At 41.0% G+C, this 287441-nt stretch overlaps 1 protein-coding gene and 1 non-coding gene across 2 annotated transcripts; one reads left to right on the top strand and one right to left on the bottom strand.

Annotated features, from left to right (window-relative positions):
- Window positions 1-527: 527 nt before the first annotated feature.
- On the bottom strand, window positions 528-216793 carry LOC126207900 (protein FAM161A-like). The gene is made up of 7 exons (XM_049938884.1): window positions 215505-216793; window positions 163146-163301; window positions 142565-142792; window positions 83134-83425; window positions 82820-82974; window positions 17692-17947; window positions 528-956 (listed from the first exon to the last, which is right to left on the bottom strand). The coding sequence occupies exons 1-7, from the start codon at window positions 216638-216640 to the stop codon at window positions 528-530; spliced, it is 2652 nt and encodes an 883-aa protein (XP_049794841.1). The 5' UTR covers window positions 216641-216793.
- Window positions 84141-84215, top strand: Trnat-ugu (transfer RNA threonine (anticodon UGU)). Its single transcript has one exon. It is a non-coding gene; the product is annotated as a tRNA-Thr (tRNA).
- Window positions 216794-287441: the final 70648 nt, after the last annotated feature.

Below are 287441 nucleotides of genomic sequence, written 5' to 3' on the forward strand. Positions count from 1 at the left end.
GGCCTAATGTGCCACACGTAGATATACATGACATACATGTGGCTGTGTTATTAGATGAGATAGTAATGGTCATCTTTGGCAACTTCTGCCATGCCATGCAAAATTTCTTCACCCCTTATCCTGTGCACCAAAGCCAAGTAAAGACTACATGGATCAGTCACATACAGCAGTCCTCTAACATATGCCATATGAGCCAATATATGGCAGATGTTTCTGTGTTACTAAGTTTGACAAGCACTGGGAAACACACTGTAGTTAATGCTCAAAGCCATCAAGCATGAAATGCAACCAGTGGCATATTATTAGAGCTGGTACTAAAGTTATGTTATGTTGTCAAATTTTTGGTGGGCTGTTACCTGGTGCATGTAGTGATAATTGTATGTTGTTTACAGCAACATATTTTATGACAATTTGCATATCTTATTCACAGACATCTGGCATAATATACAGTTAAGAACTGACTATTGCCCTGTTTATAATATTTGGTAATGTAACATTTCTGTTAGTTAACGAGTATTGCTATTTTTTCAGTCTCTGTCACAAGTGCTAGTATGAGAGCTCTTATCATCACTGGCATCTTGAAAACTTTCAGTATAATCACAGTCATCATCTTCACGGCAGTCTTCTGTTTTTATGTTACCAGTTTGTTGCTTAGATTCCACCGGTTTGTCCGTTCCTTTTTCTGACTTATCTTCCACTATTTCTTCAATTTTAACACCTTGATGCTTTGTTATTCCTTGTGTATCATCTTCACATTCACTTTCACATGCAATTGTTTCTGCATTTTCATTGATAGATACTTTTAATCCAAGTTTTGAACACTTATCATCGGAAAAGACACTTGGGCTGAAATGTCCATAATCTTGATACTTTTTAGGGATATCATGAACAGCAATTTTCAGACCAGGTTTACACTGTTCGTTCTTCCGTTTTTTGAACTTTTCTTTCATTCCTGCCTATGAAGTGAAATACATTTAGATAAGATATTGTAATTATGGTAACCAAAACTGAAAAAGTGGTAGTAAAAATAATTGTCTGAACAAATAGAACATTTAAGATAAAAAGAAAGTTAGAGTAAAGATTATGAAAATACTCAATGTACAATCTGTATAACATGTAAAAAAAATCTTAACCCATATATACAGTCCAGTCACATTAATGTGACCACTGCCTATGTCCAACTTCAACGTGCAATAACCACTCATAGAACACAGGTGGCAGTGCTGGCAGTGGAGGTTACATCAAGCATGTTTAGGGGATGCAGAAAACAATACAGTCATTGTCATAATGTGGAAACGGAGGGATTTATTTGATATTGAGAGGGGCATGATCATTGGTTATCGAACCAAGGGTGGAAACATTTCTGAAATGGCTATGTTTGTAAACAGTTCCTGTCCCACCATAGTTAAAGTGTACCATGCATGGCAAAATGGTACTATCCAAAACTGGTGCTGAGGCAACTCTGGTGCATCACAGGGGTGAATAATGACTGTGAAAATGTATATGAGTGAACAGATATATAACTGTTGAGAAACTGATCACCCAGATGAACCAAGGGGCTATCAACAGTGTCTCCTCAATGGCCATTCAGTGAACATTGCTATGTAAGAGCTGCTGCAGCCGACCCCTGGGTCATGCACCAATGTTGACTGCTGTTCTTTGGCGGCGAAGGCCGTAATTTGTATGCCAGTACTGCAACTGGATGTCCACTGAGTCACGACAGTTGGCCTTTTCAGATGAATCATGCTTTATGCTACATCTGACAGGTGGTTGTTGGTGTGTACAGTATGAAATATCTGAAAGTAAACACTCTGCATATGTTATGATCTAGGGAATGTTTTCATGGTATTCTCTGGATGAGCTCATCATTCTGGAAGGTACTGTGGATCAATACAAATATGCATCTATCCTTGGGGACCACGTCCACATCTATATGTAGTTTGTTTTTCCTCCACATGATGGCATCTACCAGTAGGACACTGCAGCATGCTACTCTGCTTACAGTGTATGTGTGTGCTTTGAAGAGCACCTGGCCTGGCTACCAAATTCCCTTAATTTACATCCAAAAGAGAATCTGTGGGACTACCTCGATTGGGCTGTTTGTACCATGGATGTTCAACAGAGAAACATAACACAGCTCGCCACAGCACTGGAGTTGGCAGGCTCCACATCCCTGTCGGTACCTTACAGAACTTCACTGGCATTCTCCCTGCACATCTCACAATGGTCCACGGCTGCAAAAGGCCACTTGGGAGGCTTTTGACAGGTGATCACATTTATGTAACTAGACAGTGTACAAAGTATTTTGTAACACACACAGTATTCAGAAAACTGTTGTCTTAAAAACACACCATGTAAGTAGATTAAATGCTCATAAAACACGAGTAACAAATTAAATCAAAATGTCATATAAAACAAAGAAAACACTTCACATCAAGAGACACAGATGATGGCAGGATTCAATAACATTATAATTTTTTAAGTGTAAGTAAATTCATCAGAGGATCAAATTGTATGTATTTCAAAGAAAAAACAAGTTCCTCCAGCAGCAAGATAAGGTTGGTCTGTAATGCAGTAAAAACAAGACACAAAACAAAAATAAGTAAATAAAAATGAGGGAATCTACTTAAAGGCAAATAATGAACTGATCTAAGATAGTCAGAAAATTGGCAAACCTTTTAATAAGTTTCTTTCTGTCAGTTGCATAATATTTGAGTCTGAACACTTCCTTAGTAGATAGCCTACATTTTCTAAGACAGAATTCAAGAATAAGTTTGATAAAATAAAACCACACTTTGTATCTACAAAAGAAGTTTACAGCATCATTAAATCTCTAAAAGTAAATATTCGGGAGCTTATAATAAAACCACCCATGTGAAGTTTGCTGGTCTCCCATCGGGCATCTCCCCAGGTGATGGATAGGGGAATGCTCACCAGATATGGTGGGTACCAGGGAAATAAAATACCTGGGGTGGACCAAGACTAGCAACTGCTGCCTTGTAGTATGATATTGCCTTATCAAAGGCTAAAGGAAGAAAACCTTGGAAACACTTAGCACAGAAAACCATTTTCAGTAGCAAACAGTGTGGATTTCACAAAGGACTGTCTACTGAACAGACTTTATTTATTTTGATGGTTGTACTAGAATCAATAAATCAGAAATTATTACCAGTGGGAACATTTTATAATTTGGCTAAGATTTTTGATCTTGTAAAAGTTTTTCATCTTATGTTCTTGGCTGATGTCAATCACAGTAATATGCAATTAAAATCACAGAGATACTGCAAGGTAAGTTTGTAGGAATTACTTGTCCCAGTGAACTGTGTGTGATGTGCAAGTTGAGTGGCTGTGAAATTGGCATAGTGCTTATTGTATTTTTTTGTTCTTTAGAATGCCTGGGCTGGCACCAGCAGAGATCCTAAGAATTCTGTACTCCTTACCAGAGGTTGTAGAGGATTCAGATTTTGATGCTGACTCTGATTCTGATGAAGACATTTATTCATCATATACTTTAGAGATTACGAACTTACATTCTCCATCAGGGTTTTGACTACCTCTCATATTTTTTGAAATGATAAATGTCATGCCACTATCCTTCCCACCCCTCCCACAGTGATATTCAGCCATCCACTGAACCTACACAATATACTCAGCCATCCTTACACAATCCCTGCTCCCAACCTCTTACCTCATGGCTCCTATCGCTGTAACAGGCCTAGATGCAAGACCTGTCCCATACATTCTCCCACCCCCACCTACTCAAGTGCAGTCACAAAAATCACCTATCCCATCAAAGGCAGGGCTACATGTGAAACCATTCATGTGATCTACAAGCTAAGCTGCAACCATTGTGTGCATTCTATATGGGCATGACAACCAATAAGCTTTCTGCACACTTGAGTCGCCACCGACGAACTGTGGCCAAGAAACAAGTGGACCACCCTGTTGCTGAGCACTCGGCTGAATATGAAATACTTAATTTCAATGACTGCTTCACAGCCTGCACCATATGGATCCTTACCGCTAACATCAGCTTTCTGAATTGCGAAGGTGGGAACTCTACCTTAATTGTCCATAGCAATTTTTGCATTGTTTCACAGTAATATTCAGCATTCACCACCTCTGCTTTGGTCAGTAATTCGTTGAGGAGCACTCCCTGTCCTCCCAAGACCACTAAACCCAACATTTTCCTCACCAACACAGTCTGCTTGAATTCTGTCTCGCATGGAAAGCCATTATGATGCTAGTGCATTTACTGCTGCTTGGTTTCTGGGGTACTGTGTGCAATCCATGTCTCATTACGTGTGAATATTCAGTCCAGAAACTCAGCATCAGCAACAGCATCAGCACAGGCATCAGCATGGTACTGCTGCAGAAAAGTCAAAGCTACTCCCATGCGCTTTGCTTTGTGTTCTGGAATCAGTTGCTTTGGCAACCACCTGGTGCACAATTTTCAGAACACAGTTTCATGCAACAAGGAGTGGCTCATCTGTGTGAACAGACTGCTAAGTTCTGTGACTGGAAAGCAATGATTCTCCATAATGTGTTACCACACAAGCTCCATAACATTGCCTGTAATGATGGATGGCCTCCAGCTGTGCTCCTCACCATGAACTTTTTGGTGACCTGCTGTAAACCCTCTGTACCAGCAATGCACCATCAGCTCACTTGTGACATTAGGCCCATAGACCTAGCACAGCTGACAATGAGTTTCATTCGGCACTATGTTCTGTGTCTTAAAAAAACTTTATCATTGACCACACTTCACACACAGTGGGAACTGGAATATAAGCCTCCATTTTCAACTGCTGCTATAATGCTACTGTGGTTTGTTGGCTGTGGGACGAGTAGAAACTTAGTTTATGGATGTGTCTTGTACTGCCCAATCCAATAATAATAAAACGAGGACACGTAGTAAGTAGATGTATATCAGCAATGTCACACAGGATGAATTGGCAAAAGGATTAAAAATCTCCAACTCTGCTGGCACTGACAGTGTCCCTGCAACAGTCTTAAAGTTGGGTGCTTTAAACCCAACTGAACCTCTTACACGCCTATGTGACTGCTCACCTAAGCAGGTAGTTCCCTGATGTACTGAAAATTTCTAACATATTTGAAATTTATAAAAAAGGCATGAGAGATTATGTAAATAACTATGGGAACATTACATAAATACTGTCACAAAACAACTTAGCAACAAAACTATCACTAAAATTTGACAGTCCTCCAAACAAGGATATGCAACAACCCATTTATCTCTTAACAATAATGAACCAGACTGTAGAAGAACAGAGACCAAATTCTAAGGGTTGCAATTGCAAAGAAATTAAAAATGGAATAAGCACATAGAATATCTGAATGCAAAATGAAGCAAAACCTGCTACTTTTTTTCCTCGCTAAAATTCTGTCCTAGTGTTAAAACAATAAAGGCTATCTCCTTTGCCTGCAATATAATAGCAAGAAACCATCTAAAGAAATGTCTGAAGACATAAACTGAGAGGTAAGACGATTGGATTACTATTGAATTTTGACAAGACTAAGTACATACAAAGAAGGACTTGCCACAGCACTCTACTAGATAGAAAAAAGGTTACTCAAACACTGGAATACAAAAAGTACTAATACTTTTCACTATTTTGGACTACTACCTTAATCTGAAAACCCACACCCTAGAATTAATGAAGTCTCTCAATTCAGTAACATCTTGCAGTAAACATGATTATTGCTACAGGTTATTCAAAAGTTACAAAACTAGTTTATTCCGCATATTTCCATCCACTTGTGAATTTATTAATTTACTTGGTTTGGTGTGGGAATACTACTTACAGATAAAATATTTAATACTTTTAGAATAAAGAAGCATGTTACAAGAATTAAATCTGGTTTTGGACAGATATAAAATTATATTTACAATCCTAAGTTTCAGAACTAACAGTCCCTTCCTCAGGAAGTTCAGAGGTGACAGCGGTGGTGATGCTAACAATGTATAGGGTGCTCACCAGAGAGGTGATCAGTTCCCATGCTCAATTGGTGGGAGACAAATGCAGTTTTGTTGCATGAAACATATGTAACAGATGGTAAAACATAAAACTTAATCCTCAGAAACCCTGGGACACTCTCTCTCACACACTTTCACACAGAACACCAAAAGGAGCCACAAGGCAGTTTGTGATCAGAATACACAGAATATAACTAAAAAGAACCTCAGTGTAACAGGGAAACGTGCCTGACTGATCAATTGCAAAATAAAAGACAAAGTATCCATACTGGAAACACATGAAAATCTTCTACCTAAGATACAGTTTAGAATACCAGACATAACACATTCAGTTTACCGTCTCCTAAAATAGAGGTCAGCACAGCCAATAAGACAGATGCAATCGTTGGAGCTTGGTATAAAATGCATTCTGGTAAAATGTCCTGTACAGACACCTGTCCTTGACAAGCACTGCCTACTGGTGAATCATCTGGCTGGAGAAGAAATCTTGTAGATTGGGGGAGTTGAAAAGGTAGGACAGGTCACTCAGGCCACAGGATGAGGGGGATCCAACTGTTGTGAGAAGAAGGCAGTACAGACATTTCAGGTGACCAGAAGTACTGACCTGCAATTATATCTCACATCTTTTTTTATTTACTCAAGTGATTTTTCCTTTTGATTCAATTAACTGCCTTTTGCAGTAGCCACCAAAAAGATCGCGGGAGGTGCACATCGGCATGGCATGTCACAGACAGTAGTTAACGGAAGTAAAGTCCCGTCCACCAGAGGGCACGTGAGAATTAGGCCGCACCCTCTGCCGGCGGAACAACAACAACTCAGGTAGCATGGGCCGTGCCCAGTCAGTTTACATCGGGCATGCCTAGCAGACACTTCCCAGTCTACACTATGTGAAGTGCGACAGAAACGTGAATCGTGTTACTACACAATTAGCGACGAGTAGGGTCGTTCTTTCACGTGTTGCGTCATTGTTCCGGTTTCGCAGCTTATCCACAGCATGGATGATTTAGAGCGGGCTTTGGTTGAGCAGCAGACGGAGCTCATGGCCACCATGACACAAGTGCTTCCAGCGTTGCTCTCAACGCAATCTGCTCCAGCGCCGTTCCCTCCTCCCCTTCCCCCGCATGACGAGACGGCAGAGGATTGGGACGCATATGAACATCGCCTTTGGCAGCATTTACAGGTGTTTCATGTTGCCGATCAGAGGTATGTCATGCTCTGTTCTTGTTTTGGATATCCCCCTCGCTGTATCAAGTTTTGCGGCAGCTAGCACCATTGCAGGAACCCTCGTCCTTGTCTTTTGACGCATTGTGTTCATCGCTGTCTTCCTATTATCGCCGCCGCATGCATGTTGTGGCGGCTAGGGTCGAGTTGTATCAATGCAAGAAACAGCCCCATTAGTCTTACCGGGCATGGGCCGCTACCCTGCACGGTCTTGGTTGCAAGTGTCATTTAGTCACGGAGCTCGGCGCCTGATAGGGAGGTCCTGCAACGGGCCCTGCAGTTGGAAGACCCTTCTCATGAGGAAGTCCTGTCCATTGCTCAATCGTATGAAGTCTCTCACACCACAGGTCAACAGTTGGATGCGTGGTGCGACGTTGTGGCGGTTCGGGGTGGCGCGGCCATGTCCACTGCGTCCGGGGTGGACAACGTGTGAGCGGTACAATCTGGCTGTTACGGCCGCTCCAGCACGGCGCGTAAACAGAGTTCCGGCTGCCGGCCCCTGTTCCCGTCCTGTGCATCGTGCTTTATACATCATGATCGGTCAGAGTGGCCCCAGCGTTGGGCTGTTGGTCGCAAATGTAATAAAAAAAGGACACATTGCAAAAGTTTGCTGCTCCACCTCAAAAGAATCGAAGGAAGCCGGTACAGAGGACATGGACATTGACATTCAGGAAGTTTCATTGGGCCAGGCTCCCAACGCATCGGCACACAAACTCTTTATTGAGGTGTCAGTTCGGTCGCGCCAATTACAACTGCAAGTAGATACGGGCGCGGCAGTTTCCTTGTTGAATGCACAAACTTACTCCGACCTTGGGTCACCCCCATTGGCGCCAGTTTACCGGCGTCTATGTGGTTATGGTAAACAGTTCATTCCCCTCCTGGATCAATTCACTACCGACGTTACTTACAAATCAGTTCCTCAGCCTCTTATTTTTATTGTTGTCAGTGACGCAAGCTCCGCTAAACTTTTTGGATTGGATGCCTTTCAAGCTTTCGGTTTTTCTATCGCAGACACCATACAGTTGGTCTCCGAAGACATTCCCTATCAATCATTGGAATCTTTGACCTCTGACTTTAAGGATGTCTTTGAGGAGGGCCTGGGGAGTGTTTCAGACTTTGAAGCTCACTTGACGTTGAAGGCGTCGGCTCGCCCACGTTTTCTACGCGCGAGGCAGATCCCCTTGGCTCTCCATCCTCAGGTAAAAGCAGAGTTAACCGGCTGACAGCCCTCGGGGTTGTTCTTCCCATTTCTTCTAGTGAGTGGGCTTCGCCCCTCATTATTGTCGGGAAACCTTTGGGAAAATTATGTCTTTGTGGCGGGAGGCCAACATTTTTCGAAAATCGATCTTTCGGAGGCTTATCATCAGATACCACTTGATGAGGACTCCAAACGGCTGGCGGTCGTCAACACCCCATTTGGCCTTTACCAATACCAGCGGTTGGCCTTCGGAATATCCAGTGCCCCGGCAATATTTCAGCATTATCTTAAGCATGTCACATCGACAATCCCTCATTGTATTAATTACCTGGACGACATAATTGTCACAGGCCGCAGCATGAAGGAACACTTGCACAACCTTCGAACCCTCTTTCTCAAATTCAGGTCTGTGGGCCTGCGTTGCAACCTGCATAAGTCGAACTTCTTCCAACCGTCCATTGAGTATGTGGGCTACACCATCTCTCGGCACGGCGTCCAACCATTAGGAAGTTTGGTCCAAGGTATCGTCGACCTTCTGCGGCCCGCTTCGCTGAAGGAGTTACAAGCTTTTTTCGGCAAGATTACCTATTACCACCGGTTGATTCCCAGGGCTTCCATCATTGCCCACCCCCTGCACAAGGGTGTTCCTTTTGATTGGTCACCTGCATGCAAGCGAGTGTTCACCTTGTTGAAGGGCCTCCTCACGTCAGCGCCTAGTTTGGCTACTTTTGACCCCAATAAGCCGTTGGTCCTGCCTACAGATGCTTCACAGTATGGGGTGGGGGTGGTCCTGGCCCATCACAACGTGAATGGCTCTGAGCAGCCAGTGGCATTTGATTCTAAAACTCTTAGTCCCACGCAGGCCCATTACTCCCAGGTGAAAAAAGAGGCTTTGGCCATTGTCTACACTGTTACCAAGTTTCACCCTTACTTGTATGGCATGAAGTTTCAGTTAATCACTGACCATAAGCCATTAATATCGTTATTTGGCCCCGCCTCGCAGATTCCGGATAGGGCAGTCCACAGACTGCAGCACTGGGCATTCATTTTTGCCCTACTGGACAGCATGCCAATGCGGACGCTCTTTCCCATCTTCCAGTGGGCCCGGATCCTAAGTTTGATCGGGAGGAGATTATGTGTTTTCATTTGGATGTGGCATCCCGCCAAGCGGTTGATGGCTTCCTGATTACTAGTTCTAGAGTTGCCAGGGAAACAGCAGCTGACCCGGTTCTCCGGCAAGTAGTTCGCATCGCTCACCACGGGTGGTTGTCCCGATCTCCAGGCCGGGCCTTGGACCCTCTTCGTAATTATTTTGTTCTACGAGACCGCCTCTCAAACTTGGCAGGAGTTCTCTTTCTGGCTACCGAGGATACAGCTCCTCGTGTGGTTGTTCCTGCAAGTTTGTGAAGGGAGGTCCTCACGTTATTACATGAGGGGCACTGGGATGTTTCCCGTACTAAAACCTTGGCTCGCAGACATGTGTACTGGCCCAGTATTGAATGAGAAATTGAGCACTTGGTGGCCGCCTGTTCCCAGTGTTTGAGCCAACAGGTGTCTCCCAGGTCAGCGTTCTCTTCATGGCCGCCTGCAACCCAGGCATCAGAACACGTTCACATAGATTTTGCAGGTCCGTTTCTCAATGGCTTTTGGCTCAGTGTCGTTGATGCTTATTCCCAATTCCCATATGTGGTTCGCTGCTCCTCAGCCACTTCAGAAGTAGTAATCCAGGCACTAGCAAAAATCTTTTCTGTGGAAGGTCTGCCAGTCACCCTGGTATCGGACAATGGACCTCAGTTTATTTTGCAGACCTTCCAGGACTTTTGTAGGTGCTTCGGTATGCGGCACGTTTGCTCTCCCCCCTTTCATCCACAATCGAATGGGGAATCCGAGCGCATGGTGACGTTTTTCCTGACGGCATACCGGATCACATCGACGGGAGTACGCAGCCACGCAGAGCTCCTCCACGGGCGCCAACCTAGGACTCTGCTGCACCTCCTCAAGCCTGGTCCTCGCCAGTCTTCGCAAAACGGCATACCCGGCTTTCCACCGAGTATGTTGGTCTGGGCACGTGGGTCTGGTCGCAATCCACGTTGGATACCAGCGGTGCTCCTTCACTGCAATGGCTGCCGGCTCTATACCTTGCAGGCGGGGGACCGGGAGGTCACCAAAATCAGCTACGTCCACATTTGGACACCCACCCTCCGACCCCTCGGGCGCCAGTTTCCCCATTGCCGGCACCCTTGTTGTTTTCTCAGGGGACGCTACCGGCCCTCCCACCTGTGACTCCGCCATACTGTGATGGTTCCCAGCCTTGGCGGCCTCCAGTAGCTCCAGCACCGGCATCACCATTGTTAGAGATGCCCCGGTGTGAGCCGGCCCCCCTCGCAGGCCCAGTTTCTCAGGAGGCTGGTTCACCTGTGGTCGTCCCTTCCCCATCGTCCCCACCACTGGGTCTTGCCTCTCCCGAGGTGGACCGAAATCCGGAGTTCGACGGCTTGTCGCCCATTCTGTCCCAGACTCCGGTGGCAGGATGACGGGGGCCTCTTCGTGTGGGTCACTTCCAACCGTATTTGAAGGTTCTGGCTCGAGGGTTGGCAGATCCCCCCGACTCCAGCCTTCCAATGGATGTAGAGGTCATCGCTACTGCCCGACACTCCACCTTCCGATGCAGTGAATCACAGTGGCTTCACCCCCTGAAGGAGGAGGAGTGCAGTAGCCACCAGAAAGATCACGGGAGGCGCACATCGGCACAGCACATCACAGACAGTAGTTGCCGCAAGTAAAGTCCCGTCCACCAGAGGACACGCGAGAATTCGGCCGCACCCTCTGCCGGCGGAACAACAACTACTCAGGCAGCACGGGCCGTGCCCAGTCAGTTCACATCGAGCATGCCTAGCAGACAGTTCCCAGTCTACACTATGTGAAGTGCGACGGAAATGTGAATCGTGCTACTACACCTTTTCTGGCATTCTTTTATTGTGTTACCTGTGTCTAATCCACAGTTTTTGCCTGCCATCTTTTTCATCATTTGGTGATGTTTCTACGTGTTCTCTCTATCTCATAGGTTCAGGGATATTTTTTTACTTATGAGGCTTTCTCTATTATCCAGTTAGTTGTCATCTTTCTTTATTAAATGATCTTTTTTTCCTTCTGAGTGTGGCTGGCCACATGTTTTTTTCCTTTATTATGGTATTTTATATGGTAAACTCTTTTGGTGCCAGCCGTGGTGGCCAAGCGGTTAATGGCGCTACAGTCTGGAACCGCGCGGCCGCTACGGTCGCAGGTTCGAATCCTGCCTTGGGCATGGATGTGTGTGTTGTCCTTAGGTTAGTTAGGTTTAAGTAGTTCTAAGTTCTAGGGGACTGATGACCTTAGAAGTTAAGTCCCATAGTGCTCAGAGCCATTTGAACCATTTTTTGAAACTCTTTTGGTGATCTACTTCCAGTATTTTGCAATTGACTTGTATTGTTGAATGGCTTTCTTTATCAGTTTTACAATAATTTTCACTCATTAATTGCCCAGTATTTCTTGTGTCATTATTGTCTTTCTGCATTTGGTGAACTTCTCCTGTTTCCTCTTGGTGTTATTCGCTTTCCACTGATATTCACTTTACATTTCACAATATATCTGCTGCACACTCTTTCAGTGGGTAGTTTACTTAAGTGCAAGAGCACTTCACCCTCTTTTGTCAGTTGGAGATATGTTTTATATCTTCGATGATTTTTCTTCATCTTCAGCAATCAATTTTTGTATGTTTAGCAATTCTCTTTCCTTGCAAAATTTATTCTCCAATTGTGATTTTTTTGACATAAACTGTATGAGGTATGGAAATGTTACGTATTGGTGGCACATGAAAATTTGTGGCAGACCGGGATTTGAACCCAGATTTCCTGCTTATCACAAGCTGTCACTTTAACCATCATGCCTACATGTACATGCTCCTCAGGCTGATCCAAACTTCCATATGCCACACAGTCTATGCCCCTCTGCCTCACAATGTTACTTGGATTCCTGTAACAGCGTTAATGAGACAAGCATGTTCAATGCTAGTATTATCATTGTTTTGGCCATCTAGGCTTGTAATACTTAATTTCCAATTTCTGTTCCTTCAGACATGCATGCATGCATATTACAAAATTTATTGACCAACTTGTATCCAGATTTTCTGTTTACTGTAAGCAGTCACCTTAACCACCTTGGCTATCCATGCATGCTCCCCAGACTGACCCAATCCTCCATATGCCACATTGTCTACACCCCTAGATGGTTAAGACAACCACTTGGAGTAAGTGGAAAATCTGGTTTCCAGTCCTGGTCCAGCACATATTTTCATTTGGCACCAATAGGTAATATTTCCATACATAACATAGTTGATATCAAAAGAATACACAATTGGTGAATACATTTCCTAATTTTAATACAGCTGCAGATCAACATCAATGTCTGTTCCTTCAGATGTGCATGCATGTGTGAAGGAACAGGCACTGTAAATGAAGTATTACAAGCCTAGATGGGCAAAATGCAATAATAATACTAACATGGAACATTGAACAACTCTGCCGCATTAACCCTGTAGCATTCATCCAAGTAATTCTGTGAGCAACAGGTGCATAGACAATTGTGATGTGATGGACTATTATTTGAGCAGGAGGTTTGAGTTTGGTCATGAATGGCATATGAGATGTATGTGCAAGACAATGCAGACTCCAGGCGAGGCTGAGAAGTGGCAGCCCCAGTGTTACTTGGGGGTCCGGTATGTGTAATCACCAGCTGGTGTGACATATTCAACTGTCAAAGTTTGAAATTGGGTGCACATGACATCAGATCCACTGCTGACACACACAATAGCATCTCAAATATTGTTCATCTTTGTGCTCATATAGCATAAAAGCAGCCAATATAGTGAGGGGCGACATGTTGTATTAAAAAGGGGGGACACAACAATTCTGCTGATGTGCAGATATTAGTTGTAATTTGGATATGTAAAAATATACAACACATAGAAAGTTTTTGTAACCATCAATCAGTAGATGTTTAATAACTTATTTACTATTTAATGTACAATAGAGTGAGCACTCAAACTGTAGCTCTCAGCGACACACTACAATTGACATATTCACATGATTTGTAGCATGATTAATTAAGCTATGAGAGAAAATTCAGTTGGCTTTTAAAATTAATATAAATTATGACAAGTACACAACCAGCATGGCAGTATGCATTAGTGGAGGGTGTTACACAAAATATTCAACCTTAGCTCTTAAGATTTATGTTTTTGTTATTTGTTTGTGACTTTGCTTAGTTTCACCCATAACTTATGAATTACCACAGATATCCTAATTATGAATAGTGCATTGGAAAGAGGATCATAAATCCAATCAGAAACTGGTGTCACATCTATAACTATTGCACTTGGAATTAAATGTAAATTTAGACTAGAATTTTAGTGTATGTCTACTGGTGCATTCAGAATCACAGCATTATCTACATATAAAAAGATGTAAAGCAGGCTGATGGAAATGTGAAATTCATTAAGTGACATACATGTGGGATTTCCAATGGAGAGTGGACTGAGGCTACTTAGGGGTACTGTCCTCTTGCTTTGGGCTGTTGTTTGTTACAACTTGGTTGAGGCAGGACCTGTGCTGGTCAGAAAAGTGTTCAAAATGTTTGATATGAGTCTGAGTTATATTCCAGCAACATTCCATTAGAAAGAGAGACATTTTTTCAGTTCATCAATAGTGGGACATGTGATTTACATATGGGACTCTGATTCTGAAAACTGAGGTTGGTCTTTAACTTAGTTTGCCTTGAGTTGGACACAGAATATTTTGGTTAGACTCAGTTTAGATGTTAGTTGTTATATTTTCATTTAAAATTTATCTGAGGACAGAGTCTGAGTTTTTTATTAGCTGTTTTAATTTATTTAATTTTTATGCATTGAGTTAACTAACAACTAAATTGGGGTCTCTAATCACTTTGTAAACCACGTGCCAGAGCAGATGATTCCACCAGTCATTGAAGTAAACAATATTTTGAAGATGATAAATTTTATTATGTGAAAAGTTAGATATTGTGTTGTGGACTGTTAGATGAAGTATTTTGCACCTAAATACAACCTAGTTACATTTATCTTACTAGTTAATAGCATAATGGGCAAATTCATATATTTATTTTAAAATTAAAGTATACGTCAGAGGGCAAAGCAGCATAAGACCATACCCAGAAGTACACATCAAAAGCAACACTTCCATCAAGTACTATTACATCACACAGTGTGGCATACGGAGGTTAGGGTTGGTCCGGAGAGCAGGCACAAATATCTGAGATCATGAAGGTGACTTCTTGCAATAAACTGGAAACCTAGGTTTGAGTCATAGTCTGGCATAAATTTTCATGTGTCACCAGTTGGTAGATTTGCAAAACTAATACAGCTAATGTTGAAAGAATTCGCAACTGGCAAATAAATTTCATATTATTCATGTAACTGCAGATCATCATCAAAGTCTGTTCCTTCAGACTTGGAAGCATTACAAGGTTAGATGGGTGAAATGATGATGATAACACTAACACTGAATATGTTTGTCTCATTAATATTGTTATAGGAATCCAAGTAATGTTGCGAGCAATAGTGGACTAGACAGTGTGGTATATGGAGGTTTGGGTTGGCCTGGGAAGTGTGCATGGATAGCCGAGAAGGTTAAGACAACTGCTTGCGACAAGCAGGAAATCATTCTTTGAGTCCAAGTCCAGCACAAATTTTCATGTGTAGCCAATAGATAATATTTCCATACGTAACACATCTGATGTCAAAAGAATTTTGAAATATTGATACAGCTGCAGATCATCACCAATGTCTACTCCTTCAGATATTCATAGGAACAGATGTTGTAAACAAATCTCTTTCCCTCTCTCTGTCTGGTAATGGTTTTTCTCAATTTTCTTATTTGGGTACTCCTTTTTGATGGTTGGTGAACTTGTTCCATTTCTTTGCCATCTTTTTTGCTTTTCAGGATCTTCTCAGTCTGTTCAATGACTCTCTCTTGCCTGTTATTTTCTGTACACACTTCCCATGTTCAATTACTCAGTGTATAGAAACCTCTTACCTAGCTCTACTCATTTTCTCCTTCCAGTATGATTTCACCTCTTGCTGACAACAGATGGGTCTGTATGTCTCATCCTGTGTTCTGAGTGACATGCCCTTCTCTTTTAGCCTTCCCTAATTAATCCCTCTCTCATTCCCAAGGAGGGAGCTAAGATCTGATGTACTTAGACTTGTATGTTCTTTTATATGTTTATTGGCAGTGCTGACATTTCTCCTGAAGGTAAAGACTAACCAGCAATTTTTATTCATGTTTTAATAGCTTCATCAAGAGAATTTTCCTTTTGAATCAATTATTCACAATATACATATTCTCATTAATGTCATTTGGAGGTCTCATGTATTGGTACCCTATCATACTTGCTAGAATCTTCTGATCCACTGTTTTGGTCTTCTTGCTGAGGACTTCTTCCAGTAACTGGCTGTGCACCATCCAGCTTTTGTGAAAGCCTCAGTAAGGAAACAAAAATATATAGTAGGAAGATTCTGGCAAGAATTATGCAGTACCAGTACCCAAGAACTTTTAACATAAACTTCTGCAAAGACCTCAGCAGCTCAGCATGAGTACAAAAAGGAATCAGATACATAGGTACACATGTATTCAACAACCTGCTCAAGCATATTACATTTCTTATAGGTGTAATGTGGTGGAGTTTAAGACTGAATTAAAGAACTTTTGGTAACTCCTCCTATTACATTGAAGAGACTCTTCACAGGAATTCTTAAAATTATTATATTATGTTACAATGTAACTACTATTAGCACTATAACACAATAGTATTTCATAATGTTAATTGTTTCAAAGGACAATTCAAAACAAGTAAATTATGAGAAGAAGCTCTTTGTCTACCTTCACCTCACTACAGGTGGCTCTCACATATCCTGGGATCTAAGTAACCTACCCTTCCTTTTTAACCTTCCCCAACATAGCCCTCTCTTCCTCCCAATTCAGGAAACATTGGTTCTGAAAACTAAGTTGTGTCTCCCTGTTACTTTCATATTGTGTATCAGCAGTACTATACATTTCACTTCCTGGGCTAGCAATTCTGTCTCACATTTTATTATTTTTCATACATTTCCTTGTAACACATCTAAATAAAATGATCATCCTTGACTTGTTTCCACATTCCAAATACCATTTAACAATTTCCTTGGAATATGACTGTTCCAAAGAAATGAATTTCACACTAGAATTCTGACATTAGTGTCACTCAATCAAACATAAGAGAGAATGAAGAAAGTTACATCAAAGTAAAAATGAAATGGTTTGCTGTCAGTCTGGTTGGGCAAGGATGGAGCTGCATTTTCGAAGGGGAATAGTGTAGAAGATAAGCTACAAACTAGTACTCAATATTATAAGAGCACTGGTCATGTACTGCATAATGCATGTCATCTTAAATTCAGTCTGCATTACCTTACACAGACTTTTGCCTAACTGTATAGACTTCCATTTCATTTTTTAATATTGTTTTTTGTTTCACTTCAAAGCTTTCTTTTTATTTACCATTTTCATTTTCAAATTTATATTGATTTAAAATACTAAAAGTAAAAATGACCACTGAATTAACACAGCAGAGACCCAGCTTTTGTTCAGCATAAAATGTAACATATCATAGCTTTTAAAAGCTGTTTCTAAATATTGCAAAAATACAATCACAATAGTTAACAATGATTCTGGAAAAACTGTAGCCTGATGTGAAAGCATAGAGAAACTAAGAGATGAGAGGGGAAAGGAGAATACAATTTCCACACTTGTGAAAAATATCTCCCACTTCTTACCTCGAATGATAAATACAGTGTCAAGATACCACTCCTACAGTCTATTTCAAGAACTTATGCTTTGAAGGAGGAATTTACTGTCTTATTTTAATGTGTTTGTCAGGTTAACACAAGCAATACACGCAGTGAAGTAATCACTCCAAAATATATACAGTGGAGAGTGAAAATGCATATTGCCCACACCTGTAAAAGAAGATGCATCTTATTGTAACTTACAAAGGAATATTCAGGATGGATGGATGCATATATGTGTGTGTGTGTGTGTGTGTGTGTGTGTGTGTGTGTGTGTGCGTGTGTGTTTTTTTGACAGTCTTTTTGTTGTGCCCGTTTGCTACTCAGCATCTCCTCTACACGGTGAGTAGCAACTATCCTTTTCATTTTATTGTAACTTACTTGACACTGCCTGGCAAATAATGGTGGGATCTGCTGCACGCGATCAAGCATAATTTCCATATCTTGTAGGAACTCTTCTCTCCTGATTCTTTCCTCCTCTCGACGTGATTGTAAACGTAATTCCAAATCCTCAGCTATACTGTAATTAAGAGCTCTCCAGGCAGGCTGTCGGCGAATGAATCTAGCTCGTAATCGTGCTTCCTCTTTTCTTCTTATTTCTTCTTGTTTCTGTAGCAATTCATTTTCTAAACGTTGCCTGCAAAATGGATTAAACTTAAAACAAGATAAAATTTTTGTGGCATAAAAAATGATTGACTTATAAATTGTTAATGAGCTATTTTCTCAAAAAATATACTTATTCACTGCTATTTGTAACCCATAGCTTGTGATCAGTACTGTATAGAGAGGTGACTCTCATAAGGTGGTGTCAATCCGATCATTTACCAGTTTTTTAGCAATTATGCTGCAGCTGACCATTGTTGTGAATTTTTGACTAATCTATCAACAACAATGGTGTGTTGGAATGCATGCAACCAGCAAATCACATAGGCAGTACGTGTGTTATTCTTGTGCTGCACCCGTGTAGTCAACACAACAGTGCGAAAACTTCTCCTGGTGCCTGTTACTTCTGAATCGTAATAGTAATTTGGAATATTATTGCTTAAATATGAACGTCTTAAGTGACACAGTTCCATTTTTTTGTACATTGCTAATAATGCCTATTTACTCATTATGGTAAGATGTGATTTAGAATGAGTACTGTAGAAGAAGCTAAACCAAAAAAAAGAGACAATGAAAATAAAAACCCAACTGAAACATTGTATTCAGAGGGTACACCAATGTGTGACTCATTTTGTCAACAGTGAAAGCAGTCAATTTTTTAACGTCTGAAAGCAAATTAAATATTTCCAGGCAAAGAATACAAAAAGGGGCACCCTCACAGTGACATACAGTGTACAATTCCAAAAAAATATAAACAATTTATCTTACCTGAACTATACAACATTTCTACAACCATTCTACTTTATCACAACACTGAATGTGTTTATTTTTTATCAGTGATCTATAAACTCATAAAAATATTTATTAAAGATTTGGAGAAACCTAAGTACATGTGTGAAATAAAGTGAACTATTGTATACATTTTATTTCAAGAAATCCTCACTGAGATACAGTCTTCGTATGCTTCTTACAACATGCTTTATTTCATGTCATGTTATTCTGACAATGAAATATTAGTGTATTTGACTCTGGTACTGCTTATATGTTCTAACCATTAATATTGTTGGATTTCCAGGTGTTTATATATATAGAGGGAAACATTCCACGTAGGAAAAATATATCTAAAAACAAAGATGATGTGACTTACCAAATGAAAGTGCTGGCAGGTCGACAGACACACAAACAAACACAAACATACACACAAAATTCAAGCTTTTGCAACAAACTGTTGCCTCATCAGGAAAGAGGGAAGGAGAGGGAAAGACGAAAGGATGTGGGTTTTAAGGGAGAGGATAAGGAGTCATTCCAATCCCGGGAGCGGAAAGACTTACCTTAGGGGGGGAAAAAGGGCGGGTATACACTCGCACACACACACATATCCATCCACACATATACAGACACAAGCAGACATATTTAAAGACAGAGAGTTTGGGCAGAGATGTCAGTCGAGGCAGAAGTGCAGAGGCAAAGATGTTGAATGACAGGTGAGGTATGAGTGGCGGCAACTTGAAATTAGCGGAGATTGAGGCCTGGTGGATAATGGGAAGAGAGGATATATTGAAGAGCAAGTTCCCATTTCCGGAGAACACATTCCACATCAAACGGTCCCTTCCCTACAGCCTAGGTCTTCGTGGCAAACGAATCTGCTCCAGTCCGGAATCCCTGAAGCATTACACCAACAACCTGACAACTGCTTTAGCATCCCGCAACTACCCTCCCGACCTGGTACAGAAGCAAATAACCAGAGCCACTTCCTCATCCTCTCAAACCCAGAACCTCCCACAGAAGAACCACAAAAGTGCCCCACTTGTGACAGGATACTTTCCGGGACTGGATCAGATTCTGAATGTGGCTCTCCAGCAGGGATACGACTTCCTCAAATCCTGCCCTGAAATAAGATCCATCCTTCATGAAATCCTCCCCACTCCACCAAGAGTGTCTTTCCGCCGTCCACCTAACCTTCGTAACCTCTTATTTCATCCCTATGAAATCCCCAAACCACCTTCCCTACCCTCTGGCTCCTACCCTTGTAACCGCCCCCGGTGTAAAACCTGTCCCATGCACCCTCCCACCACCACCTACTCCAGTCCTGTAACCCGGAAGGTGTACACGATCAAAGGCAGAGCCATGTGTGAAAGCACCCACGTGATCTACCAACTGACCTGCCTACACTGTGACGCATTCTATGTGGGAATGACCAGCAACAAACTGTCCATTCGCATGAATGGACACAGGCAGACAGTGTTTGTTGGTAATGAGGATCACCCTGTGGCTAAACATGCCTTGGTGCACGGCCAGCACATCTTGGCACAGTGTTACACCGTCCGGGTTATCTGGATACTTCCCACTAACACCAACCTATCCGATCTCCGGAGATGGGAACTTGCTCTTCAATATATCCTCTCTTCCCATTATCCACCAGGCCTCAATCTCTGCTAATTTCAAGTTGCCGCCACTCATACCTCACCTGTCATTCAACATCTTTGCCTCTGCACTTCTGCCTCGACTGACATCTCTGCCCAAACTCTCTGTCTTTAAATATGTCTGCTTGTGTCTGTATATGTGTGGATGGATATGTGTGTGTGTGCGAGTGTATACCTGTCCTTTTTCCCCCCCTAAGGTAAGTCTTTCCGCTCCCGGGATTGGAATGACTCCTTATCCTCTCCCTTAAAACCCACATCCTTTCGTCTTTCCCTCTCCTTCCCTCTTTCCTGATGAGGCAACAGTTTGTTGGGAAAGCTTGAATTTTGTGTGTATGTTTGTGTTTGTTTGTGTGTCTGTCGACCTGCCAGCACTTTCATTTGGTAAGTCACATCATCTTTGTGTATGTATATATATATATATATATATATATATATATATATATATATATATATATATATATATACTCCTTACCCTCTCCCTTAAAACCCACATCCTTTCGTCTTTCCCTCTCCTTCCCTCTTTCCTGATGAGGCAACAGTTTGTTGCGAAAGCTTGAATTTTGTGTGTATGTTTGTGTTTGTTTGTGTGTCTGTCGTCCTGCCAGCAGTTTCATTTGGTAAGTCACATCATCTTTGTTTTTAGATATATTTTTCCTATGTGTTATATATATATATATATATATATATATATATATATATATAGAGGGGAAACATTCCACGTGTGAAAAATATATCTAAAAACAAAGATGGTGTGACTTACCGAACGAAAGCGCTGGCAGGTTGTGTTAGACCACCTGAGAGACTCCCAAAAATGGAAAATATAGGATGAAATAAGAACAGTATTTTGAAAGGAATAGATTGCTACTCACCATATAGAGGAGATAATGAGTCACATACAGGTGCAACAACAAGACTGCTATCCATTAGAGCTTTTGGCCAAAAGGCCTTCTTCCGAAGTAGACAACACAGACACACACATTCAGGCTAGCACAACTCACACACATATGACAACTGTCTCTGGCCTCTGAGTCCAGCCTTTTGGCTGAAAGATCAAGCGTCTAGCAGTCTTTTTGCTTTGCCTGTCTGTGACTCAACATCTAGAGACCTCCAAGAGTAGAAGCAGAATCAAGTGTAGTGGGCAAACAGAAAACTGTACCTCCATTACGTCTAAATGATTTTTCAGTATAAGGCATCAAGGGGAAGAAGCCCATAAGATAAATAGTGCCAGAGATTTAATCGCCTCTCAGCAAAATAGTGTGCAGTAGCTACCAGAAAGATCGCGGGAGGTGCACATCGGCACGGCGCGTCACGGATGGTAGTTGCCGCAAATAGAGTCCCGTCCACCTTAGGGCACGCGAGAATTCAGCCGTGACCTCTGCCAGCGGAACAACAACAACAACTCAGGCAGCATGGGCCGTGCCCAGTCAGTTCACATCGGACACGCCTATGAGACAGTTCTCGGTCTACTCTGAAGTGCGACGGAAAACGTGAACTGTGTTACTACACAATTGGCGACAAGGATGGGATTTTCTTTCGCATGTTGCGTCATTGTTCCGGTTTCGAGGCTTATCCGCAGAATGGAGGATTTAGTGCGGGTTTTGGTTGAGCAGCAGACGGAGCTCATGGCCACCATGAAAAAAGTGCTTCCAGCGTTGCTCTCCACGCCGTCTGCTCCAGCGCCGTTCCCTTCTCCCCTTCCCCCGAATGACGAGACAGCGGAAGATTGGGACACGTATGAACATCGCCTTCGGCAGCATTTCCAGGCATTTCATGTTGCTGATGTGGGGGTACATCGTGCTCTTTTCTTGTCTTGGATATCTCCCTCGCTGTATCAAGTTTTGCGGCAGCTAGCGCCGTTGCAGGAACCCTTGCCCTTGTCTTTTGATGCATTGTGTTCATTACTGTCTTCATATTATCGCCGCCGCACGCATGTTGTGGCGGCTAGGGTCGAGTTCTATCAATGCAAGAAACAGCCCCATCAGTCTTACCGGGTGTGGGCCGCTACCCTGCACGGTCTTAGTCACAAGTGTCATTTTGTCACAGAGCAGTCACGAGAGTCGTATGCCCACGTTATGGTGCGCGACGTCATTGTTCGTTCGGCCCCTGATAGGGAGGTCCGGCAACGGGCCCTGCAGTTAGAAGACCCTTACCTCGAGGAAGTCCTATCCATTGCTCAATCGTATGAAGTCTCTCACGCCGCCGGTCAACAGTTGGAAGCATGGTGCAACGTCGTGGCGGTTCAGGGCGGCGCGGCCGCATCCACTGCATCCGGGGTGGACGACGTGCGAGCGGTACAATCCGGCCGTTATGGCCGCTCCCGCATGGTGCGGAAACAGAGTTCCGGCCGCCGGCCCCTGTTACCGTCCGGTGCATCGTGCTATATACATCATGATCTGTCGGAGTGCCCCCAGCGTTGGGCCGTTTGTTGCAAATGTAATAAAAAAATACACATTGCTAAAGTTTGCCGCTCAGCCTCGAAGGAAGCAGTTACAGAGGACATGGACGTTGACATTCAGGAAATTTCATCGGGCCAGGCTCCTGACGCATCGGCCCACAAACTCTTTATCGAGGTGTCGGTCCGGTCGCGCCGATTACAACTGCAAGTAGATACGGGTGCGGCGGTTTCTTTGTTGAGTGCACAAATTTACTCCCACCTTGGATCGCCCCCGTTGGCGCCAGTTTACCGGCGTCTACAGTTCATTCCCCTACTAGGTCAATTCACTACCGACGTAACTTACAAATCAGTCACTCGGCCTATTACTTTTATTGTTGTCAGTGATGCGAGCTCCGCTAACCTTTATGGCTTGGATGCCTTTCAAGCGTTCGGGTTTTCTATCACTGACACCATACAGTTGGTCTCTGAAGATGTTCCCTATCAATCATTAGAATCTTTGATCTCTGACTTTCCGGATATCTTTGAGGAGGGCCTGGGGCGTGTTTCAGACTATGAAGCTCACTTAACGTTGAAGGCGTCGGCTCACCCGTGTTTTCTATGCACAAGGCAGATCCCCTTGGCTCTACGCCCTCAGTTAAAAGAAGAGCTAGACCGGCTGACAGCCCTAGGGGTCGTTCTTCCCATTTCTTCTAGTGACTGGGCTTCGCCCCTCGTTATTGTCAGGAAACCCTCGGGAAAATTACATCTTTGTGGCGATTTCAAGGCCACCATTAATTCCCAATTGGTGATGGACACCTATCCTTTGCCTCGTGCTGATGAATTGCTCTCCGTTGTAGCGGGATGCCAATATTTTTCAAAAACCGATCTTTTGGAGGTTTACCATCAGATACCTCTTGATAAGGACTCCAAACGGCTGGCGGTTGTCAACACCCCGTTTAGCCTTTACCAATACCAGCGGTTGGCCATCGGAATATCCAGTGCCCCGGCGATATTCCAGCGTTATCTTGAGCACGTCCCGTCGACAATCCCTCATTGTATTAATTACCTGGACGCCATAATTGTCACGGGCCGCAGCACGAAGGAACACTTGCACAACCTTCGCACCCTCTTTCTCAAATTCAGGCCCGTGGGCTTGCGTTGCAACCTGCGTAAGTCAAACTTCTTCCAACCGTCCATTGAGTATATGGGCTACACAATCTCTCGGCACGGCGTCCAGCCGCTAGGAAGTTTGGTCCAAGGTATCGTCGACCCTCCGCGGCCCGCTTCGCTGAAGGAGTGACAAGCTTTTTTAGGCAAGATTGCCTATTACCACTGGTTCACTCCCAGGACTTCCACCATCGCCCACCCCCTGTACTGCCTTCTGTGCAAGGGCGTTCTTTTTGATTGGTCGCCTGCATGCAAGCAAGCGTTCACCTCGTTGAAAGGCCTCCTCATGTCAGCGCCGTGTTTGGCTACTTTTGACCCCCATAAGCCGCTGGTCCTGGCTACAGATGCTTCGCAGTATGGGGTAGGGGCGGTCCTGGCCCGTCGCAACTCAGATGGTCCGAGCAGCCACTGGCGTTTGCGTCTAAAACTCTTAGTCCTGCACAGGCCCATTACACCCACGTGGAAAAAGAGACTTTGGCCATTGTCTACGCTGTTACCAAGTTTCACCCTTTCTTGTATGGCACGAAGTTTCAGTTAATCACTGACCATAAGTTATTAATATCGTTATTTGGCCCCATGTCTCAGATTCCAGATAGGGCGGCCCACAGACTACAGCGCTGGGCGTTGTTCCTCTGTAAGTACCATTATGACATTCATTTTCGCCCTACCGGACAGCATGCCAACGCAGACGCTCTTTCCCGTCTTCTGGTGGGCCCGGATCCTAAGTTCGATCGAGAGGAGATTATGTGTTTTCATTTGGATGTGGCGTCCCGGGAAGCGGTTGATGGCTTCCCGATCACTAGTTCTAGAGTCGCCAGGGAAACGGCAGCTGACCCGGTTCTCCGGCAAGTGGTTCACCTCATTCAGCAGGGGTGGCCATTCTGACCTCCAGGCCGGGCCTTGGACCCTCTTTGTAATTATTTTGTTCTACGAGACCTCCTCTCTGTCTTGGAAGGAGTTCTCCTTCTGGCTACCGATGATACAGCTCCTCGCGTGGTTGTTCCTGCAAGTTTGCGAAGGGAAGACCTCACGTTATTACATGAGGGGCACTGGGGTGTTTCCCGTACTAAAACATTGGCTCGCAGACATGTGTACTGGCCTGGTATTGACAGAGAAATTGAGCACTTGGTGGCCGGCTGTTCCCAGTGTGCGAGCCAACAGGCATCTCCCAGGTCAGCATTCTCTTTATGGCCCCCTGCAACTCAGGCATGGGAACGTGTTCACATTGATTTTGCGGGCCCGTTTCTCAATGGCTTTTGGCCCATTGTCATTGATGCTTATTCCCGATTTCCATATGTGGTTCGCTGCTCCTAAACCACTTCAGAGGTTGTAATCCAGGCACTAGCAAAAATCTTTTCTGTGGAAGGTCTGCCAGTAACCATGGTCTCGGACAATGGACCTCAGTTTATGTCGCAGACCTTCCAGGATTTTTGTAGGCGCTTCGGTATTCGGCATGTTTGCTCTCCCCCGTTTCATCCACAATCGAATGGGGCAGCCGAGCGCATGGTGCACACGTTTAAGACACAGATGAAAAAGTATGTGCACGAATTCCCTGCGGAGGAGGCGTTGACGTTTTTCCTGACGGCATACCGGACCACACCTATGGGAGAACGCAGCCCCGCAGAGCTCCTCCACGGGCGCCAACATCGGACTCTGCTGCACCTACTTCGGCCCGGTCCTTGCCAGTCTTCGCAAAACGGAGTACCCGGCTTTCTACCGGGTATGTCGGTCTGGGCACGTGGGTTTGGTCGCAATCCACGTTGGATACCGGCGGTGGTCCTGCGCCGAAATGGCCGCCAGCTCTATACCTTGCAGACGGGGGACCGGGAGGTACGTCGTCACCAAAATCAGCTTCGTCCACGTTTGGGCCCCCACCCTCCGACCCCTCGGGCACCGGCTTCCCCATTGCCGGCACCTGTGTTGGTTTCTCATGAGACACTACCACCCCTCCCCCCTGTGATTCCGCCGCACTGCAATGGCTCTCAGCCTTGGCAGCCTCCAGTCGCTCCAGCACTGGCATCGCCATCATTAGCGATGCCCCAGCGAGAGCCGGACCCCCTCGCAGGCCCGGTTTCTCAGCAGGCTGGTTCACCTATGGTCGTCCCTTCCCCATCGTCCCCACCACTGGGTCTTGCCCCTCCCGGGGTGGACCAGGATCCAGAGTTCGACAGCCTGTCTCCCGTTCCGTCCCAGGTTCCGGTGGTGGGACGACGGGGACCTCTTCGTGTGGGTCACTTCCAGCCGTATTCGAAGGTTCCGGCTCGAGGGTTGGCAGATCCCCTCGACTCCAACCTTCCGATGGACGTGGAGGTCGTCACTCCTGCATGACACTCCACCTTCCAACGCAGTGGATCACAGTGCTTTCACCCCCCGAAGGAGGAGGAGTGCAGTGGCCACCATAAAGCTCGCGGGAGGTGCATATCGACACGGTGCGTCATGGACGGTAGTTGCCGCAAATAGAGTCCTGTCCACCAGAGGGCACGCGAGAATTCGGCCGCGACCTCTGCCAGCGGAACAACAACAACAACAACAACAACAACAACAACAACAACAACTCGGGGAGCACGGGCCGTGCCCAGTCAGTTCACATCGGGCATACCTATGAGACAGCTCTCGGTCTACTCTGAAGTGCGACAGAAAACGTGAACCGTGTTACTACATAGTGCATCTGTAAAGAAAGACAGGTTTGATTTTATAATCTGTTATCTTAACATTGAAGGAGTAAGGGATAAAGAATTTATTGTCAGTGACTTTGGATTAGAAAATAAGTTTGATATCTTTTGTTTAAGTGAACACTGGGCTAGTGAGAGTGAACTTACATTTATTAAATTTGATAATTATAATCTAGCCAGTAGCTACTGCAGAAAATTGCATTTAAAGGTGGTGTGGCAATATATGTTAACAAGTCACTTAGCAGTGCAGTCAATAGATTAGATCTAGATTTTCTGTGTGATGAACAAAACTTTGAAGCTGCTGGTATAGTAATAGACAGTTTTAAGTTAGTTGTAATTTCCCTGTACAGGTCACCTAAGGGTATAACCAATGTATTTTTAGAAAAACTGGACCTGCTGTTACATGTACTTACAGATACTAGATGGACACATTATGATATTGTGATAGGTGGAGATGTGAATGCTGAATTCAACGTTACAACACAAAAATGTACTGTCACTGAACTTCAAAACCTACTAAGACAGTGCAACTTACATTCAGTCAATAACAAGCCTACAAGAGAACATGCATGTCTTGATAATATTTTTGTAAATTTTAAAACAACAGAAGATTCATGTTTTGTGACAGTATTTCCATATTCTGATCATGATTCAGTATCTTTAAATTATACAAGTAGGTTCCCACTTGATAAGAGTAATGTAAATAAGCCTGTCCCAGAAGTTGTGGTCACTAGACCAGTCACAGATGAGAAAATTGACAGGTTTCACACGTCCCTTTCTAACAGAGATTGGTTTGGCCTGAGTTATGATGAGACACATTATACTCTAAGCGATTATCTGCCAGCAAAGGTACTATTTGATAGGTTTCTTAAAGCATTTTCGGGACATTTTAATGACTGCATTCCAATAAAGAAATGCAAAGTAACTGACAGAGTCCTAAAAGCAAAAGTTCCAAACAGACAAAATACATGGTATACAAAACAGCTGTCTACTATGAAAAATCAAGTTATGTTGTTGCACAATATTTATAAAAATCTGAAAACCAACCAAGCTAAATTAGCCTATGTTAGATTTAGGAATGAGTACAAAAAAGCAATTGTGGAAGCCAAACAAACACACAATCTCAGAAGTATTGAGAAATCCACCAATAAGTGCAAAGCAGCATGGACACTAATAAATAGTGTCGCCAAAGATAAAAGAAGTGACAAAATTGGTATCTCTCCCCAGGAATTTAATGACTTTTTTTATTAAATCAGTTGAGGAAGTAGGAAGTGCTATACGAGGTGCATTCAAGTTCTAAGGCCTCCGATTTTTTTTCTCCGGACTGGAAAGAGATAGAAACATACGCATTGTTTTAAAATGAGGCCACGTTCATTGTCAATACGTCCCAGAGATGGCAGCACCATACGGCAGATGAAATTTTACCGCCAGCGACGAGAATGAGAACTGTTTTAAATACTTAAAATGGCGACGTTTTCCTTACTTGAACAGTGTGCAATCATTCGTTTTCTGAATTTGCGTGGTGTGAAACCAATTGAAATTCATCGACAGTTGAAGGAGACATGTGGTGATGGAGTTATGGATGTGTCGAAAGTGCGTTCATGGGTGCGACAGTTTAATGAAGGCAGAACATCGTGTGACAACAAACCGAAACAACATCAGGTTCGCACAAGCCGGTCTGACGACATGATCGAGAAAGTGGAGAGAATTGTTTTGGGGGATCGCTGAATGACTGTTGAACAGATCGCCTCCAGAGTTGGCATTTCTGTGGGTTCTGTGCACACAATCCTGCATGACAACCTGAAAATGCGAAAAGTGTCATCCAGGTGGGTGCCACGAATGCTGACAGATGACCACGTGGCTGCCCGTGTGGCATGTTGCCAAGCAATGTTGACGCGCAATGACAGCATGAATGGGACTTTCTTTTCGTCGGTTGTGACAATGGATGAGACGTGGATGCCATTTTTCAATCCAGAAACAAAGCGCCAGTCAGCTCAATGGAAGCACACAGATTCACCGCCACCAAAAAAATTTCGGGTAACCGCCAGTGCTGAAAAAATGATGGTGTCCATGTTCTGGGACAGCGAGGGCGTAATCCTTACCCATTGCGTTCCAAAGGGCACTACGGTAACAGGTGCATCCTACGAAAATGTTTTGAAGAACAAATTTCTTCCTGCACTGCAACAAAAACGTCCGGGAAGGGCTGCGCGTGTGCTGTTTCACTAAGACAACGCACCTGCACATCGAACTACCGTTACACAACAGTTTCTTCGTGATAACAACTTTGAAGTGATTCCTCATGCTCCCTACTCACCTGACCTGGCTCCTAGTGATTTTTGGCTTTTTCCAACAATGAAAGACACTCTCCATGGCCGCACATTCACCAGCCGTGCTGCTATTGCCTCAGCGATTTTCCAGTGGTCAAAACAGATTCCTAAGAAGCCTTTGCCACTGCCATGGAATCATGGCGTCAGCGTTGTGAAAAATGTGTACGTCTGCAGGGCAATTACGTCGAGAAGTAACGCCAGTTTCATCGATTTCGGGTGAGTAGTTAATTAGAAAAAAAATCGGAGCCCTTAGAACTTGAATGCACCTCGTAATTAAACCTGAAATCAGCTCATCACAGTTACTGTCAAAAAATATTGCTAGGTCATCAACAAACACAAGTACCATCAATTTTTCGGAGGTCTCCCCTGGTTTTGTGTTTAGAATAGTGAAGCAGTTAAAATCATCAGACTGTGTAGGCATATAGGACCTGTCTAGTAACATGCTGAAGAAAGTAATAGACTGTATAGTGTACCCCCTAACATATTGTATAAACAAGTGTATACTGGAGGGTTTTTTCCCTGATGAGCTTAAACTGTCCAGGGTAGTTCCAGTACATAAAAAAGGAGATAAAAATTCTGTCTCAAGTTACAGGTCAATATCCATAGTCCCAGTTTTTTCAAATCTTCTAGAATGCTTAATTTACCAACAATTATCTGTTTACTTTGATAACATAGGATTAATAAGTGGATCACAGTATGGCTTTAGGAAAAACCTGTCAACCATTGATGCCACAGACAATGTTGTTAAATACATCCATCAAGTATTTGAAGATAAATGCTTTGCTCAAGTGACTTTTTGTGACCTAAGCAAAGCCTTTGACTGTGTAGAAGTGTAGAACATACACTACTACTTGAAAAAAAGGACTTTTATGGTGTTAAAGGTAACAGCCTTAAGCTATTAAGATCATATTTACAAAACCGTAAGCAAGCCGTCTGTGTTGGGAAAGAAATGCCCAGTATAGAACAAGTTAAGGTAGGTGTTCCGCAGGGATCCGTGCTGGGCCCTTTCCTTTTCCTAATAATGATAAATGACCTGCCATCATTTATTAAATCCAGAACAGTACTCTATGCTGATTATACAATGTTTCTGAAGAGCAGTAATGATCTTAATAGCCTTAAAACATTTGTTACAGAGACAATTGAGCAAGCTTCACTCTGGTTTAAAGCAAATGGGTTCCTGCTTAATGAAAGCAAAACCCAGCAGATGGTATTTAGTTTAAAAGACAAGTTTCCATCAGATGATCCTAGTTGTGTTAAATTTTTGGGGGTATATTTGGATGATAAACTTCCTTGGAATCCACATATTAAGTATATTAGTGATAAATTGTCTAGGGTAATCTATTTGTTAAGGTGATTAATGCACTGTGTACCTAAAAATTATGTTAGCATATCTTACTACTCATTTTTCCAAAGCATCATATCCTATGGTATTATTTTATGGGGAAACTACACTTGTGTGCATGATATACTATTGCTGCAAAAGAAAGCTATTAGGATAATTACAGGCTCAGCATACAAGGCTCATTGTAAACCTTTGTTTACTCAACAAAACATCATGACAGTAATAAACCTATATATTTATTATGTTTTAATTTACACAAAAAAGAACTTACCTAAAGTAAAATGCAGGGCAAATATACATTGTTACAACACTAGGACAAACAGCTGTATCTATACACCCTACCACAGACTGTCAACATCAGTTAACAGTTATGAACTTATGGGCCACAAATTATTTAACAAACTTCCACAAGCTATACAACATTTACCAGAGCAACAATATGAACAAACACTTTATGACTGGTTAGTTGTAAACCCATTCTACAATATAAACGATTTCATGACCTGTGATATTAAACTGTAATGTTATTAACAATTCTATTCTTTAATAGCATGTACTATATTGTATTATGTGTATGACTTTGTCTATTGATGTAATGGCTTAAAGACAATAAAATTATTATTATTATTATTATTATTATTATTATCATCATCATCATCTATATGGTAAGTAGCAATCTACACTTTTTATAATATTGTTATTGAGAGACTCCCAACATTTTCATAAGCTGTGCCAATATATGTAGAATTCTACAGATATTGATGAACCTATTTATGCATATAAAATACACATAATTATCTTTCAGTTTAAGTGTACCATGTCAAACTAAATAAACATTACCAGAAAGAAATCCTGATTGAATAGCTAAATCCCAGAAGGCCCTCAATCAACTGCTAAAAAATTCACAGAGAGTAAACTAATTCATAGCAGTTCTATTAAGCAGAAGAATATGTATGATTTTGGCAAAAAGTTGGCTGCAGAATTAAGCATAAAAAAGAAAAAAGAGAAGGCAATTTTCTTTTTTTCTGAGAAGTTGGTGGGACAAAATGAATATATGACGAAATCAAGTGTGAGAGGAAATGGGGAAGAAGGGAAAAGGGAATGTGATGTGGTGAGTGCATCTCTTCTTTCACACTATAGCCCTTGACCCTCTTCAACAATTTGCCTACGTACATCCCTGTTCTTTGCTTTTCTCCTCTGTACTTGGACCTGAATCTCAATAAAATCATTCAACACACTGATTATCCATCCTGCTGTTGGTCAGTCCTTCCTTCTCATGGAATAGTCTTCCTTCCATTAGAATAGAATAGAATAGAATCTTTATTTGCCTTTCAATATGTTTTCCATACAATTGGCATCGTCAGTGTGTTCAATACATTTTTTTTTAATTACAATAATTATTATTGTACATAATTGTACCTGTGCAGGGCAAGCAGATACCATGCTAAAGTAATATTGATAGTACCACAATTATTCATTCACAATAGTGATAATAATAATAATAATAATAATAATAATAACAATTCCCGTGGAGGCCCGGGAAAAGAATAAGCCTCCGGTATGTTCTGCCAGTCGTAAAAGGCGACGAAAAGAACAAACCACTAATAGGGCTAACCCCCCTTTTAGTGTGATGAGTTGGTTCAGGACAGAACTAAAGAAGCCTTGGACAAGCGCCATCATGGTCGGGGACGGTGCTTGAACCCTATGCCCGCCCACAATGGTAACGACACTGCCAGCCAACTGGAAACTGATTTAAATCCAAATAGAGGTGTTTTGCAGGATATGCTTCCTGCAACCACCCTAGAAGGAAAACAAAGACAGAGGATGAGATGGTCAGATGAAGTTAATCGACACCTCATGTTCTGTTATTACCAAGCAACAAACCTAGGAACCAACACAACTGGATACAGATCCCAAGTATACACAACATTTATTACCAGATACCCAGAATTAAAATTTTTAACAGAACAACGACTAGCTGATCAGATCCATGTAATAATCAAAAACAACAGGATACCCAAGTCAGAATTAGAAAACATCAAACAACAAGTACAACAAATACTGGAACAAAATAATGTGCAATCAGAAGAAGAAGAAGAAAATACAGTAATGGACTCAAACATCCCAGAGCAAACAAACAAAGAACAACACGCACTAATTAAACAATCAGAGGAAAACGAAATCTTAAGACAGCCACCAGAACAAGCACAAATAGAACACGAAGTGACACAGATGTTAGATATAGAAGAAAAATTTCAGCTGACATATATAGAATACAAAGACACAAATACAGACATTAGACCATTCTTGCATAGACCGCTAAATAACCCACAAGTCGAAACAACAATAAAAACTATCAACACAATCATACACAACAAAATAAATGAAAACACAACTATGGAAGAGTTACAACTACTGGTTTATATAGGAGCACTCACTACACTAAATATACACACTAGGCAGAGATCAGAACCAACCAACACACAGAAGAAACCCACAAAACCAGCATGGCAACACAGGCTACAGATCAGAATAGAAAAACTGAGAAAAGACATTGGACAGCTAACACAATTTATAAGAAATGAAATGTCAGAAAAAAAAACGAAACAGGTTAGGTAAAATCTCACAACAAGAAGCGATAGAGTAATTAGATGAAAAGAAGCAGAAATTACAAGTATTGGCCAAACGACTTAGAAGATACAAAAAAAGTGAAAATAGAAGGAAACAAAACCAAACATTCAACACAAACCAAAAGAAATTTTACCAGACAATAGATAACACACACATTAAAATAGGCAATCCACCAAACATAACAGACATGGAACACTTCTGGAGCAACATATGGTCAAACCCAGTACAACATAACAGGCATGCACGGTGGATACAAGCAGAAACAGACACATACAAGATGATACCACAAATGCCTGAAGTGATAATTTAGCAACCTGAAGTCACCCAAGCAATTAATTCTACTCACAATTGGAAAGCCCCTGGAAAAGATAAAATAGCAAATTTCTGGCTAAAGAAGTTCACCTCAACACATTCACATCTAACTAAATTATTTAACAAACGTAATTGTTGGGTTCAAATTAATGATATTAATATAATAGAGGGAAACATTCCACATCTTTGTTTTTAGATACATAAATTATTTAACAGTTACATTGCAGACCCATACACATTCCCTGATACACTTACACAAGGAATAACTTATCTGAAACCTAAAGATCAAGCAGACACAGCGAACCCAGCTAAATATCGCCCCATAGCATGCCTACCAACAATATACAAAATATTAACTTCAGTCGTTACACAGAAATTAATGACACACACAACACAGAACAAAATTATAAATGAAGAACAAAAAGGCTGTTGCAAAGGAGCACGAGGATGTAAAGAGCAACTGGTAATAGATGCACAGGTGACATATCAAGCTAAAACTAAACAAAGGTTGCTACACTACGCATACATTGATTACCAAAAAGCTTTTGATAGTGTACCCCACTCATGGTTACTACAAATATTGGAAATATACAAAGTAGATCCTAAATAGATACAGTTCCTAAACATAGTAATGAAAAATTGGAAAACCACACTTAATATCCAAACAAATTCAAATAATATCACATCACAGCCAATACAGATTAAGCGTGGGATATACCAAGGAGACTCATTAAGTCCTTTCTGGTTCTGCCTAGCTCTGAACCCACTATCCAACATGCTAAATAATACAAATTATGGATACAATATTACTGGAACATACCCACACAAAATCACACATTTGCTATACAAGGATGATCTAAAACTACTGGCAGCAACAAATCAACAACTCAACCAATTACTAAAGATAACAGAAGTATTCAGCAATGATATAAATATGGCTTTTGGAACAGACAAATGTAAGAAAAATAGCATTGTCAAGGGAAAACACACTAAACAAGAAGATTACATATTGGATAACCACAGCGACTGCATAGAAGTGATGGAAAAAACAGATGCCTATAAATATCTAGGATACAGAAAAAAAAATAGGAATAGATAATACAAATATTAAAGAAGAACTAAAAGAAAAATATAGACAAAGACTAACAAAAAATACTGAAAACAGAATTGACAGCAAGAAACAAGACAAAAGCTATAAATACTTATGCTATACCAATATTGACCTACTCATTTGGAGTAGTGAAATGGAGTAACACAGACCTAGAAGCACTCAGTACACTTACACGATCACAATGCCACAAATATAGAATACATCACATACATTCAGCAACAGAAAGATTCACATTAAGCAGAAAGGAAGGAGGAAGGGGATTTATCGATATAAAGAAACCTACATTATGGACAGGTAGACAATTTAAGAAAATTCTTTATAGAACGAGCAGAAACTAGCAAAATACACAAAGCAATCACTCATATAAATACATCTGCTACACCACTGCAATTTCATAACCACTTCTACAACCCTTTAGATCACATAACATCAACAGATACGAAGAAAGTAAATTGGAAAAAGAAAACACTACATGGCAAGCACCCGTATCATCTAACACAGCCGCACATCGATCAAGATGCATCCAACACATGGCTAAGAAAAGGCAATATATACAGTGAGACGGAAGGATTCACGATTGCAATACAGGATCAAACAATAAACACCAGATATTACAGCAAGTATATTATTAAAGATCCCAATACCACAACAGATAAATGCAGACTTTGCAAACAACAAATAGAAACAGTAGATCACGTCACAAGCAGATGTACAATACTAGCAAATACAGAATACCCCAGAAGACATGACAATGTAGCAAAAATAGTACATCAACAGCTTGCCTTACAACATAAACTTATAAAACAACACGTTCCCACATACAAGTATGCACCACAAAATGTACTGGAGAATAATGAATACAAATTATACTGGAACAGAACCATTATAACAGATAAAACAACACCACATAACAAACCTGACATCATACTCACCAATAAAAAGAAGAAATTAACACAACTAATCGAAATATCTATACCCAATACAACGAATATACAAAAGAAAAGAGGAGAAAAAATTGAAAAATACATCCAACTGGCTGAGGAAGTCAAGGACATGTGGCATCAGGATAAAGTTGACATTATACCAATTATACTATCAACTACAGGAGTCATACCACACAATATCCACCAGTACATCAATGCAATACAGCTACATCCAAACTTATATATACAACTACAGAAATCTGTAATTATTGATACATGTTCAATTACCCGAAAGTTCCTAAATGCAATATAAAATATACCATACAGTTAAAAGGAAGTCACGCTTGATCAAGGTCCATGTCACTTTCCATTTTTGACCAGACATAACGTCTGAGAAAAGAAAGAAATAATAATAATAATAATACATCATAACAGTTAAATATACAATAGTATCAAGATATATTTATGGTACATCTTACGTATCCATGTAAAAAGTCTTTGCTGGTACATTACTGTCACAAACATATATGTATAATTCATATGGCAGTTTTTTGTTTCATGTAGCATATCTCTTTTGTGTCACTGTTTAGAAACTCATCAAGTGAGTAATATGGCGTGCATTTGAGCCACACTTCTATTGTCTGCTTAAAGTTATTCATCGGTAGTTCACTCACAGCTTTTGGGAGTTTGTTATAAAATTTTAAGCTAAGGTGTTTATGGCTCTTTTGTGTCAATGTCAGCCTTGTGTATGGTAGGTCTATGTTACTATTATTTCGAGTATTATGAACATGTACTTCAGATCTTAAGTTAAAGGTTGGTTGGTTGGTTTGTTTGTTTGAGGATTAAAGGGACCAAACTGCATAGGTCATCGGTCCCTTGTTTCATAAACACACAGAGCACAGTGAAACCATCCATTAGTCATTCGAAGCACAAGATAAAAATTCCAGGGGAAGAAAATCCCCAAGGTCAATAATAAAGAAACATGGAAAATGGAGCACAGCAATAAAAACAACAAAGAGAAGAAAGGCAGAAAGAATTAAAACTGTACAGCAGAGGATCGTAGCTGGCTGATCACGAAAATAATAGGATGAGCCAGCCACTCTGCAACACGTTAAAACCTCCAGCCTAAAAGAATACGATGGCGTCAAATTAAAACCCAAAACTAAGTAAAAGATACAGATCAAAAGAGGGTGATGTAATAAAATTAAATGGACCTATAAAAGCCGCTTGCGCGAATAAAACTTAAAACCCAATCTGCCATAGAGACATTGTCACCTAAAAGAGATGATAAATCACCCTGGAGATTAAAAGCACGCCTGAGAGCGGTTAAAAGAGGACATTCCAACAACAGATGGGCCACCATTATGGTTGCACCACAGCGACAATGAGGGGGGTCCTCTCGACGCAGCAGATGACCATGCGTCAGCCAAGAGTGACCAATGCGGAGCCTACAGAGAATAACAGAATCACTATGAGAGGCCCGCATGGAGGAACCCCACATGGTCGTGGTCTCCTTTACACGCCGCAGCTTGTTGGGTACAGACAGAGTGCACCATTCGTCTGCCCACATCCCAAAGACCCGACGGCGTAACACCGATCGGAGATCAGTTGCCGGGAGGCCGATCTCCAACGGCAGTTTGCGGGTGGCTTCTTTAGCTAACTTGTCGGCGTGTTCATTTCCCGCTATCCCAACGTGTCCCGGGGTCCATATGAACACCACTGAATGTCCACACTGGTCAAGAGCATGAACGGACTCCTGGATGGCAACAACAATGGGATGGCGTGGGTAGCACTGGTCAAGAGCCTGCAGACTACTGAGAGAGTCACTGCAAATGACAAAAGACTCTCCAGTGCTGTTACGAATACGCTCAAGGGCACAAAAAACGGCTGTTAGCTCTGCGGTGTAAACACGGCAGCCGTCCGGCAAGGAGCGCTGGTCTACATAGTTCGCATGAACATAAGCGTACCCCACATGGCCATCAACCATCGAGTCATCTGTATAGATAGCCTCCGAGTCGCGGGATGCGTCGAGGAGAGCAAGAAATTGGCGGCGCAAGACTGCAGGAGGAACTGAATTCTTTTGCCATTGTGAGAGGTCCAGCCGAAGCAATGGCCGACGAATACACCAAGGAGGTGTATGTGGGTGGACCTGAAAAGCAGATGGAAGAGGCAAAGACTTGAGTTCACTAAGGAGTGACCGAACACGGATCCCAATGGTATGGCCCGATCGAGGCCGCCAGTGTGGGGTATGGACTGCCGCATTAGTGAAAAGGAGACGGTAGTTAGGGTGACGAGGCGAACAACGAACGTGGGCAGCATAGTTGGCTAAGAGTTGTAGACGACGAATGTGGAGCGGAGGAACCCCAGCCTCAGTAAGTAGGCTATTAACAGGACTGGTGTGGAATGCTCCTGTCGCCTGTCGAACCCCACAGTGGTGAACGGGGTCCAGCAGTTGCAATGCTGAGGGCGACACTGAGCCATACGCCACACTCCCATAATCCAGTCAGGACAGCACAAGGGCTTTGTAGAGCTGCAGCAGCATGTTACGATCTGCACCCCAAGTTGTGTTGCTGAGGCAGCGGAGGGCATTCAGATGCTGCCAGCACTGACGCTTGAGCTGATGAATATGTGGAAGCCAAGTAAGCCGGGCATCAAACAGCAATCCCAGAAAATGGTAAGAGTCAACAACCCTGAGCATGGCATCCTGAAGATAAAGCTCAGGGTGGGGATTGACAGTTCGACGGCGACAAAAGTGCATAACACAAGACTTCGCAGGAGAAAATTGAAACCCATGGGCTAGGGCCCACGCCTGTGCCTTGTGTATGGCTTCCTGCAACCTACGTTCTGCAACACTAATGGTGGAGGAGCTGAAAAAGATGCAGAAATCGTCAGCATATAACGTGGGTGAGACAGACGACCCTACTGCTGCTGCAAGGCCATTAATGGCCACAAGGAAAAGGGGCACGCTCCATACAGAGCCCTGTGGAACGCCGTTCTCCTGGATATGAAGTGAACTATGGGATGTGCCAATTAAAACGCGGAATGTCCGAACAGATAAAAAATTCTGAATAAAAATGGGGAGAGAGCCCCGGAGACCCCACCCGTGCAACGTGGCGGGAATATGGTGCCGCCACATTGTGTCATATGCTCTGGAGAGGTCGAAAAAGACGGAGACGAGGTGTTGGTGCCTGGAAAAAGCAGTGCGGATTGCAGACTCAAGGAAGACCAAAGTATCGGCGGTGGAATGGCCCTGACGGAAGCCGCTCTGGCACTGAGCCAGAAGACCCCAAGACTCGAGCAGCCAACACAGCCGTCGACTCACCATACGTTCCAGTAGCTTGCACAGAGTATTTGTCAATCTGATGGGCCGATAGCTATCCACATTAAGCGGGTCCTTACCAGGGTTCAGCACCGGAATGATGGTACTTTCTCGCCACTGCGACGGAAAGACACCATCGCCCCATATGCGGTTGAAGATGGCAAGAACACATCGCTGACAGTCCGGGGACAGGTGTTTGAGCATCTGATTGAGGACGCCATCAGGCCCAGAGGCTGTATCAGGGCACTGTGCCAGGGCGCTTTGGAGTTCCCACAAACTAAATGGGGCGCTATACGTCTCAGGGTGGCGAGAAGCAAAAGAAAGCTGTTTGCCTTCCTACTGGCGTTTGAGCGCGCGAAACGCAGGCGGGTAATTCCCCGACGCAGAGGCCCGAACATAATGCTGTGCGAAATGCTCGGCGATTGCGTCGGCATCGGTGGATACCGTCCCGTTGATGGTAAGCCCTGGGACACCTGTAGAGTGCTGCAATCCAAAGATGCGCCGAATCTTCATCCACACCTGGGAGGATGAAGTATGGGAACCAATGGTGGAAACGTACCTCTCCCAGCACTCCTGTTTCCGCCTCTTGATGAGCCACCGTGCCTGAGCACCGAGGCGTTTGAAGAAAATGAGGTTCTCCAAAGACGGGTGCCGCTTATGTTGCTGAAGAGCCCGCCGACGTTCTTTAATGGCTTCAGCGACCTCTGGAGACCACCAAGGCACTGACTTTCGCCAGGGGCACCCTAACGAACGAGGAATGGTATGTTCCGCAGCGGAAACAATCGCTTCAGTCAGTGTCTCAACCGCCACATCGATGGTACCGTGGGGGAGAGATTCAACAGTGGCAGCAGAGGAGAACGTTTCCCAGTTTGCCTTACTAAATGCCCATCTAGGCAGGCATTCATGGGATCGACGCTGGGGTAGGGAAAGGAAGATGGGAAAATGGTCACTACCACACAAGTCATCATGGAGGGGCTGCACAACGACATATCTATGGCCGAGAACGTGCCATGCGCCACACTGAAATGCGTGGCAGCACCAGTGTTTAAGAGGCAGAGATCGAGTTGGGAGATGAGATTCTCGACATCTCTGCCTCGGCCAGTAATCTTCAATCCACCCCACAGGGGATTGTGGGCGTTAAAATCCCCAAGGAGAAGAAAAGGCGTGGGAAGTTGGGCGACAAGTGCAGCCAATTCGGTCAGGGAGACTGTACCACCTGGAGGGAGATAGACACTGCAAACGGTTATGTCCTGGGTAGTCCTTACGCAGACATTCACAGCTTCCAATGATGTTTGAAGGGGCACAGGAGCACTATATACAGAGGTAAGGACATACACGCAGGCTCCACCTGACACACTATTGTATGTGCTACGGTTGCAGTAATAACCCCTGTATCCACGGAGGACAGGGGTCCGCATTGCCGGGAACCAGGTTTCCTGGAGGGCAATGCATAAAGCAGGTGTCATGCTTAGAAGCTGACGTAGCTCAGGTAGATGGCTAAAATAACCGCCACAATTCCACTGGAGGATTGTACAAAGCGTGTCCTGTAGGGGCATTCAGGCACTGAAAAGGCAAATTGCTTCGCAGGGTCACATGCTGCCACCGACTGAGTGATGGACGTCGCTACGGCCATCGTTTCTGAGGAGACGGTGAGATCCAGGTCATCAGGGGACGCAAAGAGCTCGACCTCATCCTCAGAGGCTGAGTTGACAGGAAGCGTTGGTGCGGGAACCACTGGGTCCTTATCCTTCTTGGAGAGCTTCCTCTTCTCTCTCTTGTCTTTGGGAGGCGGGTTGGCATGCTGGGAGGGCTTTCCTGAGCATTATCAGGAACAGAGGAAGAGCGTGAAGCCCTTCGACCAGCAGCTGGTGGCTTCTTCAGCCACTGGCTAGTGTCTTCTGAGACACTGGGGAAGTCCTTGGAAGGGACTCCCCCAAGGGATCCCTTCCGAACAAGTGAGGCCGGAGGAGGCTGTTGCGTCTCCCGCTGAGCAGCTGGAGAGAGCTGTCGCTTCCCCGGCTGAGGGGCCGGAGAGGGCTGTCGCCACTCCGGCTGAGAGGTGGGGACTGACGTCCCCGGTTGCTTGGGGCACACTGCTCCCAAATTGGGTGTTTTGGGAGTAGTGCAAGAGAGAGTGGCCTGTCCCAGCGGTGGGTCAGACGTTACATGATTTCTCTGTGGGCCAACGGAGAAGGGAGTCTGTGCAGGAGCTGGTGGCGGCAGTGTGACGGTAGCATAGCTCCTCAACATAGGTGTGGGGTTGAGTCGTTCTAGCTTCTTCTTTGCCTCTTGGTAAGTTAAACGGTCCAAGGTCTTAATTTCTTGTATCTTCCACTCTCGTTGATAGACTGCACAGTCTGGTGAGCAGGGAGAATGATGCTCCCCACAGTTAACGCAGGTGGGAGGCGGAGCACATGGAGCATTAGGATGCGGAGGTCGTACACAATCACGACACGTGGGGCTGGCAGTGCACCTGGAGGACATGTGTCCGAATTTCCAGCACTGGAAGCATCGCATAGGGGGCGGGACATAGGGCTTGACATCGCACCGGTAGATCATGACCTTGACTTTCTCAGGCAAGCAGTCACCCTCAAAGGCCAGGATGAAAGCACCGGTAGCGACCCTATTATCCTTCGGCCCCCTAAAGACACGACAGACAAAGTGTACACCTCGTCATGCCAGGTTCTCACGTAGCTCGTCATCAGACTGTAGCAGAAGATCTTTATGAAAAATAATCCCCTGGACCAAATTTAAGGACTTATGGGGGGTGACAGTAACGGGGATGTCACCGAGCTTCTCACAGGCGAGTAATGCCTGGGACTGTGCAGATGAAGCTGCTTGTATCAGAATGGCCCCGCTCCTCGTTTTGGAAAGAGACGCCACTTCCCCAAACTTATCTTCGAGATTGTGCACAAAGAAAAGAGGCTTAGTCCCCAAAAACGAATCCCCATCAGTTCTGCTGCATACAAGGTATCGTGGCGAATACGGCTCCTGTCTGTCTGCAGCCCTACGTTCCTCCCATGGTGTGGCTAGGGAAGGGAACGATTTCGGGTTATATGTCACAGCGTTAAATTCCACCTTACCACGCTTAGAGACATTGGCGGTCGGGCGACCACCAGATTGAGATTTCACCCGCTTCATTGCGGGGCATCCGCCCCGATGCCATCCCAACCCCGACCAGGGGCTCTCCCCACGGGCCCCACCCAGTCACAGCAAAGGCCACCTGGCAGGACGGCCGTTGCTGGGAGTCCCGATGCCCCAGAGAGACGGGCATCTACTCCTTGGCTTACGTGGGGAGGTGTCAGCTCAGGCATCGGCAGTACGATCCCTGTGTTGACAGGGGGCTACAACCTAGAGGGTACATGACGACCCCACCACAACGGGCTGGCTACCGTGCTGGATTTTGGGTGCCATGGGTAGTCCATAGTGATCGTGGGTGCAGATGGTGACGCACTAAGGGCGTAACTTACACAATCCATCAGGTGTGTATGCCCAAAATGAGGGATGGAGGGTGCAGTTACGACGCCAAGACGATAAGGAGTGCCAAGGTCTTAGGGCACAGAGGACTGATGGTGCACCACGTAAGGTGTCCTTCCCCAAAAGGCTCATACTTCTGTTGAATTTGAAAAAATGGAGGTCAAACCCTAATGGGGACCATCACATTAAAGGCCGAAACAGTTGAGATTCCTTTTAGTCGCCTCTTAACGACAGGCAGGAATACCGCGGGCCTATTCGAACCCCCGAACCCGCAGGGGGACTTAAGTTAAAGTTCTTTACATTCTCTTTAGCATATATTAAACAATTATAAATGTATATACTAGGTAGTGTCATTATCTTTAGTTCTTGAAAATGGTTTTTGCAACTTTGTCTTGGTGCTAGTCCTAAAATGCACCTGACTGCTTTCTTCTGCCACTTGAAGGTGATACTTGAATCCACTGAGTTACCCCAAAGAAGTACCCCGTATTGCAGTTGTGAATGGAAAAAAGCAAAGCATGTGGAGATTAGCAGATTTTTACTGATAACGTGTCTCAGCTTGTGTAATGGAAAGAGAGTTCGAGCAAGTTTGCCACATAGATAATTGGTGTGTCCGTCCCATGTAAGTTTTTGATCTATATGTAAACCTAGTAACTTGACATTTTTTTGTATTCTGTTCAATTGGTTGCAGTGTGAAGTAAATTTCTTCAGTTTTCAATTTGTTTATTGATAAAAGATTGGCTCTGCACCAGTCACTGCTCATTTCAGTTATTACTTTGTTGTATTCCATGACATCTTGCAGATTTTCTCCATCTGTTATTGGTGTCATATCATCAGCATACAGTACATTGTTGCATGGCATATAATTTGAGAAGTCATTGATGTAAACAATGAACAGGAAAGGGCCAAGCACTGAGCCTTGTGGAATTCCTCTCTTTACTTTCATGGGTGTTGACTTTTGATAGTTTGTTTTTACTAATTGTACTCTATTGCTTAAGTACTCTCTTGGGCTACTATCAGCTGCAATTTATCCAGTGTCCTAGCTAGGAAAGTAACTAGGGTGGGGCAGTGTCCCAAAAGAGAGAGAGAAGAATTAAAATGGAAAGGTAAAATGGAAAAACATAAAATACTACATGATTTGAAGTGCAAAGAGACATGTAATTAAGAATAATTCAGATCAAATGAAGAATCTGTGTTACATACATTAGAGTTGTAATAGTCAATCAAGTTACGATAATGCAACATATTCACAGAAAAACGAGATCCAGTTAACTTTACTATCTAAGTCCTGTTTCTTAACAGTAAAGTTTTGAACCAATAAACCAAACTTCAAATTTGTAAAGAAAGATTACTGCATTCAATGTTATACGAGTCATCCTCATAATAAAAAAATGTAAAAGGAATTTAAGCAGCTGCTCACATTTTAAAATGAAAATTTAAAATGGATAAAACAACATTCAAAAGGAATTTAAACAGCTACACACACTTTAAAATGAAAATTTAAAATGGGCACTTAGAGCAGCTCAATTAGCAAGAACAGTAGACCTGTACAACGGACAAGAAATACTGCACACTATCAATTAACAAAGACTGTGTAAGAAAAATATTCAAAACACTGGATGCAGCTTATGTATGGAAACTGTATGAACAGAAAGGCTGAAAATATATAACAAAGTGAAAGTATCTACATACATTTCTGATTGAATAACCACAGACTCCCTCCATAATTGGTGCACACCTGATTCACCATGCAGTTCCCTACTGACTAGAGTTTGTAACTGCTGCACTGAATCCCAGAACATTGTCATAACATTATTGTTTCATTTTCATTTTGAGTGTAGTTTGGTTGTTCTCAACACCACTGACATCATCTAAACAGTGGTTGCTGATGCACTCCCTCTTCATAACCAAGAACCAGAAATCACTAAGCTTCACACATTTCTTTTACTATCAAAGCTATTAGTGTTGATAGTAAACATCAGTAGTCCCTCTGTATAATCTACTGTACTATTTGTTTGTGGTTGCCAGGATGCCAAACAGAATTTTATGGTTCTCCCGCACAAAGTAAGTTCTGTTTCAGTTAATTTATCCATTCTTTCTTTTGACTGTTACCTTCATGCATCGTGTCTTGTTAAAGTTTGGAAGGTTGTTTGTCTCTGGTGCAAGAGGAAGAAGCTAGCTCAATCCTCTTTGAATTGATCTTAATTTGAGGAGATTAAGATTATTATTGTCAGATAACACAGAAGTCAAAATAAAGGCAATACAGACATCATATCTGATGCAGCAGGGGACCACGCTGTTGGCACCTAACAATTAAATTATTTATTTTGCTAAAACAGACAATACATATGAAAACAAAAAGGAAAAGGGGGCAGAAGGGGACTACAACTTGCCAATCAAGTAACAGCACCTAGCTGTTTTACATTTTCAGTAGAACTGATTTATTACTTCCTGTGGTGCAAATGTTGGAAAAATGCAGGTAAGATACTACTAAAATTTAGGCACCATAGGGTACTTAGGAATTAGAAAGAATACTGAACAATTATACATATCACAAAACCGACCCTGACACAATCAGTATCTGATTTAATGGAGTATGTATGTATGCTAAGCAAATGGAAGAATTCCCAGAAAAAGCAAACAACTAATCAAAAGGAGAAGGGGTCAGGAGGAGTGACTTAAGAAGTCCCAGGGCCATCAGTACTGCAGAGTTGTAAGAGATGGTACACTTGCTTTTTTTGTAGTGCATCATGAGTGGACATATTTTCTGAGGTGAATGGAGGGATTACCCATTCCATATACATTCTTCAATCAATTTTTACAACAGCTGTTTGCCATTCATACTGCATTCTCCACATTTCTCAAAGCAATGAGGCTTCACATCCTTCATTATTTTCCATAGTACCATTGTTCATCTGCCTACAACTGCACAGAGAGAGAGAGAGAGAGAGAGAGAGAGAGAGAGAGAGAGAGTTAAAATTAGCAGGTGATGCTAGAGTATACTTCACAACAAGTTGTGAAATACTCAGTCTATCCCAGACCTGCTCAAAAGACTGGTGGAACAGTATCGAAGGAAGAACACGTATAAGTACTATTAAAAAATTAATGGGGTAACTCAGAGGCAGAGAGAATTAGTGGAAAATTTTGTGGATCTTATTAGGAAGGTTTGTGGGATTGAAGGGACCAGACTGCTACGGTCATCGGTCGATCTTATTAGGAAGATAAATATTAATATACATGAACAGAATACTTTGTCTCAAAGTAGTCTTAGAGTGTACTGATGCAATGATGTTAATGTATGAAAGCAACATGGCTAGCCAATTCTAGCAGGGTTAGTTTGTCAATTGTGGACCAGAACCTCCCAAAACCACATTGAGAGAGGCCAAGTATTGGCCTGGTCCCTAATTTTCAGACCAGATTCAGGTCCACTGGGTCTTTCCTACACAGTTCATTAGGCTGAAGCTCTGGTAACTATTAGCCATCTTCAGTACCTTCCTGGACTGAGAGTGGTATGAAAGTTGCCTCTCTCCATGAGTTGGGGAGTGGCCTGCCCGCCACATCAAATTAAAACATTTGAGGACAATTTCCATTGATGCTGCTTGCAAATGTTGAAGCATGCAGTACTGGATCTGCTCTTGACTGGGTGGAATATCATAAGCCTCAGACATTGCTGAATACAGCTCCCAGATGGAGAAAGAGCACCTGTAAGAATCAGGATTGTTGGATCTGAAGTTCAACTTGCCCCTCTCCATGGTCACATGGTGACGGTGGAATTCTAAATACTGGCTGGCTGTGACAGTAGTTATTGCAAAATGCTTTGCCATCATCTGGGCAGTGTCTCAAGTGTTGTATGGAGACACCCCTGTTTCAGCACTGCTGCTATTGGTAAACAAATACATTTACCAGAAACACTCCTGATGGCTTCCCATACATTTGTAGAACAGATGGAATTGTTGATAGAGTCCAGGAAAGTATGCCATGACCTTTTCTTGCTCTCCTTAATTATACGTTAAACCTTGACTTTTGCAACTCGAATGGCTGTCAGGTTCCCTGCTGTCGGGCAGCTGCAAGCCTGACCCAGATTCCTGAGCAGCTGTCATCATTCCACCAATATAAAGCTTGCTTCCTGAGACAGCCTGAGGACTTTGGGATGAATAAGTTAGTTGCATGGTGGATCACTCATGTGATGTGACCCGTTCATTTCTGGATGCTGCCTCAGTGTTCGAACACAACCAGCTGGCTGAACACTGGCCACTTAGCTCTGCTGGTCATCCATTTCAGTAACTTCCTTTCAATTAATGCTCCATCCAATAGGTGGATCCAAAGTGGGAACCGATAACTGGAAGGAAAGTCATCAGCTGCTTCCCAATGAGTGGTGTCTGTGAGGACTGGAGAGCAAAAATAGACATTGATGTCTGATGATGACCCAACAGCAGTCAAGAAATGAGTGGTATTATCTGTGTTGAGGCTGCACAACTCCTGAGATATCATGAGGCTCTGTGGAGGTAAAGACTTTGAACAGATGATGACCGTCTGACCCACATTAAGTTCAGCAGCTACTGCTTGCAGGTCAGTAACCAAGGAGAGAGCAGAGGAGTGGTGTACATTATTGACAAACACAGTGACCCATCTATTTGTTCTTTTCCCAGTCGGGTCATCCTTGTGGTACAGAGTATATTTTCTTAGCACAGGAGCATCAGTAGAGTTAAAATGTGTTTCCTTCAAACACAAGCACAGGGGGCCTGCCTTTACTAGGAGTTTTAGTTCTTTCACATGAGTCCTTAACCAATTCATGTTCCACTCTCATGTAGAAATCATTATTAGCACTTCACTGTCTCTCCACTGGAGTGCAGAGCCTGCAAAGGCTGGAGGTTCAGTCTGGGGATGAGGTGCTTGCTTCTGGTAGGCTTCACATTTCCCTGATTCTGAAACAGAAGCAGAACAACCAACAGGCCCAATGATGTTGACAAAACCTGAATGTTTACTACTTGTTTTCACCTGTGTGGACACCGTTTGCTTCTTTTGCCTCGGAGGGCTATGTAGGAATTACTACAGCAATGGTTGTGTCACTGCTGGGCTGTTTGCCAGAATCTGCCTTTGAAGGTAACAGGAGCTCCAAAATATTGGCAATTGTTGCTTTTTCTGATGTTCTTTGGCTACTACGGGCTCTGAAATAACAGCAGCTTTAAATGTGTGCTGACAAATGCAGGTAGTAGTACTGAAACTAGCAACCTCCATCTGTGGAGAGGCATCAGTTGTTAGAATGAGCTTTTTAAGAGCTGATGTGAAAGATGTACTGAATGTGGGAGGCTGCATGACCTTATAAATCTTTTTGGCCTGACCATATGGGATGCATTTTGTTGCTTTAAGCTCCTGTACCTTTCTGCAAGGTACATACTTGAGTCTCTACTGTTCATATGGTGATTCCCAGAGCAATTTACACATTTCAAAGGAGATGAACAAGCAACACTTTGAGGACAGCCTTACCTCATTTGCCACAAGTGGCTTTTACCTTACATCTCAAAGTGCTGACATTTAAAACAGCACATTGGGTTGGGGACAAAGGGAAGGAAACCTGCCTTGATACGCTCTGGGAGTTTCGCACTATAGAAGTTAATGATATAGGAATCAGATTTTCATGATGCATGATCCATGCATTTCAACGATACTTTCTGGAGCCCACTCATTTTTCAACTCTTCTGTAATGTCACTACCTAGCTTTAGTAGAACTTGGAATAATTTGTAAGGAGTCTTGGTGTGGCATCACGTGACGTTACTGCTGGTCTGCAAGCACAGTGTGGTGACATTTTGGCCAGAATAACATGTAGGCAAAAGAACTGCAAGACAGGCTAATTCTACTCAGGAATAAACTGCACCATGCAGCAGTAATAGCTATAGCAGGCAAGATGATGGCACCACAGCAGGCCAAGACTCTTGTTATGAGATATGTGACCGGTTATGGGGTGTTAGTGTAACAAATGTGCCCGAGAGCCTTATAAAAAACAGAAGATATTGAGGCAGAAGCATTTGGAGTCCAGTAGCACACCCACAATCTCAGGTCCATGTCTAACAATAAGAGGATTAGGCACTGCCAGTTGCAGACATGGGTGCGAGACCAGGTTTTTAGTGCCACAGTGCTACCGCCCAGGCATCCACACCTTCTGCCATCTGGCTCCTGCCAAAGGACAGCATGTAATGTCCCACTCACACCAGTCTTCCTTCACCTACACAGTGAACATCACCAGGCCTGAGTCTCCTAAGTGCAGGCACTACCCATTGCAGGAGAGTGTCACAGCACAACAAGGACAGCTGCTGATGTTGAGACTGTGGCCCAGTGTCAGACCATAGGCCATCACTCTACCAGCAGGGAACTAATGCTGTTCCTTTCCCAGGGTGGAAGATGATGCCTGCAAGCCTTCACTGGCCTGGGTCGCTGGAGCGGGATGTGTCTGCCTCAGATTGTCAATGACTTAATGTGTATTTGAAGTTAATAAAGTATTGTTTCTCAGATCATAACCATACTGATTACCCTATTGACTGCCGCCGGTACCCATCAGTGGTTTCAGAGGTCAGGAGAGCTGACGTTGCAACACTGAACAGCGCAGGGTACACCTTCCCCCCATCCCCCCACTGTGCTTCATTCGAACTGATCCCTATGATATCTTCAGTGTAGGGTGAGTGAGACTTGTTTTTTAGTGTGGTGACAATCATGGGGTCAAGAGTTAAATTTTGTGATAACTGTAGAGTTACTTTTGAGAGATTGTGAAGAACCATTGACTATCTCTCAATTTAAAGGTAATGATGGAGATGAATGGCTAGAGTCTGCACGACGCACCCAGTGCAATTTACTTGGGCATTCTGTCCCTTGTGCTAAGCCTTTGGCAGTTGGTTGTTTCACGTGTTGCCATGTTGGTCATATGGCTAGCAATGTAGAGGATCCAGGTGAATAATGATTAGATGGAAGAAATAAGTGTGGCTCTCTGCCCCACACTTAAGTGCGATTTGCAGAGTATCCATGCAGATATATATGAATGTGACTAACTTGGAAGTGTTATGTCTGTGTTATTGTTAAGCTGCTATGGCTGCATTAGTAAAAAATGAGTAAAGTTGATGCAATGGTGAAACCACAGATACAAGATATCACTGGTGAAAAGCTGTACAATAACTGGTTAATCAGGTGGTGCAGCTGAGACCAAAGAAAATGTTCATGAGTAATAAACTAGCAGTGAAGGATGAAGACTTGTGGTTGTTGAAATCACAGAATCTAGGGCTGGCCCTGGCTGTGGGGAACCTAGTTACTCCCTTTTCTGGTAGGTCATCTGAGGATGTGTTGTCATTCATAAAGGATCTTGTGTCATCGGCTAACATAGGTGGTTGGTCGGACAAACAGTTGTTGCAGACATCAAGATTGCATCTGACAGGGAAAGCAAAGTCATTTGTACATTACAGGGAAGGGGGTGGGGGGCGGCACTGGAGAAGCAGAAACATTTGAACAACTCAGAGTGCTACACAGATACAGGAAGCAAAACAGGGTGCTGTTTTTCCATGAAACATTGAGCTGCATTTCTAAGAGCCTACCGAAGCCATGGAGGATTTTGTACAGAGTATTAGAAGGCTTAGGGTACATACATACCAGATAATGCATACGGAGGAGGTAAATATAAGGTGTTACTACAGGAAGCTGAGCAAGGTGCGCTTGATGCTTTCCTGAAAGATTTAATACCAGAAATACCAAGGAGGGTGCACAATGGAGCATCTAGGGATTTCCATGTAGCAGTTACAGGGGACAGGCAAAATAATGTGAACACCTGTACCTACTTGGGAATAGTTTATTAATAAGGGGTTGGACCCCCATTTGCACGTAGTACAGCTGTGATTCTTCTTGGAATGCTGGCATATAAGGATTCTATAGTCTCCAGTGCAATGTAATGCCACTCTTCAATCAGAACATCTTCTAACTCATGAAGTGACAAGGAAGGTGGATATCTGCTCCAGAGTCTGCACTCCAATACTGCCCACAAGGATTTGATAATGTTCAAGTCCGGGTACTGTATTGGCCAGGGAAGGCTTGCAGTTCAGTTGCATGCCCCTTATACCACAAAAGTACTGTCCTGGCTGTGTTAATGGGCGCATTATCGTCCTGAAATATGGTATTATTGTTGGGTAACAGCATCTGAATCATGGGGTGCACCTGATTACCTAAAATGTTCACATAATCGTTGGCTGTAACACGGGCTTTGAGAGTAATTAGGGGACCAGCAGAATACCACCACACTTCTATCTCCTTGCTTAACAGTTGGAGTCAAGCAATCAGGAATGTAGGCTTCTTTTGGTGGTCTCCAGATGTAAACCCAGCCCGATGTTGGAAATAACAAAAATGTTGACTTGTCGGACCATATGATGTGTTTCCACTGATCAGCCATCCAGGATTTACGCTCCTGATATCATGTTTTACACTTATTTGCATTGGTTGTTGTCACTAACAGTTTCGGTATAGCAGCTCATCCATGAATATTCACTTTATGGAGTTCTCAGCAGAAGTGTCAATAGATATGGGGTCATGAAGATGGCTACTGAGCTCCGCAGTCACCTTAGCGGCCATAGTTTTGACACAATTTGTGTTAAAGTATGATGATCTCTGTCATTTAGTTTCGATTTGCACCCACTATTATGTTTACACAATGATGTCTTTCCATGTTTTCTGTAGGCTCTCATGACTGTTGAAACAGTTGCTCTTGAAACATTCAGTAATTGGCTGTCTTGGTTACTGATGCTCTAGCTAATTGGCCCCCCACAATCTGCTGTCTTCGGAACTCTGTTAGGTATTTCATTGCACGTCGACCTTGGCCCCTGAATGCAAATATGAAATGTGCACTACTCGTAAACAATCTGCACTGATGCCTAGTCCATAGTGAACTCCCACAGTCCAGTGTGACATGTGTCTTACCTGCATTATTGACAGTCAAACACAATCATCCCATTACTACCACTGTCCACATTATTTTTCCTATCCTCTTTAGGTTCATGTTGCAATTTGAGGTGACTGATGTTTCAATAAGAGTAAGAGAATGGAGAAATATATTTGCATAAAATAGAAGAAGTCTTAATTGTGGGCATATGGGGCATGTGCAGAGACAATGCCACCAGCCACAGAATAAGAGGGGTGGTATGAAGTACTATTGGTTTAATGAGAATAACAAGAGAGGTAGTAGGGATTAGCAGCAGTGGAAAAGGAGCACCTATTATGCTTAATAGGGAAGGCATTATCAGTAAAAGTAAATGCATTGAAAACGAATGCAAATGTTGACTTCCACCTCAAAGATAGCTACATTAGTTTATTTCAAACCTACCATCCACCAACAATACCTCCACTTCAACAGCAGCCACCCACTCCATACCAAGAAGACCCTTCCATACAACCTAGCCACCCATGGCCATCACTTCTGTAATGAGGAATGGTCCCTCTCGAAACACACTGAGGGTCTCACTAAGGCCTTCACAAATCCTAATTACTGGATACTGGATTATATGCATTAAAAAATCTTAAAATATGTATGAAAAATGGTTAAAAATGCATGAAAAAAGTCAAAATATGCAAGATCAAATAATGAAAAAACCTTGTAGTTACTGCGTGTGTTATATCTCAAACTCAAAGCTGTGCATATCAATTATGAGGAAGAGTGCTAGTCACACTGAAAATCAGTACACTTAGAATGCTGATATCATTTTCTAAATACTTTCTGGTAGAAGTTAGGAAGGGGGCCTTTCTGGGATTATTTTCTAAAAATTTACAAAATGGGACTGCATACCATGTCTCAAGAATTGTTCCTTCTTTGTTACTGTTATTGGTAACAAGCAGATGCAATGCGAGTGAGTTGCAGCGAAACAATCGATATGTACAGGACCAACTTTGAGATACATTGCACACAGGGAGGCACGCTCAAAAACTCCACTATATTTTATTTAAAAAATCAACATACAATCATGAATTTTTTTAAACAGCATTAGTTTTTAATTAACGCTATTGGACCAAAGCACCATTTACAATTTATTTTACATTTTACTACTACCATAAACATAAATGATCAAGTACTGTTCCAAATGTTCGGTAGTAAGATTGTGTCTTTGATCACTCAAAATATTTTTATAAGCAGAAAAGGACCATTCTACATCAACTGAAGTAACTGGGCAGTATTTGAAATTGGGTGCTATGTTGGCACTTATTGTTTCTATTAAAGGTTCACCCAGCCATTAATAAAAGTATCAATTTGGTACTAGGGTTCAAAGGTTGGGTTATTGTTTAAAATGTTTTTGAACTTTTCTTTAAGTTTTCTTGGGAATACCCCTGGCAATGAGGAATTAACTAGAATAATTTTATTTTAACTGACTAGATCCATTAAATGCCAAATCTTGAGTTTCAAGCTTTTTAATATTTGCAGGTACATGGGAAAATAGAGTGCTAATCACAGCAACATCTTTTTTGATACCGGAATCATTAAAAGCTTCCTTGCACTGGTAAACTGCCAAAGCCTCTGCACTATCAAAGCAATTTACTACCCCTCTAATGGCCTCAAAATGTTCATTGTATTATAATAGTAATACACATATCAAAAAAAGTTTTGCATCACCTCAGTTCTGAGAGTTCCAGAACCTGTACAGAAAATTGGAATAAAGATCAACATAAACACCATTTCTGCTCTTTTTATTGCTCATGAAAACCACTTCAGTTCCTACATTTCACACGTTGAAAATATTGACTAGAATTTCATTTTATTTTTATTTACTTACTAGCAGTTCCTGGCCACTTGTTTCTGTGGCTCTGTCTGGTTAAATGGAAAAGAAAGAAAAGAGAAGTCACAAGATTCAAATATGTATGGGAAATGGATATATGTGCTAATCTCCTTCTTTGCCCCATCTCTGTCCATCTCCTCCTCTCCCCCTCTTTTTCCATCACCTCCTACTTTCCCTCTCTCCAGGATCCTGGCTTCCTGTACTGCAACGAACGACCGTCGCAGGTATCAAGAGGAGAACCACACTGGAAATGACTGTGGAGAAGCCCTCGGACGTTGGTGCGCCAGGTACATATAGTCTGTGACCACGAGCTCGGCTCCAGTTCACCAATGGCAATGGGGGGTGAAGCTTTGACAATGCCAGCCCCTCATGCTGGCGAAATGTCAGTAAAATCATTAGATGAACATCAGCCGAAGAACCCGAGACAGAAGCCTATAGGCAGTTTGTCAACAAGTGGCCACGAAAGCCTTAACAATTTTGAACTACATTACAATCTTTTTTACATATTTTTTTCTTTGATCTCATTGTGTCTTCATGACAATTTCAGTTGGTTTTCGCCTTTCACTATAGGTCTTTCCCTTAGATTTCATCTTGTTTCCCCTTACTTCATCCATTTCATCCTTTTTGTGATTTTTCTCACATGTCTGGGTGTTTTTGCAAATTTTTGCAGATTTAATTCTACGTTATTTGTGTATTTTTATGCGCTTCTATCCACTATCATCAATCCCTGCTAATTCTATCTGCATCAATAAAGAAAAGTTTCCTTGTTCCTAGCCAGAATCCAGTCGCACATAATGTTCCTGCATTGTCACTTGGCTCATGGAATTCCCACAAAGGGCCTTACAATCAAATTACCCATCTCCAGCTGCCACCCTTTCTTCCACAATGAGCTCCAGTTCATAACCCTCATCAACGTAGATCTGCAAAACCATATCAATCAGGCCCAAATCTCCTTATGATATCTTCTCTCCCTCCACAAAATTCTCCTGTTATGCAATTCCAAATTCCTGATCCTATAACACACATTCAAACTCTTGCCCTCCAGGAACCAGAGCAAGAACCTAAACAGACCCAATACACAGTCATGAACTTTTCCTCCAAGAACCTTAGCAGAAGTGTCAGTCCTTTCCAAAGGCCTCACCATCTGCCCCACTCTCAAATTCAATCATGCAGGACTTGTTAAGGACCTTCTCTCTTTCTTCTCATCCCTATAGTGGAAACTCTTTTTCACCATGAACCTACCAATCAGACTCAATCAAAGACCTGCCTGACTCAGTTCACTCCTCCATCCAACCATGACCCACCCCCACTGCCCCTAAATCACCCCCTGTTAACTTTCCAGAATTTCTTAACCTCAAACCTCGCCTCACAATCATTCTCCAAATCCTTCAACATGCATACTAGCCTTACATTCACAGAAAGAATTGCAATCCACCAACCAAAAACTGAACCTGACCTTATAATCCACCTGCTGACAAAGGCTCCACAAATGTTGTTTTGAACCACAAGGATTACCTGGCAGAAGTACTCTGCCAGCTATCAGATTCAGCCACCTACAAACCATTCCACAGTGACCCCATTCCAGAAATCCAGCAGGATCTCAGTCATTCCTCAAATCCTTAGACCCGTCCAATAACCTCTCCCCAGAGTCCATCTCTCACCTCACCCCTACCACTCCCTGCACTCCTACATTCTACATGTTTCCTCGAGTCCATAAACCCAACCACACAAGACACCGCATTGTGGCTGGTTACTGTGCCCCCACTGAGAGAATCTTTGCTCTCACAGACCAACACTTCATCCTGTTGCACACAATCTACCATACTATATAAAAAATACCAATCATTTCCTCTACAGAATCTCTACATTTCCTGTTCTTTTCCACATAGTGTTCTGTTCATCATTACTGATGTCACTTCCCTTTACAACAACATGCCCATCGCCTTACTGCTATTGAACACTACCTTTCCCAATGCTTGACGGATTCCAAACCAACAACCTCTTTCCTAGTCACTGTGACCAATTCCTCACCCACAATTATCTCTCCTTTGAAGGCTTCACCTAGAAACAAATCCAGGGCATGGCTATTGGCACCCACATGACACCATCCTATGCCAACCTATTTATGGGCCATCTAGAGGAATCCTTCCTAAACACTCAGAATCCCAAACCCCTCACCTGATTCAGGTTCACTGATGAAATCTTAGTGATCTGGATCGAGGGTGAGGACACCCTATCCATATTCCTCAAGAAACCCAACACCTTCTCCTCCATTCATTTCACCTGGTCCTATTCAACCCAACAAGCTACCTTCCATGATGTTGACCTCTACCTCAAAGATGGCTACATCAGTACTCCCATCGATATCAAACTAAACAACCACCAGCAATACCTCCACATCAACAGCTGCCACTTATTCCATAACTGGAAGTCCCCTCGATACAGCCTATACACATGTGGCCATCGCATCTTTAGTGTCGAATGGTCCCTCTCAAAATATATCAATGATCTCATGGAGGCCTTCACAGACAGTAATTACACTCCAAACCTTGTAGAAAAACAGATCTCTCATGTCTTACCTCTCCAGTCGCCCATCACCTGCGAAATTCCACCACCCATCCACAGAGGAGCATTCCCCTCATGACTTGGTACCATCCAGGACTGGAGAAACTGATATACATTCTCCACCAGGGTTTTGACTATCTCTCATGCCATGAAATGAGAAATGTCCAACCCACTATCCTTCCCATCCCTTCCACAGTGGTATTCTGCCAACTACCAACCTACACAATATTCTCATCCATCCCTACATAACCCTTGCTCCAAACCCATTGCCTCATATCCCATATCCCTGTAATAGAACCTAGATGTAAATCCTGCCCCATACATCCTTCCACCACCATTTGCCCCAGTTGGGTCACAAGTATCACTTATCCCATCAAAGACAGGGCTACCTGTGATACCAGTCATGTGATCTACACGCTAAGCTCAACCACTATGGTGCTTTCTACAAGGGCATGACAACTAACAAGCAGTCTGTCTGCATGAATGACCACTGACAAACTGTGGCCAAGAAACAGCTGGACGCTAAGCATGCCACCCAACATGATGTTCTTTACTTCAAAAGCCTTCACACCCTGTGCATCTCAGTCCTTCTCACAAACACCAGCTTTTCTGAACTGCGCAGATGGAAATTCTCCCTGCAATACATCCTATGCCCCCATAACTCTCCTGGTCTCATCCATGATTAGTAATTACTCTTACCCATCTAGCCTCATCCCTATTCCCATTCCACACTACATGCTTTCTGTCAGGGTAGTTGTGGAAAGGGTTATATGTATATGATAGAATTCTGGTAAGAGACAGCAGGTTTATGAGGTTGCTGTTTGGTAGAATCATGGAAGGAAGGATGCTACTTTGGTGGTGCTCTACTGCTTCACATTGTTTGGGGTGGGGATGCTGCAGAACTATCATGTGGATGGAGGAGTTTTGTTTTCCAGGCAGTAGGAAATGATATTATCTAGCAACCAACGGAAATTATGTTTGTTCTTCAGTGCATCGGAGCTAAGAAATGACATAAGTGTGTCAGAGGAAGTGTTTACAAGGTTGCAGCAATTAGCAAGTAGTAAGGACGGGTATTTAGGGAGCCATATGCACAATTGAAGGAGATAATGCAGGAAGTAGTGGGAGTAGTGGCACAAAGGGTGAAAAGGGATTGGTAGATACTGGAGGAAGGGTAATTAAGACAATATTTGGGACAGCAGATACAAGTGCTGAATAGGACAGCAGAAGCCACAAGGGAATTGCCAGAGTGAAGTAGGGCAACTGTGGAGTGGCATTCCATGCAGATCATTACCTTAGAAAGCAGTGTGTTGAACAACGCACGCATGCTTCATCAGCTGATGGAAGAGGCAACAAAGTAAGCCAAGGCATCAGCTAATACTCTTAGCCAGGATTTAGAGGCAACGTACAGTTGCAATGTTTAAGTGTTACATGGTGCACATCTATCCTGTGAGGCTGGAAATAGTAGGAAAGTTTATGCAAATTAAAGAGGATGGGGTGTTACTAATAGCAGAAGATGAAAATTGGCATGAGGCAATGACTGAGGGAGAATTGCAGCAATACCAGAGCAGATAAGTTACTATATGTCCTACTTGTGAAATTCAAATGCGAGGAAGTACTTGTGCCATGCAGTTGTTCAGGGGCAAGGCTAAGGGTCATCCATGCCAAAGGAGGTGATGGAATGAAACCCGAACTTCCAATGAACGGAGCTACATTGGACACATTCAGTGTACAATAACATAATAGTGGTTGTGAATTGCTATGAGCAAGGGAAGCTCATGTAGGCCAGACACTTTGAATTAAGAGGCAGTGGATTGTTAGATTAGATTCAATTCAGTTTTCTTTCCATAGACATAAAAAATGAGATGATTCTCATGTGTGTGGAACATGTCAGGAAGTATGACATAAAAATATAAAACATTTGAATATAATACTTACTACCTGATCATTTGTCAGGAGATAGTCGAAAACAAGCTAATACAATGCAGTAAACTGTGACAGCTAATATTTACAGAATGAACACACTGTCAGAATGAAACACTATTATCCACTATTAATAAATTTATCATACGCAAAGTACCTAATCTTGACTCTCGTGATGAAGTGTGTCAAAACTGAAATCTAGCAGATATTTTTTACTTTAGCTGACTTAACAGTCTCTGTTAAGATATTCATCTATGGAGTAGAAGGAGTTGCCTATCAAAAAGTCTTTCAAACTCTGTTTAAACCGTGCTTTATCTGAGCCAAGTTTTTAATGGGTGCGGGCAATTTATCAAAAATGTGTGTTCCTGAATTTTGGACCCCTTTTTGGACCAAGGTAAGTGATTTTAAGCCTTTATGTAGATTCTTCTTATTCCTAGTATTGATACTGTGTACTGAGCTATTGGTTGAAAATAGAGATGTATTACTTGCAACAAATTTCATTAAGGAATAAATATACTGAGAAGCAGTGGTTAGAATACAAAGTTCCTTGAACAGGTTTCTACAAGATTTACTTGAATTTACACCACAAATGATTCTTATCACACACTTTTGCACCCTAAAAACTTTTGCTCGTTTTGATGAGTTGCCCCAGAATATGATCCCATAAGACATATTAGAATGAAAGTAAGCCAAGTATGCAAGTTTTTTTTATATTTATATCTCCTACATCTGACATAATTCTCATGGCAAATACAGACTTGTTTAGGCACTTAAGCAATTCTGTGGTATGCCCTTCCCAACTGAATTTATTATCGAGTTGTAATCCCAGAAATTTAACACTGTCAACCCCTTCGATCTGCATGTCTTCATACGTTATACTCATGCTGGAAGGAAATCTCTTATTGGTTCTGAACTGCATATAGTGAGTCTTCTCAAAGTTTAATGACAAAGAATTTGCTTTAAACCACTTATTAATGTCAGAGAAAATTTGATTAGCAGCTATTTCTAAATCTGTACTTCACTTGCTACTTATTGCAATGTTTGCATCATCTGCAAACAAAACAAACTTAGCATCTGGCAATGTAACAGATGAGAGGTCATTAATATAAACAAGAAAAAGCAATGGACCCAAAATGGAACCTTGAGATACACCACATGTAATTAATTCCCAGTCAGATGAAGACTGACTGCTTACTGATAATCATAACTGTGTGTGATATTATGGGACCAACTTTTCAATTACCAACAATGGCTATGACAGGAGTTACTTTGTTAAATATAACACAGTTGCTGCTGTTTTTGTTGGATGGAAGTGTCGCCAAGGCAAAACCTTACCTTCTTCAAAGATATCTGAGAATCAAGCCTAGTCCATTGACAAAATCAGATGATAGCTGCACAGGAGAGGTACATCACTGCAGAACAGTTAATGCAGCACTTGGAGCAGTATCAGGATTGTAAATAATGAGTAGCTGTAACCTTAAGTGTTGCAATTCCTAGCACAAGGTAACTGATTTTGTTCTGCATAGCTTTTGTTTATCGGCAATGATGAGCTGTACGTGAAATCCAATCTGTGGTTACTCCAAGTTTGAGTAGACAAGATCACAAGACCAGGAGATGGTGAGTGAATCTGAAGACTAAAGAGGTTAGGAGGTAGCCATAAAATTTACCACTGTAATGTACAGTATCTGTAGTTGACAGCTTTGCATAAAGCTGGACGTGGTCACGGTGGAGAGCTGTTCCTAAGCAATACTTGATGGTTGGGTCTTCTCCATGGAGTGGAGGGGTTGTAATGTTGTGTCACTATCTAGTTTTAGTAGAATGTGGAATAATTTGTAAGGAGACATGGTAAGCATTGTGTTAAGCTACTACTGGTCAATAAGTGAAGTGAGGCAACATGTTGGTCAGAATAATATCTACACAAAAGGCTAGCAGTACTCAGTGGTAAATTGCAACACCAAGTAATAATAGCTGCAGTGGGCAATACAATGTCACCACATCAGGGCAAGACTATTGTTGTGAGCTAAGTGACCATGTGTGGGGCTTTAGTGTAATAAATGCACCTCAGAGTCATATAAACAGTAGCAGAGTTTGAAGCAGAGGCATTCAGAGTCAAGCAGCAACACCACTACGCCAGGTTAATGCCAGACAATGAGAAGACTGGGCACTCTAGCTGTAGTCATGGGTTCCAGAGGGTCAGTCACTGCCAGCACTGAGCCCCCTCGTGGGAGGATGCCACCATCCTGCTGTCCACATCTGTCACCGCCTGACCCATATCAGAGGGCAGCAGCTAGTGGCTTGTGCACAGCTGTGTTCCTTCACCTGCATAGTGGACATTTCTGGGCCTGAACCATCTAATGGTACATGTCCACCAATGCAAGACACTGTCACAGCACAACATAGAGCATCACTGATGCCAAGGCCATGGCCCACTATCAGGTCATCAGCCCTAACACTGCCTGACATCAGCACCACAGAGCTCCAACACCGTTCCTTCTTACCATGGGTAAGATCTCTACATGAAACATCTTTGCTGTAATTCTAGGTGTTGTGTAACTTTGTTTCAGTGGCATATTCCGTGAGGGTTTAGCTTTGTGGAGGCTCCTCGTTTGTTGAGAACTGGATGTTTCAGCCAACAGTGTTCCATTACATAATCTCTTGACAGCAATGCCCTCTAAATCTTTCTTAACATAGAAGGGTGAAACTTTCTCAAATCTGCCCTCTGTCCTTTTAACTATTAAAAACCACATTCTGACCAGCAGCATGCATTCTGTTACAATAAGCTGAAGTACTCTGAATAATCTCTGATTCAGATGGCCTGGCTACATGAGCCTTCTTGTTAGATCCGGTGTTGATACCCCACCAGCAGCACACCCATTCCTCTGGGAGTTGATGAGTTTAAGTTCAAGGATTCCATCTCAGTCCCATGAGCATCTAGAGAAAATAAGAGTCCATTCAGACAGAGACTCTTGAACCTGGGTAAGCCTTACAGAGCTGAGGTGGGACAGTTCTCTCAGAGGTGACCTGATAATGACTGTTTTGCTTCAACAGCTGTGCATCTCACTGGCATGCAGCATGACTTGAGGCTAAGGGTTTTTTTATAAAGTTTTTGGCCATCCTCACGATTCAGGCAGTCAAGCCAAGATCCCTAGTCCCTGTAACACACAACATTCCATCGCTTCACCACATGGTGGTCATGAAACATACACAGAGCTTATGGTTACACAGGACTAGCACACTTACTGGACCACATATCAGGAAACATGGGTCTACCAAGCCTGTACACAGCAAGAAAATGCTGAGCTTCCTGAAGTGCTCACCATTTAGCAAGACTCAGAGAGCACATGTGGCTTACTTATTGAATGCCACAGATATGGTGAACAGTACACCCAGCCTAGCTAGTGTCACTGTTCCCCCTCCAGTCTTTCAAAATAAATGGTACTGTGATTGAGCACAACTTGAAATGCTCAAGCAGTTAACATATAGAACAGCAAAATATAAGAAGGGCAAGGCCTATGTTAACAAATGGAAACAGAGAATGACAGTAGTGCTCCTATTGCCCTGGCAGTGACCTCTGAGTACAAGAAAATTTGGCATAAAAATTCCTATTTCTTTTATATACATGACTTAGATGACAGTACTTTTAATTTACACTTTATGGGTTGTTCTAACAGTCTAGTAGTGAACTGAAAGGTTTTTGTGACCTTTCAAGGTAATATGTTCAAGAAATCTTAATTAAAACCAAAGATTAACTTCTCGTAGCTGGGTTCACAGTCAAGTAAAATTTTGTAAATGATGCTGTAGTCACCTTTTGACTGTAAAATTATTTATTTATAAATTGCAATTTTGACTGTGAGGCCATTACAATTTGTATAATGGTGCTTAGCAAATGTCAAACCTCAAAATCATCTGACGTGCCATGACACAAAAGCTGGTTTGATCGCATTGTGTTCTTCATTATGACTTTCTTGTGTGCACAGCACTCTTTTTAATTGCATTGTGAATATGTTGCTCATATTCTGCTTTGTTTTTGTTCAGATCTTTAATATGGGTGGAGTAAATGATTTCTTATTTGTTTTTGTTTCATATAAAACAGAAACTGGCTTCATTGAATATTGTTCTGTGAACTTGTGTACATTTCTTGCTACTTATGAATCCATGTGTGAACTGCTTGATTTAAATGTGTTGTAAATATATCTTTTACTTTATTTCAGTTCACATCTTTTGTACTTCCTCATATTAAATGGAGAAATCAATGTTAACAGTTTTTGACATAAGTGGTATTCAACTTTATTACATCTTGTGACGGAATGGGTATGTATTTCTGCTTTGAATGGTGTTGCTTCTTGCCACAGAGTATGCTTTGTAGTCTTAATTACTACAGCATCCTTGCTTATAAATGCTAGAAATGAAGCAGCAGTTACACAGAGGTGTTCCACATCATTACAGATACTACAAACCATACATTTTAGCAAAAATCAGTGTATTACACTCATCCTCTCAATCCACTGAAAATGTAAAAGCAAATAGTACACACTCTCATGTTTTCATCACTGGACCCACTATGGAATCCTGTATAGCTGAGTTTACTAAATCCTATAGAATTCAGTATGCTGGAAGTGCATTCACAGTATACAACACAATCTCATGTACAAATATGCACTACAAACCATACCTTGTAGCAGAATCAGTGTACTACAATCATCCGCTCAATCCACTTAAATTTAAAAGCAGATAGTACACACTCTCATGCTTTCATCACTGAATCTACTACAGAATTCTGTATAGCTGAATTTACTAAATCCAGTAGCATTCAGTACACTGGAAGCGCATTCACACTATAAAACAAAATCCCATGTACAAACATGCACTTGAATGTAGAACGTTTCTGTTGCAAAATAGTGCCTAGGACAATAGCTGTGTACTCTATACTCATCCCATAACAAGCTGAATCTAATTCTGTCAAAACCTGCTAACACTGGGTCTTCCATTAAATGCAAGAATTTGAGACAAATGGATGTGAACAAAAATAAAGTAGAATATGAGTAATATGCTTACAACACATTTAAACAGACCAGTCAACACATGAATTCATGAGCAGGAACAAATGTCTACAGAACACTATCTGATAAAACCAGCTTCCACTTTATATGAAACAAAGAGAAATATGGAATCAATTACTTCACCCAATATTATGGATGCAAGCAAAAATGAAGCAGAATAAGGTCAACACAGACACAATGCAATTCAAAGAAGTTGTAATCAGGAGTAATGCAATGAACCCATAAACATATTCACAATGCAATTCAAAGACTGCCATACCCACAAGAAGTTGTGAAGAGGAATACAATGTGATGAAACCAACTTCTATTTACTATGAAACAAAAATCAATATGGAAGACTTAAAATCGCCCTGGAAGAAATTGAGATGATGGACTGATAAACTTGCAGTGCTCCAAGTGGCCCGGTAGCAAACCAATGTTGTGTTACTGAAAGTCTCTATATGACTTTCACCCCCCAGACTTTACATCAAAACTTTAAAAATCTTGGATTCTGCTTGATCTTTCAACTGCCAAGTGATCTAGTGACTTCTATTGGTACTACCTCTAAAATGTGTCTTAGCATGTTAACACACTATGGATTATAATAATAAAAATAACTGTGAAAAATGGACTGCAATGTCTGTTGGTTGCAGGCCATATGTAACAACAGCAACTAATACATAAATAAAAGATCACAATCACTATTCACACCCATTCTCGAACTTGTGCATGTATCACAATCTAGTAATGTCTGTTGGTACTTTCTTCATCAATGGTTTATCTGCTGTAGTTTATTACAGTTAGTTTGATATGATTTATTTCATTCATTAGGGATTTAATACTTGATTAACTTACTTTCTTGTTTCATTTAAATGTACCACCTTGTTTTGAAGCTGATTAAAAACTGGTAATGTTTTTATCCATTATTCATACAGGGAACAGAAATCAAAAATCTCATTTGCAAGCCAGTTGATAAACTGTTACAATTTCTCATAAACATATAAAATATTGTATTCATTACACAATGAAGTAATATTTTTAAACAACACTTTCCCCTCAGAGTGTTAGCTTTGTTTAAATGCCAGCACAAATGTTTAGATTTCTATAAGTGCTGGTGCTACATGAGAACTCTCACTGGATATTTATTCATATACAACAAGAGTATAATGGTGGAATTTAATGCTATTTCCTCTTCTGTTTCATGAAATTGTCAGTTTTCAAGCAGAGTTCTAGTTTTTTGTTCATGGCTAGTTCATAGTTTCTCGCATATCCTTTTCACATGTATCATGTGATTCAAATGCCATGTGGGGGTTCAAGCTACAATCATTGGAGACAAACAGTGTCAATTATAGACTCCTGATGAAAGATAGCTAGCACACGTGTGCTAGTAACAAGTATCCCTTGGCAAATGCACCACTGAAATCAAATACTCTTTAGGCAGCGGTGAGGCCCGAGGATGGCAGTAACATGCTGCCGAAACTAGTCATGCAATAGAATAAAGACATTCTCAAGATACAGCTGTGGTGATACTTTTCCTCATATGTTTCATTTACATTTGAACACTGAAATGCATACTGAATAGGTTGCTACAGGTGGTGGTGGTGGTGGTTTGTGGGCAAGGGCACTAAACAACAAGGTCAGCAACACCCTTGTATGAATTACATGCAGATGAATGTGGCAAAAATCTATGAGGATTGGATAAAAAGTAGTGGCACACTGCCATAACATGAAGGATGTGCATCAAGTGGCATGCACATGTCTTTAGTTGATAGGAATAGGTCGGTTGAAGTAGTGCAGTAAGCGGTGATGGAGTCAGGTGCAGGGTATAGTGTCTTAATGTGTGTGAGGCAAGTTCAAGCACTCTAAAAGTATGCTTACAGAACATGAACAATGTTCATGGGTCAAGATTAAAGTGGTACATGATCAGATGATGCAGCATTGCCATATTGTATGGTGGTAAGATGGTGAAAGTGTTTTGAGATGGCAGGGATGTCATTCAAGATTGGCCCTGTTCAGAACAAACCCCATGGATATCATGACAACTGAGCCCCTTGCCTCCCTGTTGGATGTGTATCATCAAGGTTTGCTTGCAGGTTAGCTGCAGAGGTAGGTATGTGTCACAAAACAATGCTCCACATTTTGCACGATAATTCTTGATTTCTGCAAAATTGCAGCACAATGGATACTGCATGCAGTGACTGTCGTACAACAGTGGTATCATTATGTGCTCACTGAGGAATTGCTCAACCACTATCATGGAGCATATGCATCCTTGGAAGGATCATCACTATGGACAAAATGTGGACTCAGTCATAAGAACCATGATTAAAATGGCAATCCAATGAATGGAAATGCACTGGCTCCCATCACCCACAGAATGTGCACCTTGAAACAGCTACTACCACAGTGATGGTTATTGTAGCTTATGATTTCCATGGGTTAATCCTGCATCACTTTATACCACAGGAGCAGATGGTCACCACAGCCGATTACTGCAATTTATTGCAACATCACCTTTGACCCACATGAAGAAGAAAGTGACAGTACCTTCTGGCTCTGCATACCATCATCCTTCAAGACAATGCACGATGCCACATGTTGAATCTGTGCAGCAGCTCCTGGGTACATGGGAGTGGGAGATATCAGAACAAACACCTTATCCACCCAATAGGGGTTTGTGCAGTAGGACCTGTTCACCCAAAATGAAGGAACTTCTTCGTGACACATGCCACAATATATGAGATGACATCATCCATGCCATAAGACAGTCTCTGTGAGACATCGACAGAGATGGACATGCTGAAAGTGTATGATACCTTCCATCTGTGTGAGGGAAAGATGACTGTGATTTCGTATGGCTAGGGCCCCCCGTCGGGCAGGCCGTTCGCCGGGTGCCGGTTTTTCAATTTGACACCACTTTGGCAACCTGCAGTCGATGAGAATCATAGGATTATGATGAGGACAGCACAACACCCAGTCCCCGGGCGGAGAAAATTCCCCGACCCAGCTGGGAATCGAACCCGGGCCCAGATGATTGACAATTCACCACGCTGAACCATTCAGCTACCAGGGGCAGACATGACTGAGATGCGGTGCTCTTACGCTGACAGCATGTAATATGGTGAATGTCTGGTATGAATTATAACAGTATTATGACTACTTCTTACAACCCACATATTAAAAAATAACAATAAATCAGAAAACCAAGTTGTATTCACACAGAAGAATTGAAAAGACTGTGTCGATAAGGTAAGTATCAGAAAAACCCTCAATAACAGACAGATGAAAAACAGTAGGATAACTAGATAAAATGAAGGATAAAATACCAGTACAGACATGATTAGAAAGGGGACAGGTGACTTTGGCTGGATGACAACTTAGAAATCATGGATGACTAAGCCACTATGTGCCACATTAAAATCTCACCCCCAATATTTTGGGAATAATACTTAACATCACACAAAAACTTCAAATGTAAATCACACTCACCTCATTATCAATTAAAATAGAGGGCAGGTACTGTGGGGGACCAAGATCAGCCCTCAGATCATCATATAAAACACATTCAGTTAAAATATGTCACATTATCAGCTGTGTCCCACAACTGTGACACACTGGTGGCTCCTCATGAAGTAAGAAAAAAGCCAGGGGTCAATGCCCCACTATGAGTCTTGTAAGGGATACTTCTTCAGCTCATAATGGTCAGAAGGAGATAAGTCAAAGTTGCACTGGAGGTTTTATGGGATGGAAGTTATTATTCCCGATTTCCAGCCACTGAGCCTCCAACAAACATATGGCCTTCTTGGTCACAAGTGAGGTAGCAGCCTGCAGGGAACTGAACAGCAAGCAGGAGGTGGAAGGGAGCAAGCCTCCTTGGCAGCCGCATTAGTGAGTTTGTTTCCCTGGATCCGTATGTGTCCTGGAAACCAGCAGAAAATTATTTCCTTGTTCTGCGTTTGCAAGAGAAAGACAGCATCTTGCACTTTGTGCATCATCCAATCTGCTGGGTATGTCTGACCAATAGTGAGAAGGGCACTGTGGGAATCTGAGCAGATGAGGAATTTCTTGCTATGACACCCTCTCATATGCTTCAGTGCCCTCAGATTAGCAAACAATTCCACATAATAAACTGAAAAATGCTTTGGACCAGCCATTTCAGTGGCAGTTGCACATTGAGGATGAATGCTAGTGAGTTTGAGATGCACAAAGCCCTGTATGCTTGGCATACTGTAAGGAGATGTCGAATAGGCAGCGAATGCTCACCAGCCTCTGCTCACAAGCTAGCAACTGGACTCATGAGATAACCTCATGTTGACAGCCTAATATCCTCATGGTGAACCACATCCAGCATTTTGAGGTATGAAGGCCCAGCTGATCCATAAACCTGGCATCTGTGTCAATCCAGGAGCACACAAAGGCCTTATAAAGTTGGAACATAGGAATCTTGTCGGCTTCCCAAGACCTAAGACTGACACATTTTAGGATGTTTAAAGCCTTAAGACAAATCAGTTTTAATTCCTTATCATGGGGCAGCAACATCAGCTTCTCATCAAAAGTGAGGCCCAGATATTTCACCATTATCTTAAAATTGAGAACAGCATCCTTCAGTTACAAAATAGGTAAATTAAAAAGAGAGCAGAAGTGACTGAAATCAAAACAAATAGTTTTCTCCAAAGAGAATTTAAAACATGTGGTGTTAGGCCATTCTTCCAACCACATGATCATCAAACACAACTTCTGAGAAACCATTTCAAGATTGGGGGATGCACAGAAGATGGAGAAATCGATCACAAACAAGGAACACAGAAGAGCATGCTGTACTGTGTATGTAATACTGTTGATCGCAGTGACAAATACTGTGACACTTAGACAACTCCCTTGAGAGACACCATTCTCCTGCTTAAAATGGTCAGACAGAACATTCCTAACCTTGTGTCTAGAATGTCTGTCCAAGAGGAAGGATTGTATGACAGTTGGTAGATGTCCATGGAGACTCCACAGACAGAGCTGCAACAAAATATTATGCCTCCTGGTAGTATCGCAGGCCTTTTCCAGATTGAAAAAGACACTGATAAGGTGCTGCTCACAGAGGGAAACTTGTTGAATAGCTGCTTCAAGCAGGGTCAAATTATCAAGTGTGCAGAGATACCTCCTGAACCAGCACTGGGAGTGACTTAGCAAGCACCTGCTTTTGAGGACCCACACAAGGCATCAGTTGACCATACACTCCAATATATTTCCTATGCAGCTTATTGGACTAAAACTGTGATAACTACTGGGGTTAGTCTGGGCCTTCCTTTGTTTTAAAATCAGGATTAAAATTGATTACTTCCATCTGTTGGGAAAGTCTCATGCCATCTAAATTTCATCAGAAATCTGAAGGAGGCCCCCTTCAACTGTTGGGTCCAACTGTTTCAACATGATGTACATTATCAGGTTGTGACTGCACATAGTATCATGAGCTACTGACAATGCAGAATCCAATTCCCACAGAGGGTATTCCTCAATTTAGTGAAACAGAAATCAAAACCAACCCTTTCCTGTGTGTATCAATAATGACGGAAAGGTGGATCCTGGCTAGAATTAGCTGTAATGGTCTTTTACGACTGAGCCATTGTATGAGGAATGTCTCTCAGTGATGTTAGGAGAAACCCCTGGTCTCGTACAACTGCTATTGACTGTGGTGAGTTCCACCTTGAGATCCTTCTGATGCTTCCCATATTTTACTATTGATGGGGTTCAGGAACTCTAATCAGGACTGCTGCTTACTATCCCAAATTACATTTCTCACTTTGCTCGTGCCATCCGAAGGTTGCAAGATTCGCATCTATGGGGAACTTATAGAATCTTCGCATAGCCACTCTCCTCTCCCTGATTGCAGAACAATACTCATTTCACCAAGAAACAGACCACCTCCCAGATGTTCCCATTGATTTCAGGATGGGTGCCTCAGCAGCATGTTGGATCTTGGCTGTAATGTGATCCACCTAGTCCTGGATGTCACACTGCCCAAATCAGTTAACTGCCTGTAAAGCATCCAGTCAGCCTTTCTCAACAGCTGTCTCAGCAGCTCCCAGCGATCTGCTACATTGGGCAGATGGATCCAGATAGGGTAGTGGTTGCTACCATGAAGATCATTGTCCACTCCTCACTGAAAATGTCTGTAATGGCAGGTGAGCAGGAGACATCTATGGACACAGATGAACCTATAGGGGTGTCGAAATGCATAGTGTGACCCACATTTGTCAATCTGATATCTGTAGTTCTGATTCTCACATACACGATCCCTGGGGCAAATGGTGTTAGAATCCCATAGCACACTGTGTGCATTATAGTCCCCTAAAACAAAAAGAGATGGAGTAGTTCATAAAGTAAGGTCATCTTTTTGGTAGAGGTGATAGCGTCCAAGTACAGGCAAGTCAGTCTGTTTAAAATGAATCTCTTGGCGACAGAGGCAAAAAGCTCTGTCCTGTATGGGGTGTCTCAATTCCTCCAGGTGAGTCCTGTATCCATTATGCCACTGGAATATGGGAGCCATTTCAGCAGTGGGGTTTTGATTTACCGCTGCCCTTGCGCTGGAGTGATGAGGCACTTGTAGAGCGAGGGGGAGTGGAGGGGCTGCCTGTGTTTGGTGACAAGGCATCAAAATCAAAATCCATGATGCCCTCATCAGTCAGACGTTCCATAATGATTCCTATGGCATCATGGGCAGCTTTTGACCTGAATGTTGTGACTCTTTCCTTGCTCCATTTCCCTTCAATGGCTGTGAAGAAAGGCATCATGAGGTACTCTGCTTTTGGGATACCTTCTCAATGCTCACTGGAAAAATGTTGCTGGTCTCATCCATTGTAGTTGCCTGGATCACTATGTCCTTAATTACTTTGCTTTGTCATGTACAGGTGCACGTACAGGTGCTGGTCATGGATAATGGTGTGCTGATTGTCATCTCCATCAAAGCACACCATTTGGGAATAGATTTCTGCACCGTGGAAGCATATGAAGTGGCCAACAGAGGGGGTATTGTTGCCTTATATTCTTCTTTGGCATCTGCTTGGTTACTTTTATTTCCTGAATATTGCATTTCTCAGCAAAACAGGGCAGCTGCAGCTCCAGACTGGGTGGCTCCCAGAGCAATTAATGCATATTACTGGAGACGCACAGTCTGCCTCAGATTCATGGGATGCCCTTCCACATATCCCACAGGTCACTTCATCTCTGCAACTCAGCGTTGTATGGCCAAATCTCTGGCATTTGTAGCACCACATAGGGTTACATACATAAGGTCTAACTGTAAGCCAGAGGAACCCTGCCATAAAGTGTTCAGAAGGAAGAGGCCTGACAGTTCACAGAATTTCAAAACCCATGCGGCACCAAAGGAGCACAATACAAACTTCACAGAGTGATGGATCCTCCTGCTGGAAGAAGAAACCATGTGTCAAAGGGCTATGTCCTACAAGCAGTCTGGTAAGAAGCACACCTGGCATGAAGTCCCCCATGCTTATGCGGCCAATTTGAGAGACCAGGGTTTGTTGTCCGCCACCTCCAACCATTCAGTCTCACAGTGACATATGATTCTTCTGTCAGATAATGAGATGATGGCATGCAAGGGGACAGCGCATCAACATACACCACCATCCCAACAAGCTCGTTTGGCTATTTTGTTGGTTATATTGTTTCCCTGTATCCCAAAGTGTCTGGGTACCCAGCAAAAGACCACCTCCTTGCCTTGGAGTTGGAGCCACTGGACAGTGTCATGGCTGAGACGAATCATCTGGCCTACCAGGTACATTTGATGGACTACTTGCAGCGCACTGACCAAGTCAGAATAGATGAGAAACCTTCTACTATGATGCCTTTGTATAAATTCCAGGGCCATCATAATAGCATATATCCCTATATCATAATTTTAAATTGTTCGGAAGGTGCACTTCAAAAACCTCATCAGATAAAACAGTCAAACAACTGAGGGCATTTCCTTGAATATGGAAGAGGCTGTTTGGATGGCAGACTCGAGGGACACAAGATTATCAGTTGTAGAGCGACCCAGGCAGAAACCACCTTAGCATGGAGCTAGCAGGCCACGTGACTCCAGGATCCAACCAAACCACCGACACACCATATGTTCTAGCAGCTTACAAAGAATGTTGGTGAAGCTGATGGGGGCATAGCTATCCACATCAAGCGGGTTTTTGCCGGGTTTGAGCACTGGTATGGTGGTGCTCTCCCACCAGTGCGATGGAAAGATGCCATCGCACCAGATCTGGTTGAAGATCATGTGGATATGTCGCTTGTATTCAGATGAGAGATGTTTAATCATCTGACTGTGGAACCAATCTGGCCCAGGAGCCATGTAAGGGCAATGTGCAAGGGCACTGAGGAGCTCCCACTCTGTAAATGGGGCATTATAGGGTAACCATAGCGTGTAGTGAATGAGAGGCCTTTCCCTTCCATCCGCCGTATAGAGTGCAAATTCCTGGGGAATAATTCTCTGATGCAGAGACATCAGCATAGTTCTCAGAAAAGTGCTCGGCAGTCACATTTGCATCAGTAGATAACACACCATTTACATTAACACTGAGAACACCTGTTGGCATCTGGTACACAAAAACTCATTTGATCTTTGCCCCGACTTGAGAAGGTGACGTATGGCACCCAATGGTCGAGATGCAGCTCTCCCAACAGTCCTGTTTCCGTCTTTTGATAAGGTGGCAAATGCGGGCACAGAGTCATTTAAAGGCTATGAGGTGCTTCAGGGAAGGGTGCTGCTTATGCCGCTGTACAGCTCGCTGATGCTCTTTAATGGCCTCAGCGACTTCTGGTGTCCATCAAGGGACTGTCTTTTGCCAAGGGCACCCTAAAAAACGAGGGATCGCATTTTCCACCTCAGAAATGATTGTTGTAGTTATCTGCTCAATCATCAGATCGATGTTACCATTTGGGAGAGATTCAGTGGTGACAGCAGAGGTGAAGGCTTTCCAATCTGCCTTGTTTAAAGCCCATCTGGCCAAGTGTCCATGGGCCTGATGCTGGGACAGTGACAGGAAGATAGGGTTCAAAAATGGTTCAAATGGCTCTGAGCACTATGGGACTCAACTGCTGTGGTCATTAGTCCCCTAGAACTTAGAACTACTTAAACCTAACTAACCTAAGGACATCACACACACCCATGCCCGAGGCAGGATTCGAACCTGCGACCATAGCAGCAGCGCGTCTCCGGACTGGAGCGCCTAGAACCGCACGGCCACCGCGGCCGGCGGGAGATAGGGAAGTGGTCACTACCACTCAGATCATCATGTGCTCTCCAGTGGACAGATAGGAGAAGGTCAGGACTGCAAACCGAGAGATCAATGGCCGAATATGTGTCATGTACTACACTGAAATGTGTGGGGGCACCTGTATTTAAGAGGCAGAGGTCGAGTTGTGACAGTAAATTTTCGACATCTCTGCCTCGGCCAGTAAGCACGGTGTCATCCCACAAGGGGTTATGAGTATTAAAATCTCCAAAAAGTGGGAAAGGTTTAGGGAGTTGACCTATCAGTGCAGCCAATGAGTTCAGGGGCACTGCACCATCTGGAGGAAGATATACGTTGCAGACCTGGAGCAGTGTCTCTGGCTGAAGTCAGAGCTGATTCTAATTCCCCCATGGAGAATGGAAGATTGTAGACCATCTCATTACATGAGAAAAAAGCAGGGCCTCCTCGTCTCCACAGTCTTATGGAACATGGAAATTCAGGAGTTTGTCTGCGTGACACAGGGACAGTAATAAAGTGCTCACCAGAACAGAGTTTTCTTATTTTGAGAGTACTAAAGGTGAGATCTGTTTCACTTGCTAGAAACATTCAACAGTCTAGACCACATAAAATATTTCTTATTTAAGACAACTGGTCTCGACAGACTTTGCTGTCACCTTGAGGTCTTAAAAATCTTTTTGTTGTAAAATGTGTTTGAAATTCATTGAAACCTCATGCCAAGTTGTCAAGTGGATAAAAATCAACACATTATAAAAGATTTGTTATACTGTGCTGATTTTTATCCACTTGACAACTTGGCATGATATTTCAGCATATAACGAAACTGGAATAGCCGGGGAGCAAAGACAAAGGTCAATGGCTGAAGAAAAGTGTGTCATCTGTCCAGAGTTGAAAAAACAGATACTCCCTAAATGGATGAGCTGCTCCATAATTTAACTCCTGGAGCAAGTGGTAGCTGAGCCCCACAGCACATTATGTGCACTGAAGTCACCCATGAGCAGGAATAGGTTGGGGAGTGCATGGAAAAGCTCTAGCAGTGCATCTGTATCCAACAGATCAAGAGGTGTAAGATATGAAGAACACACTTTAATCAGAATGAATTTTTCACTATGCAGCAGAGTGTGCACTGATAAGAAATTTCCTGGCATTCCTGTGCTGGAACAGGATCAAACATAGAATCTTTGCCTTTCATGGGCAAGTGCTCTACCAACTGAGTTGCCCAAGCATTGCTTATGACCAGTCCTCATAGCTTTACTTCCGCCAGTACCTCATCTCCTACCTTCCGAAATTCACAGAAGTTCTCCTGTGAAACTTCTCCTCTCTTCCAAAAGTGCTGGTGCTGCAAATTTCACAGGAGAGGTTCTGTTAAGTTTGGAAGGTATGAGACAAGGTACTTCTTTTTGTTTTCCACTATGGGACTTAACTGCTGTGGTCACCAGTCCCCTAGAACTTATAACTACTTAAACCTAACTAACCTAAGGACATCACACACATCCATGCCCAAGGCAGGATTCGAACCTGCGACCGTAGCGGTCACACGGTTCCAGACGAGACAAGGTACTGTTAGAAGAAAAGCTGTGGGACAAGTTGTAAGTCATTCCTGGGTAGCTCAGTCAGTAAAGCACGTGCTTGCAAAAGGCGAATTTACCTCGGAGAACGTTAGATGGTGCCCAACTTCTGGTTCCTCCATGTGGATATCAGCACCTTCGACCTTCAGATACTCATTGAAAAGGGAGGGTGCTTGCTGATTCAATGGTTTTGCTGTCACTCTCTTCATTTTTGAACAATGTTTTGTGTGATCTTTTCTTTTACTCATGGGAGTAGTTTGTTGTATGGGTAGAGAGGATAGCTTAGTGGGTATGTTGTGGTATGTGGCCGAGGTTCCAAGTCCACTGTTGACAGCTTCTGAATGGTTTTAGGGTCAAGTGTAGCATGGTGACTGGCTTCTTAAGGGCCGATGAGAAAGAAGTAGAAAACACTGGAGGCTGCACACCTTTGAAAGCATTTTTAGCTTCATCATAGGGTATGCATCTCATAACTTCCAACTCCTGAATTTTTCTTTCCTCGTTATAAAACCCACACTTCATGCTCCACAAACTGGTAGGGAAACGGATGTCAACCCAGGCAGAGCTCTGCATGCCTGAGCAAGACTTCTACAACTGGGGATGGGGGGTGGGGGATGAGGGATGGGCGGGGGCATGTGCCCCAGAGGTCACCCACTAGAAACTGTTTTACCTTAACAGCCATTCATCCTATGAGGACATAGTGTACCTCTAGGTTGAGGCTCTTTTTTTCTTAAAAAAAATAGAGGTATGTACCTTCCAAGGGGTCCACGCAGCAAAGCCAAGGACTCCATTCTCTGAAACACACAACTTTCCACCACTGCACCTAATGATGGTCCCTGAAGTATACTCAGAGATTACGATAGAAGTCTGGAGGTGCCTACAAGTCCCTAGGTCCGGAAAATTGAGGTCACTATGCCTGTATTGAACCAGTTTTGGTGGAAATCACTGGAAAAAATGCAGTACTCACTTCCCTAACTACTCGGACACTCTTCATCTGACCCCTGCTGATGCCTGTGCAGTTTGGTTGACACTGCCAGTAGCTATGCTACCATCGGTATGGCTAACAGCACCATTGAGGCATGCAAACCCTCCTGCCCATGCAAGTCTTCCTGCTCAGTGCTGAAGGTGCCTATGATAAGGTGGTATCCCCCCAAGAGAATTTACTTATTGAGTCATACCTACGTAGCTTAGTTGGTAGAGTACTGTCCTCTGGGTTTGAGTCCCTGTCCAGCACACAGTTAATCTTCCAGGAAGCTTGAAATCATTCCTGCTTGAGAAATTTCTTCTACTCAGTTTCAAACAGATAATATCTGTTTGTAACTGGGTTACATTATTAAATTTTATTATGAACTAAGAGTAAAACCAAAATTTGTGTGTGTAAACGGTAACCATGTACCCAAATTTTCACACGGAACCTGCTAATAACTAAACTAAATTGACAGATTTTGCAGCATTGTTAACACACATTAATTTAGATGTAACTCGATTTAATGATCTCAGAAAGTCTCAATATTATCTTAGAGCACAAGAAGTTCTGCAATTTCAAAATAGTTATACAGTGGGAGACCATTTATAGGAACTAGGAGCAACTGTGGGTCATAAAAGAAGCTTAACTTTATCCAGAATACTGTGGCCCATTGACTGAAACAGTGCCATCGCATTAGGCAACAGAAATATCACTTTGATGCCACCTCTGAGAGTTGTTCTATGCTTGGATATGACAGAGCATTGTTCATCAACAATATGGCCTTCAGAGGCAAATGTTTCTTTATAGGTCTGTATAAAATCTTCAAAGAACTTTTTTTTAATAAGCAAACTGCTCACCACACATTCTTTTGTGACTTATAAGAAACTGGCAAAGAGGAATGATGCACATGTTCTGAAGTATGGTGATTTTTTTTTTTTTAATTTCCTTACTAAGAAACCCGGCAATGCTTCACAACAGCTAAATTTGCGCGGTAATTGCATGTAATCCTAAATTCCTTGCCCCACCCTCTCTCTGCTCATCCTCTCATTCCTCCTCCCTCTTCGTACATCTCCTCCTCCCCCCACCTCTCTGTGTATAACCTCCTCCCTCCTCTCTCTGTCCATCTCCTCCTCCCCCTATCTGTGTTCATTTCCACCTGAATGTTCAGTAGAGCATCATGTAAAAATTAAAGCAAATCCACCAAGATACTTTTGAGATTTTTTTGGTAACGATGTTTCCCCATGATATATATAATATATAGCCTCTCTCTGTCTGAACTTTCATTAGAATGTCATGTAAAAACTAGAAGTAAACTAATCAATAAACATTTCCAGATTTGTGCTAACATTGCTAACCCCCTTTAAATATTACAAAAATATACAGCCAATCTGCCTAAGTTCATCAGAATGTTTGTTAGAGTATCATCTAAAATTTTAAGTAAAGCAGTTGAGAACTTTTTGAGGTTTGTGATAACTATGTTTCTCCTTTAAATATTACATATATGTACATATTACATATATTACAGCAAAGTATTGCCTGTGTCATCCAAAAGTTCATTAGTGTTGTGTGAAAATCTGTAGTAAATTGGTCAAGAACTTTTAGAGATTTTCAGCAAAAATGTTTCCCCTTAATAAATTCCATATGAGGTCTGCTCAGAAAATTCCAGAACTTTGTCCACAAAATTTTTCTGCACTTACCTTTTACTTATTGTGCATGGTCTCCTTCTAAATACTCTCCTCCACAATTGATACACTACTCCCAATGCCATTTCCACTTCTGGAAGCAGTCATGGTATGCCTCATGCTGGATTGCATGAAGTGCTGTCTGCGAGTTTTTGTATATCTAGTCTATTGTTGTGAATCTTCATCCTTTCAATTGTATTTTCAACTTTGGGAAAAAAAAAGAATCTGCAGTGACCAGTTCTGATAAGTATGGAGGATGAAGCAGAACAGTGATTCCATTTTTTGTGCAATAGTCACCCACAAACAGGGATTAAAGTGTGGGTGTGTTATCGTGATGCAAGAGCCATGAATTGTCTCGCCACATGTCTGTCAGGATTTCATGACCTGATCCAACTGAAATGTTACATTCTTCTGCGATCTCTCAGACAGTTAGTATTCAATTCGCAGACATAATTTTGATGATGATCCTGACATGATCATCATCAGTAGACGTTACAGAGCGTCCTGAACAAGGGTCATCTTTATCTTTCATCTGGCCATTTTTAAACCATGTGAACCATTTGTAACACTGAGTATGACAAATACTCATCACTGGAGGCTTCCTGCATCATTTGGTGTGTCTCTGTAAATATTTTCTTGAGTTTCACACATAATTTAATGTAGATGTGTTGCTCCTCTAACTTTGCCATCTCAAAATTCGCAAACTGTGTGATACAATTTTCTACTCAATACAGTACTGAACAATAACTAACAGACATAAAACAATGAAACTTCTGGCAGTTACACATTAAAAACAGGCACACGCAGGGTTGCCAACTGTATTTCACTCCAATACATCACTGGTGCGAAATTACGAATTTTCTAGAATTTTTTGAACAGTCCTCGTACACTACTGGCCATTAAAATTGCTACACCACGAATATGACATGCTACACACATGAAATTTAACTGACAGGAAGAAGATGCTGTGATATGCAAATGATTAGCTTTTCAGAGCATTCACACAAGGCTGGCGCCGGTGGCGACACCTACAACGTACTGACATGAGGAAAGTTTGCAACCGATTTCTCATACACAAACAGCAGTTGTCTGGTGTTGCCTGGGGAAACATTGTTGTGATGCCTCATGTAAGGAGGAGGAATGTGTACCACCACATTTCTGACTTTGATAAAGGTCAGATTGTAGCCTATCACAATTGTGGTTTATCATATCGCGACACTGCTGCTGACTGTTAGCAGAATATGGAATCGATGGGTTCAGGAGGGTAATACGGAATGCCATGCTGGATCCCAACAGCCTCGTATCACTAGCAGTCGAGATGACAGGCATCTTATCCGTATGGCTGTAACGGATCGTGCAGCCACGTCTCGATCCCTGAGTCAATAGATGGGGACGTTTGCAAGACAACAACCATCTGCACGAACAGTTCGACGATGTTTGCAGCAGCATGGACTATCAGATCAGAGACTATGGCTGCGGTTAGCCTTGAAGCTGCATCACAGACAGGAGTGCCTGCGATGGTGTACTCAACGTCGAACCTGGGTGCACGAATGGCAAAACTTCATTTTTTCGGATGAATCCAGGTTCTGTTTACAGCATCATCATGGTTGCATCCATGTTTAGCAACATCGCAGTGAACGCACATTGAAAGCGTGTATTCATCATCGCCATACTGGTGTATCACCTGGTGTGATGGTACAGGGTGCCATTGGGTACACGTCTCGGTCACCTCTTGTTCACATTGACGGCACTTTGAACAGTGGACGTTACATTTCAGATGTGTTATGACCCGTGGCTCTACTCTTCATTCAATCCCTGCAAAACCCTACATTTCAGCAGGATAATGCATGGCCGCATGTTGCAGGTCCTGTATGGGCCTTTCTGGATACAGAAAATGTTCAACTGCTGCCCTGGCCAGCACATTCTCCACATCTCTCACCAACTGAAAATGTCTGGTCAATGGTGGCCGAGCAACTGGCTCGTCACAATACGCCAGTCACTACTCTTGATGAACTGTGGTATCGTGTTGAAGCTGCATGGGCAGCTGTACCTGGACATGCTGTCCAAGCTCTGTTTGACTCAATGCCCAGGCGTATCAAGGCCGTTATTACGGCCAGAGGTGGTTGTTCTGGGTACCGATTTCTCAGGATCTATGCACCCAAATTGTGTGAAAATGTAATCACATGTCAGTTCTAGTATAATATATATGTCCAATGAATACCCGTTTATCATCTGCATTTCTTCTTGGTGTAGCAATTTTAATGGCCAGTAGTGTATATTACGTAGACAAATGTCAAACTAATCTTTTTCTTGTTATGAAGAAATGTGATAGCAGAAATGTCAAACTGAATATAACAATTTTTTATTTTCTTTTTCATAGCAAAATACCATTACCACTACGTTATGAACACAGCAAACAAAAATGAAGCAAATGAGTTGACCCATTCTCAAGTGATGATTTTTCACAATTGAGTTTAATTTCTGACTTTTCCAATGTTGTTTGTGTGTTTTTTCCAAAAATTTTCTATCATATACCTTTTCCTGACAGTTATGAGCATAACGAAGACAAAAAGCAACTTCTGAATTTTCTGTTGGATATTCCAAAAATTTGCTTTCACACAAATTTCATACTGACAAAAATGAACAAAAATAAACCAAGTTGATCACGCCATTCTCAGGTGTTGATCTTTCATACATGCAGCAACTGATTTTCATTCATACAGATTATGATTCTGTGTTTCCCAGGTGTGTTACTGCACCCACTCCACACTGTTAATGAAGGTACAAGCACATGGAATCGGCTCCTAGATATGTGACTGGCTTGAAAACTTCTTAAGTAATAGAACCCAGTACATTATCTTTGGTGGCAAGTGTTTATCAGAAACAAGCGTATTGTCTGGAGTGCCCCAGGGAAGTCTGACAGGGCTCCTGTTACTTTCTACAAACATAAATGATGCGGCAATCATGGTGGGCAGCAATCTACAGTTGTTTGCTGATGAAGCTGTGATGTATGGGAAGGTGTCAAAGTTGAGTGACTGTAGGAGATACAAGATGTCTTAGACAAAATTTCTAGTTGGTGTGATGAATGGCAGCTAGTGCTAAATGTAGCAAAATCCAAGTTAATTTGAATGAGTAGGAAATAAAAAAATTATAATGTTTGAATACAGCACAGTTGTCTGCTGCTCAACACAGTTGTTTCATTTAAATATCTGGGTATAACATTAGAAAGGATATGAAATGGAATGAGTACGTGAGAATTGTGTTAGGAAAGGCGAATGGCCAACTTTAGTTTATTGGCAGAATTTTAGGAAAATGTGATTCACTGATTCATTTGTAAAGGAGATCACATATAGAATGCATAATCTTAAGTACTGCTCAAGTATTTGGGATCTGCAACAGGTCAGATTGTAGGAAGACACCAAAGCAACTCAGAAGTGGGCTGCTACATTTGCTATTGATCGGTTTGACCAACACAGAAGTATTAGAGGGATGCTTTGGGAACTCAAATGGGAATCCCTGGTGGGAACTTGACATTCTTTTCGAGGAACACTACTGAGAAAATTTAGAGAACTGGCATTTGAAGCTTAATGCAGAATGACTCTACTGCCACCAGCATATATTTCATGTAAGGACCATTAAGATAAGGTACGAGAAATAAGGGCTCATATGGAGGCATCACTTGCTCTATTTGTGAATGGAACAGGAAAGAAAATGACTATTAGTGGTACAGGTTACCCTCTGCCATGCACTGTATAGTGGCTTGCAGAGTATGTATGTAGATATAACTTTTTGCAGAGTCATCTGAAAGCTAATGTTGTACTGGGTAGCATACGATACACAAAGAGCAGATTCCTTGGCATTATAAATAAGACAGGATTTTGAATTCTTTCTGAATTTCTTAGTTACAATATCCCCTTAAAGGTTTCCATCAGTCGCTGACAGTTGACATATTCTATGTAGATCTCGAGTCTCACACACACACACACACACACACACACACACACACACACACACTCGCAAACGCATCTTGCACACACGTCTGCAGTCTCAGAGAGCTGAAACTACACTGCGAGCAGAAGCACCACTGCATGATGGAAGTGTCAACTGGGTGGAAGTAAGGAGGAGGCTGGGGCAGGGAGGGGGAGGGATAGTATGGTGGGAGTGGCAGACGGTGAAGTGTTGCTGTTTAGATGGAGGCCGGAGAGAAGGTGTGGTGGAGGGAGGGGGTAAGTAGTGGAAACGAGAGAAATAAAAATAAAAATAAATTAAAAGACGGTGTGGCAGTGAAATGATGGCTGTGTAGAGCTGGAATGGGAACAGGGAGGTGGCTGGATGGGCGAGGACAGTGACAAATGAAGGTTGAGGCCAGGTGGGTTACGGCAACGTAGGATGTATTGCAGGGAAAGTTACCACATGCACAATTCAGAAAAGGTAGCTCGTGTTGGTGGGAAGGATCCATATGGCACAGGCTGTGAAGCAGTCATTGAGATGAGGGGTATCATGTTTGACAGCGTGTTCAGCAAAAGGGTGGTCCACTTGTTTTTGGCCAGTTTGTTGGTGGCCGTTAAAGCGGACAGACAGCTTGTTGGTTGTCATGCCTACATAGAATGCAGCACAGTGGTTGCAGCTTAGCTTGTAAATCACATGACTGGTTTCACAGGTAGCCCTGCCTTTGATGGGATAGGTGATGTTAGTGACCAGACTGGAGTAGGTGGTGGTAGGAGGATGTATGGGACAGGTCTTGTATCTAGGTCTATTACAGGGGTCTGAGCCATGAGGTAAGGGATTTGGAGCAGGGGTTGTGTAAGGATGGACGAGTATATTATGTAAGTTTGGTGGATGGTGGAATACCACGGTAGGAGGGGTGGGAAGGAAAGTGGGTAGGACTTTTCTCATTTCAGGGCATGATGGTCACTGAACACGCTGCCAAACATGATACCCCTCATCTCAATGACTGCTCCACAGCCTGTGCCACATGGATCCTTCCCACCAACACCAGCTTTTCTGAGTTGCCCAGGTGGGAACTTTCCCTGCAGTACATCCTACGTTCCTGTAACCCTCCTGGCCTCAACCTTTGTTAGTCACTGTCCTCACCCATCCAACCCCCTCCCTGTTCCCATTCCAGCACTACACAGCTGTCATTTCACCATCACACCCAGTCTTTTAAATTCTTTTTGTTTTTATTCCTCTCCTTTCCGCTACTTATCCCCTCCACCCTCCGCACCTTCTCTCCTGCTCTCCATCCAAACTGCAACACTTCACTGTCCACCACTCCCACCATACTATTCCTCCCCCTCCCTGCCCCCGCCTCCTCCTTACCCCCACCCAGTCGCCACTCCCATCATGCATTGGTGCTGCTGCTCGCAGTATAGTTTCAGCTCTCTGAGACTGCAGACATGTGTGCAAGTTGCGTTTGCGTGAGTGTGTGTGTGCGTGTGTGTATGTGTGTCTACTGCTCACAAAGGCTTAATGGCTGAAAGTTATGAGTGTGTGGATCTTTTTATTGTGCCTATCGCGACTCACCATCTCTGCTATATGGTGAGTAGCAACTTTACTTCTCTTGTAATGTTACATTCCATCCTGGATTCTCCATTGTTTGATCTATGTTGATCTTTATACTGTTGTAACTAACCCTGGCTGGCTGTGAAGTTAGAATCATCATTAAAAAGTTTCTTGTTTAAACTCATCACTTTTCCTGAAATATAGTGCCTGGAATGCCACATTCTATCCTTTTTTGGTTGTCCTGTGATACTCTACATTGTTATTTGTCATCATTTTGAACTAAAAGTCTTCAATTTCTTTCTGGTTATTCTTTCAATCTGATGCCACTGATGTTCCAACACCTAATTCAGCAGTAATGTTTCTCAGTATGCATCCTTTTCCTGTCCTATGCAGTGCCTCTAACTTTTTTTTCCATGGACATTACAGTCATCTGCTCTATGATGTCATTCTTATCACTATCATAGTCAATTTTTGTCACTACAACTTCTGGAGTATCAACTACTGCCCAGTTACTGTATTAAATAATAATAATGATAACAATAATCATTCATTGAGATGAACTGGAGATATCCATTCATGGGAGCCAGATAAACATGGTATGACTGTATTTGTCACTTGTGAATCTCAGTCTTTATGAGGCCCATAAGAATTACACAGCATGGAACTTTCTAGTTTAAAACTGTTGTGTACTAACTGTCCTAAAAAAATATTGTTGTTGTCCACTAGAGGAACCTACATGATTTTTTCTGCTAAAAAGCACACAGTTCTTATCCTTGAAGGGAATGATTTATTATATCATCACAATGCCTATTTAACTACTTATTTCTATAAATACTTTAAGAGTAAAGGGGAGCACTCACCAAAAAGCAGAAACATTGAGTTCTCACCAGGCATACATAAAGAAGATAGAAAATTATAGCTACTTATTCAGTGTTACTAAGTCTTGTGCCACTGCAAAATTCTTCTTTAACTTGTAAAGACAAAAATCATGAACACTGTGGAGTCTTCTCCTTTTAAGTGTTTGTGTGGACAACTGTTGCTTTTTAAGCCGCATGCATAAGCACAGAAAAATTACATTTAATATGTCCCAGTTTGTGGTGTGTTGCTTATGAAAATGTACCAGGCTCATGTTCATATTTGATTCTTTATTTTTTCCATAACAAAAAGCTTTACTGTCCTGCCTTGCTCAAATGGCTCTTTTTCCTTCCACGTGCACATTCTGCACATGTTAAACATGGTATCAAAAACCAGAATAAAATTATAACTAAACAATGTATAGGATATTGAAATCATCCATTGTGATGGAAGGTGGGAACACAATCATGTGACAAATTGAAACTAAACATAAACTGGCCCATGGTCACATGCAGCCATGTTTAAGTAGGTCTCTAAAATATGTTCCACTTCATTCAAGTTTTTAGATATATGTTGTTTGAGACATGCAGTTAGCCAGTCAACTGTATGAAGCAATTCAACAAACCAGCATTATTAAAGTCACCTATGATAGTTTCAGGTTTATCTTCTTAGTCTCTCTCTGAAAAGTAATTACCTTGCAGACTGTATTCGTAGAATGGCTGCTAGATTGTTTCTGTTTACCATTACACTCAGTGCAGAATGTGGTCTAGGTTTCTCCTTTTCAGCTGAGAGTCGAATGCCATATGGTGATACACTGCTGTTATCTGATGGGGGTGAATGTAGTTTTGACTGAAATGCAAGAATATTTCACCATAAGCGAACAAAACATTTAATTATTTATGTACAATTACATTCATGAGGAACATTAAATTTCACAATTAAACTTTGCCCTTAAGAAAGAGATGAGTGCATTTCATCCTGCATTCCTGACATAATTAGACACTTTACCCGCTTCCCTTGGATGTTTGCAGTCTGCAGACGAAATTCATGAGGGCTTGTGGTAATATTCTCATCAAATCTGTGTTCTAATTCTCTCCTCATTTTATCATGCAGTTTTTTGTAATTTGGAATCTTTTGTTTATTTTTTATTCTTCTGTCAATATCCAAACTGTCTGAATAATCTTCCCTCTGAGCTCTAATATGCTTCAAATCTTTTTCTAACTGTTCTCTAGCAGCCATGGATGGAGGTAATGACGCAGACTGTAAGAGTTCCTCTGCTCGTATTTTTCTCTTCAGTGATCTGAAATAAAAATTATTGTATCACATGAAGACATCCTCTGGAGATCATTCATAAAAAAGTATCACCAAAATAATTTTATTAAATAAACATAGATCCAGTGACAATAATTGCAATTCAGCCAAGTCATAAAACAAACATGTTTTACTACATAAATGGCACTCTGAGAGGCATGATTAAAAATGTTTGACAATCATCAATGATGCTATTATCTTGTTATCTCCTGAGATAAATTAGTATCTCAGTGTTGCAGCCTCACTCCATAATGCCATACTTTTTAGGAATAACTGGGTTACATACTGTTCATTCAGTCTGATGTTAGTGTCGTAACACTAGAAAGTTGACAGTCTGTGTAAAGAGTAAGTGAGGTGTGTAATAGTGTCAACCTTGTTGAGCAGATTTAGTTGCTATATGAAAGTATACAGAATAGATGGTTACAAATGGAAATAATTTTTGCCATTATCAGCTCCATCATCACATAGAATATGTACATTTGTAGGGAACATATCAAGATATTAACAGAACTTCCACAGATACTTAGCACACACTATGCCCGAACTTGTACAGGACTTGGTAGATTAATCTGCCACGAGTAATGAGTATGATGGGCAAACATCTATTAGGCGCACTACAAATGTAGTGGTGTGGACATATTGGGAATGTGGATCTCACGGGGAGCGTGCAAGGGATAAGTCCCTGCAGACGCACTATCCTCTGTGCCTGCGGTGGCTCAGATGGATAGAGCGTCTGCCATGTAAGCAGAAGATCCCGGGTTCGAGTCCCGGTCGGGGCACACATTTTCAACATGTCCCCAATGAAGTACATCAACGCCTGTTTGCAGCTAGGGTGTCTATTTAATTATCATTTCATTTCTAGCAAAGCTGCATGGTCATCCACGGTAACTGTTCTTTCGGGAACAGATACTACCGTCATATATAGTTACAAGTGGAATGGGCACATGGCCATTGGCACTGGACATTGCCACACTGTCAGAGCACTGCATGGTCTTATAATCCTGATAACCTTCTTCCTCATGCTGATGGGAGAGTGGGATTCTGTCATCTTCTAGAGGAACAGCTCCTTGACACCTGTACTGTGGGAGAGAGACAAACTGGTGGCAGCTCCATTATGCTCTGGGGGCATTCATGGACCAAGTGGAGCTTGTGCAAGGCACTATGAAGGCCTAGGAGTATCGTACATTGGTTGAAGACCACATACACCTCTTCATGACCATCATGTTACCTGATGGCAGTGGTATTTTTCAGCACTATAACACACCATTCCACAAGGCCAGGAGTGTGATGAAGTGGTTGAAGGAACATAGTGGCAAGTTCCAATTGATGTGTTGGCCCACAACTCACCAGATCTGAAGCCAATCAACACATCCGGGATGTGACTGAAGGCGGCGTCAGAGCTCATTGTCCCTCTCCCCACAATTTACAGGTATTAGGTGACTTGTATGTGCAGATGTGATTCCAACTCCCTCCAGTGACCTACCAAGGCCTTATTGTTTCCATGCCATGGCACGTCACTACTGTTATCCATGCCACAGATGGACTTACCAGCGCATGTGGTCATAATGTTCTGGCTGATCAGTGTACATAACTGTGAAATGCTGAAGGTCCTTCTGAGATGCTGAGTTTTATACAATAAAAGTGGTGTTCTTGATAGAAACAATTAGTCTTGAATGCTGATACAATCTAATAAGGCAGTGACACAGTAATATTTAGTAGCATTCTGCTGCGTCAATATATTTCCTCATTGGTGCCTTCCATACTAAGATTGATAAGTCTGTAGATTCATTCAGGCTGGCAATAGAGCTCTAAGTTAGAAACATATGTCAGTCAATCAGAGTCACAGGTAGTGAGACCATGTGAACTTAGCATCCTATGGTGGAATGTATGCATGGCGTCCCCCATCGAAGGCAGCGAGAGATGGAAGAGCTAGCTCCCATGGTGGTGCACTGGCAGGGGATTTAAATATGTCATAACCTGTGTAGCTGTGAGCAGCATGTATGGTGTGGTCGAAGAAGATTCCTTCAATACCATATTCCTCCTCCCACATAATAGTGCACCGTCATCATATGGCATGGGTGCAAGCGATGAGAAGGTGGGAGGTTTGTCCCATTGTGCTCCTGGTGAGGTTGGCTGTGGTGCAATGGCAGATGGTGCCAACCAATCCACTTCCTGACATTCATCTTGCAGAACACCAGGAACATCTATCTAGCAACTGGAAGTAGGATGTCCACCCAAAAGTACAGGTGCGTATAGAATTGGCACTGCTGAGGACGCAGACGGCTCTATGGGTGATGCACAATTGCTGCCATAGTGACCGACGGGTGCAGTGGCTGTGGCAGCAGATGCACAGGTCAGACAGCAGCATAGATAGGCAGGTGTCTATCTCCATAGCAGAGTCGTCGGAGGATCAGCAGGGACAGCAGACTAGTTTGCAAAAAGAATGTCTGGAAAAAAAAACTAAGGCAGGATCACTATTATCACAGAAACAAAATTGGTTGTGGTGCCATTGATGGGTGCCCAGTGCACCCCAAGTGATATAATGAGCACAGCTAGACATCTGAGTGAAGCTGCCAGAACACAGTTGTGAGGTTTGTGCTATACACAGTATAAAACTGTGTCCTTCACGCAGAACTTTGTTGTGAAGTTAGCACTGGAAACAGAGTAGTGAGGGTGAAATGATGCAGCAGATTGTAGTGACAATGACTGTTAAGAGTTCTGTTGATGAAGCATCATGACAAGCATAGCTCAACGGGTGCTCAGAAACAACAAGGTTTTTTCCTTTGAGTGCAAAGAATTGCATTTGGACATCTGAGCCATGAAAATACAAATGAAATATTTGGCTTCATTGTTCGACTGTGGAGAGAATGGTGCCATTTCTGTATGCTGAATTCTATTTTGTTGGCAAAATTGTTGAAATTCCAACAAAGAAAATTGTGGACCATTGTCTGAAACAATTGTTTGTCATAAACCTTCTAAGCAAAAGACAGAAATGAGTTCTTTGATAGCGCTAGCACTAGTAGTCAAATGCACTGGAATGACAAAAGGATATTTGCCGTATACATCAACAACAACAAGCCATCTTGTGTTTCAGAAAGGACCAGCAAAATCAATATGAATAAGTTTCCAAGGACTGTCAGGTCACGGGAAATTGAAAATTACTTGGTGTAGAACTGCCTAGTTATTTTCACATGCGTGGCAGCAGGTGGTAATATCTTTTATCCAGTTATCAAGTAAGCCACAAACAATGCCGGTGCATTAGTTGCTAGTTCTAATGATTTCCAAATATCCTCTACATAATAGTTTCAACACGTGTTGTTGCAAAGATGTGAGAATCAGTAGTCACGTTTCTTCATTAGGAGAATGCAATAATGTTATACAATTCTGAAGAGAAATGTTGTAGTGTTGTGATGGTATTTGCAAAACTGATTTTGGATTATGAGGTCAACCCATCTAATTGCAGTAGCTGAGCAAACGCATTAGTAACTGATCATTTTCAGTTGACTGTGCAATGGGAATCACTGGGAAAAGCTTGCAATGCTTGTGAATCAGAATAATCAATTTGATAAAAAGAAACTTCTGATGTGTCAAAATACAGAGTTTTTCCCATATGTAAGTGAGACAGAGCGTTTGCATTTGCATGCTAAGCCACAGGGTGATAAATAATTTCATATTTATGATTGAAAAGAAACAATGATCAATATTGCAGCTTCTGCGCTGTACAATCAGGTACCTTTTTATATCAGATGAAAAAGACCAGTCACTGGCTTATGATCAGTCTGAAGGGAAAAATTTGCTACTTTGCAGATATTGATGAAATTTTATGACTCCATAAAATATGGCTACAGCTTCATTTTCCAGCTGACTTGGAATTTCTTCAATGTCTTAGACATTAATTATACATGGTGATTTGTGTTGGCAACCTTTGAGATAAAACTGCCCCTATTCCACGTGATGATGCATCAACTGCAAGCATTACTGGATTTTGTGGGTTGAAAAGCATAAGAGATGGGTGACTAAGTAATGCATGATGCAGTTTCTGAAAAGACTGTTTGCATTCTCCAGTCCATTTAAAAGCAACATTATAATGCTGTTTATGTGATGCACAGGAGTGATTTTTTGCACAGCATTTGGAATGAATTTGATGTAGTGTGTCAGTTTCCTAAGACCAGCTTGTAGTTCCTGTACATTTGTAGGAGAAGGAAATCTCTGTATGTCCTCTAAATGCTTAGTCAAGGCACGAGTGTCATGGGCATGAATGAAATGTCCCATATATTCTATTTCAACATTGAAAAATGAACATTTCTGTAAATTATGCTTGAATCCTGCATCAGTCAAAACTTGAAAAAGACTCCAAATTTTTGAAATGCTGTTATGGTCTGGATGCAATAACATCGTCTACATAATTTGAGCAGGATGGAACTTTCAGAATTGTTTGTTCCAGAAACCATTGAAATAATGCAGAATCAGAATGGCTCCCAAATGGAAGCTACTCGTATTGATACAAGCCAATGTGTCTGTTAACCAACATAATTCTGCTGAAGATATGCATCAGCTAAATAAATTTTTGAAAACAATCGCACATCCAATAAATGATCCACAAACCCATCAATACATGGAAGTAGGAAAGAATCAGTCACTCTCTAGCTATTAACTGTAGTTTTAAAGTCGGTACAAAGTCTGATATTTGCATTAATTTTTCTCATGATCACAAGGGGAGGTGCCCTTTGACTCACAGAAATGGCTTACAAAACTCCAATTTCTTCTAAAATTTTGAGATCATAAGCAACTTGATCATGAATGGCATGGGGTACTGGATGAACATGGTAAAACTTTTGCATTCTCTGTGAGTGTAATGTGCACATGAAAATTCTTCACATGTCCCAGTGTGGGTCGACAAATGTCCATATTTTTCACACAAACTCACAAAATACTGACATGGGAAGATTGTGTATCAATAGCAGGCACATTCTCCTGAATATCTAAACCAAATAAATCAAAAGCATCCATAAAAGAAAATCTGGGACTAGAACTTGACTGAAATACTGTGAAAGACACTGATGTAGCCATGTCTCTATATTTTGCTTGTAAAATGCATGTTCCAAGAACAGAGTTACTTTTGCCATTGTAAGCCATGAGATGCAGGTGTCATTTCTGTAGTTAAGGGTGTCCCAGTTGTCGATACGTATTTTGATTAATCAGTGTGACTGAAGCACCAGTATGTAATTGAAATGGTATGGATCGATTGCAAATTTTCAGAGATGAACAGTTTGCAGTTTGTCCTCTGAAAGTGACTATCTGTTCTGATTTGTATAAACTTTCCTTGTTGGATTAGTGATTGACAAGGCATTTAGCTTTACATCTACTTCAGGAGGGCTGACTAAATGTGGCAAGTTTTGCATTTTGCAATGTGATTTCTTCCCTTTTTGTCCATGGTTCTTGTGTTGCTTGCCAGGAGTAATTGGTGCAGCCTCAGAATGAGAGACGATATTTATTTCCATTTTCTCAGGTCACGATTTGGGTGGAACTGAATTTACTCTGCATTTATTTTGCATCCACTCTTGCTGTGTGTCTCCTGATTTATGACAGTGTTGCCATTCTGCATGGTGGAAAAAGCAGTTTTTGTAGTAATGTGTTACATGATATTTCACACAAGATTTCAGAAGGTTTGAACCAGCAGATGAAGTAGCTCAGTGCCTCAAGCCATGTTTATGGTGTTACCTGTAGCAGTTGTTGCCTTGTGCTATGAGAAATGGGCTACTGTGACCTATCTGTGGTCAGCATTGAAACAACAGGCACATAAAAGCTAAGTTCCATGAAAGCTTACACTTCCTGGACTTCAGTTACTTCAAGAACATCATTGAGACTAGGGGCAATGCTTTAGAATCTCAGTCCATATTATGTTATCACCAAAGTTTTGAATACTGCCATCGCAAAGTGTTTCATCTTGAAATGATGCTCCACAAGAGCAGTTAAATTTCTATTTCCTAGTCTTCCATTGAGTTCAGAGATTCATTCCTTGTAAGACTGATTATTATGATGACATGTATGAAAAAATTTTGAAATGAGTAGCAATACATGAATCTGAGTTATGTATAAGTCATCTAGTGTGTTAAAAATGTCTTCATATGGCAGGATTTTGGGCTCTAACTGAGGGAACAGCTTATTACACAGCCTAAATATATACACTCCTACCCATGAAAAAAAAGAGTGCCATGATTCATTTGATAGTTTGTATACTGTGAAATTCCACTCTGGCTGCAGGTAGTACCCTGTCCACTACTCTCATTTTTCATTAAAATAGCAGAAGGGAGGAGGCAGCACCTGGCCCCTAGCATTCTGTGCTTCTGTCATTGATGTTTGCTGGGTTTGTTGTGTATCCATCAATCTGTCAATAGCAGTCAGCAAAGAAGTGATTTGTTGGCTCTGAAACTGAATAAGTGCAATGAGTGATCGCTCAGCACGAGTTGCCATTTCCTACACAAATTAAAGACACTGTAAAATATATTCTACACAAAAATGACCAAAAGTTTTCTGAATTTCTGATAACTGCCACACTTAAGCACCAGACTCATCACCAGTGAATGTCTGATGTGTCAGTAGTTGAGATGGCCAATAAAGTCTATCAGACATCTACAAAAAGATAATACATTAGTAAGTTTATTTACAACATGTACACTTAATAACTGAGATATACATAACACTGAAATGCTATATGGTCCTTCTATGGTGTTGAGTTATACACAGGGTGAACATTAATAAAACTGACAAACTGCAGGGATGGATTCCAGACTGTAAATTGAGGAAGAAAGGTCCTATGAACATGTGTCCAGAATGTGTCATTGCCACGGTAGACAGTGCTGATGAATTATACTTCCTCTGACCATGTGCCTATGTTCCTTGTGTGTTGCAGGCTGCGTTATTGATGGAGCATACTGTAAGCAGCAGAATGATCCAGTATTCCAGTCAGGAACGTACCAAGATGGTGTTTGTGTATGGCCCAGCAGGTGGAAATGACCAAGAGGCAGCATGGCTATACTGAAACAAGTACCCTCACAGACACTGACCATATCGCATTTAAAGCCCTTTTCGGGCATTTGTGTGATCATGGGTACTTTTAGACAGACAAACATGCAGGGAGGTGGCAGAATGTGTGTAAAACAGATTTCGAGGACTGGGTTCTACAGGATGATGAGACAAATCCTAGTACAAGCTCTAGGAAAGTGACCTACCAAGCTGATGTAATCCATTTGTGTATTTTGCATGACAACTGCTACTATTCCTGTCACTTGCAATTCCATGCTGGCCACTTTGAACATCTGTTGCAACATAGATGCAGTGCAGGTCTGTGCGATATTCTGCGAAAATTTGTTGTCATTGCACGCATACCACCCATTTCCATACACATGTTTATAAGACCTTTTTTCCTTGATTTTCAGTCAGGGATCCATACCTGCAGTTTGTCAGTTTTATTATTGTTCACCCTGTATAAAGAAAGTAATGTTCCTGATAGAAACAATCGATGGCAGGCAATGGAAACCTCGTAACTCCATTTGTCTGTGAAAACCTTATACTTCCAACAATCTGTCAATAACTATGATTCTACTATACAGTTACACATGTAGCAACTTCATCTGTATTTCTTATACTATTTTTAAGAAACTGTTTTAAAATTTAACAAAATGGAGTTACGAGGTTTTCATTATTTATGATCGCAACTAGCGTTGCATGCTGATACACACTAATAAGTCAGTGACACACAGTAATGTTTAGTAGCATTGTGCTATGTTGATATATTTCCTCACTGCAGTCTTCTGTATTAAGGTTGATAAGTCTGTAAATTCATAGAGTCTGATGACTAAACTCTGAGTGCAGCTACTTAAAAAGACATGGCAGCTTCCCAATTGAAGACAGCACTGAAAGAAAGTGAGCCCAAACAGTGCAGCACTGGCAGGAGTTTTAAATACCTGCCACTCCCACATAGCTACAAATGGTGCACACCATGTCAGGTGTGGTCGACATAGATACTGTCAATATTGCACCTAGTTCATGTCAAATTAGTCACTGGGCATCAGACTTTAAAATAAAACAAAAAAGAAGAGCTAAAACATTATCTTTTGGATAGCTCTTTCCATTATTTACCAGATTTTTTTTTTACTCAGTAATACTTTGTGAACTCCATTTAATTTTAAGAGTTATGATATGAACTTACTATGCAGCACTGGTGTCTCACTTTTTAGCAGAATGCTTTATATTATTCAATTAGAGTGTTGCATATGAAGTGTTATTACTACAGTTATCTGAGTTATTATCTCAGCATTAGGACCTCACTTTTCATGAATCTGTTTACATGTGATTCAGACTGTAAGCCTTATGACCATTTACATCTACATCTACATGGATACTCTGCAAATCACATTCAAGTGCCTGGCAGAGGGTTCATCGAACCACCTTCACAATTCTCTACTATTCCAATCTCGTATAGCGCGTGAAAAGAAAGAACACCTAAATCTTTCTGTATGAGCTCTGATTTCCCTTATTTTATTGTGGTGATCATTCCTCTCTATGTAGGTCGGTGTCAACAAAATATTTTTGCATTCGGAGGAGAAAGTTGGTGATTGGAATTTCCTGAGAAGATTCCATCACAATGAAAAACGCCTTCCTTTTAATGGTTTCCAGCCCAAATCCTGTATCATTTATGTGACACTCTCCCCCACATTTTGCGATAATACAGAACGTGCAGCCCTTCTTTGAACTTTTTCGATGTACTCCGTCAGTCCTATCTGGTAAGGATCCCACATCACGCAGCAGTATTCTAAAAGAGGACAGACATGCGTAATTTACATATGGTTGTTACTCTAATAATCTAACATGTTCTACACCCTAACAGTAAACTCACATCAAGGATCCATGGACAACTCAAGAATAAATCTATACAAATAAAAATGTAATGTCAGTTTGTTCAGCATCGTAAATATATAAAAGTTCTTCACTGATTCCTTTGAAATTTTGACACAACATTGGATTCAAATAGTTTGTTTGTGTGTGTGTGTGTGTGTGTGTGTGTGTGTGTGTGTGTGTCCTATATGGTGCTCCAACAGGTATATAATAACATGCATGTATCTGAATGCAGTGTTCTTTCAAAATTTCAAAAGAATCAGTGAAGAACTATTAGAAATTTCAATTACACCTATATAAACAAAAATGTAAATGGTTTGTCCAGAATCTTAAATCTCTAGAAGTTCTTCACTGATTGCTTTGAAATTTTTGACACAATTTTGCATCTGAATATGCACATTGGTATATACCTACTTTTTAATATATATGGGGGTTTCCTATTGATGCTGACAAGTCCCCGGATAAAAATAACCAACGTTTACAGTCAAACAAACTTTATTCACAATGTTTCCCCAAAGCTCACTCCGTCCAAAGTTAGAGCACTTCTTGTTCCAGTCATTGGCAATTGATGATTGCCACAGAGAGCCCCCATGGCTCCACCCCAGGAGTGTGAAGCAATGGGGAGAGGAAAAGTGCCAATGGGCATTGTTGAATACAGGGGTGTTGTAGGCTGCTCAGCAGGTGTTGTTGATAGTGCAAGGTTGCATGATAACCCATGCTGTCACTGGTGCAAATGGAAGGCATGGGTAGACTGTTTCTTGCAGAGTAGTGGAGGTCCATGCAGGGTGGACTACAGAAGGTATAGTCCATCATCCAGTAAGGAAGACAGATCAGTCAACCTGCACATGTGAACTGGACTGCCACAGAAGGTGGCAGTGTTGGAGGATTGGCATGGAGAGGAGCGAATATTGAGCATCCCCTTGGTGCTAAGTGTCACTGTTATTCCAGCCACATCCACCTCATCTGGAACAGGAACTGTGCACAGGATAGTTACATGTGCAGTGGGTGTGGCCATGGGTGAAGTGGCCCTCATGTGGAGGACAAAGAGTGATCTATCTTGGAGCTCTAAGGAAAGCTCATCACACAGGCACCAAAATTGTTTATAGAAAAGCATGTCTCATCGTCGGTAGTTTTAAGAGGACACTGTAGAAGAAGGGATGGGGGGGGGGGGATATTGTAAGTCATGAGAAACACTAAAACAGTTTCATTCTGTAACATAATAAACTCACATCAATTCAGGGCCAAATTCAAGAAAACTGGGAGGACAGTTATGCAATCATGGAGGAGGCATACAGATAGCAGCGACATGCAACTGGACATGCTTGACAAGAGTCGGGAGGACAGGTAGGTTGACTGTTGCAGCACTGTCAATGAACTCAGCAGGGGGGATTAATGTCTCACCATACAGGACCTTGGCAAGTGACACCAGGGGGGGGGGGGGGGGGGGGTCTGCTTTATAATCTGTGTGGATTCCTAACATGACCCATAGAAAGGTGTTGAACCACTCACCACTGTGGCACATGACAGCCACATTCAGAGTTCTGAGCCAATGCTCGACAAGTCCATTGCTCTGAGGGTGGTACGCTGTAGAGCAAAATTTATCCACACCACAGAGCATTCAGAGTTTGTTAAACAACAGTGATCCAAACTCCCTACCCTCATTAGTTGTCATGAATGTAAGGCACTTGAATCTAACAATCTAGAAAGATACAAATGCTCATACTACAGAATTCGCCAGATGTCTTCAAGAGGGATTACCTCCACCCACTGTGGAACACGGTTGATGATGGGCAAGATATATCTGAAACCATCAGACACTGGTAACAGCCCAACAAGGTCTACATGCACATGTCAGAAACAGCTTCTTGGGACTCAAATTTGCCCAGAGGGCACTGCATATGTCTGCCAACTTTGCTGTACATACGGCACTCAGGTGCGAGCCACACATGGCAGTGCTACTTTGTTCCTGACAACACAAAGTGTTCCATGACAAGCCACATAGTAGCCTTAGTGCAAGGGTGTGAAAGATTATGCAAAGCACCAAAAATTTGGCATTGTAAAGCACCCAGGACAACAGGCTGAGTGACACCCGTAGATGTATCACCCCACAACAGCCTGACCAAGCCCAGTAGTTTGCAAGAAACTACCTGTAGGGAAGTGGAAGAGGGCTGGTATAGGTTCTGAAGTTTGATATCATTGTCCTGTACACAGGCCAATTTGTCAAAATTAATAGGAGATGAAATATCACTGGCATGTGACAGACAATCATCCACCACATTTTCCCAGCCATGGATATATCGGATGTCTGTCACATACTGACAGGTGATATCCATCTGCCGAAACCTGCATGTTGGAAAGTCAGTGGCAGGATAGTGAATAGAGTCCATGAGGGGAAGATGATCCATGAAAATTGTTATGTTCCATCCTTCTGTGTCTGCAAATTTGATGGCCTCATACACTATAAGAAGTCCCCTGTCAAAAGCCGACCACTTACATTGAGGCATACATAGTTTTTTGGAAAAAAATGGAGTGGCTGGGTTGTGCTGTTAAAGAACTGCACCTATTGCAAAATCACTTGCGTCCACTGTAATAGAGATGTGAGCATATGGTAAGGAGTGGGCGAGAGTGACAGCAAATTCCAAATCTGTTTTGAGATCCTCGAAAGCATTGATCATATTGTCAAGCCACTGTACCTGGCGATTACTAAAAGTTTGTTTGCCAGCTAATGCATCAGTAAGAGGGGCTCGAATAGCTGTTGCCATCTATAAAAATTGATGGTCCCCAAAAACTGGTGCGATTTTCAAAAGGTCACTGGTAGTGGTAGGTTACGAATGCAATTGACCCAATCTTGCGAAGGGCATATACCCTCACAGGAGAACAGAGGTGCACCAAAGTTGTGAATTATCATGATTAAACTTGACTTTGTTACATGCCAGCAAGTCCTGTACCATGGTCAGGTGTAGATCATGTTCTTCGTCAGAGGAGGAGAAAATGAGAATGTCATCTAGGTATGCATAGCAGTAAGAGGAGTTAACGAGAAGTGAATCTATGAAACATTGCCAAGTTTGAGCCGCATTTTCGAGGTGGTAAGGCATGTAACAAATTTTTTTTAAGACCAAAGGGGGTGATCAAGGTTGTTTTTTGTATGTTACTCTGTTCCATAGGTGTTTGTAAATATGACATGTGGCAGTCAGAAACACTGAAAATGTGTGTTCCACTAAGTAGTTGAGTGAAGTGCTCCATTAAGTAGTTGGTGAAGTCTTGAATGTGTCGGACAGGATAATTATCTATTGTGGTACGCACATTGAGATGATGATAGCCATCAGAAAGGCACACTGTGCCATTCTTTTTGGGGATTCACCATAAGGAGGAAGACCAATTACTGCCCAGCAGGTGAAAAATGTCTGCCCGAAGAAGTTCACCCACTGCACTCTTAGCAAGGTGTAATTTGTGTGGAGGGATATGGTATGCTTTATGATACACTGGGGAGTCATCTGTCATGACAACTTTGTGTGTCATTCTATTCATAAAAGTATTAATTTAGACTGACAAACATGACAAAGGGACATCTTGAGCAAGAGTCAGTAGCACACAAGAGTCAGCAACCTGAGATGCCAATGGTGTGGGTGAAAGTGAGCACGCTGGAGTTGTAGGAGGCACGTCACTGGTGTTGAGATACGACAGCCTAGACTGTTGGCTTATGAGACATGGTGCATCAGTGAGGATCTGCCTAGCCATCGAGATGGAGTGGTTCAGTTCTGCATTGCGAGCATGAAGGTCATCAACAGCAGAGCACTCTGACTGGAGCTGGGCAATGTAGGCGGTGGGGCAGCTCACCAGAGAAGAGCACGCGATGATAGCTGTGTCAATATCATTGGGGAGCTTGTAACGCCGGAAATGCATATCCTCCTATTTCCATCTATTGTACCATAATTTTTTCCTTATTTTGTTACCTGAAGATATAACATTTCTGTGTCTATATATATATATATATATATATATATATATATATATATATATATATATATATATATATATATATATATAAAACGATGTATAATTGGTTTGTTTTGTAAATATTATTTGTATTTTACGCTGGGTCTTGCCTAGGAAAAACTATGCTATTGAACGAATACATCGATAGGTCGTGTGAAGAACGAAAGTGTGTAGGACCTTTGGTAGTGTTAACTCTGCCATGTGGAGAGCGGGCAGCGAGAGAAGAGTCTGGTTGGAGTAGTGCGATTGAGCAGGTGTGTTGTGTGATGCTCCCGCAAGTTGCTGGGCTTTCGGGGTTTGGCAGCATGTAATTGCGATCGACTGGCTATGGTAGTTTCTAGCACAGTGTCGCGGACGGGAAGCATTAGCTGGCACACATCAAGAGCCCGTTTTGCCTGGTGACCGTGTCGAGAAGAAGGCGCGCCAGCATCCAGCTTCTGCAACAGCGACGGCCGACAATGAGTGACTGTCGCCACCTCCTCGATCGACGACTTCAAACCTTCAATCAACCAACAAGGAAGACTAAAAGCACGTAAAGTTTCAGAACTGTATGGCAGACCTCAGCTTTTAAAATTGTTGCATCACAAAATTACAGCAACTTAGCATGAACCTTTGTTGCTCATTGTCCCAATTGCATTGCCAAGCAGGGTCCCTTCCTTTTCCGAAATGAACCCGAGTGTCATTGAAATTCAAACGCCAGCATTAAAATAATATAATTCAATTTCACTGCTTTAATTTCAAAGTTCAGTTAAAGTATTTATAGCTGGCTACAATATTTAGATTATACAAGCACAAATTAAGAGTGCGAGTTTTGTTAGCATATTTTAGCTTACCTGTGACTGCAGCTCAGCTTGGTACGTACTAAATTTTACTATTGTTAATTGTTCAGAATCATTTAATTCAAGTTCGAAGTTAAATCTCTTATTTCTAAATCATGTAGAGTCAAGTTGCTTTTGAAATGATGGTTGAGGTAGTCCAAGACTAACCGTATTTTACTGAATTTCGATGTGCTTCGGAAAGAAAGCTCACTATTAACTTCAGTCACTAAATTAACTTTCGATTTTCCGGTTTTATTAATTCTTTTGCTAAATTAAGTCAGAGTGTAGCGAAATTTATTACTTCTGACAAACTTTCAGTTTTTACACTGCATGTGTCAACCTTCAGTTGCCACGCTTCTAGTGCTAATTATATGTGTAATAACCTTTCTTTTTCAGTTACTATAGTAATTGTCCTTAGGACTGGCGACTGTAATTTCCCCCAAATCTCAAATATCTAATTACCGCTAGTTAATTGTTAACGTAACGGCCGCACATTTACTTTCTTTATTAACTTTACCCCTTTTCAAAATTAATTTCCACCAGTTTCATTTGCATTTTTCCTTTCATTTAGATGTAACCCTTTCCTCCCTCTTTACTGACAGATTAACTTCGGTGACGATTGCTTTTCCCAAATTTCCATTAGGTACACGCGGTTTAATTTTTCACTGTCATTAAGGTCGATAAGTGAGGGGGAGGTTACAAGCTAAGGGTGAGGAGGAGCTGAGGAAGCAATTGAACATGCAATATGTGCACCCAAAGCAAGGTATTATAAAGCAGATGACAGGAGATTGGGCAACAGGCTATAGTGAATCAGGAAGTCAGTTTCAAGCACTGGGTCTTTGACGTCGGCCATGTGAAAGGACCACATGAACAGTTCATCAGGGATGAAGTGTTGATTTATTTTCCACTTGATGGAAAAGTTTGGTTGGTATCACATCCACTACAGTGAATGAGAGTGGGAGAACACTAACATCAGCTCCAGAATTGACAAGGAAATGATGATGTGAGTATAAATGCAAGGCGTACAGATAATCTTGTAGAGTAGAAGATCAAAAGAATGGAACGTCTGTACGTGCCCTTTGTCATCCTCATGAGCTGTGGTTCCTAATGCGAAACATTTGGGTATGTGCAGGGTGGTTGACAGCATCCCTGAAAGTTGGGTGGAACTAGCATAGAGGATATACTGGGTGGGTGGCTGTGCATGGGTCAGCTGGAACTGCTATGCCTTAAGTGGCAGCAGGAGGGAGGAGCTGAGGCAGGGCCCGTATTATCTTGGCTATTGTTGTGATGTTCAGTGCAGCTGGTGATTTATGTTGCTGGCAGCTAGGTGATTGTGGTTCATTGCGTTGCTCAATGAGCTACGCCCAGCCTCTACCAGCTGACAGAGGAAGTATGAGTGCTCATGTACAAACCTCAGTAACAGATGCTGTACTGCATGCATGAGGGAAGCAGGCAGCAGTGTCAAATAATGGTGTATGCCTGGTCAGTCAGCCATAATTTATCCTTGTGTGATGATGAGCTATGAAGAAGTAATTGTAATTGTAGTTGTAGTTCCTGTGGCAGTTGACTAACTACAATAAAGGTCTCACAATAAATGATGCCATGGATTGCATATGCTGGTGTATGAGAAAGACGCTTGATGAGGAGTGCACATGTAGAAATGTATTTTTTACACTCAGATGGATTTAGCAACAAGTCATTAATATGATTAGGGTGGCCATGCAAATGGTTCACCAAACAAACAAAACGAGCACTGTCATCTACAATACTGTGTATGTCCAATACGTTGTCCACCAAGGTAAACCACATCATAAGGTTGTCCATTTGTATCAGTGACAGATTTGGAAAATGACCTGGAGGCACAGTTTGTGGCAGGGTCAGTAGAGCACAGACCACACGAGGGTTTGGAGAAGTAGCATCCACTGGTGGCAGCTGTGTAGAGTGGTGACAGGCACAACGTTCTGATGAAAGTCCAGCACTTGTGTTGGGAGGATATGATGCCTAGCATTCACAGGTCATGTGGAGAAGGGGCCTGTAAGGCCACATGACAAGAACAGCATGCAGGCATGGAAGAATCATGAAGCAAGATGGGTGAAATGAAAACAGCAGTGCCGAGGTGAGCTGCTGGAGAGCTGTTGTCCATGGTCTGTGTAAGAGGGGACAGCACATGACCATGAGCAAAATCCAATGCAGAAGATCAATGACTGAAGCAGATGGATTCCTGAAGGAAACCGCGAAATCATGATTGAGTGTCAAGTGGCGGGACGGAATCACAGATGGTATGTCGCCTGAGGTCTGCACAGCGGTATCCGGATGTGGTTGACTCTAGTGTCTCATTAGTCAGTGTGGAAGTGAGCACATAAATAGCACAGCATGACTGGTGAGAATGTTGGCATCAAGGGTGTGCAATGTGTGTAAAGATGAACCACACTGGGGAGAGGGAGCTGTGTGTGTGTACTCCGAAACTGTACAGCCAAGTGGTCTGTAGTGGTGTAAGGTAGAAAATCCAGAGAGAGGAAACTTCCTCATGAACACAGAATCCAGCAGCAGGGATCAGTGCAGGTGTGTGCAGCACCCATTGCAGCATGAATAAGGAGGTTAGAGTCATCTGCTCCAGCACAATTATCATTGGAGAAATGAGTATTCTTGTTGTATTGGTAGCACCCACAGAAAAATGTTGCACTTCATGATTGAAAGTCACTACTGCAGTAGTGACATCCTGCACTTGTAGGAAAGTTGGAGGTTGAATCATTATATGACCTGTTGCGAGACCAGTAATGCAGAAACTGAAGCATATTCACGCAGATTGGTTTCACGAGTGTGGGTTTTCTAGCAAGGCTGATGAGTAACCAGATGGAAATAACCAACATTTACAGTCAAACACACTTTATTCATGCACAATCACATTAAATATATCACAGCATGCGAAAATGACGTAAGTCACAATGTTTTCCAAAATATCACTGCATCTGAAGAAAGAGCATTCCTCATTCCAGAGTCACTGGCAATCGATGATCACCGCATATATAATATATACACACACCAAAAAAAGTTTTACATCACCCAGGTTCACAGAACTTCTGAAGACAAACATTGACTGTGGATGCTGTATCACAGACACAGTCCCTTTGACTGTTCAGTGATGTCACTAAACCCACCCAAAGCTGTAAAAACCAATGCATGGGTAGCATCTATTAGATGTAGGGGTCCGGCAGCTGATCAATTCCAGTCATTCTACCAGGAAGGAGGTACACAGCTCGTGTTGTCTGTAGTTCAACCATACCTAGATGGTCAATACTGCAATTCCATCATGTCCGCGTTGTTACTTTGTGCCAGGAAGGGTTCTCAACAAGGGAAGTGTCCAGGCATCTTCGAGTAAACCAAAGCGATGTTGTTCGGACATGGGGGAGATACAGAGAGACAGGAACTGTCAATGACATGCCTCGCTCAGGCCACCCAAGCACTACTACTGCAGTGGATGACCGCTACCTATGGTTTATGGCTTAGAGGAACCCTGACAGCAAGGCCACCATGTTGAATAATGCTTTTCGTGCAGCCACAGGATGTCATGTTATGACTCAAACTGAGCAAAATAGGATGCATGATGCACAACTTCACTTACGACGTCCATGGAGAAGTCCATCTTTGAAACTATGACACCATGAAGTGCGGTACATATGGGCCCAACAGCATGCCCAATGGATCACTCAGGATTGGTATCACATTCTTTTCACCAATGAGTGTCGCATATGCCTTCAACCAGACAATCGTTGGAGATGTGTTTGGAGGCAACTTGGTCAGGCTGAATGCCTTAGACACACTGTTCAACGAGTGCAGCAAGGTGGAGGTTCCCTGCTGTTTTGGGGTGGCATTATGTGGGGCTGATGTACGCCATTGGAGGTCATGGAAGGTGCCATAATGGTTGTACAATATGTGAATGCCATCCTCCGACCGATAGTGCAACCATATCGGCGAGGCATTCGTCTTCATGGATGACAATTCGCGCCCCCATCGTACACATCTTGTAAATGACTTAATTCAGGATAAAGACATCACTTGATAGAGTGGCCAGCATGTTCTCCAGACATGAACCCTATCGAAAGTGCCTGGGATAGTGTGAAAAGGGCTGTTCATGGATGATGTGACCCACCAACCACTCTGAGGGATCTACACCGAATCACCATTGAGGAGTGACAATCTGAACTAACAGTGCCTTGATGAACTTGTGGACAGTATGCCACACCGAATACAGGCACGCATCAATGCAAGAGGACATGCTACTGGGTATTAGAGGTACCGGTGTGTACAGCAGTCTGGATCACCACCTCTGAAGGTCTCGCTGTATGGTGGTGCAACATGCAATGTGTGGTTTTCATGAGCAATAAAAAGTGTGGAAATGACATTTATGTTGATCTGTATTCCAATTTTCTGTACAGGTTCCGGAACCGAGGTGATGAAAAACTTTTTTTGATGTGTGTAAATAAATATGTAATACATAAAGGGGAAACATTACTACAGTGAGTACCAGTTGCTAAGTTGCTACTTAGCATAAAGGCACAATTAAAAGATACTTACATATAAGCTGTCAGCCACAGCCTTTGTCAGAAAAAGAAAAAGAAACGCACCATTCACTCACATAAGCAAGCACACCTCATGCACACGACTGCGGGCTACAGCAGCTCAGACCAGAATAGTGAAATAATGTTAGCAAACAGGAAAGTTTTATTTTTGGCTTACCAGTTTATGATTAGAATACTACAATAACAATAAACAATGCTCAAGGTCAGAGAGAGGGGGGAGGGGGGGATGAGCAGAGGAGTGGAAAGGATGAGATGGACAGAGAGAAGGGGCAGGAGAAGATGGAGAGAGAGGGGGATGGATAGAGACAGGGGGAGGAGGTGATGGACAGAGAGAGAGAAAGTAGGAGGTGAGGGACCGAGAGAGGGAGAGGAGGAGTTGGACAGAGATGGGGCAAAGAAGGAGATTAGCACATATATCCAATTCCCATACATATTTGAATTTTGTGACTTCTCTTTTCTTTTTTTTCCATTTAATCAGACAGAGCCACAGAAACAAGTGGCCAGGAACAGCTAGTAAGTAAATAAAAATGAAAAGAAATTCTAGTCAATATTTTCAGCATGTGAAATGTAGGAACTGTACCTTAAAATAATATATGATGAAATTATTACAAAATAATATTAACCAAAAATTGAGTGTTAACTTACCAAGCAAACTCAAATTCTTTACAGATAAATCTTTTAGAAAATTCAGTTACTTCAATTGTCAGAAGTTTTGTAGAACATGATATAACAATTTTATGAAGAGTGAGTTTATTTTATTGTCTACAGAGACACTCAGAATTCATTGAAATGGTGGTAAATGACCCATATGTGCAGCCATTGTATTGACCACTTACATAGGAGGGACAAAAATATGGAAAAGCCACAAACACAACACTTTACCACATCTAATACAATGTAGAAAAACTGTTGGAATTCAAAACAGCCTCCAGTCATCTCAGACTAGATAAATACAGGTCCTCTATGGTTTTCAAGGCAATCTTATACCATTTTTCCTGCTAAATAGTGGCACAGTAAGGTAATGATGGTTGAGGTAGATAGCAATCGTGCACCCTTCTCACCAAAGTAGACCACAAAGACTCACTAACATTGTGATCTGATGACTGTGATAGCCACGTGAAATGCAACAATTCATTCATGTGCTCGCCAAACCAGTCCTGGATGATGCAAGCTGCGTGAACAAGAAATCTGTCATCTTGGAACACAGCATTACCCTTGGGGAACAAACAGTGTACCATGGGATGCATCTGGACAGACAAAATGATGATGATGATGATGATGATGATGATGATGTTTGGTGTGTGGGGTGCTCAACTGCACAGTTATCAGCGCCCGTACAATTTCCCAACCTTTGCTCAGCAGAATCTCGCCACTTTCATGAATGATGATGAAATGATGAGGGGACACCCAATCATCTTGAGACAGGTGAAAATCCCTGACCCCACTGGGAATCAAACCTGGGATCCTGTGCTCGGGAAGCGAGAACGCGACCGCGAGACCGCAAGCTGCGGACAGGTCAGACAAAAGGGTCACATAATTGTTGAGAGTAACACAACCTCACAGAGTGATCATGGAGCTTATGGAATACCACAATGTGGCTGCCAAAATCACCACCAACTCCCCCCCCCCCCCCCCCCCCCCCCCACACACACACACCTCCGTTTCCTTTTTGTGATGTAAAGTTGGCCATAAGTCATAATCAGTATGATACAAAACTCATGGTTTTGTAATTCCAGCTTGCCCTGCAATTCTCATTTATGGAGCTCACATTGTTTTGGTGCTGACAAGGTTTGCAAGACCAAGACCAACATTCAATTCTGCAGTGACTTTTGCAGCTGATCATCCTCTTATTATTTGTCACAATCCTCTTCCATGACCGCCTGTCACGATCACTCAACAAACATTTTAATCTTCATTGTGTCTTAGGGAGTGATGTTTTCCCACTTTTCCTGTATGAGAAATAAATCTTCAACGAGGTGCCTCTTGTAACACTGAAAACTTAAGTTACGTTAGTTATGGAAGCATCACCATACAAGCACCAACAATTTGCCAACGTTTGAATTCACTTAGCTCTGATGTAATGCACTCACAACTACACACAACACTGTTCTGACCATGACTGAAGCTTGCAAGGTACTGAGGACATTATGCAGGTGCCATTCATGGTCCAGTAATAACTGCAGGCTTGGTTAGCATCTGTATTCATGTTCAAGATTGCATTTCTTGCAGTGTTTCCATATTTTTGTCCAACCCCTGTATATGAAGTACAGAATTAACACCAGATCTGAACACATGAATTTGCTTGATGAGGTATACAGAAGTAAGGACCAGAGTCAATATGGAAAACAGAAAACCCAATATTGTTACAATGCATTCATGAAAAGGAATTAAACAGAATAACATGTTTCTGTTCACATCTAACACAAAATTTATTAAATAGTTTCATTGTTCACATGGAAAGATACAGCGCTAAAAAACTGCATCATAAGCCATGTAGCTGATGAATAGAAACTAAAGCAACTGAATCAAAAGTGCTAAACTTCCACAGGACAAACAAGCAGAGAATGTTTAATCCACTGGATATTCTTGTAATGAATTTTTCCCGATTATTAAGGATCACAACAAAGTTTTGTATAGTTAGAAATTTGTCATGATTCACTTGCAGAGCCCCTTAAGCCAACATGGGTTGGTGGGCATAGGCATAGAAACTGACTTTGCATTATGAACTGTAATTTGTCAGTTGTTCTTCCACAAATTACGAATATGACGTTATTACAAAATAAAATTTATATTTATAAAAATTGCAGCATCCTGAATAAATCATTGGAGTACCTTACAATAGTCTAATCATGATTGTTATGAATATCAATTAAAGTACAAAAATAACTGTAATTAGTCACTTTACTTATGTTACCATTACACATTTCGGAGGACTGCATATCAATCATCTGGTAGATTTTCTGGATTATCTCTAGTATGATCTGAGAGCACAAAGTGAAAAACAAGTTATTTATGTATTTTATTTGTGAATTTTTAAAAATGAACTTACCAGTGTCACAGATTGGTAGTTTGATATTATGTCAGTAGATCCCTTTTTTAGCTGCTATGAAACTTTTTGCTAGTGGCAGGGCTATGAATTAATTGTCCATTGTGTTGGTTCTTCGTGAACTATTTTATACATTATGAATGAGAAAACACACAACACTAGTTTAATGTTCTACAATATTTATTATTTTACAAACCCATGTTCAGTTGCTACATCATCATCATCATCATCATCATCATCATCATGTACAAAGCTCAATGTGCGCTACTCTGAAATTTTTCTGGACCCAAAGATTTTGACCTCATGCAACATATAAATTGTTCAACTTATTTTTCTTCTCAGAATAGCTATTGTAATTTGTGATGTAGTTCATTATTTAAGGTGTCTTGTAGTCCATCTAAGCTACATAGTTTTACATTACATTTTTACTGAAATAATTTCTGTGCATTACACATAAACCAAATATTGACAACTAGCTCACCCTAGCAAATAATTCACATTCTATCCTAATCAGTCATTGATAGGTAATACATCAATGGAGAAATAACTAAATGCCAGTATTAATTATAAAAGATATTACATTTTGAATAGTAGTAACAAACACTTGTCTCACTGCAAAAAATCAGAATCATTATACACAATATAGTTAATCATAAAACATGTAAAAAGCAGATACTGTCTCTGTCAAATTAATTTTAGTTTTAAAATTTCTTTGAAAATAATGTTAGCCGTTATAAGATCACCACCACTTACTTTTTGGCCGCATATGTCTTCGGCACAAACATAAATATCACTGAAAGTGCAAACAGGTGAAAAAGCAGTGTATAGCTGTACACATGAAAAAGACAGGTTCAAATAAATGTTATCTTGCCCTTTGAAGCCCCTGACCTTGTGCTTTATTGGTGGTCATAGTAAAGGTTACTCTTACCGGAAATTGTTTCCTTATCATTTGGAAAGGCATGGTTGGATCAGAAGGTGTGAGGTTAATGCAACCTATGAGTCAATGAATGTAACAGTAATGATGTACTTGCCTAAGTGAGTTACCACTAATCTTGCACCATTAATTAATCCTTGATCAACATTAAGGCTTACAATTAACATAATAATAGCATTTTTCTACAAAAGCAATTGATGAGGTGGTAAACCAGATGGATTTAAATAGTTCAAGAATTTTATGGGATACAGATGAATGTTGCTTATTTTTTCAAGTTGGGTGTAATTAGAACTGAGGTAAGCCTTTGCCTCTGCGGGTAAAAAATTATAAATGACATATTCGTTAACTGTAGAACAACCAATATTTTTTGGACATAGAATTAGTACTGAATATAACTACAAAAAATTTTCTCAATTGTTTCTGTAGCAAATTAATACAGTGACACAAAACCATTGTAATTACAATAACAATATTTAGAAATTTTGATCACTTTATTGAAGTTATCTGTTTGATTTTCTAAATCACCGTTACCCAATTTAAGTAACCACTCTGTGAAAATAGTAATTTGTGGTCATATTTTGAGTCAACTTACAAATTTTAACATTTTAACAACAATGGTTGTTTCATTGGCATGTATAACAATGGATAATACTTGATGGAAATCTCCATCAAACAGAATTATTTTGCCTCCATAAGGGAGATTATTATTCATGATGTCCATTAAAAGTCGACTGTCAATGCTTAGCACATCTTTGGGAACCTCTGAAATCTTGTCCCAAATGATGAGATCAGAGTCATGGAGAAGTTGTGTATCCTTGGTGTGAAGGCAAATCGATGAGATTATTGTGTTCAAGATTGAAAATCAAATGTGATGTACATTCCCCCTGGTAGGAGATTGACAGCAACACATGTCCATGCAAATGTTAAAACAACTTTGTGCTGTCTGAAAATCTTCTGAAAGAGTGTCCTGGGATTTGTCCACAACTCAGGTATATTGGCAGGAGAACAGAATGTGCAGATGTTGGTTAAAAGTCATCTCAATTGCATTGGCATTTGATGTCTGGTAGCTTCCTGTAAGCATTCTTTCCATTCGCCATCACTAATAACTAAATGTAATTTTTCTGCAGCTTAGAGAAAAAGAGTTCCACAGTATTCCATCAGCTTGTGTAGCTCATCAAATGGTTGCAGTCCTTTGACATGCAAAAGTAGTAGCCTACTTGGAGGTTAATATCTTGTGATGTTGGCTAGACTGACAGTGCAGATGTGTCCAAAGCACCTGGTGTTTTCCTTGTGAATAATCTACTGTCCTTCTGACCACACAAAATATTCTGGAATTTCGTTGTAAATGTACTTGCAGATAGTAATATTATCATTGCACAATTTAAAAAATGCCATGAATTTGGAGTTCTTATGAAAGTTAACAGCAGCTATTTATCTCATCTGAAGTACACTAAGCTCTAGAAGTGCCCACTTCACCAATGATGAGTAGTTGTTGACCTTCAGAATCTGAATGCAATCATAAAACCATGCAGTCATGTCCTTTATAAATGTATTTGTACAGATATGAAGCAGATTTATCAATCTTCGAGATTGATAAGTGAGTGGTATCTTCTACTGAAAAATCTGCAGTATAGTACAATTCACAAATTATTAATAATAAATGGACATACTGTCACTGTAACTCCATTATTGCACAGTGTATAAGTAGGGTTTGTATGAACATGTAAATTAGTTTCCTTCTGAAAATCTTTTGGCTAACTTTTCATACATTTTTGTTCTTGTTTCTATAGACTATTTGGATTGCTAGTACCAGAAAGTGCATGTACCATAAATTCTTCAATAACTTCAAAAAGTTCTGGGCCTGGTCTTTATTTGGAATTTCTGCACACATTAAAAAGTCTACATCCTCAACTGAATGCAATTTATTTTCATTTGGTATAATGACCAGATAATGGCCATAAAGCAAACCTCTCTTTTGAAATTCAATAACACAGACATAACCAATGGCTACACCCAGTACAAGTTTTTTAAAAGCTCATGTAACAACACTTTTTTAAATACAAAACCCTAGAAACGTTAAGTCAGGACAATATTCAGTCTTTCATATGGGTGCAAGTAAATGTGACAAACAGATTAGGTTCTCCTAGGCAGGCAACAACAGCCATTGCCTCTTGACAATTTTGAAGCATGCTTCATAAACTGCCAGTATAAGTTGAAGGAAGAACAACAGGAATTCCCCAACTGCCTCTCTTCATTCAGTATCAAAGTAAGGAAAGTCCATCAAATCTTTATAACTATCAGCTCAAGTTCTTTTGGACGGGATCAAATGAATGCCAGTCATGGACCTTCTACTTTGACATAACAGTCAACAATATATTGTTGAAATAATCTGTGTAAAAAATGAAGCATACTGAAACCACTTCTAACAGCTAAACCATAATAGCAGCTTTAAAAATGGACACGAACAGTCTTGACCACAAAAACATTTATTTTATGGTAACCAGTTTTGGTCAGTTTTTTATCATCTTCAGACACTCATACCATGAGGATAGGCAGTGGTGGTGAATGAAGCATGTGTTACAACTCCACAAACGTTGATGGAAGATGATATTCATGCAGTTATAACAGCCGCAACATTCACTGCCACCCTCTACCATCAAAGTACGAGGGTCTGAAGATGGTCAGGAACTCAACAAAATCAGTTGTCACAAAACAAACATTTTTGCAGTCGAGAGTGTTTGCGTTCATTTTTAAATTAATTTTTGCCAACCAGACCACTGTTCTCCATGAGAAACGTTCTCAAAGATTACTGATAACTATAGCACTGTAACTGTACATGTGACTGTTCTCAAAGCAGTAGTATGAACTGGAACATGTAGCTAACCTACAATCCATACAGAATCATCATATGGAAAAAGCAATGGCTCAGAATGCGGTTTCAAAGTATTGTAATAGGTGCACCAGGTTTTTGAGATTAAATTAAATCACAAAATAAAATTTAGTGAGACAAGCATGTGAGCCAGGATATCACATTATCATGCACATATGTATAGGGAAGCTATAGAGATTCAGAAACACAACAACAATTTTAATAGAAAAGAGGGAGGCTTAAAGTTAGACAAGATATGGCCATCAACTCTGCAACAACGATATGACAATTGATTATCTTCAATCGAGAATAATGACATTAGTCGAGATAGACTTACAGTTAGCCCCACATGACATATGGTGGTGCCCTCTATGCTCTCTATATAAACGGGACCTACACAGACAGGCAGCCAGTCGTTGACTCACCTTGGAAGATGTTGCATGCAGTTGGCAATGAAACAGCAGCAAGAAGAAGTTTTAGGGATCGACCATGGCCTCTCAGCCCAGAAGTTTTAACTAATGAAGATGCCAAATGTGAAAGCCTACACATTATGATTAAATTAAAATTACCTGCTGGTGTACCGTTGTCAATGATAAAAACAGCAGCCACCTCAGTGACTGAAGGTACATTGGATCTGGAAACAAACTGCCAGTAGCAAAATGTATGTGAAAGTAAGGTATATTGTGAGCAGTATCTTTTATGTATTTAAACAACTGTGCATAAGCATCACTTGCAATGTAACCATTATTTCGATGCAACAGGTCCTATTTGCTTTATTCTCTAGATGATGCTGTAATGCAGTACCAGAATCTGTTATAAAGAGGGCAGCATGAGTTGGTGCAACTTCACAAGATACATCAGTCCATGTAATTTAAAACAATATGGACCACTGCTTAGAATATCAACCAAGTTAAGCTAAAATGAAGCAAATGTCAGAGAATTGTTAAATAATTCTTTCTATATCTGCCACTATCATTACTGTCATTATTATTGCTAACAGATACTATATGGGTGAAATCAGGTCTGATGTAAGAGAGGTTCCCATGGCCATAAACAGATTAGGTAACAAAAAATAAAATAAAATAATATTTTCTAGGTAGTTCTTAATAATAGTCACTATTATGCTCTGTGAGGTTTTAAAGCTCTTCATGAACTTCAATGTTCTCTAAGTTAACATTTACCTTGTGGCAACACATGGGAGATGAATTGTCACTAAACTTTCCTGCAAACAACTGAAGTGATGACAAGTGACAGCCACAGCTGACATCACACAGTCAGCTGGTTGTCTGACAGACATCAACCAGGTTAGTGCACTGGCTGCCAGGAGCTCTGTCAAATGCCTTCCTGTGAAATGCCTTCTCCTTGCTGCAGCATGGAGTTACATGACTGGAATATCATTGGTGCTTTTTGCTTTCCTTTTTTATTTGCTCACTGGGTTCCCAAGCAAAAACTTGATAGCATAGGCTTTTGTGTTAATGAGAACACTGCATTTTTCTGGTTATTATGTTGAATGTGTAGGCATGTTATTTATCAGAATAAAGTGTTACTCCAAGTCACAAATTTGTTCATATCAGATTCCCGCTGTGACCAGAACGCAATATCGAGCTCACAAGTCCAGCAATCAGCAGACTTGCAACAGTGGTGACCATGATGTGAACACTGCTAGAGAAAATAAACCAGCAACACAGAAGTATTGTGCTGAACCTCCGAGAATCAGAAATTATTGAAATGATGGATACACCAGCAATATCAAGACTTGCTGAGTGGCTAACCCCGTTTTAGCCACACAACCCAGTGCTATGGTTCGAGCAGGTGCAGGCAAGTTTCCTCTGAGCCAGAATGACTACCGATTCCACTAAATTTGCACTGGTTGTTAGTTGGATCACTGCTATGCAGCCTAGTTTCAAGACATTATAACTTCACCTCTGGATATGGACTTGTATGCGAAACTAAAGGTTAAGTTAATTCGAAGAGTGTCTGCTTTGCAAGAGGAACAAGTGTTGCAAATTCTGATGCAGAACGAGATTGGAGGCAGAAAACCATCCCAGTACCTCTGGCATTTACGAAGCAAGGTTGACGAATGCCTAGTGCTTAATGCATTATGTGCACATTGTGGAGCAGCCATCTGCCAGCACAGGTTAAGGCTATTACTGAGTCAATACTGGACACGTCACTCAACATCACAGAAGTCCTACTGGATTGGATACATATAAGATTGTACTGACCTCATGCCATGGAAGTATGTTGGCATAAAAGAGCAACTCAGTGGTAAATCAAATGGATTTTGACAGTCTCATGAACAAGGTTGACCCACTGAGTAAGCACATGAGTGAACTCCTCTCTGACTAGAAAGCAAGAGGATGGTTCTGCAGAAGATCGAGAAGCTGTCTCTCAGTGAACTCACCAGCAGCCAACGATTCAGCCCGGGCTTACCTGTGTTGATACCACAAGACATTTGGAGACCAGCCACACAAGTGTACCGCACTGTGTGCCTTCCTCAGTTGTAAATGACAGGTGGAAGTAATTGCTTCGGATAGTCATTTGTTGGCCTTTCGCCTCTTCATCACAAACCACAAGACAGGAGGCAAGTTTTTCGTGGATAGGGTTCCAGCCTAAGTATTTTGCTCCAGTCCCAGTTACACAAATACTAACCAGCCACCTCATTTTGTCTTTCGGTGGCTAATAATTCAAGCATCATAATGTATGGAACACAATACAGTGAGTTGGATCTCAGACTACAATGCACCTTGGTGTGGAATTTCACATCGACAGATGTAACTAAACCTATAATCTGACCTGGTTTTTTAGCACATTATCGTCTGCTGTAGGGCACTGCCATTGCTTGTCTAATAGGCAATGTAACCAGACTCCCTGCTCATTGATTCCATCATAGTGCGATAGTGCATGACCCCAAATTGATCCAATCAGTGTGTGACGGGTATGTCAAACTTCCAGAACAGCTTTCCCAATATCACAAGGCCACCTGGGGTTCCACGAAAGGTATGTCACATCACTGCACATGATATCAGACTATCACAGTTGCACAGACTTCATGTAGGCCCTGTCCATTCTGAAGGAAGGCATCATTTAAGCGTCTAGTGGACTTTGGTTGTTACCCCTACATTTAGAACCAAAGAAGAATGGTGCATGGTGGCCAAGTGGTGATTACTATGCCCTCAATGCTAGGAAAATACTGGACTGCTACCCTATTCCTCTAATGAGGGATATTAATTATGCATTATGTCAGAAAATAGTGTTTAGCTTACTAGACTGCAGAACTGTATACACACAGATTCCTGTGGCTGAGAGAGATTTTCAGAAAATGCTGTTGCTGTTGTTATAATACTGTTTGGCCTATTCAGAAGCCTGTTTATGATGTTTCGATTGAGAAATGCTGCTCAGACATGCCATAGATTTGTTGATTCATTTTACAAAGCCTGCAATATTGTTTTGCTTATCTTGATGAGATGCTAATTGTTTCCCCTGTCCATCATTATGTGAAGGAGACAACTGAAATGAAAGATCTAGTATGACACAAATCCAGTGGCTAGCATCTCAGTAAAAATGTTATCCACTGCAATGGCTTCTGGCCAGCATGTGAAATGGTCTATTACTGTCAGAAGCTAATGGTGTCCTTCTGAAGGAGGCAGACCTACAATATCAATATGAACATGTGCAAATTGTACTTTCATGTCTCGAAAACTGCCCACCTGCACTTGAACATAGCAAGATATGTTGCTGCAGTGGCACTGTGCACGTAAGTGGGTCAATACTCGACAGTCCTTTCGTATTCCAGCCCATACAAAATGGCAGACTATTGATTTAATTGTTGCCTTCAGACCATGTTTGTATAAGTCATGTAATCTCCCAAAGACTTGCTTGCATAGTGCCGAAGGAATGAACAGGTGAGTTTTCCATTTGAAATCTCACAGTACAACTTGGCACTCAAGGCTGGAACATCAACAGGCTTAAACTGAAGACCAGATATGGTATCTTTTAAGAAATTATAAAGTTCCCAATCATAATCTTGTGCTTGAACTAGCTGCATAAAGTCTATTGGCTTTATGATAGTGCTAACATGGAACAGGCGGTCGGCCACTACTTCCTGATATATTTCTTGCATCAGTGGTGAAATGAGATATGGGTTCCTGTTGATTGTACTGTCTTGGGGAACATTTGTTGTTATTTTGCTGAAAGGCATAGATTAGATGTTTATGGTCTGTATAAGTGATGAAAACTTTCACTCCCAAGTGTGTATGAAAATATTTAATGGACTCATAAACTGCCAACAGCTCATGATCATACACATTCCATTGCTGCTGAGCTGGAGAGAGTTTTTATAAAAAGGATGCGAGAGGGCGCCAGGCCTCACTTACATATTGCTACAATGCAACAGCAATTGCCAATTGGCCATCATCTACTATGAGTGTGAGATGTGCTTCTAAATGTAGATCTCCAAGAAGGGCAGTGTCTGCCACATTACATGTATTACTCATTGTCTCTGTCCACTGCATCAGTGTGATGCCTTTAACCTTGTTGTTGTTGTTGTTGTTGTTGTTGTCGTCGTCTTCAATCCTGAGACTGGTTTCACTGGTTTGATGCAGCTCTCCATGCTACTCTATCCTGTGCAAGCTTCTTCATCTCCCAGTACCTACTGCAACCTACATCCTTCTGAATCTGCTTAGTGTATTCATCTCTTGGTCTCCCTCTACGATTTTTACCCTCCACGCTGCCCTCCAATACTAAATTGGTGATCCCTTGATGCCTCAGAACATGTCCTACCAACCGATCCCTTCTTCTTGTCAACTTGTGCCACAAATTTCTCTTCTCTCCAATCCTATTCAATACCTCCTCATTAGTTATATGATCTACCAATCTAATCTTCAGCATTCTTCTGTAGCACACATTTCAAAAGCTTCAATTCTCTTCTTGTCCAAACTAGTTATCGTCCATGTTTCGCTTCCATACATGTCTACACTCCATACAAATACTTTCAGAAACGACTTCTTGACACTTAAATCTATACTCTATGTTAACAAATTTCTCTTCTTCAGAAACGCTTTCCTTGTCATTGCCAGTCTACATTTTATATTCTCTCTACTTCGACCATCGTTAGTTATTTTGCTCCCCAAATAGCAAAACTCATCTACTACTTTAAGTGTCTCATTTCCTAATCTAATTCCCTCAGCATCACCCAACTTAATTCGACTACATTCCATTATCCTCGTTTTGCTTTTGTTGATGTTCATCTTATATCCTCCTTTCAAGACACTGTCCATTCCGTACAGCTGCTTTTCCAGGTCCTTTGTTGTCTCTGACAGAATTACAATGTCATCGGCGAACCTCAAAGTTTTTATTTCTTTTCCATGGATTTTAATTCCTACTCTGAATTTTTCTTTTGTTTCCTTCACTGCTTGCTCAATACACAGATTGAATAACATCGGGGAGAGGCTACAACCCTCTCTCACTCCCTTCCCAACCACTGCATCCCTTTCATATCCCTCAACTCTTATAACTGCCATCTGGTTTCTGTACAAATTGTAAGTAGCCTTTGACTACCAGTATTTTACCCCTGCCACCCTCAGAATTTGAAAGAGAGTATTCCAGTCAACATTGTCAAAAGCTTTCTCTAAGTCTATAAATGCTACAAATGTAGGTTTGCCTTTCCTTAATCTAGCTCCTAAGATAAGTCGTAGGTCAGTAGTGCCTCACGTGTTCCAATATTCCTACGGAATCCAAACTGATCTTCCTCGAGGTCGGCTTCTACCAGTTTTTCCATTCGTCTGTAAAGAATTCACGTTAGTATTTTGCATCCGTGACTTATTAAACTGATTGTTCAGTAATTTTCACATCTGTCAACACCTGCTTTCTTTGGGATTGGAATTATTATGATCTTCTTGAAGTCTGAGGGTATTTCCCCTGTCTCATACATCTTGCTCACCAGATGGTAGAGTTTTGTCAGGACTGGCTCTCCCAAGGCCATCAGTAGTTCTAATGAAATTTTGTCTACTCCCAGGGCCTTGTTTCGACTCAGGTCTTTCAGTGCTCTGTCAAACTCTTCACGCAGTATCGTATCTCCCATTTCATCTTCATCTACATCCTCTTCCATTTCCATAATATTGTCCTCAAGAACATCGCCCTTGTATAGACCCTCTATGCTTTCCCTTCTTTGCTTAGAACTGGGTTTCCACCTGAGCTCTTGATATTCATACAAGTGGTTCTCTTTTCTCCAAAGGTCTCTTTAATTTTTCTGTAGGCATTATCTATCTTACCCCTAGTGAGATGAGCCTCTACATCCTTACATTTGTCCTCTAGCCATCCCTGTTTAGTCATTTTGCACTTCCTGTCGATATCCTTTTTGAGGCGTTTGTATTCCTTTTTGCCTGCTTCATTTACTGCATTTTTATATTTTCTCCTTTCATCAATTAAATTCAATATTTCTTCTGTTACCCAAGGATTTCTACTAGTCCTTGTCTTTTTACCTACTAGATCCTCTGCTGCCTTCACTACTTCATCTCTCAAAGCTACCCATTCTTCTTCTACTGTATTTCTTTCCCCCATTCTTGTCAATTGTTCCCTAATGATCTCCCTGAAACTCTGTGCAACCTCTGGTTTAGTCAGTTTATCCAGGTCCCATCTCCTTAAATTCCCACCTTTTTGCAGTTTCTTCAGTTTTAATCTACAGTTCATAACCAATACATTGTGGTCAGAGTCCACATCTGCCCCTGGAAATGTCTTACAAATTAAAACCTGGTTCCTAAATCCCTGTCTTACCATTATATAATCTATCTGAAACTTGTCAGTATCTCCAGGCTTCTTCCATGTATACAACCTTCTTTTATGATTCTTGAACCAAGTGTTAGCTATGATTAAGTTGTGCTCTGTGCAAAATTCTATCAGGCGGCTTCCTCTTTCATTTCTTAGCCCCAATCCATATTCACCTACTACGTTTCCTCCTCTCTCTTTTCCTACTACCGAATTTCAGTCACCCATGACTATTAAATTTTTGTCTCCCTTCACAATCTGAGTAATTTCTTTTATTTCATCATACATTTCTTCAATTTCTTCGTCATCTGCAGAGCTAGTTGGCATATAAACTTGTACTACTGTAGTAGGTGTGGGCTTCATGTCTATCTTTGCTACAATAATGCATTCACTATGCTGTTTATAGTAGCTTACCCGCACTCCTATCTTTTTATTCATTATTAAACTGACTCCTGCATTACTCCTATTTGATTTTGTATTTATAACCCTGTATTTGCCTGACCAAAAGTCCTGTTCCTCCTGCCACCGAACTTCACTAATTTCTACTATATCTAACTTTAACCTATCCATTTCCCTTTTTAAATTTTCTAACATACCTGCCCGATTAAGGGATCTGACATTCCACACTCCGATACATAGAACGTGTTTTCTTTCTCCTGATAACGACATCCTCCTGATTAGTCCCTGCCCAGAGATCCGAATGGGGGACTATTTTACCTCCAAAATATTTGACCCAAGAGGGCACCATCATCATTTAACCATACAGTAAAGCTGGATGCCCTCGGGAAAAATTACGGCTGTAGTTTCCCCTTGCTTTCAGCCGTTCACAGTACCAGCACAGCAAGGCCGTTTTGGTTAGTGTTACAAGGCCAGACCAGTCATCCAGACTGTTGCCCCTGCAACTACTGAAAAGGCTGCTGCCCCTCTTCAGGAACCACACGTTTGTCTGGCCTCTCGACAGATACCCCTCTGTTGTGGTTGCACCTACGGTACGGCTATCTGTATCACTGAGGCGCGCAAGTCTCCCCACCAATGGCAAGCTCCGTGGTTCTTGAGGGGGGGGGGGGGGGGGGCTTTAACCTTAGGACCAGCTAGAGCTGCGGTAAGGTGCTCTTGGAGTTCCGCTGCATGAGGTAGGTGACATTGATACAGGTTCAGAACTCCCAGGAATCTTGGCAGTTCCTTAGCATATTCTGGCTGTAGAATACCTAAAATAGCTTCAGCTGTCTTTGGTAATAGCAGTGATCCAGCTGATGATATAAGCTGGCCTAAAAGGTAATCTCTGCCTGGCCAAAAACACACTTTAAAGGTTTCAACACTACTCATCAACACCCTTAAATGCTTCAATTGGTTTGAGTTCCTCTGGGGTTGCTGAAAAAATTTGTACATCATCAAAATAGGCAAAGAAGTACTGCCAGCCTTATAAAATGTGCAGCATTTTTCAATCAAAACATCATAAACAGGCTTTTTAACATGCCAAACAGCATTATAATAGCCACTTTCTGAATATCTCTTTCCTCTACAGGAACTTGTGTGTACCTCTGTCCAATCTAGTACATTCAACACCTTTTTCCAACATAATGCATAATAATAATGCCTCAATAGAGGAACATGGTAGAAATCCAGTATTGTCCTAGCATTTAGGATGTGGTAATCATCACACTGCCATCACGCACCAGGAGTTCAATTACATCCCCACAGTGACATTTCAAACTAAAGTGTGTCACATAGTCCCAGGTCCAACACAGTGTGCTGCATTCCATACATTGTGGTGGTTGAACGATTAGCTGTGAAAAGACAAAACGAGGTGTCTGGTCAGTATTTGTGTAACAGCGTCTGCAGCAAAATACTTAGGTCAGAACTTGTTCCCATCAAAAACTTGTGTCCTTTCTTGCAGTCTGCGATGAAGAAGTGAAAGAACGACAACTGAGTATCTGAGGCAATTACTTCCGCCTATTATTTACCACTGAGGAAGGTGCACGGTGAGGTACACTTGGGTGCCTTGTCTCCAAATTTCTTGTGGTACCAACACAGGTCTGGCCAGGCTTAATTGTCGGCTGCTGGGAAGTTCACCGTGGAACTACTTCTCAATCTTCTGTGGAACTGTACTCTTCGTATTCTGGGTAGACAGCAGTTTGGCCATCTGCTTACTCAGCGGGTTGACCTTGTTCATGAGATTGTTAAATTCCACTTGTGTTATCACTGAGGTGCTCTTACACACCTGCATAGTTCCAGAGCAGGCACTTGGTACAATCATGTACTGAATCCGGGCGACCAGATCCACTAAGAAGTCAAGTGGCATGTCCATTTGTGATACAATAATGGCCTTCACCTGTGCGGGCAGAAGGCTGCTCCACAATTTGTGCAGTTATGCATTGGGCACCATGCGTATGTCAGTCTTGCTTCCTGAATAGTGGAGGTACTGGGATGATTGTCCATCATGCTCATCCACCTGCAAGAGAACTTGCCACATCTGTTCCTCCTGCAAAGTTGACAGTCTTCGAATTAATTTGGCCTTTAGTTTTGCATACCAGTCCATAGCCAGGAGTGAGGTTATAATGCCTTGAACCTAGGCTGTGTAGCAGTGGTCGAACTGACTAACCAACAGCATGAATAAAGTGTATCGGTAGTCACTCCAGAGCAGAGGAAACTTGCCTCCACCTGCGTGCACCATAATAGTGCCAGGTTGTGTGGCCAAAACAGAGGATGCTGCTCTGTAAGTCTTGATATTGCAGGTGTGTCCATCATTTCAGTAATTTCTGATTCTTGAAGGTTTGCTGCAATACTTTTGTGTTACTGGTTTATTTTCTCTAGCTGTGATCATGTCGGGATAACCTCTTTCGCAAATCTGTTGGTTGCTACACTTGCGAGCTCAATATTGCATTCTTGTCACAGCAGGAACCTGATATGAACGGTGTATGGCTTGGAGTAACACTTTATTCTGATAAATATATAGTATGCCAACACATTCAACATAATAACCAGAAAAATGTGATGTACTTGCTAACACGAAAATGTATGCGATCAATTTTTTTCTCAGTTATCAAGCAAACAAACAAGGAAAGCAAAAAGCACTGTTGATATTGAAGTCAGGGAATGCCACACTGCAACAAGAAGAAAAGCATTTCACAGAACTCGTGGTGGCCAGTGTATCAATCTTGTTGACATCTGCCAAATGATCAGCTGAACATCTGAGACCCTCCATGGCTATCACTTGTCGATGCTACATATCCCCCTTTGGCAAAATGGAGTGTGATCCTCTGAATTGCCACTCATGCATCATGCCAGGCTGTGCACCTGGCGTCCAGAACATGTTTAGCATTGAGTCAGAGTCAGCAAGGGTTCTGGTGGTTGATGCTTGGTGCCGGGCAAATATTTCATATGGTTGTGTGGAAGATACAGGTGTGAAGATTCTTGTATGATGAACACTGGCTTCACTCTGTCAATGAAGACAGTGTTCACATGGTCACTTATGAAGATTTCAAATGTTTTCTCGCGTTTGTGATGGGAACCAGTATAAAGTGGTGCTGGTAGCAATTTGATGCTAACTCTTCGCAGCATTACATGCGTACAGTATTGTAACTCTTGATGTATGAAGGGTTGAGGGGCACCACAGCACGATACTTGTTGCACCTGGATTGGCATCATCCCTCCTCTGAAGTGGGTGGCGAGTTATGGTGTATTAGCATCACCCATTGAAAACACGCATTCATTGCTGAACTTGTGGGGAAGCTGTAGGACATCCCCATATACTAGCTCTGGTGGAGAGGCATCCGGCTCCATTTTGCACATGTTGGTGGTGGTGGTTGTTAGTGTTTAACGTCCCGTCGACAACGAGGTCATTAGAGACGGAGCGCAAGCTCGGGTTAGGGAAGGATTGGGAAGGAAATCGGCCGTGCCCTTTCAAAGGAACCATCCCGGCATTTGCCTGAAACGATTTAGAGAAATCACGGAAAACCTAAATCAGGATGGCTTCAGACGGGATTGAACCGTCGTCCTCCCGAATGCGAGTCCAGTGTGCTAACCACTGCGCCACCTCGCTCGGTTTGCACATGTTGCACAGGCTGAGAAAAACCAGTGGTAAGGGGGATGTCTATTGTAATTCATGGCACATTTGTGCAACTTTATGGAACCGGTGCCAGCATTTAACTAGAGTGGTAACTTGTTGTCGTTTGGTGTACTGCGCCACAAAATTTACTCATTTGTGGAGGTAGATTAGATTCAAACTGCCATCCTTTGTCCACTGTTATATGGAGCAGACAGTCAAAATGAGAGATCCAGTATGACCCAAATCCAGCGGCTAGCACCTCAGCAGTAATGTTACTCATCAGAATGGCTTCTGGCCAGTGCATGAAACAGCCTATTACTGTCATTAGGTAATGTCCTTCTGAAGAAGGCAGTGGACCTATGATATCAGAATGAACTTGTATCAATCATGTTTTTGTGTCTAAAAAATTACCCACCTGTGCTTTAACACGGCAAGATATCTTGCTGTGTTGGCACTGTACACTAGCAAGAGCCAATGTTTGACAGTACCTATTGTATTCCAGGCCACACAAAAAGGTTGGCTATTAGTTTAATTGTTGCCTTCATGTCGGGACTGCATAAGATATGCATGCTTTCAGAGACTTGCTTGTGTAGTGTCAAAAGAACAAATGAATGAGTTTTCTATTTGAAATCTCACAGTACATCTTGGTGCTCGAAGCTCAAACACCAACAGGCTTCAGTTGAAGACCAGATGTAGTATCTTTTAAAAAATCCTGAAGTTCTTAATCGGAATCTTGCACTTGAAAATCAACTGTCTTTATGATACTGCTCAGCTAGGACAGGCAGTCTGCCACTACACTGTCAGTTCCCCAGATCCTTATATATATTCCTTATATCAACGGTAAAGTGAGATTTGAATTCCAGTTGAATGTATTGTCTTGGGGAATATTTGTTGCCATTTTGCCAAAAGGTATAGGTTAGGTGTTTATGGTCTGTATAAATGATGAAATCTCTTATTTCCAACTCTGTATAAAAATATTTAATGGATTCATAAACTACCAACAGCTCTGATCAACACACTCCATTCCTGCTAAGCTAGAGAGAGTTCCTGTGAAGAGAATACAAGAGGACGCCAAGCCTTGTTTACATATTGTTGCAATGCAACAGTTACTGCCATTTGGCTAGTATCTACTATGAGCACAAGAGGTGCTTCCAAAGCCAGAAATGTGGATCTGATCTATTTTCTCAGCTGAGTAAATTTTGCAGCACTGTGCACCACACAATAAGTTAGTACCCTGCCAGTAATGAATAGCTGAACGCTGGCAATGGTCACTTAAGGTCCCTCTAAATTGCTGTGAATCACAATAGACACCCACCTTATCATTGGTTTTGCTTGGCCTACACAACACATGCAAACCGGAGCTGGACACCTCATGAGCAGAGCTAGTAAATGGGTAAGACCTACAGGTCCCTGGTGAGTTTATCGATCCATGCACATTTTCAGTGGATGATGCTAATTCACCAGAATTTATCACCCATCTCAGAAGGGATGGCGCAGGTCTGAGTGGGGTAAGCATATACCATGGTGCTCTGCAACCCTTTGTACATCACGAATGCTGTATGCATCTAATATTGTGAAGAGATGGCATCTATAATGTAACATATTATTATTATTATTATTATTATTATTATTATTTTCTTTCTTTTCTTTTCTCCCTCATTCTTTTCTATATATATATATATATATATATATATATATATATATATATATATATATAAGTGATAGTGGGTGGACGTATAGCGAGTTCCGCCAAGTTAATGTTGTTAAAAAATTTGTAATCCAATTGTGCGTTAGTAAGTATTAAAGACACTTATCAAGATAGCAAAGTATATTCTGTTTATTAATCCGTGATGCACTGAAAATCCTGCATCAAGAGGATCAAAGCTAACAAGAAGAATTTGCACGTCATACCATTCTCCATGAACAATAGCGGTAACAACAACAAAAAAGGATGTATGTAAAATTACAAATTTTAAATGCTGAATATATGTATTGAGTATTGAAGGTCTGTTTATATTAGGGTCAGTTAAAGTTCATTCAGGATATATGACATTCCAATTTTCTTTCTTTCTTTCTTTCTTTCTTTCCTTTCTATTTTTTCCCAATCGTTCTTTCAAAATTTTCCTTTTAATTATTTAAGCAGCAAATTTTTTAACCAGTTTCCAATATATAAATTACATTTTATTTGAGCCCTGCCACTATTCAATGACGACCGTTCAAAGCACGAGGCTGAGCAAAATACGAACAGACCTTTCAATTGTTGAGATAAAATTTTTTTGAGATAAATGATCCATTTTATCATTACAAAGAACTAATGAAGCCTTTGTTGTATTTGTTACATGTCCATGAGACTGAAACTATTAACAACTTGAAGGAGCAAATTAAAATTAAATTCTGCCTCCAAACGAGACGCGTTGGGAATGTGGATTTCAGTGGTTAAGGTAGGAAGCTACTATGCTGCATGCTTATACAGCCATGCTTGGCACCAACTGTATTGCAGTAAATAATGCTTTTTCCTTCCAATTAAATATCCTTTACAGAAAGTGTATTTCTATAGAATGGATGAAGATTTGTGTAAAGTCAACATTTAATTGAAAAGTACCGATACAAACAAAATTTCATGATTAAAATGTTTTCTTTTCATAATTTTTGTTAAACACTGTCCACAATGGAGTCAAAAGAAATGGCCATTGTTGAAAATTCATTACAAAATGCAATATGCCAAGATGGCAGAAATTCTCCCTTGGCAACAGTTGAAAGTAACACACCAGCTCATGAACTGGCCGATGGCTACCAAAGCAATCAGGTTGACTTCCCATTATTAAAAAATGATGACACTGGTAATATAACTAATCATGATATCACTTTCATGACACTCGATGAGACAGTTTCTCAGTTCTCACAAGGAAATATTTTTCCAAATAGTGAAATTGAAGTGTGTGACAGCAAAACTTCCTGGGATTATCCGCTCACTACGTCGCGAACGCAAGAGCAGCAGACAGTTTGAAAAAGCAATGTAAATACTAGTGACAGCCACAATTTGACACAACTCATACAACTAATAACACAACAGCTTACAAGACATCAGGAAAATATAGGACACCAGTTACACAACAGTTCACAAAACATCAGGAAAATATAGGGCAACAGCTTACACTGCAAAATCAGGCATTTAATGGGTTTTTTTAAGAATAGTATTAGTCAACAGTTCAGTGAGGTGAGCAAAAATTATATGCACTGACTTATCTGCGAATTATCCGTGAAGTTGACAGAGCTCGATAAACAACTAAAACACGGAATAATTACCGACATGTCCTGCAATATAAATACATTAACAGAAAAAGTAACCTCTGTAGATTGTGAACAGGAACGACTGGCAGGTGAGTTGCTATACCTCAGTGAAGCATATTTGCAAATTCAGGAGACGCAATCCCAAGTGGATGTGTCAGTAAAAAATATGATGAACACATCATTAGTTATTAAATTATTCAGTTGTTAAGAAAAATACATAAGAAATCAATATTCCTGGCAGTAAATGATTATTTTACCTTTGCTCGTGGTGTAGATTAGTGGCACTGAGATTAGGAGATGTGTAACTCTACATTGCAAACACTGCAAGGTAATGGAAACTAAAGAATTAAGTACATTAAGTCATAAAAGTAAACAATACTTACCTGTAATGATGAACATTATGTAATTCAGTTTCTTCATGCAGTACAGAATGCTTGCTTAATGGAAGTAAACAATTCCGACCACTTTTGAGCATAGTAATAAATTTATATTATCAATAAATGTCATCATCTAAATGCTTTACATTGACATGTATGACTGACATCACTTGACAGATTATGCCTGCATGAAGAATCCAAACGATTGCAATATCTGTCGCACATTTTAGTTAAACAGACTCAATAGTTGGCACATTCTACAATAAAGTTTTTTCATGAAATCAATAACTTTAAACTATTTGTGTATTTTCTGTCATTAGTGGTGGACAAAATCTTGAAAATGTTGTCTCAATCATTAATTTTGATTTAGTGATAGAGGAGATGTGGTGTAATGCCAAGAAAAGCACCACTGAGAAATAATATATATGATTATCATCTTTCGGAACCAACTGAGATACTCTGTAGATGCAATAATTTAAAATCTTTGATCCCACAAAAATGTCACAGTCAGACATATTTATCTTTGCACCTGACAATGGTGTAACAGTTGAGCTCCAGTTTGTAAAATGGTAAATATTGTATGAATATTAGACCAGTGGAGGTTTTGTTTCTTTCCATCCAATGCACTGCTACATAGTGAGCAGATGCTTTTAACATGATGTCAGGTTCTTCATTAATGTCACTCAACTTTTATTGGCTAATGCTCTAATTTTATTTATAATTTCATCAGAATTAGATTCATAACCAGACATAGAGGCATCTGAGATCATGGACTTACTACAGAATAATGGGACTGATCCTTTACAGTTTACTTGAATGATATTTTCAGCTAGTGAAATGAAGTAATCATCAAATTTTATCATATCTTATTTTGGGTCTGTGATTTTTGAAGACCTCTAGTGTTAGATAATTTTTGTTTCTTTTTGGAACTGAGTTACAAGTTTCTTTCTTTATAACACTCCACATGGCTCTCTCTTTGATGAGTTTCTGTTCAAACTTCTATTCCACGAAATTTTAATCTGTCTGACTACTCTAATATAGGCTTTAAAATAATCTACAAATGTCTTATAACAAAACTGGAGAAATCTGCTTCTCTCACTAACAATTTTTATGCCTTTAGTTACCCAATGCTTGTTGCTCTGAGATTTGCTGTTTTTTTATTTGTTATAGTTCAGTAGGAAACATTCATATTGACATAGACAAGGAAGATGTCCTGAAATTTCATATAGTTGTTGTCAATGTTGCTTGGAATGGAAATGCTTTCCCAGTTTTCCATAGTTAGTAATTAACTAAAAGTTCTGATGGTGGCCTCAGTAAAAGTTCTCTTCTCAACAACTTTTCTGCAACTGCTACTATTTGTAGCCAACTCTGTATATAGTAGCTGTACCTCATAATCACTGTAACTCGTACTCATTTTGGGGATCACATTGAATGTGTTGCCCATATCTATCAAAGTGTCTCTACCGTTACTCTCTGTCAAAACATGAATGATGAAATCATCAGAAAGCACTAGCTCCATATTTAAGGCACTGATTCTGTTCCACAGCACCTCTACTTTGGTCGAAGGAGCTGGCAGATTTACTCTTGGTACTTTATACATGTTAATAATTATTATTTCACTCTTGGTATTTTAAATATGTTAATATTTATCACACTAACTTTTGGCAGCTTAATAATGGAAGGATAAAAATCTTTTCCACTATAGCATTTATTGACCTCACAGAAATTTATCTGCTCTGTCACAAAGATGGAAGGACCATCATGTTTTCAGAACTCCTTGCTAAAATGACTCACTAAAGCATATACTGCTATTGACTTTAATTTTACATCATTTTGTAGCCCATATTCAGTAATCCAAGCTATGTCAACATTTGGTTTATGCTGGAGTAGTGTTTACAACATGACAATTTTGTTCTGAAGGAATAAATTAGACAATATTTTGGGCATTCAGAACTTCAGTTTAAACGGTTTCTAGTTTTTTCCTCACAGTGTTCCTAACACAGCACTTACCCTACAAAACCTTTGGTATCTTTTCTGTATGCCGCTTCTGCTTGCTGGCAGCTATTGATTCATGTGACTTAGGGAACTTGAAAGAATTGTGCTTCCTTCACCTCTGTCCTTTTCTATTCAAATCACTTCACTTCATAATTTGCATCAGCTGAAGACTTTATTGTTTGCAACTCATATAAAACACTTGGTAATTTTCGCTTGTTTGCCAGTTTTCCTATTTGCCACTTTTTTCTTCAACATACAAGTACATATTTTGACTAGACTGCGAGCACTAAGAGGGCTGCCAGTACTGACAAAGGCCATTTGATTTCAGTTTATAAAGCTACTCCCATCAGCTACCATGACCAGCCTTTAGAGCAAACAATTAATATTAAATTGATTTGTTTCACCAGAACAACAGGGGGTTTAAAAACAAGGTAGATAAGCTTCTTGTTTGTCCAGAAGATATGAAAAATTCTGAACTGATAGATGTTCTGTGCCCCTCAGAACACCAAGTAACCACAGAAATAGAAAAGATAAATACAAGGAATTATAAACTAACATTATTTTCATGTAGAGTGAATATGGAAAACAGAGGTTGCACCATATGTAAAAGTTGCATACAAAATTCAAAACATAGATACAAGAAATTTAGTTTTGTGTAGAACAGAACCTAGAAACATGTGATTTTAAGTTGTTACAACAGAATACTTCTCTTGTAATTGTAACAATCTACAGACCCCCTCTCCCCCTCAAGCCCCAGGAAACTTTTACTTCATTATAAGAAATCTAGGGACATTATAGAGGTACCAGTCAGATAAGAAGCAACAGCAAGTAGTTTGTGGAGATTTCAGTGTAAATTATTGTAAAATATATAGACGGGAAAAATGAAATGGAATCATTATTTGGGTATTTCAGTTTAATTTTAGTGATTAATTTTCCAAGTCATGTGGAGCAGTATAGCAGAACACCAACTGATAACATTTGTATAAACTAATTAAGCTTATCCATTACAGATGTTCAAGAAATCATGACTGTTAATTCAATATAAATATTGTATTTACAAAAAGTCATTGGCTGCAGTTTTCTGTATTTATATTTTTACAAACAGTGCTCACATTGCAACAATTAATGAGTATCCAGTAGTTAATGGACTAACTGATCATGATGCTCAAGTGACGGAACTAAACAATACAGCGAAGCAAGCTCATACAAAGCTGTGAAGCTTATTAATGAGAATACAATTCTTTTAAGTTAAAAGTGGTATGGGATGTGTGTGTGTGTGTGTGTGTGTGTGTGTGTGTAGTCAAATTCCACTTATTCAATAGTAATTTTTTTTATATTTTAAAGGAAAGTCGTTAACATGTACAGAAGAACATGCGATCTGACATGAAATTAATAATGCAGATTATAAGATTCAAACTATGTGGGATATTGTCATATAGAAGACAGGACAGCCCGTCAGTGAACAAGATACCATAATAATTAAATTAAATGACAATGTTGTGACTGATAATTCACAAGTTACTGTATGAGTACTTTTAACACTCACTTCCTATCTGTAGCAGCAAAAGTAGGATTAAATGGTCCAGCTGAAGTAGCAAGAGAATATACTAAAAATAGCAAATATCATCCCACAAAACTCTTAAAACCCACATCCTTTCGTCTTTCCCTCTCCTTCCCTCTTTCCTGATGAAGCAACCGTGGGTTGCGAAAGCTTGAATTTTGTGTGTTTGTTATTGTTTCTATCAACGTACCAACGCTTTCATTTGGTAAGTTACATCATCTTTGTTTGTGGGTAATAAAAACAAGAAACAAAGATGCTGTGACTTACCAAACGGGAAAGTGCTGGTAGATAGGCACAATAAAAAACACACACACAAACACACACACAAATTTCAAGTTTTTGCAACCCAAGGTTACTTCATCAGGAAAGAGGGAAGGAGAGGGAAAGACGAAAGGATGTGGGTTTTAAGGGAGAGGGTAAGGAGTCATTCCAATCCCGGGAGCGGAAAGACTTACCTTGGGGGGAAAAAAGTGGCAGGTATACACTCGCACACACGCATATCCATCCGTACATATACAGACACAAGCAGACGTATGTAAATGCAAAGAGTTTGGGCAGAGATGTCAGTCGAGGCGGTAGTACAGAGGCAAAGATGTTGTTGAATGACAGGTGATGTACGAGGGGCGGCAACTTGAAATTAGCAGAGGTTGAGGCCTGGTGGGTAATGGGAAGAGAGAATATATTGAAGGGCAAGTTCCCATCTCCAGAGTTCTGATAGGTTGGTGTCAGTGGGAAGTATCCAGATAACCCGGACAGTGTAACACTGTGCCAAGATGTGCTGGCCGTGCACCAAGGCATGTTTAGCCACAGGGTGATCCTCATTACCAACAAACAGTCTGCCTGTGTCCGTTCATGCGAATGGACATTTTGTTGCTGGTCCTTCCCACATAGAAGGCTTCACAGTGTAGGAATGTCAGTTGGTAAATCCCGTGGGTGCTTTCACATGTGTCTCTGCCTTTGATCGTGTACACCTTCTGGGTTACAGGACTGGAGTAGGTGATGGTTACAAGGGTAGGAGCCAGAGGGCAGGGAAGGTGGTTTGGGGATTTCATAGGGATGAACCAAGAGGTTACGGAGGTTAGGTGGACGGCAGAAAGACACTCTTGGTGGAGTGGGGAGGATTTCATGAAGGATGACCTCCATCTGTCCAATGGCCAGTTTCACACATCCGTCCACATCAAACCCACCAACAAGCAACAGTACCTCCATTATCACAGCTGCCACTCATTCCATATCAAACGGTCACTTCCCTACAGCTTAGGTCTTCATGGCAAACAAATCTGCTCCAGTCCTGAATCCCTTAACCATTACACCAATAACCTGTAAACAGCTTTCGAATCCTGCAACTACCCTCCCGACCTGGTACAGAAGCAAATAATCAGAGCTACTTCCTCATCTCCTCAAACCCAGAACCTCCCACAGAAGAACCCCAAAAGTGCCCCACTTGTGACAGGATACTTTCCAGGACTGGATCAGACTCTGAATGTGGCTCTCCAGCAGGAATACGACTTCCTCAAATCCTGCCCTGAAATGAGATCCATACTTCATGAAATCCTCCCCACTCCACCAAGAGTGTCTTTCCGCCATCCACCTAACCTTCGTAACCTCTTGGTTCATCCCTATGAAATTCCCAAACCACCTTCCTGACCCTCTGGTTCCTACTCTTGTAACCGTCCCCAGTGTAAAACCTGTCCCATGCACCCCACCACCACCACCACCACCACCACCACCACCACCACCACCACCACCTACTCCAGTCCTGTAACCCAGAAGGTGTACACGATCAAAGGCAGAGACACATTTGAAAGCACCCATGTGATTTACCAACTGATATGCCTACACTGTGAAGCCTTCTATGTGGAAATGACCAGCAACAAACTGTCCATTTGCATGAACGGACACACGCAGACAGTGTTTGTTGGTAATGAGGATCACCCTGTGGCTAAACATGCCTTGGTGCACGGCCAGCACATCTTGGCACAGTGTTACACCGTCCGGGTTATCTGAATACTTCCCACTGACACCAACCTATCAGAACTCCGGAGATGGGAACTTGCCCTTCAATATATTCTCTCTTCCCGTTACCCACCAGGCCTCAACCTCCACTAATTTCAAGTTGCCGCCCCTCGTACATCACCTGTCATTCAACAACATCTTTGCCTCTGTACTTCCGCCTCGACTGACACCTCTGCCCAACCTCTTTGCATTTACATATGTCTGCCTGGGTCTGTATGTGTGCGGATGGATATGTGTGTGTGCAAGTGTATACCTGTCCTTTTTAACCTCTAAGGTAAGTTTTTCTGCTCCTGGGATTGGATTGACTCCTTACCCTCTCCCTTAAAACCCACATCCTTTCGTCTTTCCCTCTCCTTCCCTCTTTCCTGATGCAACATTGGGTTGCAAAAGCTTGAAATTTGATTGTGTGTTTGTGTGTTTTTTATTGTGTCTATCTACCAGCGCTTTCCCGTTTGGTAAGTCACAGCATCTTTGTTTTTTCAATATTTTTAATATAAGTAATTGGAATTTATTTGTTTATTTGTATACAGATTCTAAGTTCTTACCTGAACACTGTGCAGATTTTTAGGTATTACATGATTTTTATGACAAAAGCACTAAGAAAGGGTGAAGAGAAAACATGGGAGAATGAAAGACACAAATGAGAGAAATACTTGCTTTATTTTGCAATTTAATGATACAAAATGAGTCGCAATATTTTCAGTAAATATTCTTTCATCATTTGCTAAATGTCCTTGCTCATTATCTTCACAAAGATAAAATTTTAAACCATCGAAAGACCAGACTCTACTCGTTGCAGTATATAACTGACCACATATAAAAACTGCTTCTCTTGATAAAATCCCAACTTTTTTGAATATTTGTCCTTTGGACATACTAATGGTAATATCAAATCTAGGAATAATTGACAATAGGGTTCTTTGAAATTGAAAACGTGAAATAGCACCTGAATATGTCACATGTACACACACAATCAAAATTCACTTATTTTGTGTGATGCCAGTCAAAACTTTAAAATCAATAGCATTAGTCCTTGAATGAAATTTTCATTCTGTAGCAGACTGTGTGATAATATGAAACTTCCTGGCAGATTGTAACCATGTGCAGGACTGAGACTTGACTCAAGACCTTTGCCTGTCACAGGCAAGTGCTCTACTGACTGAGTGACCCAAGCACAATCCTCAGCTTTACTTCTGTGAGTATGAAGAAGCTTGCACAGAATAGAGTAGCATGGAGAGCTCCATTAAACCAGTCTCTGGACTGAAGACAACAACAACCACCTTCTGGACTTCACAGAATCTTTCCGGCAAACCTTGCAACATTAGCACTCCTGGAAGAAAGGATATTGTGGAGACATGGCTTGGCCACACCTGGGGGATGTCATCAGAAAGAAATTTTCACTCTGCAATGGAGAGTGCGCTGATATGAAACTTCCTGGCAGATTACAGGACTGAGACTCCAACTCGGGACCTTCACCTCCTGCAGGCAAGTGCTCTACCGACTAAGCGACCCAACCACGACTCATGACCTGTGCTCACAGCTTTAATTCTGCCAGTACCTCATCTCCTACCTTCCCAACTTCCCAGAAGCCCTACTGTGGAGCTTGCAAGACTAGCACCCCTGAAGGTACGGATCCTGCAGTGACATAACATTGCCACAACCTGTGTGACTTTCACCTGCTTTATTTCTTCGTTCATAGTCCTTGGTGTCTATGTACTGTGTTGTACTGGCTGAAAAATGGGGGGGGGGGGGGGGGGGTGGAAGTTCAACACTGACTACAGTATATGATGTAGCCGACAGATGTGCAGTGGTGTTCCACAGTTCTTTACTTTCACTGATCACAATCCCCAAATATTACACAGATATACGGCCAGTTAACTATTGGCAAATTTTGATAAGCCTCATTAATATGTTGCAAGCAAACATCAGCATACTGCTGCAATAGTTTACTGTAGAATATCTATGAGCAGTAAAAACCTAACCACACAGTTCACAGTTCTTTCAGAATAATACAGTACGTATTGAACAGACACTGTCATTGTTTTAACACACGGTCTATTTGTGTTAACTTATTTTACTGTTAAGTTGCTGCATTTATGTTGTTCTAAACAGCACAGATTCCTTGTCTGAAAATCGGACATGGACTGACTGTCTTGAGCCCAAAAATTGGGCCTTTATATATCCTAACAGTAATAGGCACTGAAACTACACATTGTTACAGAAATTACTTTTAAAACATACCTCATTCAATTAACTGAATACATGGAAAGTTTTTTTTTTTCTTTTTAACAGTTTCTTCTACTACAAGGGTTAAGCTGAATTATTTGTTTAAATGATGAAATTAACAGATATACTTATGCAAACTATACTTTTGACAAAACTGGTAATTACTTTGGAAATAATTAAGGGCTGGCTTTAGTAACATGTTTTCGAATAGAGCCAAATAAATACTTTAAGGGCCCTAGTGATTCTTTTTCCAAATGTTTATAATTATTACAGAATTTATATTTGTTTGTAAGCCAACAATAGAATTTAAGTCACAGAACAATTTCTGATTTCACCCCATAATGAAAGATATTAACTAGGAATAGTTAAAATAAATCAGGAAATTAATAACATACATAAAACTAAGCACAAAACTAGGTTTGGTGTTATATTCTTTAAAAATTTTTGAAAATGCAGATTATACTCATGTATGTTAATGATAATTATTCAAAAATTAATTTAAGGGAATGGACGGCAAAACAAGAGAGGACATAAAAAGATCCCAGCTTGCTTTGTCACACCTGGAGGATATTTTCAGAATGAAATTTTCACTTTTCAGTGAACTGTGCACTGGTATGAAACTTCCTTTCAGATTAAAGCTGTGTGCGGACTGAGGCACAAATTCGGGACCTTTGCCATTCTCAGACAAGAGCTCTATCAACTGAGCTATCCAACCATGACTCATGGCCTATTGTCATAGCTTCACTTCCACCAGTATCTCATCTCCTACCTTCCAAACTTCACAGAAGCTCTCCTACATGCTTGGGTAGCTCAGTTGGTAGAGTACCTGCCTGCAAAAGACAAAGATCCTGATTTTGAGTCTCGGTCCAGCACAATTTTAATATGCAACGACATTTCAATGGAATTGCTGTATAAACATTTGACACACAGTCTAGTTCCACTGACTAATTCTTCCCTCATTAGTTAATTTTAAATTGTAATTTTTGTGGTGATAAACCATTTACAGACAGAGAATTCAAAAACTCTAATGGGTAGAAATTATTAATTTCATATCATTATCACACATTATTTTATAACAGCTGTGAAAAATTTTTGTTTCACCTGGCATAGCATTCAACATAACATTATTTATTAGGGCACAATTTTCATTTTTTGGTGCTAGAATAACTGAATTTAACATGGATTGTGATAAAAATGTTTTCTGCAACACTGCCATGAATATCATTAATGATATTATTTTGATCACCAAGTAGTGGCTGTGGTATTTCAATAATATTGACACCAAACTCTGGAAGTTTCCTTTGTTGGCTGTTACCAATTTGTTTAAAAGATCCACAAACTCTACTTCACGTGGCAAAGCCCTCATATTTTGAGTTAAGTAACATGATTAAATTTATGGAATGCATTCCAGCTTGTAATGCAATCATAAAGTTAAGATGCAAATGATTCACATGGAACAAATGATAAAATTTATTGACAATTACCGTGCAAAACAACCGTTTTACCTCCAAGAGTTTCATGTTTATTACTGATCTCTAAACAATCTATCTGTAAGTTACAGTGGTTGAAGTTGACACAGGAAACTTCATCAATATGAATCAATGAACATGAAATAATGTACCATAAAATTGGGTGACTTTGAACATTTTAAATTTAATTTTGTAAATCAAACAGAAACTTCTCAAGATATTGACATCAAACTTTTTGTGAAGTTGCAAGAGGTGTTGCTGTATATGATAAAGCACATTATACATTTTTATCACCCATGCTTCATTTATTTATTTATTTTTAATTTTTCACTGTTCAGTTTCACCCCATGGGTTGGGGTTACTTTGAACATGGAAACATTTGCCTATTCTATGAGAGTCATGTCAACTGCTGTTAAATGACACCCCTACCATATGAAACAGCATGATATTTTGTATATAAATATAGTATTGAAAATAACTTATTTTGAAAAATTTGGGTATTTTTTATGTGTTTTCTTTAATGACCTGAAACTGTTCACATGATTACGGCTTAATTTTGCTAATAATGGAAATGGGTGCTGAGCTACTTATGAAATAAGAAAATTATTTAAAGACAGATCTTTCCAAAACAGTCTATATGACTTTAACAAAAGTAATGAAAAAAAAAGTTATCGCATTTTGAGGAAATAATCGCATTTTGAGGAAATACATCTGTAAACACTCTACAGGAAAGAAAGTTGCCAGGAAAGAGTTTCAGCTCTAGTAGATGTCATAGACATCAAATTCAAACTCAGAATGAAGCCTTCCCCTTCTATCTACCTTAGGTATAATCCTACAGATGTCATCTTTCTTAAAACCTGACACACTGGGAACATAAGGCCAGGCAAAAAAAAGTCATCTGACTCCACCTTGGAGTGCCATTTCCTCAGAAGTGTAATTTCATCATCAGTGATAACATGTCCAACATAATATTTTACACTTCTCTTTGAAGGAAACTTCACTAAAACATATTTTCCACAGAGCTGATGCGTCAAAGAATAGGGAAGGCACTGTTCAAAGTCACCCCTTGAAAGACAGGCCTTCACATTTTATATTTTTACGTCACCGAAGAATAAATATAACATTTTATGCTTTCTGTAAATGTTCATCCAAGTGTTAACCTTGCCCATAAAAACTCGTTTCAAATTCTAAACTCAAAAATGCCTCTAATAATAGGCAAATGTTTTTGCGTTGTGAAGGAACTTACATTTCCAGAAAATTATTTTATTTTCTGGCATTGGTATTCAACGTTATTTCGTATCGACTGTCATATCATCTGAAAGTATTGATTACGGGCGATATTTAACAACTCTGACCTTAGTTCCATATTTACATACTAAAGTGCAACATTTACTTTAAAAATATCTTAAATTGCTGTTCAAAGTCACCTTGCTATTCAAAATCACCCCACTCTATGGTATTAATCATAATTACTGTCTGATGTTGTATTGGGCACTGAATTCTCCAAAACTGGAATGGGAAATTTAATCACAATGAGCAATGTTGTGCCTCCAATCAGAAGAGGTGAGGTTATGCCACTAAAGGCTGTTACAATGCAATGAAGATTCAGCAAATTTAATTTTTGAATAATTGCAGTTTGTGTGAATGTTTTACCACGGCAAGCATGATAAGTTAACCAAAACACATTTCAGCCAGTGTCGTTGTACTGAACTTTGTGAATAACACTGTCAATTATAGTATGCTGTTCACAGTTAGTTCTTTTGTAAAGTTCATTACATTGGAGCTCTTAATGGATTAGAGCTAAAATATCTACTTGAGGACATTATGGCATTAATTTTGGAATAGTTAATCCAAGTAATCGACATGTCAAATAATGACCATTCAAAATATCATCAATTTCTGATACTGTTCTGTTGTAAGAAATTTCTTCATTGTATCCCATTAAGAAATCTTTGCACAGAATTGTTCTAAATTCAAGCCACAATGCTAAAGCATCTCCTGGTATGATCTACACAGAAATTACACCAAACAAATTATACTTATGCTTTGGTGAATTCAATTCCTTTGTTTCAACTAAACATTCATGCCATTCATTGTCATTTGAAGCAATACTGTGAATGTGACATGCTTCAGTAAATGTACTGTAGACGATTCCATTATAAGTGCTAACATTTTCAAATGATTTAGGACCACAAATGTGGAATAACAGCAGACAAAAATGAAAAAGTTCTACATCCCTTGGAGACACTACATACATGCATGTAATAATTTTATCATCGTCACATATACTCTTCTTCCATCTTTTGTACCATCTACGCAGACACAGTGCAAAGGAATATCAGTATAATGGTAAACATTCGCCAATGGATCAGTTTCATTTAATGCAAAAATGATAATTTGTTTACTTCACGATTTCAAATGCATCCTGTTCTTGTTCTACTCTGAAGCAATCATTTTGTGTACAAGGTAAATAAATGTTAAACCTTATGATAAGAGTATGACTGAAAATGCATTAGTATTTCACAAATTTGCCATACTGTCTCAGTCAATCTGGCATTAAGGCCATTCAAAAAATTGCTCACTTTATCAATCTGAACTTCTTCATTCCCATGTTCTTTCATTGCCTACTTCTATAGTTGCACTACTATATCCTTTATATATGTATTTATAAATATATCTAACACTTTTAATTGTTGTGCAAACTTCAACATCCACGTGGCAATCAAATTTAGCAAGTAAATATGGACTGTATTATTGAGTGGTTGTCCTCAAACATTAATGCTAACACCAGTATCACACTGTCTTTACAGTGGATATCCATTAACTGACTGTTGTATGATTGCAAAGAAATCTTTAGGGTTTTTATTTTTATTTATTTATGTATTTTTGCATTTGCCATCTCTCGTACACACAGAATTTTGATTAAAAGCACCACATAGGCCAAGCATCATATGTTTTCCAATATAAATAGCTTATGGTGTGTTCGAATATATGGAATTTCTGCACATACAGCTTTATCAATATCACAAATGTCTACTATTTTATCAATTTCACATAAAGTGATTAAAATATGGGCATTTAGCAATCCAAATAAATTCATCTGTGTAAGTGATTGCCTGAACTTTACCAAAAGAGGTTTCATTATATTGCACCAATTAATTATTTTAATTTAATCATGAAACGAGCACAATTCTTTCAGGATGGAAATTAGCAGATTCATGTGGATTAATGTTGTTAATTATTTCTGGACAATTAGGATTGCAAGTCATTGTAACAAATAACAAAGGTTTTCTGAAATCTTGCGCAATGGACATTGCATCCAAATAAATTCTGATACATATTTTGTGGACAATCATTATATGAAGAAGGCAAAATAACTCTTCTTCCAATATCCAATATTTGCAGTATGATTCAGGTTTAGTAATAAATTATTACATATGTTATTATAAAGTTCTGGCTTCAGAATAGACTGTTTTTTCCTCATGAAATGGAGTCTTGTACGTACAATGCCTGCATACATACATACATATCAACAGTTCACTGCAAAAATAGCTTTTGTGAATGTTGTGAAATGTTGAAATCATCTCTAATTGAAAGACGATAGCTTGCATATCGCAAAATGATAACTTTATTTCTAGGTTGTAATGCAGTTGATGTACTTGATGTATTATGGAACATTAGGAAATAACAATGGATAGGCTAATAGAACCAGTGAGCAATCTAAAACTGAGATGTTTTGGACTGTATCAGCGGTTTTAAGAAAACACACACCATATTTATTCTGAAGGGTAAAAATAGCAGCCACATCAGTCTGAACTGCATCACTGGGTGTCTAAATTTTTATGAATCCTATTAAGCTAAAGAAGTTTCTCTATTTTCATTTTCCACTCTTGTAGAATAATCTTTCATTGCAGTAAATAAATGCACAAAAGGATTAGCACATTCTATTTCAATAGCAATTTCATGCATTACATTGTTATCAGTATTCCACAATTTACTTGTTAGTTCATTCAGCCTATATGCCATAAAAATATAATTGAGCACACCACAGTGAACAACCATATGCAGAAGTCACTGGACCTGGTGTATGACAAAAAATGTTGTGTATCTTAAATTAACACTAAGTAAAACTGTGTCCAAAATTATTTTATGTTCATATAGTGGAAATTTTAAAGTGTGATAGAGAAGGTATCATCAGAGTTATGGATATGAAAGCATCCACTTCCTTTTAACACTCTTAACAGCCACGTACACAAGATTTTTTGTTTGTGCACATCTATGGCAAAGTATTTTTCGAATTATGTAAGTTTCATTGGCCTCCTTGTATAATTAATATTAAATATAATAATATTATGAGAAGGAAAGTTGCTACTCACCATATAGTGGAGATGCTGAGTCACAAATAGTCATGTGTGTTGAGTTGCATTTGTATGAGACAATATCCTTAACAGCCGATAGTTGTAATTGTGAGAGTCTTATTGTTGTACCTATCTGCAGTTCAGCATCTCCGCTATATGGTGAGTAGCAACTTTCCTTCTCATAATATTGTTACATTCCATCCTGGATTTTCCATTGTTTAATATTAAATACATATTTTTTATTTGTTTATCTTGCAGATCATTAGATGCACAAATTAAAAAGGTTGTCATGTGACATGAGTGAGGACAAAGCCTTAGTGCTTTGAAATTGACTTAAAACAGAGCTGACTGAGGAACTTTTTGACTGAAATGTTTGCTTTTGCAAAAATTTCAACAGTTTTTTTCCAAATGGCCTTTGTTTCCTTATTTTAGCTTTATTTAAGCTTTCAAAAAATGATTGTTCTGTTGAGAAGCAGCATTTTACTGCTGGTGGAATGAATTGGTGTCTGATTTAAGGTGTTGCTCAACATCATTCTTCTTTTTCCATCCAATTTGATGATTACAAAATCTTTAGAATATTAATTTCAACCTTCCATGGACATTCACAGGCATGAGACTCATACTTGACAATGCTACATATAGAACCAACAAGGCACTTATCATAGAACTAGAACCAAAAATAATCATTCAGTAATTAGGTGAAGAATTTTCGAATGGTCAAAATACATGACACATTAAACACTGGCAGACAGTGACAAGAATTAGAATTCTGACTGCAAGAGGGGAGAGGAACAGTCCAGGGAAACATGCCACACCTACCTCTTGCAAGGCAGCAGCGAAATGCAGAACTGACACATTGTCATAGGGATTGCCAATCTATTATGGTATTGTGAGGGTCACAGTTGTAATCCTTGATGGAGCAGGCTTAGTCATTTCACTCTTTTCAAAATAAGAAAAAAAAAACAATGAGCAATGGACACACAAAGCATTCAGGAATGGCTATTGCACAATTGCTACTTGAGGTTGGCAGAGTACTGTTCACAAGGTAGCTCTGACCCGACGTCTTGCGGTAATTCAACACAATCACACTTCAAAACACCCATCACGTAAAACTGCCAAGTTAATAGTGTCCACCATGCTGGCGTAAGGTGTCGCCAGCACATCATTCGGTAAAGATGTAGCACGAAGATTGACAGTGGGTGCAGGATCAAGCACACCTGTCATGAGAGAGGCGAGAGAGACACCACAAGCAACACGCTTCCAACACCCTCTCCACAGCATGTATTTAGGGTGCTGCCGCTGACCGGAGTGCCTCAGTCACTGACTCACTGATTCACACTCCAGTTGACATCTGTCAGTTCACATTGCAGGTTACGACAGTAAATAGCGACCAGATTAGTGTAATAGCAAGAGTATCGATATTGTCTGCAAGAGGACTATTACTGATGAGCTTGTACCACAACACATGAACTCTATTAAAGTTAAGTAGCAGCTATCTGTTCATGTAAATAAAGAACCATGTTGATCCACATGTGCATTTGTGTTGTAGAAAGAGGATACTGGTCACCCGTAACAACAGCCTCTTCCTTGCTTCCTTATGGTACAAGACTCTACATCCATTTATACCAACTATTGAACTTTAGCTAACAAACAAACAAAAGTGTTTCTTTCTACTAAAATTGTAAGTCTCATGGCTGAGTACGATGTTGCATTATGTCGTGTGTTGCATTATGTCATGTATATCTGCACCAGACCATTCAACCTCCCACAATTACCATGGCATCAGAGTGTCAAATACATAATAGCAAGAATTGCATTCATGCACTTTTTATTTTGCAAACACATTCTTACGCATATTATGTTTCCAAACTGGGCTCTGTCAGATGATATGTAATACCAGTATCTGAAAATTGGCCACAGTTTCAATATTTATATGCAGAAAACAAAGCTATTGCAAACTATCTCTGATAAAATAGTTCCTCTGGATACAATTCATTATGAAATAGCATCTACTATACTCACATTTATTGCAAAATGTGAATTATTCTGGTCCCTAGTAATGCATCAATAGCAAAGGGGATTTTTCCAGACAGGTTAAAATATGTAATTATAAGCCTCTTTATAAGAAATGTGACAAGGAAGACTTGAATAATTATCATCCAGTTTTCTTACTGACATCTTTTCCAAAATATTTGAAAAAGTAATGTACTCAAGAATAGTCTCCTATTTAAGTACAAACAATTTCCTTAGCTTATCACAGGTTGGATTCCTGAAGGTTTACTCAACTGAGACTGCTGTTTACACATTCACTCACCAATATCAAAAGCCTTAAATAATAAAATACGGCAGTTGGTATTTTTTTGTGATCTTTCCAACGCGTTTGATTGTCTGCATCATGTTACAATCTTGACTACCAAACTTTATACTAATGAATAACTATTACTCCATTGAAGGAAAGATGTGCAAACAAATCTGTGGCACAGCCATGAGCACCCACATCACACCCTCCTATGCCAACCTTTCAAAACCTCAAACCCCTGGCCTGGTTCAGGTTCACTGAAGACATCTCTATGATCTGAACTCAGGGCCAAGACACACTACACTCATTCCTTCATAACCTTAACACCTTCTCTCAAATCCCCTTCATCACCTATTCCCCCTAAACCCAGCATGCCACCTTCCTGGATGTTGATCTTCTCTTCTCTGATGGTTCCGTCCACATTAAACCAGCCAACCACCAAAAGTACCTGCATTTTGGCAGCTGCCATCCCTTCCACACCAAAAAATCCCTTCCATACAGCGGGGCCATCTGGGAACGGAGTATATGCAGTTACAAGAACTCATTTGTCAGTATACTGACAGTCTCACCAAGGCCTTCACAGACAGACACTATCCCCCAGGCCTAGTCCACAGAGATTTCCTGTGCCATTTCCCCACACACCTTCAATCCTCCCACCAGCCCACCAGCCAGCTACACATGAGTGCCCAATTCATCACCCAATACCATCTCACACTGGAATAGCATCATGCCCTGAAATGAGGGGCATCCATACTAGTCTATCCCTACTGTCCCTATAGCCTACACCCAACAGTTTCCGCCTGCTATCCTATCATATACTCCTTTTTCACTTCCCCCAACCTCAACATGTGCCATACTCTGCCAATGCACCAACCTGCCCTTTCCCCTTCCCTGCTCCTCTTTTTTTCTGCTTTGTTTTTCCCCCACACCCCACATCCCGATGCAGCACCTGGCAGTCTTGACAGGCTGCCATTGAGATTCCCCACCAGATAGTGCTCTTCCTTCCCCCTACCCATACCCTGCAATCCCTCCCCCTTCTCTGCCCAACTCCAGATTGCTATTCATGTGACAGTCGCATTCCAGTCAGAGCTGCCAGAGGTAGTGGTCATATGTGCATGAGGTGTGCTTGCTCATGTGATGGTATGTGTGTGTGTTCTCTTTGGTGAAGAAGTCTTTGGCTGAAAACTATAATGTGTAACAGCATTTTCATTGAGCCTGTCTACAACTCAATGGGTCATCTTTAGGTGAGCAGCAATCACTCCTTTTCCTAATATTGTTGTTGGAACAACTTATGTTTTACATATAACTGGCTTGAACTGTAATTAACAAACAGAATACAAAAAGCCATGCTGAGTAATTCAGACAATGTTGGCAAGGTAGGAAATTTTAGGGACTGTGGAGAAATCACAACACGAGTCCTACAGGTTTCAATTTTGGATCCACTCCTGTTTCTCATATATGTGAATGACCTTCCACTTAACATGCAACATGCAGAACTGGCAATTTTTGTAGATGACATTAGTGTTTTAATAAATCTCATTAGAGGGAAAGCAACATAAGAGATTGTTAATGATGTTTTACAAAGAAATTAAGTGCTTCTCTGAGTGTGAACCACCCCTAAATTCTGAGAAATACACTATATTCAACTCTGTTCCACAAATAGAGTCATACCAACAACTGATGCAGCACAGAATGTGTGGATGGATATGTGTGTGTGAGAGAGAGTGTATACCTGTCCTTTTTTCCCCCTAAGGTAAGTCTTTCCGCTCCCGGGATTGGAATGACTCCTTACCCTCTCCCTTAAAACCCACATCCTTTCGTCTTTCCCTCTCCTTCCTTCTTTCCTGATAAAGCAACCATTGGTTGCGAAAGCTTGAATTTTGTGTGTATGTTTGTGTGTCTATCGACCTGCCAGCACTTTCGTTTGGTAAAAGGGATGGAGGAGGAGGGATGGGAGAAGCTAGTATTTAAGAGTAGTGGCATGAGTAGGACTAAAAAATAATGTCTTCATTAATGTTAACATTAATCATGTGTACCTGCAAACTAATTCATTCCACATCATTTCAACAAAAGACTCATACAAATGATCTATGGAACATGTAACTAACTAACTATGGGTGGTACATGAACTGTATATAGTCCCCGTGATCCCTTGCTCTTTTCTATAATAAATTCAAGACAGAAAGGTGCTGGAATAAACAACTGAGAACTTTTTCAGATGGAATGTGAGAATGTGGATGTTGCTCAGCATACATGAAAACAGCTTGTCAGTTAATGCCATTGACTAGACTATACAAGAATACTTGTGTGCAATTTCCTGTTTGGAATAGTTTGACTCAACTCAGTGTAAACATTTTCACACTGCTTAGAATCACTACTCTTTTCATGATTCCAGCAAAACCTCAATTTAATACATACACAATGCTTCATGTAGGAGACAACAATAACTGCTATGACTGACATCCCCACCACTATCAGTGGACTAAGTACAGAGGCGAACACAATTCATAAGAAATGAGCAATGCAGTCACACAGACAGACAATCTACATTGCTAAGTACATAACATTATTAACACAAGCAAAACGATCAATATTAAAAATGTTTTTTTTGAACACTTGTTTATAGAACTTAGTTCTAGATTTTTACCAGCATTATCTAATGCATATGGGATACTTTCTCCAGAATAACCTATATAAATGTCAGTTTAAGCTTTATAATGAATTATAAATATTACTTGCTACAAATATGCTTTCAAATGAATGATCTGTGAATTTGTATTACCATGATGACTGCTTACACATTAGATAAGACTATGGCAAATGCCATGTTCATGCACACATTTGGAGTGTCATACTTAATAAACACCACAAGTGACAGCCTGATGCTAAACAATATTTTAAATTCTAGCTAAATTGAACAGGACACTTGTTGTCATGAAAGAAGCTATTTTCTTGGGTGAGGCTATATTATATTTAAACAGACATTCTGTTCCTTTGCTGTTTAGCTAATTTTACCCCTAGGACAACATGTAATGGCATTATACTGTACAATTGCTAATGTGAGGTTTTGTGTATAGAATGAAAAATGCGCAATCCCTATGTGGGTTTAGTCACTGTAACAGTATACACAGTATATTATATTATGGATGTGTTTTTATTTTAAATATAAAACAGCCTCATGCAGGAAAATTACTTTCTTTTTCAAAAAAATTAAATGTGACTGGGCACAAAAAATAGATTATTTTTACTTCTCGTATGTGGGAAAGGTGACACGGAAATCAAAAACATAAAGCAGAATAGAGATGAGAACTCCAATTCCTAAACAGTAAGTACAGCTTTGTTACATTTAGTATGTGCTTAACTGTGTAACATTTCTGGCAATGAAGATGATCATACAGTACAAAAGGAATGGCAATAACAGATTATCAGTACCTGATTAGCTTGCTGTGCCATCACCACCAGTTTACAAAGGAAAAAATTACACATATATCTAGTTTTAACAAAATAATGTAGAACTAACTAAAGAGGAGAAAATAGTTTTTCTGACACAGATTGTCTACAAATAAAGAAAGTATTCTTTACCTGTAAAATTCATCTTCTCTCATTTTTTGGTACACATGACTGCCAAATAAGTTCTTTGGTACTGGCTTTGCACGAAAAGGTTTGAATTTATTCTCCCCCGTTGCACTCAAGTCAGGCGTTGAACGAAAGAAACTTAGTTTTTTACGCTCTTCATCCCTTACAACAAAACTGAATGGCTTCATTTGTGACTGAAGCTCTGCAATAAACTGTTTTCGTAACTTTTTCCTCCTAAGGAATAAAAAAGAATGTAATTGTTTATCATCATCTTATACCAATTTATTGATGTGATATTTGGACTCTACTACAAAGAGTTTAGATCTCTCTCTCTCTCTCTCTCTCTCTCTCTCTCTCTCTCACACACACACACACGCACACACACACACACACACACACACACACACACAAACACGTGAGTACACATATGGAAACCAACACCTATAAAATATTAACTTTCTCTGCATATGAGAACATGAAGTATAATTACACTGACAGAAGCGGAGACAGTTACAACATGAAGCAGAAGTCTGATATTTATCAAACATTATAGAGGTGTTCATCACTTAATGGGTGATTAAACTTTCATTCCATTTCATTTCATTCCATTACACTACTGCTTCAGCATGAGGTGCGATCTCCAAGGGCATGAATACTCTCTTGTATTCAGAAGCAAACAGCACAAAAATATCATCTTGAGAAATTACTGAAGCACATGCTGTGTATGAATGTATATGCTTTCCCATCACATCTCAGGCATGCTTTATGGGTGACAAATTAGTGGGCCAGGCAAACCAGTGAAGGATCTGCACACTCCACAAGGTTTTTGTGCTATGTACTGCTGTTTTGTGTCTTGTATTATCCTGCTGAAATACGTCATTTGATACCCTGGTTATGAATGGTGTTCACAGTGTAGTTTACCATTCTTGTCAGTTATTAGCAAGAATTCAGCCTCCTTCCAACAGTTATCATATCAGTTCTGTTTCATATCCATCAGCTCCCCACACTATGATCCCAGGAATTGGAGAGGTATAGGTCTTGAGGATTGCTGCTTCCTATGACATTACTCCAGATTGTTTATTTGCACGATAGTGTCAATCTGACCATTACAAACAAGAAACTAGTTTCATGCTGAAAATCAGAATGTCACTCAGTGCCCCAGTTGACTCTGTCATCTGTGGTATGATGTCATCAATAAATGGCACTTGGCAACTTGAGATCTCAACTCAGTTTCCAGTAATATGTCCTCTACATCTGAGTGACACTCTGCTGTAACCTATACCCAGATTATTCACCAGAACTAGTGGAACAATCTGACAACCTCCTCATGGAGTAATTTTTCTAGTAGGACCTTTGCCTACTATTCTTGCCACACTGTTGTTTGGAGTCTATCTCACCACCACTTATTTTGCTGTTACAGTACCACAGTCAACTGTCTATACAGTCAGCCAGTATGATGCCCTCCTATCCCTTATGTCAATTACTCAACCTTTCTCAAACCTGAAAATAAGTTCACACAATGATGAAATTTTAATCAACATATTCCACAGGCATGGAAATACTAGAGTGCCAGTTTGGTACCATTAGGACAAACTGTTCATGGTTTAATGCTTTCCATTTCAGCCAGTGTATGATACCGTTGTAAAAACAGATTCAATGGCCATAACCACTGAAATGGCAGGTCAATATGGAAATTACAAACTTAAAGTATGTGCTAGATATAAAAATATATGACACAAAGTTCATAAGTATAATATTTATTCAAAATTTATGACGTACACATACAAGAAAAACAAAAATTAATTTTGTCATGCAAAATAAAATCTCAGGGTGCAATAGAGAAAGTCCTGGGTGAAATACAATTATTGGAAGGAATAAAGGAAGCTCGCATTCTATAGCTGAGTAGTTGATAAGCACACAAATAACCTTGAAAATGTTGCCGAGCTTTCACACAATGTCCTCCTACAGATCTAACACTACCAATAACACACACATGACCATGCCCCCCCACCCCCTCACACACACACACACACACACACACACACACACACACACACACACATTGTTCCAGCCGATCACTCTGCCCTGTCACTGCACTGCACTCTGATTTGGGAGAGTATTTGTATACAGTGACTGACAGTAGCAAGCAGACATAAAGAGGAAGGGAACGGTGGAGGAGTGGGAGGCTGATGGGCAAGAGGGAAAGGCAGCAATAGAACAGGACAGGAATGTTGTTTAGGTGATTCCATGCTGCTGCAGACACGTACAGGAATGTGTGGTACACACTGATATGGAGGAGTGAGTTGGGATGGGGAGAAGAAAAAAGTAAGAGTGAGACCACAAAAAGAAAAAAAAATCATGAATGTATATTAATAGAGTGAAGTGACGAAGTGGAAGGCTGGGGATAAGGAGGAGGTGAGCGTAGGACAAGGACTAATATACACTGAGGTTAGGATGAATGTGGGACTGAGCAATGTGTTTTAACGATGACTGGACAATTCTTGCTGTAATTCATTTAAGCTGGTACTGGGGAGAGGCAAAGGGGGGAGCCAGACAGTACAGGTGGTGAAGCAGCCAGTGAAGTCAAGTATGTTGTATTCAGCAACATATTCGGAAGCTGGGTGTTCAACTTTGTTCTTGGTCACAATTTTGTAGTAGCCATTCTTTCAGCTAGACAGCTCACTGGTGCCCATGCCAACACAAAAGACTGTACAGAGGTTGCAGCAAAATTGAAGTTTGACATGAAGCTTTCACAGATTGTCCAGTCTCTTATATGGTAGCTATGTCAGTAATAGAGCTAGAATAGGATATGCTTGGGTGGATGCAATGGAGTGGTCTTGCACTTGGGTCTTCCACAGGACTGCATCTACATCACAGTATCCAAACCACTGTGCAGTGTATGGCAGAGGTTACTTCCCACTGTACCAGTTATTAGGGCTTCTTACTATTCCATTCCTGTATGGAATGCAGGAAGAATGACTGTTTAAATGCCTCAGTGTGCATTGTAATTAATCCAATCTTGTCCTCTTGATTCCGAGAGCTTTATGCAGAGGGTTCTAACTCCTTGAGTAATCATTTACAGCTGGTTCTTGAAAGTTTGTAAGTAGCCTTTCTCATGATGGTTTGCATCCATCATTAAGTGTATCTCAGTTCAGTTTCTTCATCGTCTCTGTTACACTCTCCCACAGGTCAAACAAACCTGTGAGCATTCATGGTCCTATTTTAGTACAGGTTCCACATACTTGAATAACATTCTAGAATGAGTTGCACGAGTGATCTGTAAGCAATCTCCTTTGTAGACTGACTGCACCAAAGATTGCCACCTGCTTTACCTACAACTGAGTCTATGTGATCATTCCATTTGATATCCCTACACGGTGTTATGCCAAGGTGTTTGTATAATTTGACCAATTTCAACTGACTCACTGAAACAGTAGTCATTGGATACTGCATTTTCTTTTCATTTTGTGAACATATCTGAAGATTTAAAGTACATTGTGAATCTTGGCCCCACTTTGAAATCTTATCAGGATGTTACTGAAATTTTGTGCAGGTTCTTTCAGCCTGCTGATTTGTGAAACATCTAATACTGTCTACAAGGTCATTAATATACAACATGAATGCCAAGGGTCCTAACAAACTTAGTTAGAGCACACCTGAAATCACTTCCACAGTTGTTAATGACTCTTCATTCAAGATGACATGCTGCATCCTCCCTAAAAAGAAAATATACCCAATTCAGTCAAAAATTTCATTTGTTATCCCATACAATCATACTTCTGGTAATAAGTACAGAGTAAAATGCTTTTTGGAAATCGAGAAATACAGCACCTACTTGACTACCTTGATCCATGGCTTTCAGGGTGTCACATGACAAAAGTGAAAGTTGCATTTCACATTATAAGTGTTTTCAAAATTGATGCTGTTTGGCCTGAAGGAGGTAATTCTGTTCAAGCTATCTCATTATGTTCTAAGAGTCAACAACAAATCAAAGTCAAGGATATTGCACAATAGTTTTGTGGATCACTTTTGTTACTCTTCCTTTAGATGGGTGTTACCTGTGCTTTCTTCAAACTGTTGGGCAGGATTTTTTGTCTGAGTCTACAGCAGATTATGCTTAAGAGAAGAGCTAACTCAGCCATAAATTTGGTATAGAATCAGATAGCGATCCCATTGAGTCCTGGAGCTTTGTTCAATTTTAGCAATTTCAGCCATTTATCAATACCACTGACACTAATATCTGCATCACCTGTCTTTACAGTGGCGTGAGAATTAAATTGGGGCAATAACCCTCGATTTTCATCTGTAAAGGAATAATTGAAAGCCAAGTTCAGGGTTTTTGGTTTTCCTTTGATACCCACAATTTCAGATCTGTCACATCCGTGAGTGTCTGGCCACTATAGTTCAATTCTTTTATCTTGGTGGTTCGCGCATGCCCGCCCAGACGCGGAAGATTGCTGCATTGCCAGTTGAACGCGCCAAGAGAAGCAGCGCCATAGTATAGTTGGCAAACTTACGTTTAGGGGGGAGCGCGCAGTTTATGAAGTAAAGCCACCACGGCCGCATTAACCCTTTTGCTGCTACAGAGACGTGCTCCCTGCATTCCGCGATGTGTGTGATTTTGTCATCATTGCACTGCTCGCCTGTGCAGACACATGGTGTTTCGACTGCTTTGACAAACTTTATCATTCGATTTCACAAAAACTATTTGGCCCAAAAATTTGATTTTTACACATCTTCTTGACTGATACCTTCCCCACATAAATGACTTAATTTTGTTTCGATGTTCAATGCAGTTATTGTGCAGCATTAGATGTAGTAAAACATTGCACAAAATTTTCAAGTTAGCAGAGGTAAAAGTCCATAGTGTATACTTTCCGTATGGTCGATTTTAGTTGCCACTAGAAATTTCAAAAAATTACATTCAAACGAATAAAATTCATGAAGTAAGACACTTCGATATTGTTTTTAAATAAAGAAAATATCAATCACCTATCAAGGTTTGAACTCAGAACCTTTCGCTTAGTAGCTATACACTTTAACCATTACGCTAACGCAGCTCGTCGTTCATTGTCTCTCTCGGAGGACTTTAAAATATCACACAAAATACTGACAAACACTGTTGGTATGATTATGAATTACGTTTCGTCGAAGTACAATAGGAAATAAACAATTACCGCTGTTCTTTATTGCGAAAAAGCAGTTAGTGAGAATGATACAACCACATTTCCTTGTTATCGCCTGCTTATTGCTTGTATGGTTTAATTAATTAATAGAATATGAAGCAATTATTATAAAGAATGCTTTTTCCAAACTTTCTATAAAAGAAAGTCTGCTATCAAGACGGTGCTTTTGTTCAATTACTTTATTTATGACTGAACGTTTCTAAAACTGAAGACACTCGTCCCTGCTCTGCACTGCAGTCGAGTTCTGGCAACATCGTTCTCTGTTCATTGGCTGACTGTGTTTTGTGACTTCAGATGCGCAGGACAAACCTAAACTCAGCCGCCATCATAAATGACGCGCACTTTAACAACCTCACATGTAATCAGAATTTCTCTGGGTTTTGAGAGAAGTGGAGCCACCACCAGCTTTCACAGTGCAATGTTGACAACTTGGGCCAATGGCTTTGTAGAGTCAGAACCACACTCAAACTCCATAATCAGCTTTTACCAATTGTAATCAGGATTTATCTGATCAGGCCACTGTTTTCCTGTTAGCTAGGATCCAACTGATTTGATAAGCAGCCCAGGAGAGGCACTGTAGATGATGTCGTGCTGTTAACAAAGACACTCGTTTTGGTTGTCTGCTACCATAGCTCATTAATGGCAAATTTCAATGCACTGTCCTTATGGATGTCCTTGTCATACATCCCACATTGATTTTTGTGGTTATTTCATGCAGTACTGCTTGCCTATTAGCACCGAAAACTCTATGCAAATGCCACTGCTCTCGATGAAAGCCATTGGCCAGTGTGTATTCTGTGTTGAGAGGTAATGCCTGAAATTTGGTAATCTTGGCACACTCTTGACATTGTGGATCTTTGAATATTGAATTCCCTAATGATTTCCAAAGTGGAATGTCCCATGCATCTAGCTCTAATTACCATTCTGTGTTCAAAGTCTGTTAATTCCTGTTGTGCAATACTAGCCAAATCAAAAACCTTTTCACATAAATCACCTGAGTACAAATGACATGGACTGCCCTTTTATACCTTGCCACATGATACTACCACCATCTGTATATGTGCATATCACTATCCCATGACTTTTGTCATCTGAGTGTATCTATCAGGTGTGCACTCAAATATTCTTCTGAAACTGATCACTGTTCTTCTACGTTTTCTCTCCACAACTAAATGTTTTGAGTTCTTTATTGGGATTGACACTACTGCTTATTTATGTAGTTTGCTGAAAATATAAATCCTTCTACTTGTTTTAGTTGCCCTTTGTACGAGAGTTGTTTTTTAAGTAAGGGCCGTTCGCGCGTATAGTCCCGTAGTTCGCGCGGACGCCACAACAAGCCACCGCGCCACTTGCCGGCATCCTTCCCGTTCACACTGATGCAAGTTGCAGCTCTGTAGCTGACGTTTGTACGCATCGCTGTGCTACTTAATAATGTTTACGATTATTGAATCACCCGGCGCGTGTGAGATACGGTCAGTGATACATTTTTTGACCGCGAGAAGCCTATCAGCTGCAGAAATTCATTGTCAGTTAACAGAAGTTTATGGCTTGAATGCAATGAGTGAAGGTAAGGTGCGTCAATGGGTTAGAGAGTTTAAAAATGGCCGTCAAAACGTCCATGATGAAGGACGCTCAGGCTGGCCCTCTGTGATCACTGATGATTTGGTGGCTGCAGTCGAAACAAAGATTCGTGAGGACAGAAGATTCACAATTTCCACTCTTTCTTTGGAATTTTCACAAGTTTCAAGATCGGTTTTGTACAAAATTGTGTCTGAAAACCTAAACTTTAAGAAACTGTGTTCTCGGTGGGTACCCAGACTCCTCACAGAGGACCACAAAGGGAAGAGATTTGCCACTTCATTGGACTTTTTGATTCGTTACGAGGAAGAAGGGGATGACATGTTGAGTCAAATTGTCACTGGAGATGAAACATGGGTATCCCATATCACTCCTGAAAGCAAGCGACAATCGATGGAATGGCAACACACAACCTCACCCGTCAAGGTCAAAGCCAAACAGACGCTGTCAAAGTGCAAGATTATGGCAACTGTGTTCTGGGACCGGCGCGGTGTTTTGCTAGTGGACTTTATGCCACGAGGAACGACCATCAACTCAGATGCCTACTGTGTAACTCTAAAGAAGCTCCACAGAGCAATTCAAAACAAAAGGCGCGGCATGCTGACAAAAGGAGTTTTGCTCCTGCACGATAACGCTAGGCCTCACACCTCTCAAAAGACTCGGGATTTGATTGATTCTTTTGGCTGGGAAGTTTTGGACCATGCACCATACAGCCCTGACCTTGCTCCTAGCGATTTTCACCTTTTCCAGTACCTGAAACACCATCTTGGCGGGCAGCGCTTCAATGACGACGATGAAGTGAAAGAGGCCGTGAACTCCTGGCTGTCAGAGCAGGCGGCCGAACTCTTTGAAGAGGGAATTAAAAACTTAGTTGTACGGTATGACAAGTGCTTAAATAAACAAGGCAACTATGTAGAAAAATAGGTAAAAATGTGTAGAATGAGAAAATAAAAGTTTTTTTACAAAAGTATTTGTGTCTTTTTTTAAAAATAAAAACGGCCCTTACTTAAAAAACAACCCTCGTACTTTGGTTGCTGCAACAGCCTCCTGGTCACTGATACCAGTTTCTACATAGACATCTTTACAGAGTTCAGATCTATTTGTTGCTCTTAGATGGAATATATTTGTATCATGTGCAGGATTCTGAACACTATGTTCTGAACACTATGTTCTCAATCTGTTATATTTTCATTATTTATTTATTTAACTTGATCTGGCTAGGACCATCAGGCACTCCCTTACATTGAATCAGATTCTCCCATACAATACCTTTTTTACATCACAATTACCTAAGAAATAACAATTTTAATAATGAAAATAGAATTAAAATGATTTAAGTGTCTATACTGACAATGTGAGTAAATAATACTGACTATAAACTAATAAAGTTAATACTGGCAGTACTTGCACTATTGCTGCTGCTGCCACTAACAGACACAGGCTGCACTGTCTATGAAGAAGAGAAGTTGACATTTTCTTTCTTCATTCTGGCAATGAAAAAGCCCAGCCACTCTTCCATAAGACCACTCATTATCCACACCTTTTTATTGCTTCACCATGTGACAGGAAGCTTACTGCCATCTCTGCTTTAGAAACAATAGGGTTTTGTCACCTCTCCAATCACCAGTGGCTTCTCCACTTCACCTAACACGTTTCCACACAGCAGTTGTCTGTGTCTTTCCTTGGACAGTTCTTCGTAATGCACTTTTCACCTCTAATTGCTACAGATTTTGAAAGCAATATGCAGTAAAACACACCAGTTTCATCAGCATTGAACAGGTTTTTCAAATCATAATTCAGATTTAGACTGTGCAGTATTATCATCCATTCTGTTGTTACACTTTCCTGCACATCCTTAGCTTCCTCACACACTTCACCCCACATGATGCTGTGGCTAGCTTTGCATCTGTCCATCCATCCTGCGGCTGCCTTGAACTCCACATTCCCACGGTCTTTAGGGACATTTAGAACATCATTCCCCAACACGGGCCCAGACAAAGGTAAGTTTTTCACCCTTGAACTTACGAACCATTCTCACAATATCATGTTTATTTCTTCATTTCCCTTCTTCCTCAGCTTTCTTTCCATTTGTCCACTCCATTTCATCCATTCATGCAGTACCTTATCCTTATTTCTTAATGTTTCATAAATTTGTGTTTTATTGCATTTGAAATGCAACTTTATTTTGCACACAGAGAGTTCATCTTTCTCATTCAACTCAATTACCTTAATCTTCTTGTTAAGTGTTTGTAACACATACTTTTCGTTCAACATCATGTTGTCACTTAAAAGTGCTTCAAGTAAACTCAGATTGACAGAAAACAATGCAGGTAGTGTATTTATTTGGAATTATTGATCTTGCCAGGTAAAACCATTGTTCAATAGAACAACAATCACCTGTTTCATGTGATAGCACTGTCGGAGATGAAGAGCTTCAAGCTGAAAATAGAGTCATTGTATAGACATGAGAGATTACGGTATACTGTAATATAGTAAAACTGTATGAGCTTTTTTCACACTATATGATGAATTATTAATTACATCTTAAAATTTGTGTTCCATTTCTGCATTAGACACATTCCGCTTTGTACAAAAAAATTAGCATAGAGAAGTGTATTGACTGCACACGGACTGAAATATCTAGTTTGGACAGATTTCTGAATTATAAACATTCCATTTTGATCCAATTTTACTGTAATAATAATAATGACAATAATAACAATAATGATAGTGGCAGACATAAAAAGAATTTATAGGTGTACAAAACAGGTGTTTTTTGATACAACAAGCTTGGGGAAAAAAAATTTAAGGAGTCTGCACCAGGTACGGATACTGGAGAATGAGGAAGATCTGGATGGAAAGAAGAATATACAGGGGTAACAAGCGGGTACAGTAACTATAGCAGTCATTATTGTTCTCTTATAGATATGTCATTAATTGTCTTCTGAAGCTGTAGATGATTTCTCTAGTATAATGTGGGAGCTTATTCCAGAGTCGGATTCCTGCTACTGAGACGGACTTTGAGAAAGTGGCTGAACAATGGAATAGGACAGAAAGGATTTTGCTCTGATGGGAATGGATGTTTCTGCCATGTTGTCCAGACAAGAGCGTTAAGGTCAAGGAAATATATGGAGGACAGTGTAAGTTGGTAAGACAGTTGAAAACACAGAGGGTATGGAAATCTCTGCGCTTGTCTGCACGCAGCCAGGATAGCTGTGTATATGATGGTCAGACACAATAAAAGAGTTACACATCACAGATATGATGAACACATGCATTCATAATCAGTTCCCATTGCCATAAGTTTTCCTGAGAAAGGCCTTGCAGAATAACTTTGCTGTAATTAATAATTGGAAGTATAAGTGTGTGTATGAGTTTCTTTTTCAAGTCGAGAGAGAAAATATTGTTATTTAAGCTTTTTATATTTTGGTAGGGCATGGAGAGACATTGATGCCTCCTTTGACATTGCAGTTACATGCTCAGTCCAATATAGATTTTCTTCTATTATTACCCCTTGACAATTTGCTGAAGGAGAGAAAATGATATTTGTCCCATTTAGAATTAAAGATGGTAGGGATTCCCAATAATTTGGGTTAATGAGCCTAGAATGATCAGGTGGTACCAGTTTGATTTTGGATGGACTGAGCATTAATCCTATATACTCATTTCGATAGTGCATGCGGGTGGGTACTGACATTCTCAATAGCTGTGTTCAGGTTTATTGGTTTTGAACTTGGATACAACTGGAAGTTATCAGTGTATGTGTGTTTTTTTGCAGTAGGACAAAACTGATGATAAAACATTGACAGAAAAGGAAAAGAATATAGGATCTAATACTGAACCCTGGGGAACGCCTGCTACTACTTTCTCCATTGTGACTTTATGGTGCTGTACATGAGGTGTTACTGGCGAGATGGCAGGTATGAGTGAAATCACTGCACTGCACTGCACTGCACTTGGCTATAAATTTGGTCTGCTAAGTTTACTTCTCAAACTGTCAAAGTCTACAGTGTCAAAGGCTTTGCTGAGGTCTACGAAGCACATGATGGTCAACTTTTTGTTCATCAATGGCAAGCTACAGGTCACCTGTTATCATTATTAAGGCAGAAGTTGTGCTGCAATGGTTGGTTTGCATCTAGTAGGTTGCTTGTGGTTATGTAGTTTGCTATCTGTTTATGTACTTTATATACTATGGTCTTTGACAGTGCAGGAAGAATGCAAACAGGTCAGTAATCAGAGGATGCTGCAGCAAAGTCCATTTTAGGTAGTGGCTTAAATGGACCCTGTTTCCAGGCCGCAGGGAATACACTTGTGGTTGAGGAGTGATTGAAGATATCTGTTACGGTGGGCAAAAGTGTGTCAATAATAAGCTTCAACATTTGGATTGTGATGTCATTGCGTCCAATATATGCTTATCTGATACACATGATGTCCTTTTTTATGATACTGAAAGTAATACGTTTTAGATAGACTTTTTTGTGGCTACAATCTTTTACCCCCAAGAAATAATCAATGAGTCTCTGTCTCTAGATAGTTTTTACAGAAGGCGTTAAGTAATGTTTCCCATGAGATCTTGTCAAGCCCAGCCCTTACAAAAATGTAATTTTCCTAATTGATTGTTGGGTGATTAAAGTCTCATCAAATGTCCAATGTTCGGGCAATTCTCCATGCACTACACGTTTGCACACTACCACTAATCTCTTCGTGCATTGCTGTGGCCACTACTTCCACTGACTTCGAATCAGTTCATTTCCTCCCTCTATCAGGTTGCACTCCAAAAGAACCCGTCTTTTCCAAATTATTTTCTCCAGACCCATGGCAGTCATCGGACCAATGCCTTTTTTAAAACCTTTCTGTGTCCAGAACTTCTCCAGAGTGATGTGTGCACAGTCATCACTTTACAAGCAGAGCGCAGTCCTGCATTGAGACAGTCATGGCGAATGTTGCAGACAGGAAATGAGGAAAAGTTGTGTACCCGGCGTGTTTGCACCAACTTCAATGGGTCATGCGCATGACAGGTGTTTTCATTTACATATTCTGACACATACAGTGCCATCTATTGACCAATTTTCACCGTACTTCTTTCCTTCTGCCACACGTTTTCCCCCTTCTCTGATAATATTCCATTGCAATTTGACGTCATTCTGACCAATGGTGTTATTTCTATTGCATTTTGAAAGTTTAGCTGTAATTATAATCACCCTTTATATTTAACTCACACAAAAATGATTGATCTGATCGTACAAATAAAAATAAAACAAACAGATACTACATGTGGTCCTTTGATTTGTAATATTATTAACAAGAAAATGATGGGGGAAACAGATAAACAATATTGTGACTAATGTAAAGATTAGTCAGACCATGAGAATGACACCACTTATTTCTTTTGGTCATGTGATGTGTTTAGGTTATGACAATTAATGCCAAAAATTTTATTTTAACTACAGTAGTCACTGCAGGTAAGTACCAATTTCTGATTTACCAGAGCATGTGCAGTTGGCAGTCATACAAAGTTGATCAGTTTGTTCAGATATGGTAGCCTACATTTCTGACTGTTAAAAAATGTCCATGTACAGGATGTTAGTGTTCAAATGCTACATGTTATATTGTAGGGGTATTACACTACTAACATAACTGTTCATTACTTTTCTCAAGAATTACTGTGTTATTACTGATATTATGATACGTATATTGGAAAATCAGGAATAGCAACAATATGGAAAGGATATATTGCTACTCATCATATCAAGGAAGCACTGTGTTGCAGACAGGCACAACAAAACACAATACAAGAAATATTTAAGCTTTCGGACAAAGTCATTCCTCAGTAGCAAAATTCTCACACATTCACACAATAAAAATCTGGTTGAGAATGATGAATTACTTAGGAATAAAGGAGACGACTTACCAAAAGATAGAAACACTGCATGTCAGGAGGTACACAAACAAAAGGTACAGAGCTTGGCTAGCTTTCAGTATGTGCTTCCTCGAGCTTGTAGGAAAAACATTCCTGGGGGGGCAGGGGGTGGGGTGGGTTTGTTGGTTCTTGCTTTAGGATGCAAAACTGCTAAGGTCATAGACACCCGTATCCTAAGAAAAAATGAGTGCTAAATAAAAACATGAGGTGAAAAAGGCAAAAACCCACTCAAGCAATTTTAAAAGAGGAGCAGCTAAGGACAAGGTCATCCCTAAGGAAAATTTCTCAAAACATCTTTGAGATGGCAGAGGTCCCCACCAGGGTGTGGGGGATCAAATTTGCTGCACCATGCCACTGTTACAAATAAAAAGTAAGATGTGATCAACAGAAAGCAGGTCATCTGCTAAAACAATCTGACAAAGTAGATGGAAAACACAGATGTAAACAGTTAAAAAACGGGCACTGGGTCAGATAGTGGTGCACCATTGGGAGTTGAGAGCAGCAGGTACATAACAGGGCAGGATTACCACTTAATACATGGTGGTGACTAAAACAGCAGTGTCCTATACGCAGGCAGGCTAGAATGACCTCCCAATGACATGAGGACCAAGAGTAAGTCTACCATGCTACTGGGAAAGGTTTAATGTCCTGGAGCTGGTTCCCCTAAAGTAAAGGTCACTGTACACTTCAAAGTCATACTACATGCAGACAGACAGTGACACGAAGGTCATCAGAGGGAACATAATGCCTAGCAGGCTGAGGGAGGAGAGCTGCAGCCTTTTCAGCAACATCAACAACATCATTCCCTGGCATGACGACGAGATCAGAAACCCACAGGAACATCACCTTGGCTCCCCCCATAGTAAGTGAGTAGAGGCAGTCTTGGATCCACTGTACTAAAGACTGGACTGTGTACAGCAAGTAAAGGCTCTGAAGAGCACTGACAGTATCTGAGCAGATGACACAATTTGGAAGCCCGTGTCATCAGATGTACTAGGTGGCCTAGAGGGCATAGAGCTTTGAAGTAAAAAAAAAAAAAAAAAATATTCAAGAACTGCTCAAGAAGCCAATACTGAAAAGGATCATCGCCAAGTACAGAGGCACACCTGACACCGTGGTCTGTCTTGGAACCATCAGTGTAGATGAAGACACTGTCCTCTCAAGCTGCATGTGAAGTGCAAGAAACTTGCTATAATACACCAGGCCAGTAGTAGTAGTGTCCTTAGGAAGTGAATGGAGTCCAAAGTGAACTTGTACCTCAGCACGAATTCAGGGCAGTGAAGAGCTCAAACCCATGGGGAATATGACAGGGAGCACAAAGCGAAGCTGTTGAAGCAGCAAACGAAAGTGAACTCTGGGAGGCAACAGAGAAGATGGGCACAGCCCCAACAGAGAAGATGGGCACAGCTCATATTGATGGTTGAGGGAATCGTCAAAAAAAGGAGCATAATAAGGGTGACCGGTCAGAGAAGACAGATGACTTGCATTATGGCTGAGGAGAACATCAAGCTGGTAGGACAACAGTAAGTCAGCAGCCTCAGTATAAAGACTCTCAACAGGACTAGTACAGAAGCCATTAGTGGCTAAAAGTATCCCACAGTGGTGGATGATATTAAGATGATTTACAATAGATGGATGTGCAGTTTAATATACAGTACACCCATAACCCAGTTTTAAATGGACAAGGGACCAGTATAAATGGAGGAGAATGGTCCGATCTGCTCCACATAAGGTACTGCATAAAACACGTAGAACACTGAGGGAGCGAGTACAACAAGCTGCTAGGTCAGGGACATGGGAAGACCAACAGTTTCCTGTCAAACGTGAGTCCCAAGAATTTTGTTGTATCACTGAATGGAAGAAGGAATGGGCCAAAATATAGGTATGGGGGAAGAAACTATTGGAACCACAAGTTCATACCAACAGTCTTGTCAGTGGAAAAGTGGAAGCCATTGTTGATGTTTCACAAATAAAGATGATCAAGACTTTCACTGAAGGTGCCGCTCAAGTAGACAGGTTCATTGAGAGCTGCAATAGACTGCAAATTCATGAATGAGAAGAGAGCCTGCGATACCTGGCAGAAGACAATCCATAATAGGATCCATGGCGATAGCAAATGAGACAACACTGAGCACGTAACCCTGAGGCACTCCACTCTCTTGAGCAAAACTGAAAGAGCAGAGCCCACATGTACCTTAAAAATACGGTCTTTTAAAAATTCCTGGATAAAAAGGGGCAGGACACCCATAAGCCCCATTCCTACATAATACAGAGGATGCCCGTCCTACAGAAGGTGTCATACACCTTCCCCAAATAAAAAAACATGGCCACAATTTGACACTCCCGCAAAAAAAATTGTTCATAATATGAGTTGGCAAGGTGATGATTGATCAACTACAGAGTGGTGCCTATGGAGTCCACATAGGGTGTTAGTGAGGAGATTCTGAGACTCAAACCACCACATCAGATGACCATTAACCATTCATTCCATCACCTTGCAGATGCTACTGGTGAGGGAAATTTGGTGCTCGTTGGAAGAAGGATGTTTGTCCTTACCAAGCTTAGGTATGGGAACGACAATGGCCTCACACCAGCAACTGCAAAATGTGCCATCCGTCAAAATACAGTTGTATGCGTGGAGGAGAAAGCGAAGGCCCTGTTGCAACATCAGAATGTAAACACCATCCAGTCCTGGAGCAGATGACTGGGGCGAAGAGGGTGCATGTTTAACCTCCCTCATAGGAAAAGCAGTATTGTAACCTTCATGATTCTGGGAGGAGAAAGACATTGTCCCTTCCTCTGCCACCCATTTCAGAGGGAGGAAGGCAGGATGGTAGTGAGTGGAACTTGAAATGTCTTCCAAACATTGGCCGAAGGTTTTGGAGATATCAAGAGGATCTACAATGACATTATTCACTATATTCAGACCAGGGAATGAACTGCGGTTCCTGAAAGCCAATGGAGATTACCCCAAACAACAGAAAAGGGAGTAAATTTGTTACAACGGCTTTGAAAAGAAAGCATACTAGATGTTTTGCTATCCCTGAAAATGCGCCAACACTGCGCATGTAGCTGTGTATAACGAATACAGTTTGCCATCTTGGGATGGCATTTAAAACGCGCAGAGCTTGTCTCTGTGCACGGATTGGGTCATGGCATGTGTCAGTCCACCAGGGGATGGGGGCACATCACGACAAGGAAGGGGGGTGAGGTATGGTACATTCACAGCAGTAAGGGCAGCATTTGTAAGGTTTTCTGCCTTGTTATCAATGCAGGGGAAATGGTGTAAATCATAAGCAGCCAGTGAGGAGTAGAGCTGCCAGTCACCTTTGCAAAGCTGTCGGTTGGATGCACAGATGGGCTAGGCATTAGCAAACAAACGACACAGGGGAAATGGTCACTCAAGTGTGTGTTGGAGAGAACGGACCACTCAAGATGACGACAAGCTGAGTAGTACAGACCAAAAGGTCCAAGTGGGGAAAAGGATTGCATGGAATTGCGAAGAAATGTGGATGTATTTGTTTTCAAACATATTAGATTGAGCTGGCTGAAGATATCTACTAGGAGAGCCTCTTGGATAGGAGCGTAGAGGTATGGTGGGCACTGAAGTCATTAAGCAGCAAAAAGGGAGGAGGAAGATGAAGTTGAGTAGACATTCCAAAGAGAGAAGGTGAAAGACGGGCAGCTACAGCTCGAAGCTAGGTGTGTAAGGAAATGGTGTACTATAGCTGTTGTCTCGAATGAGCACCATGACTCCCCCATGAACTGGTGTACCTGCTTCAGTGGGAAGGTCAAAATGGACTGAAGTGAAGTGTGGGAGGTGAAAATGATCCTGAGGTCATAATTTTGTTTCCTGGAGTTTAAAAAAAAAAAAAAAAAACTGGACTGTAGGACCACAAGAGGAGCTGTAATTCAACCAAACGGTATCTGATGCTACAAATATTCCATTGGAAAATAACCATATCTGATGACAGACAGGAGATGGGTCAAATAAGAGAACAGTCACTGCAGTGGCTGCCGAGTGCCAGAATTTGAATGTGGACAATGACTAGGTACACAGGCTGGAGGATCCTGGTCCATTAGTTCGACAGAGGTGTCGGTATTCGTCTTCAGTTGGCCACTAGACTGGTTGTTGGTGATGCGTCCCTGTGAAAAGGAGGTTGGCTGGGTAAGGATATTGCATGGTGACACTGTTGATGAAGAATGCTGAGGCGGAGAAGGGGAAGCTTGTTTGCCTTGTTTGACTACTTAGAAACATGGCATTTGTCAGGCACAGACCCAGACGCTGGCTGGCTAGAAGTATGCAGAAAGTCATTGCGGAAATACTCCTTTTTGAACCTCCATGCTTGTGTTCGCAAGGCATCCAGTTTTACTGGTGTGGGCAAAGGTTTGTTGTATGGCATGCACCCATTGCAGGTGAAGATGAGTGTGTGACCTTAGAGCTGGACAATTTAACGACCATGCACTAAATGGAAGTCACCAGTCTGCATAGCCATGTCCTTCGTAGGCCAAGGTGTAGTTAGAACTGTACTATAATTGCCAGAGGGTTGTGTACAAGGTTTGTGGCTCACCAACATTTTATGAGCCATGAGTAGGAGCCTTTTCCTTCATCCATATCTCCTGAATGGCTCTCTCATTGAGGCAGATTGGACAGTGACAGGAGGAAGCAACTTGATCACCCTCGCAGATCATACAGTGAGGGGAAGGATGTGGACACACATCCCGATGAGCATGCTTGCCACAGGTTATGCATTGGGCTGCATTTTCACAAGATTCACAGGTGTGGTTGTAGTGTTGACATTTACAGCAATGTGTGGGATTTGGGATGTATGCTCTGACAGTGATAGCTCCATAGACAGCCTTAATTTTTTATGGAAGTACCACATGGTCAAATGTGATGAACAGAGCGCGGACTGGCACTAATTCCTTATCTCTAGTCAGTGAGATAGTCTGTTATTTCAGTCTCGGTCAGGTCATTAATCAGCCAGGTGTATTTGACACCATGGGAGGGAGTCAGAGTGTGGCAGGCCTCTACTTTAACAGGATAGAATGGAGAAGTGTTGTATTAAACAGTTTTTGTTCTTATAAAGCACTATCTGTCTCCAAAAGCTAGGTCCCATTATGAAACTGAGAATGTGACTTCACACAACCAGCAATGGCATCTGCACCCTTACGAATAAGAAATGGATTAATGGTCATGAAATTGTGACCATCTTCTGTGTGTGACACCATGGAGTATCAGGGTGCAGCTGGTAGAGGCAGTGATTCTTTCACCTTAACCCATTTACATGTTTGAGATGAGTATCTCATTGCGGAGAAATACCCCATGACTGCCAGTGTCTGTAACAGCATGCTCCTTCCTGCTGGGGGCCTCCATCAGGAGGGGCTCACCCACCTCAGGTGATTGTCCGTGCCTCAGATCACACCTCCTGGACTCCAGACAGGGGGACTAGTCAACATAGAGGAAGGTACCAGCTCAGACAATCACCCCTCCCTAGGCCTGGCCTTTACCAGGGGTACGTACGAGTCCTACTTGTCAACCAAGGGCTGGGAATTATGTGTTACCCAATCATCTTTTATGCATCAAATGCATGGGCAGACCTTCAGGAAAGTACAGAGAGGCACGTTTATTTCTAAACATTCACACAACACCAACTTAAATGCACGGGGCTTGGTTGGGTCAGTGGTGGAATACCAAGTAGAAGGGTGGATTAGAGAATGAAAAGGATATTGCATAGGTTACATGGGTGGTGGAGTACCACTGCTGGAGGGAGATATTCTGGCGCCCACCCAACCTATATAATATCCTTGTCTGTCCCTACTCCACCCATGATCCCAACTCTTTGTCTCAAGGACGATAACCATGCAATAGATCCAGATGCAAGACCTTCCATGCATCCTCCCACTGTCACCTACCCCAGTCCTGTCACTAGCAAACAATAAACTATCAAAGGCATGGCCACCTATTAACACAGTCATTTGGTTTAAAAACTGAGCTGCAATGACTGCACCGCATTCTATGACTATGTGTTCATGATTACTAACAATTCCCCTGCTGCATGAATGGCCACTGCCAAAGTATAGCCAAAAGCCAGCTAGATTACATAGTTGCTGAACATGTCAATCAATACGATATGCTTCATTTTAATGACTACTTCACAGCCTGTGCCATCTGGATTCCATTACTTGATGGAGAAATACATCCATGGTTACCATATTTCAAAGTTGTGCCATCTGGATTCTTCCCACCAAAACCAGTTTTTCTGAATTACAGGTGGGAACTGCCTTTGTTGCAGTGAACCCACTGGCCTCAACCTTCACTAGTCCCTGCCCTCCACCTGCCTGCACCCCTCCTTGCTCCCACTACAGTACACACAAGCCTTTTGTCCCACCAATGCACCCATAAGCCCTTCCCCTCCCCCTTCTGATGCTACACCTAGTAGCCCTACCCTGCCCTACTATGTCTCCCTTCCCACCATTTACCTCCTCCCTAACCACGTCACCCACCCCAGAAGATTGATGCTCATATACACAGTTACATTCAGGCTTAAGCCTGGAGACGATAGCCATGTGTGTGTGAGGAGTTATTGCTGTGTGAATGTGCGATTTATATTTCTGAGGAAGGGCTTTATCTGAAAGCTTAAATATTTCTTGTATTCTATTTTGTTGCGCCTCTCTGTGACTCAGTACCTCCTCTATATGGTGAGCAGTGCTCTATTGTTTCCGTATTATTGTTATTCCGGTCTCGCGGTTCTAGGCGCGCAGTCCGGAACCGTGGGACTGCTACGGTCACAGGTTCGAATCCTGCCTCGGGCATGGATGTGTGTGATGTCCTTAGGTTAGTTAGGTTTAAGTAGTTCTAAGTTCTAGGGGACTGATAACCACAGCAGTTGAGTCCCATAATGCTCAGAGCCATTTGAACCATTTATTGTTATTCCATACTGGACTTCCCTTTGGAAGATTAGGAATGGTTGTTTAATTGTGTTTTGTAACCTAATAATCGTTCAAACAATGCAAACGCAGGAATAGCTTGTCATGAAATTAGTCTGTAATCAGACTATTTCCGAGCAGTGCAAGGCAAAGAAAATGTTGCAATGATTTGCAATTTCAAAATGTTTCATCAATACTTTTACACTTCATCTAATGGCATGCTAATCACATACAGGGAGTACAACTGCCTTTGATTTGTGGTAACTATAGCTATTTTGTTTCATAAAAGTTTCAGTCAAATAACAGAATAATATCTGTGAATCCAATGCAGGCTAGGAAATCCATAAATAACAAAAAGGATAAGCAATGCATACACCACATTGTTTTAAATTGATAATGAACCAAAAATGAAACTAACAATACCTGTTCTTACCTCAAAGAAGAACATTGTTTTAAATTGATAATGAACCACAAATGAAACTAATAACACCTGTTCTTACCTCAAAGAAGTACACTATTCCAGACACATTGGTTAAGGACTGGAACACACAAGTCAAGAAGACAAACAATTTTCAAAATAGCTAACATAAGAATATGTGCTATAAATTACTAAATTTCAGCCTTTTTTAAAGCACATAGCTGTAATTCTTGAGCATACTGTGCAAATGATCTTTGAAAGATCATTAGTGTTGCCTGTCAACAAAAATAAATATAAACATAAATCAAATAAGCATGTGAGTAAGCATAAATTTGAAATAAAAACTAATGAAAAACAAATTAACAAAGATTAAAAAATTTTAAACCTCTGTGATTTATTCTTCAACTATAATGATAAACTAAATACACCAGTGAGTTCTCAGAAACTGTATCAGCAAAAGAAATCAACAGTAATTAAACTAAAAATACAACATCATTTAACAAAGATAATAACAGAGGTTGTCTCTCATCATACCAAGAATTTTTTTCTTAATACCTTCTCTCTTGCTGGGCCATTATTTTGTCATAAAGTGGCATATGAGTGTGCAGAGGCACAGGATTAGCTCGAAAAATACTCTTTTCTTCTTCTGATTTGTCATCATCTTCATAAAGCTCATTTCGCAACACATTTAAGCGTCTCTCTTCTTCATCTCTAACAAAAATTATGAAGTGCTATTATTTATCTCATAGCACACAGTTCACAAATAATTAAATTTTATGTATGGGAAACATGTCTAGATTTATGCTGAAACATAAATTATTACTAAACAAACATTATTTTAAAGGCATGACCACGATATGAATCATTTATAAAGAAGGCAATTAAATACAAAATTATCCTGCTCCAACTGTAAATTTTATTTTCATGAATTCATCCAGAAGATAAAAGCAATTCCATTATGTGTGTATTGCACACAAACATATTTTTGTAACGTCTGCTCCATGCTAAATACATTTTAAGTTGCACATACTATAGTGACTGAGCATAAGACTTAAATGATGTATGGGAAACAAAACTTATTTGTACTGAATGGTATAACTATGTCAAAAAGAAAAGTGTTCCTGTTAACTGTAAAAGTAAGGCAATGTATTAAAAAAGTACACTGACTGAAACAAATAAGCAAGCGGACAAGATATCACATATTACGTAAAGATGACTTTTTAAATTAGTATCATATCAAATATAGCATGAAACAGTTTCAAATACAGTATGATGTAATGGTGAAGGTGCTCTGTTTGTGTTTTTATCAAGTCATCAGTCAATCAACTCATTTAATGCTGTGAACCTTGAAATTTTTCAAGTGTATTGAATGTTCAGTGATGTGTTGAAAGTGCAGCTGCTAGTCATTTTCTACCATGCACAATATTTCATCTGGAACTATCAGATATCTTCAGTTGAACTGTCCGAGATTCTGAAAGCTCATGTGAATGTGTATGGTAGGTGCTCAAATGAAATACCAAATATGGCAGAAAACAACGGCCCGCTGCACTCCCAAAAAACATCTAATGTTGCCCTCCATCTATTCCCTTGCTGTGATAATCTTTCATCTCTATTCAGCTATTGTATACAACATTCTCCATATGCTGCTTTACACATTCTAGTCTTCGCCTGCCTCCCTGATTTTTTTCCCTCTACTTCTCCCTCCATTGCCAGGCTAATTATCCCTGGATGTTGCAGCCCATTCACTTGCCACTGTTCTGGCAGATATCTTCTGTAAACATCCAGTCTCACCCATTATTTTTAATGCTTCTTCATCACATATACTACTATCTCCGTTTACTTAATTTTCAACATTCTCCAATAACATCACATTTCAAATGTTCTCATTTCATATTATCCAGATTTGTGATGGTTCACATTTCACTTCCATCTAATGCTGTGCTCCAGACATACACTCTCAAGACTTATTCCTCAGTTCCATATCAATACATGATATCTATAGAAGTGCTCCACTGCAGAAAGCTGTGACAATTTATGTCCAATATCTTCCTTGCTTCAACCATCCATTGTAATCTTGCTTCCTTGACAGGAGAATTCTTTCACCTCCACTACCACATTCTTCCCAATTTCTATGTCAAGTGGGTTGTTGTTGTTCTTCTCCATCACCTCAGCCTTTGATCTGTTTATCATTGAGCTATATTCTGGTCCTTCAAAAGGTCTTCTTTATATTTGGACAAATGGGCTCTATAGTATGTGAACTTTAGTACTGATATCTGTTCCTCATGAATTTTTTCTTGTTCTGAAATTTTTCTGCACTTCCATTATTGCTTCTCTAACACAAACTGAACAACAATGATGGTAAGCTGCAACTTTGCCCTACTCAATTTCTTCAGCTTCTAAATTTGTTACACCCATTTGAGTTTTTTAGAACGTTCATCTATTTCTACATTTTCATTCCAATATCCTAAGGATATCTTATTCCACATTATGTTGTCAAAAGCTTTCTCTATGTTCACAGATGCTAGGAGGGTAGCTTGATTTTTCTTCACTCTACCTTCCATTATAAAACGCAGTGACACAATTGTCCTCTGCTACCAACTGGGTCATTCCACATTATGTGAGCCAGTTATAGGAATCATCATCACCTGAATGTCTCCAGTTTTAATGACATTTTGCACACATGTTAGCTGCAATAGGTAGAAGATGTGCTTTGTTGTTGCTGCACATTTTAGCAATTCTGATCAAGAGAAACTCAGTGCTCTTCTACAGCATGCAAATAGAAGTGTGTACAGAATCAGCTAAGTGAAAGATCTGTGCAATACATATGTTTATTTGTGTATAAAAATCAAGTTAGGAATTTTCCTTTTTGTGAAACCACATGCGCAAGATCACGTGCTGATTTAAAGAACTAGATTCCCATATTTTACTATTTGCATCACTTCTGCATAATCTTTCATTGGTGTACCAAAAACCATTTGTACAGTGATACATTGTGAAATTTTGAACATTCATGAGGGCCATGATAAACTCTTACTGTTATTATCAATTATAGTCTTAACCTTAATTGGCTCATAAAATTTTGGAGAACAGTAGGCCTATCCTCATTCAAAACAATGTTCTCTAATTTTATTGTACAGTTACATGGGAAATAGATTATTTTGAGAATTATCAGAGGCTTATAAAACTATATTTTCATCAGTACCAATGTTTTGGGTACATAATTTATTTCATGGCAAATCAGCATATGTGGTTCACAGCTAGTGCCAAAGAATATATCGCCCCTAAATTTCATTGTACATCAGTGCAAATAAACTTGTGTTCCTGAGAATTTTCAGAAGCTACCAATTGTGTTACTGAGAATTTTCAGAAGCTACCATGGTCCTTTGCATAATCTATAAGCAATTTATAGCAAACTGGTATTTGTAATTTAGTTACTGTACAGATTTTCCAACTAACATATTGTATTACATCTAGTTTTCCCTTAAAGAGGAGTAGCCCTACATATTATCTGCATTTATCATAAATTAATTCTGTTTTCAAGTTTGCTAACAGTCATGCTGTAACCATTGGTGGAGACTTTAACCATCCAACAATTAATTGGGAAAATTACAGTTTTGTTAGTGTGGGGCATCCTGTGAAACATTACTAAATGCCTTCCCTGAAAACTACCTGGAACAGGTAGTTAGGAACCCCACTCATGATGGAAATATATTGGATCTAATGGCAACAATTAGACCTGACCTCTTTGAGGATGTCCACAATGAAACTGGTATCAGTGACCATTATATGGTTATGGCAACAATGATTTCCAGAGTACAAAGAATAACTAAAACAAGCAGAAATATATTTATGTTCAGTAAAGTAGATAAAAAAAGTCAGTAGTGTCATATCTCAATGAGAAGATTGAAACTTTTAGCATAGGGCAGGAGCATGTAGAGAAACTCTGGCTCAAGTTTAAAAGAATAGTTGACCATGCACTGGATAGATATGTACCCAGTAGAACAATTTGTAGTGGGAGGGAACCTCCATGGTATACAATCACTGTAAAGAAACTTCTAAAGAAAGAGAGATTATCGCATAATAGGTGTGAAACAAAGTGTAGGGCTATAGATAGAGAGATGCTGAATGAAACCCATTTGGCTGTCACAAGAGCAATGCATGATGCCTTCAATGACTACCGTAGCGAAATATTGCCAAATGGCATTTCACACAACCCAAAGTAATCCTGGTCATATGTAAAGGCTGTTAGTAGCACCAAAGTTAGTGTCCAGTCCCTAGCTGATGAGACATAAACTGAAATTAAGGATAGCAAAGCAAAAGCTGAAATGCTTAACTCTGTTTTCAAATGTTCCTTTACAAAGAAAAAATGAGGAGAAATGCCCCAGTTCAATCCTTGCACCACTGAAAAGATAATGAAATAATTATTAATGTCAGTGGCATTGAGAAACTGCTGAAATCATTAAAACTGAGCAAAGCTCCACAGCTCAATGGAATCCCTGTCAGACTGTACAATGAATTTGCAGTTGAGTTAGCCTCTATTCTAACTACAATCTATCGCAGATCCCTCGAACAAAAAACTGTGCCAAGTTCTTGGAAAAAGGCACAGGTCACACCCACCTACAAGAAGGGTAGTAGAAATGATCCACAACACTACAGTCCAATATTCTTGACATCAGTTTGTTTGAGAATCTTAGAACATATTCTGAGCTCAAACATAATGAGGTACCTTGAACAGAATGACCATCTCAGTGCCAATGAAATTATTAATTTTCACCACTGGTTTTAGTGTTGGCATAATAGAAATCTCGTTTTGTGTATCTGCTTCAATTCTTATAGGGAATTAGCAACATTTTAGCTCAACAGATTAAAAGATAATCAACAGTTTCAATTTAAAGTTATTTGTTCCCTGTCTTGTAATACATCGCACCAGCCAAAATGCAGTCCTGCTGCGAATGCTGTTCTTGAACACAGGATGAGTTGTTTGACACTCTTAAGCAGCTGAAAATTGCTCTGAATACTGTAAAGTGGTTGGCAGCAGCTGCAAATCAGTGTGTTGGAAGGGCTCTCAAAAATCATGTACCTGTGATACCTGTACCAGAGGTACCTCAAGTACCTGCAGATCCTGTCTCCTCTGCAGAAAGTACAGGATCTATCATTACTCATTCACTTGACGGCGAGAGGCATGATATCCTGTACAGGTGGACGTGAACCAGGGAAGGCTCGGGCTGTTGTACCGAACTCGCACTTTTCTCACATGACTTATTGAAAGCTTTGGATCAAGGTAATGAAGTAGATGCAGTATTTCTTGATTTCCCAAAAGCATTTGACTCAGTTCTACACTTACACTTATTGTCAAAAGTATGATCATATGGAGTATCAATGAAATATGTGGCCGGATTGAGGACTTTTTGGTAGGGAGGACACACCGTGTTACCTTGGATGGAGAATCATCATCAGATGTAGAAGTAACTTCGGGTGTGTCCCAGGGAAGTGTGTTGGGACCCTTGCTGTTCATGTTGTATATTACTTACCTTGCAGACAATATTAATAGTAAAATAAGGCTTTTTGTAGATGATGGAGTTATCTATAATGAAGTACAATCTGAAAGAAGCTGCACAAATATTCCGTCAAATCTTGATAACATTTCAAAGTGGTGCAGAGATTGGCAACTTGCTCTAAATGTTCAGAAATGTGAAACTTTACACTTCACAAAACGAAAAAAATGTAGTATCCTATGAGTACAATATGAATAAGTCACTGCTGGAATCAGCCAACTCATACAACTACCTGGGTATAACACTTTGTAGGGATATGAAATGGAATGATCATATAGGTTCAATCATGGGTGAAGCAGGTGGTAGGCTTGTGTTTATTGGTAGAATACTGAGGAAGCGCAATCAGTCTACAAAGGAGACTGCTTGAAAATCACTCTTGTGACCTGTTCTAGAATATTGTGCAAGTGTGTGGGACCCATACAAAATAGAACTTACAGTTGATTTTGAACGTATACAGAGAAGGGCGGCACAAATGGCCACAGGTTTGTTTATCTGTGAGAGTGTGTCACAGAGATACTGGAGGAACTGAATTGGAAAGCTCTTGAAGATAGACATAAACTATTCTGAGAAAATCTATTAACAAAGTTTCAAGAACCAGTTTTAAACGATTACTCTATTAATCTACTACAACCCCCCTACATATTGCTCACATAGGGATCTTGAGGATTAGATTAGAATAATTACTGCATGCATGGGGGCATTCAAAAAATCATTGATCCCACCTTCCATTTGTGGATGTAACAGGCAGAAGCCCTAATAACTGGTACCCTCTGCCATGCACCTCACAGTGGTTTGCAGAGACTAGATTTAGATGCAGATGTTTCTACAGAACAAAACTACGATGTCCTTAATTTGAATTCAACAAACAAAAAATTCAAGGTTTTGGGAGGCTTCCAGTGGACTGCAAAAAGATGCCGTGCAAGCTTTATGACCATTTAGGCTAAATTGAAGATGACTTATAAATTGAAATCAGTAATTTTTTTGTTTAAAAATATTACTGTCAAACATTCAGTAACTGACATATTTACTATTTGATAGATTTTGGTTATTGTTTTAAGTGCTACAATTTCCCATATTTGCTAAAATTTGTAGTTTCAAAATGCTGTAGAAATAACACCACTAGTCAGAATGATGTTAAATTGCAATGGAATATTATCAGAGAAGGGGTAAAACATACGGCAGAAGAAGAAAAATAGTGATCAATAGATGGCGCTGTATGTGTCAGAATACATAAATGAAAACACCTGTCATGCGCACGACCCATTGAAGTCGGTATAAACACACTGGGTACACAACTTTTCCTCCTTTCCTGTCTGCGACATTCGCCATGACTGTCTCAATGCAGGATTGCGCTCTGCTTGTAAAGCTATATTACAAGAATGATGACTGCACACGTCGCTCTGCAGAAGTTCCAGACACCGAAGGGTTTGAAAACAGGCGTTGGTCTGATGACTGCTGTGGGTCTGGAGAAAATGATTTGGAAATTAGAAAAGATGGTTCTTTTGGAGTGCAACCTGATAGAGAGAAGAAACGAATTGATTCGACGTCAGTGGAAGCAGTGGCCACAGCAATGTAGGAAGAGATGAGTGGTGGTGTGCAAACGTGCAGTGCATGGAGAATTGCCCGAACATTGGACATACCCATGAGCACGGTGCATAAAATCCTACAAAACATCCTTCTTTGCTATCAATTCAAAATTATCGATGTGCACGAGTTGCTTCCTGTTGACCTGCTAGCAAGAGTGACCTTTGCTTTAAAATTTCTTTCTCACATGGAAGTGGACAATGATTGGCTGTAGAAGATTTTGTGGACAGACGAAGCCCACTTCCATCTGATCGGATATGTCAATACACAGAATTGTCAAATATGGCAACAGAAAATCCACACACAATCAACCAGTACCACTTCATCCTGGAAAGGTCACTGTGTGGTGCAGGTTTACGGCATATTTATCATAGGGCCATATTTTTTCTAAGAGACAGGTGCTTCCAGTTCTCTTACCTGTACCGTCACCAGTAAATGCTATGAGCATCTTTTGCACAACCACATCATTCCAGCAGAGTGGATGGGATCTTTTTTATTCAAGATGGCGCACCTCTGCAGACTGCAAATCCAGTTAAGCAGCTGCTGAAGCGCCATTTCAGAAATGCCAGAATTATCAGCTGCCATTTCCCTACAGCCTGGGTGTCCCAATCACCTGATCTTAATCTGTGCGACTTCTTGCTATGGGGTTAACTGAAAGATGTGTTCAGTGTTCCAATTGTAAACTTAACTGCATTGGAGGCATACATTGCAAAATAAATTCTGAACATGAACCCAGAAACCCTTCGATCAGTTGTGGAACATGCTGTTCCTCGATTTCAACATGTTGGAGAAAATGGTAGACAGCATATTGAACACATTTTGCGCTATTGACATGGAAATTAATAATCCAACTTTATTTGGATTGATGCTTTTTATGTGGTTTTTGGCCTCAGGACAGTTAAAAATCAACTTGATTTATGCTTTTTATGCAGTTTTTGGCCTCAGGATGATTAAAAACCAATTTTTCCCATCCGATGTGATATGACCTTGCCATGGTGGATGGACTAAGGTAACTAACAGTATCATCTCTGTACAAAAATCTACACTGAGTAGTACAGTTTGTTTAACATCAAACGTACACCTTAGGCATTGCCGTATGATTCATGTGTCATTTGCAGTCAACCACTATTAAATTATGATGCTTACAGTGCCATCTATTGCTAAATTTTGTAACTATTTACTTTTCTTCTGCCATACGTTTTCCCCATTCTCTGATAATATTCTGTTACAATTTGACGTTATTCTGACCAGTGGTGTTATTTCTACAGTGGTTTGAAAGTTAAACTTTAATTATAATCATCCTGTGTAATCAAAACCAAGACATTACTGCAAGAATACAAATCCAGGATGGAAGAACGCGAAGAGTAAAATATCCTACCATGCATTAAGAAGTGACTAATTTTCTGTTTTTAATTCTAGAAGGAGAAGAGGTTACCGCCTGCCTTTATACACTACTGGCCATTAAAATTGCTACACCATGAAGATGACGTGCTACAGACACAAAATTTAACCGACAGGAAGAAGATGCTGTGATATGAAAATGATTAGCTTTTCAGAGCATTCAAACAAGGTTGGCGCCGGTGGTGACACCTGCAACGTGCTGACATGAGGAAAGTTTCCAACCGATTTCTCATACACAAACAGCAGTTGACCGGTGTTGCCTGGTGAAACGTTGTTGTGATGCCTCATGTAAGGAGGAGTGTAGTGTCGGCAGACTTGCCAACACTACGCACACTAATTGAAAGAGGCGGCCAAGATGCACGCGCTAACTCACGAAGGATGGAGTGAGGTCTGAAACAGGATATGTAATGAATGTTATAAAGAAAAGTACGTAGCTCCTTGAATACTTAACTTTTAATCCCTCATTGTATACATCGTTCTTGATGAGCCATCTGGAGATTGTGGCGATACAAGTGAGACTCTTTAGATACATGCAATGTTACAAATGGCGCCTTACTAGGTCGTATCCATGTACTTAGCTGAAGGCTATTCTAACTGTCTCTCGGCAAATGAGAGAAAGGCTTCGTCGGTGTAGTCGCTAGCAACGTCGTCCGTACAACTGGGGCGAGTGCTAGTCCGTCTCTCGAGACCTGCCGTGTGGTGGCGCTCGATCTGCGATCCTGACAGTGGCGACACGCGGGTCCGACATGTACTAATGGACCGCGGCCGATTTAAGCTACCACCTAGCAAGTGTGGTGTCTGGCGGTGACACCACAAGGAGAAATGCATACCATCACGTTTCCGACTTTGATAAAGTTCGGATTGTAGCGTATCGCGATTGCGGTTTATCGTATCGCGACATTGCTGCTCGTGTTGGTCGAGATCCATTGACTTTTAGCAGAATATGGAATCGGTGGGTTCAGGAGGGTAATATGGAGCGCCGTGCTGGATCCCAACGGCCTCGTATCACTAGCAGTCGAGATGACAGGCATCTTATCCACATGGCTGTAACTGATCGTGCAGCCATGTCTCAATCCCTGAGTCAACATATGGGGATGTTTGCAAGACAACAACCATCTGTACGAACAGTTCGACAACATTTGCAGCAGCATGGACTAACAGCTCTGAGACCAAGGCTGTGGTTACCCTTGACACTGCATCACAGACAGGAGCGCCTGCAATGGTGTACTCAATGACAAACCTGGGTGCACGAATGGCAAAATGTCATTTTTTCGGATGAATACAGGTTCTGTTTACAGCATCATGATGGCCGTATCCGTGTTTGGCAACATCGCGGTGAACGACCATTGGAAGCGTGTATTAGTCATCACCATACTGGCGTATCACTAGGCGTGATGGTATGGTGTGCCATTGGTTACACGTCTCTGCCACCTCTTGTTTGCATTGACGGCACTTTGAACAGTGGACATTACATTTCAGATGTGTTATGACCCATGGCTCTACCCTTCATTCGATCCCTGTGAAACCCTACATTTCAGCAGGATAATGCACGACCACATGTTGCAGGTCCTGTACGGGCCTTTCTGGATACAGAAAATGTTCGACTGCTGCCCTGGCCAGCACATTTTCCAGATCTCTCACCAATTGAAAACGTCTGGTCAATGGTGGCTGAGCAACTGACTCGTCACAATACGCTAGTCACTACTCTTGATGAACTGTGGTATCGTGTTGAAGCTGCATGGGCAGCTGTACCTGTACACGCTATCCAAGCTCTGACTCAATGCCCAGGCGTATCAAGGCCATTATTAGGGCCAGAGGTGGTTTTTCTGGGTACTGATTTCTCAAGGTCTACGCAATCAAATTGTGTGAAAATGTAATCACATGTCAGTTCTAGTATAATATATTTGTCCAATGAATACCCGTTTATCATCTGCATTTCTTCTTGGTGTAGCAATTTTAATGGCCACTAGTGTATTATTTCTACAAATGTAATTCAAGTAATTGACACATTCACACTTAGGTTCCAGATACACACTGACAAATGTGTGCTCTGTTTTTGTCTTGATGGCAGCCACTAACAATTATCAACATGATGGCCAGGTTGCTACCACCAACAATTAAAATGCAGCACATATTACCCGTGTGTGTGTGTGTGTGTAAAAGGACTAAGTGGATTTGCTTAGTACTTTAAGAATAGCATTCATACAAATAATATAAATATTTTAAGTTAGCTGGCAGGTATCCCTGCTTAAAGGAAGTCCCTCTAACAAAGCAATCAAAGCGGAGGTGAGGCATCCATTTAGTGAAGGAATTAGCATATTTCAACAAAATATAATAGGTATTAGAGATAAAGTTAGTGAATTGCTTATCAATGACTGATTTTATTGCTATATTGGAGCACCACTTAAAAAAAAAAAAAAAAATAAAAATAAAAATAAAAATAAAAAATAAAAAATAATCGTCAGATTGTTTGTTTTAGGGCGCAAAACTGCTATGATCATTAGCGCCCGGTCCGTGACTTTGGAAACAGTAAAAAACCGAAAATGGAAACCAGCAGCAATGGGAACGAAAGTCATAAAATTGGAGAAACTAAAAGCGGAAGGAAGGCTTAAAAAATCCACTACAGAAAGGGGTTGGTTGTCCCCAAAAAAAGCTTCAAATGACTGACGTCATTTCACTGGCACTAATAAACTCGAGAACGCGATCGGCCGAGCGCGTGTCATCTGCTAAAATGGACGATATATCAGGCGACAGCTGTAGACGGGCGCGTAACGGAGTAAAATAGGGGCACTCAATTAAAAGGTGTCTGACCGTCCACAGCTGAGAGCAGTGGGGACAGAGTGGGGGAGGATCGCCGCTTAAAAGATGTCGATGGCTAAAAAGACAGTGCCCTATCCGGAGTCTAGTTAAAATTACCTCCTCCCGACGACGCATTCGGGAGGAAGAGGTCCAAGCACAAGGAAGAGCTTTCACGTCCCGCAATTTATTATGGGAAAGTGTCGACCAATGTGCATGCCATAAAAAACCAACACGACGACATAAAATGCTCCGTAGATCGGCGAAGGGAATCAATTAAATAGCTGGCCGAAGAAGAGAGACTGCAGCCTTGGCTGCTATATCGGCCGCCTCATTTCCACAGATACCAACGTGTCCCGGGAGCTAGAGGAACGCCACCGAGACGCCCCCCCCCATGTGAAGCAAGCGCAGACAGTCCTGAATCCGGTGGACCAGAGGGTGCACAGGGTAAAGAGCTTGGAGACTGAGGAGAGAGCTGAGAGAATCTGATCAGATGACGTACTGTATCCGCTGATGGCGGCGGATGTAGTGGACAGCCTGGAGAACAGCGTAAAGCTCCACAGTATATACCGAACACTGGTCGGGAAGCCGAAAGTGATTTGGGGTGTCGTCAACAATATAGGCACTCCCTACACCTAACGATGTTTTCGAGCCATCGGTGTAAATAAATGTGGCTTCCGTCATTTGTGCACATAGAGCAGCAAATGCCCGATGATAAACAAGTGAAGCGGTACCATCCTTGGGAAATCGACAAAGGTCATGGAGCAGGCAGATCCAGGGACGGAGCCAAGGCGGTGCTGTACCCCAAGTTGTCAAGAAGGTTTTAGGAAAGCGGAAGGAAAGAGAATGGAGCAGTTGACGGAAGCGGACTCCTGGTGGTAGTAGGGAGGAGGGGCGGCCTGCATACCCTACATCAAAGGAGGCGTCGAAAAAAATGTCATGGGCTGGATTAGCAGGCATGGAAGACAGATGGCTAGCATAATGACTCAGAAGGACTGCTCGCCGATTGGACAGCGGAGGTTCAGCAGTCTCAGCATAAAGGCTTTCCACAGGGTTGGTGTAAAAAGCTCCAGACACTAAACGTAATCCACGGTGGTGGATAGAGTCGAGACGCCGAAGAATAGACGGCCAAGCAGAGGAGTAGACTATGCTTCCATAGTCCAATTTCGAGTGCACTAAGGCGCTATAGAGGCGGAGAAGGACCACTCGGTCTGCTCCCCAGGAGGTACCATTCAGGACACGGAGGATGTTGAGGGATCGCAGACAGCGATCCGAAAGATAGGAAACGTGGGAGGACCAGCACAGTTTTCTGTCAAACATAAGACCCAAGAAATTAGCGACGTCTGAAAACGGAAGGTTGACAGGTCCTAGATGTAAGGAGGGTGGAAGAAACTCCTTATGTTGCCAAAAATTAACACAAACGGTCTTACTGGGAGAAAAACGGAAGCCGGTTTCGATGCTCCAAGAGTGGAGGCGATCGAGACATCCTTGAAGACGTCGTTCAAGAAGGCTGGTCCGTTGAGAGCTGTAGTAGATCGCAAAATCATCCACAAAGAGGGAGCCCGAGACAGCAGGAAGGAGATAATCCATAATTGGATTTATGGCAAAGGCAAACAGTACAACACTAAGCATGGAGCCGTAGGGTACCCCGTTTTCTTGGGAGAAAGTACGGGAGAGAGTAGTGTTAAGCCGCACCCTAAATGTGCGCTCTGCCATAAATTCTCGAAGAAAAAGGGGCAGCTGACCTCGAAAGCCCCAAGAGAACAGTGTGCGGAGGATGCCTGTCCTCCAACAGGTATCGTATGCTCTCTCCAGATCAAAAAATATTGCTACCGTTTGGCGTTTCCGGAGAAAATTGTTCATGATATAAGTGGAGAGAGCAACAAGATGGTCAACTGCAGAACGATGCTTTCGGAATCTGCATTGGGCAGGTGTTAAAAGACTGCGGGATTCCAGCCACCAAGCTAAACGGTAATTCACCATACGCTCCAAAAGCTTACAGACACTACTCGTGAGAGAAATGGGGCGATAGCTAGAGGGGAGATGTTTGTCCTTTCCAGGTTTCAGAACAGGAACGACGATAGCTTCCCGCCATCGTCTGGGAAAAGTACTGTCGGTCCAAATTCGATTATAAAGGCAAAGGAGGTAACGCAGACTATGGGTTGATAAATGCAGCAACATTTGGACGTGGATACCATCCGGTCCTGGGGCGGAGGAGCGAAAAGAAGAGAGTGCATGTTGAAGTTCCCGCATGGAGCAAACAGTATTGTAGCTTTCGCGATTTTGAAAGGAGAAACCAAGATGTCGCACTTCCGCTGCACGTTTCTTCGGGAGAAACGCTGGTGGGTAATTTGATGAGCTCGAAATCTCAGCAAAGTTCTGACCCAATGAGTCAGAAATTGCGACGGGGTCCACTAATGTATCATGCGCGACAGTGAGCCCAGAGACCGGGGAGACACTAGGCACGCCTGATAAGTCGAAGCCGACTCCAAACTTCCGAGGAGGGAGTGAAGGTGTTAAATGAGCTAGTAAATAATTTCCAGCTTGCCTTCTTGCTATCGCGGATGACACGACGGCATCGCGCACGGAACTGCTTATAGCGGATACAGTTGGCCAAAGTAGGATGGTGGCGGAAAACGCGAAGAGCACGTCGCCGCTCACGTATTGCGTCACGGCATGCCTCGTTCCACCAAGGAACTGGGGGTGCCGGGGCAATTCGGAGGTGCGTGGTATTGAACGTTCTGCAGCTGTAAGAATAACGTCGGTAATATGTGTGACCTCATCGTCGACGCTGGGAAAGTGACGGTCATCGAATGTCGCTAGAGACGAAAAAAGTGTCCAATCGGCTTGGGCAAACTTCCAGCGTTGCGGGCGCATATGGCAGTTGAGGCTGCAGTCTAAGGACACATGGAAAGTGGTCACTCGAGTGTGTATCATCAAGGGCGAACCATTCGAAGCGCCGAGCTAGTGGAACAGTACCAACCGCAAGGTCCAAATGAGATAAATTTGTCGTAGAGGCAGACAAAAATGTGGGGACCCCAGTGTTGAGGCAAACTAGATCCGCTTGGTGGAAGATGTCTAGCAATAGTGAGCCATGTGGACAAGGATGTGGAGATCCCCAAAGCGGGTGGTGGGCATTGAAGTCCCCAACCAGCAAATAGGGGGGTGGAAGCTGACCAAGAAGATGAAGATCAGCTCGTGCCATTGGTGTGGACGATGGAATGTATACAGTACAAAGAGAGAACGTGTATCCAGAAAGGGAAAGACGGACGGCGACAGCTTGGAAGGAAGTGTTTAAGTGGAATGGGTGATAATGGAGAGTATTATGGAGAAGAATCATGAGTCCTCCATGGGCTGGAGTGCCTTCAACAGAGGGGTGATCATATCGGACGGACTGAAAATGAGGGAGAACAAAGCGGTCATGAGGACGCAGCTTTGTTTCCTGAAGACAGAAGATGACCGGCGAGTAGGATCGTAAGAGGATTGACAATTCATCCCGATTGGCTCGAATACCGCGGATATTCCAGTGGATAATGGACATAGGGTGAACAGAAAATGGAGGAATGTGACCAAAGTTGCTGTCAACTCAACGACTGCTCAGAGCTAGCGACCGACAGCATGGAATGGCATTCAGCCGATGGCAGAAGATCCTGATCCATAGGTTGTTCAGGAGCAGCTCCTGCCACCAGCGATCGGCCGATTGATCGGCCGCCAGCAGTGCGCCTCGGCGACACAGAAGACGGCCAAGGGCGATTTCCGCCTGGTGGTGCTGTAGATGGGACACGCCTTGGCGGAGAAGGAGATGAACTAGGTTTCTTTGTAGCCTTCTTGGAAATATGATGTTTAGAAGAAGGAGGAACAGATGGTTGTGAAGTTGGGGTACGTAAAAAATCTTCACGAGTATGCTCTTTTTTCGAAGTCTTGGTGTCTGACTTTTGGGCTCGAGATTTAGCAGAACCCGATGAAGGGTGAGCCATAGAGTGGGCAGGCGAAAGTGGTGAGGTTGAACGGGCGATCTTTGCGCTGGCCGATCTGACGACCGTGGCACTAAAGGTGAGGTCACAAGTCTGCGTGGCCGCCTCCTTTGTTGGCCGAGGAGAAGCAAGGACAGTGCTGTATTTTCCTGTCTGAGGCACGGTGGGCTGTCGACTGGCGAATAATTTCCGAGCAGCAAAGGTCGACACCTTTTCCTTCACTCTGATTTCATGGATGAGCTTTTCGTCCTTAAAAACGGGGCAATCATGAGAGGAAGCAGTGTGGTCACCCATACAGTTGATGCAGCGAGGGGATGGAGGTGGACAAGCACCCTCATGGGCATCCTTGCCACACGTAACACATTTGGCCGGATTGGAACAGGACTGGCTGGTGTGATTGAACCGCTGACGCCGATAGCAATGCGTAGGGTTTGGGACGTAAAGGCGAACGGAAATTATCTCATATCCTGCTTTGATTTTTGATGGGAGTTGAACTTTGTCAAATGTCAAGAAGACAGTGCGGGTTGGAATGATGTTCGTGTCAACCCTTTTCATAACTCTATGAACAGCCGTTATGCCCTGGTCAGACAGGTAGTGCTGAATTTCTTCGTCAGACAATCCATCGAGGGAGCGTGTATAAACGACTCCACGCGAGGAATTTAAAGTGCGGTGCGCTTCAACCCGGACAGGGAAGGTGTGGAGCAGTGAAGTACTCAGCAATTTTTGTGCCTGGAGGGCACTGACTGTTTCTAACAACAAGGTGCCATTCCGTAATCTGGAACAAGACTTTACAGGACCTGCAATTGCGTCGACACCTTTCTGAATAATGAAAGGGTTGACCGTGGAGAAGTCGTGACCTTCGTCAGACCGAGAAACAACAAGGAACTGTGACAACGATGGAAGAACTGTCTGTGGCTGAGACTCTGTGAACTTACGCTTGTGAGCAGACATAGTGGAAGGTGAGGAAACCATGATTACCAGCGTCTCCGATGGCACGCTTCTCCCTTGTGGGGGCCCTCTCTGAGGGCACTCCCACCTTAGGTGATTGTTCACACCTCAGGTCACACCTCCCGACAAACGGACGGAGGGACCAATCGGCACTTTCGGAAGGTATCAGCTCGGGAAATCACCACTCCCTGGGCCCGGCCGTTACCAGGGGGTACGTATGTGTCCTACCTGTCTACCCGGGGCGGGGAATTACGCGTTACCCCGTCACCGGCTACGCACAAAAATGCGTGGGTCGGCCTTCAGACACGCACAGGGAGGAAGAAAGAGAAAGGGAAAAACAAAGAACGAGAAAGGAAAGAGGAGAGGTCTCAAACGCCGCAGTGGAGAATAGGGTAAAGAGAAGAGGTAAGGAAAAGGGAAGGACAAAGGAAGGATGAAGACATGCAAGCAGAGAAGGCGAAGAATGCGGTACATTTACGAGCGTCCGTCTCCGGACGTAGGCACAAACCATATTCCCAGAGGGGGAGAAAGGGAAGGAAAGAGCCAGAGGTAAGGGGAGGAGGGGCGAAGATGGGGGAGAGGGAAGGATGCGGAAAATGAAGGTATGCAGCCCGGAAAGGAAGGAGGGCCACATTAGCTCGGGGTCCCGTGCTCGCTACGCACGTATCCACAAAAGAGTTGTGGACCCCCTGGGGGGACTAACGATTCAGAGGCTTCCTTTACCATGTTACAGATTAGATGGCTGTTTTTCAAAGAGTTCTTTGCAGAGTGGGCGAGTGGCCATGTATGTAAAAAAACAGTATTCCATTTGAGTCTGTAGACACTTCAGAGCACTCACTGAACAGGTATTTGAATGTTGTGCAGGGGTAGTTGAACTTAGTGAAACTAAACTTCTAATTATTGTTGTTTATAGGTCCCCTAACTCTGACTTCACAGCATTTCTGCCCAAGCTAGCAAGTACCAAAAATTAATTATAAGTGGTGACTCCAATATTAATGTTGTGTGTGAATGTGCAAGAAAAAGGATGTCGGAAGATTTCCTAAATTCATATGATCTGGTGCAGACACTGTTTTCTCCAACCAGGATGCAGGCAAACAGTAGCACACTGACAACATTTTTATTTATTCTTCGTTACTAGACGGACATTCTGTTAATAAAAGGGTGAATGGTGTTTCAGATCATGATGCACAAATTTTAACACTAAAAAGCTTTAGCACTCAAATAAATGTTATATATAATTACAAACTATGTAGAAATCTATTCCAATGGCAACACAGATTTTTTTTAAAATCTTGCTAAGGAACAAGAGTGGGAGGATGTTTATTGTGCCGACAACCTAAGAGACAAATATAATTGTTTCCTTAACACTCTCTTTGAAAGTTGCTTTCCATTAGATCATTCTAAACAGGGTACTAGCAGTAAAAGGCAGCCTATGTGGCTGACTAGTGGGATAAGGATATCATGTAGAACAAAATGGGAATTATATCAAAATGTTTTAAGCAGTCACAATCAAGCTACAGTAACCCATTGCAAACAGTATCGTAAGGTGTTTAAAAATGTTATTAGGAAAGTGTGGTATGCAAATAAAATAGCTAATTCACAGATAAAATTAAAACCATATGGTCAGTCATGAAGGAAGTGTGTGGTCAGCAGCACACGGTCAATGGTATAAAGTCAGTTCATAGTAAAAACATTTCTCTTACTTATAAGTCACATATATGTACAGTATTTAACAATCACTTTCTGAGCATTGCTTGTGTATTAAATAAAAACTTAGTTTCTAGAGGGAATCATATAACTCTTTTGGAAAATGCCTTTCCAAGATTGATGTCTGAAATACTCCTTTGTGATACTGATAAGGTGGGGATTGAGTCAATAATTAAATCACTGAAGACTAAGGACTCTCATGGATATGATGGAGTGCCTAGCAGAATGTTAAAGTACTGTGCTGCACATGGTAGTGCTGTATTTAACCATATTTGTAATTTTTCCTTTATGAATGGTCAGTTTCCTGAATGATTAAAGTACTCAGTAGTAAAGCCGCTTTATAAAAAGAGACAAAGGGATAATGTAGACAATTTTAGATCTATTTCAATGCCATCAGTGTTCACTAAAGTTATTGAAAAGGCTGTGTATGTAAGGATTACTTCAAAAATGGCTCTGAGCACTATGGGACTTAACTTCTGAGGTCATCAGTCCCCTAGAACTTAGAACTACTTAAACCTAACTAAGATAAGGACATCACACACATCCATGCCCGAGGCAGGATTCGAACCTACGACCGTAGCGGTCGCGCGGTTCCAGACTGTAGCGCCTAGAACCGCTCGGCAACCCCGGCCGGCTGTGAGGATTACTGATCATTTTATATAACATAATTTGCTCTCAAATGTACAGCTCAGTTTTATAAGTGGTTTAACAACTGAAAATATATTTTTTTTCTTCTCTCTGTGAGGTACTGGATGAATTAAACAAAAGGTTTCATATGATAGGCATCTTCTTTGATTTAACTAAGGTGTTTGATTGTGTTGATCATAAAATATTGCTCCAGAAGTTGGACCATTATGGAACACAGGGAGTAGTTCACAATATGTTCACTTCTTAGTTTGACAAATAACAAAAGATCATTATCCACATTGTTGCTAATGGATGTGGGGTCTGAGTGGGGCACAGTCAAATGAGGGGTGCCCCAGGGATCAGTGCTTGGGCCACTCCTGTTGCTTATTTATATAAATGATTTGCCCTCTAGTATTACAGATGATTCTAAAACATTTCTCTTTGCTGATGACACTAGCTTGGTAGTAAGAGACGTTGTGTGCAACACTGCCACTGTTTCAAATAGTGCAAATAGTGCAGTTCATGATGTAAGTTCATAGCTTGTAGAAAATAAACTAATACTAATTCACAGTAAGACTCCATATTGTGAGAAGGAAAGTTACTACTCACCATATAGCAGAGATGCTCAGTCACAGACAGGCACAACAAAAAGACTCTCACACAGCTTTTGGCCATTAAGGCCTTCATCATCAATAGACAGACACACACACACACACACACACACACACACACACACACACATACACGACTGCAGTCTCAGGCAACTGAAACCACAGTAAGACTCAGTTTTTACTGTTTCTAACATACGATTCAACAAAACCTGATGTTTAAATTTCACAGAATGAGCATATGATTAGTGAAACTGAACAGCTCAAATTTATAGGTGTTCAGATAGATAGTAAACTACCGTGGAAGGCCGACATTCAGGATCTTGTTCAAAGACAATGATGCCATTTTTACTATTTGAACAGTATCTGAAGTAAGTGATAGTTCGACATGAAATGTTGTCTACTTTGCTTATAACGTACGGTATTATATTTCGGGGTAACTCTTCCATTCTCTAAGGATATTTTTGGCTGAGAAGCACATGGTTCAGACAATAAGTGATGTAAGTTCACAAACCTCTTGTCAACCCTTATTATTAGTCTGAGTATTCCGACATTGGTCTCTCAATATGCATATTCTTTACTGTCATTTCTCCTTAACGATATCAGCTTATTCCCAAGAATTAGCAGCTTTCATTCACTTAATACTAGAGAGAAATCCAATCTGCATTTGGATCACACTTCTTTGACTCTTGTGCAGAAAGATGTGCAGTATACAGCTGCATCCATTTTCAATAAGCTACCACAAGAATTCAAAAATCTTCGCAGTTATCCACATACTTTCAAATCAAAACTGAAGAGTTTCCTCATGGGTCACTCCTCCTATTCTGTCAGCAGATCCTTGAAAAATTTAGCTGATTCTTGTGTTATATTGTTGATTGCATTCACATAAACTTATGGATTGACTTTTTTCGGGTTCATAAACATTTTATTTTATCTGACATTAATTTTATGTTGTAATTTTACGCACTGAAACATTCCACAGCTTTCGAGATTTGCTCCTCAATTTGTCCTACAAAATTAGATGTGCAAAATAAATTAAAAAATGAATGGTAACCTCCCATCCCTTTAGAATTAAAAACAGAAAATTAGTTCTAGGACATGTGAGCAATTCGTTGCCAACTTAGCTGACAGTTTACTAGGCAACTTCAAGGTATTGTAACACACGGCTGTCCAGTTTCAATTATTTAGTGTAGGACACAACTTTGCACAATTGGTTGGTTGAACAATTCCCAGTGCCATCAAGTCTCTTTTAGTAACTGTTTTTTTAAAAAAAAAAAAAAAAAGGCTGAAGAGACTAAGCTCTGTCCACGATATTTACAGATTCATTGATCTGCTTCTATCTATGAAGCCTAGCTCCTCGATCTGATTTCTTGCAAAAGCATTGCTGCAGTGCATTTGTGTAAACAAATTGTCTCATTGTCTCATGGTCGAAAGAACAGACATCATATCCATATAAGTATATAGTTCTGGCAAGACCGGCCATGACCCTCTTCTTCTGTGCAGATGCACACATATTACCCGAACTTTTACACGACTTGGTAAGAATGTCTTCCACGAGTAATGAGTGTGTTGAGTAGGGACACTACGAATGTAGTGTGTGGACATATAAGGTGAGAATGTGGGTCTCGTGGGAAGCGTGCACGAGATAAGTCCCTGCTGTCACACTATCCTCTGTGCCCGCGGTGGCTCAGATGGATAGAGCGTCTGCAATGTAAGCAGGAGATCCCGGGTTCGAGTCCCAGTCGGGGCACACATTTTCACCTGTCCCCGTTGATATATATCAACGCCTGTCAGCAGCTGAAGGTATTAATATATAATTCTAATTTCGTTCTATATGGCTACAGGTCATCAATGGTGTCTGTTCTTTCGGACATGTCTGAAAGAACAGACACCATATCCATATAAGTATATTCTTTGAATTTGGATGGTACTAGTGCCGCAGGCTACTGTCGGGAAGCATGTTCATTTTTCAATGTAGTGCTAAACCTTCATAACTTTTTCTCCTGCTTCTACAAAGTGCTGGGATAAACTTTTTTCTTTCATGAAACCAGGAAGCCAAATGGTACAAAGTTTATCAAAAACACATTGGTCAGCAAGAGAGGAAGTGTGTGCAAGTCCATATAAAAATTTGGAGGGCGTTATCAGTGCCCTCACACATATTGCCAATAATACATTTGAAAAACCACATGTGTGGAACAAGGCTTCAGCTTTACTGAATGAACTCAGCAGACTACAAACAGTATTCATGATGACAGTTTGGAAGGACATACTCCAGAGGTTTAATAGTGTAAATCTGAAATTACAAAGTGTAAATATTGATACTAAAATAGTGCATGAATTATATGAATCACTTGTAGGATTTATTGCATCTACTTGTGGCACGTTCAACTATTATGAAAATAAATCCATGGAGATTGTGACTGATATAGACCATGATGCACCTATATAAGATCTACATCTACTACATCTACATCTACTTTTAAACTCCGCAAGCCACCCAACGGTGTGTGGCGGAGGGCACTTTACGTGCCACTGTCATTACCTCCCTTTTCTGTTCCAGTCGCGTATGCTTCGCGGGAAGAACGACTGTCTGAAAGCCTCCTTGCACGCTCGAATCTCTCTAATTTTACATTCGTGATCTCCTCGGGAGGTATAAGTAGGGGGAAGCAATATATTCGATACCTCATCCAGAAACGCACCCTCTCGAAACCTGGCGAGCAAGCTACACCGCGATGCAGAGCGCCTCTCTTGCAGAGTCTGCCACTTGAGATTGCCAAACATCTCCGTAACGCTATCACGGTTACCAAATAACCCTGTGACGAAACACACCGCTCTTCTTTGGATCTTCTCTATCTCCTCCGTCAACCCGATCTGGTACGGATCCCACACTGATGAGCAATACTCAAGTATAGGTCGAACGAGTGTTTTGTAAGCCACCTCCTTTGTTGATGGACTACATTTTCACGAAAACGCAAACTTCATGATAACAAAGAAACGGATTCTGAAGAAGTTTTTCTGACTAGAATGGAAAAATTTAGAGTCAAAACAGTTCTCCCAGTACTTGACAACTTGTACACCAAATTAGTGAGGGGGAAGGAAAGCTATAGGACACTGTTGGACTCCTTCACAGTTTTCAGTGACCTTAAGAACAGTTCACCTGACGATATTACTGAATGTGCGGCAAATCTTCAAGCCTCATGTGACGCACATTTAGAGCCTTCCTTCCCTGGTGAATATGTATGTTTTGCAGAACTTTTGAAATCTTTTGAAATTAGTGGTATGCCAGTTGAAATGAGTAAATTTTTACGAAAAGAGAGGTTACAGTCCATGTTTCCAAAAGCTGATATTGCTCTTAGAATATTTCTATGTATGGCACTTACAAATTGTTCAGTTCAGTTCTTAAAAGACTGAAATTGTATCTACGTTGTCTGAGGAGAGATTGAACACCTTGTCCATTCTTCACTTCGAAGCCAACCTCCTAACTGATAACCATCTGAACTATGAAGATATGCTCAACGAGTTTTTTGCCGTCAAAGCCAGATATAAACTTTGCTGACTGGTGAGTTTGTTTATTTATTCATATTCGTTTTAAAAAATTAAGATTATAATGTAATTTTTATTACCACTTAGAGGACATTCATCGGATTTACAAACTATCTATTACCTGTTTATTTTCCAATTTCCAATGGCAGAACACAGAACTAAACCTCGTTTACATGCACACGTGACTGAAAGCTCCTGACAATACTAAACAATATCTGGATGACCCAGGCCACTCGGCTCTAGACAGTCAAGTCATACTGATACTGTAGTATATTAAAACTGATGTGTATTCTTGGCATCTGCTGATATGTATAGTTATTGCGGAAATATATGTTATCAGAGTGTATGCTCATATGAAAAAGTGTTAATAAATAACATAGTCCAGTTTTGTCGATAAATATGTAAAAGCTTTGCTAATACCATTAGAAAGAGCTACGGTGAGACCAGTAGCTGCAGTACAAAACTGTTCAGCTCTTACATGGATTAAAGGTATTGCGTACACATTACTCAGCATCTAGCTACACAGACCCTAATGCTTTACATATTAACTATTAGATTATAAAACAAATTTGATTTTTCCACACTAGTCTGTAAAATTATGTAATAGCAAATCCAGTTCTGTGTTTAGTTATTAGTCTGTGCACCGAAATCTCTATTTCATATTCATTTCTTACAATTTCCTATACATTCACATATGAATACCGATCGTGGTTTTTTTTTTTTTTTTTTTTTTTAAATCTGCTACACAGTCAAGTTATTAGATTGTAAGATGGTAGTTTAATTTTAATTTTGAATGCATCTCAGTAAAAGTACATATTAATTTCTAATGTATGACACTTTTGCTTCAATTTTTAGATTGTAACACAACTTCTTTATTTTCATTTTCAACACTTTTGTGTAAAACAACATATTAAAAGTGAATGTATAACAAAAATCCATTGTTTCCTACATGCTCTGTTGAATTTTTAGGTCATAAAAGAAAAGTTATTTTACTTGTGTTCATTTTTGTTGTCTTTTGACAGAAGAATGTGTTTACACAATGCAGTTTTAAGTTTGTTTTATCCACTGCTGTACACCAAGTACAGTTTAGGAACCATATTACATTTTGATTGAGCATGACTAGACTGCTGATGCATCCTTCAGAACAGCAAACAGCAGAGTACGGAAATAGCTCACAACGCTCCCACCCAAAATGGCAATTGTGAAGCAATTGGGTAATAGTTATTATTTAAAACATGTTTTTGGGGTGGGCGGGGGAAGGCGCATATAATATGGTGTGCCTAGAGGTGCAAAATTTTTTAATCTGCCACTGTATTAAGCACTCTAGTTGACTAACTGCATCAGCTTCTGCATTCTGCATATACTACATATTTGTGCACTGATCTTTTGGATTATATCTGAGGAGCATTCCACTGACTCACTGTGTTTTTGTACCAGACCACTCAATTTTTCCTTCAGAATGCTGGTGCAAGTCATCAGTTAGCTCCTGAAATGTTTCTGCCTTACTAAGTGCTTGGTGATATATCACACATGCTTTAGTCTTGCCCATTAACCATAAGTTAGTCCTGCCTAAACAGGCTTCATATGTACAATTAGTCGCTTTAGCAGTAGCTATTATGAGGCATATTCCAAAACTAGGGGCCGCTGACAGATACTTAACTGATGGTAGGCCTGAATGAAGTTTCACAATTGCTGTCTGCCGACATTTTAGGAAACTACTGCCGTGCTGGTTTGATTCAGCAGTCATTTGCCAGTCAGTGTGAACAGATCGCAATGTCACGACAATTGTAGATCCCACCAGTGATGAATTGCATGGCATGATTACATTTTCACTGGCAAATCCATCATGAGTTATGCATAGTGTACAGACCTAAAATAAAGAGTGATAAGCAACTTCAAGCATAGTGTCGGGAATTTCAAAATGGCCGCATAAATGTTTACAATGAACAGTGGGCTGGCAAGCCAAGTATTTGAACTGACATCATTGATCAAGTGACCCAAAAGCTTCTGAAGTGATCAGAAATTGATGATTATTGGTCTGGCCAATGAACTCCAAAATGCTGCTTGAACCTCAATTTACACAGTTGTCACTGAAAAGCTGGGATACTACAAACTGTGGGCGAGGTGGGTTCCAAAAATGCTCACTGATCAGCACAAAGAGCAAAGAATGTGTAATGCATGACAGTTTTTGGAGTGCTATGTACAAGATGGAAATGATTTATTTTCCCACATTCTTATGGGAGACGAGATATGGATACTGTACAAAATCGAACAATGGTCAATGCAGTGGTGCCACTGAAGTTCACCCAAACTGAAACAGTTTACGCAATCCCCATTCTTGAATCAAAAAATAATGGCTACTATTTTTTGGGAGAAAAATGGGTATCATTTTGATTGATTTCATGGACCATGGGTCAACAATTACAGCTGAAGTATATAGTAAAACACTAACCAAACTGAGACGCGCAATATAAAATCAATGCCACGGGAGACTGTCATCTGGCATAATCATCCTCCATAACAATCCACCCCCTCATACTAATGCCAAAATCAGGGAGAAGATTCAGTATTTTAATTGGAAACTTTTTGACCACCCTCCGTACAGTCCTGACCTTGATTTAGGTGACTATTTCCTCTTTTTGCTTTTGAAAAAGTGGCTGAGCAGACAATGATTTCACAATGATGATAGACTCAAGACTGGCATTACTAACCAGTTCAATTCCCAGGTGGCGGAATTGTATGCAGAAGGGTTCAAGAAGCTGGTGCAGCGTTACAGGGAGTGTATGGATGTGAACAGCAGTTATGTTGAAAAGTAAAGTAGATATTCAGTAAAATATTACTGTCAATAGAAACCATTTCTAATGAGCTTATTTTTTATGGCCAAATTGATCTTAGCTTTGAAATACTCCTGGTGCAATGTTAACAAACACAGTTACACCCTCCATTGTTTTCCTGGAAAAAGGCATTGTCAAGTTGGCTGCTAGTGGATCTGCCGAAGAGCGGTGAGGGGGTACACTCAACACTGATTTTACTTCTGCTGATACCTACTATTGTAAGGCTTGCAAAACTTCTACTTGCCTATGTAATTCCTCATTGTATTCTTTATACTGAGCACTCACTGCCAATAACATAGTTACTTGTTCTGATAAAGCAGCATTAGACTTGCCCCTGGTAGCTGCAAATGTGACTGGCATTTTGTGTATTCCACAACTGTAGTTACAACAGAAACAGTGGAAAAAACTACACTTATAATACACACAAAAAATTACCTCAATTACTTTTTATACCAGATCATGGCCCAATGTCACTTAAAAACAGTCCTTTGCCAAATGTCAAATCATCTACCAATGTCACACTGAATTAATGTGTGCCAACTCATGTCCTAATAAATGACAAAATTCACATCTCATTGATGTTACATACTCTTAGATAATAACAAGTCTGCAGGCTCCTGCAGATTAACAAATATTACACAGAGTACAATTGATGTCCCTATGACCTAACACGGCAATACAAACCAGTATGGCTGATGTGCACATTCTGAAGTACCTTGGGGCCATTGGCTAGGTCACGGCAGCTCACACAACATGAGTGACCTTGTGCAAGCTAGCTGGTCCAACTCATGGTAGGCATTGGTTGTCTGGCGATGATGCCCAACAGATCTATGACTATTTTGACTAGGGCTCACTCACGGACCTCACAGGGAGTGCTCCAGTAACTTCCAGCAGGTCTGCATGGGACAGCAATAGCAGTGCAGAGGACAGAGGAAGACCGGGGATGTCAGTGTCTGTTCATGATGCCGGTTGGGGACAGCAGCAGTTGGCACACCTCCCACATATAGCAGCACCGCAATAGTACATCAAGCATCATCATTTTGGTCCTCAGTGAGCCGGTGACAGAAGGCTCCAGGTCTTCACATCAGTGGATGAGAAGTTGGCAGCTTACAGTGGCTAATTCCAGCAGACTAGGCTGCTGCAGTACTGAAGCTGGTAGTCAACTGGTGAACGGTAGTCAGCACATTACATGTCCTACATCGATTCTGGTTCGTTGCAGCTGAAAGACAGCAAGGCTCAGAAACCTGACTATTTATAGTTGTCTATTGGAGCCAATGACATTATGTCTTGGTTAGGATGACTGAATATGGTCTGGTTTTCTGGGTTAGTCAGCAGCCTTCATCACACCTCAGTGTATCAAGACCATGGCTTTCAGCTCTCCAGCTTGGCCCTTTTCTGCAATATCAGTGGGCTGAAAGGTCTTCTTTTATAAGATTAGTGTGTTGTTGCGGCAACTTTCAGTGCTGTCAGAATGATATGTTCCTTCCACAGTGAGGTGATTTAGCTGAATTGGCCAATTTAGACATCTCACTCTAGCAATATGTGGCAGTAGCCTCAGTTGTATGCCACAATATTGCAGTATTGGCTCCCCTCCCTATATGTCATTCCGGTTGTGACACAGCACACAAGCCTGTCTTGGTGTGGCTCAGTGCTGGTTGAGGAAAGCTCTAAAAAATTTTACATTTGCCCAATTTATGTATCTGCATTGCAATACACGTGCATAGTGGATGGTACTATTTGTTGTGCAGTTATCTGTAGAATTAATGTAATTACTCAACAATGAACTCTGTTGAGGATTATGTTCATTAAGTCAGGTTATTCAAACTGCTGCCAAATACAAGAGTCACACTTTTCAAATTGATCTTTAGGTGTATGATTTAACTGCAGTGGTGTATGATTTAAGTGCAATGTGGGCAGCCTTTCAGCCTTTAACTTGACACAGAATATGTAAAATATTATTTACAAAATGAAGAGCAAAAAGAATCATTACACAAGCAAAAATTGTACTAAAACTGGTGAGATAAAGAGTGAAACAAGTTTTGTTCAGTACAGTTATTTATGGTAATTACTTATTTCATGAAATATTGAAGCTAAGACTTGTAAGGTTGCTTTTGACTTGAATAAAGAATAAATACATACTGCAGGTACAAGGGACAAATTTAATTGTATTTTCTACCAGTACTACATTGTAAAGGTGTCATGGAAGTTTTATTTGTAAGTTCTCAGAAATTAACACACAACAGTGCATCACTACAGACGTGCTGTGTAGATCTTTACTTACTCATTTGCCACCCTGTATAAGCTCTAGCATGCCCTGTTACAGTGAGACATATTATTCCCAGAAAGTCTGACGATAGTGATGATATATGATGTCAGTCGAGGGACATGAAAGGGAAGCAGTGGTTGGGAAGGGAGTGAGACAGGGTTGTAGCCTCTCCCCGATGTTATTCAATCTGTATATTGAGCAAGCAGTAAAGGAAACAAAAGAAAAATTCGGCGTAGGTATTAAAATCCATGGAGAAGAAATAAAAACTTTGAGGTTCGCCGATGACATTGTAATTCTGTCAGAGACAGCAAAGGACTTGGAAGAGCAGTTGAACGGAATGGACATTGTCTTGAAAGGAGGATATAAGATGAACATCAACAAAAACAAAACTAGAGTAATGGAATGTAGTCGAATTAAGTCAGGTGATGCTGAGGGAATTAGATTAGGAAATGAGACACTTAAAGCAGTAAAGGAGTTTTGATATTTGGGGAGCAAAATAACTGATGATGGTCGAAGTAGAGAGGATATAAAATGTAGACTGGCGATGGCAAGGAAATCGTTTCTGAAGAAGAGAAATTTGTTAACATCGAGTATAGATTTAAGTGTCAGGAAGTCGTTTCTGAAAGTATTTGTATGGAGTGTAGCCACGTATGGAAGTGAAACATGGATGATAAATAGGTTGGACAAGAAGAGAATAGAAGCTTTCGAAATGTGGTGCTACAGAAGAATGCTGAAGATTAGATGGGTAGATCACATAACGAATGAGGAGGTACTGAATAGGATTGGGGAGAAGAGGAGTTTGTGGCACAACTTGACTAGAAGAAGGGATCGGTTGGTAGGACATGTTCTGAGGCATCAAGGGATCACAAATTTAGTATTGGAGGGCAGCATGGAGGGTAAAAATCGTAGAGGGAGACCAAGAGATGAATACACTAAGCAGATTCAGAAGGATGTAGGTTGCAGTAGGTACTGGGAGATGAAGAAGCTTGCACAGGATAGAGTAGCGTGGAGAGCTGCATCAAACCAGTCTCAGGACTGAAGACCACAACAACAACAACAACAACAACAACAACATGTTGTCAGTAAATATTAGAAAGAAATTAGTCATCAACTTTACATTTCCTCACATTATCTAAAGCAGTCTGAGAGTAATGCTCAGGTAGTTTACCAATTCCAAGCCTTGGAAACTACTGGTTCAGAGCTGAAGACTTCATCGAGACAAATTTGAAGTGCATTCTTGTCCAGAAAGGAATTTTATTGACTGTTGTTTGATAAAGAGTGAGAAGTGTAAACATTTGAGGGTGCAAGGTCAGAGGAATAAGTGCATGAGTGATGACTGAAGAGTGTGTTATCATGCAGTAGCAACACTTAATGCAGTTCTGTCAGTCATTTTTCTCACACTACAACTGAAACACATGTCAGTCGTTGGCAAAAAGGGCCAGTTGTAGTGTACACTCCTGTGGAGGAGTTCATAATGCACAACACCATTTTTGTGCCAGCAGATGCAAAATATTAAATCCACCTTGCCCTTTGCTTGAGTATATTGCCTTTGCTAGGACTTGGCCATTAATTTCTTCTTAAAAAGTTAACTTAAAAGGGTCATAATTTGCCACCAGTAACAACACTGCATAGGAGTGCTCACTGAGTGAACTGATGATGTTAAAGCAAAAATGCAATAATAGTCACTTTTTGGTTTTTTGTTGCTTTGAATTAAGAGTATGCACCTTCCACACCTGACTTCTGACCCTCGATTGTTGAATGCAAATGTCGCATGACAGTTAAATGAAGCAGTTCATCACATAAATCAATTATGAAGACATTCTGAATGAGGAAAATCATTCATGCCCGAACAATCATTCTTGAAACAAGGAAGTGCCTCTCTGATGTGATTTGCCCAAAGCACCCACCTCACACACGAGGTCAGTTCAAAAAACTCCGGAACTTTGTTCACAAAACTTCTCTACACTTACCTTTTACTTATCGTGCATGGTCTCCTTTGAAATACTCTTCTCTACAATTGATACACTGCTCGCAACACCATTTTCACTTCCGGAGGCAGTCTTGGTACACCTCCTGCTGGATTGCACGAAGTGCCATCTGCGAGTTTTCTTTTATCTTGTCTGTCATTGCAAATCTTTGTCCTTTCAATGGGGTTTTCAACCTTGGAAATAAAAAAAATAAAAAGAAAAGTCTGTAGGGGCCACATGAAACTCTTAATGAACAACTCGTTCTCATTTGTACAATCCAAAAGCTCTTAACAGATAACGAGGGGAAGCTCTTTCTGGTCTTGACTCATGAGCTGTGGGCTGAACTTAGCAGGAACATGATGCATTCCAAGATACTGTGTCAAGATTTCATGACATGACAACTGAAATGTTACATTCTTCTGCAGTCTCTCAGACAGTCCATCTTTGATTGGCATACACAATTTCATTGACTTTCATCACATGAACGTCGTTAGTAGATGTCGACGGGTGTCCTGAACGAGGGTTATCTTTAACTTCTGTCCGGTCATTTTTAAGCCATGTGAACCATTCATAACATGGTGTATGGCTTAATCACACATCACTGTAAGCTTCCTGCATCATTTGGTGTGTCTCTGTAAAGTTTTTCTTGAGTTTCAAGTGAAATTTAATGGAGGTCCATTGCTCGTCTAACTCTGCCATCTCAAAATTCGCAAACTGTACAACACAACATTCTGTGCAATACTGCACTGAACAATAAGTAACAGACATACATCAATGAAACTTCTGGCAATTACACATTACACACAGGCATGTGCAGGGCTGTCAACCACATTGCACTCCAACACACCATTGGCGCGAAATTACGAATGTTTTGGAATATTTTGAAGAGACCTTGTTCAAATTTTTCAAGATGCATCTGCTGTCTTCCCCTTTCTTTAAACCCAAAGCAGACGATATGTCACAAATGTTAGACCCTTTATTTTCGATTCTATTTTATAATACCTAAACAATGTTCATAAGTTTCAAGTACAGACAACATAATATGTAACTGCACGACGGCTTCAGATATCTAGATGACAATTGATAAATACACTCATATCAACCTATGCATGTCGTGTTACTGCTATGTATTCACTTGGTTTATCAAAGTTAGTTCACTTGGAAAACCAGACCATAATAATAAACAACTTCCTGCTCACCAGTGTCATTTATTTATTTCGTGTCAGTCTCACAGGATATGGAATGTGTCAGAGATCTATCGTAGCACATAAACATAAAACAAAATGATTTCATATTACAGTAAACAATAACTTAGGTTCTACTACAAAAATCATAAATATTGCAAAATATGTGTTTACAATAAAGAATAGTCAGGATTACAAATGTAGATTTGGGAACATATTTGCACTGAACAATAAAAGAAATGCTAAATACTGTAGTTCAGGAACCCTTCCATTGTATAAAATGATCCTTGTAATAGGAACGCCTTAAAGTTTTTTTTAAACAAGAGCTCATCTTCTACCAAACACTTAATTCTTGAAGGGGAGGCATTAAAAATCTTACAGCTAGTGAACCAGAAATGTGCCCAAGGTGCACCATGCTGCCTTCATCAAATGGCACCTGATGTCATGTGACCAGTGGCTGCCATAAGATGAGGAAACTCTCAAGCATAAAATGTTTTGATCTTGAAACAACAACATGCTCTTTCACGGAAATGCTTCTGGAAATTTTTGGAATTACTTGAGGATTAAAGAATGAAGCAAATTACCTTTGTGGTTCTATCAGACTGATAGCTCAGCAAACAGCTAAAATGTGATTTAAAAATAAAGTAAGGAATGGACATGAACTTGCAACTTTGTGTCTACATTGCACAATGTTTACTGCTAGACAGCGAGCTGATATATCACTGTAATGGCTTAAGTGGAAGACAACACTTCTTCCAGAAACTCCTGCATATGTGACTTTGTGGCTATCCTGCACAATGTTTATCACTCGACCGCGAGCAGATCTAGCACTGTAATGGCTCAGGTGGAAGACAACACTTTTGCCAGAAACTCCCTTCATTCTACAGTGTTGCCAGATTGTGCAGATGACCAGACAGAATTCTGAAGTGTGGCCAGTTTTATTAAAGCCTTAAGTGAATGACTCTGACTGCTTCTATGCGCAGAATGGCTAGGGGCCAGGTTTTATCTAAGACAGTACTAAGCAGTCTGAGCTGGTAAATCAATTACAAATAATAGCACATAAAACAAAATTATTTATTGATAGTATCAAGTATAGTGTAAAATCAACTTTATAATAGCCTCACACAAGAAACAAAATTAAGCTAACCAGGGCAAAGTTTTAAAAGCAAACTAAAATTACTACTGTTGGACTGCTGTTTTTATTCTGTTAAACTACAGATGTTTGATCTCTGTAACAATTTTATTTTCTATAGGCAAGGTGCAAATTGAGACGCGTATAGCGCGTGTGGCGTGACGCAGCGCAGCGCGCGTTTTTGTAACATCACAGGTTCAAATGGGACCGCGCAAATTGCGACGCGATGCGACTGGGACGCGACACGCGCCTGCGCCAGGTCGCGCGGCGTTGTGGTTGAGGCACAGTTTCTCGCGCCGCGCGTCACGCGTGCCTCGCTAGCACCGTGGGAAATTTGAGGCGGGGAGCGGAAAAGTAGCCCGGCCATACGCTCACATCGGAACGGCGCATATCAGCAGTGGTAGTATTGCCAATACGATAAATTTTGCCTTACTGTGTACTGAATTTTATTGCCTTTGGGTAGTGTTTCGTTTTCCGCCATTTAAACGCTCCAGCTTTCTTCGTTAGCACGTTATACTTTTCTGTTATTTATATCTGCATCTGCTCGAGACATCGGAACGAAAGTTTGGCGAATGATAGCACACAAGAAGGAGAATGTTTTGCCAACTCTTAAACACATGGAACTTTCTTATCTATGGCGATATATCAGTACTTATACTTCTCTTTGTATTTATTTCACTCCAGTGACTAATTTTTTAAGAGTTATCGACAGCTAGCGAAACAAGAGCTTCCTAGTAAGAAAATAAACATGAAATTTCTTCTTTTATGTTACTGCAAAACGACACTATGAGGTTTCTCGTAAGCTATTGAACTCTGTGATTGCCATTTACTTGTTTAATGAGGCACCCGTTTCGGAATTCTGTCTCAATAGCTTCTGTGAGATGAGTTTGGCAAATTACACTGTGACAAAGGAAGTACAATTAAACCAGTCACCAAGAGAAATGTGGCCGTTACTCACAAACGGTGATGCTTCTTCAAATGAGAAAAGGTTAACAACTCACACAAAAACAGATTGCCAATTCTGTTGGAATCCCCGTAACCCGACGTATTTTTAACACTGACCAACTGGAATGGAAACTTACCAAATGATTTTATTCCTTCTCTTGATCTGAGCAGTATTAAAATAATGACGAGCGTTCCTTGAGGCGGAATGATAGGCACATGCCAGATACTGGTTACTCACCTATGGCTTGCCAAACTGACAATGTCTGACCGCGAATAAAATACTTGTTATTGAGAAAAATAAACAATTGATCTGTCGCACAACACAATGGTCAGTGTTTTGTCAGCAGCGGAGGATAATGCGCGCGACAGGAAAGCACAAACTAGCCATGTGTGCCTTGTGAGTTGGAGTTCGAAAAACATTGTCATGAAATTAGGTCTGCCTTTGTCAGCAGTACATTTCAACAAATATCTAATCTAAATATATCGAACCATAACAGTCCTACTTTCGTAATAGTACTGACCATTTTCTTCATTTGTGTAGCCTGTTGTATAATTAGTTTATTAATGCTGATAATGTGCATGTAACAATTGAAATGTTTTTTCTCATCACGGGGAACCAATTAAAACATTGTTATTTGTGACTGCTTTTCCACTGTTTCTAGCTTGCAGTGGAAATGTGATGATCACATGCATGTAGTACAGTGTGTCATATTACATTATTACATCGATATCAGAGTAATCACAGTGAGACTTCTATACTTCAGATACTGGACGTTTTTTACCAGGAGCACAAAGGGATCACACCTGTGGAGATTATCCCTATCTAAATTTTTGTAACAGATCTTACAGATACGCCAGCATACTAGGCAGTGAGAAGATAGTCTTGTCTTACTTTCCTGCCTTGATTCTTAATCACATGATTTTATAATATTCCTTGCTTCCTTACTCACTACCCTCTGTCCCTTCTTGCGATCTGAAAACATCGCGGAGGCATATGATACAATTCCAGCGGCGAATGGCTCATCAGTCACTGAAGTATGCATTTTTCTCGACAGAAGGAAAACAAAACTATACAGATATAAATAACAGAAAAGTATAACGTACTAACGAAGAAAGCCGGAGCGTTTAAATGGCGAAAAACGAAACACTACCTAAAGGCAATAAAATTTAGTACACAGTGAGGCAAAATTTATCGTATGGGCAATACTACCGCGGCTCATATGCGCCGTTCCGATGTGAGCATATGGCCGGGCTACTTTTCCGCTCCTCGCCTCAAATTTCCCACGGTGCTAGCGAGGCACGCGCGTCGCGAGAAACTGTGCCTCAACCACAAAGCTACGCAACCTGGCGCAGGCGCGTGTCGCGTCCCAGTCGCATCGCGTCGCAATTTGCGCGGTCCCATTTGAACCTGCGACGATACAAAAACGCGCGCTGCACTGCGTCGCGCCACACGCGCTATACGTGTCTCAGTTTGCGCCTAGCCTTAGATATCTGGTTTTCCTTAGCTACGTTGCCCACATATCTAATGTTAATTATGGCATTTGTATTATGTAACTCAATTCTGGTAAAATCAAATGACAGTTATTTTGTATCAGCACAAACAATATGCTATTCAAGAACGTCTGTCAAATAAAACTTTTCTATCTCCATAATCTGCTGAACTAAGATATAAAATGCCTTTGGTTTAGTTCAAAAGCCCACTCATGATGGAAAATACATTGGCTCTGAAATCAGTAAATAGACCTAACCTCTCTAGAGGATGTTCATAATGAATCTGGTAGCATTGTGGGAACAATGATTACCAAAGTACAAAGGGCAACTAAAATAAGTATAAATATTTATATGTTTAGTGAACTAGATAAAGAGGCATTAGTGTCATATCTAAGTGAGGAACCTACAACATGTATCTCTGGACAGGAGTATGTAGGACAACTACAACTTTGGCTCATGTTTAAGAGAATAGTTGACCATGCACTTGGTAGCTATGTACATAATAGAACTGTTCATGATAGGAGTGACCCTATATTGTATACAGTTACCATAAAGAAACTTTTAAGGAAACAGTCACTACGGCATAATAGGTGTAAAACAATGAAAGGGCCTGTAGACAGAGAGATGTTGCATGAAGCATGTTTGGCTTTCAAGATGGCAATGCATGAAGCTTTCAATGACTGCCATAGCAGAATATTATCAAAAGATCTCCTACAAAACCCAAAGAAATTCCTGTCATACGTAAAGCATGTTAATGGCACCAATGTTAGCGTCCAGCCATGGATGAGACCAGAACTGACACCAATGGTAGCAGAGCAAAAGCAGGAATGTTGACCTCCATTTTCAAATACTCATTTATAAAGTAAAATCTAGGATTATTGTCTCAGTTTAATGCTTGCACCATTGTGATGATGAATGGTGTAGACAATAGTGTAAATGATGTTGAGAAACAGCTGAAATCATTAAAATTAAACAAAGCGCAAGGGACAGATGGAATTTCTACAGATGCCACACTGATTTTTTGGCTGAGTTAGCCCCTCTTTTAATCATCTATAATCTACCACTCCATCAATCAAAAACTCATGCACAGTGATAGGAAGACACACCAGAAGAGTAGTAGAAGTAAACCACAAATCAGTTGTTCAATATACCTGACATCCATTTACTGTAGCATCTTAGGCCATATTAGGAGCTCAAATGGAATAATGAGTGTTGAACGGAATAACCTTCTCTACACCAACCAGCACTGACTCCAAAAATATTGCACGTGTGAAACCTAAATTGCAGTTTTTTTACATGATGTACTGAAAGCCTGAGGTGTAATGTAGCACTTCAAGAAAGTCTTCATTATTGACAAATTATGTTCTTCAGCTGAAGATAGAAATTTATTTAGGTAGTTAATAAATACAAATAAGAATATTATGTGAGAATTTACTTGTATGTGAATGTATTTGGGTTGCTGGACGCTGAGTTCCTGTAAGACAGGGTGACTCTGCAGCTGGTTCCTACTTTACAACACTTGCTGGGTCAGCAGTTGTTCCACAGAAGTGGTACCCTTCACGGAGACATGCACTGCTCCAGAGCATTTTGAGGGTCATGGCAATAAATGGTAACTTCATGAGGACAGTTGAAGAAATCATTCAGTCTTTAAGCTCTGATATGTAAATACTGATGTATTAATGCAATGAATGTCAAGCTTTTAATTACAGTAAAGAACTGCTTGTGGTTGTAAATTTGAGACAATTTATGTCATTTTATGAAGAAATAATCTCTCTTGCTTCACAGAGTCGAGATATAGTTTAGACTTGAGAGTTTTCAGCATCAAGATTTCTGCCTTTGGAGACGAAGTTAACCAACAAAAGCAACCACAGCACATAAGAACAGCAAGCTGAAAGGTGATTTCAATTGATTGTGCTACTGTTCCTGTACCCTTCCAGCTTAAATTCCTAACCTAATAGCAAATTATCTGAGGCAGACATGAGAAAAAACTTCAACTGTGGTGACTGTGCTGAAGAATGAGAAAACTGCAAGCTAGAGAGTAATAAGAAAGGAAATAAAGAGTTCTGAAAATCATAATTACGTCACCGTATATAGAAACCAAAAAGTGACTGTAAGCCGTAAAATCACTCCCATAGTGGCAATTAAAAATGGAACATGACAAAATGTTGTCATAGACATCCAAAAACGTTTAAAGAAGGAAGAACTATGCAATAATTGGGAAGATATTAAGTATTTTGACAGAATGGCTGAGCATAAATGGGTTTTACTTGAGAACAGGATCAACAACTTCTACTTAGAGGCAGTGCACAAACCAAAAAGGTATTAGTAGAGAAAAATCAAACAATGTACAATCCAGGATGGAATAATGGCAGCATTATGAAAAGGGTAGATCGCTACTCACCTTACAGTGGAGATTTTGAGTTGCAGATATGCACAAAACACACACACACACACACACACACACACACTTATGCAAATGCAACTGACATACACACACACTCACAGAGATGCAACACACACACACACACACACACACACACACACACACACAACCACAGCCTCTGGCTGCCAAGGCTTATTCCATAAGTCTACCCTGACCCAGGATTCTGCACGAATTTTTTGAACTCTTCCCATTTCCTAAACCTCACCAGCCTTTTCTCCTTCACCCCTCTTGCTTCCACTTCAACCCTTCTGCCAGAAGAAGGAGCCACTGGCACCAAAAGCTTGCAAATTTAAATACATATCTGCTCCTGCTGCCACTTGGTGAGTATATCTTTTTTATCAATTGAATTACATTACAAATCCTTAATTTGTTTCACATCACTACTTACTTTTCGTATGGTAAGTCTCCCTTGACCCGGGGTTCTGGGTATCTTTTCCGAATTCTCCTCATTTCCTAAAGCTTACCAGTCCTTTTCCTTGACCCCTCTTCCTTCCCTTTCTACCCTTCTACCATAAAAAGGAACCACTTGCTACTAAAGCTTGCAAATTTAAATATGTTAACTTTAGATGTGTGTTCTCTTGCCACCACTTAGTGAGTAGATTTTTTATCAATCCAATTACATGATGTGTTCAAAAACTGATTATTTTTGTTGATAAATTAAGGATTCTGCTGAACATGAATTAAGTGAAACGCGCGAACAAGTCTCAGATACACGATCAAGAGTAAATATTTTAGAGAATGTCAAAGAAGCAGAGGAAATTGGTTTTACAGAATCGATTTTGGCAACTTTGTATGAACAAGTTAGTGAGTTAATAGAACAGAAGGTTTATAAGTTGGTTGATTTATCCGCCACTACATCTCAATTCACACAAGGTTCAGGAAAGAATTAAAGCTGAGTTCCATAAGCTGGGAAGAATTAGCAAAAACAGATGAGGAACTAGCTGAAAAGAACTTATGTGAAGGTAACGGCCTGTCAGTGGAAGTTATTGAAAAATTGGATCTTGCAAATAGTATTAATTTAAGAAAACATTTTCCAAAGTGTAATCATGAAGGGGTATGTAATCCCAAAGAAAGAGAACATGTAACTATAGCTTTTGCAAGCACAAACCTTAGAAAACATAAATACAGTCATTGAAAAGGAATAATTAGCATTGGTATGGGAGTTTGTACAAGTGTCACATGCTTACTTAGGGGTAAGAGATCATGGTTTACACTGATCACTTACCTGTCAAACAGATTTCAAAAAGTTGAAATTAATTTTGAAAAAAAGAATACAACCACCCATCAATCTACTGTCCACTCCTCTGACACAATGCCTATTAGATATGGTGTGCCACAAGGCTCAATCCTGGGACCCATACTGTTTCTGCTATACATTGATGATATAAGCACAAAGCTTGCTACAGGACATACCACACTATTTGCCGATGACACAAGTATTCTAATAACGGGTACTGATACAGAGGACCACAACCAAAAAATTAAACCGCTTATGTCGTCACTCAGCAAATGGTTCAACGAGAACAAACTGATTATAAACATACAGAAAACAACCTACATCAACTTCAGACTCTCATCCCAAAAACAAGAAATGCCTGATGTGATTCTAAATAACCAAGAGCTTATGTGTGTGGACTCCGTCAAGTTTCTTGGCATATGGCTTGCAGAAAATCTTAAGTGGGAGACACACACAAATTCTATCTCAAAAAAGCTCTCAACTGTGTGTTACATTTTAAGGGTACTCAAAAAATCAGTCACAAAATCTGTTCTTATACATGTATATTATGCTTACTTCCATTCTACATTACAGTATGGAATCATATTTTGGGGGAACTCACCTGGAGGTAGATATATTTTCAAAATGCAAAAAATGGCAATACGCATAATATGTAATCTAAGACATAATGAATCATGCAGACAACATTTCAAAACAAATGGCATTATGACACTGCCCTCTGCTTACATTTATAATATCGTCTCATTTGTCAAGTCATACCTGTTAAACAATGACTGCACACTAAAATTCAATGGAGATATTCATAACTATGCAACAAGGCAGCAATCTGACCTACATATGATTCAGTCCAGAGCTACCTGCTACCAAAAAAGTGTTTTAAATGTTGGGATAAAAATGTATAATAATTTACCCAATGAAATCAAAGCAACAAAGAACCCAAGAGCCTTCACACATAAGTTAAAAAAATATCTCTTGGACCATTGCTTTTATGCAGTTGATCATTTTTTTGAAAGGGGTTAAAAATGTAAAAAATATGATAAATGTTCAATTAGGTCTGAAAATTATATACTGTGCATGTCTATGAAATACACTGGACTACTTTACTATTACATTTGTATTGGCTGTTTGTATTTTACCATACAACATTTGCATTTACTGTTTTGTTAAAGATAGCTAACTTCCTCATTGCAAAATGATGTAAAATCAATTTATTAAATATTACCTGCAAATATGTTCCCTTGACCTATCCAATATTGTATGTAAAATCTTACATCTCTTTGATTTGTATTAACTGTTTTGTTGAAGATAGATAATTTGCTTGCTACAAAATAATGTAAACATCAATTTGTACAAATTACTGTAAATAGCTCTCTTGACCTATCCAATATCATATGTACAGCTGTACAATACTATGATTGCCTGGATCAATACAATACAATACAATCATTAACTGCTGCCTTTCATACTGGAGAGCAGACTGCTGTGTAGCAGACCGAAGGGCTGGATATTCTTTCTGCAGGAAATCCAAATTAATTATGTAAAGGAGTCACAGAATGTGATATATGATGCAGTATCCAGGTTATCTCTGGGTATGGACAACTTGAGCTCGACAGGCGGTCCAAGAGTTATATTCACCATCAACTTTGTGTCAATTAGTACTCTAACAATGAACTACATTAATTAGCATGGAAGTGATACACAGAGATAAAGATTTTGGTGATATATTTGTGGCAGGCAAACAAGGGATACCATCACAAAAAGAAAAGGATAAATGTGCAGTGCATCAAGGATCTTTGTTTAGTATAGTTAACAAAGATTCAGCATTTTGGTAACTATGTATTCCTCAGAATGCACTAGAGGACTTCACTTGATTTTTAAATACATGGTATGGGCATGTTGGAATTTGTAAATGTATTAAACACATGACTAAATTTTATTATTTTAAAAACTTAGGTCAAACGGTTCAGAAAATTTTGTGCACCTGTGGTTTGTGTCGAAAGGTGAAAGAAAATAATAGTCGAGTGCCATATAAGCAATATCCTGAAATACCTAACATATTGCATGAGGTCACAGCTGGTGACTTCTACTGTCCTTTACCAAAGGGTGCACGTGGGGTAGTTTACATTTTAAGTCTTATTGTAGTGCTAGCTGAAAAACAGTTTTTATCGTGTGAAATTATGAACATATCACTATTTTGACACCTGAGTGGGTAATGAAAGAAGCTGGGAAGCTACATCATGCGTATTGTTCAGATATGCCATACATAATTCTTAGGCTCAGTTACCATCAGAAGTCCAAGTTGTGTTCAATGTATTACCCCATTTATCAACAAGGTTAACACCTCTGGAAGGTTCAATATGAATTTCACTGATAAACAGTTACTGAAATATTTCACTTGGCAATACAGCCCAACAAGAGACAAAATGAATATTAACTATAATGTGGAAAGACATCTAAGAAAACATGGAGAACTCATGTTGCATAAAAATAGCGAAACTGCAATAGGACTGGAACTTAAGTTACATGACCTAGTGTTGATAAAAGTTTACCATCCAAGCTCAAATCTCAAAAGGGAAACAAGCAAATTTTTCCATCACTATGAAAGATCATATGAATTAGTTGACCTGTCACATTCTAAAGCAGTATTCCTTAAGGATCCATAGGTTAGGTTAGGTTAGGTTAGGTTAGAAAAAAAGACTTAACAATGTAGATTCATTAAAGAAATAAATCATTTAAAAGTGATAAGTTAGGTGTTAGATTCCTTGTACATTTCTGTTTCTGTGTAATAATTTCCTTTCCCCCTTTCTACTCATTTAACCGTATTTTACATCTATTTCGATAACTCGAGCACAGTCTCAGGCTAAGAACACATATTAGCAGAAAAAATTGTACAAATAAAGAAGAATATGCTTATAAACCAACGTAAGGGATCTGTAATTTGTAAGTGACAAATTACACTACACACTAGATACTCTATTATGAAATACAAAGAGATAAGCTTTAAGTTCATAAGTAGTGAAAATAAAGTATATAATAACCAGAATAACACTACACACTAGATACTCTATTATGAAATACAAAGAGATAAGCTTTAAGTTCGTAAGTAGTGAAAATAAAGTATATAATAACCAGATTAAGCATTACAGACAACCCGGCTACCAATAGGAAGGAAATCAGGGAGTAACACCAATGATCAACACATTAGCGGTAGGAGCAATGGCTCTCTCACAGTCAGATTGCAAAACAGTAGTATATAATTACAGAGCCAACTGCAAGCACACCACCAGAATAATATACAGAGATACAATCAGAATCCAGCATTTTACATTGGATTCTCAACTACAGCAAATCAATGAATTCAAAAGCCTAGCTAAATTAATGACATATAAATAGAATTAAGGAAAACAACTGAAATATCTTGCTGGCTAGTAGCAAAGACAGGTTTGACAGAGTGGAGGAAAAGGAGATATCCTACAGGTGTGGAAAGAACTGACATGCTAACAGCCAGAGCACTGGATTGAACTGCAAGTGAGGGTGAGGGGCATACACTAAATAAACATCAATATTAATTGCACAAGAGATAACACAGATGAGTGTTTTTTGGAGTTGTGAAGGGGGGGGGGTTGTGTGTATGTTCACTAAACAGTGAGGTTATCACTACAAAAATGTTATGCAGCTAAGGTTAGATAATATATGCCATGATTTGGTGGCTTCAGTTTTGCTTTTGAAGTTTAAAAAAGATAAGTTGGGGTTGAAAAAAACAGACATGGTGAAAATACCATTAACACTAATGTCGTTAAGTTACTTAAGTTTGCTAATGACGACTACATCCTTTTTCTTGTGAGGCAGGGAGAAGACGAAGTGTAACATGTATCTTCATGAAAGTGACAGGTTACTCCATGTCTCTGTTACCGATGAATGATGTTCGTTAGCTGCAGATAAAAATACACTATGTGATCAAAAGCATCCGGACACCCCCCAAAACATATGTTTTTCATATTAGGTGCATTGTTCTGCCAGGTACTCCATATCAGCGACCTTAGTAGTCATTTGACATTGTGAGAGAGCAGAATGTGGCACTCCGCGGAAGTCACAGACTTTGAACATGGTCAGGTGATTGGGTGTCACAAGCCTATGCAAGAATTCCACACTCGTAAACATCCCTCGGTCCACTGTTTCCAAAGTGATAGTGAAGTGGAAATGTGAAGGGACACGTATAGCACAAAAGCATACAGGCCAGTCTCATCTGTGACTGACAGAGACTGCCAACAGTTGAAGAGGGTCATAATGTGTAAATAGGCAAACATCTATCCAGACCATCACACAGGAATCCCAAACTATGTCAGGATCCACTGCAAGTACCATGACAATTAGGTGGGAGGTGAGAAAACGGATTTCATAGTCGAGCAGCTGCTCATAAGCCACACAACACGCCGATAAATGTCAAATGACGCCTAACTTGGTGTTAGGAGTGTAAATATTGGACCATTGAACAATGGAAAAACATTGTCTGGAGCGATGAATCGTGGTACACAATGTGGAGATCCGACGGCAGGGTGCAGGTATGGCGAATGCCTGGTAAACGTCATCTTCCAGTGTGTGTGTGTAGTGCCAACAGTAAAATTCGGAGGCGGTGGTGTTATGGTGTGGTCATGTTTTTCATGGAAGGGGCTTGGATCCCTTGTTGTTTTGCATGGCACTATCACAACACAGGCCTACATTGATGTTTTAAGCACCTTCTTGCTTCCCACTGTTGAAGAGCAATTCAGGGATGGCAATTGCATCTTTGAACACAATCGAGCACCTATTCATAATGCACGGCCGGTGGCGGAGTGGTTACATGAAAATAACATCCCTGTAATGGACTGGCCTATACAGAGTCCTTACCTGAATCCTATAGAACACCTTTGGGGTGTTTTGGCATGCCGACTTGGTGCCAGGCCTCACCGACCAACATTGATACCTCTCCTCAGAGCAGCACTCCGTAAAGAATGGGCTGCCACTCCCTAAGAAACCTTCCAGCACCTGATAGAATGTATGTCTGTGAGAGTGGAAGCTGTCATCAAGGCTAAGGGTGGGCCAACACCATATTGAATTCCAGCATTACCGATGGAGGGCACCATGAACTTTTAAGTCATTTTCAGCCCAGTGCTGGATACTTTTGATCACATAGTGTATCATTAGGTAGTTAATAATTGTGAACACGCATATTGTGTGAGAATTTGTGGTCTGTAATCAGGAGGATGAACGCTGCATTTCTCTAAGACTCTGGCAATTGGTTGCTGCTTAATGATACTTGTTGGGCTGGCAGCTGTTCCACAGAGGAGTGCTCCTTCTTGGACACACGCAGTACTCCAGAGAATTCTGAGCATCATTACAATTAATAGTGACACAAAAAGGACAGTGAAGAAATCATTCTGTCTTTATGCTATGGTATGTAAACACTGATGTATTGAATGTCATGGTTTTAACAACAGAAAAGCATTATCAGAAGTTTTCCTGGTTGTAATATTTGAGTCAATACAGAAAATTCACCTCTCTCATTTTGCAGAGGCAACAGATAGTCAGGACTGGTGAGTTTTCAGCATCAAATCTTCTGTAGAGACAAAGTCAACTGACAAAAGTCATGGCACATAAGAATGGCAAGTTGGAAGGGAATCACAGTTGATGCTACTGCTCCTGTATCCCCTCAGCTTCAGTTCCCAACTGAACTGCAAATTAGCTGACGCAGAACTAAGGAAATACTTCAAAGCCATGGATCAACGTAGTTGGGTACAACAGTATTTCTTGACATCAGAAAAGGACTTGAAACATACTCCTGTATTTTATTATTAACAGTACAGTCATATGGGGAATATAGTGAAATTTGTGACTACAGTAAAGATTTCTTGGTGTGGAAAGCACAGCACATTATCTTGGACGGAGAATCATCAACAGATGTAGAAGTAACCTTACGAGTGTCCCAGGGAAGTATGCTGGAAACCTTGCTGTTCATGTTGTATATTAGTGTACAGATAGTCCAGGTAGACAATATTAATAGTAACCCCAGACTTTTCATAGATGATGTGGTTATCTATAATGAAGTAAAGTCTGAAAATCTTGATACAATTTCAAAGTTGTACGAAGCTTATGTCAATGAATCATCGGCACAGTTTTAGAAAGCACCACTCATGTGAAACTCAACTTTCCCATTTCTGACATGATATGCTGGGAACATAGATAAAGGGCAACAGGCAGATTCCATATCCCTAGATTTCTGGAAAGTATTTGACACGGTACCCCTCCGTAGACTTCTAAGGAAGCTACAAGCATACGGAGCAGGCTCCCTGATATGTGAGTGGCTCAAAGACTTCTTAAGTAACAGAACACAGTACGTAATCGTCGACATTCAGTTTTCATCAGACATAAGGGCATAGTTGGGAAAGCCCCAGGGAAGTATGATAGGGCCACTATTATTTTCTACTTACATAAATGATCTGGCGAGCAGGATGAGCACCAATCTGTCACTGTTTGCTGATGATTCTGTGGTGTAGAGGAAGGTGTTGAAGATGAGAGACTGTATGATGATACAAGATGACTTAGATAGAATTTATAGTTGATGTGATGACTGGCAGCAGGATCTAAATGAAGAAAAATGTAATTTAATGCAGATGAGTGCGAAAAACAAGCCCATATACACTCCTGGAAATGGAAAAAAGAACACATTGACACCGGTGTGTCAGACCCACCATACTTGCTCCGGACACTGCGAGAGGGCTGTACAAGCAATGATCACACGCACGGCACAGCGGACACACCAGGAACCGCGGTGTTGGCCGTCGAATGGCGCTAGCTGCGCAGCATTTGTGCACCGCCGCCGTCAGTGTCAGCCAGTTTGCCGTGGCATACGGAGCTCCATCGCAGTCTTTAACACTGGTAGCATGCCGCGACAGCGTGGACGTGAACCGTATGTGCAGTTGACGGACTTTGAGCGAGGGCGTATAGTGGGCATGCGGGAGGCCGGGTGGACGTACCGCCGAATTGCTCAACACGTGGGGCGTGAGGTCTCCACAGTACATCGATGTTGTTGCCAGTGGTCGGCGGAAGGTGCACGTGCCCGTCGACCTGGGCGGACCGCAGCGACGCACGGATGCACGCCAAGACCGTAGGATCCTACGCAGTGCCGTAGGGGACCGCAGCGCCACTTCCCAGCAAATTAGGGACACTGTTGCTCCTGGGGTATCAGCGAGGACCATTCGCATCCGTCTCCATGAAGCTGGGCTACGGTCCCGCACACCGTTAGGCCATCTTCCGCTCACGCCCCAACATCGTGCAGCCCGCCTCCAGTGGTGTCGCGACAGGCGTGAATGGAGGGACGAATGGAGACGTGTCGTCTTCAGCGATGAGAGTCGCTTCTGCCTTGGTGCCAATGATGGTCGTATGCGTGTTTGGCGCCGTGCAGGTGAGCGCCACAATCAGGACTGCATACGACCGAGGCACACAGGGCCAACACCCGGCATCGTGGTGTGGGGAGCGATCTCCTACACTGGCCGTACACCACTGGTGATCGTCGAGGGGACACTGAATAGTGCACGGTACATCCAAACCGTCATCGTACCCATCATTCTACCATTCCTAGACCGGCAAGGGAACTTGCTGTTCCAACAGGACAATGCACGTCCGCATGTATCCCGTGCCACCCAACGTGCTCTAGAAGGTGTAAGTCAACTACCCTGGCCAGCAAGATCTCCGGATCTGTCCCCCATTGAGCATGTTTGGGACTGGATGAAGCGTCGTCTCACGCGGTCTGCACGTCCAGCACGAATGCCGGTCCAACTGAGGCGCCAGGTGGAAATGGCATGGCAAGCCGTTCCACAGGACTACATCGAGCATCTCTACGATCGTCTCCATGGGAGAATAGCAGCCTGCATTGCTGCGAAAGGTGGATATACACTATACTAGTGCCGACATTGTGCATGCTCTGTTGCCTGTGTCTATGTGCCTGTGGTTCTGTCAGTGTGATCATGTGATGTATCTGACCCCAGGAATGTGTCAATGAAGTTTCCCCTTCCCGGGACAATGAATTCACGGTGTTCTTATTTCAATTTCCAGGAGTGTAGTTTGGATATAGCATTAGTGGTGTCCTGCTTGATATAGTTACATCATTCATATATCTGGGTATAACGTGGAAAAGATATATGAAATGGGATGACCATTTGAGAATTGTGATAGAGAAGTCAAATGGTTAACTTCAATTTATTGGGAGACTTCAAGTAAGTGTCGTTAATCTGTTAAAGAGATCACATATAGGATGCTAGTGCAACCTATACCTGAGTACTGCTTGAGTGTTTGGGATCCACAACAGGTCAGATTAAATATTCACTCATATCTTGATACAATTTCAAAGTTGTACAAAGCTTATGTCAATGAATCATCAGTACAGTTTTAGAAAGCACCACTCATGTGAAACTCACCAATAGGTTAGAATAACACACAAGTGTTACGGAGGTACTTTGGGAACTCAAATGGCAGTCCCTGAAGGGAAGGCAATGTTCTTTCTGAGGGGCACTATTGAGAAAATTCAAAGAACTAGCATTTGAAACTGACTGCAGAACAATCCTACCGCCATCAACAAACATTTTGATTAAGGGCCACAATGATATGAAGATAGTTGTTTTTCCTTGTTCTATCTACGAGTGGAACAGGAAAGGAGACAACTAGTAGTAGTACAAGGTACACTCCACCACACTTCCTACAGTGGCTTTAAGAGTATGTATGTATAACAATGAAAATAATCAATTTTTATCAATATAACATAATTGGAAAGGTAAAAAATCTACTCACCAAGCAGCTGCAGGAGAAAACACATATAAAGAAAGGTTTTATATATGGAAGCTTTAGGAGCCAAAGGCTCCTTCAGCAGGCAGAAGGGCTGAAGGGGAAGGAAGAGGGCTGAAGGAAAAGAACTGGAGAGGTTCAGAAAAAGGGTTACAGTTTGAAAAAGACACCTAGAGCACCAGGTCACGAGAGACTTACTGGACAGGATGATCTTTCTTTCTCATCTTGTCTGGTAAGTCTCCCCTGACATGGGGTTCTGAGTGACCTTTCCAAACTCCAACCATTTTCCTAAACCTCTCCAATACTTTTTCTTCACCCCTCTTCCTTCCCCTTCAACACTTCTGCCAGAAAAAGGAGCCACCGGCTCCGAAGCTTGCATACGTAAAACATTTTTTATGTGTGTGTTCTCCTGCCACCGCTTGGAGAGTAGATTTTTTATCTATCCAATTGGAGTATGGGTATAGTTGTAGATGTAGGAAGATTGGTATCCTCCTTTAAATACTCTTAAATGTAAAATTGTGGACCATAAAAGAACAGTATCCTACTACAACAATATCAGTGAATCACAACTAGAATTGGTCAACTCGTACAAACACCTGGGTGTAGCAGTTTATAGGGATTTGAAATGGAATGATTACATAGGCTCAGTTGTAGGTAAAGCAGGTGCCAGACTTCAGTTTGGTGGTAGAATACTAGGGCAAAGCAATCAGTCTATGAAGGAGAATGGTTACAGTTCACTTGTGTGACCCATCTCACAATTTTACCCAACTGTGTGGGACCCATACCACACATGACTAACAGGGTATATAGAACGCATACAAGTGAAGACAGCACGAATGGTTGACCCATGGGAGTACATCACAGAGATGCTGAAAGACTGAACTGGCAATTGCTTGAAGACAGACACAAATCTTCCTCAGAAAGTCTAATTACAAAGTTTCCGGTGGGTTCGAACAACAGCTAAGTGTCAAGGAGATGCTTTGGGAACTCAAATGAGAATTCCTGGAGGGAAGGCGATGTTCTTTCCAAGAAACACTATTGAGACAATTTAAAGAACCAGTGTTTGAAGCTGACTGCCAAATGATTGTACTGCCATCAACAAACATTACGCAAAGCTCCACGAAAATAAGATATGAGAAATCAGGTCTTATAACAAGGCATATAGACAGTTGTTTATCCCTCACTCTGTTTGCGAGTGGAACAAGAAAGGAAATGAGCAGTAGTGGTACAGGGTACCCTCTGCCACACACCTTACTGTGGTTCACAGAGTATCGATGAAGATGTAACTGAAATTCTGATTAAATCCAGTGACATCATTGTCTCACAAATCACCCACTGTAACATTATCATATGTATAAGCATTGTTTGAGCATGATCAAAGAGACAAATACAAATAAACTGAATCCTAAGTCACTCAAGATACATCATCTCCCAAAAATGTGTCTTATCCCCCACCATGTCTGACTACTGAACAATTAACGAATAGTTATTTCTGTAAGGGGCAATTTCATATTCAGTGTTGGATAGCACAGATTTATAGTCATTTAGTATCTGTAGGTTTTGGCCATTTTTTAATGTAGCAAAAATTATACCATTTGTAAACAATAAGAAATTCAATGTAGTGTACTATACATTATGATCAGGATAACGTTTTCTTGATTTATGAGACGATTGCGATTAAAATGAGTAAAAACAAACATACTTGTGTAGACACTATAACTGTGGATTCTGTCTATATTGAAATTTATTTGCTTTTTAGAAAAATCTAGAGTATTAGAGCAGATAAATGTAACAGATTAATCACTGAAGTAAAGAAGATGAGCCACCCTCTGTGCTACACGCTAAAATTTCTAGCCTATGAGCTTAGGCTGGAGTGTGGGCAATACACAAAATGATAAATTAATTACTGTTCCTAAACATTAAGAGACAGAATGTAGATGCAGGTCAGTAACAGAAACATTTTGAACCTTAAGGATCTCATATAATTCCAAAATGGGAATATTTTATGCACAGTATTAAATAACACAAAATACACTTACAAGGGAACCTCCCCATCGCACCCCCCTCAGATTTAGTTATAAGTTGGCACAGGGATAGGCCATGAAAAACTGAACACAGATCAATCGAGAAAACAGGAAGAAGTTGTATGGAACTATGAAAAAAATAAGCAAAATATACAAACTGAGTAGTCCGTGTGCAAGATATGTCACACTAAGGTACCTGTACACTGAGGAGCACCGTGGTCCCGTGGTTATCGTGAGCAGCTACGGAACGGAAGGTCCTTGGTTCAATCCTCCCTCGAGTGAAAAGTTTTAATTTTTTATTTTCAGACAATTATCAAAGTTCACGCACTCAGACATGATCAACTTTGCTCTCCAAAATTCCAGGACATGTTCAGATTTGCTTGGACACATGCAGGATTTGATGGTCTACACACGGAAAAACTTGAAAACGTTAAAAATGTATGTTTTGACAGAGCACAGGGAAAACTGTGCGACTGTGAAACTGTTGCATTCATTTGTTGCCGTTTATGTGACAAACTCTTATGTTTTCATCACTTTTTTGGGAGTGATTATCACATCCACAAGAAAACCTAAATCGGGCAAGGTAGAAGAATCTTTTTACCCATTCGCCAAGTGTGCAAGTTAGGTGGGTCGACAACATATTCCTGTCATGTGACGCACATGCCCCCACCAGTGTCCTATAGAATATTTCAGACGTGTTTTCCTGTGGAGGAATCGGTTGACCTATGAATTTGCGATCAAATGTTTTCGGTTCCTATTGGAGAGGCACGTCCTTTCGTCTACTAATCGCACGGTTTTGTGGTGCGGTCGCAAAACACAGACACTAAACTTATTACAGTGAACAGAGATGTCAATGAATGAACGGTCAGATCGTAACTTTGCGAAAATAAAGTAAGTAAAATTTTTACTCGAGGGAGGACTCGAACCAAAGGCCTCTCGTTTCGCAGTTGCTCACTCTAACCACGGGACCACGGCGCTCTTCAGCTTACACAGTCCTTGATGTTGGATATCTTACACTTTGACTACTCAGTTTGTATATTTTGCTTATTTTTTCATAGTTCCACACAACTTCTTCCTGTTTTCTCGATTGATCTGTGTTCAGTTTTTCAAGGCCTATCCACTGTGTCAATTTATAACTAAATCTGAGGGGGGTGCGATGGGGAGGTTCCCTTGTTAGTATTTGTAAGAAGTTTCCACCTGGGTGATTCCATGTGAAACTGAGCTAGACAAATTTTTAAAATTTGATTTTAAATTAAATGCCTGTCACAGTTTTCTGGAGCTATGATGGTTAAATTTTAGTGCCATTAAAAATAATGAAAGTTGTACATTTATTTGAGGAAATACAGTTAAACAGAGTCAGCACTTCTGTAGATGAGGATGGAGGACAAAAAGTTTACATTTTATATTTAGGGCTTTTTAAACTGAAGCTGCAGCCATAGTGGTTGTTTTAGCTGTTAAGTTTCAAGAGCAGACCATTACCTTGCAGACAAACTTCAATCTTTAACAAAAGATAGGATATTAAGCATGTAGCTAATTTGCAAAAACACCTATGTATTTATTGGCACACTTATGACAAAAAAACATGAAAAGTTCACTCTGTATCTCAGCAATTATACCAGTTCTGTTGATTTTAGATTAGGAGTGAGAAAACCCAACAAATACATTTAGTAGTCCTTAAAACAGTGACCATTTAACACTTTGTGTCATTTTTAAGTTATTTTGGTTGGTATAACAAGTGCGTTAATGGTTTACATTAACATTGACTTATTATTTAATAAGAAAATGGGAAAAACCATGTCAGCAAAGCAGAAGAGGCAACTTCAATAAACGTTGCAGAAAGATGCCAGCAAATACAGCACTTAAAGGAAAAGAAACATTACAGGATAGAAAAATATGGGAAAACATGAAGATATATGGGAAATACGGAAGCATCCGATCCCGCCCGTCTGCTTTAACCCATGACGTCACAAATATGGCGGAAACAAAAACAAACACACACACTTTCCACAAGAAGCCTAATGACACTAACGGGACAAGTGCGGGAAATGGGGTGTTTCGGGTGGGGGGCAAACTAAATATAAACAAATTTAGACGCCTTGCGTAGCTACAACGTGTAAGTGAAGACAGCCATGCATGAATACCCACCCACCTCCCCAGGGGTTGTAACCCCTGCAACCCATAGAAGATAAAGATGCTTCAGTAGCGGATTAGTGTTTTTTATCTTTTTAAAAAAAAAATCTCACGGGATAGAACGAACAGATCAGAAAGATAAATATAATAAACTAAAACAGAAATTGGAGGAAACAGATAATTAAAATAAGTAATAAGTGTTTTTAAATTTAAAAAAAAAATCTCACGAGATAGAACGAACAGATCAGAAAAGTAAATAAAATAAGATAAAACAGAACTGGAGACAGCCACACTCAAGCCAAACTCCGTGCCATCATGACGTCACACATGACAACACCCTTACGTCACGGGTCGAAGCCGACGCGTGGGAACGGACGCTACTGTCGACCCGATATATGCATCTCTCTATTTTTTTTTAACTTTAAACTAAAATCTGTACCAACTTAAGATGACTTTGAGACCTGTGTTTCTTATATATGATCATACAAATGTCTTCAGTCCCTTGGTAAAGCTGTTTCTTGCGCAAAGAAGGTGCTTCCTTCCAGCCCCTCAAAAAAGAAAATCAGCAATCCTAAAAAAAAGTTTGTATGGAGAAGCCTGCCAAAATTGTAGCAAGCAGATTTTCTTAGGGCACAAAAAAAAAAAAAAAAAAAACATTACCTTGTAAACTTACTGGTGATAATCTGCTCAAAATACAAAACTTTATCACAGGTGATAAAATTCAGGCAGTTACTTTGTCTGTCAAGCCTATTGTAGACCCAGCAACAGGGAAAACAGTTAGCATGCATAAACATTACGAGGAATTGACAGTAAAAAAAGAAAAGGGCAAGAATATTCAGATACTGAAATCAAGTTTTTCAACCCACACTTAATCTACATTCTCTCATCTATACAAATTTTGAAACAAGTGATGAACAACCATATTTCAAAGACACAGTCTTAAATAAGCTACAGGGTCAGGAGCAGCTGTCAAACAGATCTTACCAGGAACATTTATTTTGTTGAAGTTTCGAACTGCAAGACAGATATGAGCCAAATACACGTATGCTGCAACTAAACAGGCAGCTCTTGAAGAACATTAAGAAATGCAGGTTAAGTGTGTAACATCTGTAGGGAACTCAGCGAAGTTGTTCACAGGGGATGAGGAGGATGTATACTACATTGAGTTTGTACAACTTCTTGCTATTCTCCCCACTCCAGATATCAAACACAATGGGTTCATCTTACATTATGAATTTGCAGGAAACTTAGCCATTTTTGAAAGTGGATGAGTAACAGTCTGCACCACCCATGTCAAGGTCTTAAAGATGATTAACAACTCACTTTTAAGCTTCTCATTTTCAGATCTAAATAGAAGGTAAAACAACTATTCATATGATTGTCAATCAGTTTTTAATTTATTTCTATTTATACTATTTGTTATATCAGTTTCTGATTGTTGAAAAATGTAGTGCTGTTGTCGCACCCATGGCAATGTAATTCACCAACTGAAAAGTTAGTGGGTTATATGAAGGAGCAAAGCAAATTACTTAAAATTAGCAGATTGAGGAAGAATGGTCTGTGGTGTACATAGAACACTTAATAATTAAGTCAACAGATTGTTACATAACTAGAGATATATTGCACTTTCGAAGAGAATAATATGCTCAAACTACATTATTAATAAAATGTTCATATCAAAGAATTAATATTATTACTAACCTGAGTGTCATTTTGAAAGGTTTTGGTACAGTAATGTTTGGCTCTTTTCTGGTTGTGTGCCTGTTATGTTTTAAAATAGGGCTGCTCGGCAAACTACGCTGAAGAAGTGGCTCTTCATACTCGCTATCAGAATCAGAAAATAAATAATCCAATTTTGTAAGACAATCATTGGCACTTAAATTATCCCATGTATTTCCCCTCAATGAACTTGTTGGGCGACTATTGCTTTTACAGGGTCCAGTGTGTTTATTTGAAAATGCAGAGTGAATCTCTCTTTTCATATTAGTCACTCCATTGGTTTTCTTCTCCTTTATTTTGAAACTATTTAATTGATGTTCACTCCTGTTTCCCTTTCGATGCAAGTTGACAGTGGCATCTACACTATCCAAAAGACTACTGTCGTTCACTGATGCTCTGTGTGTACTCTTATGATCTATGGAGGTAATTGACGATGGAGAAACTAAGTGTGTGTTTTCGGCTAATTTCTCCAAGTTGATGTAGTCATGACTGATTGTTTTACTTTGTGACTTCTTTTGAAATTTCTTTCGTTCATTCTTTTTAGAGTTATCAGCAATACTGGATTCTTTCATTGCGGCATAGGGGGCTGCACTACCTCCAGGTACTGAACCACTTGTATTGCTTATTGCACAATTAACTTGTGTTTCTCCATTCCCTTGTTCTGTCTCTGCAGGTTTGTTCTCCAAAGCAGGATTTTCAGCAGTCAACGATTTACAGTACAACATATGTTTATCCTTTAAAGCTTGTAGTCTCAAATAAAACTCTCCATCTGGTAGATTTCCTAACTCTCCATAATCAGGAATGTTTTCATAAAAGTTCATAAATGAGTCAAATGAGTCCCTACTACGACCATCTAACATCACACTGCGCGGTGTTGACCCTTCACGCAGTTTTGCATTTCTTCCAGACTCGGCAGAAGGTGACCAAGATTGTGGCCTAGAGACTTTACCATCAATACCCATATGTCGTTGTCTTCTTCGCACGTATGTCTTTCCCTCGATAGCTGTACCTGTATCAAAAGTTCCTCTTTCATACAATGGGGATGGCTGTCTGTTGGACGGGTTCAGTGGAACTTTAAGACAAGAATTATTGAAAACAGATCCACTATGGTTCGACATAATGTGGTTCCAGAAACATCTCAGCAGAAAAGTCCGACTTGGACGTAAGAACTTATCCTGACAACAGTGAAATGTTTCATAAGCAAACTCGATTACCTGTTCACTATCCACTTTGAAGTCCGAATATTGCGCTACAACCCCCTACCTTGTATACAGTTGTTGTCATGGAAACAGCGTTGGAAACAGTGTTGAAAACATACAACAGCATCTACTTCGAGATCAACACTTCGCAAATGTTGAATCATATTTAGATTATTCCAGCTATTTTGGTTTGCTTGCTTGAAAAAGAAAACTGGTATCGAAATCCCGTCTGTTCGTATATTTTGAAGAAACACCTGTTTCCTTTAAAAAATTGTATTCTTGGAGAAAAAAAATTGAATCATTCGCAATTATAATTAATTATATAATTATATGCGCTGCAATCTGCAACAAAAAAATCAACTACTGAACAATTTCTAACAAACTGCACATAAAATATGCAATTATCCCTAAACTGTCGAATATGTTGGTACCATTGTACAACGTATCTTGATACGAACTTGTTTGGTAAACATAGCAGAAACCAGACTACCGGCAAGCGCACGAATTTGTTTGTGGAGTGTGCATTGTGCAGCGAGCAGAGGAAGTTTTAAGGTTAATGTTATCTAGATTTCGCGAAGGAAAATGACTGGAATGGTTTTAACAAAGACGTTGAAGTTGAGGGCCCTTTTAACAGCCCCATTATCCTCCATGTGTATGCACACAGTGACCGAAATCAAAGGAAACAAAAATGTGTACGACGTTGTTATTGTTGGAGGAGGCATGGTTGGGACGACAATGGCCTGTAAATTAGGTTTGGATATAGCATATTATGTTGTAACATTAATTGTTGGGTGTCAATAACATTAATTTGTAACCAGAGGTGTTAAATTTAGAAATTGGTAGTAGGTGCTGTACTGAAAAGAAACACGAATTTAAAGTTCTTTCCCGGATGTAAAAAAATACACAAATTAAACGCTTTCATTTGCTATTAGAGTATACTTCATTGGTAAATAAAAGGGCATGCTTCTGAGACAGGAGCATTTGGCAGTTTTTAGGCATGTGACACTTAAAACTTACTTTAGTACCTGTTGTTTAATACATATCCTGTACATTTTAATTTACAGGAAATTATAACAGTTAACACAGTTAGGATACCCCCTAACGACAAATGGCAATTTTATTTTTGTGTGTGTAATGAATTAGTTTATATCCATTGATCATGTGACAGAAAAAAACAAGGGAAAAACTCATTTTGGTAATTTGAGAAAATCTGAAATTTTGTTCCTAGTTTGGTGTAGCCCTATAATATTATACTAGTACTCAGAACCTGTGATTGTGATTCCATGGTAATGAGAGTATTTCTATATTTTTTCTATATTGTTATAGGTGCTAGTGTACCTTAGGCATGTGGCTGTTACATATGTTGCACTTGGTCCATAAGAAATTTAATTGCCATAGAGCTTGCTCCATAAGACTGCATTCATAAATTGACATTAAGCATCAAATGGGGCTACAGTACACTTTTAACAACAACCTAGCACACATTGTACTCTTGAAACCCAAATGCAAAAATCAGTTTATCACTCCTGCCAGATGCTGGTTCAGGTAAAACAGACACTATGTCAGTATCAATACTCAAAACATAGTCATCTACTAATCAGAACTGATAATTTCTAATATTACAGAGAGAGAGAGAGCACCTTGATCGTGTCACAGATATCGTGCACAATGACATTAGATCTCTCCTTGCATGATGTTTCCCCAACAACTGTCTTTTTTTTGTGACAATTTGTAGTAAATTTACTGTAGTACCAATGCCTGTGCCTGTCATTGGGTGACTGGCAGTGCTTTCTTAGTTCTGCTGACTGCTTTTCTCAATTCTTGAGGATAAATTTTTATGAGCATTTGTGTCTTGCTGCTTTTTTGAGGTTTTTCTTGCATTTGCTGATAACACTTCCTTCCTGCAGCCCTTCTGCATTGTTCTTACTTTTCTGCCAGCATTGCTCCATTATTCTTCTTTTGACAGTTCTCTCTGCCTCTGTCCTACTGCTTCAGTTTTCACCGTTTTTTCTTCACCTGCTTGCTAGTTGTAAGAGACGTGGCCACTAGATTTAGCTAATATTTTGGAGCAAGAGTGGACTTGTCATACCTAACAAAATGAAACTTGCATAATGATAGACCTCATATTTCAGAAACAAACATTATTAGATGAGCAATATTAGGAAAAGGACAGACTGCTACTTATGGTAAAGATGACCTGTTGAGTTGCAGACAGTCACAATGAAAAGGCTTCTTCAGCAGAGAACACACACACACACACACACACACACACACACACACACACACACACACACACACACACACACACACATTTACACAAACAAGCATGCATAAACACACACATGACCACTACCACCGGCAGCTCCAGTCAGACCTATAGACTTGTTATATTCAGAACCCTATTGTATTTCGATGTTAGAAAAAACAACTTTATTTATTCTCTGTAAGGATCAGGTGCTGACAATAAGTGGTGAGTTTGGTTTTGAAATCCTTAGATTTATTTCTGAATCTAGAGGCACTGTTTACACAAGAAGTCACTTGACCAAGGAGCTTCTAAAAACACCTAAAAGTGCAAGTGTTTACTCAAAATAAAAAACAGAGATAAACAAAACATTATGCTCATATATGATGATGATTAGTAATTTAACACACAACTTCTTTTTATATATGTTAAAAAAAGAATTTACTTTAACACTTTCCCTTGTTACGTAGAAATCAACAAACAGGCAAACCCACAAAACAAAACTGAGTTTTACAACAGTCCCATTTGATTACACAATATCTTCATACGTGTGTTTGGTAGGGCTTTGGTCATGACGTCAGCTACATGCTCTTCAGATGAGATTTGATGAACTCTAATTCTTCCTTCATAAAGTTTTTCAAGAATAAAGAAATGCTTGGTGGCTATATGTTTGGTTCGGTGTTGAAATTCTGGATTATCTGCCAACTTCAGTATGCCTATTGCTGAGTAGTCAATTCGGAGATTTGGAATTTCATTTAGTCTTGTTGTTTCTCTGAATAGACAAGTTAATCAAATAATCTCCTTGACAGCTTCATTTATGGTAACTAGTTCAGCTTCAGTTGTAGATGTTGCTACCATGGTTTGTCGCAGACTTAGCCATGATATAGCCCCTCCTGCATAGTTGATGACTACTCCAGATGTTGATCTGCCTGTTTTTGAGCAGCCTCTAAAATCTGCATCACTGTAGCATTCCAGAGTTGTGCTCTTTCCTCTCGATTTGTACGTGATTCCATACATAACGAAAAACGCTTTTTACTCTTAATATGTCTTCTTTGATGGGATTCTGGAGGGTTCTTGACAGAACACTTTCACTGAAGGCTGGGTCTAGTCTTGTGCCAAGCATCAGATACGTTACTGCTCCAACTGCTTCTCTACGTGGAAAAGACTTTTCTACCATCTCTTTTTTTCCTGACTGTGAAACGTCTGTAACTTTCAATATTGTGGCAGAAACTGCTTTACACTATGAAAAGTTGAAACATTTTAAAATTTGTTGTGCATACTCCTTCTGGCGAATCTTGATACAGCTGTCCTTGCCATGTTCAATTTGCAGACCTAAATAATAGTTTGCAGGTGCTGTTGTGATCTTGAAACCGTTTTGCAATTGTTGAAAGAAAATGCTCAAATAATTTGAATCAGTGGCAGCTTTCGTGACCATACAAAATTACCAGCACTTCTTCACCATTTTTATTTTGAATGTACAACCATGGATCTGCTTGGCTTACCCTGAAATCTAGCCTGACCAAAAATTCTCTGAATAACTTGTTCCAGCATCTTGGTGCTTGTTTTAAACCATACAGGCTTTTCTTCAACCTGCAAACTCTGTTGGTACCATCGTCATAACCTATTGGTTGTGCTATATAAATGGTTTCCTCGAGTTTTCCATACAGAAATGCCGTTGACACATCAAACTGTCAGAGATACATTCTTTTAGTTGCAGCAATACTCAGATTAGACTGAATCGTTGTCATTTTTGCAACTGGACTAAAAGTTTGACTGTAATGTACACCTTCTCATTGACTGAAACCCTTTGCAACCAATCGAGCCTTAAATTTTTCATTGTGACAAAGAAATCTTCTGTTATCATTGCATAATCATTGAGGTATTTTTGTCACATTAATGATGAACGATCTCTTAACTTCACTCCTGTTTCCTCTTTGCAAGTTTCCAGAATGTCATCGTCAGATTCTGTGTCTGAACTAGTTTCATGATCCAAACTATCTTCAGAGTGTGTATTTTCTTCACTCTCTCATTGATTTTTAATATAATCTGGGCCTGCAATGGGCTTTTCAACATCTTGAAATGGTAGTGTAACTTGTTCGGTACAGCATCTCGGTTTTTCTTCAAATTGCACATCTCTGGACAGTATGGTTGAATTACTTTCTTTTATCCAAATCCTGAAGTGTTCATCGCCATCATAACCAATGAGATGTCCTTCTACAGCTTTCTTGTCCATTTTCCTTTGTTTTTCACTTGGAATATGTACATAACATGTTGATCCAATAATCCTAAGATGTTTAGTTCGAGTCTTTTTCTGTTCTCATAACGCATAAGGACTGACACCTTCTACAGATGACTTCCCTATCCTATTCAAGATCTAAATTGCTGTGTCAACCAGTTCACCCCATATCTGTTCTGGATAAGTGTTATCTGGATTTCCTGGCCATCTCAACAACTGTCCTATTATCCCACTCACAAATACCGTTTTGCTCAGGAGTATAGGGAGCAGTCAATCACTGTGTTATACCAACTTATTTATTCTCAATAAAGATCAGGTGCTGACAAAAAGTGGTGAGTTTGGTTTTCAAATACTGAGATTTATTTCTGAATCTAGAGACACTGTTTACACAAGAAGTCACTTGACCAAGGAGCTTCTAAAAACACCTAAGAGTAAAAGTGCAAGTGTTGTGACTCAAAATGAAAAACATAGATAAACAAAACATTATGCACATATATGATGTTGATTAATAATTTAACACAAAACTTCTTTTTAAATATGTTAATAAAAATAATTTACTTTAACACACATCGTACTTTAAAAACCCAAAAGCAGAAATTAGTTTGTCACTGCTGCCAGGTGCTGGTTCAGGTAAAACAGACACTATGTCAGTATCATTAATCAGAACATATTCATCATTGTCATCTACAAATTGCACTAAGAACTGATAATTTCTAATAACACACACACACACACACACACACACACATCTGCACATATGTAAAGGCAAAGAGGTTAGGCAGAGATGTCAGTCGAGGCGGAAGTACAGAGGCAAGGATGTTGTTGAATGACAAGTGAGGTACGAGGAGCGGCAACTTGAAATTAGCGGAGGTTGAGGCCTGGTGGGTAACAGGAAGAGAGAATATATTGAAGGGCAAGTTCCCATCTCCAGAGTTCTGATAGGTTGGTGTCAGTGGGAAGTACCCAGATAACCCGGACGGTGTAACACTGTGCCAAGATGTGCTGGCCGTGCACCAAGGCATGTTTAGCCACAGGGTGATCCTCATTACCCACAAACACTGTATGCCTGTGTCCGTTCATGCGAATGGACAGTTTGTAGCTGGTCATTCCCACATAGAAGGCTTCACAGTGTAGGCAGGTCAGTTGATACATAAACAAAGATGCTGTGACTTACCAAAAGAGAAAGCGCTGGTAGATAGACACAATAAAAAACACACACACAAATTTCAAGGTTGCTTCATCAGGGAAGAGGGAAGGAGAAAGATGTGGGTTTTAAGGGAGAGGCTAAGGAGTGAAAAGACTTACCTTAGGGGGGAAAAAAGGACAGGTACACACACACACACACACACACACACACACACACACACACACACTCCCGACGATCAAGTACCATGGAACCCTTGTCAGCCGGAAGAATGACGATGGATCAGTCAGTTTTCAGATCACGGATAGCCTGGGCTTCAGCTGTGGTGATATTGGGAGTAGGATTAAGATTTTTCAAGAAAGATTGAGAGGCAAGGCTGGAAGTGAGACAGAACCCCAAAAGTGCCCCACTTGTGACATGTCAGTTGGTAAATCACATGGGTGCTTTCACATGTGGCTCTGCCTTTGATCGTCTACAATCAGGCTGTTCAGAGCATCCTCCTACAAGCCAACTGCAAATTAGAACAGCATGCCACCCTCCACCACAAAAAACTATCCAATCTCCTGGTTTCCCACCTCCGGAAAGGCAACTCACTCACCCTCCACAATCTTTCCAGCAAACCTCAACCTCCTGTTATTGCACACAGACCCAGTCTCTCCCATGTACTCAATCTCCTACTTCCAGCTCCACTCCCCCAAAACCTCATAATTCTAATCAACACAATCTGGAACCACAACACCCCAATTCAGGAGTTAACCTTTCCTCCAAACCTCTCTCCTATCCAAAGGCCTCACCTTCGGCCCTACTCCCAGATTCAACCAAACAGCCCTCGTCAAAGATTTACTGTCCCACACTAGTACTCTCTGCTGGAAATATCACTTTGCCACAAATAAAAATAATCCTGATCCTACTCCTAATGATCCAACTCCCCAAGACACTATCCAAATTGAACCCTGCCTGGAACAGTTCCATCCTCCGTCACAGCGGGACCCACCTCCTCTTCCTCAAAATCACCCTCTCCAAACGTTCCAAGAATTTCTCACTTCCAGCCTTGCCACTCAATCCTTCTTGAAAAACCTTACTCCTACTCCCAACATCACCACAGCTGAAGCCCAGGCTATCCGTGATTTGAAGGCTGACCGATCCATCGTCATTCTTCCGGCGGACAAGGGTTCCACGACCGTGGTACTTGATCGTCAGGAGTATGTGGCTGAGGGAATGCGTCATCTTTCAGACAACACTACATACAAAGTTTGCCAAGGTAATCCCATTCCTGATGTCCAGGCGGAGCTTCAAGGAATCCTCAGAACCTTAGGCCCCCTACAAAACCTTTCACCTGACTCCATCAACCTCCTGACCCCAGGGACACCCTGCAACCCTACCTTCTACCTACTTCCTAAAATTCACAAACCCAATCATCCCAACCGCCCCATTGTAGCTGGTTACCAAGCCCCATAGAACGTATCTCTGCCTACGTAGATCAACACCTTCAACCCATTGCATGCAGTCTCCCATCCTTCATCAAAGACACCAACCACTTTCTCAAACGCCTGGAATCCTTACCCAATCTGTTACCCCGGAAACCATCCTTGTAACCATTGATGCCACTTACTTATACACAAATATCCCGCACGTCCAGGGCCTCGCTGCGATGCAGCACTTCCTTTCACGCCGATCACCAGCCACCCTACCTAAAACCTCTTTCCTCATTACCTTAGCCATCTTCATCCGAACTCACAACTTCTTCACTTTCGAAGGCCAGACATACCAACAATTAAAGGGAACAGCCATGGGTACCAGGATGGCCCCCTCGTACCCCAACCTATTCATGGGTCGCCTAGGGGAAGCCTTCTTGGTTACCCAGGCCTGCCAACCCAAAGTTTGGTACAGATTTATTGATGACATCTTCATGATCTGGACTCACAGTGAAGAAGAACTCCAGAATTTCCTCTCCAACCTCAACTCCTTTGGTTCCATCAGATTCACCTGGTCCTACTCCAAATCCCATGCCACTTTCCTCGACGTTGACCTCCATCTGTCCAATGGCCAGCTTCACACATCCGTCCACATTAAACCCACCAACAAGCAACAGTACCTCCATTATGACAGCTGCCACCCATTCCATATCAAATGGTTCCTTCCCTATGGCCTAGGTCTTCGTGGCAAACGAATCTGCTCCAGTCCTCAATCTCTGAACCATTACACCAACAACCTGAAAACAGCTTTCGCATCCCGCAACTACCCTCCCAACCTGGTACAGAAGCAAATAACCAGAGCCACTTCCTCATCCCCCCAAACCCAGAACCTCCCACAGAAGAACCCCAAAAGTGCCCCACTTGTGACAGGATACTTTCCGGGACTGGAGCAGACTCTGAATGTGGCTCTCCATCAGGGATACGACTTCCTCAAATCCTGCACTGAAATGAGATTCATCCTTCATGAAATCCTTCCCACTCCACCAAGAGTGTCTTTCTGCCGTCCACCTAACCTTCGTAACCTCTTGGTTCATCCCTATGAAATCCCCAAACCACCTTCCCTACCCTCTGGCTCCTACCCTTGTAACCGCCCCCGGTGTAAAACCTGTCCCATGCACCCTACCACCACCACCTACCCCAGTCCTGTAACCCGGAAGGTGTACACGATCAAAGGCAGAGCCACGTGTGAAAGCACCCACGTGATTCACCCACTGACCTGCCTACACTGTGAAGCTTTCTATGTGGGAATGACCAGCAACAAACTGTCCATTCGCATGAACGGACACAGGCAGACAGTGTTTGTTGGTAATGAGGATCACCCTGTGGCTAAACATGCCTTGGTGCACGGCCAGCACATCTTGGCACAGTGTTACACCGTCCGGGTTATCTGGATGCTTCCCTCTGACACCAACCTATCAGAACTCTGGAGATGGGAACTTGCCCTTCAGTATATCCCCTCTTCCCATTACCCACCAGGCCTCAACCTCTGCTAATTTCAAGTTGCCGCCGCTCATACCTCACCTGTCATTCAATAACATCTTTGCCTCTGTACTTCCGCCTCGACTGACATCTCTGCCCAAACTCTTTGCCTTTACATACGTCTGCTTGTGTCTGTATATGTGCCGATGGATATGCGTGTGTGCGAGTGTATACCTGCCACTTTTTCCCCCCAAGGTAAGTCTTTCCGCTCCCGGGATTGGAATGACTCCTTACCCTCTCCCTTAAAACCCACATCCTTCCGTCTTTCCCTCACCTTCCCTCTTTCCTGATGAAGCAACCTTGGGTTGCGAAAGCTTGAAATTTGTTTGTGTGTTTTTTTATTGTTTTTATTGCCTCTATCAACATACCAACACTTTCGTTTGGTAAGTTACAGCTTCTTTGTTTTTAGATATATTTTTCCCACGTGGAATATGTGTGAGTGAGTGAGTGAGTGAGTGAGAGATAGCCATAGCCATAGCCATGTAAAATCACATCTGTAAATAACTGAATGTATACACTGAATTAATCAACCATGTCTGATGACCCTTAATACAAGCTAGTTGTCTAAATAGCACCATGGGCCTATATAATGTAATTTTAGATTAATTTTGTTGCTCTGTATAGTGTCTTACATTTGACAATTCACCTGTCTCACAATTTGTGTTTGTATGAGGCATGTAATGAGATAATAAAGATTAAATTTTACTACAAAAATAATCAATATTTGTCAATATAATGTAATTGGATAGCTAAAAAAAATCTACTCACTAAGTGGCACCACTGTTCCACACTTCTCCCATGCCCTGATTTTTATTCTTAATTAAATTATTCTTGATTATTACTGCCAGTTTAATATACATCATTATGAATAATTAAAAGCCTGTTTCTTGTCTGTCATACAGGTTTCATTTTCGGCATTTTTGAAGCATTCTCATTGGCCTCTAATACATAATTTTCTTCTTTGTATCTGTACTCACTAATGCATGATAAAATGGTTTCGAACATCTCTTAAATGACATTCCGCCATTTCCATTATTGATCAATTTTGGCTGTCACACATTTATCAAGTGTAGGCTACAAAGATGTCTCGTCACCAGCATCAGTTTGTGTGTGATATCTTGGCACCTGGACAACTTGGAGGCCTATAATCGCATAAGTCAATTATCACTCGATAGTGGCATAACAGCTGAAATTGATAAATAGTGGAAAATAAACAATGACTTTGGTTAGTGGTGCAAGTATTGTCATTTCAGAAATTTTATAGGGGTGTGGTACCTGCTTGAAGAAAAGTAATTTATACTAAGACAATAGCAATGAAGTTAGTGACTAAGGAATGTCAGATGGAGTGTAAGTTATTTTGTTTGTTCATTGTATTTCATTCATCCCTTCATGATGATAAACCTTCACGGATGTGGAATGAGTCAAGGTTACATTATCATGAGACAAAGAAATTATAGAAACTTAGTCTGAGTACTGTATTAACAATAAACTGTGACTTTACTGCTTGATGCTGTCCATACTTCTGCTGTTTAAATTTAGTCAAGCAAATTAGAAAGAAAGCCATTTTTCAGAGAAAACAAAATGAATTGGTGAGAACTATGTTGGTATAAGTGACATTTTTTGCAAAACTGAGTTAAGTGCACTTTCGACCATGAAAACAAGGGATACTTGTGAGTGGCACAAAGATCCAGGTCCTTACTGTTAACGTCAGCCATATATTGGCATGTGGTGTAACTAATTTATTGAATCACAATTGATAGGCAGTATCAGGACGGTACAAGCAACACCATGTCGGATGCTCCAAAGAATCATGATTTAGGCTCTCAATTACAGACGAAATCACGATCAGAAATGAGTAGTTCTACCTTTCAAGGTATTAAGTGTTGTTCAGAAATGACAGATGAAGATTTATCAAATGGTGATTGAGTTACAGACGAAGATTATGTTCCTGTTCAAGGTAACAAAAGTTCAAGCATTTTGTGTAACATTTTAGTGACTACGTAAGGTTTTGTTTTGAAATTTTTGATGACTTTTGTGGCCATTAGAAATGTCTTAAACTATTTGTGAGTATATAAGCACACATCAAACTAGCATAACAACTTCTCCTTACTGTCAGTAAAAATTATGTTCCACGTAAAAAATACTGTCATGAAAACATTGTCACTTGCACTGGTATGTCATGGAAATGCTCAACATCTTTGAGTACATTAACATTCCTTTGACACAATTACATTCACGAAAACTATGAGATTATTTTGGGAATTTTATGTATGAAACAGGTGTTCATGTAGATATTTGCTTTATATCGATGCTTCAATGGTATACTTCCTTTTCTGTCCAGATGCACCATCTTCCAATGAAAACGAAGATCATGTTAAGCCAGGAAAAAACCCTAACAATAAAATAATCCTTAACACAGTTGAAAAGTTGTGTGTAGAAGCCTCTCATGAAGAAACTCAAGAAAACATTGTTTTGAAAAAGAGAAAAAGGAATGTGGAGTCATGGAAAGTGGATAAAAGAAAACACCTAAGAAACCTGTGCCTGCATTTACCGTAAAGTGTTCAATTCAGAATGTAATCTATCATTTTATAAGCTAAGGAATGCCACCTGCAATACTTGTGACCGATTAGAAAATTTAATCAAAGCAGAAGTGGATATCAGTTAAATTAACAATCTAAAGCTGGAGAAAGAGCTTTACCTAAGGAAAGCTGAGCAAGCAAGAGCCGCTAAGAAAGGAGATACAAAGAAGTCAAAAGAAGGCTTAATACATATACTTACTTTCGACATTGAAAAAACACTGCCGACTCCAATGCTAACAACCAGTGTTATTTACTACAAGATACAGCTTTGGACATTTAATCTTGGAATACATGACTAGAACAGCTTATATTTTCATGTATATATGGTCTGAAAATACTGCCTCACGTGGACCTTCAGAAATTGGTTATTGCTTATTGAAGTATGTAAAATCATTGCCATGTGATATTAAACAGGTTATTGCCTACAGTGATAGTTGCGGTGGGCAAAACAAAAATCAAATAATCGCCCGAGTTTGGCTCTATATTGTTGCTCATACTTCTATTGAAATTATTGATTGGACATAGTTACTGTGAAAATGATGCTGATTTTTCTCACATTGAGAGGGAGAAAAAGCACACCCAGTTTATATTTGTGCCATGGGATTGGATGAATCTTGTAGAAAATGCCAGAAAGAAATGAAGCGAGATGATTTCCTATCTACAGAATCAATTGCAAAACTTCTCATCAACAGAAAAATAGACACTGTGAAGCAAAAGGTCAACTGGCTGACACTGAGATGGATGCAATACACCAGCGTACCACAACTTCTATAAGAGTCTAACACCAATTCAGAGCTCACCAGAAAACCAACCAGGATGTTGTGGTCACCGTGGTGGTCGTAGCAGAGATCAGCCTCATCATTCACACTTTTCACAATACACTGCACAGCCAGGTTATGAAGAATGCTACCCTGACAACTGCGGTAGTGATGAAGTGAATGAAAGTGAGTAAGAGGAAAGAGTTTATTCTTTAAAGGCATAGTGATACAAGTGACATTTTATGAAGACATTTTGAAACCCTAATGGTACAAGTGAACTTTATGTATATTTTAAACTATGATGCCTTACACCAAGGACCTTCAGATACTTACCATAAATATGTCCCTCAAGTGTAAAACGTTGTGTAAATCTTTTGTTTCATTTTGTGTAACCTGCAACTTTATATAAACACTGAAATGTTGAAGGTCGTTTTTCTCACAGTAAACTCTCTGCCTACTTATACCATTATGATTTTGACCCATACAAATATCACACACACACACACACACACACACACACACACACACACACACACAGCCAACATCATCTCCTTGTGCTAAGGCCTGACAGTAACTGCGTCTGAGGTGAGTGACACATCTGCAGTGATGAGCAGCCCCATTGTGAATATGCCAAGGGTCTCGCAGAGGCGTTCAAAGACTAAAATTACCCTTCAAACATTGTCTAGAAACATATCTTCTGTCTCTTGTCTCTTGTGTCACGTACCATCCCCCACATGCCCATTGTCTGGCTACAAAGGACCCAGCCCCCTTATGACTTGGTACCACCCAGGACTGGAGGAACTGAATAACATTCTCTGTCAGGGTTTTGACTGCTCCTTGTCATTACCCTTCCGCACTGGTGTTCTGCTGCCCACCCAACCTATGCAATATCTTTTTCTTCCCCTATCCCACCCTTGTTCCCAACACCTAGCCCCATGGTTCATACTAAGCTACGTGGCACAGTCATTAGCACACTGGACTCACATTCAAATTCCCATCCAGCTGTCCTCCCTAAATCACTTGAGGCAAATGCTGGGATGGTTCCTGTGAAAAGGGTACAATCTATTTCCTTTCCTATCCTTTCATAATCCAGGCTTGTGCTCTGTTGCTAATAATATAGCTGTCGATAAAACTTTGAACTGTAATTTTCCATTTTTTCTCATTCCATGTCTCATATCCTTGTAGTAGACCTAGATGCAAGACCTGTTCCATACCCCCCCCCCCCCCCCACACTCCCCCCACCCTCCCTCCCTCCCTCTCTCTCTCTCTCTCTCTCTCTCTCTCTCTCTCTCTCTCTCTCTCTCTCTCTCACACACACACACACACACACACACACACACACACACACACACACACACACCACCATGTACTCCAGTCCTATCACAGGTGCAGGCATCTGCTAACCCATCAAAGGCAGATACACAGGTGGAAACAGGCTTGTGATCTACAAACTTAGCTGAAACCACAGTGTCATATTCTACTTGGGCATGACCACTCACAAGCTGTATGCCCACACGAAAGGCCATTAATAAGCTCGGGCCAAAAGACAACTGCACTAGGCAATTCCTAGGCATGTGAGCATGCAAATCAACATGAATGCTTCACAGCTGTCACCTTGATTCTTGCCACCATTACCAGTTTTTGTTAATTGTGCTAGTGGGGATTCTCCCTGCAACATACCCTTCATTCCTGTACACCTCTCCTGCACCACAGTTAACCTTCACTGGTTCCTGTCCGCCACGCGTCTGTCCTCTTCCCTGCTTCCCTGCTTCCCTGCTCCCACTTCAGCGCTCCTCTTCTCCCCCTGCTCCCCTTCTCCAGCTTCCCTATGCACTTAGCAGCACACTATCCTATTTTGTAATCTTCGTTTCTATAAGCAACATTTACCTTAGCACAGTTTTCTTTTTTTCTTCTGTACTTTCAGTTGTAATTTAGTGATTTAAGTGTTTGTACAGTTTAATTTCTTTCCTCTTCTGAGTTAATTCCTTTTCTTACCAAATGTAATGTTTTGCACATAATTCATGGCTTTATTGCTTCCTCTTTCCCCTCCCCTCCCTCCCCCTCTTTCCTTCATCAAGCGTAATATGGGGGGCAGTCAAATGTAAACTGAACACCCACAGCAGTGGGATCCTGGAATGTTTCCATTAAAAGTAATCACCACACACATTAAGACATTAATCCCCTTGGGAGACAAGATGATCAATTCATGTTTCATAGAATGCGGTTGGCCGTTGACTGATCCACAACCACACTCTCTCTTGCAGTTCCACATCCAGCTGAAACTGAGATCCATGCATGTCTTTCTTTAGGTCTCCAAAGATGTGAAAATCTCACGATGAGAAATCTGGGTTGTACAGAGGATGTTGCAGTGTTTTCCAACAAAATCACTGAAACATAGCCTTGGTCCCATTGGCAGTGTGACGGTGGGCATTATTGTACAACAGGATGATTCCATCTAACAGCCGGAGGGTAAACATCAAAGCCAACAGTGAAAACATCCCATAACTCCTCCATCAAAGAAATTCAAAACTGTTCACACAGGTTCTGTGAGGTCAAGATGACCACCTCCTTCAACTGCAGGGGTCATGTACACATTGTCCGTCCCCGGTAGCTGAGTGGTCAGCGCGACGGACTGTCAATCCTAAGAGCCCGGGTTCGATTCCCGGCTAGGTCGGAGATTTTCTCCGCTCAGGGACTGGGTGTTGTGTTGTCCTAATCATCATTATTTCATCCCCATCGAAGCGCAAGTCGCTGAAGTGGCGTCAAATCGAAAGACTTGCACCAGGCGAGCAGTCTACCCGACGGGAGGCCCTAGTCACATGCCCTTTTTTTTTTACACGTTAGTTCTGTGAGCATGAATCACAGCGAATGTGCAGCGCCGCAGAGACGCCTTGCAGAAACTGTGATGCACCGTAAAGTCAAAACGCCCAGGAGTGCTGTTGGATGGACTCATCCTGTTGGGTGACGACACCCACCCCCACTTGCCGAAAAGATGAAGGCTACGCTTCAGCAACTTTTTTGGGAAACACTGCTGTATCCTCCTTACAGCCTCAATCTTTCACCGTGTGATTTTCACATCTTTAGTGATCAGAAGAAAGATATGCGTGGCTGTTGGTTTCAGTCGGACAAGGAAGTCCAAAGTGGGTTTGATTGTGGTTTCATCAGCAGCTGACCGCATTGTACAAAACAGGAATTCATTATATCATCTCCCAGTGGAATAAATGTCTTAACGCAAATGGTGATTACTTTGGAATGGAACCGTACCATGGTCCTGTTGTTGCAGGTGTCTGGTTTACATTTGACTACCCCTTATATTTGTGTTTTAATCCTTGACTTATTTCATTTTTCTTTCTCGTATCTGATCCTTCACCATTAAAATTGAATTCTACCTTCATTTCATTCCAACTTTCATGTTGTTTAGTATCGGTTACACTTATTACTTTCTTAATTTTTTCCTTACGTATCTTAGTTTTATGTTCCTTTTTCAGATCTTCCAGATGGGAATTAAATTTTGTGGTAGCATTTGTTATTTTCTGACATTAGACATATCTAACACAAGTGTGTGGGTACTGTCTATGTTGTCGGAAAACGTGTTTTAAATCTATGACTACCATTCCAGTCACATGTGACTTGACATTTGTATTTTCCTGCATGCCACACCAGGAACATGTAGGTGACACCCTTCACCCTCTGATGGTACCTGACTGACATTGTGGCGTGCACATGTTGCCTAGTAGGATTGAAAGTTTGAAACTAGTTTGTCGTTGGACACAGCCAATTACGCGGGTGCTCACTGCCAATGAAGTTCAGCACAGATTGCACCTTCAGCTTTTTCATATCTTTAGTGTCAGCAAGATGACTGATTCAGAGTTTACTGAAGAGGATGGAGTAACATTTGTAAGCTAGTAGTGATGAGGAAGACATTTCTTCTGATAGATATTGAGAATTTAATATGGAGTCAATGTGAATCAAAGAAAAAGGAAATACTACTGTTTGGACACAATGGCAGGAGGAGTGCCTTGCCCGTGCATGAAGACTGCTGAGGGGAGAGGAATGGTCAGGGGAAGACAGTGCCCACTTCTTTTTGGAGTGCTGGCACTGTTACCGGTGTTTTGTGGTTATAAGAAAGCAGAGGTGACTCATGAAAATATTGGCAGTGCTTGGAGACAGATGATTATTTTCCAACTAGTGCTGATTTTCTCCACTACTGGCATAACCAGAAAAATAACCAACTTCTTTTGGCCAAAGAGTTAAGTGGGCACTGTAATTGTTGTACATCAGCAGTTGGAAACAGGAACAATTCTTATAAACTACAAAGTAGTGTAAGTTGAAGACACCCACAAAATTAGAATTGTGGACTGTGTGGAATACAGGGTACATCATTTGCATTCAAAGACATGTTGGGTTGGCAAAAAGCTATTTCAAAAACAGTTCACCATTGGGGATATCTTTTCACTGTTTGTGGATAAAATGATTTTAGACCTAATTGTACCAGAAACTTAATAGATAAGCAGAACATCTTACACATAGCAGCAGAATGTCACACCATAGTGGAGTCAGTAATTGGATCTCAAAATGTGGAGAAGAGGTAAAGAAGTTTTTAGGAGTACTTATGTTGAATGGGTTTGAGTAAGCTTTGCCCTATTCAGTCCTATTAGTCAACCATACATATTTACCAGAATACTACAAATTAGCACTGCACCATTGGCAACTGCACTTGTTCTTACTGCAGAAACACTTGAAGGATTTCCTGGTTTTCACTACGCTTTGCGAAATATTGCTATGATAACTTCCAACAACACCACTGAAATTACTACTACTACTACTACTACTACTACTGGAGTGCCTAGCTACACAATGCTTTATTTTTCCTTGGACTGGCATTGAGGGGGAATTTATGCCTGTATTCCTAATCAGTCATTTGCTTCTTTATGTGATGGAACAGAAGAATTTACAGATCAGTATGATGTCCTGCTTTGCATGGACTTCAGGGCATGCTGTTTCTGAGTTGCACTTTGGCCACGCCTAAATCAACATTAAATGTGCGTTGTTCAGCTGACAAATTAACATTGGATGCACATTCTGCTGCCACTGCAATTTCAAATGACTGAACAAAGTGAAGAACCTTGCTTAAACTAAGATCAGACTTTCTAAGAACAGTAGCCTGAACTCCCTGGTTTGTAACTAGACTCACTGTGATATCAAAAATTAAATATTTGGTATAAGATGTTTTAAATTCTGAGACAGAAAATTGCAGTGTAGGTTGACCAAACAAGATTTTTATGACTGATTCGCTCTCTTCTGACTCTGATTCATACTTAGTCTATTAGCCATTACATTGGTTTGTATCTCAAAGTTAATGGACAACAACTGTACAAGATGTTGAAGGAAAGGCTACAAGTTTCTATGGGTAGTCATAAGAAGACAGCAGATAAAAAGCTGAAGTATTAAAACTCTCATTTAAAAATGTATTTAATCAAGAAGTTTCTACCATACCAGTACTTGACTGCCACACAGACTAAAAAGATGAGAGATTAAGATTAGGACTCCCAGTAAGTGACAGTTATGCTGCCACCATTATATATATATCTGTTGTAGCCCACACATGGCTAGCTATACAGTAACCAACTCTGTCATCATTGGTGTGTGGTGTGTGAAGAAAATATCGGCTCCCAAGTAGACAAAGAGCAGGGTTTATTTATAATCATGCAGTGAACACTTCACAGTAGATTACAAGAAGAGAGACTCTTAGCCAGTTAGTGTCTGTATTCCTGGTTTCCCTATATGAATTACAAGAGTAGGTAACACTTGTCAGGTAACGACAGTTCTTCAGTCAAATACAAGAAGAGATAACACCTGGCAAGTAACTGCCTATTAATCCACAAGTCCAATTAAAATTACTTGATTGCTGACACTTCATGTATTGCAGCTGGTTTCCTCCAATCAGAGCACTCAACGTCATGACCCAGCTGTTCATTGTTGCCAACCCTTCACAACAATTAGTTCACTTGAAATTACTTGTCTGGCTTTCTTTTTTTGATGTGTTTGGATCCCGAATTGTGGGTCAGGCCCTTTGATTAACAATGCCAACGAAATATGCACTAACCAAAGAAAAATTCAGCATCATTTATACAGTTGTTATAACCATAGAGATTGGCTTACATTAGATAAAATTTGTATGATAATGCGTGAAGCCAAATTTTTGAAGGATGCATTTAATCATTGTGCTTGAGTCACCAGAGTCATAAATACAACAGCATTTTGCAGTGTAGAGTCATAGTGAAGCTGTTAGTTTATAAATCTCATGCACAGAAGGTCAAAGGTTCAACTCTCATAAAATACAGCAAAACTTTTTTATTTCTGTAAATCTAATCAAAAGACTTTATCATTTTTATCCCGTTACTTGGTTTAAATGTAATTTTTTTTTATTTCTAATACTTTGCTGTGTCGTTTTCTTCATCGTATTGACTTTATTTGCCCTTATTTTTCTTCCTATCACTTTTTTTTTTTTAATCTGCTTGTCGCCAATAATCTGCAACCAAGTGTCAACCAGGACTGCTCATCAGCTGGTAATACAGCATCCCATGTCAGGCAAGAAATTACAGTTTGCTTTTACCACTAAAACTGAAATTTTATTGCTGAATATATGGTATTATGAAATTTTTCTGCCTCGAGTTTGCTAGGTGAGGTTAATCTTAATGCTGTGAACAAAGGAATTGTGATTTTAGTTGTACCACAGATTGTTGATTGCTCTTTTCTTGGATACATTGCACATCACAAGGTTGTCATTAGGTTAGGATGTGAGTTTAAACTCAGGTCTACAAAACCCATCATTTGCTGCAGTTTAGCCATTGGTCATTTGAAGTCAGTGCAATAGTGAAGCTATGTAAATCTGCTGTACGTCCACCTAGAGTCATTGTTTAGTATCAAGGAATATCCCTACAAGGTGCTGTCTGTGCAGCAAACCTCCCTGTAGACCTATCTGCAATAGGATCAGGTTATTTAGAGTAGAATGCTACTTTTTGAATCGACATTAGAAGTGGCTTAGGAGTTTCTTCCTCTTAACATCCAGAGCAGGTGACAGCCTTCCTCACAAGGTAAAACATAACATATTCCCTCCATGGATCTGAGTGTAGTACCTATGACCACATGTAGCTGAAAAGATTTAGATGGTTTCCTTATATTCATTACAAAACTGAAACAGTGTGCTGTATGTAATAGTGTCCAGTCCTGAGGCTGTATCCGTAGTAACAGACAAGGCAGTCTAGTTCCTACAGAAAGAAGGGGCTCTTAAATTCTTCCTTGTTGTCAGAACTAAAGTACAACGACATTATCTCTGCAACTTGTTTCAACTGAGGGGTGAGAGATCTTTAGTTTCCATGTTGCGTTATGGAAGTAACTAGCAACTTTCTACACTATGAATAGAATGAAAGACCAATGGCTGGGAATGACATGATGCCTCAGTGAAATGTCACTTGGCAGGTGGCTTTGGAACCCAGAGTTCAAGATATCCATTAATAGACCCAACAAGCAGAAATGACCAGGGGTTGACCAATTCAGATTTTTATCAAGTGCATAATGAGGTGGGAAGTTTGCTATGTAAAAGGTGATTTTCAGTGACAAATGAAAGACAGCAACTAATGCCTGCTTGCTGGTGAGCATTGATGTGTGTTTCTAACAAACAATATGACTATCAGCCATAGCTCTGCGACCTTTTCCCCCCTGCAGGTCCAGGTGTTAGAATAGGCCTGACGTATTGCTGCCTGTTGTATAGGCAACTAAAAGGAGTTTCACACATTTTGGCCTTTATGTGATGGTCCTCTGTACGGTTTGACCTACATTCTTCAAAATTTTCTTGAAGAACAAGCCAATTGGGGAAGGGCGCCTTACAAGATGCATCGTGTCCATCGTGCATTGAGATCTTAAGCCCACTTTCTCATCGTCGCATTGCAGTCCTGCCCAGTCTCCATCTCTTGGGCAAGGACACCTGCCTGGGTGTTTTTTCCACCATGCACTATGCAGTGTCGATTTCTGCGTCGATGATGACCATGGACTTCTTTGCACCTGATCTCCAGCACGGTAGCCAGTCCATTGTGGTAGGGTCGCCACGTACCCTATTGGTTGTAGCCCCCTGACCACACAGGGATCACTCTGCTGATGCCTGCGCCGTTAACTCCCCATGTATGCCAAGGGGTAGATGCCCATCCCTCTGGGGCATCGGGACTCCTGGCAATGGCCATCCTGCCAGGTGGCCTTTGCTGCGGCTGGGTGGCGCCCGTGGGGAGGGCTCCTGGTCGGAGTGGGTGGCATCAGGGCAGATGACACGCGATGAAGCGTAGTCCATCATCTCTTGCTTGTGGTGAAACACCAGCAGTGTCTAAGCAATCACGAGCTCAATTCAGTGCACAGAAGTACGAGCCCAAATCGTTCCCCTCCCTGGCCACATCATGGGAGGAACGTCAGGCTAATGATGGCAGCGGATCTTATTCGTCCCGGTACTTTTTATGTTTGAGAGCTGATGGGGGAATCTTTCATGACGACGAAGCCTCAGTTTTTTGTTGAGCGTTTAGAGCACAAATTCAGGGAGGTGGAGGGCATGTCCAAAATGAGATCGGGGTCAGTCTTGATCAGAACAGCATCCTCTGCCCACTCATGGGAGTTACTCGCTTGTGACAAGCTGGGAGATGTTTCTGTAACCATCCCGCCCCATAAGAGCTTAAATATGGTCCAGGGTATCATCTTTCACAGAGACCTTCTTTTTCAGTCTGACGATGAGCTGCGCGCTGATTTAGAGCGGTGAGGTGCACATTTCGTATGGCGTGTCCACCAGGGTCCGAGGATAATCTGGTTGCCACCAGTGCCTTCATCTTGGCCTTTGAGGGTGATACATTGCCCGAGAAGGTCAAGGTGATGGTCTACCAGTGTGATGTAAAGCCCTATATCCCTACCCTGATGCGGTGCTTTAAGTGCTGGAAGTTCAGCCATATGTCTTCCCACTGTACTTCCAGCGGACGCCCATCACATCCCAATACTCCATGCGTTCCGCCTCCCATCTGTGTCAACTGTGAAGAGCACCATTCGCCTTGCTCGTCTCACTGCAGGATTCTCCAGAAAGAAAGGAAAATCATGGAGTACAATACCGTGGACCGACTGACCTACACTGAAGCTAAGATAAATTTGAACGCTTGCATCCTGTGTGTGTGACATCGTCTTACACCGCAGTTCTGGCACCATCAGCTCAACCAACCCAGGTGACCTCTCAGAGCCGGAAGACTACACCTGCCCCCTTGATGGTGGGGGGCATTTCCCTCCCTGTTCCTCCTGCACCACCTACTTCGGGAGCAACACCCCCCTAACCATCAGGGACGTCTGTCACCACTTCTAAGCCAGAGAAGCGTAAGTCTTCTTCGGCTTCTCTCGCTAGGAAGGGGTTCCTTGGGTCACTCCATTCCCAGGTTTCTTCTAGTGGGAAACCCCTTCCCTGATTTCTTCTAGCGGGAAAGACTACACCCGCCATTGGCTGAAGAGCCCAAAAGCAGCTGGTTGTAGGGCTTCACGCTCATCCTCAGTCCCAGAGACTGACCCAGTGAAGTCCTCCCAGCCAGGGAAACACAAGGAGCAGCAACAGAAATCCAAAAATAAAACCCCTAAGACAAAGGAAATTGTGGTGGCACCCACACCAACGCTACCCACAGGCTCTGCAGTTGAGGATGGGGTGGAGATTTTGGACCTAGATCTCACCAGACCCTCAGACACAATGGATATAGACTGCTCAGACAATAAATCGGTGGCAGCAGGTGACTCTGAGGCGTAAACTGCCCCATTGAATGTTCCATGCCATCCCAGTCTCACGATGTCATCCTCCAGTGGAATTGTGGCGGTTTTTTCCACCACCTGGCTGAGCTATGGCAACTGTTAAGCTTTACACCTGCTATCTGCATTGCCCTTCAGGAAACCTGGTTCCCAGCAATGCGGGCCTCTGCCCTCCATGGCGGGATATTACAGGAACATGTTAACTACAGACCAAGTTTAGGACTCGAGTGTCAGGTGGACTTTGTGTTTATGTCCTAAACTCGGTCTGTAGTGAACATGTGCCCCTCTTGAAGCTGTGGCTGTCAGAATAAGGACGTCACAGGAAATAACTGTCTGCAATGTATATCTTCCTCCAGATGGTGCAGCACCCCTGTATGTATTAGCTGCACTTATTGATCGACTCCCTAAACCTTTCCTACTTCTTGGAGATTTTAATGCCCGTAACCCCTTGTGCGGTGGTACCATGCTTACTGGCCGAGGCAGAGATGTCGAAACTTTACTGTCGCAATTCGACCTCTGCCTCTGAAATACTGGGGCCGCCACACATTTCAGTGTGGCTCATGGTAGTTAGTCGGCCATTGATTTATCAATTTGCAGCCCAGGACTTCTCCCATCTATCCACTGGAGAGCACATGACGACCTGTGTGGTAGTGACCACTTCCTCATCTTCCTGTCACTGCCCCAGCGTCAGGCGCACGAACGCCTGCCCAGATGGGTTTTGAACAAGGCGGACTGGGGAACTTTCACGTCTGCTGTCACCGCTGAATCTCCCCCAAACGGTAACATTGATGTGATGGTTGAACAGGTGACTAGCACAATTGTTTCTGCGGCAGAAAACGCAATCCCTCGCTCTTTAGGGTGCCCGAGGCGTAAGGCAGTCCCTTGGTGGTCGCTAGAAGTCACTGAAGCAATTAAGGAGCGTCAGCGAGCTCTACAGCGTCATAAGCGGCACCCTTCCCTGGAGCACCTCATAGCCTTCAAACAGCTGTGTGCCTGTGTTCGCTACCATATCAAACAATGGAAGGAGGAGTGTTGGGAGAGATAAGTCTCCACCATTGGGTGCCACACGTCACCTTCCCAAGTCTGGGCAAAGATCAAACGTCTTTTTTGGTACCAGGCCCCAACAGCTGTCCCCAGTGTTACCATAAATGGTGAGTTATGTACCGACGCAAACGCGATTACCGAGCTCTTTGCTCGAGCCTCTGCGTCGGAGAGTTACCCCAGGCTTTCGCACACTCAAATGGCGACTGGAAGGGAACATCCCTTCATTCACTATACGCTTCAGTGAATCCTATAATGCCCCATTTACAGAGTGGGAGCTCCTCAGCGTCCTTGCACATTGCTCCGACGCAGCTCCTGGTCCTGATCGCATCCACAGCCAGATGATTAAACATCTCTCATCTGACTACAAGCAACATCTTCTCGTCGTCTTCAACTGGATCTGGTGTGATGGCATCTTTCCATCGCAATGGCTGGAGAGCACCATCATTCCGGTGCTCAAACCTGGTCAAAACCCGCTTGATGTGGATAGCTATCAGCCCATAAGCCTCACCAACGTTCTTTGTAAGCTGCTGGAACGTATGGTATGTCAGCGGTTGGTTTGGGTTCTGGAGTCACGTGGCTTGCTGGCTCCATGTCAGGGCAGCTTCCGCCAGGGTTGCTCTACCACTGATAATCTTGTGTCCCTCAAGTCTGCCATCCGAACAACCTTTTCCAAATGGCAACACCTGATTGCCATCTTTTTTGACTTGCGTAAAGCATAAGACTCGACTTGGTGACATCATATCCTTGCCTTGTTTTTGCGGCAGAAAACGCAGTCCCTCACTCTTTAGGGTGCCTGAGGCATAAGGCAGTCCCTTGGTGGTCGCTGGAAGTTGCTGAAGCAATTAAGGAGTGTCGGCGAGCTCTACAGCGGCAGGAAGTTTTATCCAAAACTTCCTGTCACTTCATGCTTTCTGCGTCGCAGTTGGTGACTCCCATAGTTTCATCCATATCCAGGAAAATGGAGTCCCGCAGAACTCTGTATTGAGTGTCTCTCTATTTTTAGTGGCCATTAACGGTCTAGCAGCAGCTCTCAGGCCCTCCGTCCCACCTTCTCTGTATGCAGATGACTTCTGCATTTCGTACTGCTGCTCCAGTACTGTTGTTGCTGAGCGGCGCCCCCATGGAGCCATTGACAAGGTGCAGTCATGGGCTCTAGCCCATGGCTTCCAGTTTTCAGCTGCAAAGTCGTGTCTCTTGAACTTCTGTCGGCATCGTACCATTCATCCGGAACCTGCGCTTTACCTTAATAACGATCCACTCACTGTAGGGAGACCTATCAATTTCTAGGAATGGTTTACGACGCTCGATTGACTTGGCTCCCTCATCTTTGTTAGCTTAAGTGGAAGTGCTGGCATTACCTCAATGCCCTCTGTTGCCTGAGCAACACCAATTGCGGTGTAGATCGCTCTATGCTGCTGCAGCTCTACAGAGCCCTAGTCCAATCCCGAATTGACTTTTGGAGTGTGGTTTATGGTTCAGCAGCGCCTTCAGCATTGCATTTACTTGACCCTGTGCACCACTGTGGGGTTCGTTTAGCAACAGGAGCTTTTAGGACGAGTCGGGTGTCCCTTCATTGCAAATCAGACGTGCGCAACTGCTCACCAGTTATGCAGCACACATACATAGCTCCCCTGAGCATCCGAATTACCGTCTCTTTTTTCCCGCTCGTGGCAGTCCATCTCCCACATCGGCGGCCCAGATCGGGGCTAATGATTGCGGTTCGCGTGCGGTCCCTTGTCTCAGAACTGGAGTCCTTCCCTTTACCACCTCTACTTGCGGTCCGTTCACATACGCTGCATGGTGTACGCCTCGGCCGCAGCTTCGTCTGGACCTTTTGTATGGCTCTAAGGACTCTGTTAACACCACCGTTGTCACTTCCTCTCGATCTTGATGTGTTCCGGGACTCTGAAGTGGTTTACACCGACAGCTCAATGGCTGATGGTCACGTAGGCTATGCAAATGTTCATGGAGGACATATTGAGCAGCACTTCTTGCCAGTTGGCTGCAGTGTTTTCACTGCAGAGCTGGCGGCCATATCTCGTGCTCTTGAGTACATCCACTCATGCCCTGACGAGTCATTTCTCGTATGTACTGATTCATTGAGCAGCCTACAAGCTATCGACCAGTGCTACCCTCGCCACCCTCTGGTAGCATCCATTCAGGAGTCTATCTATGCCTTGGAACAGTCCCGCCATTCCGTGGTGTTTGTGTAGACCCCAGGACATGTCGGAATCTATGGCAACGAAATTGCCGACAGGCTGGCTAAACAGGCGACTTGGAAACACTTCTGGAGATATGCATCTCCGAAGCTGACCTGTGTTCTGTCTTACACTGCAGGGTTTTCCAGTTTTGGGAGACGGAATGGGGTAATAGCATGCACAACAAACTGCGTGTCATTAAGGAGACTGTGAATGTGTGGAAGTCTTCCATGCAGGGAATCTGTTGTCCTCTGCCGGCTCCGCATTGGCCGTACATGGTTAACCCATGGTTACCTACTCTGTTGCGAGGACCTACCTCAGTGTCGTTGTGGCTCTCAAATGACAGTCATCCACTTCTTGCTGGACTGCCCACTTTTAGCCATTCTGTGGCAGACTTTTAACTTTACCAGCAGCCTGCCTTCAGTGTTGGGCGACAATACCTCCACATCAGCTTTAATTTTACGTTTTATCCGTGAGAGTGGGTTTTATACTTCTATCTAGGTTTTAGCACATGTACTTTGTCCCTCTGTGTCCTCCACCCTAGTGCTTTTAGGGTGGAGGTTTGAATGTATTACAGAGTGGCTGGCTTTCCCTTTTTATTCTTGTGGTTGGCCAGCCACTGTAATCTGCTTTCATGTTTTACTCTCTTCTGTTTCTAGCATCTCTCTGTTGTTTTCTTGTCCTCTTTTGTTCCTTTTAGTGTTCGTTGCCTTCCCTTTGTTCTTGTGGCTTTTCATTTCTTTCCGTTTGTGTTATATGTTTCGTCCGTTTTATTCTCACACTTGTGGCATTGTTTTATTAGGAACAAGGGACCAATGACCTCGTAGTTAGATCCCTTCTCCCACCTGTAAACCAACCAATCTGTGACCTTTAAATTCATATGTCCTGTGAAACCGAGTTTATTACTGCTGTGGGGGCATCAGATGTTTTAAAGCTTGTCTCCTCCATGTGATTACTGAAACCACTCATGTTCCAGTGAATTAAAGCAGCTACTGATCAGTGAGGATTTTCTCTTCCTTTCCCACTGCTGCGATGATGTGAAGCAGATCCAAATTTTTTTGGCAGAGCTTTATATGATCGTCAGCACCTCAAGGCCTACTTGCCTCTATGATAAAAACATACCCAACACACAGTATGACCATCAGATCGGACAGACCATAAGAGCTCTGTGTGATAAATAACTCTCCACATTCAACAGTCTTCTTAAAATGATAAAATTGGCTATTCACACAAGATCAGTGCACAGCCAATGTAAGTTATATATGTTGAAACATGCCACAATATCCCACCATTCTAGTGCTATGGAGACAGTCTGAGAGGGTGGTGGCTCTCTATTTAGCTGGGAGTTCGACTTTCAGAAGCTGGAACTCCGGGGCACACCACAAACAGATGACATAGGAATGGTCATTGATCCAATACAAAAAATAAGCTTCTGGTCTGGCAGCTGGACCAGTAGTTCTTGTTGATCTATCTCGACACAGACTCTCAAGCTTTCTGGACCTGGACTTCGATTTTGGAACTCTGTGTGTGTTGTTAAGATTATTCTGGCTTTGTTCCCTTGTACTGAATTTTAGTTCATGTTACTTGTATTTGTAAAATTTCTACTTTGCCACATTTTCAGATACCAGCTTTGCATTGATCTTTGTTTCCAATGCTGTGTGGCTTGTGGCACTAACCTGGCCTGTCTGTGTTAGGCTATAACACAAAAGTGGTAATGAGGAACTCAAACCCTTGCATGTTACTAGTGCATCATGGATGCAAAGTTTGTATAATAGTGGCAACAGGTGGTGATGTTGCAACAGCAACAACTGCAACAAAGGAAAATTTAGAGTGTTTGAGTTATTATAGAAATACCAAAGCTACTTTCTGATGAGTAATGCAGCACACAACAATGACCTGCCTGCAATATCAACACCTCTGTTATTTATGCCAGCTTGTACATTTCTGGCATATGACATTTTACGAGTCTAATAACATTTCTCTCACTCATGTTCAGTCTGCTGTTTTTATTGTCTTCTAATAGTCTCATTTATGAGCTGGTTCGCCATCTAAATGTACATATACACTCTGCTAGGTACTGTACGGTCCACGATGAAGGGAACATCATATCAATATTATTAATTCTCTGATCTTTTCCATTCACATATCAAGCAAGGGTAAAAACATTGGCCATATGCCTCTGTACATGCCACAATCTCTCTTATGTTATTCTCACGACCTGTACAAGAGAGTGCCATGTTTATGGCTGTTCGCCGACCATTTCAGTAGCAAAACATACTCCTGTGTCCTAGTGTGTTGGCAAGCTCCAGTTATCCATCAGAATGAGTCCATGTGCCAGCAAGTCTGTACCAGCCGGCACATGCTCTACACTACGTAAACATTCTGGACAATGACCAAAACAAGCTGCCTTGTTGCCTCTGGTATCTCCTGCAGTGGCCATATGAGGTGCCAGTCTCACTGCCAGCAGAGTTCGCCTCATATGCTGGAATCAGGTCAGTTGCTCCCCATAGAAATCCTTCTTCCTTACTGTTCAAGACATCACTCATTGACTAGCAGCCAGCATTTGTTTATGCTCCAGGCTTTATGCTGGCCATGCCCAGAGGCCCAGCCTTTGGAGCACAAAGATTCCTCAGCATCCTCTCTGGACACTACATTGGACATGCTCAGGGACTTCTAAGTTGCAACACAATGCTGAGTGCATTTTGGGTTTCACCCTCGCCACCCCCAGCAATGCATCCTTACAAAATATATGCTGAGCTTGTGGTAGTCATTCCATGTCGACTCCAACACTATAGTCTGATTAAAATTTGTTGGTAGTCGACGTCTGTCACTTGCCTCTACAGTGTTGCCACATCTGCTGGCAGCTACCGCTCGGTTATAGACAACACACGGACAAAGCTGTTCACTTCACAAATGTTGTTAATGGGTAATGTGGAGCAATGCTGGAAGCAGCCAACACGAGGGGTGATGAAAATGGGAGGATCTCTCCACAGGAAATATGACTGTAAAGGTCACAGATCTAAGGGTGAAAATGGCATTATTCATTAGTAACACATGCCGCAGGCATTATTCGCTGTCTTCCATTTGTCACTGAAAATCACCTTTTACATAGTGAGCTTCCCACCTCATGACCCACTTGACAAAAATCTGAATTAGACAACCCCTGGTCATTTCTACTTGTGTATGTTATTGGGTATCTTAAACTCTGGGCTCCAATGCCACCTGCCAAATGACACATTTCACTAAGGCATCATGTCATTCCCAGCCATTGATCTTTCATTCTGTTCATAGTGTAGGCAGTTGTTAGTTACTTCCATAACGTAACTAACATCAGGTGGAAACAAAAGATCCCTCATCCCCCAGTTGAAATAAGTTGCAGAGATAATGTGGTTGTACTTTAGTTCTGACAACAAAGAAGATTTTAGGAGACCCTTCTTTTTGTGAGAACTAGAAACTGCCTCATCTGTTACTAAGGATACTGCCTCAGTACTAGACACTATTACAGCATACTGCTTCAGTTTTGTAATGAATGTAAAGAGCCTCATCCTGAATCTTTTCAGCTGTACGTGATCATAGGTACTATACTCAGATCCATGAAGAGAATTTGTTATGATTACCTCGAGAGGAAGGCTGTCACCTACTCTGGATGTTAGAAGAAGAAACTCATAAGGCACTTCCAATATGGATTCAAAAAGTATCATTCTAATCTAAATAACCTGATTGTATTCAAGGTAGGTCTACAAGGAGCTTTCCTGAACAGACAGCACCTTATAGGCATATTTCTTGACACTGTAAAAAATTTCTCTGGATGGAGGTACAGCACATTTAAATGACTTCACTATTGAAGTTTCTGTGAAAGATTACCAGTTTTACTGAAATCCTTTGTTATAGTTATTCTTCAGTTTTTGCTGGGGTATATTCGATAACAAAAGTACTCTGACAAGTGGCCAGACTGTCATGGCAGTCTTTCACAGTATTTCAACAACAAACTGTCATCATCAGACCAAAGTGCTCATTGTAAATTTTAAGACTCGCCCACACTATGCCATTTCTATGCTTAATACACTCTCTGGTGCATAAAGCAGTGTTTTGTACCACAAGACATTCTGACTTCCAAGCATAAGTTTCCACGTGGGTACTGTCAGAGTTCTGATCCCTGCCTGTCACCACCAGTACTCCCCTGTGATAACTGTGTGCCTTTCATTCAGATCTTGCCCTGACAATTTATACCAAGAGAGACGATTAATTCTGCACCTTGTGTCAAAAAATCAGATGGATAACGTGGGCCGAGGTAGTGACTTGGTTCATTGCCCACGGTTCTTACTATGCTGCTGTATCATCTATTACCATCACATCTGGAAGTGACTATTTCCTGTAACTATTAATTTTGAGACCATTTCATGTTTTGTTTGTAGTAGTTCATTCATTTCAATGAATGTATTGTTTTCGTAACCACATATGGACATTGATCTTGCGCAGTACCTATCATGCCTTATTTCACAATTTTTGTAATTATCTTAGTAAGCTAGGTAGAGAAATATTCCTATACGGTAACCCAACATGATAAACTCAGGCAACTTAATCTTAAAGTTTGTCATGTTGCTGGCTGCCTTGTCCCGTTACGTGTATATTTCAACTCGCGTGGTACACCAGCAATTTCTGTTTCTGTATTATGGACACTACTGCGCTGCACGCAAAGAGCTATTTCCCTTGAGCCTGCTTGGCACATTCAACTGTTGTGTAACGTAGTGTCCATGGTTTCCACCACTGGCCCAGCCGACACCTTGCCACATGCGGCCACATCTCCATTGCTTCATGACATTATCGGACCACCGGCAGCTCAGCCCCCAGTGCCAGACTCCATGGTGGCACCTGCACTGGCCTCTGTATCTACCATCACTTCCATTCCTCCTGACATCATAAAGATGCTACGTGATCCACTGCCTGCCATTGCCACTCCGTCCGGCTGTGCCGCTGCTCACCTGCCGCTTTTCAAGCCCCAGCAACAGTGCCAGTAGTTTTGGTTGGTCGACACCATCTTCACCATCTGTGGCATCACCCAGGATGACACCAGGTTCACTAGGTTGACCAGCCAGTTCGAGCTGACATATGCGGTGGAGGTCCTCAATGTCAGGTCGTCACGCACCCCCCACAGCTGCTGACCACTATGAGACATTGTGGCACTGCTTCGTGATGCAACTTAAGTCTTCCAAAATGCAGCATGTCCGGGTCCTCCTCTCCTTTGAGTAGCGTGAGGACTGGCAACCCTTGCAACTCCTAAATCACCTCCAAAGTCCGACAGTACCACACAGTCGCTGATACATCTGGCTTGCTCGCCTCCCAGCATTGAAACACACAGCTGTGGCATCCCAAGCCAACCTCTCTCTCATTCACTGCCAGCCTTCCCAACAGTGTGCATGAGACACTGCTCTCCCTGCTTGTGACTGCTGCCACCATGTGCCAACCACACCCCCACCCAGTGCAGTCAGCTGGCCTTGATTCAGCTAGCCACTTCACCAAGAGCTCTCCCTATCCTCTAAAGATGTCACTGGCTGTTCCGCTCCCCATCAGCCTGCAACATAGTGCCCAGTATATATGACATCCTTGCCCATCTCAGTGCCAGCATGCCAACGCTGCAGACGACCATGACCTGCCTCAATTGTGACTTCTGCCATCCATGCAATCCCAGCCCCTGCACAAGCAAAGACAGCTACTGCTGCTTCCACTCCAGCTGCCATGCTGACATCTCTCGTACCCTGAGCAGTTTGGCTCAGACGCTATGAACTACAGGGAGCCCTGCTGTTGGCGTACAAACACCAACTGCTGCCGGGGTAGGCACCGTTAACTGCTGCCGAGTCTCGCAGCACCTGTTTGTCCGTGATATACGCTCCACCATGCTATTCCTGATTGACAATGGCTCTGAGTTGTCTGTCTTCTCACGGCGGTTGATATGGGAGCCCAGCACCACTTCTGCCATTCTCCTGATGGCAACAAATAACTACCATAGCCACTTCCAGCATACATCATCTCATCCCCAACCTCAACCTGCAACTGGACCTCCTCTGCGGCATCATCGGACACTACTGCCTACCGCCTGTCCTTGCCAGCTGGCACCTCAGTGACAGTGATACCAGAAGATCAGCAAAGAGCACAACTCATTTTGTTGCTTTTTTATGTGAAGCTGGTTTCGGTTTCTGGCTCATATGCTGACCTTCTGGTGCAATTTCATGCTCTCACACACCTGTCCTGTTGCCTCAGGAGTCTGCCATTTAACTATCCACTACATCGACACCACTCTCAGATCTGCTGTCTTTTGCCGGCTATGGTCCTTAACACCAGACAAACTCAAGAACGTCAAGGCAGAGTTTGACGAGTTGCTTACTGCCTGCATGCTACAGGCCTTCCAAAAGCCCATGCACATCCACCTTTCGCGTTGCCAAGAAGAAGGATACTGTGTCCAGACTAATCGCCTGCAATTCTCGCTTCCCGCAAAGCAGACTGGTACAGTGGGCCCCGGACCGAGTAGGGGTCAGCCTGGCCGGTCGTCCCGGAAATACAGACGCTTCCCAGAGACCACCAGGATGCGTCCACGGCGCCGCAAGAGGTCGTTACAGCCGCGGACCTCTTTCCTTCCGCTTGACTGCAAATAGAGCCAGCCATATCCATGCGCCAAGCAGTATTTAGGCTGGCGCAGGAGCCTGGAGAGGTAGTTCACGCCGAGCGAACCCACTGGTGTCATCGTAGCCGCCACATCATCGTCCACCGCGGCCAGCATACCGGAGCCATCCTCACAAGGCCTCTACTTGGACTCAGGTGACGGCAACGTGGACGCACCGCTCTTCACGAGATGCCCGGGGCTTGGTTTGGTGAAGTTGTATGGTTACTACAGACAGTTTATGTTTGGAAGAATCTCTGATTTAGTTATCGGTGGGCTTGGAGGATCAGTCCTCCCTCATGAATATTGTTTTGTAAATTCGGAAGAAAGACTTTAGTTGAAATAAAAACGCTATAATTCACACTCTGATATTTTCCTATCCGTGGACGGTGGATATATTAAAGGATGGCTCCTGGCACTCTTTCAGTGATTACTGGAAGCTAAATGCCCGTACCATCCCTGACTGGTACCTGTTGCCACTAGTACGAAGCAACAACAATGTGTTGGCTGTGGTTAAAACCTTCAACACAATTGACTGCGCCAAGATTTTTTACCAGATTGGGTTTGCATCAGGTGACACCAGAAGACTGCCATAATCACACTGTTTGGTCTCTGTGAGACCACCTTTATGACCTTTGGCCTCCATAGTGCTGTCCAAACATGGCAGTGTCTTGCTAGGGATGCCTGGTGTTTCTACAGTATTTTTGAATGCCTATAGGAAGTCAGCATCGTCATCAACACAGTCAAGTGTGTTCTCGATGCCAGCGTTCGTGCTGTAGTTTGGCTTTCTTAATGACACGTGTATGTTGGTCTTTTTGCAATACCTATCATTTCTTATTTTGCAGTTTTGTAATTATTTTATTAAGTTACAAAGGGAAACATTTCTACAGTTCCATACACTGGCACTTTGTCGACCAGGGTATATCGCATTGTAAAAAAGCATAAGATGCGGCGCATATTCCGTTCACCTACCAGAATTAAATCGCTTCTGGACAGTGGAAAAGGTGATTTAAGCTCCCACAAGTTGGGAGTTTACTTGATCCCTTGCCAGTGTGAACTGTTGTTCATAGCTCAGACTGGTAGAATTATGGAAGGATGTTACACTGAACACTGACACACACATATAGGTCAGTCGGATAAGTTGCCTGCATGATAATGGGACACTCCGTGAATTTCAGACAGACAGAGGTGCTGAGTCAGATCTCCAGCCCCTCAGATTCCATAATAGAAGAATGTATTGAAGTTAAAATTACTCAACACCTTATTAAACATGACAAGGACTCATCCATAAAGCCTGAAATCCTACCTACTATCTGCTTACAAAGCAGCAGATACCTAGACCATGGCTTGAGAATGAAAAAGCCAAGAGTAAGCAACAACATGGATAGTTATTCTTAGTGGAACAAGAATGTACCAAGAAAGGCACCGGGCCATTAACAGACAATAAAAGAGGCTGCTCCAGTCTCCCATCATCATCATGTGGCTGCTATGATGATCTGACTGTTCACCCAAAAACACAGTTGCTACGCAGACTCTTCATGCAAGAGAATGGCGTCCCTGAAGGGAGCATTTTAAGTGTCACCCTCTTTCTCATGGCTATATATCACATAACTGGTGGTATCATATGTAGGCAATTTTATGATAGTGCTCATCGTCCTACCTTGTATTCACAACTCTTTAATTATGGTTCTATTTCAGATGATGGAGGACTGGGCACCAAAGATGTACTTTACATTTACAATGTATAAAACAGCGGGTCTCTTTTTATTCATGGCAACATTCTCCATTTAAATCAGTAAGACAGTTCCTGTATCTTGTATTTGATCAAAGGCTTACATGGCTACCACATTCATGGAATCTTAAACTAATATCCCTCAAAGGCATAAATATTTTGAAATTTCTTAGCTGGAAAGTTCAAATTGTTGAAAAATCCTGTTTACAACACTTCTGAAAACATTTACCCTCTCCTATCTAAATTATGGGAGTACCATTTATAGAGCAGCATGAAATTCGTACTTAAATATGTTGAGTGCAGTATGCCTTGTAGGCATCAGGCTGGCAGCAGGGTCTTACAGAACAAGCTTTATCCCTAGGCTCTGTACCGAAGCTAGTGAGCTGCTGCTTATCCACTGGCATCTTTGCCATGCCACTTACCTTTAAAGCCAAGTCAAATTGTCTCCAGCATCATTGCTCATCCTCCAGCAGGGCATCTGTTTCTCTTGAATTGTCCATTGGAGGTTCTTCCACGGTGTTGGAGCACCTGCGAATTTGGATGATTGAGAGATGCACGAAAAACTGTAAAAAAAACTTGCATATAACTAGCTGAGTACTCCATCTTTTGGGCAGCCATCCGGGTCAGTATTATTCTTCTTTCGATATTTTGGCTGACAACTGTACAGCTGTCTTCAAGGTGAGTTGGCAACACAATGAAAACCTCATTGACCAGAGTTCATTCACTTCACAGAATTGAGCCAAGTGGTTTTAATTTTGTCACTGACACCTTGAAGATGGATGGATGTATGGTTGTCAGCTGAAATATCAGAAGAAGAAAAAACACTGTCCGGGATTCATATCTGAAAGATGATGGAATATTCTCCCTCTGGGAAATTTCAAGAAACAAGAGGAATGCTGCTAACTGTATTTATCGACATATGTTCCTTTCATATTTTAAAGGAGCACTGTACAGCCATGTTTTACCCAGATGACTTGAAATAAAGGTACTTAGTTGGATGGTTCATAGTTTCCTCAGGCAGTTCCTCAGAGGGTATTCCACCCCAACCTGTATGTGATGCTGAAAACTCAAGTTGATGAAATTTACCCATACAAAGAAGCCTTTCCGCATCTGCTCTGACATTAAGTTCAATCCCTTTTATAGTTTAAGTATTGCATAAGTCATATCCACTGCCCAACAAAGGTAAGTTAGGCATCCAGAAGATGTGATTGGATGTTCAAAAATGGTTCAAATGGCTCTGAGCACTATGGGACTCAACGTCTTAGGTCATAAGTCCCCTAGAACTTAGAACTACTTAAACCTAACTAACCTAAGGACATCACACACACCCATGCCCGAGGCAGGATTCGAACATGCGACCGTAGCAGTCCCGCGGTTCCGGACTGCAGCGCCAGAACCGCTAGACCACCGCGGCCAGCTGATTGGATGTCAGTTGTAGCTTCGTACATTTAAACACCATTAGGGATTTGGAGTTCATTAGAGTTGCAATTCTGTGACATGTAGAACTACCACAAGAGTGCAGTAGTGTTTCCATGGTTAGCATTTCTACCACTCCTCATAGGGCATATAAGGATATGAACAGTCAGATGTCAAGTGCTCACTGCAAAGGACACAGAGATACCGCATACTTGTGTGAGAAAAGGGTACCAACACCTGACAAATTCTGAAAAGGATCTCAGTGTGTGTGTCCCCATTTGGACAGTCAAATCGTGTGGAGATCCAGATTTGTGGGACATTCAGATGTGACTGTGGCCCGATATTGGACAGCAGGGGAATGTGCAGGATGGCGTACTCATCACTAAAGTTCTGATCAGCCACATTTTACCATCACAAGGGATAATCGCCTTATTGTTCACTAATCAGAGCGGAGCCTGCCGTACAAGAACAAGTAATGGACTCGCTGCAACAGTCTGTGTCATTTCACATCATTGGCCAGAGGCCACACTCCCCTGAGAATTGCCATGCCATACACAGGGTGCTGAAAACATCACAGTACAAATGCCTACATTGGGAGTGATGCCCTGACAGGGGAGCATGAACTGTTGATGAATGCTTTCAGCAATAAATTGTGGCTCTCCTCTAGCCTGATGGCCATTGTCAGTGAGTTTGGTGATGACCTGGAGAGAGGTCACGTTCTTCCAACGTCTTGGAGGTGAGCAACAGGGTTAGTCCTGGCATTGTGGTGTAGAAAACCATTATGTATGACTTCAGGTCATGACTGATAGTGACTGAGGAAACTGATACCCTCAGGGGCTTAGCATTCGTTTGCTGGGTTCGGGTTTTGGGTGACCGCAGGGTTTCTGACCTGGAGACTGGTAATTGTTGCCAACCCACCACAACCATAAGCTCTGGGCATACTTCAGTGACCACTGTATGATGCAGCGATGGTACTTAGGGTGCCACAGGGAACAGGCAATACCACCTGCAGAGGAGGCCTGAATCAGTAATTGCGAGATTACTGTGTTTAGTCTGTCTGCTTCCCAACTGGTGTTACGCATGCAATGACAGACTGACTGTGAAGCTTCAGCAGTGTTAAATTATGGAAATGTCTCTTGTTCATTTTATATGTGACACTGTTATGAGCAGTTAAAAAACCTAAATATTTCTCATAATAACATCAACATGCAAAAACTAACGTAAACAGCACAGTTCAAGATCACTAATAACGTGTGTCACCCTATGATATTTTACTTCAAAAATTTAATCCCACATCATTGATTTACAAGGAATGACTTCAGTTAACAAATGAACGACAGTGTGTAGGCAAACAATTTATTGCTCTGTTTTCATTACAGAGTAAGTAGCTAAATGATATATACAACAGGTATTATTGTAAGAATTTTTTGGCCTATTGTGTGCCATTTTTACTTAAAGAATTGCATAGTTTTGTTACTTTCTCTTAAATAAACATTGCCTCTGTGAAATACGAACTATATTTTGCCTCTTGATGAAAATTTGGTTAACTCTTCCTTTTAGCTGCAGGCATGTATTTTGACCTCACCTGGTCTGTTTGGTTCATAGCAAAATTATTTAATACAATGTTACTTGCAATGTGCGCAATTCATTCCTGGATCACACTTGCTGAATGAGCAGGGCAAGAAAGTTCCAATAAATTATTAAGCAAACACCTTCCACTCAAATCTTTGAAGATATTTCACTGATTCTCTCTTTGTAAGAACTATACCCTGAAATGATTGAGTAACATGTTCATCACCAGCATATATATTAAGATGCAATAGCCCACAACATCATGTGGATAACAGAGACCATCTCTGTCTGCTGCATCAATTAAACTGGAGGATGACATGTTTTCTATGTACAGTCAGAACTACTGTACAATAACTGCACATTGTCTGTTTATTACATGCATGGAAACAATATTCCACTATGTGATAAATGACAGACCACATTCATTAGAAATTTCATTCATATCATTTCTATCTACTACACAGGAATTAGATTCTGACACGTCTGTCACGTATAATCTTCACAGGTAGAAAAAAATCGCAGGGTCACCTGTGTCCATCAAGCCACAGATTTTAATGTTGTTTTCTGCCTAAAAAATCTGGTGAACTGAAATATTATAATTTAAACCAGCCAGCTGTTGATACTGCACAAATCAAGCCTCCAAACTGACTGACTAGACTTTCCCTGGTGGGAAAAAACTGTGTCCACAATCAATAAGACAATGCTTGGACAACTGTATCATTGTTTCTGTTGAATGGCTCAAAACAAAGTGTTCCTCTTGTCAGTTTGTTGCCAGTATTTAGTTCCTTCCACTTTTTTCAGCCACTGGACAAGCTCCTGAAGGAACGCTAAATGAGGAGAGTTTCTTGTATTAATTGGCTCATGAATGGATTTCTCAGTCTCTATTCAAAAAAGGCACAAAATAACATATGGGAAACAACCCAGTCTCTGTTCTTCTATCATTATCAAAAATATTTGAAAAGGTAGTCACCATAAAAATTCAAAATTTCATAGAAAAATTTAAAATAATCTCAAAATCAGTATGGATTTGAAAAATGGCAAAACCACAGTAACTGCTATAAACCATTTAGTAGATCACCTCTGTAGACAACTCACTGCATGCTACAGGAATCTTTTGTGTCCTATCAAAGACCTTTGATAGTGTGAACCACTCCTTGCTACTCTGTAAACCAGAAAAGTGTGGAATTATAGGCATAGTATTAGAATTGTTTAAGTCCTATCTAACCAACCAAAGACAAGGAATGGTTACATCATCAGAGAGAGGAACTTGTACTTCAAAATGGAAAACCATTACACATAGAGTAGCCCCAAGGTTCTGTCTTAGGACCCATTCTGTTTCTGTTTTACATAAATGATCCACCACTTAATTTTGAGTGTCACTCAGTTTTATTGGCAGATGACACATCTGTAATCATTGAAAGTAACAGTACTGACCAAATTCCCATACCACGGAACTGCTGAAGCACTTAAACAAGTCTGTTAGCTATGCGAATGTTGTCAGACATAGGTGATATAAAAATAAAGAAGCTAGCATACTATACTTACTGTCATTCCATAATGTCATATAGGATTATTTTCTGGGATAGCTCATCAAGCTAAGCTAAAGTTTTCCAAGCCCAAAAAAAGTGCAATATGAGCTATTATTTTTAATAACAAGCCAGCAGCTATTAAAGGTTTAATTAATAACTGAAGAACATACTGCAGCTAGGGCTGTTAAAGGAAATGGCGATACTATCAACTGCTTCCCCGTATATTTATCACTTAATGAAATTTTTCATTAAAAATATATCTTTCCTTCAAACCAGTAGCTCAGTTCATGGATCAGTTCTAGAAATAAGAATAACTTTCACAAAGATTTAAAGTCACTTTGGTTCAGAAAGATGTCTACTATTCAGCAATAGACATTTTTAATAACAAGCCAGCAGCTATAAAAGGTTTAATTAATAATAAAGTTCAGTTTGCGAAGATTCTGAAGGCTTTATTGATGGCCAATTTCTTCTACCCCATCGATGAATTTCTCAGCAGAACCATTTGATGCATGTTTATTAATAATATGAAATAGTGTGAATACTGTGTGCAGTCTGACTTCAGAACAGATTTTATGCAGTAACTTGATCATTTTAAATAAATGCTGTAATTTTTTTAAAAAATTTGATCATGCATAGTTACAATAGCCTAAGAATTATCATATGCACGTAAGTGTATTGAAATTTTAATATTTGGTGACAAGTTTTATATCCCTTTAAATGTAAATATGCTTAAGATTATTAATTTACTGATTCCACAACCACAAGGGCAGTTTCATTTGGGATCTGTGGAAGGTACATTAGCATACCTGTTCTCATTTTGTAAATATTTATTGTGTATTGCTGTTTTCTGACATGTTCCACATCCCAGAGAATCTCCTCACTATGGATCAACTGTAACGGAAAGTACACATAATCTAATCTGATCTAATCTAAAGCTTTAGTAGTCCCTTTGAATTCTGGGAATATTGTTTCCGATCAGAAGCATACAGACAAGAATTTCACACACAATTTAAGACATGAACAGGGTCATCCGCAAAAATCAATTTTCTGCTTGGATATTTTGGTTGTGTGTACTGAGTTTTCAGTTCTGGTGGGTCAGTTAAATAATAAATGGCCTTTCTATTTACATCACTATTATCAACCAAAAAAGTAAGCACTATGAATCCTGTGTGTTCCAGGCCAATAACATTACATTTAACCATAGAGCACAGCTGAATACCAACAGCATTTGGAACTGGTAACATACAGACAACATTAAAAAGGCAACAAGCTTGAAATCATAAATACATAAGCTGATTTTGCAGATTCACTTTTGTGTGCAGGAGGACCTATAACACTGCCCTTCTTGTAATCCATCTGTGGTGTTGCATAAATTTCATATGTTAATAATAAGACCGGTTAGTCTTCCTGAGATAACAATGGAAATTTTCTTTTTACATAATGAAGAAAATTTTCATTCTGCTGTCTTCTGATCTGTGTTTAATTTACCTCCTTGTATCTGGCGAGGGAAGAATGGGATTACCAGAGTTCCTTATACATTTTTATGCATGTGTTAAAATAGAATATACCAAGAAGGAAAAGAAACTATAGTCTCCCAGGAATAACATTTGACATTCACCTTCCTCACAAAAATAATCTGTTCTTTGAGGAAAGCTAAAGCATTACTTTTTTCAGGAAATCTGTCTCCAGAATGATTAATTACCTTTTCCACTGCAACTAAACAATTTTCAACTGAGTGCTTGCCAGATAAATGCTCCACAAATGTGCAATGTATATTCTGGATGATTTTTTTCAAATCCGTGTTAATACATGACACAGCTACTAGAGATGCACTTTTTACTTCCACTTGATCGAAAAAATTAACAAATTTAAATCCTTACTAATGTTGACACAGGATCTCATTCTTGGCTGTGGTTCCTCAGTTATAATTATAAACAATAGCACTTTCTCTTTCTGTGCAATAAACCAATCAGGGTGCAAAGTTCTGGAATTTAGTTTCATGTTTAGTTCTTTGTTAGCTTGCCTAAAAGTTTCAAAACAATGTTTCCTCAGTTTCTTCAAGTAAAAAAGCTAACTGTTCTTTTCCTTCCTTATTCTGTTTTCTGGTCCTTCCTTTCTGTAGTTTTTGACATATACTATGGGCATTTTGGAAACAGTGATGGCACAGCTCCTGTAATAACAAAAAATTCATAATTTCATTTGGGCTATTTATAAACAGTGTGCTCAGGCATAATAGATCTAACATAAAAACATTGCTAGATTCTGTATATTATGAAATTACTTTCTATTGGAATGCTTACAAAATATCAAAATGACTTATATTTAACCAATCTAGGCTTCTATAAGGGTTTTGTTAACAGCCTTCCCATTTTACTATCATACGTACTGGTTTCTTGTTCCACATCCTGGTGCTGAAAATGTGGTTCACAGTCCTAGAAGACAAAAATAGCATAACATTTTTTTCGATCACTTTTACAAATACATAATGTTAAAATTGCATTAAAGTATTGTGCGTATATTAACATATATTACTTCCCTATATTTACTCATTGGCTGAAAATCATCTCTACAGATAGCTTGAATCTATTTCAGCTTCTGGGAAGGGAATAACACTGACCTTTGGGCCATTTGTATAATTCCCTCCGCAGCCATGCACTGAAAATCACTAATGTTTTTTCGGCAACACCAAATGCTACAGACGATGAAACCTCTGGCACTTCGAAAATGCTCACACAAATGAAAAAAAAAATTTTTTTTTAAATAGCACAGTGGTGGAAACTCGCAGATCAACAGACCAAACATGACAATGTCACTGCCACTCTTAGAGTTGGCATTGACAGGCCTGTTCTGTAGGTGGCTTTGGAACAGAAACTTTACTTGACCACACAGGTAATGAAGATGGTGAAACCCCCACCCCCTTTTTTTTAAAAAGGGGGGGGGGGCAGTACTGCTGCACCTCAGTTGTATGGGGCTTTCCTGCACACACACACAGGGCTCTGTCATGGTGGACCTGTACTTCCCTAGCTGCTCGTGGGACTGGGATGGAACCCTTGAATTTAAACTCGTCAGCTCCCAGAGGAATGAGTGTACTGCTAGTGAATATCAACACTTGATCTACCAAGAAGGCTTGTGTAGCCAGGGCTCCTGATTCAGGGATCATTCAGAGTACTTCAGTTTATTGTCATAGAATGCATGCTGCTCATCAGAATGTGCTTCTAATTGTTACAAGGAAAGGGGGCAACTATGAGAAAGTTTCACCTTTCATATTTAAAAGGATGTAGAGGACATTGCTGGCACTGCAACATCATTTAAGTGACTGCAAAATGGAACACTTTTCGTTGACACATGTCCTCAACAAGCAAAAAAACCTCTTAAAAGCTAAATGCATTGGGGAATATGTCACTGAAGCGGAGCTCTACATCATGAACTACAGCAAAGGTATTAGGTCGTGTAGAGATCTTGTTGACATTCCCACAGAAAACTTAAAAAATGAATGGGCTCAAGAAGATATTGTGGACATGCAGAATATCATGTAAAGGGTGGATGGGGATCTGGTAAAATCCTGACTCCTTAATCCTTACCTTTAACAGCATGAAACTTCCAGAACATAGCAAGACAGATTGCCTTCACCTGAGGGAGTAGCCTTATATTCCCAACCCAGTGCATTGTGGACTGTTTTAAGTGGGAGTGTTTTGGGCACACCATCTGGGATGTAAAGGGGAAGCTATTTGTGGCACGTGTGGTAAGCCCGCCCATGAAGATGTCATTTGTTCATCTCCTCCAAAGTGTGTAAATTGCTCTGGGGATCAATTTGTCTGGAGTAGAGACTGCAGCATCTACCTTGAAGAAAGAATGATACGGAAGATTAAAACCACCTCATATGATGAGGCCAAGAAGATCTACGAGGCCATGCAACCTCCCACATTCACACATCTTTCGCTTCCGCCCTTAAGAGCATATTCTCTGACAGACAATGCCACTACACAAATGGAGGTCACTAATGTCAACGCTACTACCTGCTTTTGTTGGTGCACGTATAAAACTGCAGTTGTTCCAGAGCCCATAGTTCTCCCCACCCCGCCCCAAGAACATCAGATAAAGTGACGGTTGACAACACCGCCGAGCTCGACTACCACAGTTGTGGTAATTCCTACAAAGCCAAGTCTGGTAAACAATCCAGCACTGTTCTTATTGCTGCTGCAGTAGTTCCCACAAAGCCATCCCTGTCCAAAACAGCAAACAAAAGGCTTTCATTATAGATGAGAATAGCTAGTAAACTGTCAGTCCATGTTGACATCATTCAACCTAATGGTTGTACTGCTTCTGCATCAGAGCCAGTAGAATGTGAAGACTGACCGGGGCAACCATCTCACCCCAAGACTGATCCTCCACGCATTGCAGGCTCCCCACCCTGGCGAAGAGACAGAAGGACAGTGCAACCCTGTGATAAATGGCTCTCATACAAAAATGGAATGTGAATGCATTCAGGACTCATGTGGACTAATTTAAACACCTTGCACAAACACATCCCCTGTGCCTGTGTTTACGAGAAACATTTTAAAGCCACTGACACCTCTGTGCTTTGGGTCCCTACAGCAAGAATGACCCGACTGCAGAAAAAGCGAGGGAAGAGTTGCAGAGTTAGTCAATAACACACACACTCCTCTCTCAACAGAGGCAGTCCCACTTATTTCTTGGCTTCTGCTGGGTTGTCCTCAGCCATTGACCTCTCTTTGTACTGCCCAGTGTCTGCAGGAAGCAACTGGTGTCCTTCATTCAAGTGACAATTTTGCTGTGGATCCCTCTACCAGTTGAACCCTTAATTGAAAGCAAGCCACTGAAATGTGTGGTCAGCTGGGCAAAGTGGCTGCTGTTCAGCCTGCCGGCTGTGTTTGAACACTGAAGCAAGGTCCAGAAATGAGTGGACCACATCACACGATTGAGCCACCATGCCACCGACTTATTCATCCCAAAGTCCTCAGGTGGTCTTCGGAGGCAACCTGTAGCTAGGTGGACCAATGAGTGCTGCCCATCAGTCCAGGCCAGACATGTGACTGTATGACAGTATAAATGCCACCCAACAGCAGACAACCCCGTAGCCTTTTGAGTCGTGAGAGCCAAGCTTGACATATCATTAAGGAGAGCATGGCAAGCATTTCTGGACTCTATCAACCATTCCACTTGTTCTAAAAAAGTATGGAAAGCCACCAGGAAGATTTACAGAAAATACAGTCATTTACTGATAGCAAACAGTGGTGTCTCCACCATAACACATGGAGACATTGCCCATTTTGCACTGACTACTGCCAATGCCAGCCAGGGCCTGGCATTTCACCACTGCTGTGTGACAACTGAGAGGGGCCAGTTTGGCTTCAAATCCAATAGTTCTGAGTCTTACAATTGCCCTTTCAACATGTGGGGGCTGGTTTCAGAACTGTCTGAGGCTCGTGATACTGCACCTGGTCGTGGCCAGATCCAGTACAGCATGCTTCAACATTTGCAGGCAGCATCAAAGGAAATCATCCTGAAATATTTTAATTTGATATGGCAGACAGGCAACTTTCTCGACTCATGGAGAAAAGCCATTTTGATACAACTCTCCTCAACTCAGGAAAGGACAGAATGTGTCCCTACAGTTACTGGAATGTTGTAGAGGGCTGTGTTGGAGAGTTTCTGGAGTGAATGGTTAACCATTGTCTAGACTGGATGTTTGATACCAGGGAACTTCTTATCTGCTCTCAGTGTGTTTTCAGATTTGAATTCATTGTTGGCACTGTGACACTGCAAGAGGTAGCTATCGAACATGCTTTCCTACTTAAACATCACTGTATCACAATGTTCTTTGACATCACTACTTGGAGGCACAGTGTTTTGGGGCAGCTTCACCAGCGGGGCTTTCAAGGCCACCTCCCAATTTTCATGGTTCTTCCTGTCTATGCAGTTTTTTAGGTGCCAAGTTGGTGACTGTTGAATCCTTCTGAACAGGAGAATAGTGTTCCTTGGGGCAGTGTTTTATGCCCTTCACTGTAGCCATAATTAGTATCAAGTTCACTGAAAGGAGTACTGTACAATGCTCCTTTTTTGTGGACAATTGTGCGGTTTTGTGTTTCGCCTCGCGTGTTGCATCAGCAACACAACACATCGATTGCAACTTACAGTGCAGAGGTTAGGGGAATGGGCTGATTATAAGGGTTTTCAGTTTTCTGCAGTATATATATATATATATATATATATATATATATATATATATATATATATATATATATATATATACTTTCGCAACAAACTGTTGCCTCATCAGGAAAGAGGGAAAGACGAAAGGATGTGGGTTTTAAGGGAGAGGGTAAGGAGTCATTCCAGTCCCGGGAGCGGAAAGACTTACCTTAGGGGGAAAAAAGGACGGGTATACACTCGCGCGCGCGCGCATACACATCCATCCACACATATACAGACACAAGCAGACATATTTAAAGACTTTTTATGTAATCAACTTACATATGAAGGAAACTGTTCCACATTTCAAAGACTTGGTGAGGTTTCTTGGCATCGTTTTTTACTACAAACTGTCATGATTACCACACATGAGAGACCTGAAAGCCAGAACCCAGAAGGCACTGAATATCTTAAAGTGCCATAGCCACAGATCTTGGGGAGCAGACAGGATGCATTTGCTGCAGTTTTGTGGAGGATTCATTTGATTGTAGCTAGATTATGAGTGCACAGTGCATGGATCAGTGATGCCTTCTTATCTAAAAATCACTGATGTTATTCACTATGAGGGGATTAGGTTGGCCACCCTCATACCTAGTGTCTTTGCTGAGGCTAGGGAACTGCCACTCACTGTTTGGTGAGAGTTCCTCATAATGTGTCAGGCATGTAAGTTCCTTGTTGCTACCAATTCACCAGCATACCATACAGTTGCTCATCCATCTCTGCAGCACCTTTTCTCCTGTCGTCCATGAGCAACTAGGCCGTTTGGAATCCTCGTGCAGTGTATGCGGGAGTCTCTTGGTGAGGAACAAGTTCAACCCCAAATCCAGGGTTTTAACTGCCTGCCACCTTGGTTATAGCAGAGGCCCAGAGTAATTTTAGATTTAGTACAGTACAGGAAATTTGCGTTCCTGCATACATTTTTAATACATTATTTTATGACATTTTAACTGAACACCACAACCATGTAGGTGTATTTACAGATGGCTGAAACTGAGGGCTCTGTTTTTCCTGATTGTGTCCTCAAGATCAGACTGCCACAAGATTACTGTCTTTGACACAGAATTGTACACAATCTTATGGGCACTGGAGCAAATGAGACATGTTTTGAGTGCTAAATTCCTCATCTGTTCTGATTGCTTGAGTGCCCTTCACTCTCTACATGTGGAAGGAGATGTCTTTCAGCCGGGGGCCAGGGCATATGGGTATTATGGGAAATTAAAGGGTAGATGTAACATCCAAGGAAGTATGTTGCAATCCTTAGGTAGTTCAGTGTGCCATCCCCCTGCATGCTATTGACTCGTTGTTGAGGTACACGGTCACGCAGCGATCAGCCGAAGAATGGCTGAAAGTGAAAAACAGTAATCTGCATCTAGCGAAGTCCACAAGTCAGCTATGGTGTACCTCTTTCCAGCCACACAGACAGGATGAGGTACTCCTTACTCATCTTCACATAGGCCACAGTCCTATGACACTTGGCTTCTTGCACCATGAGAGGACTCAATTCAATGTGTGGTGCTTGTGGTGTGCAGATCACAGTGCACCACATTTTACTAGACTCTGTTTGATTTTCAGACCAAAGGGCGGAAGCTCATTTGCCAACAGATTTGATTTGACCTTTATTTTAGTTGAAAATCAAATGGATGTGGTACAAATTTTAACATTTGTAAATTGTCCATCTTGTTCCCTGAAATTTTAGGGCAATGTTTTTAATGTGTTATCAGGGTGGCTGGCTCATCCATGCTTTTGGTAAATGATCAGCCAGTCATGTAATTCTGTGCATCTGTTATAGTGCCTTACTTAGTTTTACTTAACAGTTTTAGAACATCTGAACAATTTCAATGCTATCTTCCATGATATGACCTAGTGTGATTTTATATCAGATTGATATTTATCTCTCTTTTTTCATGTTTTCTTCAATTTAACCACCTTATTTTTTAGTAATTTCATAAGGATGCTGATAACCTCATCACTGAGACTGAGTGCCTGTAACCCACAAACATAAACACTGTAACTCTGATGGCACACTGGTGTGTCATGGACATCCTGCTTTTTCATGGTGTTATCTTTCATGCGCAAGTGTTGTGGTGACATTTTTCAGTGGGACAATGCTCATCCACACATGGCACATATATCTGTGAACTGTATGTATGTTATTGACCAAATGGAGACTTTAAATAAGTACCTGCTGGTAAAATACAGACACCACAAGATAGCATACATTGTTGACATTAATATAGACATTCGAATAAAAACACCAACTGTCACACACTTTCAAAACATGTTAAGGTCTAACAACTTGTACTGTATGAATAACAAGCCAACCAGATTAGATGCCTGCCTAGATAACATAATCTCCAATTTGACAAAAGACGAGTGTCAGTACGGGGTGATAAATCTAGTTTTATCTGACCATGACAGCCTATGGCTAATGGTCAACTGTGAAAACTATCCTACTCAGCAACCTGAACACATTAAGAGGATCAGATTATTATATCCTGACAACATTACAAAGTTAAGGCAAAAATTATCAGAAGTTGAGTGGGACAGAGTATATAATTGTAATAACAACGGTAATGCTTTTAACTTATTCATGAACATACTAACAAGCTTAGTTCAAAACTGTTGCCCACAAATAATCAAAAAGATGAAAACAGATGGTGCACCAAATAGAAAAAAGAAGCACAACTGGTTCACTCCTGAACTGCATGACCTGAGAAACACACTTATTGCCCTACATAAAATGGCTAAAACTGGTAACCTAGAATCGAAGCAGAGGTATAAAGAAGCCAGGAAGAATTATAGAACTGAAATACAGACGGCAAAGCAGAGAGCCAATGATGCTTTCATTGAAAACTCCAGCAACAAATGCAAAGCAGCCTGGCAGGTAATAAACAAAATAGCAGGGAAGCATAAAAACAGACAAGAAATTCCAATAGTGCCAGGAAAATTAAATGAATTTTTTGTTAACAGTACTAAGTCGGAAGCTACTGCTACCTCTGCACCAGATGATGCAACTTCTGAAAGTTTTACCTACAACATTCCTGACCTAAATAACTTATCCTTTAAATGGAAACAGGTGACCTGCCAAACTGTATACAAAGTCATCACAAACCTACATGGCTCATACAGTGAAGATCTCTATGGCATCCCCAACACCATCTTGAAACAAATAATTGACATTATTGTTGCCCCTCTTACCTTTCTGATCAATAGTACTTTTACAGCTGGAAAATTTCCTGAGGTCCTGAAGGCTACTATTGTTATCCCAATCTATAAAAAAGGAGAAAAAAACAAACCTGAAAGTTACCGTCCAATATCCCTCATACCTATATTATCCAAGATAATAGAATGCTGCATTAAAACACAACTTTGCATCTACTTTGCTGAACAAAATCTTTTTTCCTCCTCGCTCTTTGGTTTTAGGCCAGGATTGTCTACAATAAATGCAGTAGAAACTCTTGTGACAGACATACTTGATGGCTTCGAGAACAATTCCATCACTTGTGCTGTACTACTAGATCTGAGTAAAGCATTTGATACTGTATCCCACGAAATACTAATAAATAAACTAGAGTGCTATGGTGTAAAAAATAACGAACTGGCATTAATCAGATCATACCTGACAAACAGAACTCAGGTAGTTATAGTAAATAGCCAGCAATCAAATGCCCTACCAGTTGTAAGAGGTGTGCCACAAGGCTCAGTGCTTGGACCTTTTCTCTTCCTGGTATACATGAATGACTTGCCTACTTTCATGCTTCACAAGTCAATAATATATGCTGACGACACAACCCTGATTACCTCAGATAACAAATTGGAGGAAGTGAAGAAACAAACAAAAGCAATGCTTGAAAGTCTGCCATATGGCTCCACAGTAACAAGCTGATACTCAACAGTAGCAAGACGGAAACTATGTATTTCTTCTTGCACAATCTACAGGAAAAATTAAATGAGTCTGACTCTGTAAGACTTCTAGGAATCCACCTGGACCCGAAATTAACATGGAACACCCACACGGAACTGTTATGTACCAGACTTTCTAGGGTAGTCTTTTTGTTAAGGAAACTAAAAACATTAGTTAGCAGAAAACAACTTTTATCTTCTTATTATGCCTTCTTTGAATCTCACTTACAGTACGGAATAAAATTATGGGGCAACTCAACTGGTGCCCAGACAGTGTTCATGTGGCAAAAGAAAGCAATTAGAGCAATTACAGGTATTAAAAGCCAAGAATCATGTCGAAAGCACTTTAAGGAACTTAACATCTTAACATTACCTTCTCTGTATATAAAAACGTGTCTTCTTTCCATAAAAAAACAAATACATACCTTACCGTCCAGAACAGATGTTCATTCACATGATACCAGATATAAAAACAATCTTAATGTAGACTTTACTAGGCTATCTAAGGTCCAAAGTAGCTTTCAGCAAACAGGATTAAAATTATATAACAAGTTACCACAATCACTGAAAGACCTACAAGGTGATGCCTTCAAGAAGCAGCTGCACAAATTGTTAGCTGATAAGTGTATCTATGATGTAAAGGAATTAGAATGTAGTAGAGTGTGAGAGTAACTATGATGTCAAGGAATTTGAATGTAGTAGAGAGTAACTATGATGTTATGGAATTATAATGTAGAGAATAACTCTTATCCTCATGTAATGTAATCTGAATGTACATAGTTTCCCAATTTTAGATTCACTATCAAATGTAATGTCAAAACTGTCTATTTCAACAAATGTTGGCTAATGACAAGTAATAAATAAATAAAATAAATAAAAAATAAATGTTGGGGTACTCCTCTGGCCAGTAAGATCACTAGATGTCTCCCCAATAGGATGTGTGGGGCCATGTAACTTATCAACTCCGCCCCGTAGCCAGTCACGTCCCCATCTGACAGATAAATCACCTTCAACAGTGTCACGTGAACTCACTCCATGAGACAATCAAACATGTGGAATTTAATCCAAGATGTTGACACAGAGACTAGTGGTGAGCAACTTTGAACTAACACCTCACCTCCTCTTGGCAGCCAAATTTATTTCATCTTGATTTTAACCTATTAGGTCCGAGTTGAGCATCACCACACTGGTGTGTGTTAGTAATCCCTGCTAAGCAAGTGGGTACTTGATATAAAGCTGCAAGGAATACACAGTTTAAAAGAAAAAGTTCCCCCCCCCCCCCCCCTCTATATGTTGGTCTTTAGGGACATGAATGCAGTCATGAAAGACAGACATTTGTGGATGTCGTGGAGTTAAAGAGAGAGTTAATATATCAGAGGAAAATGTGTGGGATGTTCATTGTTTAAGTGAGGAGTGGCTATTTTAATGAGTCTGTAGGCAAATGTTATATTCTGCACAGTAAAAGTCTGTCTTGGGGCAAGGTACTGAATATAGTTTTCACATGCCCTGCCAATATTATAAAAACATTTTTTTCATTTGCTTTGCAGGACATGATAGACGCTTATCTAACAAACGTGTCCTGCTTTTGGAAGGCAGTCCAAAGAAAGAGTGGCAGCTTACTCCACATTACAGCAATCGCGTTTCTGCTTTGAATGGGGGTACTAAATCTCTGCTAGAATCAATTGGTGCTTGGGAAAAGATACATAAAACAAGATGTAAGGCTGTGAAGAAAATGCAAGTGAGTAATAGAAGTAATTCTCAGAAGAAAACCTAATTAGTTCTTAATTTCTTACTCTCTTGTGTATTGTGTACCTGTAGAATTTATAGTAATGTGAACTCACAGTATTTTACCAGCCTAATAACTACAGTTGGTAGTAGTTGAAGCATGTGTGAAATTAATCCCCCCCTCCTCCCCCTAGAGTGTTGGCAAAACAGTTGTGTGTACACTCCACTGCCTTCTGTTATATCCTTAGTAATATATGATGTGGTTTCTTTTTCCTCACCTCATGTTTCATTGATTGTTCTATATAGAGCTCATGGGAGGCAAGAGAGGGAGAGCCATGTAATTCAGAGTAGCAGTTGCAAAATTAGGATTGAATAAGGTAACACTTTAAAAAATACGAGGGGGTGGAGCATGAGAAAAGTGAGAGAATGTGTGGAAAACAATGGGAGAGAAATGAGTGTAGGCAAGAAGTGTGGCTGGGGCAGCAGAGGGAAGTAGCTGGTAGATGTTTAATCCAGAGGTATTACACTGTGTAGCATGTTCAACAAACAGGTGATAGTTTGCTGTTAGCTGCAGTTTGACAGTGGGCATACACACAGGTAAAGTATTGATTGTCCCTATGTAAAATTCTCCTTCTTCCAATGCATATCTAATAAAGGATGCTTGCTATAACATTTTCTGCAGCTTGTCTGTTCTTACAGTGCTTATCCCTGGTTGAATGCTGCACAGTAATAGTAGGACAGTTTGTATATGAGATAACTAGTTTCATAGGTGGCGTTACCTCTGACTGAATAGGAAATAGTTGTGACTGGGCCTATAGTAGGTGCTGGTGAGTTGGAGTAGGGGAATGTGGAAAAATGCACACAAGAAGAAAAACAATTCGTTAATACTCCAATACTGTATTAGTGGTGTTCTCCATGACACAGTCACAGTGATTAAATATCTAGGTGTAATATTGCAAAGTGACATGAAATGGAATGATCATGTAAGGTCAGCAGTAGGAAAGGTGAATGATTGACTTTGGTTTATTTGGAGAATTGTAGGAAAGGGTAGTTTGCCTATAAAGGAGACTGCAAACAGAACACTTCTGCAACCCGTTCTTGAATACTACTGCACTACAAAATAATGCATGATGCATCCAGAGTATTACTGAAGAAGTGACACATGCCCCATGGGTTCTAGATGGTGAGCACCTCAGTGAGCTCAGTCTTAGTTTGCTAGGTACAGGCTTGGTGGACCCATATTTCCTGAACTGGGGACTGGAAAGCAACACCACACCTTTGTAACTGTAAGCTCTGGGCATGCTCCAGCAACACCACTATGTGATGCAGTGGAGTGACGTTATGCATCACAAGAAACAAGATGTTGACTGCCAGGACTGCAAGGAACATATAAAGAGATGTCTGGCTGTTGGGGCAGAACAGTCGTTAGCAGGCAACCTCTGTGAAACCTGTCGCACCGCAGTTGTACAAGGCTTACCAGGCATGTGGGGCTGTCTCTGGATGGGCCATTATTTCCCTAGATGCCTGTGGGACCGAGATGGAACTGTTGAACTTTTCTCATTCACCATTCATTGGAGTAAGTGTGCTGCTGGATGATATCAACACCCAACACTGCGAGAGGGCTTGTGTAGCCAGTCCACTTCGATACAGGTATTATTATTACAAATGCTTCAGTTCATAACAACAGAAAACATGCAGTTGGAATGTGTTTTTAATTAACTTTTCCTCTTAGCATGTTCACGCTACGTAGCAGTGGTCTTGCTATTAGCTGACTATAACACGTGTCCTATGCTCTGAATATCTGCTGTCATCGGCCGGCAAGATCACGCGGCATGAGATACAACTGGCTTACAAAAAGACATCCCAATTGCTCCGGAAACTAACATGCTGTGTTTGGTGCAATTCGAATTTATACTTCCGTAATACAAAAATATGCAGCGTATATGTTGTTGCACATCAAATGTCTTTCCAAACATTTTCTCCTTTTTTTTCATCAAAAGTCTTTCCAAACCCCCCCCCCCCCCCCCAGGAAGTTCTATGCCAGTGCATAAAACATTAACCGTTCAAAGGATTGATAAGTTTTACAGTTCTGAGGGCAAAAATGTACAGAAAACCTACAGTCACTTAGCATGGAAAAAGTGTATTTTCGCCCAGGAAAAAGTATATTTTTTAAACGGGATATCCGAGAAAGATCGGGAATTTTTTTTCCTTGTCCACGTATACACCCTGTCTTGATGCAAGGATTATTACAAATGCTTCAGTTTATAACAACAGAAAACATGTTGTTGGAATGTGTTTTTAATAGTCAAAAGGAAAGAAGTACCTGTGAGAAAGTTTCACCTTTCTTATATAAGGATTTATAGGGCATTGCTGGCACCTATAATTTATGAAGCAATTGAGGAATGGGATACTGTTGGCTGAAACATGTAGTTGCCAGCAAGCAACAAACCTCTAGGCATCTAAATGCTTCTGGAAATATGCTATTGAAACAGAGCTACACAGCATCTTGAACTATAGGAAGGATGTTGTATCATGCAGGGATATTATAGATATTCCCAAAGAAGAGCTGATGTGCAAAATATGATGAAAGGGTGAGATGATGGAAGTGGCAAAATCAGATGCCTTCATTCTTAGATTGCACAACACTTCCAGAGCGTATCATTTGCTTAAGTGTGAGGCGTTACATTGGGCATGCCACTTTAAACTGTGAGAGAGAAGCCACTTTTGGTAAATGTGGTAAGGCCGTCCGTGTTAGTCATTTGTTCATCTCCTCCAAAGTGTGTTAATTTGCTCTAGAGACCACCTCATATGAAGTAGAGACTACAATGTGTACCTTGAAGAAAGAAAGGCACAAGAGCCAAAAATAATGGAGCATACTCCTTATGGTGAACCATAAAAGATCTATAAAGTAATGCAGCTTTCCATTGTCACTGTTTGTTTGCTTCAGCTTTCAGAAAGTCTATTCAAAAAGCTGATGCCTCTATAAGAAGAGTGGTTAATAATGCTAGCTCTAATACCAGGATTTGTAAGTGTAGTTGCAATGGTGCTGTTACTAAGCCTATAACTCCCACAGAACATCAGAAAAAGCCATGGTTGCGGACTTTGAAGTGCTTGCAGTACTCAAAAGTCCTACTCCACAAAACAGACCAACAGTGCCACTGCCATGAATGTTCCCCTGAATCTCCTCTGGCAAACAAACAAACAAACAAACATGGAAGTGTTAACCACAGTAGAAGACATGTTGTGAACAGTCAGACCATGTGGATCTCATTCTGCCTGATTGTTCTAATGAGACAATGGATTACAAATTCTACCTTGAGCAACCATCTAGTCCCTTGATTAAATCATTGCAACATCGCCAACCTGTCGGAGAGATGTGGATAAAGAAAAACCTCATTGATAAAATGGCTCCCATTTTACAGTGGAATGTCAGTGGGTTCAGGAAACATGTGGAAGAAATGAAACTCCTAGCACAGGAACATCCCCTGTGTTTGTGTTTACAAGAAACATTTTAAACTTAATTTCGCCCAAGTGCTATGAGACTATACCCTCCACTGCAACTGTGACCTGAGTGGGAAAACCCCAATGGAGGGGTAGATGTGTTTGCGATAACACATATCACTCCCCTACTCTGGCCCTAGTTAGTGACCTACAAGCAATTGCAGTTGAAATCCATGTGGGTCAAAGCCTCATTATATGTTCTCTGTACTTACCACCACAAGAAGCAATAGATTCTGAAGCTCTTGCAATTCTTGTAGAACAGCTCCCCCTTCTTCTAGAGAACCTAATCAAGTGCCAGGAGATGTGTATCCTGAACACAGGCAGTCCCCCTTATTTCAGTGCTTGCTACAGGGTCATCCTCAGTCATAGACCTCTCTCTTTGCTTTCTAACCATTACATATTCTGCTCAGTGGCAAGTTACTGATGGCCTTCATTCCAGTTGCCATGTCCCATTCTGGATCTACCTACTAGATGGAGAAATCCTTGAAAAGAAGCTGCTGAGATGGATTATCAGCAGAGCAAACTGGTTGCTGATCATATATGTAATCCACCATGCTGCCAACTTATCCTTCCCAAAGTCTTCAGATCTTCTTCTTAGAAGACAGCATGTACCTTGGTGGACTGACAAGTGCCATACAGTAATCGGTGTCAAGCATGCAGCACTGTGAGCATTTAAGTGCCACTCAGCAGCAGGGAAACTCACGGCCTTTTGAGTAACAGCCAAATCTTGATGCATAATCAAAGAGAGCAAGAGAAGGTCGTGATAAGTCTTCATGGACACAGTCAACTGCTCCACTTGTTCTACAAAATGTTCGGTAACCTGTCAGCAGTGATGCTGAAGCAGGGTTTTCTCTTAGCAACACCCAGATAATGATGGAGCATTTTGCAATGGCTGCTGGCACTGCCAGCTAAGATCTGGTGTTCCGCCACTACTGTGTTTCATGCGGAGTGGGGAGTCTGGCTTCAGATCCATACATACATACATATATTAATCCTTATTCCATAGATCATGAATATGACATTTCATAATGATGTGGAATGTGTCACTTAACATCAGTTTTCTTTAGACAAAATAATTAATTAATTAATAAATTTTTTTACCGTTACTACTTCATATCTAATAATTCATCTATTGAGTAGAAGGAGTTGTCATTCAGAATTTTTTTTTAATTTGCTTTTAAATGTTGGTTGGCTATCTGTCAGACATTTAATACTATTTGACAAATGACCAAAGATTTTTGTGGCAGCATAATTCACCCCTTACTGTGCCAAAGTGAGATTTAATCGAGAATAGTGAATATCATCCTTTCTTCAAGTGTTGTAGCTATGCACTTCACTGTTATTTTTGAATTGGGATGGGTTATTAACGACAAATTTCATAAGTGAATATTTGTCTTGCGAAGGTACTGTGAATATCCCGAGTTCCTTAAATAAATGTCTGCAAGGTGATCTTGGTTGGGCTCCAGCTATTATTCTGATTATATGCTTTTGTGCAATGAATACTTTCTCTCTTAATGATGAATTGCCCCAAAATATGATGCCATATGAAAGCAGTGAATGAAAACAGGCATAGTAGGCTAATTTACTGATATGTTTATCACCAAAATTTGCAATAACCCTAATAGCATAAGTAGCTGAACCTAACCGTTTCGGTAGATCATCGATGTGTTTCTTCCAATTCGATTTCTCATCAGTGCACACACCCAGAAATTTTGAGTATTCTACCTTAGCAACAGACTTCCATTCATAGTCTATGTTTATCAATGGTGTTATGCTATTTACTGTACAGAATTGTATAAACTGTGTTTTCTCAAAATTTAGTGAGGGTCTATTTGCAGAGAACCACTTAATAATTTTCTGAAAGACATTATTTGCAATTTCCTCAGCTGATTCTTGCTTCTTGGGTGTGATTACTATACTTGTATCATCAGCAAAAAGAACTAACTTTGCATCTTCATGAATATAGGGTGGCAAGTCATTAATATATATTAAGAACAATAAGGGACACAGACTGAACCCTGTGGGATACCTTTCTTGATCCCTCTCCAGTTAGAGGACTGCTGGTTTTTGTAGGTTATCTGTACTGTTAATTTCAACCTTCTGCATTCTTCCAGTTAAGTATGAATTAAACCATTTGTTCACTGTCCCACTCATACCACAATACTTAAGCTTATCTAGAAGAATTTCATGGTTCACACAATCAAAAGCCTTTGAGAGATCACAAAATATCCCAATGGGTGGTGTTCGGTTATTCATTGCATTTAATATTTGATCAGTGAAAGCATATATAGGATTTTCTGTTGAAAAGTCTTTCTGAAAACCAAATTGACATTTTGTTAGCACTTCATTTTTACAAATATGTGATACTACTCTTGAATATATTACTTTTTCAAGAATTTTGGATAAATCTGTCAGAAGTGAGATTCCCCTTTTTTATGCAATGGTTTAACAATAGCATATTTCAGTCTATCTGGAAAAATTCCCTGTTTCAGTGAGCTACTACATATGTGGCTGAGAATCCTACGTATTTGTTGGGAACAAGCTTTTAGTACTCTGTTGTAAAGGCCATCAATTCCATGTGAACTTTTACTTTTGAGTGAATTTATTATTTTCCTAATTTCAGTAGGAGAGTTGGGTTGAATTTCAATTTTATCAAATTGCGTAGGTACTGCCTCTTCCATATACTGCCTTGCATTTTCTAATGAATAGCTGGAACCTATTTTCTCTACAACACTTAAAAAAATGATTATTAAAAATGTTAACTTCTTGTTAACAAACCTTTCATTGTGTTTGATAGAAATACAGTCTTCCTGTGCTCTTGGTTGCCCTGTTTCCCTTTTCAAAATATTCCAAATTGTTTTAATTTTATTGTAAGATGTGCTAATCTCAGACATAATGCACATACTTCTGGACTTTTTAATAACTTTCCTTAATACAGTGCAGCAGTTTTTATAATGTTTCATTGTTTTGGGATCATTATTGCTCCTAGTTACAAGATACATTTCCCTTTTCTGTTTACAGTTCTCAGTCATACAACAACCCTTTCTCCATGTGGGTACTGAATTCTGCACTGTCTGATGCTAGTGATATTGCCCCCGGTCATGACCAAATCCAATGCAGCTTAGGAATATCAAGTCTTTTCTGTCTTAACATACACGAATGAAATAAAGAGTGATAAAAACTATGCTGGTACACTATGTAATCTCTGCCACACTGTATGGTGGCTTGTGGTGTACATGAGATAGCTCCCAGATCTTAGTCTGCTTCCCAGATCTTTTAGGTGCCTCTTCTGCAATGGCAGCTATACAAGAATTGTGGGATGTATTTAATCCTTGTGTTTATAATAAAAGTCTTCTTTAGAGTAGGTGAGATTCGTCCTATCTTAAAGCATCTTCAGTGGTCACTCTAACAGTTGAGGTTTTCCTTACAATCTTATATTACCCCAGATATTTATTTAATCCCCCATAAAACACTACTACTGAAAACCAGCCTTTCCAGAGTCTCAACACTATCAACAATTGATCTTTCAAGCACCTGCAAAAGTTTTGTCTTTTCAGGAGGCTTTGACTTTTGTCCCAAACTCAGATCTACGAGGGGCGTTTGAAAGATGTGTGCAAATTCCACCGGTGCATATCGAGGTCATGTTTAGTTACTAGCATCTTTAGAAAGAACACACACAAAGTTTCAGCCATATTGGTCTATTTCTTTGTGTTTGGCATTCGTGTGAATCAAGGAAGTTGAGTTATTGTCAAAAAATGGATGAAAAAGAATTTCGTGTGGTGATTAAACATTACTTTATGAAAATCAAAACGCCTCAGTGGACTAAAGAGAATCTTGATAAACATTATGGTGACTCTGCACCTTTGATTAAAACAGTTTATAAGTGGTTTCAAAATTTTCGGAGTGGCCATATGGACACAAGTGAAGCTGGACGTTCTGGATGCCCTGTGGAGGTTACAACTCCAGAAATCATGTATAAAATCCATGATGTGGTAATGTATGACAGAAGAGTTAAGGTGCACGAGATTGCTAGTACTGTGGGCATCTCGAATGAATGGGTACATAATATTTTGCATCAACATTTGGACATGAGAAACCTATCCACAATATGGATTCCGCAATTGCTCACACATGACCAAAAACAGAATCGTGTGAAGTGTTGCAAGGATGGTTTGGAGCTGTTCTGGAAGAATCCGCAGGACTTTAAGTGTCGTTTCGTCACTGTGGATGAAACATGGATAGATTACTATACTCCTGAGACCAAAGAACAATCTAAACAATGGGTTACCAAGGAAGAATCTGCACCAAAAAAAGGCGAAGACCATTCCTTTGGCTGGAAAGGTTATGGCGACTGTCTTTTGGGATTTGTAAGGGATAATCCTCATCGACTATCTGGAAAAGAGTAAAACTATTACTGGTGCATATTATTCATCGTTATTGGACCATTTGAAAACAGAGCTGCAAGATAAATGCTGGCAATTGGACTGCAAAAAGAGTCCTTTTCCATCACGACAATGCACCAGCACACACCTCAGCAGTTGTGGTTGCAAAATTAATGGCAATAGGATTCTAACTCATTTCACATCCTCCCTATTCTCCAGACTTGGCTTCCTTGGACTACTATTTGTTCCCCAATTTGAAGAAATGGCTGGCGGGACAAAGATTTTATTCAAACGAGGAGGTGATTGCAGCAACTAGTAGCTATTCTGCTGACTTGGACAATTCCTATTATTCGGAAGAGATCAACAAATTAGAACAGTGCTGGACGAAGTGTATAAGTCTAAAAGAAGACTATGTCGAAAAATAAAAAAAGTTGGTTGGTTTGTGAGATTGAAGGGACCAGACTGCAATGGTCACCAGTCCCTAATAAAAAAGGTTTACCCCAAATACGTAAGTAGTTTTTATTTTTGCACAGACTTTTCAAACACCCCTCGTAGCAACACTGTTCTTGTAAACTATTTGCTTTTAGTTTGTTTCAGCCTCCCTCCAAACATTTCCCCTCATCCCTCTTTGCCTTCATTTCAGTACATCTCCCCACCCCGTCCTCTGTAACCTGCAGGGATTCACATCTAACCTGGATTTCATGTACCCTTCCTCCCATTCATTCCAAGATAACAGCTATGGAATAAACAGCTGGTCATGGCCTTAAAAGCAATCCTGACCTAATCATTCTTTTCCTGGACTAGGGTTACACCACTGCTGCTATAAATCTCATTGACTCTATGGCTTCATCCTTACCTACCTAAGCACTATATACTCATTCCAGAAGACTGCTATGACATCCAACAGTTTCTAAAAATGTATCGATAATTTGCCAGAGCCCTTCCACATAGACTATATCATACCAGCTAGTCCGCAAAGCTGATTTACAAAGGTATCTCTTTCTGTACAACCAACAAACAAGTGAGTGCTTTGAACCAGCTGCCAACTAGTACTCTCATTACAGTAAAATGCCATTTAAGCGAAGTCACAGTTAATAAATATTTTTGTATGAGTGCATCTCAATGAAACAGTCATAACAATGTTACTTAAATTAATTTTTCATGAAGTCCATTTAAAAGATTCCCAATTTTATGTAACAAATACGAAAGATTCTGCAGATTAAGTAAAGTCATCTCACTACATGAAACAGCTGCATCACCAACGTGCAAATCCTTACACTTGTAGCTGATAGACAGCTTTTCATTTGGGCTTAAAATACACATCTTTTTTTAGTGGAATTTAGATGACTTGTTCAGAAAAACTTAAAAAATTAGCAATATTTTTGTCAGCAGAAAACTATCAGAAGGTAAGAATGAATAAAGATGGCGAACCAATCAGAAAACAGGAGTTATGGGTATCTAATTCTGTCTCAGTATGCACATCTGCCTGTGCCAGGTGGACACCAGAGCATAGGGCCGGAAAGTATGGAGACATGGGCATGCCCAAGAGCAGGGGACCCACACAATACCCAACAGCAGCACCAGGGAGGTGAGTGCCATCGCCGTCTCTGCATTGTCATTAGGAAGCAGGTGCCAGTGCGGAGGAGACGGGGCTGGACCCATCAGTAATGATGGCTGAGGTGATTATGGCAAGGAGGCCAGTGGAAGCTGCTCGATCAGAACAGCAGGCTGCGGCAATGGACCAGAGGCCAGAGACAGGCCAGCACCCAGCACGGGGAAGCTGGAACCACAGGGTGCTGCATGTGGAGGAGGCAGCCAATGAGACAGGGGTACCTCCACAGCAGAAGTCGATGGGCTCGAGGCAGAAGGCAGCATGGCAGGCTGTAGCAACAAGCTGCACCCTTGAACCTATAGCTTCCAGTGGTGAGCGGGGGCACAACTGATCAAAACAGCACACACCAGTCCACTGTCCATATGGACATCACAAAGATGCATCTCCAACAGTGGACAACAGTGGCCATTATCTACTTCGGGCCAGCGACCAAAACCTCATGCCCACATCTGCGATCTGGCACGAAGTGACTGGACGAACCTGACTGCAACGGATATGGTGCAGGCCACAGAAGTTGGGAACCGTGCATGGCTGCCCGCCATGAAGCAAGTGGCTACTGGCCATGAAGCAACTCAGCTATTCTCCGCTCTCCCATAGACATGAAGTGATTGGCACTCATAGAATGGGCTTCGTCCTGCAAATAATTCAAACAAACTTTTTCATTTGGGACTTGAACATTAACACTAGTCGTTCCACACTGCCATTTGATTCAGGGTGGATTGGTGGAGCCACAACCTCATCTACATCTACATCCATACTCCCCAAGCCACCTGACGGTGTGTGGCGGAGGGTACCTTGAGTACCTCTATCGGTTCTCCCTTCTATTCCAGTCTTGCATTGTTCGTGGAAAGAAGGATTGTCGGTATGCCTCTGTGTGGGCTCTAATCTCTCTGATTTTATCCTCATGGTCTCTTCGTGAGATATACGTAGGAGGAAGCAATATACTGCTTGACTCCTCGGTGAAGATATGTTCTCGAAACTTCAACAAAAGCCCATACCGAGCTATTGAACGTCTCTCGTGCAGAGTCTTCCACTGTAACCTACTTCCTTTGTTTTCGGATTACATTTCCTTAGGATTCTTCCAATGAATCTTAGTCTGGCATCTGCTTTACCGACGATCAACTTTATATGATCATTCCATTTTAAATCACTCCTAATGCGTACTCCCAGATAATTTATGGAATTAACTGCTTCCAGTTGCTGATCTGCTATATTGTAGCTAAATGATAAGGGATCTTTCTTTCTATGTATTCGCAGCACATTACACTTGTCTACATTGAGATTCAATTGCCATTCCCTGCACCATGCGTCAATTCGCTGCAGATCCTCCTGCATTTCAGTACAATTTTCCATTGTTACAACCTCTCGATATACCACAGCATCATCCGCAAAAAGCCTCAGTGAACATCGGATGTCATCCACAAGGTCATTTATGTATATTGTGAATAGCAACGGTCCTACGACACTCCCCTGCAGCACACCTGAAATCACTCTTACTGCGGAAGACTTCTCTCCATTGAGAATGACATGCTGCGTTATGTTATCTAGGAACTCTTCAATCCAATCACACAATTGGTCTGATAGTCCATATGCTCTTACTTTGTTCATTAAACGACTGTGGGGAACTGTATCGAATGCCTTGCGGAAGTCAAGAAACACGGCATCTACCTGGGAACTCATGTCTATGGCCCTCTGAGTCTCATGGACGAATAGCGTGAGCTGGGTTTCACATGATTGTCTTTATCGAAAACCATGCTGATTCCTACAGAGTAGATTTCTAGTTTCCAGAAAAGTCATTATACTCAAACATAATATGTGTTCCAAAATTCGACAACTGATCCATGTTAGAGATATAGGTCTATAGTTCTGCATATCTGTTCGATGTCCCTTCTTGACCTGTGCCCTATTCCAATCCTTTGGAACGCTACACTCTTCTAGAGACCTACGGTACACCACTGCAAGAAGGGGCGAAAGTTCCTTCGCGTACTCTGTGTAAAATCGAACTGGTATCCCATCAGGTCCAGCGGCCTTTCCTCTTTTGAGGGATTTTAATTGTTTCTCTATCCCTCTGTTGTCTATTTCAATATCTACCATTTTGTCATCTGTGCGACAATCTAGAGAAGGAACTACAGTGCAGTCTTCCTCTGTGAAACAGCTTTGAAAAAAGACATTTAGTATTTCGGCCTTTAGTCTGTCATCCTCTGTTTCAGTACCATTTTGGTCACAGTGTGTTTGGACATTTTGTTTTGATCCACCTACCGCTTTGACATAAGACCAAAATTTCTTAGGATTTTCTGCCAAGTGAGTACATAGAACATTACTTTCGAATTCATTGAACGCCTCTCGCATAGCCCTCCTCACACTACATTTCGCTTCGCGTAATTTTTGTTTGTCTGCAAGGCTTTGGCTATGTTTATGTTTGCTGTGAAGTTCCCTTTGCTTCCGCAGAAGTTTTCTAACTCGGTTGTTGTACCATGGTGGCTCTTTTCCATCTCCTACGATCTTGCTTGGCACATAATCATCTAACGCATATTGTACGATGGTTTTGAACGTTGTCCACTGATCCTCAACACTATCTGTACTTAAAACAAAACTTTTGTGTTGAGCCGTCAGGTACCCTGAAATCTGCTTTTTGTCACTTTTGCTAAACAGGAAAATCTTCCTACCTTTTTTTAATATTTCTATTTACGGCTGAAATCATCGATGCAGTAACCGCTTTATGATTGCTGATTCCCTGTTCTGCGTTAACTGTTTCAAATAGTTTGGGTCTGTTTGTCACCAGAAGGTCTAATATATTATCGCCACGAGTCGGTTCTCTGTTTAACTGCTCAAGGTAGTTTTCAGATAAAGCACTTAAAAAAATTTCACTGGATTCTTTGTCCCAGCCACTCGTTATGAACGTTTGAGTCTCCCAGTCTATATCCGGCAAATTAAAATCTCCACCCACAACTATAACGTGGTGGAGAAATCTACTCGAAATATTTTCCAAATTATCATTCAGGTGCTCAGCCACAACAGCTGCTGAGCCAGGGGGCCTGTAGAGACATCCAGTTACCATGTCTGAGCCTGCTTTAACCGTGAACTTCACCCAAATTATTTCACATGGATCTCCGTCAATTTCCTTTGATACTATTGCAATTCTTATCGCTATAAACACGCCTCTCCCTTCACTGTCCAGCCTGTCTCTGCGGTATACATTCCAATCTGAGTTTAGAATTTCATTGCTGTTTACATCTGGTTTCAGCCAACTTTCTGTCCCTAGTACTATGTGGGCATTGTGACCGTTTATTAATGAGAGCAGTTCTGGGACCTTTCTATAGACGCTCCTGCAGTTTACTATTAGCACATTAATATTGTTATTCCCTGTTGCATTTTGCCTACTCATACCTTGTCTCAGGAGGCATCTTGTCGGGCCTAGGGAGGGAATTCTCTAATCTAAAAAACCCACAGGTGCACTCCACACATACTCCGCTACCCTTGTAGCCGCTTCCTGCGTGTAGTTCACGCCTGACCTATTCAGGGGGACCCTACATTTCTCCACCCGATAGCGGAGGTCGAGAAATATGTGATGGTGACGGGAACAAAACAATTGAAAGGTTTGAGAAAAAAATGGGGTCCATTATGGAAACTAATGTACAAAGCAACACCTCAGTAAAAAAAAAAAAAAAAAAAAAAAAAAAAAAAAAAAAAAAAAAAAAAAAAAAACTCAAAACTGTATGAATTGTGACTTCAGCCAATGTAGATGCAAACCAGAAAATGTAAGGAAACTCAAAAAATGCATTCACAACCAAGAGGCAATAAGAATTCAAAAAGGGTCCCACAAAGTCTTCATGAATGTATTCCCTTGGCTGTTGCGGAGGGGCCAAGGGGACAGAGACACTCTAGAAGCTGCCTGTTGTCGTGCACACTGCTCACAAGCCGTGACAAAATGCACCATTTTGCCATCAGTTCCTGGTCAAAAAACATGTCTCCTAGTGAACAGTTTAGTGTGTGAAACTCCCCAATGGCCTTTGACAGAGAAGTCATAGAACCTCGTGCCGTATCGCGGCAGGAATGTGACTACTCTGGGAGAGAGGTCTTCTGTGGACCACAGTAACAGACTGTCAAAAACAGAGGGGCAACACTGCAAGGAAAAATAGTTTCACAGGGGGTCCAAAGCTCAACCTGATGGTTTTTTGGCCAGGCCTGTTGAAAAAACCAAACTGCGTGATGGAGAACTGGGTCGGAGGTAACAACAGTTGCAATGTGCAAGCTTGTAATTGGGGGAAAAAACCTGAACTTTCCGGAAGGCATAGACTATGGCAAGGGCCTCTTTTTCCACCTGAGAGTAATGTTGCTGGGCAGGAGTGAGAGATTTTAGATGCGAAAGCAACAGTTCTTTCAGTTCCATTGGAATATCAGTGGTCTAGGACCATCCTGAGGCCATACTGTGAGGTGTCACTCATCAAAACTATGAGCTGGTCCAGAGAGAATGTAGCTAAACATGGGGATGAGAGTAGTTTGGATTCCAGCATTTGAAAAGCATGTTTGCAATCTGGGTACATTCTTGCATAACAATACATGCACCAGGTAGGCCAATGTGGCCACCCTGGCAGGAATTTATAGTAGCAGGCTACCTTCCCTAGAAAGGCCTGAAGCTCCTTCGTAGGTGAGGGGTGAGGCATAAACAAAACAGTGCAGTGTTCTGGCAGAGGGCAAACCCCACCCCAAGAGACCTCAGACCCCAAATAAACAGGAGAAGATTGAAAACACTGAGATTTTATGAGGTTATACCATAAGCCTGTGGACTGTAAGACAGAAAACAAAGTGCTCAAATTTTTCAAGTGATCAACCGTGGAGAAGCCCATTACAAGAATATCATCCAGATAATTAATGCAAGCGGGCACAGGCATAGTCAGTTGCTCTAAAAATCATTAACCATTTACTATTACAACAGCTGAACATACAGATTAAACTCTAGAATCTGTAAGACCAACATTTCAGCTGGAGTGCTTGAGCACGGATTAGGTCAAAGAAACAAACAGTCACATGAATCTCACCTGCCTAAGATGGGCACATGGGTCAAAGCAATCAGATAGATCATGTATTTTATGATTTTTGAAAAGAATTTAACTCAGGACCTCACTAACACTTATTAACAAAAATAAGATCATACTGATTATCAAACAAAATTTGTGACTAGGTTGAGAATTTTTTGGGAGGGGAAATGCTGTGTGATATCTTGGATGGAGAGTCATCAGAGATGTAGAACTAACTCATCCTTGTTGTGGTCTGGCAATTGAATGATAACAATATTTGTTATGAAGGAACATTGAAGATACGATTGAACATTTTTTCTCTCTGTTTGCTGGAGACTATTTTTTGTCTCATTGGCAGTCTGAAAACTAAAATTAGCTATTTTTTTATGGAGATACTATGATATAAAAAGTTGAGGCTTCTCACATTACCTGAGGAACTACTTGTCATGGCATATTAGTGCATAACTGTTCTCCGACCTTGTGTTGCGACATGTTCAGTCTAAATTGGTCAATCAGTGGCAGTGGATGAGCAGTTTACTACTGTCCTTTTCTTGCACTCTCCTAGAAAATGCCCCATACAAGGTGTTATATTAAAGATGTAAGAATTATGCTGCAAATTTGTGTACCTAACCAGATATGTTGAGTTAGTCATGATCGCTTCCTAGATAGCATCTATTTGAGTTTACACATATCTGCATTCATTTCTTCATCTGCTCAAAACATTTCTGCTCATAAATTTTTATGATGCTGCACAGGAACCATACCATCCTTTCCGCGCTGTTTCTCAAAAAGCTTCCTGATTTTATTTTAATATCGAAGATGCTCTCTATTGTGTGTTATTATGTTAGCTGCATACTTTCTTAGATATTGAATGTCAGTGGAACTTGAGCCTCAGAGTTTCTCTGTATGTTAATGGTCAAATGAGTAGCATCTCTGTTAGAGATGAAGTAACTACTTTCTGTTTCATTTTACTGAAAATATAGGCTTTTCTACGTATATATGCAGCTCTTTCTGTCTTCATCACCAGTGTTACCTCAATTGCATTGTCATCACTGTGTGAAAACATCCTCGCATAGGTAGGGTTTGTTTAGTGCGAAGAACTGAATGCATTTTCTTAGTAGATAGGGGTGTTATTAATCTATTACAGGTAATTTTGAGAGAAAGCCTTTATTACATTTTCACAATTTTTTTTGTTTCTTAGACCTCATATTAAATATTAATTTTCATCGTGTTGAGATGGTCAATATCTCAAAATATCATGCCATTACTTGAGAATGTAGGAGTTGTTCCGGGAAGTAATGTAAATGTAGTAGAAAAATTTTTATTCAAGATCATGTAAAAACTATTACAGATGTTTGAAAGACTTTGAAGTAGCCCTTGTTGGCATCCACACATTTTTCCAGTGATTTTGGCATGCACTGTACACTTCCTGCAAGGTGTTGACAAGAATCTCATTTAGAATCTTCCACATGACAGTTTGCGTACTTCGGTGGCCACAAAATATGGGTTCCTTTCAGGCCTGATTTGACCACCTGGAACATGAAAAACTGTCGGAGCCAGATCAGGCATGTAAGGAGTTAGAGGAGTTACAGAGCAGTGTTATCAACTTGTTCTCAGCAAGGAATTCCTGGATGCAAAGAGAGCTTTGGCTGTGACCTCCTTTTTCTTACTATCTTGAACACATCTACGTACTAGATGACCTGTGCTATAATTCACTCACTAATTCAGGGCTCAGTTAAAGGGTCCTGAACATGAAACATATTTTTGTCACTTTTGTTGGCTTATGGCAGTCCAGAGCGGGCCTCCGGGCACTACGTAAATAGCTTCAGCCACCTACAAACTTGAAAATGCATCGAAATGGGCTCTGCTTTGACTTGCTGAATCAGGTGGTAGATGTTGGCAAGAATTTTGAGAGTATAGTACAAACTTAATCATGTACTGTTGTTCGAGTGGTGATTCCATTGCATGTTGTGACTCATGCACTGTCTTTAGGTTAATGGAAATGGCTATTCTTATGCTCCTAGAGCTCAGAGCAGACCAAGATAGGCAATATTGAGAAGCTTCAATTAATTTGACTGGTCAAAATGTGCTGAGAAAAATTGGAACACCATGAAAAAAAATAATTACCAGTACATCACTTTATGGAGATACCTTATACATGTATGGAATAACATAGTGATAATATCCAAGACATAGTTAGGAAACATTTCATGTTGATAAATACTTACACTCATTCTTGACTTTTGTATACAGTACTGCAAATTCTCCATTTGTAGATTTGCTATGAGCATAATAGACCAGCAGTTCTCACTCACCTGACGTCCTCTTTGCTGAAGGCAACGAAAACTGCTGAGGTGACAGAAAGACTTCTCATTGCTTGATAATCTGTAGCAGTAATATTATATGATTGATCTAACTGCTTTTGTGGTGTGGGAGTTGAAGCAAATTTCCACTTCATTATATTACCAGGAAAGCTCATCTGAATAATTCCAGAAAGTCTGAGGCCTTCCTTGTTGGCTTGTTAAAGTGATGGCATCTAAAGCCTGTCAATTTTGAAGTCGGTATGGCAGGTTTCATTGCTGTATGTGCAATACGTTTCATGGTTAGTGCACTTGACCATCTGAGTTCTTTGTCTATACAGTATTGTTCCAAATTCTAGTAAATCATGCTGAGAATGTGTCTGCTTATCTTCTTTATTCTGTTTACATGCTATAGATTTTTATAATGTAAGGCATAAGAAATATAGACACACAAAATGGCAAAAAAATTCTTGTATCTTTGCAAAAATGTTTGATATTAGAGGTCTTTTCCTATGGAAAATGTTACTAATTCCTTATCATCTCTGAAACAAACCTTTCATGACACAGTGGACTTATAACAAGGGCTTGGAACCAAAACATCATTATAAAATAAATAAATAAATACTCTTCAAAAAGTAACTCCAAATCAATACTAAAATTTTGACAAACTTGCTGGTTAATTTAAAAAGCATAGTTCTTTTGACTTATGCACACTAAATGTAGACTGCAAAATATTAGATGTTGCTGCTCATTTATTTCATCACCACCACCACCACCACCACCACCACCATCACTATCATCATCATTATTATCTTTTTATACTAACAGTCACATGGATTGATGTATTTGTGGGTTCAGTGTTGGATTAAAAAACTAAAGGTTTGGGGTTCAGTTACTGGCAAGTTTAAAATTTTGCCTGTGACACTTAATTTTACTTTCCTAGAGATGTATTGTGTATTTGTAAAGTGCCAGGTTGCAAAGTTGTTCAGGTTCCATGTGCTATAGGTATTCCTGTAATTGGGTGGGGAAGTTAGTTCGGAGGTTGAAGGGTGAAGAGCGTGACACATCCAGTATAACCATGCCCAGTGGAACCATTGTGAAGATCAAACAAACTCTGTAACTGTGGTTTTTTTATTATTGGTAGAGAGTGGTAAGTTTTTTTTTAAATTAGAGAATTATTTGCTTAAATTGCATCTGATGGTTCTTGACATATGTCCTAGTCATTAAGTTGCTTTGTAACATTTTGACTTTGCCCACAAATGCAGTTGGTGCTGATGCAGTATACTTAAAATTTGATGTATATTGACTTAAAATAAGTAATATGTTGTGCCTATTCTGACTGTTCACTGTTGATTCATTTTCCTAAAATTGCCATCCAGATGTTATTGTATTCCAGGCTAATATCACCTCATGAAGAAGTTGGTTATAATGAAATATGGCATTCTACCTCTTTTGTTGCAATATTTTATTTTTCCTCTGCAAATTTCTGAGTGGTTGTTTTTCATAATTGTTTTTTGCATGAGTTAAGATTTCCCATATGTTCTAAATTTCCATTTTCTGTCTAGAAATGTGAAGTCAGTGGTATTAATATTGACTCCAGTAGAACAAAGCATTTTGGATTCCTGTGATTGAATACAGCGTTTTACTGTTTGGAATGATTCTATTTTGTCTCTGCTACTTGTGTTTCCATTTATTTATCATGTTAAAACTAGAAAGTTTAATATTTCATCTTTCTATTCTTAGGTTTGGGATGCTCTCTCAGATGCAATGATAACGTTCAACAATAATGGGATGGCAGAAGAGATTGCATACATAGTTGAAAATGACCTTTTAGTAGACTCAGTTAGTAAATGTCTGGAAGAAAGAACTTCCAATGTTGAAGTCATCTATGAAGCAAAAGTTAAAAATTGCAAATTACCATCAAGTGATGTTTTATCTGGTGCACATGAGCTTGCACAGATTGAAATGGAAGATGGTACTTCTTACACCTGCAGATTACTGGTGAGTCACAGCAATCTTTTAATTCATTGCTGATTTCACTTAAATAAACAATACTGTGAGTGAAGACCACTACTTACCTTGCATAGGAATATTTAACAGTTCAGAAAACTGATTAACTTATGATTTATTTGTCTATCCAATGCTCAATGTTTCATCTATATGATGAGTAACTGAAGTGGTTGGGACCCTGAACTTGCATTCAGGAGCAGAGTCAACTCCCTATCTCTCCATTCACATTTAAGTTTTATGTGGTTTCCGTAAGTTACTTCAGTAAAATACCAGAATGGCTCCTTTAAAAAGGTCCTATGCAATTTCCTATCTGGGCCTTGTCTGATCTAAGATTGAACTCCATCTCAAGTGATGTCTCTGTTAACATGACATTAATCCATTACTTTACTTTACTTTACTTTACTTTACTTCCTTCCTTCCTTCCTTCCTCTACACAGAAAGTGTTGTCTTTACACATAACATTACTTTTATTTGATGTTTTGCATTTTGAGTAAGCAGTAGTGAATGGAGATATTTCGGTGTTGAAAGTTACATATTAGGTATTGGAAATGTATGAAATAAATTTATGATAGTACTTCTCACCAAATACCCAGGGGTTTGTAAAGTGAAGGGGGATGACTGCTATCAGCTCAGCGGGACATTAAGCGGTATCAGCGGCAACGAGCGAAAATGTGTACCGGACCGGGATTCGAACCCGGGATCTCCTGCTTTCTAAGCAGGTGCAGTAACAACTGCGCCATCCGGGACGCAGCTTTATTGCAACTGCACAGACTATCTACACTTCACGGTTGATCCACACTCCCACTGAGTGCCACCTATCTGCAGTCGCCATTGATATTACTTAGTGTCCTGCTGCAGCTGATAGCAGTCATTGCTCTTCAGTTTACTTATATTGTTTCACAGCTGTGGGATCTGCATGGTGTCTGTGTTTCGCAGCTCAGAAGAATGTTTCATTCCTGTTCACTCCACAACAGCCCCAAAAATATTGTCTTACCCGTAAACTTCATTTTTGGGCTTGTGTTTCACTCTTTGTCATTGTGGAGTCCCAGTCTCTCTTCTTTTGTATGTGCAGCACCAATGAAAAATATGGAAATTGTAGTGAAACTTGCAAGTGAGAAATGGGTGAAAGTAGTTCACCATTGGCAATGTTTTAAGTGATTAAAATGGTGTACAAAAATGAAAAAAACACATTTCAATAGTTGCATGCAGAGTTTCAGTATTAAGAAATTACTGGTGCCATGTAGTGCACACAAATGGAAAATTTGAAGAGACCAGATGACTTAACGTATTTATATATCTTGAAACTCTTGAATTCAGTCTGCACTTGAGAACATGTTTTTAGAACAGTACTTAGTATTCTGTCTACAGGACGTCAGAATGCACAGTCAACTTGCTGCCACATTCTTATCACATTCATTCTTCTCAGCTGCAGACCAGAACAAAAGGCACTTTTTCCATGAAGATGGTAAGTGCAGGTAGTCAGTGTCTTTACCACCCAAAAAACTATGGGGAGCCATATCACCACATGGTGTTGTCTGACAAACTGCTGTTCTTCTGATATGCACAAGATAGAGTTTTGTGTTTTCATAAGCTGCAATTTACTTTGGAAGCTTCATAGATATCTTGAAGAGCAGCGGTTGAAAGGATTCTTAAAAAAAGTGTGACTTGAGTTGAAAATGATTAGTGAAAAATACATCAAATACAGACCAAAGGAAAGTGCTTCAGAGCCTGATTACAGTCTAGACTTATACTGCAGCTGAATTTTGGTTAAACTTTCCATAATTCTAATTAACTTTGGTGTTCTATAGCATTTTTATTACCTTGCTTAATGGATGAATTTCATTGTCTTCTGTTATTGCATTTGCCATGAGTTCTTGCACTGCTATTGTCTTTATAGCTCTTTTAGCAATTGGATATTTATGAAACAGTAACTGAGAAAATTAGAATTTTGCAGCAGTTGTACCTCATAAGGAAAATTCTGAAAAAGGTAAACAATAAAGGTTTCTCGCACTTCCAGCAGCATCAAGTGGTTTAAAATCCATGAGCTTTCAGCCGAATACTTGCCAGCTAACATCCCATAGATGTTCGGGCTCACATGGGGTTCCTCTTCTTCGGAATGTCTTGGCTCAAACTCATCTAGTGGTTGAAACACATGTGTCGCATTACATGCCCTAAATTAGACAC

The sequence above is a fragment of the Schistocerca nitens genome, chromosome 1 (assembly GCF_023898315.1).
Source record: "Schistocerca nitens isolate TAMUIC-IGC-003100 chromosome 1, iqSchNite1.1, whole genome shotgun sequence".
NCBI classification, from domain to species: domain Eukaryota; kingdom Metazoa; phylum Arthropoda; class Insecta; order Orthoptera; family Acrididae; genus Schistocerca; species Schistocerca nitens.

Excerpts from the sequence above, each read along its gene's own strand:
- LOC126207900 (XM_049938884.1), bottom strand. The coding sequence starts at position 216,640 with ATGTCGAACCATAGTGGATCTGTTTTCAATAATTCTTGTCTTAAAGTT. Across the intron at positions 163,302-215,504 it reads CCTTTCAAAATGACACTCAG|AGATGAAGAAGAGAGACGCT; the intron begins GTTAGTAATAAT and ends AATTTTTGTTAG. Across the intron at positions 17,948-82,819 it reads CTACGAATACAGTCTGCAAG|GCAACGTTTAGAAAATGAAT; the intron begins GTAATTACTTTT and ends TCCATTTTGCAG.